The sequence below is a fragment of the Cinclus cinclus genome, chromosome 6 (genome assembly GCF_963662255.1).
Source record: "Cinclus cinclus chromosome 6, bCinCin1.1, whole genome shotgun sequence".
NCBI lineage: Eukaryota > Metazoa > Chordata > Aves > Passeriformes > Cinclidae > Cinclus > Cinclus cinclus.
This window is the reverse complement of record NC_085051.1, coordinates 5,783,809-5,986,863: the sequence shown is the minus strand read 5'-3', so window position 1 is coordinate 5,986,863 and position 203,055 is coordinate 5,783,809. Positions and strand designations below refer to the sequence as shown.

General features: G+C 37.4%; 2 protein-coding genes across 2 annotated transcripts; both read left to right on the top strand.

Annotated features, from left to right (window-relative positions):
- The first annotated feature begins 45,501 nt into the window (after positions 1 to 45,501).
- On the top strand, positions 45,502 to 49,149 carry LOC134044970 (uncharacterized). The gene is made up of 3 exons (XM_062494511.1): positions 45,502 to 45,924; positions 48,460 to 48,828; positions 48,870 to 49,149. Exons 2-3 carry the CDS (start codon positions 48,476 to 48,478, stop codon positions 49,147 to 49,149), a joined length of 633 nt encoding a protein of 210 aa, XP_062350495.1. The 5' UTR covers positions 45,502 to 45,924; positions 48,460 to 48,475.
- LUZP2 (leucine zipper protein 2) lies at positions 49,102 to 159,361 on the top strand. Its single transcript, XM_062494767.1, has 12 exons — positions 49,102 to 49,458; positions 93,812 to 93,929; positions 95,376 to 95,446; positions 98,496 to 98,574; positions 104,835 to 104,897; positions 122,922 to 122,984; positions 127,307 to 127,369; positions 131,665 to 131,739; positions 136,044 to 136,208; positions 151,500 to 151,592; positions 158,228 to 158,305; positions 158,918 to 159,361. Exons 1-12 carry the CDS (start codon positions 49,397 to 49,399, stop codon positions 159,020 to 159,022), a joined length of 1,035 nt encoding a protein of 344 aa, XP_062350751.1. The 5' UTR covers positions 49,102 to 49,396; the 3' UTR covers positions 159,023 to 159,361.
- Positions 159,362 to 203,055: the final 43,694 nt, after the last annotated feature.

Here is a 203,055-nt window from a genome sequence, read left to right as displayed (position 1 = left end):
ATTTGGAAAATGTAAATATGTCATAAGCATGCAACAAGATCAAGGAAAACAGCAGGGGTGGCATGAACAAGTCTTGCCAGTGTTAACTACTGTGATTTTTGATACTGCAAAGTATCAAACCTGATTTTATAGAATTCCATTATACATAAGATCACATCTGAATGGGATATGAATATTTTCAGATCTTTTTTTATGAAAAACCCTGAAATGCAATTAATGGCCATTCCTAGAGGAAAGGCTTAGGCTCAGAACAAGTTAGAGTGATGTACATATATTTCTGTAAATGGATGAGGGTAAAATATACCTTAGTCTTTTGTGCACTTTTAAACTTTCTAATTTGTAAGACACTTAAGGCAGTTGTCTGTAAATACCAGATATCTCCTGATATGGTTTGGGTGCATAGCTATAACAGAGGTGAAGCTGGGAATCCTTACCATTACCTCTAACAGTATAGGGTTAGAACCAACCTGTCATTTCTGAAAAAGGGAGTGGGATATCTTCCCTGCCCTGGTGTCTTTTTGTAGTTCATCAGACCTGTATTCTTTTGCTTGCATTTGCTAAACACTATTACTATTCTTAATTTAACAATGTCTTTCTTGTACTGTGGGTTTGCTTTGCTTGTTCATGGTTTTGTACAATAGCACAAGGTTTCCCCAAGTGGTGAAATGGAGGAGTGACTTTATTAATGATGCTGAAATTAGTTATTTCTGAAAATTAAGTATTTGAGTTTAAAGATGCATGCAGCTGTAATGGATACCCTGGGAACTTCAGTATAATTTGTCTAAATCAATGAAGGTGCATGTATTTTGTTACTAGAATTGTAGGAGCCCAGGTGAAGAAAACTGTCTTTTAGATAAATGTGTAAAAAACCCTGTATGCATAAGCACATTCTTGGGGTTTCAAAACTGTCCAAAAACCTAGAACTGGCTAACATTCTGCTTTGTAACCCTGACAGAAGAGCTAAGTGGGACTCATTTTCCTTTGCACTCTTGCAGTTTTCCTCCTTATTGATGCACTACAGAACTTATGCAGCTTGCATAAGTTTTGTAGTGCATCCATATTGTCATTCTCTTACAGATGATGCATATGAATGAGAAAAGCAATATCAGATATGGTTACAAAATGCAAAACTTCATGAAGTCAAATGTAAAACCATGCATTAGTAAAAGCTCTTTATCTATTACTCAGCATACCAAAATATACTACTTCATTGTACAAAACTCCACATTTAATCAAGTTTGTGTCTAGTGGATTTTTTGAGACAATCTGTAAAAGAGCAAACTGTGGTAAATAGGTACATAGCACCCTGGCATATTGCTGCTTGGATCTTAGGGAGTCTTAATGGTATTGTTCCACAGTTTCTTTCAAATCACATGGCAGGTGTTGCTGTATTACTGACTGCATGTACCTTCCCTAAATAAATGGAGAACTCTTCCCATCCCAGCACTGAGACAGGTTTTGTGGCACATTTTCTGCATTGCTGTTGTTTTTCTGGTAAAGCCTAATGACTTTAGAAGGTTGGGTTAGAAAATTACTGTGCTCTAAGTAAATTTAGTTTGGTGTACTTTGCAAGCGTACATCTGGACTATATAGCTTAAACAAAGTGCACTAATATCTCTGCTGGCTGCTTGTGCTTGTAGCAGGAAGTCTGAGAGTATTTTAGTTTTCATAGAAAAAGGAGGAAATGTGTTGAGTCCTTCTGAAGGAAGTATATCCAAGAATGAACTGAGTGGAACAAATGTAGAAGAATGTGTACAATCAGCATTTACCACCATCCTCTGGTGACTTAGTTTGGCACAATATTGCTTGTGGGAAGAGGATGAGTTTAGTATATGTGTCTGCTCTATTGTCATTGAACTTGGCATCACGAAGGAAGGGGGGAAAAAAGAAAGTAAAACTGTCTCTAATCAGTTCCATTCTGCTTTCTGATTTACTGCTGTTGGTGAGATTACCTATGGTGTACGGTGAGAAAGGGCTTTCCTAATTATTTTTCTCTACTCCTTTTTTACTTACGGTTTTAATTAACTTTAAGCACAAGAAGAACAGATGTGAAAAAAAGAGAAACAATTCTAAGCAAAAAATAATCCTTTATTCAGACCTTAGTAGAGTGTAGGAGGTGGCCTCTTTGCCCTCTCCCTATACTCACAGAATATTTTCCATGGCAGGAATTCTATACAAGGCTAAGAAGACAGAAGTAATTTTTCTTGTTGCTTAGCTGCAAGCTGTCCCAGCTAATCAATATGAAGAAACCTTAAACAAACTAACCCAAATAAACGGGAAGAATTTTCAGTCTTTTCATATAGTCAAAACCAGCTAAAGACATTGACTTTTGGGATTGAATTGAAGAAGATTGAATCTCTTATCAGGATGAGAAAAGATAATTTTCCTACCTTCCAGTGTAGTCTAGGGAACTATCATGTCCTCTTTTATACATTACAATTATTGTAAGAGTTTATTTACTCTTGTTCCTTGTATGTTATATGAAAACAGTATTGTATGGAATTCTCCACATTAAGGGCTTCCTGATAAGTTTGTTATATGAAGGGCTTTGAATGAAAGATAACTAAAGTTTTACTGCAAAATATAATATAATTCCAAAAAGCACATCTTTAAAGAGAACAGAAGTACATGAATTGTTCAAGCAATTTAGCCATTACTGCAGAGGTTTTATTTCCTTGCGGTTTTGTCCTGGGTAGCTGGATCTCAGTCTCAGAAACATTGAATGGTTTGAGTTGGAAGGGATCTTAAAGATTACCTAGTTCCAACACCCCTGACATGGGCAGGAATACCTTTCACTCGACCAGGTTGCTCAGAGCCCACCCAGCGTGGCCTTAAACACTTCCAGGGATGGGGCATCCACAATTTTTCTGGGCAGCCGGTTCTGGTGGCTCACCACCCTCACAGCAAAGACTTCCTCCTGGTACTTAATCTAAACCTATTCTTTTTCACGTTTGGTATTCGTTCCTTCTTTTCCTGTCACCACAGACTCTTATAAAAAGTTTCTCTCCTTCCTTGAAGGGCTCCCTTTCAGGTGTTAGAAGGCCACAATTAGGTCATACTAAAGCCTTTTCTTTTCCAGGCTGAACAAGCTCAATTCTCCCAGCCTTTCCTCATAGGAGAGGTTCTCCATCCTTTTGATCAATGTGGTGTCCCTCCTCTATACTTGCTCCAACAGGTCCATGTCCTTCCTGTGCTGGCACCCCAGAGCTGGATGCAGCACTGCAGGTAGGGTCTCACCAGAGGAGAGGGGTGGAATCCCCTCCCTTGGCCTGCTGTCCACAAAGTACCTGCTGGTGCTTTGGATGCAGACCAGCACATGGTTTAGTCCTACATCAGAATTTTTTAGTTTGTTTTCTCTTTGAATTGAAAACCAATGAGACTGTGTCATTGGTTGTACAAGGTAAATGTGATTTATGTATTTATTTTGAAAATGGCTTTACGTCAGCAGCAGTAGTCATTCTTAGAGTCCCTCCAGGGGTTGGTGCCCTGGGAGTGGGTGCCTCTGGGCAGACTGAAGGGTCACTTGTTCACAACACAATTGTTCAGATTTTTGTGGTGAAATCCTGAGACACAAAGTAGTCTGTACCTGGGATCGTGCAGCAAATAATGAGAGATGAGGGCAGAATAAAGACCTCCAGACTTTTAGGCAAGTGTTTTAACTACTAAATCACTTCTGCAGGAAGCCAAGGAAAGTGTGGCCTTTCCATTTGGTTCTTAATCTGTATTCTCCCTGGAATTGCTGCTTCTGTATAGCTTTGTATGTCAAATCCTCAGCATTCATACTAGTCCATACTCCTGTCGCTTTTATCCTGTATTTATTCCATACCTTTACTGGGGTATTTTCCTTTGCAATGTCCAGTACCTCTCAGTACTCTCTGCCTGTAGTAATGCAAGGGAATGCTTGGCCTTTCTTTGAGCCCCTATGCTGGCTCCATGGTCAGAGCAATGTTTCTTTTCTGTCTATTGTAGGTCTTCATAACCCTTGTATTTTCTCACTCACAATGATGTAAGGCTCATCTGAAGCTTCCTTTAATTGTCACGTATATGTCGTGTCTCTTATCATGCAAAAATTTAATTCCCTCCTGATCAGCTACTCTACTGAATAGTTATGAGACTACAAAAATTTGGCAAGAATCTAGGCAGAAAACTTTTTGTTTGGTTCTTTTGTGTGCCTAAAATTTATCTTACTAGGTCCGCTTTTTTTCTCTACCCTGTTCTTCCTCTTCATCTCTTTCTCTGTGACTTCTAAGCTTATTATTTTAGCTCCTGCCCATGGGTGTCTTTCCAATCCTCCTTTCATTTGGAAGCAGCAATTCCTTCCAGTCAAATTAATCTGAGAATAAAAACAGCTCCTGAGGCTTTTTGATAAAATAAAGATTTGGCAATTGACAGGCTGTCTTAATTTATCATTCAAGAGTGAATGTATATACCATAAGTACCACTGGAACTTCATTTTTTTTTTTTCTCAATGCAAGGATGAGAAGAAATGTGTTATAAGAGATGTCAGGCTGAGGCTGAAAAAACAAAGTGGGTGGGGGAAATTTTTAAAATATTCCTCTCTTCTTAGGAACAGTATACATGGAGCCCCAGACTGACTGTAACTGTCTAGTTACTTGTTTAGTAGTAATTTATTTAAAGTAACTTGTCTTGTTTCTTCTAGTCCTTGTTTCCATAACTTGAACCCTCCTAATCTAGATTCTTTAAACTGGAGCTCTTAATGTTCCTCCTGCATTATAGGCAGTGCATTTCACTTGTCTGTGTGAGATGATACTCTTTAAGTCCAGACTTCTACTCTATATTTCAGCTGGTATATGTGGTGTGGTGGGCTTTTTTCTCCTGCTGCCTGTAGCCTTAAAAAGACCAAACAATTCTGCAATTATTCATTCTTTTACATTATTAATTATTTTAAAAGATTAATGTAAAGGCAGTGTGCATTTGCGTCTGCATCTTTTTTCTGTATGTACATAGAGAATGCCATATATAGAAGAAATAAAAGTCAAGCAGCTCAACTGTTTGTTTTCCATCCTCACACAATAGTTCCTGCAGGAATGCTTGCTCGGTTAAGTGTCTCCAGGGTATCCCATGGATCTGTAGCTGCTTGCTCTTTGGAAGCTAGTGGACCTCTTGCAGCTGTCTCTTTAAATCAACCATTGACTATGTGCTACTGTGTAGTTAACAGCCAAGGGCTAAAATTCACTAGTAGCTTACAAAACAGGGAATTTTTGCAAGACCGAAAGCCTAGTCGAGCACAGATCATCTAACTTGGACAGACATAGAGTTGATGGATGGACTGTGAAGTCCATCGTGCTCAGTGGATAAAGAACTGGCTCAATGGCTGCATGCAAAATGTTGTGGTCATTGCTCATGTGGAGACCAGTGTCTCTGAAGGCTTGGTGCTGGGGCTGATGCTGCTCAAGATCAGCAGTGGGGACACTGGCACTGAGTGCAAGTTTGCTGACAACACCAAGCTTTGTTCTGCGGTCAACACTGGAGCATGTAAAGTTGCAGGAAGTTTTTTTTCTTGAGAATTTTAGCAATTATTTAAGTGCATCATTGTTTTGAAATATGATAATGATTTGTTCCTTTTAAAATTTTGCTAAATAAATTCTAAGTTGGAAGATGAACAGTGAAATACTGATTAAAACTGGTATTCCACTTGACTTTTTCATGTTTTCATGTGCTCCAGGTGAGAATTGTAACTGAATGAACAAAAAAAATAAAAACCTAGGCAAATGTTTGTTATACCTTTTAAGATTTCAGTGAAACTGTTTCTTCTGAAATAGCTGTCTAAGAGCCTGTGGAACTGAAAATTCACAAATTCACTTGACAAAAAGCACATCCCCTTCTGTAGTTTGCATGTATTATGGAGATTTTATTTTGTCACTTCCCCCCCCCCCCCCCTTTTTTTTTTTTTTTATTTGAAGTGTCTATTTGAGGCTTTTTTTGCTTTCTTTTGCTTGGGATTTCTTTTGTGAAAGAGTGTGTTGCTTAGGTGTCTGGATTGAAAGGTAACTGCTGATTGCTGTTGGATTGCTCTGGCAGCAGAGATTTTGGGCTCCATTCTAAGCTCTTTGGAGCTCAAGAAGCTGGTTCAATGCATCAACCAGTGATTGATTTCATTAAACATTACTAACAATATAACTGCAATGTTATAGTTTCTTTAAAAATAAGGAAGATGATGGTTGTCCTGTCTTGCTATGTAGGCTTCAAATTTTCTGATGGTCTTTTGCTTTTAATGAAGAGTGTGACACTTTAATGTATCATCATTGCAATACAAGTAAAAATATGGATGTCCTACATGGCATGAGGTTTTTTTTTTTTTTTTTCTTATTTTTTTTTTTAATATTGGGTTTTTAGATCAGAAAAATAACTTATTGTATATGCTTTTTCCCAGTGCACGGTCATGGGCACTATTTCAAATATGTTACTAGACCACTCATGGTAAGACCTATACAACCCCCTTCACTAATTTTATAGATTACAATATATGAACTGTCATTAAACACTAGATTTTACAAAATACAAAAATACAAAATGAGAGTGGGTGTGTTAGTAACCATATTTCAAGCTGAAAACTCTTAATAAAATTACTTTGGGATTTTTAAGATACAATACATTACCACACCTTGCATGTTTGTAAAAATCTGCAAGGAAGATAGGTGAATTTAAAATTCTGGAGATGTTTCAGTAGAAAGACTTAACTTAGGTGAACCATATTGGATTATAATAACATTCATGATAAACTGGCATTAGTTTCTGTTCTTTTGAAATTCTTACTGAAGAATGGCTAATGGAGAGATCCTCACAGTCATCTGATCTTTATTTTGTGTTTCTTTTGAAACACTCTGTGCTAAGCATAAATGTCAGGCTTCTTTACATGGAAATTACTAACATTTAATTAAATATGCTGTTACAGTCAGAAGAACAGGATGCACTTTCCTCTTTCTGCAGTCATATCCTTTTTCTATAAAAGAGCATAGTTGGTAGCAGAAATAACTGACTAGTACAAGTCCCCTATCTTTTAAAAATAAAATTCTCAACACAATTATTAACTTTTGCACAACAAAGATAAAGTGAGTGGGACCCCAGCAAATGGAGGTAGCTGGACTAGTTCCTTGTACTGTGCAGCTGGGATGAGCTGTCTTGGCTTTAAACCAAATTCTTGCATCCCACATTCCTTTCTATTATTACTATGAGAAAAAATAGTTGTAAGCAAACTGAAACAGTTCACTAAAGAAAGTGTCATGATGATGAAACAGTCATGAAAGAAATAGTTCAGAACCAGTTTATAATTTGTTCTGTCTCAAATGAGTATTTTTTTAGGGATAAAAGAGATGCTTTTCTTTGAGAAGTTAGGAACACCTGGCATTTTTAAGAACCAAATAGTATTTTTGAGATTAGGTTTCTGTCCCAGCACTATCTAATGAAGTGATATTTTTGTAATTTTTCTGCAATTTTAAATAATAATTAGATACATATGATTGTTTAGACATTCTTGGGACAGTGAATTACAGAAATTAAAAATTTTATCAATTGGAGAACTCTGATAAATAGAGACAAGTCAAGGTGTATTTCTGGCAGCATGTTGCAAAAGTATTTATGAATATTTAAAAATCATATAACTTTACTAATACTGGTGGCTTTTCCATGTTCCATCTCAAATGTTCCTTTATTTCATCACTCAGTATTCTTATTTCAAATTTAACATACAGTGATGAGGTAAAACTAGTTATAGAAATAGGTGCTAGAGTTGTTAGTGTTGTAAAGCCACAAGCTCACGGAGAAAGAGTCCTTGTATTTCCAGCAGGAGTGAGTATATATATATATATGTAGTCTTCTATCTGTTTACAAAGTGTTTGCAGTGTGTGTTTTTTGGTGAGGTTTTTTGTTTGCTTTTCAAAAAAAAAAAATTGTCAAGTAACGTGTCAAATAATTTGACCAATTCTTGGTGTCTTGACATAATTTTAGAATTAGCTTTTCACAGGGAAAATTCTTCTCCACCTCATTAAAATGTCCTTCTTGTAATCATGTATAGTAACATTTGATATTACATGCTTCAGAGGAGCAGCTGAGGTGATCTGATGCACAAAAGCAGAGGAGTATGTCTGACAGAACTGGTGCTGATAATTAATATACTGACTTGGCTTGGAGCCGAAATGGTCATTCTGTTGACCAAAGGCCTATGAGAAAGTTTTATAACACTATTTGCAGCTGAGGGAATGTTATCACGTAACATATGTAATATGTGAAACACATGTGAAGACAGGTAAATGGGTATTAGACAGGCTGGAATCCAGTTACTGCTGTGTAATGTGCTGGATAATAATTTGCAGCTACTTTTGAACAGACGACCCCACCTGGCTGTACTTTTGAAGCATTAACTTGTTTCAAAAATACAGTGATTAGAAGTGTCACTGAAAGCCAGGAAATAAACTCCAACCAGTTTGTTAGATTAGAAGGCAAACATTATTTAGTGCACTGAGTACATGGGGAATCACTCCACAAAAATGCACACTCAGCAGCACAATAGACCGAGTTATATTAATTAAACTAATACATATTCACTACATTTTTATTGCACCTCCTGAACACATGCATACTAATTATTTCCATGGACTTATTTGAATATGAGTAGGGGTCTTTTGAGGTTCTTTAGTGGTCATTTGAGGACATCCCGTTTCCCAAGTTTTGCTGTTGTTTTTCCACATCTTCTAATGCATTTTTTTCTACTGAAGAGTATCTCAAATACATGGTCAGGTCATGATGCACTTCTCTTATTGTTCTTTGCTTCAGCACTATATCTTTGCTCTCAAAACTGAGACATCTACTAGTGCATATTAATCATTGATATAGGCAAATAAGGAAGCATGAACTTGCACAAAACTATTACTCACAAATGTGTAAATGACAAATTGTATTTCTTTCCAGTTGTCAAGATCAATGGAAGATATCACTAAAATCTTTCTTTCGACTGTTTTGTGTATTGAGTGAATGAAAAGGTTTTAGAATTACAATAGTTCTGAAAAGCATATAACAGAATTTCCCCCTCAATCAGAAAAAATCTGCAATGTTTTGACAGTCCCTATATCTGAAACTTATTGTAGAATTTTAATAGTGTCAGATGTGACACTGAAATGCAAAACAGTTGTACTGTCATGATCCTGTGGCTGTCAGGGGTACAATTCAGTGAGCTTACTGGAAGCAGTTGATCTGTAAGAGGACATTTAGTCAGATCCAATGGAAAACACTGGAAAGCACTAAGTATGGTTTAGGTTGGACCAGGTACATGCTTTTGAAGGCAATGTCATATTTATCCTTATCACTGTGCTGTGGTCTGTTTCTCAGAGCACCCCTTGTGTGCCCCTGCAACCAATGGGCCATCTGTACCAGGCTGTAGCTCAGCTGAATTAATTCCCTAAAATATAAACCTTGTAGATGGCAGTCCTCTCATCAGCCTGGCAAGCAAAACCCCCAAGCAAAATGAAAAGAACAGAATTTACCACAGCAGGGAAGTTTTGATTTATGGGAGGGGGTACATAGTGTGGTTTTGTTTTTGTTTTTTGGTTGGTTTTGTTTTGTTTTTTTGTTTTGGTTTGGTTTCTTTTGTTTGGTTTTTTTGTTGTTTTTGGGTTTTTTTGTTTTTTGTTTTTTTTTGTTTTGGTTTTTTTTTTGGGTTTTTTTGTGGTGAGGAGAAGGTGTTTGGATTTTGTTTTCTTTGGGGGAGGAATTTTGTGGGGTTTTTAAAACATTAATGTGCTTCATGTAAAAGAAATTGACAGCTGTAATTACTCTAGCTAAAAATGAGTAGATATATACTTTAAAATAGTAAATGAAACCAGTTGCTTATTTCAGGATAGATAGTTAAAGATGTGTAAAATATTCTCTAGGAGTTCTGTATCTGCTTAACTTAAAGAATTAAGGGAATTAATTAAATGAGTCCTTAATCACCAATGCAAGGAGTCTATATTAATCATAAGGCAACTACTTTAGTCTTTAAATCCCTACTTGATGATGCTTTGATCCAGAGTAAATATTGATGTAGATATTCATTGTCCAATCCTGAGAAAAATATTAAGTAACTCATGTATAATAGCAAAGCTCTGGCTTACTACAAGGTTACCTGTGAGCAAATGCCTTAAAACTGGTGTTGTATTTAAGGAATAAAAGATCAAAGTGATACCCACCACAACAGACCCCTTTTCTACTTCATGTCATCTCTGAACACCCCATAATAGAAATTGCTTCGCTATCGGGACTGAGATTCCATAAGGTATCTTGAAGTTTCTTCAAATGAGAAGTGGACCAGGGAGCAGGGGTTGTTAACCTGTAGAAAAAGAGGCTCAGGGGGAATCTTATCATTCTGTGCCACTCCCTGAAAGGAAGCTGTAGACAGGTAGGGGTCTCTTCTATCAGCTAAGTGATTTGGCAAGAGGAAATGGCTACAAGTTGCTCCAGGTGAGGTCTAGATGTTATTAAATTTTTTTTCATGGAAAGGGTGGTCAGGCATTGGAACAGGCTGCTCAGGGATGTGGTGGAATCCTTATCTCTGGAGCTGTTCACCAAAACCTGAAGATGTGCTGCTTATGGACATGGTTTAGTTGTGGGTCTAACAGTATTGGGTTAATGGTTAGACTTTATGGTCTTAGCAGTTTTTCCAACTTTAATGATTCTATCATTTTTAGAAAGGGAGCTTATTGTATTTACCATACCGCTGTGTGTATTTCTTTCATTAATTTCACTTAGACAAAACAATAATCCCTATTCTTGCCTTGTTGTATTTGGACAAGCAAATTTATTTACAGGTCCTACATTTTCAAGTCGTTTGTGGATTGTCTGCAATTCTTGACACATCTCATGCTTTCCTGGTGGGTCCAGGCTCCCTATGTTTTGTGCCCAAACAGCAATTACCCTCAGAGTGAAGGAGCTACTATTAAAGATGTTACAGTGACACACCTGGCATCTCATTCCAAAGAGACATCTCAGTAAACCAGGCCTTTATTTTATGAATCAAGATGGCAAAATGTAAAATGTTTGAAAATATTTTTCTGGCTGAAAATAAAGTCCAGCAGTTAATGGAAATACCAAGCTTAGGAAATTGTGGGGTAGCTCAGCAAAAGGCTTCTCTTATTCTCAGAGAAGATGTAATGTGACTTTGCCATGAGGAGCAGATCAGATGGGATTTGAGCAGTGGAAAAAATCAGCTTAGTATATATAGAAAGCTTAGAGTGACTTCAGAACAGAAATTATGCTGTCCTGCATAACACTTCTGACAGTTGAAATAATTTTTATTTCAGCAACTAAATCTGGATTATGCTTCTCATTTCTGGGTAGCATGTCTCAAAATTTTTCTGTCATTACCAACTTCAAAGCATGTAAGCTGCTTTTTCTTTTGTGCTGCCAACTCTGAAGTTCTGCTTCTAAAGGATTTTTTTCATCAAAATAGTAGGAACAGTTGTGGGGGGAAAGCTTCTATAAGGCAAAACTACTTTTTAAAATTGTAAAGTGTTAAATCATAAATTAAATTAATTTTAAGGCATTTAAATTGTACTAAATAATTGGCATAAAAGGTTTTTAAAAAACAAATACTTAATCTAAATACCTGGCATAGAACTCATGATCTTCGCATATAAAATTTTAGGCTTTTTCAATAAATTCAGAAGAATCAACACAACCGTGAGAGTTGACATATCTGCGAAGAATTTTCATAATCAACTGTAGAATGTACTCCTTCTCAGAAGAACTTTCTTCTTGCTTATTAAAATTCCTTTGAGTTTCAAAATCCCACACAGTCCTGGAAAAAATTCGGACTGCCCAGGTACCTTCCCTGCAGGGAGGAGTCTGTCACTGTCTTCTGCAACAGACTCTAGATCTTTTGCAACGCTTTGGGTCATGTGAAGTCCTCTGGGACAAGGCCTCAGGAATGAGTCTGGGAGGGCTCCTCAGGGGTCTTTGATGGCTGTTACACCTTCTAAGATGTAGCAATGAGAAATAAAGACACACTGATTCCTCTTGGCAGTTGCAGAGAGAAAGCGTTTATTGCAAAAATCCAGGCCATTTTATTCTGTGTTCACACACTGAGTTCTCATCTATTTACGTTCTCGTGAAAAGACAGCAATGTGCATTGGCTGCCTGCCACTGCAGGTGTTGCTGTAAATGTGGTCCTTTGATCACGCAGTGTCCACACGTACTCTTGACCAATCAAAACCCAAACCACAAGATGACCATACACTGGTTATTCAACTTGTTTTCTAAGTTATGTAACATGTTCTTTGTTACCATGTTAGTTGAACCTTTCCCGGAGTGCTTCCTGCTGAGCAAAAGTGAGAGAAATTAAACAGAACTGATCAGAAGCCTCTAAGGCCCTTATTCTATAAGACTTTTCTTATCTCCCACACTAAGACACGACACCTGCCTCTCACATGAATGTCCTGTGTGAATGTCACCTTCCTGAGGCAAGCGGAGTTTTACAATGGACACAGGTTGTGTAATGGAGGATCGCCTGCAAGGTCTGCTTCCTATCTAGCTTATAGCCTCTGGTGGTGGGTGTTCCCCCACTCTGTACCAGTGGTTTCACTGTCACAGCCCCAAAAACTCCTCCTCCCCCTCAGTTGTGTGCAAACCCGGCCTCAGCAATGAGCCTTGGGCTATGGCTTCACCCACCCTGAACCCAACTAGAGCTGGTTTTCAGGAGAGCTGCTGGGTCTGGCTTTCTTGGGGATGCGTTCTTCTGCCTCAGCCTTGTTTACTTCTCCCTAGACCTGAGATAACTGGACTACAGAATCACCTTTATCTTAGCTCAAGTTCCCTTAGGTGCCTTAAGTCAGTCCAGCTTCCTGAAATCCAGAAGGTGTACTCAGGGGTGTGGAAGGCTTCAGTGGTCGTAGATGAGCAGTTGCTTCTTTACAATAGCGGGCAAATTCCTTCCGTGGTCTTAACAGTGTTAAAGGCAATTATAATTTGAGTCTCTTACACCAGGAATTAAGCTGAATAGTTCTAGTCACTGTTAGTGTATCTGTAGTTTTATAATACAAAAATCTGTACATATCTGAAAGCATTTCTGCCATGACTGAGTTGGCAAAACATTTTACCTCCTGTATAAACCGCAAAAATGCCTAATACACTACCCTCTCCTCACCTTAAAGGTCTATAATTATAATGAATTTTGAATGAGTGATTCTTGATTGCTTCACAGGTAGGCAAAAAATTCCTTGTTTCCAGGCACCACAGTACATGTATTTTTTCATGACCTTGTGATATTGTAGAATATACTTACTCTAGCTACTACTACTTGTAATCGAGGTATTTAATGAGAAGCAAAATAGGTACCTGCTGAAAAAAAAATACTATATATATTTACTGTATATATGGAGTATGTTAATACTTAGAGAAGTTTTAGAATAGAGTCTATTGTATAAAAATAAATATACCATTTTTTTCTCCAAAAGAATTCACAAACTAAAAACTACAATGGAAGGAGAGGAAAGAACAGCTAACTCAGGCTGAGGCAATGAAATCAATTTCTTGAAGGTCACAGGGCAGAAATTGAACCTTAATCCAAGTTTAAAACTATTATCAGAGCACCTGCTTACTTTGCTCCAGATAGCTATTTTCATGGATTTCCTTGAAAATTTTTACTATTTGTTCCTTTGAAAAGACTTTAAGAAACTTTGTTGGAGACAAATTTTAATTACTGTTCAGTTAAGTGTAGCAATGACCAACTGAACATCCTATATCTAAATGCATGGCATGAACAGTCAGTTGGAATAGATGATATCTACAAATCTGTTGCATGCTAAATTATTCCTCAAGACTCTTTTGTTTCATATTAAAAATATTTCTTGAAGAACCTGAGTAATCATGGCAGTAACTTTTTTTTAAATATATCTAGGTGATTTACAAATGCATGAATCTATCATTGGAGAAACTCCTGCACTGCACCTGTGTTGTACAATATAAAGTTCACAAAATTGGTTAGCTAATTTATTCATTTTCTCATCTAATTTGGACTAGATTGTTTTGTATACTTTCTGTATAACCATACTGAGAGTTTTCTAATTGGATAGAACTTAATGAATTGCCAAAAGTGGACGGCCAGGGAAGAGGGCCTTTGTATTAGTACATGCTATGTAACAAAAACTAATGGAAGATAAATTAGTGGTTTTGACTGGAGGAAAATTATTTATTTTTTTCTTTTACGAAGCCTTCCTGAGAAACAAGAAATCCATTTGGGGAATTTGATAACCCTAAAGGTGTCTTCCAACCTTAACAATTCCGTGATTCCAATTCTTAAAAAATATTAGACTTCTGAGGGAACATATTATTTAAAGAGAAGCTGGAAATGAGCACCACGCCATCTAATAAATTCTTTATTTTTGTAAATGAATTTCATATTTACATCTATAAGTAAATTCTATTATAAGTTTGTACATTTATGAATAATATTGCTACCTTACCATGGTTCTCAGTCTCAGCAGTGCCCCATATATAACCAAAGAGTACATTGTGATTTCATATATCTAAGTATACATTTCAGATAGTAGAATAAATTCAGCAAAGTGGTAATTATTATAGTATACAATAATGAATTCTGTAACAGGTCAGATGCAGATATGGCTTACCAGATATATAAACATGCAGCATTTGTGTAACTACTGCTCAAAATGGTTTCCTCATTAATAAGTAACATTCCTCATTTAAATAAATATACAATGTCAGGTCCCACTGAACTTGTTCAGCATCCACTGAACTTGTTTTACTGAAATTGAGGGTGTAGAAAAATATAAGCATGCATCTCCTGGCTCTGAATTCTGAGGCTTAACTACTGTATCTGTGGCAGCTGAGTAAAACCTGATCCTTAATTGTTCTGCAGACTTTGTGAATCTAGACTGTATTTGCTATTTTCTTCCCAATTCTAGCTCCTTCCTATTAATAGTCTTTTTTCTATACCTAGCGCAAAGAATTCAGTTAATTGAAAGGTGGTTAGAATAAAAACAAAACCCAGGAATCTTTTAGCCTGGATCGAAATTACTTTTGTTTTTTTTTTTTTTTTTATCATGTCTTAATCATAGTGTTATATATTCCACAGAAATTATTTTTATAGCTATGTATTTGGTTACATTATACTTACCTTTCTATCATAATATTTGCAAAAATAAATCAAATTAAATAAAAAGTATATAATATACACAAGTACATTTTGCATTATACAAAGGAAGAAAATGAAAATTCCCAATCAGATATTTTTGCAGTCATTCAAACAGTCATCATCTCTGTCATAACTGAATATATGTTTCTAGAATAGGTGATTCTTGTCAGGGCAGCTGTTGGAGACACAAAGGAAATTAAATGTAGTATTCTCTTTTGAGGGGATAAAGGGGTGACTGTTTTCTATTTTATTTAAACTTAAAATTCATCTTGCTGCTATTATGCTAATACAAAGGACAGCACTAAATTACAGCTTTATTAAGTTTCTCTGAAATATTTTTGGTGTTACTTAGGTCATTAACAAATATAAATAAACAGGATTGGGGAAAATACCAGTCTTGACTCTTAAGGTCTTGACGTAGGCTTTTGTGTGTACTTGTGTTAGATGGAAAAATGGCTTATCCTACTTGTGCTAGTTTGTGGTAGTCAATTTGGCTAAGGTGGACTGGGATTGAACCCAAGTTCCCTGCACAGAGGACATAAATTCAAGACCCTGGGAGACAGGCTGTTAAAAATCAAGGCTTTAGACATTAGGGCTGGCCCTGGCCTGCAGATGCAGAGGCTGTAGGCTAAAACCATGGGACTAAGGACAGGTCAGGGCATGGCCAGCCATGTCCCTGGCTCTCCTTTGTGACTGGACCCTCGCCCTCAGGTATCCCTGTGGATTGTTATCCTGACACCTCCCCCTGGGCTCTGGATGCTGCCTCTCAGACTGCATGGTCATGGATGGATTAAAGGATATCTCAGCACACCATCGTGCCCGTCCTGATTTTCATAGCCACTCTGTGACTCGGTTAAACCAGTGAGATTGTGGCAAGGGGAAACACCCCCCTCCTCCCCGCGGTGCCACACCAGTTATCTGAGACTGTATTCAAGTCACTTGCTGCCTCTCAGAAGTACTGATCTCAAAGAGCACTTGCAACAGAGCAAAAGGTGGAAGTTCTAGCAGAAAGCTTTTGGTGTGTCACACAGGAGGTAGCTTTCATTCAGGTGGATTGTATAAAGGTGTATCTACCTACACTGTGGGATTTAATATTGTTTCTCCTACCTGGTGGCATAGTTGTTCTTTCATCTTTTCTATGAAATCACAAAGGACAGTCACCTTCTAAACAAGCATAAAACTAATGTTCTTGCCCCTATGGTCAAGTGTTCTTTTTTTGGCTAACCACTACTTTTCTCTTTATGATAGTAACTATGAAAGCTTTGGTGTCAGTCACTGCTCACAGGTTGGATCCTCTGTGTGTGGGTTTTATGAGTTTTTTATTATCTTTTGCTGTTGTTTTGAAAACATGGGTAAGAGTGGTGGTGCAAAACCTCTAAGAAAAAGAGTGGGGATGGGAAGTCTGATCATGTGTGCCTTCATAGGCTCCCCATTCTGTTGGATTACAGTTGAAACATGAGGTTCTGTAAGAATTTTCAGGCCTTTCTGTATTCTGACAGTTGATATTGGAAAAATTCTGATGCTTAGAATCTGTTCCATCTATAGCTGTTCAGTGATTTGTATGCAAGACAAGTTCTGAATATATCAAGGCCTAAACTGAAAAGTAATAAAAAACCCAGCAGTGGAACTAACATGTGCAGTCAGCACTGAGAGAAGTACGTGTCAATAAAATGGGACTCTGAGAGCAGATTTATCTCTGAATTTCATTGTGGAGAGGACATAAAGATATAGACACAAAGAAACATTGGTATGGAAAAAAGGAATAACTGTCAAAGAAATTAGCCTTGCAGATCATGTTTTTTTTTATGACAGAAATGCATTCAAATAACACAAGACACACATTTACCAGTGAATGAGAGAAGAACTATACATTGTAAAGTTAGGTCACTGTTGCTATAGATCTATACAGTTCAGGATCAGTCTGGTTAGGTAACTGTATAATTTCATTTTTATTTTGCATAATACCATAGACTCAATTCTCAGTTTGTTGTTGAATTTCAACTTACATAAAAACTGGATTTTTTTTTTTTTTTTAAAGCACAGTTCCAGGCACTAAAACAGCCTGGAGTGTGCTGTATTGGAATACAACAGAATTACTGAATGTAAAAGGTCCTTGACCAGAATCAAATTTAAGTTATGATGAAAACATGTTTTGCCCTTTACTCTTGATCAGTATATGACCATGCTCTGGGGTTTCAAGTTGAGTTGAGCAGGTAATAAATTATATTTTTGTGCATGTGTCTCAAACAAACATATCAAAAAAATCAAATGTATGGCAAAAATGATCGGGTAAAGAGTATTTAATAATATTGCAGACTCAGAAGATTTGAAGGGAGAATAAAGATGCAGAAAACAAAGGTGAAAGATGACAGGAAGATTTTAGAAAGGGATATGGTAAAAATAAGAATCTTGTGAGCAGCAAAGATCAGTAATAGAGACAGCCAAGCATCTGTCCAATAGCAGTACTAATTTACTAACAAAAGAAATTGGAGCGCTAAGAAATTAAATGAATTCTGTTTCAATGCTTGCAAAGGCAAGAAGAGTAAATGCCAGAACCAGTCATAAATTCCCTCAGAGTGAGTAATAGTACTGAATAAAACACAGGTTGTGCTGAAAGAAATGCTTTAGAAATTAGAATCTCTGAACCTGTGAGCTAGCTAGATTGCAGAGCTAAAGCCTGTGTGCCTACTCCAGAGCATGCAGAGCACAGCTAAGGGAACCTTTGTGCTTTTCTAGATCATTTTTCTTTTTCTCCTCCCTGGAGGGAGTGTCACTGTGGTAATGGAGAGGAGGTTCTGCAGGGTCCCCTCTGTCTCTGAGCAGGAAGGAACACTTATATCCTCACTTGATTTTTACATTTTATAGAGAAGTAGTTAGGACTTTTTTCAAATACAGTAGTTGTGACAAATATGTTACTGCTGTAGCTATGCCACACCTGCTGGGTGCTTAGTTTGGGCAGTTAGAGAACAAAGTAATCTTTTCGGGGAAGTAAAGGAAATGTGGCATGTTTTGTCTGAGAGAGAAGTAGGGCAGTTGAAGATGAATAACCAAGTGGGAGTATGAGTGTGTGTTGAATACAGAATAGGAAAGCTTGAATAAAAATGAAGAAGAAATTCAGAGAGGTAGAAAATTTATTGATCAAGATCAATGGCTTCCTTATGAAAGAGGCTGTAGTAGGAACAGAGGAAACGTGGAACACTTTTGGCACATGGTATAGGCTTCCTGCTGAAGCTCGGAGACAGGCTATTCACTCCCATTGGTTTTCACTCTTCTTGTTCTTTTGGAGCTGAATTAGAGCTGCTCTGGCTTGGGAGAGATCCTGGTGGCTGAAGTTGTTCATTAACAGCCTCCCAAGTCTTTTGCTTTTCATGACTGTCTGTGAAGTGCAATGAAACTTAAAGCATTAGCTTTAAAAGCACTGCAACACCACCTTTGGTGGAGAGACTTATCCAATGATGTAAATACACTCACCAGCATTAGTTATGAATTAAGCCATCTAATTCATCTTATATTCCTTTCTGTAAAGAAGATTTTGTAAGTTATCTGTGAAATAAAATGTGAAATACTTTCCATTTTAAATTGTTTCCCACAAACGACAATATATAAATTTACTAATAAAACTCATGATCAAATATGATAAATTTGAAAATAATCTTCATAGTTTTGCCTCTGGAGAAGATGCAGCTTCCTCTAAATAAGTCTATCCATGCTTTGATAAGACATTTAGAGGAGAAAAAATTATCCATTTGCCTGCACTCAAGAGCTTCCAAAACTTCTCTTCTGAAATTTCAGTTTGCAATCTCCTGTATATGGAGTTAGAAATCTGCATAGATCTTTCAGAAAGTCTGGAAATACTGGATGGATCTTGACATCTTATAACTCTGGTTAAGGTGCTTAGAGAGGAAACCAGTGTGTGTTTTGGGTGGTATTGAGTGTGTGGGTGGGAGTGGAAAGGAGGTATCACTTTCTGGATTTCAGCAAGTGACTTCTGAATTCATTGCAAAAATTGGAAATGTAAGATACAGCCAGACAAAACCTTTACCCCCAGAATATTAATTAAAACATATTAAAATGGGTTGTCCTTCGTTATAAGTTTTTCAGTAGTGGAAACAGAGCAGTCTCGTGGCGTTGTTAAGCACTTCAGGCTGTATCAGGGGCAATCTTGTGCAGTGTGCATCATTAGCACATCCGTCATCATAATCAGAAAATCAAGTAAGCTGTGTGTTTCCACCTGTTCAGATCACAAGGCGTGAATATTTCATATATGTATACAAAAATAAAATATCTGTACAGATCTATGTTAAAGCTCTTATTTTTAGCAACAAGGACAGCATCAAGATTTAATTAAACACCCTGGGAAATGCTGGCTCTCATTGCTTACTATTTGGTGAAGTAACAAAAAGACTGCTCTGTAGTGAATGAAATCTGACCTGGTGTTGAAAAACCAAACATGCTGGAAAGAGTATTCTGTTTTGCTGGTGCTGAACTGCTGAAAAGCTTAAACTTTTGACTCCTGGAATGCAGAGAACTCTGTGCAAGTCATCTAGAGTTGATTGTACTTGACATTGGACTTGGCACTCTAGCAGATGATCTAGATCGAAAGATCTAGGTCCAAAATGATCTAGATCTAGAAAGATCTTGAGTCACTGTCTAGTGTGTGTAAAATGGGTTATCCTCTACAGATGCTTCATTGCCTGTAACAATTACAGGAAGGGTTTAGACTCTCCTTTAGGTTTTTGTAATATAGGTATCTCCATTGAGCTGAGATGAATCTCTCAATAATATCTTTGGAATTGAAGAAACAAAGCAGACCTTGCCATTACATCTGAGGCTTTCCTAATGGTTTGCTTCATATTGGTAGGCTTTAAAGATTGATAAATATATTTGGAGGACTACAACAGATGAAGATTTGTAAATAGTTTTGGGGCTTTTTTATTATTATCAGTTGCACTAAAATAATTTTTCTTCATTCTGAATGACTTTTTTTTCAATTCCTTTGCTTTTTAGCTCTCTTTCTTTGATTTTTTTTTTCATCTGTCTTAGTTTTCTTCCCTTGTACTTCTTTTCTGACTCTATCCTTACTTTTGCTTCCTGGCTGGAACATCCAAACTGGTGTTTTATTCAGTGAAGAACCACAATGTAAAACACAATCTTTCATCTGCAAAATCACAGATGCATGTGTGCTGTGAAGGAGATTGCTAAGAAGACTTTGGATACTGTTTCAGGTGCTGCTTAAATAATGTGGTTATGTGTGCAGCTAACAAATGTTTGGGTGTCCTGGGTATCAACAGGAGGAGGAGTTCATTGTGCAGTATTTCTTTCCCTAAGAAGAGATGAAAGGTAACAGGTTTTAATATTTTAATTTTCCCAGCACAGATGCATAAAAACTCTGTTATTGGTGTTATTTTGGACATTATTTTCTATGTAAAAAGGTTTATTCCATCTCTGTTTTCTGATACTTTTTTCCAAATTATTTATTTCGTTGGGGTTTTTTTGTTTTGTTTTGTTTTGTTTTTTTTAATTGAGCTTCTAGCTTCAGTTTTCTTCACACAACATTGTTTGGGGAACTGCTGCCCCTGACACATATTAATGTCTGTCAAACAGTTGATTCATTCTGCAGTCTGAAACAATTTGAGCTCTATGGCCTGCCAGCATTACCAGGGTACCGTGGACTCCCATTCCAAGGAGCTGTCACCCGTATCACTCATAGCTCCCACATAGCCATTTCCCACATTATCATCTCCTTAGAGCTTCCAGTTGGCAGCACTGGGTTCTTAGCACCGGAGACTCCAAAGGAAGAAAGCAAGCAGTAAAACATTTGCCATTTATTTAAAAATAAAGAAACCATAGCTGAAGTGAACAGTTAGACTGTAATGAAGAGATATTCATTCAAACACAAAATTTGTTGACTTACTCTATTTGTTATTGAAGTTGATTGGTGCTACTTATCTGAAATTAAGTATGGTATATGTCAACAGAAGCATAAGAACTGGAAGGATGACCATAGTTTAGTAGAGTTATAGGTAATGTTTGATATTCACTTGAAGAGCTGGGAAGAAAAGAATAAACGTCTTCAACAGTGGCCAAAATCTCTGAATTATGATGTAAATATCTCATCAATGCAAAAAGAACTGGTCCACCCAGAGGTTGCTAATGTTTATATATTTCAAACTGTTATAGTATAGGGTATTGTTTGTGTAATGCATTGTTTCTGTCCTTCCAAAATTTCTACGAAAGGCTGGGGCCTTCATTGGGGAATAGAAAATTCACCTCTACCATTTAGTCTTGAAAACATTTTTGTGAGGCTTAATTATTTTAAGGCCTGATAAAGACAGTAAATTGATTTTTTTTCTGATTCAGATGTCAATCTTAGTAACTTCCTTAGACTTTGTAAAGAGTATCTCAACTTTCTTCTCAGCAGAGTCACTGCAGAAGTGTTAAAAATGCTGTTGCATAATAATAAAAATATTAGAAGTTAGAAGTTAAGCCTGTATTTGAAGTATTTTTCAGTCATGTTATTTTCTGCCTTCCTTATAAGGGACTTCAAGTCCCTTTATCTGCATTTTGATAATAGATGGGTAGGAAAAGAATATTAATGAAAAGTCCCAGCTTGGGGAATATATGCAACAAAAGAGTCTTTTAAAGCTGGTGATAGCTACTTCTTTTTATCAATGATGAAAAAAAAAAAAACAAACACAAAAAACTAACAAACAAACAAAACAACAACAACAACAAAAAGCAAACACAAAAATAAAAATAAAACACCTAAACAAAAAACCCAAGAAAATAAGAAAATTGAGGTGCTGATTTGGCAAGATTCTGTTGAGTGATGAACTGTGCTGGAACTTTATATACATACCAGCTCCTCTTTGGATCTGGTTAAAGAACAAGCCTTGATTAATGAAATTTTCCTAAAAATAATTCATTTAATAAATGGTGCTGCCCCTCTACCCTGTCCCCTTAGTAGTCATTCATATCAGTTATCCTTTGGTATGGAAGCTGATTGTGTTGAGTACAGAATAAAACTTTGCAGACACCATAAATCATAATTGTCTACTGTTTCTAGATAGTCTTTATGGGGACTTTCTTCGCCCAAATTACTTGCAGTAACAAAGAGGACTATTTTTTGTCTCCTCCAATTTATTTTCCTCCTATTACTTAAATAAGCTAACATTTCAAAATATATGGGGCCAAGCCCTCTGGTATGAATTGGTTATGTATGTGCTTCAAAGGACTTGAAATATGACATCTCTATTTTGTTGATGCTTTGGATAAAATAGGTCTAAAAATAGTATTTATGCTGCCAGATTATGGCTGAAAGGACATGACTTGGTTTAGAAAAAAGAAAAAGTTTCTGAGGGTATCACTCCCTTGTGATGAACATTGTGAGAAGAATAGAAGAATTTATCAGATAAAAGCCAGACATCTCAATGTCATTTTGACAGTGAGGGGTTGCCTCTTGTGTGAAACAACACCTACAGGTAACCAGGACCACTACCAAGCCTCAGCTGAAATGAAAAAAGTAGATTTATTTCATTACCTCTCTACCAACGCCGGGTGGCAGAGACACGTGGCTCAATGAGACTTAGGTAACCCTGGAGGACAGCAGCGAGGAGAAGCTCCCTGCCTGTCCCAGGACAGCAAACAACTTCCTGCATGCACAGTTTCTCTCCAGGGTGTGCTTATATGACTTCCTTCTGTGCCACTTTGGGAGTGTTATCTCTACACAGGAATTCTGCTCCTCGAAACAGGCGGAGTACGAACCTACATCCCATGCCATTCAGGATTTTCCCACCACTGGGGCAGATCTCTGGGCAGGCTTTCTGGAAATCTTAGCCCTAATTCTGAATGTGTTGTGGACTGTACAGAGGAGACATAGCAAAATTATCAAAAAATATGGTATCTTTAGCATTTAGAGGGAATGAATATTTTTAAAACGTGTCAGACCTGAAGGGGAGAAGGAGGTGAATGGCTGGGAAAGATCATTCTCTACTGTTCCCCCAACAGACTGAGTGCATTTTTTACTAAACCCCTGTAAGGAGCAGCTGAGATCAGGACAGGCAAACAGCAACAAATACACATCCCAAATAATCTTCACTGCCTCTGATATTATCTTTATATAAGCTGGTACCACAAAGTATATCAACAAAGCAGTCTTGGTTCGTGCCCCTGATCCAAAAAACATTCATCCTGTGGGCAAATTGCCTGACATAAGGTCAAGTATACAAGATTCACTGCCACATCCTCCTGATGAGACTGAGCAGTATGGTGACCAGTGAGATCTGTACACAATATGCAAATGTTTTGGACAAAATTGTTATTTTTTTCACTTTCTCTCTCATGCCTCCTTAGTTGGGCAGTTAGTTTTGTCATTGTTTAGGACAATTTTAAGAGGTGGACACTCTAAAATGAGTTGTGTCCCCTTATGGCTTTAACCAATCCATTTCCACCAGTGAGATGAAATGAATGCAAGTAGATAAAAGTGAAAAAATAACAGCTGACTAGAAAGACTGTTGCTTCTTTAAGCTAAATCCGTTGTAAAGATGGTGGACAACTTTTGGAAACAAAAGAAAACTCAAAAGGGGACCCTCCACTGGTGCTGCCTCTGCTGTACAGCAAAAGCCAAAATACAAGAAGCACGAAAGGCAAGGTACAAGACACAGCCAAGAGGCAATCCAAGAGGAGAGAGAGAGGTCCCTGAGTGCTGCTCCAAGCTTAAAAAACCCTGGGCACCCCCTGCCCCTCTATTCTGTTTCTCAGCTACAGGCTCTTAGAGAGGCAGTAACAATTTTGGGCACAGTTATATATGGAATACAGTAAGATTTGGGGTTACCTAGGACAACAGTAAATACCAAATCCTGATCATTGTTGAGTGAAGTACCAGACTAGCTGATATAGAGGTTTAGGTGGCCTAATTTTAAACAGAAACTTGCTGTTTGCATTTATTTCTAACTAATTTGATCTCTATCTATTAGACAACTACATCTAATAATTGGAATTAGGTCTACTGATTTTTTGTAAACAGGTTTTGAACTACTCCAAGCATCTGAGTACATCCATTAAATTAGACAGCTTTCTTCAACTGAAATCCATATTCATGATAGTCAAAATAAAACTTTATCAATACCCATGTAGCTTTTTGAGTGGCTTCCTCAGTTTTATGTCTGGAGCTGTTCCACAGTCAGTAAATTCTGTGTAGTGTGCGATAAAGAAGGATTGCATTGTTGTTCATCCCACAGAGTAAAATAATCGTATCTAAGAGTTGTAATGTGCTGCCTTACAGCATCTTTGTGATTTAGTCTTTTTCCAGCAGGCTTGTCCCTAGTGGGCTAAAACTAGGAATACAGTATGCTTAGGAGGCATTAATTAATGGACAACTATTCTGAGTTCTGCATTAATCTTCCTGCTTTTGAGACTGTGTTAATTAGCTAAATGCAGCCTCTTCTGTAAGTACACAGACAGAATTATGATATTTTGAAAACAACAGTACTATAAAAAATAATGTCAATCATGTTCAAATGACTAGCAAAATATGGCAGATTGTTCAGGATGCTATTCTGTGGGGACTTTTTGTTCCACATAACTCTGCTGTTTTGTATAACTAATGTATAAGAGGACTTGGATGTGGCATAAATGTTTGATGTAGTTGAAGCATATCCTAGAATGATGGTGGAAAACCTTGTGTGTACTTGAAACTCATGTGAGTTTCCCAAAGGATGGGCAAAATCAGACAAATGTGACTGTGACAGTGATAATGTAGTATTGTGGTTTTCAACACTGTCAGTAGAGTGCAGGAAATCAAAATCTATTCTCACTGGTAAAAACTCTAACTTCATGAAAAGGATCAGGGCTGCTTTGGCATTAATCAATTTTATTTGGCTTTCATTAGGGCAAAATAAAGTGATTAATTCTCTGTGAACCTCTGCGTGCCCTTTCATTTTCAGAGCAGAAGTTAGTTAATTCTCTTTCCAAACACGAGTGAAAATCCACAGGACCTTTGAAGTGTCCCAGCATTTTCAGAGTCATCCTATGCAATTCTGTTGGCAAACCAAGAGTATATGAGCAGCACTTCAAACTAAACTGATTTCCATGTGTTCACAAGGGTGTGTACATCACATAAGCCTTTATCTGATACAACTAGTCACCTGGAGTTTTTACTTGGTTCTGAGATAGGGAGATATAGATAGAGATTAGATATAGCTATAGCTATAGATCATATAGATATGTATAGATATCTATACAGATATAGATATAAATATAGATATATAGATATAGATGATATAGATATAGATATAGATATAGATATAGATATAGATATAGATAGATGATATAAATAGATACATACAGATATATGGGAAAATCTTTGTAATGAAGAATCTTTAGCTCATACATTGCTTACTATTCCATCATATTTCATTTTTCAAATATATCAGTTTTGACTTCCAGCAATCAAAGTGGCATGGAAATTTTAAACACAGCCAGTATTAGTAGTTGCTAAATTGGTACAAAATACAAATATTCCTTTTCACTCACATTAGTTTTCTGTTGTGAATATGAGCATGCCAGAATAATGCCATTGAATAACGCATCTGGTAGTTTGCAATTTATATCTGCAATTGATTACTTCTCTGAAATGAAAGGCTTTGAAATTGTTATCACCAGAATTCAGAGGGAAGCATTTGCTGCTTTCCTCTTCATTAGACTGAAGAAGCTAATCTTCTTTAATGACTCATCTCCTTGGTTTTATCTCTGTTTGAAGCTGGAAGAAAGCTAAGCTGATTTTTGAGGTGTTATCCGCCATGCAACATTACTATGTTGCAAAAATAGTTTGGTTCTAGGCTGTACTAAATATGGCTAGAAGATCATGGAATTTCTATTCCAGTTTTGTTTAATATATTACTTGTATGGAAGTGCTGAACATATATATTCTATAATAGTCTCTAAAACAGTCAAGAAACATGGGAGTGAAGGACAAGAAGTGAGGCAATTGAGGCAGTGTTCTGTTCTCCATTATGAATAATAAAAAAGCCTAGTGAAACCAGCTGTAATCTGGACTGGTAAAATACTACAACTCACAGAAATATGTTCCTGGTTGCTAACATACCCCAATAAGGTCTTGCATCTTCAGTATTGGAAGTTTTGGGTTTTGTTATTGTTTTATGTTTGTATGTTTGGGTCATTTTTTTTTTGTTTTGTTTTCTTGTCATTTTACTTGGCTCCAGTGTGCTCTTAATAAAAAGAATAAAATTACTTATAGTCTGAGAAGTTTCTGATTCAGTATTTCCAGTTTTACAGAGTAAAAGTACTGAGATTCTCAGCCATTCAAAGTCTGTCCAAGCATTCCTCAATAGCTTCTTACTCATAAATGTGTGCTTACTTTTTGTGTGTTCTTTAGGTTAGGTGCTGAGAGCCCTGTCATGTGTCAGCATGCACCCTATATCTCAATATGTTGAGCCTAAACTCAAAAAGAATCAAGAAACAAGTCTTCAGAAAAAGTTTCTCTGCCTTGTCCTGTATGTTCAGAAAAGCTCCAACAGCATTCAGCATTCTATAAACCAGAAAGGGAGGGGTTGTGGAAAAGAAGCTTTTGAGGTGAGGAAGGATTTGAATTGTGCCATAGTTTGGTCAAGGGCTCTGACCTGTAACTTTCTTCAAAGGGTTTGTAAGGAAAGCAACGACACTGTACTGTTTGACATTTTCTAAGAAGAATTTAAACCTCTTTGGCTCATTTCTGCAGCAAAATTGTAAACTTTCTTGAGTGGCTACTGGTACATGTTTGATGGTCAAGGAACTAGGAAACATCTTTTACTTTTCTGCTATTTAAATTACTTGTAAAGAATGCAGACATTTTTAGAAATCTCAGTAAACTTTTGCAGAAATTTTGAATTCTTATTACTATGATTATGCTAACTGTGTGGTTCTGATAGCTGCCCTTGGTGACCACAATAACTTCTCAGGCAGTCTGGGTTTCTGTTTTCCAGGTCACTCACTGTGTAAAAAAAAATGTCACAGGAAATGAACTGAATTTCACCTTTCCTTTCTTATTTCATAGGATATGTTTTGGTCTGCTGCAGTTAAGAGTATGAGGAGTCTGTGATATCTTAACTTCTAAATTCAGCAATACCCCAGCTGCACAACAGTACAGCTCTCTGAAGGTATTTTTTGTAAAGAGTGTTTTTAAAAGAGAAAGCATATGCAAAACCCTGTACATTTTTTGTCAGTCTTATGACATATGAGGGAAAGAAATAATTTGGATGCAATGTTGAATTAATTTTCTATTAAACTCTTGATCCAGAATACTTTATACTGTTCTGACAGTTTGAAAAGTGGAAGAAAATCTTTCATTTGTCAGATTCATGATGTATTTGCAATCTTGGTTAATAATTTCTCACTGTTCCTAACACATGGATAACCATGGCAGTTGCTCACCAGTCTTTATACATTTTACATTACAATGAGTCTATTACACTGAAGTATTAATCTGCTTTCAGAACCCCAGCTACATTTTATTTTCGTTTTCCTTTGATGCAGTACACTGATGATGAAAATCAGATCATTAGTTGGATTTATGGACCAAATCTATCTCTATGTAACCAGCTCTGTCTCTTATGGCCAGAAAATTAATCTTTTCACTTTTTTACAACTGGTTCTCTTTGAGGAATCAGCACTGAATCAATGGAAATGATTGACTGTCAAGTTTCTGGTTAAAGTTTGGTGGTTGTTACTGAAGTAGTTAAAACAGACTGGTATCTCAGAAAGCATTTCAATACTCTGAATTTTTAATTTCCTGATTTTTTTGAATTCTCTAAAAATTTAATTTCAATATACTGAATTCTTAAATACAAAATAGAATTTCAGCATTCTAAGTAACTGCTAATACAGCAGATATCTAAGTAAAATTTAATGGTGGCACCTCTTCATAAATGAATGATTCCTTTAACTATATTTATTTTAAGTGAGTTCAAAGAGTTGTTTTAAGCACACACAAAACCCCCCCCCCCCCAAAAAAATAGCAAAAACAAAACAAAAGAAACCACCCTTGTAGTAAGTTCTCAGCCCATCATGACCAAGATTTGTTAATGTTACTAAAGGAGTAAAGACTCAAGTATTTAGGAGTACAGTGGCTTATGGCTTAAATTCTCATGGGATTGCTAAATTCTCAACTGGATTTTTAATTCCTGCCCATGCAATAGGATGATGATAGCGCTTTTGAAATACTGTATTTGCTGCTAATAATGTGCATCATTTAAGTAAAATTTTCCATACACAAGATTTGTGTGATTAAAACAAACAAACAAAACCTTAGATATTGACAGACTGAAAAAGCTCCCAGTATCCTTACACACAATATTTCCTAGGAGATTAGACATTTAATAGGAATTTGGATGACTGGAGTTGTGTATCTGCTTTATCTGTAAATACATTTTTACCAATGCATTTAGGGAGCTAACTGCAAGATAAAGGTAATAGGTGATTTGGCAACTGTATTCATACAGACACCTTGTTATAAACAACTCAGTTATAATGTGTTATAGAAGTTTTATAGCAGTGATGACCAGAGTTGTCTGATGGCAACAACATGGATGGGAGAAGAAAGGATTGAAGGCAGAACAAAATGGGGTCCAAAACCAATCTACAACAACACGTATCACATATCAAAAGAACTTTAAATCTCAATAAACCCCTTTAATGCACAAAATCATTTGCAAAAGCCAATTTTCTCTCCACCCATCCATAACACACCTGATAGATCAGAACATACAGTAAGTGTTATAGACCTGTCCTGGGGTGACTTTGTGATGTTGGTGTCCCCCATCCCTCTGTTTAGCCCAGAAGTAAGTTGAGAACCTTTAAAAACTAGATCCAAGAGCCAAAGGCCAGGGAGGTGGAGGGAGAGGAGCGTGCAGTTTGTCTGCAGAAGCTTCCCTTTTACTTCCCTGGAGTTCCTCTCTCAGGGACTGTGCTGCCTAGCCTGGACAGCAAGAGCGAGATAAGGCTCTCAGTGCTCTCGGAGTTCTTGGCTTTTGCAGAGAGAGAGAGAAAAGTTGTCTCTGCTTTTTTCACTTGTTTTCCTTGTTAGCTGAGGTGAGAAAGGTTTTGCCTGGACTGTGCCTTCTTTTCCTGGGGCTGTTCCCCTTCTGTCCGGTGCAGTGACATGTGAACTAAAGACTCCACAAGCAGTGAGGTTGTAAAGCAGGTATGTTTATTCAGCACTGGGCACACGGGGGATAGCTCCACCACAAACATGTGCACCAAACAGAGCAGGCACACTGTTACATACACCTAAGATCATGCATATTTATGAAAGTTTTAACTGCAGCTGTACATATTCATAACCTATCCCCACCTACTCTCACTTCCTATGTTAATCAGTTTTTCATCCTTCTGCACTTGAGCACTGTCTTCTGGTGGTCCTGGGCAGGGGTCCCAGGATGAAGTAAGTAGTCTTTCTCATGTGATAATTGATAAAAGATTTGTGTTATTCATGAAAGTATTGGGGTTTGTGTAAACCAGAATACTAAGGTCTAAAGTGAAGCATGGACATTAGATAGAGGAATATATATTATTAAATCATTCTGTTTTCAATCCCCCTGTTATGAATATTATGCTTTACTAAATAAGTTGTATCTACTGACAGTTTGCAAAATCAAACTTTCTGATAGTCCGATAGATTTTGCAAAATCAGACTTCCTGCCTTCATTTGATCATTGCTGCCTATCTACAAAGACCAGAATTCCCAACTTCTGCCAGTTTTTATCTACCAAGACCAGATGGTTATCTATGAGACTGACTATCGCCCAGAGACTTTACAGATGTTTATTCACCACCACTGCTTACCTGGCAAAGTTATGACAACAAAAACCCAAAAATTATTGATTACAACGAGAGACCATACCATAAGAAGAGGCTGCAAACCAAGGTTCAACAGAGCGTGGAGTGGGCGCTGACCCCTCACGTTCCCCAGCGCTGCTTGCTCCGTCTAGATCAAATAAAGCAATCTAAATTTTGCTAAATATCAAGACTTTTTGTTTCTCATTTATAACACTCACGATGTCCTCTGGATGAACCTGGTCCTTGTACGAGCTCTCTTGGTATCTTGGCATCCTCCAAGGCTTCTGGCCATAGTCCACACCACGTATCCAGTTTTTACCAGTTTTTCGAGCACTAGTTCCTGCTTATCAGTATTAAACAATTAGGCAAAATCCTGTTGTATAGCAAAATACCATCTGTTCTTGATTACAAAGCAATCTATATTCCGTTTTGAGTTTAGCTGTAAGTTCCCTATATCACCAGGACATCAGGAGAATTGCCCAGGAGCCCCCCCAAGCCTGGCGTGCTGGGCTGCAGCCCCAGAGAGACTGAGAGACTGAGCTACACCCACAGAAAGACTCTTTCTGAGTTTACCATCTCTTCAGACACAGCAAGAGGTTCCATTGTTTAATATTACTCTTTTGTTTTTTGGTGGGTTTTTTTTTTTTTTCCTTCCTCCGTGCTTGTGAATACTTTGCTTGTTAAATAAACAGTTTTTTCCACTTTTCTTGAAAGAGATTATCTCCAGAACCAGCTGGGGGAGGGACCACTGATATCTGCTTTTTAGAGGAGACCCTTTTAGAGATTTCCTCCCAAATTGGCCCTAGAGCATAACGTATGCAACACCTGATCTGGTAAGCAGATCACGGTCTATTTCGAACACTATTCTGATTTAACATAACTATCGTTGTAAATAAGATGAGGGTAGATTTATTATCACCGACAATTTTGAAGATGCATCATGAACTATTACGTAAAATGATGTTACGCTATACTGTCAAAGTTACAAAAACTGAAAATCTTAATTTATTTAAAAATTCAGATAAACTGAAAATATAGCAACCTAAGGAATTTTAATGGATTGTTCAAGTCTTATTTCTGCAAGGTAGGCAAATACGCAGCATGATATCAGACAGAATAATATATTAGTGATGGGATTGTTCAATATTAATATTCTTGATTCTGTCCAGAGAGAATTTATATCTGAATAAGGCAAATGACCCACACTGACATAATGAGGAAACTGTGCCTAATTAAACATAAAAGCCTGAATAGACCTATTTTTGCATGTAGAAGATGTCTTTGATAAAAGGATCTTCACAAGTTCTGAGAGAAATTATTATAATTATGAAATTGCAACCTGTATGTTACAAAGGTTTATTCTCTAGGTATTAGCAGCTGTAATACTGCTCAAGGAAAGTAGTCTTACACATTATTCTATTATTCAAGTCTCTATGTAATACACCAGCAAGTATTTTGGTGCTTCTTCAAAAGGATTCCTGCAGAATTGGTGAAAATTCACTAAAAAACCCCATCACTTTTTAAAAAATTAAACGATTGTGTTACTTTAATATATGTAGGACTGATGTAAAGCACTTCCTTTTTTATGAGGTAAACTGCTGTAAAATACCTTATATGTTAAAATTTTTTATGCTGAAACACCATTAAATAAGGAACAAAAAATCCAGAGAGTCCAGAGAGCTTAAAGGAATTTGTGGGAACCACTACTTCATAGTACATCTTTAACATATGAATGTTATGAACCACATTATGTGGTTCATAACCACATTGTTGTTACTGATGTGATCACTAACAACAAATGACAGAAAGCTACTTAAAGCATGAGGTGAAGTAATGTTCCAAGAAATATCAATTGTCTCTTGAGTTCTTCAAAAACACTTTCATGGGTTCTCCAAAACTTAAATTATGAACCAACGAGGCTGAAGGACGAAAGCAGAACTAAGTGACAGATCTGCTTTACAGATGGATGGTCAGATCTCTGAACAGTGAGTGATGTAGATCCGCACAAGCTCGTACCCAAAATTGTTGTGCTTGAGTTGCTAAACATGCTGGGTCTCAGAACTGCTTGTTCCCTGCACGGAGTGTGGGTTGGTTGTTTTCATGGGGTTATTTTGAAAAATGGTATGGTCTTCCAGTCTTTTCTAAATTCTAAATAGTTGCAGTTATGTCTTACATGTATTAGCTTTTCGTTATTGCTAGCCAGCAGTAGTTGGGTTTTTTTTTTTCCCATGTAGCTACTACACTAGGAATCTGATATAGTGTAGAAACTTCAGATCATACTATTTTTATGCTGTAATACATAAATTTGTTGTCATGTACTGTTCATAAAATTTGTTATTGCCCCTGAAATTATCTTTATAAATTAATAGTAAAGACTATTAAAATTAAGGTGTAATAAAACCTGCAATCTAAAAATTCCTGTTTCATTACTGAAATACTTTATCAAATTATTTGTAATGGAAATAAATATCATCCTCTTGCTACTGCACTGGAGGAATGACTGAAACTGGGAATGTCTGTGATTGGTTTTACCAGCACAAAGTACTCCTTCGCTGTTATGGTGGCTGCTGCTTGCAGTACTGGGTACTTGACAGAATCAGTAAAAAGTCTTACGTAAGTTTTCTTTGGAAAGCAGGTTTGATGCTTCTTGGGAAGGAGTGCTACAGAGCTAGCCTCTGTAAATAGAGATGAAGCAAAGCTGAGGGACAAATGTGGGCCCAAGTAACATCAAGCAAAGGTCCAGGCTATAGCTGAAAGTAATGTAAGGTGGACCGTGTGCCTAACTGCTGTCTACACAGACTACTCTGTGTAGTACCAGCACCTCTTTGAGTCATGGGTCAGTCCTTGCAATAGGTGAAATAGAAATAAATAGAGTAAATGAAGAGTGAGCAATATCTGTCTTGTTGAAAAATCAATCCAGATAGGATGAAAGTCTGTGGGTTAAAAGGAAACCCTGGAAAGCTGTTCAAAGAGAAATAGAGTAAAGGCTCTGTAAAGATCTAGGAAGTCTGTCCTTCCTATTTTTCAGTGGCTTGCACTACAGCTGGGGAAAGTTCTTAAACTGTCCACCAGACATCTCTTTTCCAGTTGATATCAGAAGCAGGGAGGGATTTACATGCCCAGTAGTTTAATAGTCTGTGGAACTATTCTTATGTCCTCATGACTCATTTAATCTGCTGAATTATTGTGTTGAACAATAAATGAAAGTAAAACACAGCCCCCAATTACTGAACTGCAGTGCTCAAGTGGGACTGAAACTCTCTGTGGATTTATGAGTTGTGAAACTAACATATTTTATTTAGAAAGTGTAATGAACTGATTTGTAGCAATTTTGAAAGTGTTAATAGTTGTTTTCTCTTTTGTGACATATTAAGGGGGTTGTTTTGAAAATGGATAAGTATACACTATATATTTAACTATAAATTATATATAAATCTTGATTTACACTTTAAACACCACTTACAGACATTTTAGAGGTAGTTGTCTACTATTGTCACAAAAGATTCTTTCCTTTATGTTTGACTTCATTGAAGTTAAGTTCTGTAAACATTTCTTTGATTAATAAAATTGTGTTGATTTTTCATGATCTGTTTTTTGGTAGTGAGGGAGGGCCGCAGAGGTGGATTCTGTGAGAAGATGCTAGAAGACTCCACCATGTCTGGCAGAGCCAATCCCAGATGGATCTGAAGATGGACATGCTGCTGGCCAAGACTGGGACAATTAGAGATGATGGTAATGCCTCTGTGAAAACATATTTAAGAAGAAATCAAAGCAAAAGGTGAGGAGAAGTTGTAATTTTCCAGGCCGAGTACGACTAAGAACATGCAAGAGAAAAAACAATGGAGGCACCAAGGTCAGTGGAGAAGGAGGAGGAGATGGTGCTCCAGGTTCTAGAGCTGAAATTCCTCTGCAGTCCGTGGTGGGGACAGTGGTGAAGCAGCTGTGCCCCTGCAGCCCATGGAGATCCATGGGGAATGCAGAGATCCACCCACAGCCCAGGGGGATCCATGGGGAATGCAGAGATCCATGCACAGCCCATGGGGATCCATGGGGAATGGAAAGATCCATGCACAGCCCATGGAGATCCATGGGGAATGCAGAGATCCACCCACAGCCCAGGGGGATCCATGAGGAGTGCAGAGATCCACCCGCAGCCCATGGGGATCTATGGGGAATGCAGAGATCCACCCACAGCCCATGGGGATCCATGGGGAATGCAGAGATCCACCCACAGCCCATGGGGATCCATGGGGAATGCAGAGATCCACCCACAGCCCAGGGGGATCCATGAGGAGTGCAGAGATCCACCCGCAGCCCATGGGGATCTATGGGGAATGCAGAGATCCACCCACAGCCCATGGGGATCCATGGGGAATGCAGAGATCCACCCACAGCCCATGGGGATCCATGGGGAATGCAGAGATCCATGCACAGCCCATGGGGATCCACGGGGAATGCAGAGATCCACCCACAGCCCATGGGGATCCATGGGGAATGCAGAGATCCATGCACAGTCCATGGGGATCCTTGAGGAATGCAGAGATCCACCCACAGCCCATGGGGATCCATGGGGAATGCAGAGATCCATGCACAGTCCATGGGGATCCTTGAGGAATGCAGAGATCCACCCACAGCCCATGGAGATCCATGGGGAATGGAAAGATCCATGCACAGCCTGTGGGGAATGTGCCCGCTTGTCTTGGTTTTTAAGACAGGTATCTGCTAAGGAAAGCAGGATCCTCCCATGGAATGGAAAATATGACACCCTACACTCCAAATTATTATAATTTTGAATTAGAAGGCTTTCAGGCAAAGGTATGAGAAAAGGAATAACAGTTCTTTAGTGTATGTATAACAAGGCAAACAAAGAAATAACAGTGGCATTAAGAACAAGCAGCACCACAAACGCAGTTCCAGCCCTGGCTCGGCTGCTGGCACTTTCCCCCTTGGTGCAGTTCCAGGCACGGCCGGCACGGGCGGTGACCTCTCCAAGTGATCCCTGACACAAACCAGAGCACCAGCGGACAGGTAGAGAATACCGTGTTAAACTTGAAGAGAACGCGTCAGTCCCTATCAGAAGATGTGGAACAAAAGGATGAAGAAAGCAAGAAGAAATAAAACAGATCAACCTGATTCACAAGATGTCATGTAGCTAAGTCGGAGTGTAAGGAAAACAAACTAAAGAGTTCCTAAAACATCAAAAGCTCACAAGAATGTTTGAACAATGTATGAAACTCATGAATATGCATGTACGTAAGTAATGTAACATTGTATAGATAACACCGTCTGAATTTACCAGTGTGTTCTTTGGCGAGTTGCCAAAAGCACCCCAGCGCCGGTTAATTTTTTGTCCTCGTTTTATCCCTTATTAAACTTAAAAAAATTCCAAATCACAAATTTCATCTTTCACGTTTGCAACATAAAGGGGGGAAATTCCCTGAAGAAAAAGCAAAATAAAAGGTAAACCCCCCCCTAACTTCCAACACCACACCTGAGCAGGTGGATGCCTGGAGGGGGCTGTGATCCAGTGGAAGAGCTGGTTGAGAGAGGGGACCTGTTTCCAAATGGAGCAGCCTGTCCTTGGAGGATTGCACCCCATGGAAAGAGAGACCCACACTGCAGCAGCTCTGGGAGGACTGCTGCTCGTGAGACTGGAGCCACCCTGGAGAAGTTCACAGAGAACTGCCTGCTGTGGGAATGGACTTCATAGTCTCATGGGAGCAACTTCTCTCCCTGAGCAGTGGAGGAGAACCATGGGAGACAAACTGACCAAAGAAGGAGGAGGAGTTGGCTGGATAAAAGGTGGTTTTAAGGGCTTATTTCTCATTTTCCTGCTCTGATCGTGCTAGTAATTAATTCACTTCATGTCTTCAGGTTGAGCCTGTTTAGCCCTTGGAGTGTTTTCTCTCAGTCTTTATCTCAGTTCATGAAACCTTCTTTAAATTTTCTCTCCTCAGCCCAGCTGTAGAAGGGGAAGGTGGGTGACTGTGTGACTTTCACGGGTGCCTGGCATTTGGCTAGTGTCAAACCACAACAACAATTTGCAAAGTTCTGCTCTTAACTGACATCATTAGTAAATCAGAAATTTCTCTGTAACAAAGAAAATTTGGCTTTTCTGATAGCAGAAAAAAAACCTGTCTCTGAATTGCAGAAAAAGTCATTAACGTATAGAATAATCTTAAAGCACAAATATGATCAACTAGAAGAGTACAGCTGATGGGCTGATGAGTATTACAAGGATTGATTTTTTTTATAGAAGGGGGTTTCAATTCTTCTTCTTTTGATGTCATTGAACATAAAAGTTTCCCTTGTGCTCTGTAGGGTTTTTGTCTAAATCTAATTTTATAAGGTCTGAATAAAAGATAAAGTATTGACAATTCTTGAAAAATGTTCAATGAAAATGTGTAACTTGTTCCTGGTTTAATTGAATATTGTTGTCAAGGACCAAAAATTTGAAGGAACAACATTTAAAATCTTACTATCATATTCAGGATAGGAAATTTTTCTTCAAGCCAGCTGTACTGAAGTACACTACAACAGTATTTCTCAGAAGTATGAATAAAACAGGATGATGGAAGTGGCAAAATGATAGGCATTTTAGTGCATAGATCTCAGTGTTCTATAAAGAAATCTGTTTTGAAAGAAAAGAAATGTAAAGTAAGACTTGTTCAATGATGGACAGGAAGGAAATTTTCAATCTGAATAAATCACCTATATAGAGTCTGTTGGATTGACTTTCTGGATGACTTGATTCTGATAGACTCAAACCACACCAAGGTACAGTTCAGTAATTTTCACTAGGTCTGATTGTTGTTTTATGTAAGTTAGACACATGTCTGATGAATAACCTGCACTACATGGAGTGATGCATCTGGTGACTCAGTCATGTCACTTGAGTTCTCCAATTCTGTAAATGCTTCCAGCTGTATAAATTTTTGAGTTCCAAATTCCCTAAGCATCCTGATGATGATTCATGCTGTTACAGTTTAGAACTTCTTACAGACTGGATTTCTCTAGCTGACTAACATATTTATCACTTGAAGCAGAGGTGGGGGAGTGAGAATAAATTTGCAACACCTTCTTTTATATCAAGTATGCAAGCATCAAGAACAGTCTTCTCCCTGAAAACTTGATGCATATAAGGGGAAAGTTAAGTTGGTTTATATCAACATCAGTTCAAGATCATTCTTCTTCGTGGATTAGTCAGCAGGGATTTTTATTCAAGATCTGCCATCAGGTTACATGAAATGAAAAATGCCAAGTGCCATATCTGAAGAAAAAATGTTCCACTTTTTCTTTCCTTCTCTGCAGAAATAGTAACGGGATTAAACCTATGAGGTAAGAGAACACACTGAAAACAGATTTTTTTTTACCATTTTGCTCCTTGTAAAAAAACTGACTTTTTAACCTTTAAATTGCAGTTCACAGAGTTCTAAGTTGTAAAAAGATGGGACTTGGACAGAAAGTTAGCATTCTCACATATGGTTTACAGTTGTAAATTAAATTGTAAATTGAACTACAGTCTTGTAGTACAGTCATCAATAATTTTATCTAATTCCCCTGACAGGTAAAATATGTGAGCAGAGCTTCCAAGAATTTTCGTTGTCACTACTTCAAGTGTGATTTAGAATGACAGCTAGCAAAAAATAAGACACTGAAACAGAACAAAACAAACAGCCACCACCACCACCACATCAACAACAAAATCCCACAAACAAACAAACAAACAAACAAACAATTCTAAGTTACAGCTTGTAGCTGGTGTTCCCTTAGCAAGGAGGCTCTCTTGATCAACTCCCCATGGCCTCCAACCTTTCACAGAGAGAGATTAATTTCAAATCCATTTTGCAACTTTCTATTATTTCCTACCTTTTGGAATAGGACTACTCTGAATAACAGCTGCTTCTGCAAGTCTTTAGCTGTTGTCGTTTCCATAGAGTCCAGGGACTTTTGTCTTCTTCTTGTTATTATTTTGTCTTTTGTCTTATTATTATTTGGTTTTTACTTCTTTTTTTTTTCTCACCTAATGACTGGGGTTCCAGAAAAGATACATAGGTAGAGAGAGAGGAAGAGCTTACTCAGAACAAAGAGATGTCTGTTTTGGTTTAGAATACATGATAATTGTTTTGGTTTAGAATACATGACAATTGAACCAGCAATGTGAATTTATTTCCAGGATAGTAATTCAAGTGCAGTTGATCTTCCAAATATTCATCCTGAATATTGGAGGACAATTAAAAGTTGGCAGTTCTTTCTGGTAACTTAATCAGCTTTTGTGTTGGCTCTGCAAGAGACTGGCAACTACTGGAGCAGCTGAGAGCCTGTTCCTTAATTGCTCTTGAGTGCACAATAGAAAAATTAATCAATAATTTGAACAGTTGTTTTTGGAAGAGAAGCTGCACATCATGTCTCATTGTGCAACAGCACAGCAGCACTAAGAGTAATCAGTAATGAATCACACTGTTAAATAAAGCAAATTAGAACCCGTTACAACATAATTTTACCAGGAAAATCTTATCAGTTTCTTTCTTAATTGGAGGTTTTTTTCCTGTACTGAAGCTTTATGATTCAGAAAGAACAGAAATGTATGAACATGGCTCCTTTTAAAGCTTTTGCATGCATATGCAAGATATTTGCCTGTATGAAATAGACACATGAAGTCTTACGCATTAATCTGCTAAACGTTCCTATGATACAGCTATACAGTAGTATCAAATAAATGAATCTGTAGTTAGGTGGGCTTTCAAGGTCTTGCAGAGAGCTTGAATTTTTGCAAAGTATTCAGGCTGTATGACTTGTAGAGAAGTTACATGTGGTGTGGAGGTTCAGGTCACCTGGGGAGGGTAGTTAAACTTTTAGAGTGGTATAGGGGTACAGGTGGTTTGGTGAAAAGCAAGGAATCTGTCACAGAGAAACATGGTTCTAAGAGTCATATGTGCTTCTGCAGCAAGCTAGATCATGGAACCAGAACTTGCTTGGAGCATAGATCTGAATGGATACTGAATATCGAACTTGAGTAAAGGTGAAGTCTTAGAGAGACTGGAAGCACATGAACTGAAACATTTGTGTATGTTCTAGAAGTCAAACTTCCTATAGGTATTTGAAAAATCTGTTTTGAGAGTGGAGTGTCTACTGTGAACTGAACTTAAACAGTCTTATCCATCCATGCTTCAGCAATACATCACCTGGGATCTTTCAATTGCAGGCAGTCTGTTAGTCTTCTATTCACTCTTCTTCATGAGGAAATAAGAATGACATACATTTATCACGGGGAATATTTTAGTAATTGCAGACACTGATGGATATTTTAACCAATGAGTATTGCTTCAAGTTAACTAAGGTGCATGAACCTTCCTGCTGAGGATAAAATGTATCATGTGATTTTGAGGAGCTATGGCTTGCTTCAGGCCCACTGCTAAATAAATTGTACGTTTAGAATGGAAAATAGTATACCCTTTCCTGTAAATATTAGTGCTTCTATAAGCCAGATACAAATATCGTGTGTAAAGAATAAAAATCTTTAAATTAATAAATAAATTATCTAGCCTGTCAGTAAGAGAAAGTAATTACTTTGTTGCTTATTTTTTGTTTGTCGTTATTTTGTGGTTAATTGGAAGTGTTAACGCTTACCTGTTTTGACATGTAGACCTGAACTTCCTTCCTCAAATGAAAGAGGAGAAAAGAATGAGAAACAAAAGATGAGAAATGGGAATGTGCTTTTGCTCTTGTGTTCAGAGAGCAAATAGACATAACACAAAATGCACTGTACTGTGTGACTACCTCTGTAAAACATGAAAAAGCAGTAATCCCTGAAATAAACTTGGACTTATAACATAGAATGTTGTGGACTAACACTGGAAACTCAGAATCATAAAACATGATTGCTTATCATAATGGAATACTTGTTCTCTTTTTATAGTAAGAATAAGCCTTATACTAAGTTTTTGTTGCCTCTGCTATGGATATTTTGTCACTTTAATTTTATCAAGAGTTTAATTTTAGGAAAATTTCATTTTAGTCAAATATCTGCCAATTCTACCTTCAGAACTTCCCAATGCCTTTACAATAAGTAACTGTGTAATTGTTTAGTCAACCTTGTGATAGTCCAAGCACATCTTAATTTATTTGGTGAAATCTATTGAAAACAAAACTTTTTTTCTCAGTACAGACTAAAAGAGCTAAATTCAAGTGTGGAGGAGGAACACAACCTGCATGCTGCTCTGATCATCTAGTTACATGAATCTAGTTACACTAAAACATCTACTGTTTGCTTAGTTGATATATACAATGAGACTTCTGTGCAAATGACAGTGCTGTGCCTCTTCCAAGCAATGCAGCAGTGTTATTCATCACCACCAGCTGCTTTGTGAGCAGCAAGAAATAGAGCTGGTGGCTCTATTTCTAATTCTAATGGCTCTATTTCTATTTCCAAACATAGCTGAGGACAATAAATGTCCAAAATAGAGAATGACTAAAGAACAGGGGGAAAATAAACCCATAAATCTCATATACAGAATTATCTTCTATCATCATTATCATGTCAGTTGGATTTGAAAGATATCCTGTGAGGCTGTATGGAAAATATCAGCAGTATTACCTTGTTCAAAATCAAATTATACTAACTTCTGCAATCTGGATTTCTATAAAGAGAGCTTAATAAATTAAGCCAAAAAGTGCCTACTTTTTAATACATAATTTAACAGTGGTTACATGTGGAGACCACTGCGCTACTCCACAGGTTAATCAACCTAATCAGGGTTTTTTTTTTGTTTTTAAAGACCTTACTTCAAAATGTATTCTTTTCTTCAGGTCTTCTTTCATGCCTTTGCCTGTTCCCCATATTCCCCCCACTTTTATAGCTTTTTGATCTTTGCAAGACCTGACACACTCTAATTTCAAGAGAGTGAATATTGTTTATGAGTCTGGTATATGACATAAAACCATTGATTGTTTTGTTTGGGATTGGTTAATTCAGTAGATGCTGCGTGGCACTGTTTTTCCAGGTGAAGAACATGGTGAGCAGCATTTAAAGCTGTGTTAGATTTTGGATATTGTTCAGCTCCATCTGCCTCTAGCAAGAGCTGCAGAATGAAATGTAGTGTGAATACCTGATGTCCAACAAAGTACTGTTCCTCATGTGAAGGAAAGCAAAGTTTGTAGAAAGTTGAGCAAAGCAGATAGGTGATCTCACAAAGGACGTTCAATATGGATACAAGTACTCAGGGATATCAAACCTAAATTACAAACATGGGTGTTATAAACAATGCTCATCTGTGTGTTCTGTGCATGACCTCCATTTAAAAAGGGCTAGGTCACTTGCCACTGTAGATATGCTTCAAAGTCACAGATAGACAAGCCACTTGGGACATCGAAGAGCTATCCAATGGAATTTAGGTTTTTTAAATTTTTACATTCATAAGGAAAAAGAAATGAGTTTAATGCATAAAAAGCCATTTCTTATTGGACTGGACTTAAGTACTTTTGTGAAGTACAATAGCCTAATAGCAAAGTTGGGCTGGTTTGGTTTAAGACTTTATAATTATCCTTTGGTGAGTATATTTAAACAGATGAAATGGAAAAATGGAGTGAGCACACTAGCTCTGTCTGCTGTTATATAAAAAAAAAGCATCTAAGCTACCTAACATTTACTTGCCTCATAACATTTCTGCAATCTGGCCTACTGAAATTACAGTTCCCAAGGTTTGCCCAAGGTCGGGGAGAAATAATAACGTTATTGTGTACTGAATAGAATCTGTAACTTTAAAAATATGAAGATTTTTCTGTTTAGAATTATTGACTCTGAAGAAAGCTCAGTAGTTCCTTGTGTGGAAGAGTTCAAACAGGGAGAAGTCCATGATGGCTTTGAAGAGTTTCAAGGTCAGGACACTGGTATTTGGAAGATTTTGGCAAAGGAGCACAGTTTTCCTGGAGGACAGCAAACAATGAAACAGAACCTAAGTAACCTAGATGCTATGTATTAAGGTTCTCAATCATGTAGATGGTATAAAATTAACTTTCTGGTAAAAAAAGTTGTCATTTGTTGCTTACAGTGCTATACTAGACTGCACAATTAAAATTTCTGTGTAACACACAGTTACAAGAAAACTGGGAGTGGTAGGGAAAAGCAGATAATTATAAACCTGGTTTGTGACCCCCAATGCCTCTTCTTTTTATTAAAAGCTATGACAGAATCAAGCCCAAATTAAAAAACTACAATAAGAAAGTCTTGGACCATTGAATATTAAAGGCACAAAAAAGTAAAGGTCAAAGAAAATATAGGAAAGTTGATTGGAGAGGATTTAAATGCTTAATGTGGAATGTAAATTGTGATGTTTCTTAAGGGAATGCATAAACTAAAGAACACTAAGTATAAATTTGAACTTTTTACATACACGCTGATTTTAAAAGTTACTCATAACAAATACTCATAACCCTAACTCTCCATGGTTAAATATAGATTTTGAAAAGATCAGTGCTTTTATATTCTAGCCCTCACTAGCTAATAAAAAGCTGAAAGGTTATATAAAAAACAATTAGTAAACCAATATGTCCCTCAATAGATTTCAGAGTGTAACCAGGGTAAGATTTGGAATGTCATGGTTTGCCCTAGATTAATAGCAGATCTCAGTAGAAATGCTGAAATAATGTACTGAGGGAGTTAATGTTTCCATTGCATCTCTTCTGTTGTGGGTGAAAATCACTAGCCAATAAAGTCTCTGTACAACATGCTGATAATTCTTTTACACTTCAGAAATGGTAAATAAGCTTTTTCATCAATCCTTATCCCTTTATTGGGTGATAGTAAATACTGATATATTGCTGCATACTTTGATTTGCTTTACCTTGATAATGGACTTTCCCTTTGAAGACTGACAAAACAGAAAACAATATGATGACAATTTAGCTATAAACTTGATAATTCAAAAGGAATACAAAAATTACATTGTTTGGTTTTGAGGCTGAAGTAATATGGGCACTCCAGCTGTACTCACTAAGGATCTGAGCCATCTCCTTCTGTAACTGCTGCTTTGTTTAGAAACCAAAACACTCCATTATGCCTTCAGCATAGATAGAATATAAGACTAGATGAGCAAAACCTTTTTTAGAGTACATTTTTAAAATTATGGTTTTGGGTTTTTTTCTATTTTCCCTAATTTTTATTCCAGCTGTCTTTATATAGGCTAGCCTTTCACTGATACTTTGAAATGATCCCCATTTGAAGTATGCCTGTTACGTTACCAATCTTTCAACAGCTTATGTAAAATATGAAAAATAAGCCAGATTAAATTCAGAGTTACCTACCCTGTGAGAAAGACACAGAATAAAATTTCAGAAAGACTGATCTAAAAATGTCAGAAAAGCTTGGGAGTTTTTGGTATGTTTTAGTGAAGGTAATGATAGAAGGGGAATATAACTACAAATTCAGGTGAAAAAATCAGGGTCAGGTGGTTCCAAATAAATTATTTCACAAATGTAAATTATGTATTAAAGTCTTATACTATGTATTTATCACGTGTCTTTAAGTAGACCTTTAGGAAGCTCAGTGGGTTTAGCAAGGTATTGTCACCTTTGAAATTATGCCTGAATTTCTGTGTTTTGTCCTTATTTTAAACAGAGGTGTGTTGCAATAAGTCATTGGAGACTCCATTTTCTTCATGCAGAAAAGCCAATTCTTTATTCTCACAACTCATTTTATACAGTTTTTGCAGACTTCATGTGCAACTTCATTGGTTAATAGCTTTCTTGCCAATTACTCCATTGGTTAATGAAAGTTATTTTACTTGTCCGTCAAATCTCTCTATTCTTGAATTATTTACATATTTCTTCACTGATTCTCATGGGATGAATCCACTGTTTACCCAGGTGCACTTGTTTTTCACCCAGGAAGGGGTTGTTGTGTTAATGGACCTTTCATACCAAGATTGCTTTTGCCTGGGAACTTGAAAGCTGCACTTAGAAGAAGTGATAGGCTAGCTTTAATTTAGCAGAACAGACCTGATTTTATGAGGCCTTTCTTTTATAATTTCTCTACCTGTCTATAACAGAGGTGAATTAAATGTCTCAACTATCCTAAATGTATAGTGCTCTACATCACGAAAAATATCACTATTCAAAACAGGGTAGAATGATGACTCAGTTTTTCTAATGAATTGCACTAAAAAGCACTTTTTTCTAGAGGGTTTTATAGAAATGCCAGTGTACTTAGGGCCAAATCATGGTACCTCGTACATAGTTCAAACAAATTACTTTTTCACAGAACATATCTAACATAATGCATTTAAATGAACTGAATATAGTAAAATTCCATTATTCCTTTTTTTATTATTCTTAATTCCAAATAATGAAAATAAAAATAGGACACCTGCAGTAGTAGTTACTACAGAAGTAGAGTCTTAAGTGGATGTCTTTCTGTTAGAAATTGTGCAGAAAATCACAGTGTGAAAAGTGAGTGTCCATAAAGGAGACAGAGGAGTCCTGCAACTTTATTTGAATAAAGGGGGAGAGTCCACTGGGGCACACACCCGTGGGGTTTTCTCTCTCAAGGTTTTAGAGGGCACAGCCTCCTGTTTAAAGTCCCAGCCACATGCTGCTCTGTACTTGGAAGGTACAGCCTCCCCATCCTGCCTACCACATATTCCCCATCGAAGCTGTCGTTCTACCCCGCAGTTCCGAAAGTCAGGCTTGTGCAGATCCACTTGCCTGGTTCAGGAGTCGAGCTGAATGGGCTCTACAACCAACCTGCTACTTGAAGTTAATAGAGACATTAAGACCCATTTCAAAGACATTAACAAACATACCTTCAACCATCAAATTGTAAAGACATTGGACACATTTTTCTTATCATTCTGGCCAGGACATGCAACAGAGCTTCATTCACACATTCCTGGGTGAGAAGAGAAAATCATTCCATTACACATGGTTCTTCACTAGATTTCTCACACACTTATTCAGACAAAGCCCAGAGAAATCCATTTGTTCAATGTTCGTTTGTCCCAAATCACACAATTCTTAGTATTTGGTTTCCTATTGGTCATTGATTCTTTTGCCTGTGATGCTGATTAGGTGGATTCTCATTATTCTCTCATTGATCTTTTCCCAGACCAGGTGTCTCCGATACACCAGGGAGGTGTTTGGTAATGGTCGCTTATTTTTTGTGCATCCTCTGACAGCTCCCAGTCCATTGAGATGTTGCAGTTATCAGGCCTTGCCCAGGGAACAGTCTCTTGAAAAGAAACTTCCACTCCCTTCCCCCTGGGTGAAGAGGAACACAACCCCCGACTAAAGCAAATTTAATAATTTTAGAGTTGCATCATTTTGATAGGAAAGATTTGTGCTAGTATCTTTACAAAGAATTGCATGGGCGAGGGTACGGGCGTTAACGTCTTTGAAGTGGGTCTTAATGTCTCTACCAGCTTCAAGCAGCAGATTTGTTACAGAACTCAGACAGTTTGACTCCTGTAACAAACAAATGAGCCTGCACAAGCCTGGCTTTCTGAATTTTGGGGAAATGATATGTTTAAGGTGGTTCAGGAAGGCTGTACCTTCCAAGTACCTCAGCCAGTGGGAAAGGAAGAGGGCAACATAAGGCTGGGAGTTTAAAAAGAAGACTGCATCCTCCAAAACCTTGAGAGAGAAAACCTCACAGGTATGTGCCCAAGTGGGCTCTCTCCCTTAATTCAAATAAAGTTGCAGGTCTCCTCTGTCTCTGGCTTTTCATAGCATGATTTTCTGCACAAAAACAACATCCCAGCCAGAATAATGTCATAATTGTCTAACAGTAAAAAAATGTTGTTGGAGAGTTTGTTGGTTTTGTGTTTATTTTTTGTTTGTTTAGGGTTTTTTTGTTTGTTTTTTCCCCCCCTGCAGTTCCAGTGACATTTCTGCTCTGGCAAGCATAAGTTTGTGTTGTATTTTCCAAAGGGAGACGGTTCATTTTCCTTTCCAAGGTAGGCAATATTATTCCTACACTATTGGTGTATTTAGCCAAACTTGCAAGAACCTATGTGATGAGTGTTTGAAGCACTTTGGAATTTTGCAATAATACTTCCATATTTCCTACATATGTTTTTTTTAAATGGCATATAAAATAATCTCTCACTTGCTAAGCTAGGAGTAATTTTTTATTTAGTAATATTATCGATTGATTTGAACAAAAAAATTGGAAAGCCTTTAAACACAAGAGTAAACATACGATATTTCTAAGGAGTTCTGCATGTCTTATGTGTTTATATAGAATATTTCTATAGCATCTTTGAAGTTGTTATACATTAATATTTGATCTCTAAGTGTACACAGCACAGTAATTCAACTACAGTCTATGTCTAAGAAAAATCTACAAGAGCTTTTTTTATTTTTTGGTATTGATATATTACTGTTAAGATGCACATTACTCCTCTAAAATGAGCAACTGACCAAGAAACCAAAACACAAAACCACCTCCAACTTGTCGAGATCAAGATCATTTATCTCAGTAGGAGGGAGGAAAAGGATGCTTTTTTGTGTCTTTAGGCAAACAGCTGGAGTACAATCAGGTCTGACAAGAACAGCACTGAAGATTAAGTGCCCAGCCCTTAATTATAGAAATTTGCTTCTAAAAAGGCAGGTTTTCCTTTTTGTCCTACATGCATTTACTGCTAAGGGTTGCCTTCACAGTGATGCAATTTTACCTGTGTCTAGCTCAGTATTTAGAGGTGCAGTTACTGCAGTCTCTGCCTAGCCTGGCTGTGTATATGCTGTGCTCAGGTGGGTTGAAGGTTCCCATGGGCTGACCTGAGTTGGGAAAGCTTGTTACACATCCTGTACATTTGAGTTCTTGAGGTGTTTGGAGGCTCAACCTAAGCTGTAACAGTCTTTGCAGGATATTCACATCAGAGCAGTACTCATGCAATAGTGCTGGTCAGCATGAAAGCTTCCTGATTGTTCAATCAATTCTGAACAGAACAGACAAACTATGCAAGGAATGACAATGTTATGTGTGGCTGATGTAGCGCTGTAGCTGCAGATTGCCTGTACTGAAGTCACTCAACCACTTGTGGAGATATTTTCCCATGCAAGCCTGGCAAAACCCCTTGAAGTGAAACCAAGAAGCAGCAGTAGGCCTCTCTATTGCACCCCTACTTCCCCAAAAAAAGAGGCAGAGCAGAAATAGAGTCAAAAAATTGTCCCTCGAGTTGCAAAATTTCACAAGGTTACTTAAGATCACTCAGCATTTTTTACTGCTTTGATGCACCGGTACCTTTCCCTCTGTTCCACCCTGGATGAATGCACATAAAAGGAAGATGAAAGAAGTATTAGCTGCTGATACATGACTACAAAGTGCCCGGTAGACTGGAAAGCTTGGCTTTTTCTAGAAGAGAAAATTACAAGCTAGCAGTTCTTTTTATGACCTTTTTACTATGCTATTATAAGTATCCATGGTAACATGACTATTCATTCAAGATGGTATGTAGCATCAAAATAACAATAAATACAGATTTAAATTAATGTGATTGAATACAGTGTGCTGCCAGGTGCTTAAAATGATGCTTGAGTTGGGACACAGAAAGTCAGAATTGAATTATTTTGTTTCTTTTTGTCTGTGTATATCACCTTTTATTTTTTTGTTTTAATTTTACCTCCCATCATTCACAGTTTGCTGCTGAAGGATGTAATTTATTAATTTTATTTGTATTTGCCATGTGCGTATATTATTAAGGGACAATGCTAATTTTAAAAAGTCTTCCATTCCTTTCAAACAGCAAATTTCTGTATTCTGTGATGGAAAACAAAATTACTCTGCAATAAACAGCTGAATGCAATGACAAACCAGTTTAAATGAAGGAAATTTTTATTTTATGCTTGTGATGTATAATGTAGTTTCTGGACGCTATTTGTAAGAGCAGAGAAGTCCATAGGTAACAAAATATCTTTCTTGTAATGACCACACTTCATTCACTTGCAGACAAGTTTGTTTGATTGGGGTTCTGTGGTAATGCAGAGACAGATTATTTCAGTTTAAATGTTATGATTTGTCATCAGATGAACTTGTGTTTAGGTAGGCAATTATCTACACACTGAAAACACCTTTAACCAATGTTGATTTATGTAAATTGTCATTAAGATCGGGAGAGTAAGAACACAGAAAACAGGGAAAGGTTATTTATTTATTTGAAGCTCTTGTCCATTGTTTCAGATGATGAAGGGCTTTTAGAGAAGTCATAGTTCTAAATCCTGTTCTGGAATCTATTTCTGCTCCTACCCTCAACTTGATATGGGTTGAGCGAACACCTGATTGAAATACAGCTTGTGTGCTCCTGCTTTGCAGAAACGACACCTGGCTACATGCAGTGACAGGCTGCTCTGGAGCAGCTCCTGCCTCTGTATCGCCTTCTAGTCACATCACATGAAGACGCTAACTGCAAAATACCGCCGCTCTTTTCCCTGCAGCTTTCTCAACTTTTTTTTTTTTTCTTTTTTTTTTTTTTTTCTTTTCCTCGTTCCAGGAAGGATTTCTCCGCCATGCCCCGCTGTCCCCTTGGAATGGAGCTTCGAGCATCATCATCACGCCGTAATCCCTCCTCGGCCGTCGCCAAGGGGCTGGTCCAGCGCAGCCCGCGGGCAGGGCTGCACCAACCCCGGGCGGCTCCGCGCTGGTGGCGGCGGCTCCCTCTGTCCCTCTGTCCCTCTGTCCCTCTGTCTGCCGGAGCTCCGATCCCTGCGGGTACCCGATCCCTGCCGGAGCTCCGATCCCTGCGGGTACCCGGTCCCTGCCGGTACCCGATCCCTGCGGGTACCCGATCCCTGCGGGTACCCGATCCCTGCCGGTACCCGATCCCTGCCGGTACCCGATCCCTGCCGGAGCTCCGATCCCTGCGGGTACCCGATCCCTGCCGGTACCCGATCCCTGCCGGAGCTCCGATCCCTGCGGGTACCCGATCCCTGCGGGTACCCGATCCCTGCCGGAGCTCCGATCCCTGCGGGTACCCGATCCCTGCGGGTACCCGATCCCTGCGGGTACCCGATCCCTGCGGGTACCCGATCCCTGCCGATACCCGGTCCCTGCCGGTACCCGGTCCCTGCCGGTACCCGATCCCTGCCGGTACCCGATCCCTGCCGGTACCCGGTCCCTGCCGGAGCTCCGATCCCTGCCGGTACCCGGTCCCTGCCGGTACCCGGTCCCTGCCGGTACCTGATCCCTGCCGGTACCCGGTCCCTGCCGGAGCTCCGATCCCTGCCGGTACCCGGTCCCTGCCGGTACCCGGTCCCTGCCGGAGCTCAGACCCCGCTCGGCCTTCCCTTCCTCACGGCAGTCGGTGTGTCTGTGTGCGCTGGCGGAGGCAGAACCTTTCGGCAGCGGGCGGGCGCTCCCTCGGCCGGGCGAGGCTGGAGCGGACGAGCACGGAGCCGGGGCGAGGAGCCTGCAAACCCAGGAGGGCCGGGATGAAATTCATCGCTGCTTATTACGTGCTGCCTCTGTTTCCTGCTCTGGTCTTTGGCACTAGGTGAGTACCCACAGCTCTTTCCCTTAGAGTGCTCCTGCTTTGTTTCCTTCTTTTCGCATTCGGTGCTTTGAAGATAAATAATACACATTTCAGGTTTTGCTGGGGTATTAAGTTTAGAGCAAAGATCGTCTCCGATTCTTATCTGTCCCTCTTCTGCTCCTGATGGTCTCAAGATTAAATGTTCTGTTGGTGTTTGGTTTGGTTTTGTTGTTGGTTGTGGGTGTTTGTTTTTTTGTTTGTTTGTGGTTTTTGTTTTGGTTTGCTATTCTCGTTTTGTTTTTGTGGGGGATTTATTTGGGGTAGGTTTTGGGGTTATTTTGTTTTGTGGCTTTTCGTTTTGTGTTGGGGTTTTTTTTTGTTTGTCTGGGGTTTTTTGGTTTTGTTTTTTTGGTTTTTATTTTTATGCTGGGAATGATGCTTCTGTATAACTTGACTCACAGCTTGTGGGATATAACAAGGCAGTGACAAATGTAAGCTTTATATATAGAGCAGTTAAACCAGATAGACTATTTCATTGTAAAGAAGGGAGAACAGCTGAAGCTGAGAATACCTAACGTTTTCCCTTACAGAGTACAAAAAATTTAGAAAGACTTGAACAATCTCATCTCACTTAGGATCCTGTATCTGAATATAGACCCGGGGCTTAACGTTTTGTGGTTTTTTTACTGTAAGTTATTGCACTGTTCTCTCAATGCCAATAAATGTTTAAAAAAATTCTGCAGTCTAGAATAATTTCTTTTTGTGAAAGTATGAGTGTGAGGAAAACATGAACAAAATCTGTTGCAGTTTAGAAATAAATCTGATCTGACCATGCAGTGTTGTGATAAGATAATGTGTTCTGCTCACTTGCTCAGAGATAGTATGCTGTCCAGGCTGTCAGTATAATATGTTCAGCTAAGAAAAGATAAAGCAGAGACACCTTATCCCATTGTCTTGATGTACACAGATGAGAAATTTATGTTGGGTACAGAGCAGATCTATTATGGTACTGCTCTCTGTTTAGACTGCTCAGCTTCCAGTTCCTCATCAGTAAATCAAGTCCAAATTTTTACTGTGGTATTTCTCTGCTGTGTTAGAATAATAACAAAGAAATAAGTGCGTAATAAATAGCAATGGGTCTGTAAAGCATGTTCTTGGAGGATATATGCATGTACATTTTTCAGGGAAATGTGACCTTTTCCTTTATGCTGTGTCTTGTCCTGTATAATGGGCATCAAAGCAGCCTTTTGCAGAAGCACTGCATGTTTTAGGGCTTAATTGTTCACTGAGATGCAAAAGGAAAAGAAAAAGGTTTGTGCCTGCTGCATAGTCAAAGTAAGGGACAGCAGGAGCTACACACACAGGCAAATAATAACTGAAAATCTCTGAAGGGGAAAATGTCTGAATGCAGGGAGAAATCAGGAAATTGTTTCAATTATCCAGTAACTTCCCTACTTTAGAATGGGTTTTTTATTGGCACAAGGAGGATACTTTTTTGGTAACATTTTTGGTTAGGGGTTCCACAGTGCTGGTGCATATGAGCCATGCTGATGTATTTTGGAATCTAGCACTCCAAGGAATATATTGTGGTTCAATTCTTCTGATTTAATAAAAGGTCTAAGGAAATTTTCACTAGCAGTCATGTGAATTAATTTGCATTAATAATTTTTATGCTCATGAAAGAGTGATGCATCCTTGGAAGAAGAGTTAAAATGGAGAGGAAGCACCAAACCAGCTTTTGCAGATGCAGGTTTTCATCTTGCAGGGGCTTGTGCAGATTAACCGGTACTGAAAAGAGATACAGAAGGCTTAAAAACTCCTCCAACATTCATCAGAGTCAATGTATCTAGTGTAGAACCCTAAAAGTGAGTCCTTAGCTTCTCCAGTGAATGTTACCAGTATGAGAAATGAAGCATAGCTAATGCTGGATAATTGTAAAAAAAAAAAAAAACCTAATAAATTCAAATCCCCCCTCAACTTTCAAAAAATGGTTGGAAAGAATATAAAGAAGTTGAAATTGGCATGTGGATGCTAATTATGAAAATTATAATTCTGAGGAGTGTGTATATTTTCATAAGAGCACAATGTTGTGGCCTGTGATGGTTTATATTCTTAGGCAATTGAGAAATGAAAATTATCAATGGGAGAAAAATTGCAGTTAAAATTCCACCCAAGTACAGTATGTGCTGCAAAGTGAGTTTTGGTGCCAGATTGGACACCCCCTTACAAAAGGAGACAGAAACTGTTGGAGAGTTGGAGATTTATAAAAGTCCTGGTCTATTGTCTTCAGCACTCACTTGGTTTTTAACTGGCTGTGTAGAAGATCAAGTAATTTTTCAATAGCACATACAGGAAGCTTTAAAAATGCAATGCTGTCAACATGCTGTTTACTGGGAAGAGGCTGTGCTTTAATCTCCTTCAGCAGGAGGCAGTTCTGGCTCTGGCAGTTAATACTTGTTGTCAACCTATGGCTGATTCATTGGTTGTGCCCAACAAGGTAGGTTTGCAGGACTAGTTTTTCTTGCAAAAAAGTAGGGTACGGTATCTTACCATGTGAAATTGCTTAGCTAAGGCAAGATATTCACTTTGTAGGACAGAGTTTTCCGTAATGAGGATTTATCTTTGTAGAAGTTCGTGCTCTCTTTCATACATTGGTACTGAAATGAGTGAACGCAGCACTTGTTGGCAGATTTGGATGGATTTGGTGGGTGGATTTTTGTTCCTTGTCAAGCAGTGATGCCATCTTTTTGCATCATGTCATAATGAGGATTTTGGAAGATCTCAGAATGTCTTCAAGCCTAATTGCAAACAAATATGAATTGATGAGTTAAGCTACGTTAAGGCAACATGTGATCTTTTCTTATTTGATAATATTGTTAAGAGGAAAGTACACAGCTATCACCATTATTTCATAATTGTGTGTAACTTCTGAACTTGGTCTAAAACCATACTCATTAATCAAATGCCCCCACAATTACAGAAAATTCATGGTTTTGAAATGAATTATCTTTTCTGCATTATCTGAACTGGATTTTGGTATGGCTTTGAGACACAAGGATAATACGTCTTAATTATATTTTTGGTCAGTTGTAGTGCCAAAGAGGTCATAAGATTGAATTGAATTTGTCTACCCAGTTCAACATGTATGTTGTGATGGCATAAGTAAAAATTACTGCTCTAAAATCAGTCTCTCAAAATGTAAAGTGGAACATTCTTGAAGATGAATTTAGCTTGGTAAAAATTACAAAATTTTTGTTTTCCTTTCCACTTTTATATTTCCATTGGCATTTCGGTTTTGGCAGATTTAATGTGATAGATTTTATATGTTGATATTTTTCAAATCACGCTGAAGACAACAGAGGCTTTTCATGGGACATCATAAATGAGTCTCACTGCCCTGAGAGTTCAGAGAGCAGACACAGTGTACAATAAGCTCAGGGTCTTACTCTGGGGCCACTTCCTTGCTTTTGTGGCCCCTGACACCTGAACTGTGTGACTGGAATGCTGCTTGTAAAAGGGAATCTTACATGAAGACAGATGACTGAGGGTCACTGACTACGATTTATGGTCCAAATGATCTTTTCTAGTGAGACCTCCCTACTTTTAGCTAAAAGGACAGTTTTCTGAGTATTATCTGAACATTAGTATTGAAATGCTGTATTCCAAAATTTTTGGTCTAAACAACAGAAGTGCAACTCCTTAGAAGAAGCCTGATGTGAAGCAGAGCTTTTCTTTCCTATTTCCTTGTTTTTTTTTTTTGTTTTAATTTTGTGACAGTGCATTCCTTTCTGTCACGTGTGAAATATGACAAAGATACAAGACACTGAATAATTTGATTGCAGTAGAATGTTTAATAGCAGAGAACAGGTCCATAAACACAAAAAGATGCACTTCAATAGCAATGGTAATGTTTCTACTACAGCAGCTTATTAAATGCATGTAGAAATAACAGGGTTGTAAAAGGCAGAATATTTTAACTTTAGAGAAGTAGCTGGTGGTCTTTTTTTCCTAGAAGTACAGTTTATTGTCAGTCTTACTACACTGGTGTTACAAAGCAATCTCTAATACAATGGCTTCAGAATAGTGCATCTTCTGTTATTTCTACAGGATAAAAGTGGTGTGCTCATTTCAAGTTTGTTAATGAATGTGCAGGTGTTGATCTGGTATATGTCTATTGTTGGAAGTGATAACAAAAAGATTAATTTCCTAATTAAGCATTGCCTGAGCTTTCCTTGGATGGATTTTTAAAGTCAACTATTTTCTTTACATTTGTTGGGTTTGGTAGTTATTTTTTCAGGGGTATGAAAATAATTCTTCCCACCTTACAGATAAAGGTGTGTAAATGACTCAGCCTGTGCCTTGAGGAAAAGATAAAGAGGAAAATGTCTGATGTTACTGTACTGTCATGGAGTGGGAGAAAGTTGCAAATCCTTGTTTCTAGTTTTTAAGATCTGTTTGGTATTAAGAACACTGGACTATGATAAGATGTTGATAGCAACTGTTTTTCATTTAGACTGATATAAAAGTAGACGTAGCCCTCCTTTATAGACTTTGAAGTGAAGTGTGAGGCTCATTGAATGTTAATGCTCTTTCTTGGCTGTAGCCATGCCATTGTAACATTCTGTCTGGCAATTAGCCAGAACTGCTTCTCAGTTGTGAGATCTCAGACTAAAATCCAGCAGGGTCCCTTCTCTTCCCCACAATTGAAGATTAATTCTGCAGAGTGGTAGTAGGCTACTTCTTTTGGAGAATATATGATCCATTTTTTGCTGTAGGTTCTTAATACGTTTTCTGAATGCTTTCAGAAATGAAGGGGTAATAAATATCCTTTTTCTCCTGCGTAGAGTTCACAGTTTTGTTGTCTGAATTTTCTGGGCCTTAAAAGCTTTTTGATTTCTATCAGTGTGGCTGATGATACTTGTTTGTTTAATGGCTTGTAAGGATTTATATTTGAGGTACAGACATAATATTTAGGATGTGACTCGTACTATACCTGTGAACTATGTGCTTTTGTTGTGGACTGTGGTTAAGCATAATGGGTGCTTAAACCAATGGTGCAACTCCATAATTTAATGGGATGTGTTTGGCTTGATGGCTTTATTTCAAAGACTTATAAGAAAGTGCAAACTAGAGGCCACTTGCACCTTGATGTGAAAGAAATGGAGAAAAATGCATTGGCAGTATCAATGGTGCTCCATATATCTAAGATTGTGAACCTGAATTAAAAATCCAGAAGGAAAGCCTCAGTTTGGCCATAAAAACTTTCTAAAAAAATTTCTTTTTTGATGTTGGAATTCTGCCTTTTATGCTATGTATAATACACTTCTGCCCAGGAGGCTTGCCATGGAGTTACTTTTGACATTTTTATTGTATTCTTTGTGTTGAGAAAAATTAGAATGCTGACACTTCCCTGTGTCTCATTTAATTAATTTACAAGGACACGAGATAATGATATCTTAACCTAAATTGTAATCCCTTTTTCAGTGAGCTCAATATTATTTTCTATATTTTATTCCTTATGATGTTCCACTCTGCAGGCAAAGAAATCTCATTTATGCCACCTGTCAAAGCAGTGTTTCTTCCCATTTGTTGCCTTGTCTAGTTTTGCACAATGGGTGTGCTGTCTGTCTTCCAAGGGTCAGATTGTAAATATTCTCTATTTGGAAGTCAAGTAATATGTTTGTCAGAGAGCAAAAAAGATTTTTTCATACCATCCTTAAGTCCTAATGTTGTGCAAAGGTTAAGATGTGTATTGTTACATTTGCTATTTCATACACATTGCAGGGCAAGTACCTTTTAGAAATACTGAAGACTAAACATGACATTTCATCAAATAGCAGTTTTAAAGTGCTACTGTAGTTTTATTTACTCTCTTTCCTTACTTACTCATCTTACCTTTTACCTAATTCTGGGTTTTTTAATGTTTACTTTTACTGGTTTTTATCTTAGCAGTATTTTTTTGTAGTGTCCCCTCTTAAATTTCTGCTGTATTTGTAGATACAAACAGTACTTTAGTCAATCATTAGAGAAATCAGTACATGAATCTTACAAGCTGGAGAAATAGGTTTGCACAGAATTTCTTGATATCTTACTTGCTGATATTAATAGTTTCTATGGAAAAATGTAGAGAAGGGTAAAAAAGCTCTGGTGTGTTTTTCTTCATGTGCTGTCTTAGGAAGAAAAGTCTAAATTGCTGCCAGCTAGTGTATGTTACCCAAAGTGTTGATTTTTCCAGCCATTTACATATTCTTGTTGTTATTTATGAATGGTCATATTTGGTCAATTTATGGTCATTTCCTTGCAGGAAATAGGTAGGCTTTCTTTGCATTTGCCAGCTATGAAAGTGGAAGCTGGTTGAAAAACAAAGTAAACCTACTTTGGACAAATGGAAGCACTTAGAAAACGGAGCATGTATTTGCTGAGTCACATGTAATTGCAGAACGAAAACCTTTCCCTTTTGATTGGAGATGGAACTGCAGCAGAATAGCTTTTTAGTGTCTCCATATAAAAGTCTACCAGGCCACACTTCTAGCCACAACCCAAATATATGCTCTTGCTTTGACAGCATCAAAACACCTTCTGTGCAACAACAGGGAAACAGGGATTAATGGTGGGGCCCAGTGACTCTGATTTCACCATAGTGAAATCATACACAACCAAATCATCAGTAGTTTTTATGGGTGTTCATCTAACTTGTTTTGGTAGTGGGAGGAGAGACAAATTACCTGGTGTACCTGGCAAACAAAATAGTTTACTCATGCTTTATCTTGTTGAATACTCTATAGTTGATACAGTTCTTGAGGTGATTTTGTGTTTTTGTCGATATGAGTGACTAAAGAAGCAGGAGCTGTGCCTTTGCACCTCAGAATTGCTGAACCAAGAGCAGCAATAAGCCCAGCAATTACACTATGCCCACCATATATAATAGTCATCCTCATCATGTTTGAATGATTTTGCAGCCATGTGTTTGTTTCAGGCTAGTCTGGGACAATAAACATGGGGGAAAACCCTGAGATTTTGCTGAAACGTGGAAGAGAAAAGAAAAAAAAATATGTAGAAAATTGAGCTGACGAGTGAAAAGCAGCAGCTGTGCTCTGGGTAGCATTAGATTGTTAAGGAAGTTTCTTCCTCCTGAGGCAGGGCAAGGAAGTTTGTGCTTGATGTGCAAAGAGAGACTGTCTCTCTTGAAAATGGGGAATTAAAATCAATTTTTATACTGTTTCACTTAGGGTTTTTTGTTAAGAAGTATTTTTCAGGATGGGGTGAAACTCAGCAAGGGTGCAAATCACCAAACTACATTTAGGTGTTTAATAGCTGAACCATTGAGATGCTATGCTGAAACTAACCAGTTGATAACTGATTGTTATTTTTAGTGGCAAAATGTCCAAAAAAGCCACTGTATTCTTATTACTTATCAATGGCTGGCATAGTCCATCAGTCCTGCTGCACTTCTACCCCTCTATTCAATGGAGAGTACAGAAGGTCCTGGTATTTCCTCCTCTGAAAATAGGCACTATTGATTTCTTGTTGGTTTTGAATTGTTTTCTTCCCCATTCTGTGAAGGGAGCCAACATTTGTCAAGGGACCAGATATTTTTGAAAGGCTTAATAATACCTACCTATAATCTGCAATGGATTTTCTTTCAGGTGATCTGAAAACGTGTAATCTGATGACTTTTGAATTTCAGAAGTGGACATCTGGTTGACTGCACTAACCTTTTGAAACTCTGAATGTAAACAAGCTATATTTTTTAAAATGTAGACTGTTCTTTAGGTGCTGAATGGTATGGGGGGTACCAAATAGTCGAGATTGTTAGGAATCCATCCTGACCTCTTTCAGAAAGTTTAGTCATGCAATTGTCTTCATTTTACCCTCAGTCGAGGAATAAGATTATTTATTTAATGCGAAGGGTGAGGCTTGGGTAATTAATCTGTAACCATGGTGCCTCAATGACAGTGAAGTGAGGAGGGGTCAGAACCCATTACAGCCTTGCTGCTTTCCTTCTCTGTCCTTAAGCATATTTAATGTTGCAGTCAGTGCAGACTATGCAATTTAATTTGGTGAAAAATCAGTCTCAAATACTTCTTTCTGTGAGATCACTGCATTCGTATGTGAATATATATGAATATATGAATACATATGCATTCGTATATGAAATAAAAGCCACTGTCCTCAAGTGCATAGAGAATAGAATAGAACCTCATCTGCTTTTTTGTTTATTTGTAAAACCACTTTCTGCTCCTCAGTACACAGATGTGCTGTATTTGGCTCAGGAAAGTTCATGAAAACAGACATTTAATTTAATTTAATGTATTTCTTTAACTCTGTTCCTGTTTCAAAGATCCTAGTTCTTTCCCTTATTTTGACTCAGCTGGAGCTCATTTGCCACAAGGGCACATTGTTATCTGTTCCTGGGCACAGAAAGAATTAAAATGCTGTAAAAATTAAATCGTGAGATCAATTTTAAAGAAATAATAGTCAGTCCATTTGACTTAGAAAAACCTGTACATTTTCATTTGTTTTAATGTCAGAGTGTGTAGTACTGTCAGTTTTATATGTAAGTAAACTGACAAAATTTAAATAGTTTCTGAAAATAGCCAGGAAGAAACACAGCACTAAGGGTTTAACGAATATATTTCCTTTGTATGAGGTGACTACTGCATCACTGGCTTACAAAACACAATTGTAAATGTTTAAGCCATTTCCATCAAATAGGTGATTTACAGAAAGTGATACTGCAGTCAGGTTTAAATATTTTTGTGTTCGCTCACGTCATACATTTCTTTGCTGCTTAATCTTGCTGGTAGTGTCACATGTTTTAAATGTAATGGAAAACTGTGCCCAGCACTGTTCAGTAATCACAGGAACATGGAAGTTTCTATCACTAGATTAAACCTGATGATACCTTGGAAGCAGCATGGAATAATTTCATCTGCCTGAAGTCTTTCCGTATTCTAGGGAATTAAAGGATCCTTAAGGTAACTCGAGCCATTCCTGTAGAAGAATATTCAGTACCTATAACAGAGTCCTTGATCATGTGAATATTTGCAAGGACCCATCTGGAGAAATAAATAGATGTGTTTTCAGAAGTTCAGCTGCAGAGTAGGCTTGAAACAAACATAAATAGCTGAGCAATCCCCTCAACCACATGATTTTCAAGGAAACCATTGAGAAAAATCACTTTAGAAAGTCAGATTTCTGAAACTACCAGAGCCATTCTGGGACTTGATAGGATGAATATATCAAAGAAGGGTGATGGGAAAGCAGTCTAATTTTGGTGCCTGTTAGAAGGAGGTAGATGAAAAGAGACATGATGCAGTGAATGAATAAGTTGAAATATTGATGCTATTTTAGAGACACACTATTTACCTGTATCTTACCAGACATGAACTGTGTCTGGGTGCTGCTCTTTCTAAAGAGATTTTAACAAAGATTTTTAAAAAATGCTGTTTGTGTAGAGTGACAGTACTGGAGAGGAGACTTGTTAGGCTCTTCCTGTTACTGTTCAGGACTTAGAAATTATAGTATTGATGTAGCTTTAATTCTTTAAAATAAAAGCTTAAAAATAGTTTTAGAAATAAGCCTTGAAAGTCTCCTAATAAGAAAGTAGTAGAAAAATTTATCACTTTCAATTCAATTTTTAGGCAATAGAACAAGCTCTTCTTGTGCTGCAGATATCCATGCTCCATACATTTTAAACTTAATAAATTATATATACCTAGTGTTAACATAAGGATAGATCTTTTGAGGTTCTACAGATAACACTGTTTTATAGACAGAGTATTTGTATGTGTTGAAATCTGATTGCTCATTATTAATGACACACTAGTGAGGCTGGAGAGAGCTCCTACCTGATTCTTGTTAATTTAATGAAAAGGAGTAGCAGTAAGAAAGTCTCCTCATCTGGAGTAGATACCAAAATGTCATTGTGGATGCTGATAAAAAGGAATTATGAATTGCAAAATTGTAATCAATTTCATTGGTATGTTTTTTATATATACATCTTCTTCTACAGAATTAAATACTTCAAATCAGCTGTTTTTTTTTTTTTCCCAACAGCTAAGGCATCAAATTTGACTATATTTTTGCAGATAAAAATATCAAATAATTTCTACAGACAACATTGGGTTTTATTTTTTTATATCCCGCTACTTCCTTCAAATGCAAGAAATTATATTGAGAGAGAGACAAGCACTATTTCTGGCAAATATATTAACCTGAAATTATTCTGCCAACTTCCACTTTTGCAGTCTTTCAGTTGGACAGTCTTGCATTTCAGTGTATAAAAGGATGTTCACTTTCTCTAAATTCCTTGTATTTCAACCGAATTTTATATTTATGTTGATGATGGCCATTAGTTCCTGTCCTTATGGTGTGCTCATTCTTTTACCATCATTTCATTGACTTGCAGCGTAGATTTCTGTCAAGATGATTTGTAGCAAATGAAGCCACTTATGCTGGGCTTCAAATTCTTATTTGTGTGGAGGAGAAAAAGTGGGATGATTACTCTTCCTATTTGCTTTCCTTTATTTTCTACTCCAAAAGCCTGCATTGGGATTAATATATGAAACTCGATTTAGGTGGAAAAACTGATGAAATCCTGCCTTCATTAAAAGGCAGCTGTGGTTGTTTATGGGTATGGTAAGTCTTGCTTCTTCTTCATTTGCTTTGGGTTTTCATCTTGGATCTAGTCTGGGGATCATTCCTAATAGGCTTGTGTAAATGCCCGTTTCTTAAAATATCCACAAAACCTGAATTTTCATAACAGGTTCATTTGGACCATAGAAAATAAAAAAAGAATAGCAAAAAAAATAACTTATGTTTTTGTATATTTCTGGATAAACTAAACTGATATTCTTTCTGTTTAAACCTGTGTAATCTGTGTTTGCTGCTATAGCCTAGGATATGTATAACGAATGGAGGTTGGTTTGGGTGGTTCAGTTATCTTCCTGTTATTGAAACAGGAATAATAGAAGAGAATTACTCTTTCAGTAATTTATTAAAACATATATATATATATATATATATTCATAGTGAATATCAAGATGCAATCTTTAAAATATTAATCTTAAAAAAAATTCAGCCAAAAATCCTAAAAATGAAATGACAAAAAAAATCCTCCAAATACCCCAACAGTTCTCAAACACTTTGAAAATGAAGATACTACTTGCATTACTATTACAGTGTTAGCAACTTGTTCTGTCTTACCCATAATATTTGTTTGCTTAACAGTTGCTTAGGCATTTTAACATTTTAGGCCACAAGACCACAGTGACCATGGGATATTTCAGTGAAATTGATTTCAGAGTAAGTAAACTTTAAGCCTTCAGGGAATCCATTTATAGACCCTTAGACCACACCAGTTCTTTGACCACTTCTGATTTGAATTACTATGTTTGTGATACTGAGTAAAGAATTTCTTTCTGGATACAGAAATAATTTTAAGCATCTGAGGTTGCCTGTATTGTAGTATATGTAAGAGTTATTTTGATACCTAATTTCAAAATAGTGATAGAACAAAAAATATAAGCTTCCTCTGTTGTAGGAAATGGCAACAGATATTTAAATGCATCTTAAAATAAGGGAGGACCACTGACTTTAGATATTTTAGCTTAAAAATGGCAAACCACCAAAACTCTGATTTGCATTCTGGATCAAGGTGTGACATCCCACCCTCAAGGGAAACGGTGCACCCAAGATTCATAGGTGCTTATGGTTAAAGGGGATGACAAAAGTCACAGAGACCACTCAGAAAAAAACCTCAGGAAAGTTTTATTATTAAATTTGACACTTGGCACAGATATCAGTATGTTAGTGCCTGTCCTACTACATAAGCACATGGGCAGTGTGGTAAGAGGGAGGGAGGGAGGAAGGGAGGGAGGAAGAAAGGAAGGAAGGAAGGAAGGATGGATGGAAGGAAGGAAGGAAGGAAGGATGGATGGATGGAAGGATGGAAGGATGGCATGTATGTGCCTGAGCTTGCTGGGGGTACCTTTCTATAGATAACTCTAGGTGGGGAAACCTGAATTTCTCACTTTCTATTCAATTTAGTTCTCATACACAGTCCATTCTTTCAGATCTTTCTCAAAATGGGTCAGAGGGCTTCAGGGGTCCTTGGTGGTCTTGGTCCCCCACCTTTATAGACCATGGCCACTTCTCAGTCTCATTCTTACCCTTGAACTGCACAGCATTGTTCTTATTTCCAAGAACTAGAATAAAGATGTTTGTCCTGGAAGAGTGCTGCCCTGCCTCTGCATGGCCCATTTCTCCAGCAGCATCTCTTCTTTCCCACAATGTGTTGAGACACACTGACACATTATACCATCTTTTGGGATTCTACACAAGGTCAGTGGAGTTTGCCTTTGTTTAGATAATGTGTATCCTTGAGAATATTAAGTGGCTTGGCAGGGTTACACTACAGTAAAACTAGAATAACAGCCTGTAGCTTTAAATCTGTTATTTGATTACCTGCAGTAATTACTAAATAAATCACACATTTGATCCCTTTGTAGTCACTGTAACATCCACTGAGTTCACTGAATGCCCATTGATGGTAGAATACATATCCTAGCATCTTCCTAGCACATGTGAAAAGAGAATAAGAAATTGGCATTAAGTTTAGCTACACCTGAATCAAGACAACACTCCTATTTTTTGAAAGAGATAATTCTTCTCTTATTTATATGCAAGAGAGTTGCAGATTTATTTTATAAATTCAGCCTTTGATATTTAGCTCTAATTTCTTTAAAATAGAAAATTTCACAATTAAGGCTTCTTGTGTGAAAGTTGGCTTTTTAATTTTTGGTTTTTTAAATTTGCTTGGTATTTAGATTCTACTGACACACACATTGCATGAATTCTGGTTCTTCTTTCTTTCTTTATAGCCTTTATATTTTGTTAATGCACACTTGATTTACTACTTACTTAAAAGTCCGTGGAACAACAGTAACAGTGGAATGCATAATATACAGATGTGTCTTTTTTTTTTTTTTTTTTTTTGGTCAACAGGTTTCTTTTTTTACAGCCAGCTAGCATATTTACTGAAATTCTGTGAGAAAAGTTCATGCATCTTGTTTATTTAATTCTGGGGAAATAAGAAGAAAAGGGACATTCTTGATACAAGATTTTGTCACTTGTGTTATGGAGGGACTCTTTCAGGCTTTGCCCTCTACCCATTTTACTTTTAACATTTGGTAAGCTAAAGGATACTGTTCTTCAACAATTTTGTAATTTTTTATTTGTGTAAGAAATATAAGAATTAACTGTCCCAATTTTATGGCATCCTATTGCAAAACCTACAAGAGCTGTTGGTATACAGAGCTTTCTAACTTCTCTTCCTTTTACATTTCTCTGAGAGTCATCTTATTCTGGGAAATAAAAGCCATTATTCTTCCAAGTTTGTGGAGTTTCTTTTTATTTTCTGAATGATATTTGTGAAAACTTTGTATTAATGGGTACTTTAATTTTGCCCTTAATTTAGTACTTTAATGGGTACTGAATGGGTGCTGCAAGACACCTAGTGTCCCAGGTACACCTTAAGCTCCAGTTTCCAGTTTATTTATTAATTTAATATTTTAATCCTTTCTTTTAAAAGTTGTTATCCTTTTGTTTTTCTTAATGTTTTCTGTTTAGAGTTGTTCATAGGATATTCCTAGCCCTCTGCATAATATGAATAGGGGAAATACTAGCACTAATCATATGCAAAATTAGTACCTTCTAATATGCAAAAATGAAGAATGCAGCCATGGCAAAGCTGTATTTCCATTTGTCTTAGAACTCAACAGGCAAATTAAAAAAAAATTGTATGGATCTGTAATTAACTGGGCATTGCATGTCAATAGGAAGAGCTGCACATGATAGCTGGAGGATGTTTCTGTTGAAAATCGATTCTGGATAGTTAATGTTTAGATTGTGGCAGGATCTGTGCCACTGAAAATACTCCCTGTATAAGACCCATTATCTGAGGTCATTGGCGTGGTTCCTTCTGGAGGGTTTCACCTTGGAGAAGGAGTCATCCATGTTTGAAAGAAAAAAACAACATACTGAAAAAGTCTATGGATGCAATTGTCAAGCTTCATATAGCCTGTATAATTATCCAGTAAAGGTATAGATTTAGACCTGTGAAACTGCTACAGAGGTGTCAAGTACAGGGGGAAAAAATAGTGAAGCAGTCCAACTAGCACTGTGCATTTAACCTGCACATCATTCATGCAGTAATGAGGACAGGGTAAGGCTTTTAAATCAGTTCACTGTGAAAAAAATCTGGCTTTTAAACTCAGGAATCTGACAATTTTTAAGCCACCCACTCTTCTGGTTGGTTTCAATACCAGCAATCAGAGAGGATGCATTTCCAAGTTAAACTGCTATTAAAATTGCATATGCAACAGTGTACATTAAATGGTTTCCACAGCAAGTAAATGGAAAAAAGCAGCACCATGAATTGTGACTTTTTAGGCTGCTATCATATGGAAGAGTAGCTCAGACCTGTTTTTTCAGGGTTTTGGCATTAATTAGGAGCTTTTTGGTTTTGGACTTTGTGTATGGTCAGCTATCTTTGACGTCAGCAAATTAACTTTGGCTTCAATATGTGCAGTGTATATAATTGGCTGTTTTTTCTAATGAAGTAATAATTCCTTTTCTTATTAATTTAAAATAATGACATAGGTGTCCTTCCAATGAAAATGAGGGAAAGACTTTATATGTGTAATTTTTCCCCTCTTTTGTACATTCTAATAGCATAGCTATTTTTCATCTCTTTCTTTCCATGTGAAAGTCAGGGCTGTAGTTAAATTTGGCTTAAAAAAAAAATCAAGGGAATTTGTATATTCTTGAATAGCATGACATTCAAACAGTGAGTTCAGTAGAACTATATAGTTGCTATTTGAAGAACTATATGAACCAGACTTCCTTGCTGCTTTCCATTTCAGTGTGGACTTACATGATGCTGTATAAAACTAAACTTGTTACAGGAACACTTATTTGGTCAGAAAGATGCCCAGCTAATAACTGGGCAGGGGTTTGACTCTAACACTGAAGTCAAATTGAGCTAAGACTTCAGGTCGAAAATTCATGGCAAAGAATAATATTTGATTGTTGTTTCAATTTTTTTTTTTCAATTGAATATGCAGCATAGCAGAATAGTTTGTTGTTTTTACTTGATATCTTTAAAGGATGTACATAAATTTATTGCAATGACCTGTATTAATGACTAAAAAGAAATAGATTTGTTTTCTCCTCTTCAGAAATTGCATTTCCAATTTAGAAAGAAAAATTCTTTTTACCAATTGAAATGAATAGCCATTTTTTAATACAGTGTGGCTTTTCTGCACTCATCAAATACTGAAGTATATCTAGAATGAGTAGACTAAGATGGATGCCTAGTGAATTAGGAAATATAAAACTGTCGAAGCTAGCATGGATTGTTTCTATAGCTTTAAAATGCTCACATTTCTTTTTCTAAATAACCTGTTGGATACAAGTCTACTGGATGATCTAAAAAGATTGTACTATACTGATTATCAGGAACACTGTAAAAATAAACAGTAAACCTGATTCTACTGCTTTTCATGCCTCTATGAAATTTCTCTTCTTGTACCTTTAGCAGACAAGACTGTTATTGAAGAAGAAGGTAGAAGTGATAGAAGTTTGGAGTGTACAAGATTGTGGGGGCTGTGGACAGCATTGCAGGTCGTTATTGTAGAAGTGTACATTGCTGGGGATGCCAAGAGATCTGAGGCTGGAGACTCCCCATATTCATTGTTAAAGGAAATACTCGAGTGTATTTTATAATACACTCCTTCTCTTGTAAGAAATTTATTTCAAATATTTTTGACAGACTAAAAACTTTAATTTTTGTAAATTAATAAACTTTAATTTTTGTAAATTAATCACTACTTACTCAGAATCTTAGTCAACTCTGTTGAAGGACTCATAATACATATAAATGCAAGTGCAGGCAGGAGCAGCTTTATGTGTAGACAAACACATAAAAACCACAGATAAAGGCAAGATTGGCTTGGATGGTTTTGAAAAGATAATTCATAGTATTGTTAAACAATAATTAATCATAAAATACTAATTAGATGTTTTATTTCTTTTCTTCGGCTTAGCTTTGAACCGTCAATTTGGAATTTAATAGAATAATAGGATTGCTTTTATAGAAACTATGAAATGAATTAACATCCTTCTGTTCTTTTAATGTCTTGTAAACCATAATTCCAGAATCATAAAGTGTGTAGCAAGCTATTTGTACAGTCATTAGGTGACTTAAAAATTTGATATGCTGTAGTTGAGATCAATTTAATTAGAACTTTTTTCTAAAGGTATTTCAATGTAGACTTAGAATTTTGTTTGGTTCTTGTTCTCTTCATGTTACTGAGTAGAAATGCTGTGTGATGTGCAGTAGGACATGATGTAGCTGCCATCAGAGAAATGTGCTGGGGTAACTTACATGACTGCAGGGCTGCAGTGGATGGCTACAAGCTCTTCAAGCAAGCAAGGAGAGGCAGTGGGGTGGCTCTGTACATTAGGGAGTGCTTTGACTATAGATTATGAGACTAAGCCTCTGTAAGAATCAGGGGGAATGCCAGCAAGGCAAATATCATGACTGGGAGGCTGTCATAGACCATCCAACCAGGATGAAGAGAGAGATGAACTATTCTGTAAGCAGCTGGCTAGTGTTTTATGATTCCTAGCCATTTTTCTTGTGGGAGACTAATTGCCAGATGTCTGCTGGAAACACAACACATCAATGTTGGCAGTCTAGGAGGTTCCTGGAGTGGGTGGAGGAGAACTTCCAGACATAGCTGGTAAATGAGCCTACTGGTATGGTGCCTCGCTGCACCTGGTGTTTACAAAAAGACAAGGGCTGGTGGGAGATATGGTGGCTGAAGGCTGTCTTGGGCACAGTGACACAGAAGTTATGGCTTTTGATTTGTGCTGAGGTAAGGAAGGGTATCAACAAAATATCTGTCTTGGGCTTCCAGGGGCTGGACTCTGACCTGTCCAGGAAACTGGTTTGGGGAATCCATTGAAAAACAGTCCTTAATAACAAAGAGGCCCAGGAAAGCTAGAAATAAATACTTTAATAAAGAAATCTTAAAGGTGCAGGAGCAGGCCATCCCCACTGTGCTGCAAGATGAGCCAGCAGGGAAGAAGACTGGCAAGGATCTGGACAGGATGGAGAGACACAGGGAGACAGAGAGGGAGGGAGATAGATAGACAGATAGATAGATAGATAGATAGATAGATAGATAGATAGATATAGAGATATAGATAGATAGATATAGAGATATAGATAAATAGATTAGATATAGAGATATAGATAGATAGATAGATATAGAGATATAGATAAATAGATTAGATATAGAGATATAGATGATAGATAGATAGATAGATAGATAGACAGATAGATAGATAGACAGACAGTTGCATGAGATGCAACAAGGCCAAGGTCCTTCACCTACAACAACTCCTCATAGCACTACAGGCTGGGGGTAAAAGGGTTGGAAAGAAGCCCATTGGAAAAAAATCTGGGGTTGCTGGTCTGTAGCAAACTGAACATGAGCCAGTGTGTGTCCAGTTGGCCAAGAATGTCAGTGGCATCCAGACTTGCATTGAGAACAATGTGACCAGAAGGACCAAGGACTTGGACAAGTGATTGTCCCCATGCCCTTGGCACTGCTGACACCACACCTTCAGTCCTGTGTCTGGTTCTGGGCTCCTCCCTGCAAGACAGACATTGGGGTGATGGAGCAAGTCCAGAGAAGGGCAATGAAGCTGGCAAAGGGTCTAGAGGGTAAGTCCCGTTGGAGACAGCTGAGGGAGTTGGGGTTGTTTAACATGGAGAAAAGGAGGCTCAGGGGGACTACATTTCTCTCTGGAACTACCTGAAAGGAGATTATAGCAAGGTGAAGATCAGCCTCTTCTCGCAGGCAATTAGCAACAGGATGAGAATATAGCCTCAAGATGTACCAGGAGAGGTTCAAGTTGGACAGCAGGAGGAATTTCTTCACGGAAGGGGTTGTTAAGCATGGGAATGGGCTTCACAGGGAGGTGGTGGATTCACCATTCTTGGAGGTGTTCAGGAAATGACTAGATGTGGCCCTCAGTGCCACGGTCTGGTTGACAAGGTGGTATTCTGTCAAAGGTTGAACTCTGTCTCAGATGTATTTTCCAACTTAATTGATTCTGTGATTCTGTGCAGGTGTGGTTTCCCTAGACCACTAGAAATAAACATAATTAATAAAAGCTATAAAAAAACCAAGTGCAAAATACATTCCTTATGCTTAATAAGACACCTTTGCATTGAGGATCTAAAGCAGTAGTTACAATGTTATCTGAGAATCAGAAATTAGTAAGACAATAGTGTGCCCTTCATTTAAATCTAGTTAAGATTTTAAGATCAATATTTTATTAAGTTCTGTCTAGAAAAGCTCTAAGAAGATCTGTTCTCACAGGAATATGCATTGAAATTTGTGCTATAGCATTACCATAAACATTTGCCAATTTGTAAACGTGCTTATGAAAACATCAGACCTCCAAAAACTCTGCACCAAGTCCCCAAAACACCTACCCATAACAGCTGGGGCAGTGCTTTTTACATTAATAGAAATACATGAGAGATCTAAATTACATGACAGCATTCAATGCGATGAATTTTTTTCATTTATTAATGAGCATATTAAGCAAATGGACATTATAAATCATTACATTACATTATTGATCATTAGAAATGTAAATGAATTGGTCAGAGAAATGCTATATTAGAGACATTCACCTTGGATATTTGATTATGATTTCAAAAAGGGAAAACAAGTGTTTAAAATTCAGTGTGCACTTCAGATTCTTGATGAAAGAATTCAGGGAGTGAAGCTGTAAGTACTTAGTAAGATTGAAAATATGGAGAATGTGTACTCTGGAGCACATTAATTTGCTGAATGTTTATACTTAGAAAAGTGATTTAATGCAAAGTAAAACATTAATTAGGATCACATATATTTCTTCATATTTACTGAATGGTTTTTTGATTGCATGTACATGTACTCTTTATGTCTATGGTTCATTTTACTCGTAATTATATTTCGTGGCCCATAAGAAGAGTCTTCAATGTGTTATCAAGTTTTCTGGCAATAGAAAGTTGCAACTAAGAAGGATGTACTGATGGAAGAAAACATTAGGAAAATAACATGAGTTCCTCCCTACATGTAGAATTTCTTGCCCTCAAGCTTTTGCTTCCTGTATGAAGGTAGGTTAGTGAACAGTGAGTATTTCAAAGTAAACAATGTGCAGATGATTGCCTGGCAAGCCATCTGTCCCTATTTTGGGAATCAAGACCTTCAGGCTGTGTGACTTTGTAGAGCTAAATACAGACACCCAAAATATCCAAGAATAGCAGACCTTTTGGCAGAATTGTTTTAGATCTGTGCAGTAGCTGCACAGGTTTTATCTTTGCCTGCCAATGTAAGCAGACCTTTAAATTTAGCTGAGCAAAAGTTGTGGGGAGAGAGCTGGGTATTGCTGGCCTGCCTCATGATTGAACGAGAAAAACCTTATTACAGTTATTTCTGGAGGAAGGTGGAGGAGTAGAAATATCTTCTAACTTTGTATCACATACATAGTAAGATTGTGCAGCTGTAATACCTTATTACCAACAAAAAAACAAACGAAACCCCCCCCCCCCCCCCAAAAAAAAACCCAACAAAAACAAACAAACAAAAACAAAAAAACAAGCAACCCAGCCTGCTTGTCCACTTTGCACGTAGCTTTTTTCTGGTCTTCATTCTGATGGAGGTTCCTAGGGGTTACAGGAATTGTACTCTATATTTAATAAATAAAATTGTATCCTGGTGCTAACAATGCTACATAGAGAAGTGACAGTGCTCTGCATACAAATGACTCTCCAGTAGGGAGAAAGTGAATATCTCTGAAATAGTTAAGGAAACAGTAGAGGAATCCATACAGTCTGCCTATTCAATGCTGCTCTGTGGGAAGAATGAATAATGCTAGAATTTGGCATGATCAGCTAGGTTCCTAAATGATATGCTAATTAGGAAAGCAGGCAAAACAAGAACTGTAGAAGCAAAATGTAATTTTAAACAAAAACACCAGTTGTATGAGTTGATACTAATGTGGGGGTTCTTTCCTTTAAAGAAGTCAGCACTGGGTTCATATGCCATCTAGTTTTTTAAAACTTGTTATTCCTTGGCAGGCATTCTCCAAGGAAGAGATAATCTGCTATTTCATCAGTAAGAGTGAGAAATCTGTGTGGTGTGATTAACATGCCTGCAATTAAGTAAAAGAGAAAGAGGTTTGTGTGATAAAATAAAATAGGAAATAAAAGATGGTACTTTGCTCATTTTTGCTCATCTCAGTGGAATTGTCCTTACCTACAGAGATCTACATCTCTTTATTTAGTACCTGCGGTTGTAGACATGAAGTACTATGTGAAAAAGCACTGGAATAAGACTTAAAATATTTCTAGTACAGATTCAAGGAAGAAGAGAAAGCGTTGTCTTAAAGTAGGTTCTTTCACCTGGTGTGAAATATCCCAATCCACACACAGAGTCAAGGTCTGGATTTATTTACAGTTCTGCACAGAAAGGGGGGCTGGATGGAAAATCCACATAGTCAGCACAACAACTACCAAAACTTTTCACTGTTTATACATTTTAATAAACAAAAGCATTAATGTTCATTGGGTGCAAGTTACCTAGTTCTTTTGATAATTTAAATTCTCTCTTTCATTGGTCAATATTCCTCTCACTTCTCATGCTAATTAGTCTACATGGTCTTTCTCTTTTGAGTTGGTTGGTTTCTTGGGTCAGTGGCTGTGATCTTTCCTTTCCAGAATCACCTTCTACTGAGCCAGAGCTGATTCAGCACAGTTGCTGAGCTGTCCTTACTAGTTTCATCCTTATCTTGGGGGTTCTGCCAAATGTCCTCCTGGCCTGTAAGTTATGAATTCTTGGTGTCCACTATCAGTGTTATATCCTTCTTCCCAAGCTTTGTTAACCTCCCCCTAGTTCTTTGGTAATAGAAAGATGTCCAGCCCTAAATGGTAACAAAGTAATTGTGCCAACAATTTGCCTTTCTAACACCTGGACCTCACTTAGATCTTGGGAGCTGCTCCCTTTTCCATGGGTTAAATCTCCCTTTTTGTTGATGAGGCTTGAAAAGCATAAAAAAACCCCAAATACCAAAATCATCCTTTCTTAAGAAAATTTTACATCAACCAAATCTTTCAACAAGAGGAATGTCTTTACAAGTACAAATTGCATCTAAAAGAATGTAATGTAAACATTATTCATAATGATTGCACATTCATTTTTCATTTTATATTTTTATCTTTGCAGGGGAATAGATTCACAGAACTGTGCAGCACACAGGACTATAAATCACACAGGGCCTAGAAAGAGCATTCTCAGAAATGCTCAAAAATTCAAAATCTGTTTTGAGAAGACTCTAAAGCAGTTATCAGTACTTCCATTGCTCCTAGGTTATATAGCCACTACCCATAAAAGCTCAAACCATCTCCTCTGCAAAAGGCACTAAAGTATCACTAAAGTTGGACCACAGAAACTCTTTCTGGGTAGATACTGAGGCTTGTAAAGGCACAGTTTGCCCTAGTACAGAAAGTGTCCTCTCAAATATAAAGTTGCATGTGTAATATATAAATTCCAGGTTTTTGCTGGTGTAGAGAAAACCAAGAAAACTACACTGAGCAAGGAGCTGTGCTGGTTCAGATACAACACCTTACTTTACCTGAATATCTTCTATGACAACAATATAGGTAATCTGTGCTTCCAGAAATCTTGCCCAGATTGTCATCTCCTTTCCCCTTATTTGTCTCAACTTTCCCATCTCACATGAAATCTCAGTAGTTATTAGTATGGATGACAGCTTTCAGGTACGTACAACTGTGCCATTGATGTAATTTCTTTTAATTTTACTTCATTTCTTTTACTTCACTTACGATCTCAGTGAAGTGGCTGTTTTCTTAGGTATTATTATATCATCTTGGGAAACCTTGATCCTTGTCATACAGGATTTTCTATACAGTAGTAGTAATATTTGAGGTAGAGAGACAGAATAGCTGCAAATGGAACTTGATAATTGTAAACATTCCAGTTGCTTGTTCTCAGTGTTTTCTCATGGCTGTGGTTTGCAAGGATTTTTTTTTTTTTTGTTGGTTTGGAGCAGTTGTTTTCTTTTTTAAACCAGCACCTAATTAAAAATGAATGCACTTCTAATGGTTTGAGGGTTTTTTGTAATTGTTATGATAATAAGGTAGCCTCTAAAGAAAAGTAATAACAATGCTAGTTTATTAAAACAGTCTGCCATATAATTTTAGTATATAGGGAGATATAAATCCTGAAAATTTAGGAATGCCGTTCTGTTCATGGGCTTTTTTGGCCAAGGTAACAAGTTAGTAATCTTCCTCAATGTAATTATTTTAGAAGGCAGTAGCCTTTCACATGCAAGGAAACTGTCATTTTTTGTACATCCTTTATGAAAGAGTTCTTATATAGTCGAGCTGTTATTGTACCATCAGCTTTTGAAGGCTGGAGAAGGAAGATGACTGCTAATCCTAAACGTGGTGTTGAAATATTCTTCACTTACCAAAATCTTCATTCTAGAAAGGATACCTCATTATTTTTTGTCACATGTGATCAGCTTATTTTAGTAAATATGGTAGTCCAGTTGATACCAAGGTACCCAATTCCTATCCTCAGGTCTATTACTGACCTGCTATATAACCTTGAGCAAGTTACTGCCCTTGCATGTGCCTCTCTGAGCCACTTGTCAATTGGGAGATTTATCTGTTAAACGGTGTAGGGCAGAAATAATTACTTTTCATAGTATATAAGTGCCTAAATAGCAGAGTCAGTATTTCAGTCCTATGGGCCCTACTGTTATGTAAATAATAGTAATAGTAGTAGTAGTAGTAGTAGTAGTAGTAGTAGTATTTTAGATAGTAAAGTGGAAAGAATACATGAGCTGTAAGTTTTTCACAATAAACTATAATGGAGACTTTATCTTGTTTTTACTGTGTGTATTAGAAATAGTACTCTTTCCCTTGTTTACCTGCAAACCTTGATTATCAGAAAAACAAAATCAGAAATGAATAGCTTTAATCTCTAAGGATTGGAAATAACACTACATTTATTAATGAGGCACCTTACTCCATTGAAGATTGTGCCACCTTTCTCCAAATAGATTTTCATTATCTTTGAAAAATGATAAATTTTGCTTATCTTAAATCATAGACTAGACAAGACAAATGTTTTCAGTGTACTCTTAGTGTGATATATATATATATATATATATATATATATATGTTATATATGTCTTCAGTGTATACATTTCCTGAAAAATCTCTTGAGTTTTAGCTTGTTTTAAATTCAAACTGGTTGGTCAGTAAGACTAATGCATTTGTATTAGTGGGCAGCAGTTAACTGTGGTACTTCATTAATAACAAAATTGAGTAGACTTTACATAGCTTTTAAAATAATGTAACTCCTTTATGGATTTGTACTGATTAAGTTCCACCCCTGTTTTTCTGGGATCTAAATGTTTAAGTACTACAGGTAATGCTTTCTCCCCAAATAGTACAGTAACAGTCAGTAACCATTATACAAAATAGATGTAGTTTTGCACATGTACCATAGTGTAGATTTATGTTATAAACTCTTCTCAGACTCAAGGTTTATTCTATTCCTTCTGGTTCATACTCTGTACTGCCTGTATCAAATGATTCATAACAAAATCGCTTCCAAAAAGTTATCAGTGAGTGACAGAAAGTTCTCGTTTACTCTGAGATGCTCTCTGATGTGTATTGGCTCTTTTTTTTTTTTTTTTTTTTTTTTTTTTTTTTTTTTTTTTGGGGCGTCATTAGTCAACCTCTCTTTGAGCACACCACGACTTCAAAGTCTTTGGTCATTTTGTTCTTGATGTTCTTACATGAGAGTAGGGGGAAATAACATATACAACCAATACACCATGACAATGAAGAGTCCAAGTTTGTACTACCTGTCATTTAAGTGACTGAAAAGTTCAGCTGAATTAGTTAAAACAAAACCCATTCAGCACAAACAGAAGTTTTTTTTGTGTTTCATTAGCAAAAGAATTATAGGTAGCTTCAAAAAACCCCACATAAGTAGTTCATATTGCTGAATAGATGCAGTGTCAGCGAGATCATCCCAAACAGCAGTTGTTTGCTAATGCAAATAAAAGTTTGCATTTGCATCCTGAAGCACTGAAAGCTTCACTTAAGTTTGGAAGTTGTGACTGATGCTCTGAGAGGAGGAGGTAAAGAATGAAAAGAGCAGATCAAGGTAGGAGCTCAGAATGCAGATTCATTCAAGGGAGAAAGCTCCTAAATTTCCATTCGAAGAATTACTTATCTAGAATTATATATATGTTATATATATATAGATGTGACATACAGGAATAATGGCTATTTTACCATATGTAATGTCAACTGTGAAAAAAAGCACCAACTCTGTTTTTTTTTTTTTTATTAGTCTCTGAAAAACATAATTTCCCAGGTGAAATACAACAATGTTTTAATCACTTCTGCAAATTACAGTGGTTTTTCTTATTTCCTGACATGCTAGGTATGAAACACAGCTTACAGAGTAAGCAAATTAGAACTTGTGAATACTGTACCTGCTAGATCTCTTCCAAATATCCAGCTTCTTTAATTTCAAATTACGTTTGAGCACCTCTTCTTATAAACCGTCTATGATGCATGATACAATTTTTCTATGGGTGATATGAAATGGAGAGGAAGCTTTGGGATCTTTTCCAAGCACATTACCATTTTCCCAGTGCCTGCAGTTTTGGCCTGGTCCACTTGAAAGCTGGAATCACCATCATTTTGTGGAAGCTTTCAAAAAGCCCACAAAATCCTAGTAATTTCTAGTGTCTGGTAGAGATGATGAAGGAGAAAGGTTTCATGTGCAGTTAGTGTTTATATTACATTGATTTAGTTTACTTTGAAAGGAATGAAGGACTGATATGCTTGGAGATATTTTCATTAATAAGAAAGGCTTTAGTCTTGTCCAGTGCATAGCAACAATAATGAATAATTATTGCAAGGTCATTTATGGACTGAGGAGATGAAAATTCTGCACTTCACATTAACTGAATACCACCATCTAGATGACAATGCCCAGATAATAATTTAGAGATAAGGTTTAATTTAGATCATTTACAGCCAGTTTTATTGAAGCTGTGTAGTCAAAGTTTCTAAACATAAATGGATTTTTCTAAGGTTTCTTACTAGCAATCTGTAAGCACAGGAACAGGTGCAGATCCTTGCTAATTATATGGTCATGTAAGTAAAATACTAGTGAGGGGTATTATAGTTCTCATTTCAAACTGAAAACAACATTATTAAAACCCATTCTAATTGTTCAGAAATCTGTAAAGCTACAGTTAGTAGAGCTGTGTGTGTACTGCACGCAGTACTGTAATGATTAATTTTTCTCCTCCATTATCTGCCAATTGAAATTAACAGGCTGGTAGTTTACCTATCATCTATTATAGGTAATGCAGTGGAGCAATCTCTTAATCTGAGCACCTAGCATGGTGTCAGCCTAAATATCCTTCAACTGATTTAATTAGCAAAGCTCCATGTTGATCGCTTTGCTATTAAACTTTCAGATTGTGTGAGGAAAAAAGGAATCCCTTTGCAAAACAAAAAAATTAGAAATGGGGCTGTTATAACAGTAATTTACATGGCCATTTTAGGAAATATGTTAAATAGTTAATGAACTATTCAGCTCTAGATGTGTGCAACATTTATAGATTTTAGTAAGCTTTCCCATCCTAAATTGTACTATTTCTTGCATATTTATTAGTAGAAAAGGGCTCATTAGCAAAATATATTCATTATCTCTTACAAAGACTAGCACTATGCTTCCTGTGATCCATATATTTCCAAGTATTATTCCATATATATATAGATAGTACATAGGAAGTTTTTTCTGCATCTCAGATGCAACAATAATACATGTATTAAGATTATTTAACTATTCTGCTCAATTCTGTGTTCCCAGTTCTCCTCTGGAAGTGATTAATTTTCAGGAGTTGGAGATGGACTTGGGGGTGCTGGTGGATAAGAGGCTGGACATGACACAGCAATAGAAAGCCAGCCATGTCCTGGGCTACATTCAAAGCTGTGTGGGCAAGCAGGGCGAGGAAGGGGCTTCTGCCTCTCTGCTCTGGTGAGATCCCACCAGCCCTGGGGTCCCCAGCAGAGGAAGGACATTGAGCCATTGGGGTGAGTCCAGAGGAGGCGACCAAGTTGATCAGAGGGATGAAGCAATTCTCCCATGAGGAAAGGCTGAGAGAGTTGGGGCTGTTCATGCAGGCTGTTCTCCGAGCCTCGTGGGTACCTTGCTCATGCCCATCTCCTCAGGTCCTTCTCTCACTGTGGGAGTTTATTGGCTAGCCATGCTGGGTCAAGAACTGCTGTTAACCTGCATTTTTACATCTTAGAAACAAAAAAAGTTCTCAGCTTCTTTGGTTTAGCTCCATGGATTGAATGGATGCAATGATTGAAGAAGTTGATGCCACAGTTTACACAGTGTTTCTGTTGATGTTCTCCAGCAGAAAAAGCAAATCCTGCTGTCATTTATACTGTCATAGAATGGTTTGGGTTGGAAGAGACCTTAAAGTTCATTTGGATCTGATCTTACCCACCATGGCTGCTAATGTGTCCTGTAATAGAGATGAGGTCGAGCTCTCTTGGTAAAACTTGATTTAAAATTTGCCTAGACATTCTCATTTAAATTAATTGAGCCATGAAAAGCACAACCATTTGCTACTGTAAATTGCATTAATGTAGCTGTAGAAAAGGCTTTAATTTTCTCAAAAGTATTTAAAACCTATTTTCCTCTCTACGTTATACATTTAATGTATTTAAATATTTGTTATTACTGTTCTATATTAATTTAGAATTTCCAAGATAACCTAGGTATTGTGTAATTATGTTACTTTTCCATCCCTTTGAAAAGGCTATACATAGATGAAAATAGAATTTTTTCCAAATGGGTCAGGAAAAAAAAAAAATCCTTAAATACCTTCAGTGAAATGTGGGGCCAAGCTGAAAGTGAAGTTTACAACACTGACACAGTATTCAGTTTTCTTCAGTTGTGGTTAATGTCACAGGGATAACATTAAAGGACATGCCTGAAGTTGCAGATTTCATGATGCAAAGTATTTTAAGGGCACCTCAGTGCAGAAGGAAGGAGACATGTTTCATGGCTTCTGCAGGATGGCTTCTGCAGATGAAAAGACTGGATCTCTTGGAGTTTCATGTGTTTTGGGGAATTTTCCAGTGGTACATAGATACCAAATACACAAGTGAGCCATCACTCTTGAAGACATTCTATCGTTCTCATTCCCTTGTGCACTGTTAAGTGGCCGTCTATGATACCAGAATTAATCAGATTTTTGGGATCTGAGCTTCTACTCGTGTAACTTGGATATTTTCCTGTAAACACTTCATTTTAGGGTAAATAAATTTTATTCTGTTTTATCTAGTGTAAGTTATTTTTACGCCTTTATTTTGGCTTACACAGTAGGGTTTTTTTTCTTTCATTGTCTCTGTAGTCTTTGTACTATTTCATAACCTCTGAGTCTTTTCTCCAGTAAAAGTCAGGGAATTTTTTTCTTCAGGGACATGTAGGTAATGTCATCAGCCTCTTTGCAGCAGGCCTCTATTCCTTTTGCATACCTGGGTACCATGTGTTCTTCATTCAGGGGTGTGTGGGAAGTCCTTTCTGGCTTACCTGAACAGGCATCCAACCCAAAGATCAAAAGGCTCAGACAATTCCATTCCAGAGCAATATTTGCTTTGTTTGGATCTAATGCATAATAAATATTCATCATTCATGTACATTAAAAACCCTAGGACTTGCCCCAGTATATACTGGGCAGCTCAGAATTTCTATTATCACAATTTCTGGAGAAAAAAATCAAACTAGACTAACTGAACTAAGAAATATCAAAATGCTGAACCATTAATACAAAAAAACCCCTTATTAAAGTATTTTTATTATAATTAAAAGCTTTATTCAGGTGAGATTAGCATTTAATATTTGCGGATTTCTTGTCTTGATACTTTTATGTCCTGGTTTAGGAATAATACTCCTCGATTCAGTGCCCCCACCAAGATTCTCCCAAACCCAACACCATTTCTTCACTCCCCCTTTCACTTCAGTGGTGGGATGGATTGGGGCAAAAAAAGGTGAAAATCAGAGGTTGAGATAAGACCAGCTTACTGGAAGCAGCAATGATAAAAGAAAAGGAGTAGTAAAGCAACAATATTAGTAACAAAAGGTGTGAGACAAAGAAACTATTTACATGGAAAGACCACGACAAATCATGGCTGGCTGTCCACCACTATGCTTTCTCCAGACCAGAAAGCATGTCCTTCATCTGGGAAGCAGGAGTCTCCTATTCCTGCCCCTGGCAACGACATGAGGTGTTTTGAAATAGCATCCAGGTCTTAGCCACACCTCACAGTGCATGGCAGACCAGAGCTCCTGGTCTCAAGTGATCCTATGGGATCAGCCTCCTCAGCAGCTGGCACTACAAGCCACTGTACCCAGCTACTGTAAAAATCAACCACTCCCTGGCTGAAGCTAGGACTCTCTGGGAAATCAGTTTGGTGGTTTTCTTCTTGTAAGACCTGTTCCCCTTTAGCTCGTTTACCTACTCACCCAGTGTCTTAGGTGGATTTTATGATGATGTTCTATTCCTGATCATCTGCTTTATGCCCAGAAGAGGTTGCTGTAACTTCAAGGTGGGTCCAGGATAGGAGCAAGAGCTTTGGGGGCTCCTGTGTGGGCTTTGTTCGAAGCCCCACTCCCAGGCATGCTCGCTGTGGTGCAGATCTCTGGGTACTCTGTTGCTTAGCTAGCTTGGCTTTTGTTAGCTTAAGCAATAAGTTTCTTGTTTCCCTTTTCCCTGGCCTGGAGAGAGTGCAGCAGCAATCCTTCAGCCAGCTTTTGTTTTCTCTTGAACGGTTTGGCATGTTTTTGGTCCAAGATCAGACAGTATCCGAGAGATGGTCGATGGAGACCTGCAGGGAGCCATGGCCACTGCTCTGCCCAGCCCTCGGGAAAAGTTGAACCAACTAGAGAAAGGACACCAAAATCCAAGGAAGGACACCAAAATCCACCAGCTTTATCTGCTGTGAGGAGGAGACCGATGCCAGAGGTTCAACAGTTCCCCATCTGTTTTGCCTGAGCTGCTGCATTAACTTTTTTCCTTCTTGAGACAAAAGCAGGGCACCATTTTGTTCCCCCCTGGCCATACAGCCAGCGTCTTTGTTTCTTCCCCTGACATTTTGGGGTTTTTTGCTCTGCTGTGAGTAGGTGTGTGGGGAGTGGGAAGTGGGGTTCTGACAGTTCAATATCGACCCTGCATTCAATTTCTTTTTCCCGTGCCATGCCAGCCCTTTGTTTGTCAATAAACAGTTGGGTTTTTTCACTTTCATTCACTGCTGTTCATTTTCTCATTGGCAGAAAAGGGATTGCTGAGGCACTTTTTCTTTGGAGAAAACACTAGTTCCAGAGCGTTTTCTCTTAAACTTGCCTCTAAACCAAGACCCCAGAAGGATTAATTCTGGGATAGTTGAGAGCAGCAGAGTGAATTAAATGTCTCATTTAATTTGTTGATTCTGGTATTACACTTTGTTGGAGTGTATAAAACAGAAACCTCTCTAAGTCCCTCAGAGAGAGATCAGAATGTAGGGTTTGAATCAAAACCTTTAGAGAAATTAAAATATATTAAGCTACACAGACATGAAATAGAGATGTAAGCTTTAGTTTCAAGTAAGTAGAAATATTAAGTTGCATAGATATGAAGTAGAAGTCTTAGTTTTAAGTAAGTAAAAATATGCTTTAAGTGCCTTAAAGAGAAAAAGCCTTAGAATCTAGTGTAAAAAACAAGCTTCAGTGAGAGCTCAAAAACATAGTTCTAGGCATAATAAAAGCATGGTAAGAATATTACTTACATTATTCAGATAGAATTATTTGCATAAATAGATATGCTATATATGTAAGTATAAGTATGTATAAGTACTTTTGTACTATAGAACTAGAATTCTAAGAAGTTTAGAAGAAATGCTTCAGGTTCTTCTTTTTAGCTTATTGCATAATTTGTAAATAAAAATCTGTGTATTGGAGTGAGAGCTCTCTCTTTCTCTCTTCCTCCACCACCATCATCACCACATGAAAGAAGATAAACAAGAAGAGAAGAACATAAGAAAAAGGACCAGGGAGCTTCTACCTCTACTCAGGTCTCTGTACCAGAGAACTTCTGCTCCTGCCTCTGCCCAGGACTTTATACCAGGGAGCTGCTTCTATTCAGGACTTTATGCCAGAAAGCTTTAACATGGATTTTATAGCTTTGGGCTCTTTGTCTTTGAGACTGATGTGCCTCTACAAATAAACAACTTTACCACAACCAACAACTGCTCTTGCCTCTTTAAATCTAAACCCATAGCAAACTCGAAAACACTTTAGCTGTTGTTTTCTGAAGGAGTTTGCAGTTACTGTTTTAGTTTTAACTAGCTCAGAGAAAAATATCCATCATGTATAGCAAATCCACTGCTGTACATTGTCCCTGGTTGGCTTTGCTTGAGTTAATTTCTTAAAAAAAACTTTTAGAAAGAGAGAGAGAGAAAGCAAAATCAATTCCATAGGTCATATGTAAGGTTCATAACTTAAATGTTGAAAGATAGGCAGCACTGCTATGCTTGGACAAATTTACTTTTTTATGTTCCTAATCTGAGATAAAACAGTAGATATGAGCTTCTCAGATAAGAAATTCAAGGGGAAGACCTTATTCACATGACTGTAATAAACTTTTTTTATCACCTCTCTTTTTTCTGCTGTGCAGTGAAAGGAGTAATAATGAAAAAGTTCTACAGAAAAAGATCCAGTACTCTAGGAAAGAATCTTACCAATGCCATGAGGTGAGAATACCATGGAGACAGAGTGTCTGTATTCTAAGTTAGAAAACTGGCATCTTCAATTTTGCACTGAACTGTAGTCCCTTCATTAAAACGAAGGAAGAATTCAAGACAAAGTGACCATTTGGAAGAGGGAAAGTCTTCTTTGTGTCTGTGACTAATAGAGCGTTATATAGTGATACTAGGTACAGCTCATGGCTTTTGTGTCAACACAAAGTAAGTATAAGTCCAAGCTGAGGAAAAAGCATGGAAAACCTCCTTGTATGACCGTATAACTGCTTGCACAAAGTAGAGAATAGCAGAGGTTGTTTTCCTTGCCTGTTTATTCTTAGTGATTTATTGAGACCTTTCTAATAATCCTTTCTGTTCCGAATATAGCATCACAGTTCTGCAGAAGAAAGATCTGTCTACAAAAGACACATAAGCGGTTTTGGATCCATTCCCAAGGCACTTTTCCTGAGCCTCTTCAGAAGATAAAATGCATAGCCCTCTGCATTCCTATCACTTAGCTTTGAGAAGTATGAGCCAGTATGCCTTCTGATAAAGTTCACATTTAGGCCTCATCCCTTCAGAGTGGGTGAAAATTATTAAAAAATTATTACTTTTCCTGAAGCATGGTAACAAACTTGGAATATCTACTAATTTTCGGTGATATGTGAAAACAAATTTTTTACTAGTGTTTGTTTCCAGTGTTTGGGTTTTTTTAATCCTCTTCTGGGGAAAAGTTTCTCAACATCAGGCTCATAAATGCAAGTTGTTTACTGATAGTAGACATAGAAAGTATAGCACTATGGAGTAGTTTCCAGTCTTTCAGCTTGAATCAGGAAATTTGCTTTCTTGATTTATCCTAGCTTTCTCTCATGTGTATTTTTCTGGAATGACTAAATCTTGAAGACAGTTATTTTTGAGCTGAACTCTGTTTTGTAGTCATACAATAACCCCTTTTTGAGTTCTGTGATATTTAATGATTGAAATCTGTTAAAGGGGGCTTGCAAGTCTTTTCCTCTCTGGTTGATCTGTTACGGTTTCCTAATCTCTACTGCAAATTCCTGGAAGTGCTGATCAGCATCACAAATGGTGGCATAGGACATGTTTGTTTCATGAGGCATTACATTCAAGTTTCTGCACTGATGAGACATATGTGATTCCATAGGAAAATAGATCTCAACCCCTCTCAAATTTTTCCTCTAAAATGGAGCACACTGTCTGTGATTTTACTCTCTTCCACCATTCTTTCACTTGTTATACTGCTCACATTTTGTTACTGTATCTGTATTGATTCCTTGACTGTGTTTTCAATGGAAGTTCTGCTTAAAGATGAGGTTTCATAGCTTCTCAAAAGTATAGATGCCTTTTTCAGTGAAGATGATTTTATTCATAGACTCACTATCCTTTAGAATTTACCGTTTAACTATAGAGTGGTCAAGTGCACCAGATTATTTAACTTCTACTTATTAATGTGTCAAACATTTGCTACTTTACCCCTCTGACCTACATTTTTTGATACTGCACATAATTGCAGCAACCTAATTGTTGCTGCATTTTGTTTTGCATGAATTGCTGCAAATTGTGCTGCTCATGCCTGTGTAAAACCTTAAAAATAGTTCCCAGTTACATAATTTTCTGGCACTAAAAAGAATGGCATTTCCTATATATTGTTGTTTTTTAATAACTGGGATATAGAAGGTCTTTGTCTGAAAGATAAAGAATGGCAAAAATCTCTTCATCTCTTCTGTTTGGCCAGGTGGTAATTTGACAAGAGTTTTGTATTTTCCTACATATGCATATTAATTTCAACAGGAGCTTAATAGATATCCCCATGAAATTTTCAGATTACAATTAAAAAGTTCAATAACCAATTGAAAATAGAGCAATGTGGGAAGCTCTTTCTTGTGAGTTTTTTCTTTAACTCATTGTGAGATTTTTTGGTTTGGTTTGGTTTGGTTTGGTTTGGTTTGGTTTGGTTTGGTATAGGGGGAGAGGGTTGCATATAGTAAGTGTAATAATATTTTCAATCTGGTCCTGTAACTAAAAAAAGACAGGACAGCATTATGTTTCATTTATTTTTAATTTTTTTGGTATAACCACAGATATTTTGACTTCAGTTGTTCATAAAATGCATTGAAGTGTTTGAACTCCACTGTACTTCTTTCTATTGCACAAGCTCCTAGGTGGTGCTATTTTATTTCCTTTCAAAAGCAGTATGAAAATATGCAACCATCATTGTAGCCCGAAAGTTGTTTGTAAATGTGCATCCTCATACATTATTTTAATTAAAAAAGACTCAAAAAGAGCACTTTACATGGCAGGGTTCCCACTATTCTGTCTCTCATATGTTCATCACTGTGCAAATAATGTGCAAGCAAATTCTTCCTTTTTATTAAATTTTTATTAAAAGTAACTTATAGTCAGTACTCAGGGTAGGCATGGCACTAGAAGTGAAAACAGACTATCTTCTGTAAGACAATTCTTTGCCCTATTGCTATTGGAGTTCTGCCAAGACCAAGAATAGTGTGTCATGGAAGTAATTGATTACATTAGTACTTTTGCAATGCTGTCATGTACAACCTGGCATAAATCTGGCACAAATAAATGCAAAGTTAGACCTTAAGTTAGAAAAAATCAGAGATATTAATCTAGATATTTTGATTCCATGATCATTGAACAGCTTACTGTAGGTCTTTGCTGAGTGGTAGTTGCATACAGAGATCTCTTGCTTGTCTGGATTATAAACCAAAATGACTAACTCTCAAAGCAGACACGGTTTTACACCACTGCATTTGTGTAGTGTAAATAATGAAATGGATGAATTAGTTGCATTTTAAATAAAATGTTAAATGAAGCAGGAAATCTATCTGTTAATGTCAATATCCAAATTACTTGAAGAATATGGATTTCTGCTTAATACACAGTACTTGAGGCTTTTTAATTGATGAAGAGATGGATGCTATGACCTCTTAGATTTGTTTATATGGGCAAAATATTAAATACTGCTTTAAAAATGGAGCAGTAGCAATGGCTTAAGTTCATGTTAACAGTCCTTGTAACTGTGAAAACTATAGGGACTTGAGAAGCTCTGAAGTTTACAGACTTTATGGGTATTCATTGTTGGAAATGTTTATTTCAAACCAAGAAAAAAGCCTAAACTGAAAACTGAAAGGAAAGGAAATCTATTAAACTTCCATTCTGAAGTTGCATCCTACTGTTTATCTGTTGCATTTCAGTATAATATTGAAAAAATATTTAATACTGCAGAGGATCTAGTTATGAAAGCAAAGCCATTAAGTCACTGAGAGCCATCTATGATTTAAAAAATAATAGAAGAAACTTCCTGAGGGATCATCTGCATCATATTTTTGGAGAGAGTCTATTTTTCAGAGTGAGAGGGACAAGACTAAGAAACAAGCTTCCCAGCAGTAGGATCTATATGTGGTGATGTGTGTGTTTTAGTATTTACAAGCTCTAACAATCAGATTACTTTGGAGAGAAATTATTAATGCCTCACTTTGCTTCCTAGATATTAAGATTTTTTTTTCTTAATATTAAGATGCATCCTTTCTTCATTGACAATAGGATGTCACAATGTTCTGATTGACTTTTGTTGTTTCCTAGGTAAGTGACAACAACCAGTTTAAATATAGCCTTGGCTCAGAGCCTGATGCTGTGCTGCAGCTCAGTAATGTGCTTGATGAGCATTCTAGGAAAGGATTACTGTTGTAGCTCCAGATATAATTAGCATATCTTTGCTGCTGCTACTCCCTCCTCCTAGGGAAGCAAAGCGTTGTCTTGTTGGTTTTGTGGTGTAAGGCTTGGTCTGTTGAAGGTTGTCACCGGCTAAAATGTCAAAGAAAAAATACTGGAGTAATGTAATGTAATGTCCCTGTATGTCCTGTCTTTTTTGACTTGTGGGAAGTGTTAGGTCAGACAGCCATTTTGAAACGTATATAGATGTAGATTTAGACTGTTGTCTCTAGGAAAAAAATATTTAGAGATTTCTATGTACAATCTTGCCTTTCAGAATCACCAGCACCACCTTTTGGGTGCTCTTAGTTTAGTTGCTGTTTTGGTTCTGACCCTTTATTTTCCTTTCTTCCATCTCTATTTGTCTTTTGGGCAAATGGTTTTTTTTTAACTTGAGTTCATACTTTTAAAGGACAGAAAAAGGTGAGAGAAACTTGAAATTAAAGTCAGTAATTCTAGCTATGTGTGTCTGCAGTTTGTCTAAATACATGTTAATTTGACTCTGCTGTGAGATTAATAACATAAAGTGCTGCCTATCAAAGTTTGAAAATGCTAATCTCCATTCAGAGCCACACAGACCTGGGCACTTCAGCAGATTCTTTAGCAGAACTGATGACGTTTGCTTTGACTTAACAGGGATGAGGATATATGCAAAGTAGTTGCCATTAACATTTCCAGAATATTAGTTTTTCTTTTTGGGGAATTAATGGCAAAGGAGAGGCAGGGACATCTGAGTTTGGATCAGAAGCCAATTTTATTGTGTATACAAGGTATTTATATAGGGTTTTACTTGTATGACACTTATATAGTGTTCTATTTTTTCTTACAATTTCCCATTGGTTACAAATTCTTCATGACATCACCTCACCTGGTAACATTATCTTATCACAAAGTTTCACCACATGTTTCTTGGTCACTTCTTGCCCAAGGAGCATTTACCTGTGCCTATCTCTCCCACGGTTTCTGCTCTATCACACCAAAGATATCAGGCCCCTTTATCAGTTCCATTGTACTCTATGTTTTATTCCCTATAGGGAAGTAGGAGGATTTTTAAGTTATGCCTAGAGTTATTCAAATTTCAATTCCTGAACATGTTTTGAATGGAATTTCTATGTTTAGATTATATATTAATTTCATTTATGTAAATTAATCCTGAGAATAGAATAATGAAATCTGGTATTTAGGGCATTTAGAAAAGTTTAAATTCTACAGTAACATTTGCAGGCTGGAGTTTGGATAGCCTGCATGCTGATAATGTGGGAAATTTCTTCAGAGTGAATTTAGAATACCTCAGCATTGCTACAGTAATGCTGCAGACCATCCTTTCCAATTCTGATATGGTTATTTTGGAGATCACTTAAGTGAAGATTACAGAAGCCAATGCAAAATGCAGAAAAACATGTGACAGTCATGCTAAGAAAAACTGTACATGTAAACAATTTCATGAAGTTATATAAGTTTCAGTAATAATCTAGTAAAAATGTGCTGAATACAGAGTGAAGGAAGATCTTTTTCAGTTGAAATAATATACTGAGCCATCATCATTGCCTATATTGTGAATTTCAGGCACGTTCCTGTACCATTCCTTGAAGGAAACTTCATTAATTAAGACTAATTGTCTCGCTGAAGAATTAGTTAAGTAGCATTTTCTTTCATTGAAGCAGCAATGAAAATATTATTCAAAGAAGATGCGGAAGGAGAAGGAAAACAACAAATAAATGTATGGACATAGCTGTTCTGTAAGTTGCATGTTCTCTGAGCAGATTTAGTTCACGTAGTTCTTGGTGCAGCTCAAGAAGCACTTATGTTGCTGGGAACCTGATAAAAATAAAAACTTAGGAGTGAAGCTCCATTTAGTACCACCTAGAAAACATACCAGATGCTGGCTGCTGATAGAGCCATCTGCTAAGGGAAGACTTAATGTCTGAGAAAAGGGAAGTCTGTAGGAAGTGAGCTGGGCATTTGTTGTCAGCATTTGCTTTTTATATCTGCTTGTTAACATACTGCATTTCAGCAATTCAGAAGTATTTTCTCAACAGCAAACACAAATTAGACTGAAACTGGATAAGCTTAGCAATTTATTTTGCATTTGCCATGTGGTAAATGTAGCTGTTTCTTTCCTCCCTATGTAATTCTCATTGCGGTATAGTCAGAAAATAGGTATTTTTAAATTAATTTGAAAGGTTGTGGTGGGAAGAAACATTAATATTTGCACTTGGTAATGCTTTCCATTATATATTACACTGGTATCTTTGAAAAATCTCTCATCAATCTGTAGTTCCCACAGAGTATCAAAAAAGAAAAAGGTGAAGTTGTGAAGGTGGTGATGTTTCTTTATTGTTCTGAGTCATTTAAAGATGAAGTACCTATGGAATCAATGTCCAAATGCAGGTATGGCATACAACTGTTGTTTGTATTTTAGTTTGTCCTTTGTCCATCTCACGAGAACATCGTGACCTTGTCTTGATCAAGAGTTGATCAGCTGAGGGTAGTGAACCCTGGCAAACAGGACAATGCAAACAGGAACCAAATGTGATAAGCGTTGGTATGGTCTGTGCTTCAACAAAAATTACAGCTACTGAACTCAGATACTGAAATGATAAAAGAAAGTCAAGCAACAAACAAAAAATAATGGTTTTTAACTGCTTTAGGCACTGGATGAGTAAAAACAGTGAGAACGCTGATAGAAAGAAGGGGGAAAATTGTCTGAATTTTTTGTCACAGATCTTCAGTGTTTTTCAAAATAGAAACATTAAGTGAAAACCACCGAAGATTCAAAGTAAGAATTGATCTAAATCTTACCAAAGTCCTACACGCAAGTAACATAAGTTTCCAAATGGATGGATGAAATGGTGGTTATTAAGTATGATTCCTATTAACCTAAAATGACCATTATAAACATAAAATTTTATATCCAAAAGAAAACACATACTTAAAACTAATGCAAAAACGTAAAGCATGCCTGTTTGGCTGATCTATCATGTTGTCCATCAGAGTCTGTCCATTCACATGTTACTCTGTTTCTTCAGATGCATTTCTGATGACTCATCAAGCTATAAATATCACCATCAGTTTTTATTAGACAATGAAATGTTATTAAGCTTAATTGTATGAAGACAAACTTCAAAGAGAAGCCTTTAGCCTCTTTAAAGAGAAAAAATCAATATGGTTTTAGTGCCTGGCCCAATGAGAAGAGCAGCTGTTACTTACTATGTATCACTTTTTAATAAACTTCAGTTTCAGTACATTTTGGAAGGAAACAGAAAGAACCATTAAACAGGATAAAGAATTGTTGAAATAATGCACATAGCTCTCTAAGTCATCTGTTGAAAGGAGAGACACAAAGTAGATATTGTGCTATATTGCAGTGTTTTCTGCATACAGCCATTTCTAAATAACTTCTTGCCATTTAATCTGAGAGGATTATATATTTCTTATACAAATTTGAAATATTTGGCAAGTGTTAGAGAAATAATTTTGCTTTTATACCCCTTTCATTTGTTTTACATTTCTTCTTTTTTTAAATCTACCCCCTTTTTTCAGCATTTGTCTTTAATGTTTCAGAATCTAACAGATTTTTGAAATTGACTGTTCTCTTGTTTCCCAGGTTTTTGTCTCTTCCTCATGATTTGTATTCACTAGTTGGTCTACATTCTTTTTACTCCAGACTTCCCTCATGTAAATTATGCTGAAAGAAGTATTGATTAGAATTGTATTGTCAGTGAACTTTACTGAACTGAGTCATTAAACACTGAAATAGACTTTCAGGGGATACTTATTAACAGTTTTGTCAAGTAAAGTAGAAATTTTTCACCTTGATATCAACTGAGATAACAGTTTGGACAGAAAGAGATTTTTCTATCATTTTCTATAGATTGGATAATGTTGTTACATTCCCTTTTTATTAAATGTAGTAGTGTCCATCAAAATACAGTAATGTCCGTCAAAATGAAATAGGAAGTTCCAAAGCAGTACAAGATTAAATTATACAAGCTGTAACAGAAATGGTAACTTGAGACTCTATTATAATGTTATCTGAGGAGACATTTTTAACAGCGATGTGTTTAAGGGTGGTAGCACTGAGATCTTGGTCAAAAGTTTTGGATGGGCAGTGGAAAATCAGCCCATAGGTAGTATAATGGACATAAATGATGAAGAATATTAGAACTGAAGAGAGTAAAGTTAGAAAAATGTGTTGGTGTGCTAAATTTAAAGACTAAATCCTGTAGAACTCATGTGAAAAAATCAGCTCTACATACAGAGCATAAGTCCATATTTATGCAGTCTGTATTTGAATAGTTGTAAAGATTTTAGGAATTTCCTTTTCAGAAGATGTCTGTCCCATATTACAGCTGTATAAATGCAGAAAGGATTCTTTGCTGTAGACACCATGCCTACTGAATAGGAACTTGAAGAAGGAAAAAGTCTTAACACACCTATTTATATGTTTGGGAGGAGGAGGAATTATTTTTGTGTGGGTTCAATCACATGTGTGTATGCACAGTCCCCTCTTCATGTTAAATCTCTGGGGTTTCTTGCCTGTGCACTTTTTAGTGAATGAATACAACTTTTTTTTTTGGGTCATATTTTCAGTATCATGTTGTTCATGATGATTCAACTTGCTGTTTCGTTTCTTGGGGCCGGATATCTATGTTAACTGCAAATTTTCAGAAATCTCCTTTGTCTCCTTTACTCATTGATAGGAACTGACAATTGCATCTTTTCCCTGATGGGTCATTGATTCTACACTGCCAAGAGTCTGTCAAGAAAATGCTAGATTTGTTTGGTTTGTTTATAAATGAGTGTGTTAAAAAATCAGAATAAATAGATGCAAAGGGCCTCATTCTCTAGATGCTAACTGTGTAAAAACAAAATTAAATATGCCAGCACTGCTAATGTTTTGTGAGCTAATAAACTTAGAATTGCCTGGCCACTGAAGTCTACTTAAGTAGTCATAACCTGCTATAGTAATATACATCCTGACAATGGGACTTTTATTTCAACTGTTAATAAATCAAGCTTGGACCACAAGGTTATATACACTATTCTTAGTAAATCATCGAATCATCAAATGACTTGGGTTGTAAGATCATAAAGTTGGGTTAAAAATCACAGCTCCCACCCACTTGCCTTGGTCAGGGACATCTTTCACTAGATCAGGTGCTCATGGCCTCTTCCAGCTTGGCCTTGAATACTTCCAGGGACAGAGCATCCACAGCATCTTGGCAACCTGTTCCATTGCCTCAGCACTCTCAGAGTGGATAATTTCTTCTTAATATCTAATCTAAACCTACACTCTTTCAGTTTCAAACCGTTCCCCCTTGTCCTATCATTATATGCCCTTGTAAAAAATATCTCTCCATCTCTCTCTACGCTCTAGGTATTGGAAGCCACAATTAGGTTATCCCAAAGTCTTCTCTTCTCTGGGCTGAAAAATTAAAATTCTCTCAGTAGGAGAGATGCTCTATCCCCCTAATCATTGTGATGACCTCCTCTGGACTTACTCCAACAGCTCCATGTCCTTCCTGTGCTGGGACTCCAGAGCTGGATGCAGCACTGCAGGTGGGGTTTCAGCAGAGCAAGGGACAGAATCCTCTCCCTCTCCTGCTGCCCACGGTGCTTCGGATGCAGCCCAGGACACGGGTGACTTTCCAGGCTGCAATTGCACATTCCCAGCTCATGTCCGGCCATGTCCCACCAACACCCTCACATCCTTCTCAGCAGGGCTACTCTGGATCTGTTCATCAGCCTGTATTAATATAGGTTAATGGTGGCTGCCTTGACCCAGGTGCAATGCCTTGCATGAAGTCTTGTTAGACCTCATGAGATTCCCATGGGCCCAGCTGTCGAGCTGGTCCAGGTCCCTCTGGGTGGCATGCCATCCTTCAGGCGTGTCAACTGCATCCTCAGCTTGGTGTCATCGGCAAACTTGCTGAAAGTGCACTCAATTCCTTCATCTATTTTGATAATGAAGGTATTAAATAACAGTCATCCCAATATAGACCCCTGAGGGACACCACTTGTCACTGGTCATCATCACTGTGATCACTACTCTCTGGGTACATCCGTCCAACTAATTCCTTATCCATCTAACAGTCCACGCATCAAATCCAGTCTCTCTCCAATATGGTGGGGTACTCTGTCAAAGGCTTTACAGAAGCCCAGAAAAATGGCACCTGTAGCCTTTGTTTTGTGTACTGATGTAGTCATCCCACCACAGAAGCTCACTGGGTTGGTCAGACAGGACTGGTGCTCAGTGAAGCTGTGCTGATTGTCCCAAATCACCTCCCTGTCCCCCATGTGCCTCTCAGCACAGCTTCTAGGAGGATCTGGGCCATGACCTTCCCAGCACAGAGGTGAGAGGGAAAGGTCAGTAGTTTCCCAGGATCCTCCCTTCTATCCCCTTTAAAAATGGGTACAATGTTTCCCTTTTTTTCAGTCACCTGGGAGTTAACCTTACTGCCATGATTTTGCAAATATCATGGACCGTGGCTTAGCAACTATATCAGCCAAATCTCTCAGGACTCTCTAATGCATCTTATTGGGTCACAGAGGTTTGTTTACGTCCCAGTTTGTCAGGTGATCATGAACCTTGTCTTTAACCACCGAATACTTTGCACAATTATTAAAGGTCAGATAAATAATAATTTTCTTTGTTTCCCCTTAAATTTCCACTTCCTCCCTGTTCCCTGTCCCCACTTCCCCCTCTCCTCCCACTGCAGTCTGAAACACAGTGTTCAGGTAATGCTCAAATACAAAATACATAATGTAAGTGTCATTTGAGTGTGAAGAACAGCTGTATCTGACAAAAGCTGGATTTCAGCAAAAGCATTATCTGCTGCTCAGCTTAATGCTCACATGACTTTTCCCAAGTGAAATAGTTAATGTAGAATTAAATTAAATCAGGTAGAATTAGTTGAAACTCAGGTTGGATACTATAATAACACATTTATAAATATATATATATATGCTGTAATTACATGTAGCATAATTTATCTAGATAATATTATAAATTTGGGTTTTGATTAATAAAAAAAAAATCACAGATTTTCTGGATTTAGAATGTCCATATTTAGAAAGGCAGGAAAATCAGTATTGCAATGCTCTGTTATATTACAAATGATTTCCATCTCATTTGATTATGGTACAGTTTTAAAGATTCTTACCTTCAACTTCCATACATGTTGACTTAGAATTATGATTAATCTTTTTCTCACTTGAATATAAACTAGATTCATGTGCCCACTTTCACTACTAAGAGTGCCTTCAAAATTTGCTTTACAAATACCTAGGTGATCATGCACTTTGCAAGGGTATTTTGTAAACAGAATTTGTTACAATTTGTTATCCTCTTATCAAATTACCTACTTTTCTCAGAATTTACAGTAGAATCCCCTAAACTAGTAATTACAATTAGAGCACAAAAAGTGTTTTTGAAAGATGAACTTAAAAATAAATGGTTGCATGTTTGCTGAAGGAGTGTCTCAGTTCAGAGACAAATTTCAGGAGAAAATCCTCTGGAAGGAGTGTTTCCTCTAAAGAGAAGGGGCTTTGGTAATCCCTTTTTTGCCAATCGGTGGGTTTAAGTGGAGGGGAAAAAACCCAAAAACTTCAAACTGTTTATTAATAAGGCAGTACACCCACAAGACACAGGAAAAAAATTGAACTTTATACTCTACCCCCCCACCCAGCCAAGTGACCAGGAGGCAAAGTTGGTGGCTGCTCCCTTTATCTCAGGGACCAGGGAGAAAAAAAGCCAAAACAAGCCAAAAAAACCACAACTGAAGCATCCCTACTCGAGTCCAAGGAAAAAGGTGGGGAAATAAACAAAAAAAACCCCTTCGTCTCCTAGTCAAAGAAAGCAACTAATCCAATAAACAAAGCAGTGATGTAAGCAATCCATTGGTCTGTCTGATACTAAACAGTCTAAATTCTTTGTTTTGTAGCTAATTGGCTTTACATTTGCCCATTTCTCCTTAGTACTACTTATCTATCTCTGAAACTATCCATCTGGTGAGTTGTTTTCTTTTTTTGGTCTATTCAGCGTTAAGCAAGTAGTTAACCATATACTAACCATTACACTCTATAAAAAGTTATTTATATCAGGTTACATAGGTATAAAAAGCTATTTGAGTTATATAAGTATGAAAAGCTTTGATTCAGGTTATTTAAGTGTAAAAAGTTATGATACAGGTTGTACTGATATCAGGTTATATTGATGTCTCATATCACATGTTACATAAACACCTTGAATCTTTGACCTAAGTTAGATAGGCATCAGGGTTAACACCACACCTCCATGTGTGTCTCTGCCATGCTCATCTTACAGTAGTTATTTATACATTTGCAAGTTTGGCATCTGCCCTGTTTGTTTGCTTATCTAAAAGTTACAGTCTTTAGGGCTTCAGAACTTCCATAACTTGTGGTTTTCTTATCTTACGGTCACAAACATGGCACGCTGTTCTTATCTAATACATTCATTACACCTCTTTTGCTAATGCTTACTTGTATTATTGCACACTTTATTGCTGTATCAGTTGTATTTCATCTGTAATTATGTATTGCGTTCCTACTCTTTTATTACATTTTTCTGTCCTTTGTGACAGCTCTTCTATGAGTCATAAAAAAGGGAGGTTAGTAAGCGTTCTTCCTTATCGAGGGTTAAGTCCTTGTCCTGCAGAAAAAGCTGTTAGCCAAACCCATTAGCTCACATTCTTTTCCCTTATCATCTTAGTCCACTAGTCTTTTGGTTTTTTGCCAAGAGCAGTTAGCATTAAGCAAAGCATCTACTATTTGTTTATCATCCTAGCCCCTTCTAGGGCTTGGCTCCTTGTTTTGCAAAAGCAGTTATGATCTAGCACAGCTGCTAACACCTAACTTTTATTAAGCTGTACTCTATACTAAGGTGCTTGTGTTAAAGGAACCCTGTGTTTCATTTACCAAGTTAAAATAGATCTGAATTGTTCTTTCCCCATGTCTTTCTTTAAAGCAGTTTTAAAGGGGAGTGCTCTAAAATGAGTCCTAACAAGCGAAACTGCAACAGGCGAACAATAACTGTAAATAATCACTGTATACGAAATTGTTAAATCTCATTAACTCCCCCAGAACAGAGACATCCAAAATGGCAGAAATACCCTTTCCAAGACTGACTCGACACAGGAGAGGGACCATGTGTAGGGAGACAAAGGGAAGATGGCTCTGAGCCTCCCCCCACACAGGTATAGAACACAATAACATTTTGGGTTACCCATGACACCTCAGATTACTCATGTCTCAAAACTTCACACTTCCAAAGTTTTGCTTTCTTTCTTGTATAGTATATGTTTTAAGGTAAGAAAAACCTCACACTGTCACACATCCTAAATACATCCCTTTGTCTCCTCTTCATCACAGACAATCCATTATTTGCAGTGTTTCAATCTGGTAATTTACTCACTCAGAATCAAAATATCAATTCAGTGTATGAAACATTTATTCATCTATATTAGGAAAGATTAGCTTCTCTAGGTGAGCAAGGGGACGTAGTCCAATTTGAAATCTATATAGGGTGTTGGAATTAATTAAATTTGGATGAACTAGGATGTTTTCAGGTGCATTGACTAATGTTGTGAGATGATCTCATGCTTTTATTCTTTGTGTTAGACAGGGCTATGAAGAACTGGAAAGACAGCTAAAAGAAGTTTTTAAGGAAAGGAGCAACATACTTCAGCAACTCTTAAAGACTTCTAAAGATCTTCAGGGAATTAAAGTAGACCTCCAGGTTAGACTCTGTCTCAGTTTTTGTAGGATTACTTACTTACCTCAACATTTTCTTATTGGTGTCTTTTAATTACAAAAAAATGTGTTTCTTTTTTAAAAAACATTAAATATGTGAATAATTATTATTTTGTTTATTTTGTTGATTTTCTACTTAACATGAATCTGATGGTTTAATGGAAAATTTCATCCTAATGTGTTGGGGCCTTTGTCAACTCGGTAAAAATAGAGAAAATATGAAAACAGCACTCGGAAAAAAGAAGGGAAGGACTAGAAACATGCAGCATTAATGGCACTGACATGCATTTGTACTGGCAGATACAGCAAAGGGTGTCCTTTGCTGTTGCAGTTTGGATCTTTGCTGCTAAATTCCATGCACTCAACTTAATTTAGTTGCTCAGTTTGCCTTTCTGACATGCTATCTACACAGTCTGACTGGATTTGCTGCAGGGCATTCCTTTACAAGTTCACCTGACAAACTGCTAAATGAGCCTGAAGTGAGAGCTGAGACTTCTCTGCGTTTAACTTTTGGGTGTCATGGTTAGGCTGAAAGGGCAGTAGATTAACTCTGAACTCAAACAAGCTCCTCAGAGGAAAAACTGGGTTGAAGATGCTGCCCTGGATTTGAGGTCCATATATTCAGCTGAGGGATCACCTGTCTGTTGGTCTGGTGAAAACATTTCGACTCATTATCAATTAAAAATTTTCTCGCATGGTATTTCATGCAATTTTAAAGGAAATTATTTTTCTGACAATACATTTTTATCTTCATTGTAAGCTAGTTGGAAAATATAAAAGAAGAAGCACTCTATCTATTCACAGGAGAATACTAGTGGTGTGTATCAGTACTATGCTATATTATATTATTATGTTATGTTCTCATATGTTCCAGACTTCTCTGGTTTTAATTAATCAAACCTTTGACCTTTGGGGTTTTTGATTTGGGAGTTAGGTTTCATTTTGGGGGTTTTTTGAGTGCTTTTTCACTATTATTGTAGGTTTTTTCCTACTTTTTAGACAAATATGCTTCTACTTGTAGCAAATTTATTTTAGAATGCAGCACAGTTGAAGGTGGTATTCAGCAAAATTACACTGTGAAATATTTTAGATTCTACACAACAGAGATCCTGATATGGGCAAAGAGCTGTAGCATTATCTTCTGTTTATACACACTTACTTGGTTGTAAAATTGTAAGGCTTTTAGTCATTTGTCTGTTTCTAAATCTGCTTATTGTATTTATCTCTCATTTAGTATTTGAAAAATACGCAGCTGTGTACAGTTAACTGTGTTTGAGTTATAGTAAAAGAAAAATCAGACTATTCTTCCTATTTTCTTAATTGGTAATGTCCTGGCAATTCATCAGGACCATTTTATGAACAAGGGCCAAATACTTTCACAGATTAATAATAAAAAAGATCTCTTTAATTGAGTTTTTTTGGTTACTATCAGTCTTTAAAAAATGATGAAACATCAACCAAAAAGGATGTGCAGAAACTTCTGGAACTGGGCCAAAACCAAAGGTAAGACCCTCACTTCCTCCTCTTTCTATTTCCTGACTAAAAACTGTCAGACTAGCAAATTCCACCTTTCCTTTTAATATATGGATAAACACTGCTGTATTCCAGAATCTGCTGATTGTAACAATAAAATAAAGGCAGGAAATACTCTTTTTGAAACAATTTATGAATTTGATGATATTGGACATGATAGGAAAGTGTATTAAAGTGGTATGTTGAGATATCTGCTAAAGAATGGCATTTTGACTTTTAAAGGAATATTTAGTCAAGAAATACTCCTTAAAAACTAAATTCAGAATTTTTAGAAAATTAAATTACTAAAGCGTATAAATGTCTAAATTTGGATACGATGACGTTTATTCAAACCTCTTAATTAAATGTTTATGTGTGTAGATACTCAAAATCACTAGTCCATGTGCAAACAGGAATACTTGCACTGGATATTTGTGATGAATGGGGTTAGGAGGAGAAAGAAGTATTATTTTCAAATTATTCATTGAGCACTTAAAAAACTAGTTTCCATGGCTGGGAATGCAAGTTCCCAGCCTAGTCCTTAGTCTCAATTTCTCTAGTGCATTATTGCGAGTAAGTCTCATTATTCTGTGTCTCTTAATTCTTGAAATTCGGACCAGCAAATAGCAAAATCAATACAATTTTAATTACAAGAAAACATAACTAATATAGCGACCACTTTTTCTGGACAAAAAAAAAAATATATATAAAGAGTGCATCTATACTTCATTTTTTTCTCTAGGAAAAATGTTTAGTAAGAAACTTTATTATAAAGTTCATACTTCCTTCATTGTTAAAAATGCAATAATTAAATTCCTGTAAGACCATTCCATGACCTTACATCTACATTCACCCTGGAAGTACACGTGGAAGTACATAATGAAATTGCATTGCTACATAGAAACCTTTGTCAGAAAATGATCTTCTTGTCTTAAATACCCAATATATAAGGTCCGCAATGCAATACCAGTAGAATTTCTTCTTTTTGTTGTGATACATAACAATCTTTCAGGTATTCCAGACAAATATATTAAATTATATAGGCAAGACTTTAGCTAGTGTCCTGTTTAAACTGTTATGTGGCTTGGATGTGACTGAAGGTGTACATCTCAACGTCAGGTGAAATCCTTCATCAAACATGCATGCAGTTCTGTGCTGGTTTGATTTTTGTGCAGCTTTCCTTTCTGAAATTGAGCTATGAATTGATTGAAAGTATTAATGGTCTGTTTAGTTAAATAGATCTTAGTTGCAGATGGGAAAATTGAGTCTGGTGAAGGAAATTTTATTACATATTTCAAATATTCTTCCTAATCTCCTCCCTTAATCACCACTTGCAGTCTCTCAAGATCCACCCAAAATTACATGTTGACTTTTGCATCCAGGCATCCAGTCATCGACTAGACTGCAGAAGAGCAATTCCCAGAAACAAAGAGTTGATCAGTGCAATCTGCTGCTGAGCAGCCCACTCCATCATTCAGAAAATGAAAGGCTTTTACAGCGTACGACAAGGAAATGCTTTGGGGCTACTCCTGTTGCCAGCTGTTTACTGACTTACTAGATTTCATTTCCAGAGTGGTGTAGAAGTTCAGTGTAGGAAAGAGGTATAAAAATGTGCCAGGGACTCTTCCTCATAGAATTTTGCTAAGGAAAGGTCACAGTTTATTTGCCAGGGTCCTCAGGCTATGTTTTATCTGCAGAAAATAAAGAAAAGTGAATATAGTCTCATGCTTAAATCTATTGCATTGAAGCCAAAATTCAAAATATATCCCAGTATTAATTATATATTTATTATATTTATTTATTTATTATATAATATATCCCAATTATTAATTTTTTTGAACAAACATGAGCTGCATTTGGTCTGAGCACCACTTCAATTACGCTTTTCAATGCTGGACAATGCAGTAGAGTACTAGAATCTCAGCTTTTGTAAGTAAATGTTCTGCTGACTTCAAAATAGATTTTTCTTTTTAATTCCATTTGTGCAAGTCCTTCAATAATTCCCAAATTGCAAGTAAAACTTGGTCACTTACTATGATGCCCCCAGTTTTATTCTTCCTGTGCATCATCAACACTTTGAAATGACAGCATCTGTTAGTGCTGATGGTATATAGTTTTCATGCTGCTCAATCACTTTTTCAATTAAATCTGTTCTGCACCAGTGTTGCCAAAATTGCTGAAAGTAGTAGAGGTTATCAGCTAAAAGGAAAAATGATCCAGCAGGTAGTATGTTCTTTTAAAATTAGGTGGTTTCCATTCAGTTTAGTTTTCACAGGGCTAAACTGTTACCTGTTACTGTGTCTGTATCTGTAATCTGTATCTGCTCCTGTGTAAATCCAGTTTGGGCTTGATCTTCATTGAGAGTTAATCCATGCAAGCAGCAACCCTCCAAAAGCTCTACAGCTGTTATGAAATATGTAATTTCACTACTTTGCTACAACTCTAAAATGTGTCATATGCTGTGGCTCGAAAACTCTTGAGATTTGGAGAAAATCTCTGACTGAATCAGTAATGCAAATGGTTTTCACTTGATTCAAATAAAGCCCAATCCAAGCAATTATCCTGTTCTTTTTTCTTTTAATGCCAGAATCTCCTACTGATTTTTTTGTTGCTTGTCTCTAGAAAGTGCTGTATGAGGTTGAATTTTACCAGAGCATTATTTATTTGTTTATTTTAAAGTAGATATAAACTAGTTCTTGTAGGTAATAGCATGTCTCCATGTCAGTGCATTTTCACTTGCCTACTTTCCTCACTTTTTTGGTGCCAATCATTTTTTTTAGAAATTATGCACTGGCAGATGTTTTGCATAGCAGGCCATTCAGCAGAAATAAACAGTGACCAATTTGCATCACAGATAATTTTTGTTTTGCCTTGGCACTCCACTTCATGGAGTCATTATGATTTTTTTTGCAAGACTCATAAACACAGTACCTCTGTTTGCTACTCTGAATAACTAAAGGTCTGGTTTTTTGAATCTGAAGAATTAATTCCTAATGGACACTTGTGTTGAAGTTTGTGTTCTTTGTTTTCAATAAACTAGGAAAATGAAGTCTCTTCAGGAAGCCTTTCAAAAGCAGCTTAATGAGGCAGCTGAGAAAGCAGAGAAGCAGCAGGCTACCGTGAGTGATTCTCTTTCTTTCCTTATTTTTGTTGTTCTTCTGGTTTTTCTTTATCTTGCCTTGAGAATTTACTAGCTGAAAAAACTTTGTAAAAATAAAGAATGGATTTCACATATGTGTTAGTTCTCTGCAAGCATCAGAAGAAAGGAGCCAAAAAAAGTATTAATGTTCAAAAATATTTAGATTCCCATCTTCCCTTATTTCTGTGGAATTTAGGGATGTTTATAGACTTTTTGGAGACTTTTAACTGGAAGTTCAGACCTAAGTCCTCTCCCTGGTGAGATGATATTTCTGGACCATAGTGTCTCATCTATACTAATACCCATTGCCATTTATCCATTGACTTTTTTGGAATTACTATGGATTTTCAGCAACAAAATAGATAATAGAGTGTTTTATTTTAACCATAGTAGAACTAATTATCACTAAAATCAGAAGTTATTATTAAGTCCCATTAAGTTTTCTTGTTTCATTGAAATTCTGTTTCTGGACGAACTGCACAATTGTTTTGACTTTCATGTAGCACTGTAATGTTTTGGAGCATAAATAGACAGATTTTGCTACTGTAGGGGGGAAAAAAGTAGAATCATGTTTACTAAGATGAAAGAAGGAAATTTTTCCTATGTTGGTTAGTAATATTCCTATAACATGGACACAACTGTGTGAAAGTTGACTAGATAATGTCCAGAGATTTCTTCAAACCTTGAGTGTTTTATGAATTGAACTCAGGACTTGAAAACAACCTGCTAGAAGTATTTATAGATCTATTTTGTATTTCATATTGGATAACTATTGATTTATTTACTAAGATTTTTCTGTCTTCCAGGGTCACAAAACAAGGGCTTGTCCAAGACAGAGGTTTACTATAATTATTAAATTAAAAAGATATTTACAATGCCTTATTTTATATGACTATGATTTGGACGTGGCTTTACACCCTTGGTGAACAAAATATGAGAGTGTGTTTTCCTTCCTTCTGATTAGAAACAGCATAGATTATGGACCAAACTATTCCTTTTACAGGTTTCTTTCAGTTAATTTGACTCTTGAAAACACATTTTTCCCTTTGCTGCTCAAAAGCCTGAAGAATAAAGATACTTCTTGTTTTTGTGTACCACACAACATATATTTAGTGTATTTTTGGTACTTGTATTTTTGTTTTGAGCAGAAGAAGAACTTTTATCCTCTTCAGGAGCAAAAATAATTAATCTGAAAACTGTATTGAATTTGAAAAGGATAGCATGTTTTGGATGAGCATTAGCCAGGACAGCATATATCCAGAAAAAACCAGAATAAACTGCACTTCTTTTAAGATCCTTTAGTACTGAGAAAATCTATAAATTGTCTATATTGAATCCTAGAGTCGTAGAATGTTAAGGGGTTGGAATGGACCTTGAAGATCATCTACACCCAACCTCCCCTGCCACGGGCAGGGACATCTCCCACTAGATCAGGTTGTTCAAGGTCTTACTGAACCTGGCTTTGAACACTCATCCTCCCCAGTCAACCTGTTCCCATCCCTCACCTCCCTCACAGTGAAAGATTTCTTCTTAATATCTAAACAAAATTTCCCCCCTCTCAATTTGTACCCGTTGCTCCTTGTTCTGTCACTCCTGTTCCTGATGAAAGGTCTCTCTCCAGCTTCCCTGTAGGTCCCTTCACATACTGGAAGGTTTCTCTAAGGTCTCCATGCATCCCTCGCTTCTCCAGGCTGAACAGCTACAACTCTTTCAGCCTGTCTTCATAGAGGGTGTGCTCCAGTCCTCTGATCCTCTTTGTCACCCTCCTCTGAGCTTTCTCTGACAGTTCCATGTCATTCTTACACTGTGGACACCAGAACTGTACAGACTACTCCAGGTGGGGTTTCCAGGGGGAAAATCACCTCCTTCAATATAGTTCTGAAAGAAGAAAAAAAATGAATATCTAGTTGTTTCTGATAAGTATTCAGAACATGCTATTGGAAGCTGACATTTTTTCAGGTGCATGGATGCATTCCTATGGACCTTATCAGCACAATGAATTCTAGTCCTGCAAAAGGAAGTGGAAAACATATTGCATTATTGACTCTCTTTATTAGACTTTGATACTCATGACTAATTCAGGTGTGGATTACATAAATCTCAGATGTAGTGAATGGATTTGTTTGTGTTTGTTATATAGTGGTTTGTTGGGTTTTTTTTTTGCTTGAGCAATAGTGCCTTGTGTACATTCAGTCCTACTCTAGCACTTCGAAGAGCAAAAGATTTGTTCTACACAAAGCAACATCTGCCATTAACTGTGAACAAAATATCACCTGGTATAGAAACCGGGAAAAGCTCCTCTGAGTGTATAACAGAACCTGGCTTGGAGTGGTGGCAGATGGTTAAAGAATCCGAATTCTTGAGCTGTATTCCAATACTTGCTGCTAATGGCATATTAAACTTGCTAATAATTCTAAGGAAATCAGAGCTGTGTCCTTGGTTTGTGACATTTACTTCTGTATGCCTCAGAGCACAATGTACATAGTGAAGCTCAACAATACAGTGAGACTGAGTGAACATTTAAAAAGTGCCTCAGGATCTTCAGATGAAAATTGCAATAGAAATGGAGATAGATATTATTACTGATACACAAGGTTGTTTTATACCTGGTTTCTCTATGTTTTCCACATTTTTTTCTGGAAACAATGTGAAATCTATGAAAGAAGGTCTAAGTAATGCAAGATTTAGCGAGAGGATGAGAGCTTGAGTTTAATTCTAATTTAATTAATTGTGAAACTTGTTTCTAATCCAATTTAAGCACTTTTTATATTATTGGATTTGGTGAAGTAAATCTTGATTTTCATCAGAGTAAACGAAAGTAGAATTGCATTTCACAAAGATTAGTAAAGCACTGGTGTGAGGGGGAAGGGTGGAAACACATATTTCTTTTCTGCACTTGCCAAGGAGGCACAGTGCAGTGCTTACTGTATGTATGTTAATTGGTTTTATAAATTCAACAGGTAACACCTGCCTGAAGGTGTTCTTTACTAGGTCAATGTAAAAATGTGAGTCAGAATTCACAGGAATTAAGTCAAATTAAATGAAAAACAACCGAGAAATTACTCAAGGGCTCCGACCAAAACAAAAGAACAAAGGTGACACAACAGCTATACAATGTGTCCAAGGCTTTTCGCTAGCACTGAGTAAAAGATTAATCAGAAACAGAGATATCAATGTTATCATGCTTCCATATCCATTCTTTGACCCTTTAAGACTAGAGAAACCAAGAACTGTAGGCAGTAAAAAAGTTGTTGTTCTAAGCAACTGCTGAAGTGTTGGTGGGCACCACCTCTGGTTTGTAGAGGGCAGCCTGTGGAGCTGCTGCTAGGTGGTAACAACCTTTTCAGGATAGAAGCAGCAGCCCAGGCTCGAGGAAAGAAAAAGAACGTTCCTTTAGAGTAGTAATCCTACTAAGGGCTGACCTTAACAGGAGTGAGCACTGCCTTTCTGGACTGCCTCCTGCATCTGTAGCACTGACAAAGAGCAGTAGCAGTCTGTCTTGGGACAGTTTTATTGAGTGAATCTCATTTACACATTGACTGCTCATTTTAGTCCTGAGCGAGATACAAGAAGTCTGGAGGTAAGAGAATATGCTTCCAGCTGAGTCTTGGCTGTGCAGTATTGATGTTATATTGGGATTTTTCCATCCTGTCGTGAATAGCTACTATTGTCTGACTCTTAGAATTGGATCACTACCCTCTGCTAAAGCATTCTCTATTTTGATGGGGGAAAATTTAATTTAAACCTTTCAAGCTCACCAACTGCTGTGAGTAAACGCCACTGGATGGAAACTGGTGTCTTTAATAAACATAATGTGCCCCAAAACACACAATGCTCTGAGTATCTTGGATGACTGTCTCCAGGATATGGAAGCAATGTCCTTGCTTAGTACTGAAAAGTTCAGCCTTAGGACAATATATTTTCATTTTGTATTGTCATAATTGCAGCCACATAGCAATTAAAGGCAGACAACATATAGAAAGAGATGAATGTTATTTTTTTCACTATTAATTTAGAGCTGGGCATAAATGTCTATTTTTGCTTATTATACTATCAGGATTTGATGACTGAAAGTAGCATTTTTACATCTCTTCTGGAAAATTATATTATGTCTTGTCCTTGACACTTACTAAAAGCATCATGAAAATGGTCTGATACAGACTGATCTGACTTAAAGCATGAAGCTAGATACATGGATACACTTAAATGGGTAGGTAACATTATCCCTTTATTGGCTCTAGCAGACAAGTCCTATAAATTCCTCCCATGTAACTCTCCATATCTATACTTTGTGACTAAATGCTTCTTCATTTACTAGACTTGATAGAAGGCCCTTAAAATGCTGTTATAATAGAAATGCAAAAATTAATGAGTTCCTAAAGAATATCTCTGTTATTTTTGGAAAAGGAAGTGAGGTAAAAATTATTCTTAAATTTTAATTTAACATTAAAATTAACTTTTAATTTTTTTTTTAATTCAGCTAAGCTAAATTGGTATGTTTGCACTGTTTAAGATGTCCATATCAGTGATATAAGGTGCATGTGTATGTGAATAGTAATCAACAAAATTTAATTATCATAGATTACTGGATAAATTTATAGTACTGGGCTGTCTTAAATGTCTCTTGCCTAAAAGATTCAAGCTATGTAGAGATAATAATCTTTGTATCACATCTCTTTAATTATTTCATATATATTCATAGCTAAAAGTGAAGTGCCTTGAAGGGATATTAGTATTCCTGAGAGATAAATCCAAGAAAGGGAGCACTCTTTAATGTAGGTCAGTATATTTTTTTTCAGTATTTAATGGTAGGTAGCTGGCAATTCATTTGAACAGCTGAAAAAAATAAAATAACCACAATAAGTAGCTGTGTTGCGTTTCTCCCCACTCATCTTGATCTGATATTCTGATAATGACCTTTATTTTTTGTTGTGCAAAATCTTCGTATTTATTATCTATACATGTTCTAAAAGTCACTATTTGTGGATGTCATTGGTAAGTAGGTGCTGAATAAAGCATCATTCTCAGCCAGTGGGTGGATGTGGAATCAGTATTTCCACAATCAAAGCACTTAGACAAAGCTTTGTAGGAGTTTGTAAATGAAGTTCTATTTATGCATATTAGGTGGCACTAGTCTCATGGACCCTCTACCTACATTTCTGTCTTAAGTAATGACAGCATTCTCTGACTTCTCTTTTGATGCAGGTGAGAGTGCTGTCAGTTCAGTGCTGTTTTTCAAATTAGTGACATGTCTGCTTGAGTATGGACATGATTCTATAACTAGCTGTCCTATCCTGTAGATTTGGTGTCAATTTTAACTACATGCCATCCAGACTATTAACCTTTGGGTCAATGTCTCTATAATCTGAATCTGTTTTCTTACAGGAGTTTTGTTTTTATTACCGTATCTGTTACAATATCAGAACAGCTATAGCTTCCCTTGAACTTGGGTAGAGTTTTGTATCAACAGCATGGGATATTGAAGGAAGATGCTCTTGGATATTTCAGTTACCAAAATACTCATCCCTATTTACTCAAAGTAATGGAAACATGTTCTTTTAATCCTAGTTGTTTATAATTATGTCCTCCTTCCTCCTATTCTATAATCTGTGATTAAAGCTCAATCCTGAAAAAACTCATTTGTAGAAAAAAAAAATAAATTTAAACTGTGTTTGATTAAATTCAGTCTTAAGCCTCGTGACTGAAATTTCTACTTTCCAAGTCAAACCATTGACTTAAGTAAGATCTAAAGACCATGTTTGAATGCTTTCATGTATAACACACTTTATTCCACAGGTGGGTCTGACTAGAAGCAAGGTCTTTATCTAATTAGGACCAACACTAGCATTCAAACAAAATATCTGTGTTAGAAACCTGCTCTGATAGATATGTTCTTAGAGGGAAAAAATATTTTTGTTAGAAATCAGTTAATATTGTTCTAAAAATCCTCTGTTCTTTGATGATCACACTGAACTGTGAGAAATAAACACTATGTCTACTGGTTCAAAACAAAAGTAAGCCTATTTACGTACAGCAATTTTCTTTTAATTATAAGTTTTCTAGTAAATATGCTAAATGTTTGTAGATTTACCAAATACTTGGCTGTGACCAATTTGGTATATAAGCAAAATTTTTTGGTTTGGTGGTTGGTTTTCTTCCAAAACTTTTGAAAGCTTAAATAAATTAGTGTTTACAATTGCATCTCATTAACTCCCACTCAACATTTCTTTAAAATTGTAGATTAACTTTTTGAAGACTGAAATGGAAAGAAAGAGCAAAATAATACGAGACCTGCAAAATGAGGTAAGAGGAACATTTTGATTGTCATCTCAATTCAGATTTCATGCTGGAAGAGAGTGTGATTTGGCTTCATATATAAAACATGTTATTGTAGTAGGCAACAAAGGCTCCAGTGGAATTCTCTGAAGAGAAAAGCAAATGAAAATGACTGTGTGCATTTAGAAATAGTGTTTTATTGAATGCAATGGTTGACTCCATGTTAGTGGTGCTTAGTTTGATAGCACACTTCTGTAACTTTTGCTGCTTTTTCAGAAAGGAGGTTCTGTAGATTACTGACACACAGTGAAGCTTTGTTCATATTGTTATAGCTTGCTTTAAAAATTAATAGCAAGAGAAAGAGGAAGGAAATGCAATCTCAGAACTGAGATTCTTAATAAAATTTTTTAAAAACTCAAACTCCTATAAAGTATTTTTAGACTTTGTACACCATGAATATCAATCTGAGATTGAGCTCAAAATTAAAAAAAAACCCAAACAAACAAACAAAACACCCCAACACGTTTTAAATAATATTTATTGGTATTATGTTGAGATTGTTGGGAGAGTTCTCACTGGGGTATTGAGCAGGAGACTCTCATTTCTGGTTCTGTTCAAGAGCGAAAAGCATGGTGACTGAAATTGTATGGTACTGTTTTACTTTCCATGTAATTTGTTTTTCTTATACCTTTTGTTATTGACATTGTTGCTGTTACTGTTAATTTTCTTACCTCGTTTCTCTTTTTAGTAAATTGTTCTTATCTCAACCTGTAATTTTCACCTTTGTGCCTCCAATTCCCAACTCCATTCCTGAAGTGGAAAGTGGGAGGGGAAGGAGGTGAGCAAGCAAGCTGGCGTGGGAAAGTTCTCACTGGGGTACTGAACTGGGGAGTACTATTCCATTCCAATTCCAATTGGAAATGCCTCTTTCAGTTGCTCATGTTATTTAGGCCATGCTGTCAGTTGTCTTCATCTACAGTCAAAAACGCCTTGCTCTTTTTTCTCACCTGTTATCCTTGGACACTTTGCAATCGAGCCTGTAAACTCTAATAAATTGTCTAAAAAATCCTATTGACCAGCCAGTAAAAAATCTTTTCTCTTACTCAACACAAATACTTCATTAATCAACATTCAAACTGTCTGACTGTTAATGATTTGCTTAGGTAGGTGAGTAGATTTCTCTAATATTTTCCATATTTATGGCAAATTTTAGAAAATCTACTTTGAAAAGAATCTTTCTTTTGGCACCAAATATCAGCTGCTATGTGGAAAAGGAACCAAAAGCTATACCTGCCTAATGGCTTTCTATTAAACTTTTGTACTTACTTTTAGTTCCCTAAAAGTAAGCACTTTTATCATCTTTTTGGAAATTGACTAAATTTAAATTATATGATCTTGAGGAAATATTATGTTATGTACATCCTGCCTCCAAACACTGATACATCTTGCTTTTAAAAATCTCATAAATTTGGATGTGCTATATATTTAAATAATTGATAGCATTTTATGTGTAGGTTTTGAAAGAATAATCTGCATACAGATTATATATAGAGACAGATAATGAAAATGTTTCTTTCATGACTGCTCTTGTTCTTTTAAATATTGCACTAACCCTCATTTTGTATTGCCAAATTGTGAATTTTGCAATCTTAGGCTCTTCTGTGACTATAAAAATAATTTTCTATTTGGTTTTGCTCTTTCAGCATATACACTAGTGCCATTCAGCTTTGCCATTTGTAGATACAAATAGATGGCAACAGCCTTCCAGCTGAATGCAGCAGCTGTCATGTAGTGTGTGAGGAGAGGACGCTGTACAGAAAGGCAATTTTTAGACTATTCAAGGCTTTGGGGGGAAAAAAAATATTGTCTGTGGTATGGAGGAAAAAAAGTGCCAGATAGAGCACAAAGGGATCAGGTATCTCAAAATCATCTGGTTTTTAGGGGACTTAATGTGCTTTCTGCAAATAGCACAAAATATCTGTCAGAATTCCAGCTGTAACATCACACGGATTATGTTAATGTAGTCTTAAAGGATTGGTGTGTAAACAAATATGCTCTTATTACAAGCAGGTTTTGTTATTGAGAAAGAAACCGAGAAGTTTGGAAATGCACAATTGCTGGGAGAACGAAGAAGCTTGCAAAAATGTGGAGTAACATAGAATATGTATAAAAAAAGATACTTTAAAAATTGTCACTTTTGGACATGTCCTGTTACAGAGAGAGCAGCTCACTTCTAGCAAATCATATGGTTTGTGGGAAATTGTGCCTGTATTTGGGTTGTATTGTCTGAACAGTGGTTGCTGATGGGAAGTAGAGATTTAGTTTTCCCTTTGTTTATGCATGCACAAACTTTCACTTGTTTTTTTTTTTTCCTTCTCTATAGTAAACTGCCTTATCTCGACCTACTAGTTGTTTCCCATCTTATTCTATCCCTTGTTCCACTGAGAAGAGGAGTGACAGAAGGATTAGTAGGCATCTGCCACCCTGCCAAGGTCAAAGCACTACGGTGCCAAAACTGCCCTAAAAATGAAGCTGAAGCAGAATGCTCTGCTTGCTCTTTTAACCCTTGTTTAGAAAAATCATGGGTCTTGACAATTTGGCATTTAGAACAAATTGTTTTGGTTCAACTCTGAATATGTATGTACATGATAGATTAATTTCTTACATTAATGTCTTTTCTTCACTGAAGTCTGTGGTACATTTTCTAAGTTTGTTATTCTTTTCCTACTGGTACACCTATAAAAGTAATCTTTCTCTACCGAGCAGTAGAGAATTGTAATTCAGCTTTTTTACATGGATGCTATACTTGTCCCACATTAGTCTTAGAAATTAGGAATTGGGAATTAGGAATTAGGAATTAGGAATGTGAAGAGCAAAAACATTCACTCTTATTTAAACTATTTAATTACATTTGGTTAACAATTTTAAGCCATTTTATTGCATTTGATAAGAAGTGACTGACTGGCTTAACATACTACCTTTGGGCAAAGAGTTTTATAATATTTCTGTGAATATGTACATTGAGGTATGTTAATAGCTTTCTAGATTTACAATAAACCCATGTATTTGTAAAGTTGATACAGGCGTTTATACAAGGCAATATTTTTTTTTTGCTGTTTAGACTGTGGCAGAAATTTGTAAAATATTAATGAGTTTTAGCTGTAGCTGTCACTGTTGTGGAGGGGAGTTGCTAAGAAGGATAGTTTTAAACTATCACAACCATGTGAACAATTATTGTGCTGTATTCATATATAAATTGTGGTTATAGCTTTACTGTTGAATAAATCATCCTAAACCAGAATTTTTTCCATTCTCCATGCGTGTAGCTGCACTGACAAAGCTTAAATTAAATAAAGCTTAAGCTGCAGCAGCTTAAAGTCTTGCTTGATATATTGGGAATGTTATGCCCTGCAGGGTGAATTCAATTGAGTTTCATTGAATTATGGTGGGGAAAAAAAAATGTCCCTTAGTAAAGCAGAAAATAAATTCTAAGGCTTTGAGACTGTGTGCTGGTACTGACATTGGAGTTCTTCAGTTTCCATACTCTGTAGATAAAACTAATGTTTTTCCCCTAAGCATAAAATCCTGTCTGCTTGGGAAGAAAATTGAATAAAGTTCTGTGTCCTTCTTGAATGCTGCATTGGTTCTACAATTCAGGAAACACCCACAAGTGTCAGAGATGGGGGCACTGCCTGGGAAAGGGGGAATGAGCAGGAAGGGTTCAGGAGTAGCTGCAGCTATCATGTATTGCTGAATTTAGTATTGTTTATTGATTGATTCCACCTCTTTTTGAAGTAAAGGTTCCATTAAAAAAAAAAAAAAAGGACTTAATATTGTTCTATGACACTTTTACTGAATATGACCAGGGAAAGGTAGAAATGTAATTCAGTCAGTTGGAAATGGTTTGTAGAGGACAACATATGAGAAAAAATTCATACTGAATCATGATTGTCAATGACATATATTTATAGTGACAAGGTAGCAACTGCAGTGAATATTAGTATCCAGGAATAAAATTCATATTCTGGAGATGATTAATTTTGGGTAAAAGGCATAGCCTGTGCCTTTATCAGTGCTTCTTTCCCACAGAAATATTTGTCTAGTTGAACCAACTTTGGGATTCACTGAGAAACCAGATGGGTTATCTATTAATTTTTTTTAAGCCTTAGTTGTTTGTTGTTTTGTTTTTTTTTTCCAGTGCTGTCACCGTTTTTTAATTTTACAAGATAAAATATGGCACAGAAAGTCTTTTTGCTTTTTAGCCAAATAACCAGTCAAAGCCAGAACTGGTGAGACAAATATAAGGGTACAGTGATTCAGTACTCTCCATTAGTTGCTTCTGCAAAGTCCCCCTGCTACACAGTATGTCTCCTTGGTATAGAACCTGAATTACCTATTTTTAAGCTTCATGTGGCTCCTTTAACCATCATTTCAACAACACACAAGAACTGGGTAAATGAGCTGGATCATGTGATTATAAATTTCATGCTTTTCTTGATCAAAGAGTATTTACCTTTCTGTGGCTGAAAAAAAAGATAAAGAAAAAAGGAGAAAAAAGATAACATTTCTTCATCTTTCTATTGTTGCAACAAGGAAAAGTAGATCTAGTTTGATTGGTGCAATATGCACAGCTAAATTTGAGGCTGTATTAGGGCATTGAGTTTCACCAAAATGCTTGCTTAGGTGGAAAATACTTAGTGAATATTTTCTCTTCACTGATGCATATTCTGAGTGACTGTTGCTAATTCTTGCTTTTATCATTTGGGAAAAGCTCCAACTTATATTTGAAAGAGGCAAGTGTGTGTGCAGGGTGTGTAGGAGTCTTCCACTGCATTGCTTACCACTATTTGCATGCTCTGCACAGAGCAATTGCAGTGCAGAAAACAATCAGCTGGGTAGCACTTTGTGTACTGCAGTTTGCATGGTCGCTGTGCATTCCTTAAAATTGCAAAGTATTTCTCAAATGTTGTGGTGGTTGAGTCTCAATAAATGATGTAGAAATCAGTAATTTTAAATTAAATATTTTTAATCATTAAACAGACTTTTTTTTTTTTCTGGGAATAATTTGATTTTGCTTTATAAGTAGTTCTTCAAGCGTTAAAGGGAAAGTTAAATATAAGTTTCCCCTAACTTTTGAGATTTTTCTTCTGTTATTATTGGTGAAGCTTTTGGGTGCATATTTGTACATTTAGTTCATATTTCTTTTAAAATGTGCTTACATATTCTTGTACAGCTCAAGTCATACCTGCTCCATTCAATTAAGGTTGACTTCAAATTAAAGTTCTCTGTTTTTCTTACTCTATATTTCTTACTTGCAAAGGTGAGTGTAGGAGCCAAGATGGGAAGCTCAACACTGTATTCTGAAGTACTGTTAGTGTTTGCAAGTTTCTAAGCAGAACTACACCGAAATAATCCAGACCATTTGTTTAAAAAAAAAGACATTATTGCTTTCTGGTAGGTGGCTCAGACTGAGAAGTGTGTGTCTTTTATAGGGGAAGCAGCCTTTTTATATAGGAGCAGCAGAATTTTGTAGAAATTCTGTAGATTTTATAGAAATCTTAAGGAAAGTTTGGGGCTTTTTCTAAGCATGTGAAAAAAAAAATATTGTGTGATTCCCAAAGAAAACATTTAGCTTCTTCTGCCTTTGTTTGTATTTGGTTGTGGTTTGTTACTTGGTTTGGGGTTTTTTAAATAATTCCAAGGGTGAGATTTGTAGTTTACAAGTAACAGTGCAAACCAATTAGGCTGATTCAGTTCCATCTGTTGAGCTTTGCATTAATGTCTCTAAACCACACAAGTGATTGCTGATTCTCTTATCTGGTTTTGCCATGGAACCTGCATCACCTCTGGGATGGATGTCTTTGCTGCAGTGTAGGTGATCACAGCTTGGTGGTTGGCTTTCCTCATTAGTCCTTAAGCAAGATGTGAATTAACCTGTGTCTTATTTTCCCTTTTCCTTACTTGCCAAATGCCTCATTTCTCTGGTTCAACGATCATTCCAAAGAACAGTGAGTAGGACAATTACTTTAAAGCAAAGTAAAATGATATGTCAGTTGTGTTAAATATAACAAATGTAATTGGAAGTAGGATCACATATCTGCCTGGGTTGATAGGTTTAATCTACAATTATGATTATGTCATGCTTTGGTTTTCAGCATTTCCAAGTATAATTACTCATATTTGCCAGAAATGTAAGTCTGTGAATGTTTCTATTTAAATACTGAACTACTGGGAATTTGGAATGGCACAGCTTTATCTCCAATGGGGATTTTAGATTTTGAGAAACAATTATGGATACTGAGACATGCACCTGTTGAGCAGTAAGTTCATTAAAACATTACTTCTTTGAAAATCCAGCTGCCTTCAGAAATCTGGAATTATACTTTGCAGATGAAAAACATACTACTTTTAAATAATATGCATAGTCAGCTGTAGTTTTATGAAACATTCATGAGCAGTACACCTGCTATGACCTACACCCAGATCTCTACAGTAGTTCTGAAAACTATATAAGCATAAAAGTTATTAAATTTCCTGGCTAGATGCATTACTTATATTGTCTGCCTATGACTGGCAGATCAATTGACATAATTGGGTTGGATAAATTGAATTTTTATTTCCCTTCTTTTCTCAAAAAGTATTAATGTGAAATCTACTGGCAGTCAAATTTGCTTTCTTGTCCAAACCTATTAATGATTAGTTTCAAGTAAATCTAGTAGGTATTGAAATAGATAATTTGATTGAATTAAAAAAAAAAGGTGAAAAATGAATCCACAGATTTTTGTGTGTATTCTGTTAGACTAATTGTCTTCAATGATTTTTTTTGTTTTGTGCAATACGGAAAAAGTTTTGAAGAGGGGCTTAAAGTCTCAATAATTTTCTTTTCATGACCCTGAAATACAAGAAAAGTTCAGGACTAGAGCATCTCTGCGAAAAGATGGCTATACAAATATTGAATCTGCACTAATTAAGAAAGCAGCCAAGCTTAGATTTTCCACAAGCTCAGTGCCATACAAGATGTTAGCTCTCATTCTGGGAGTCTGTGAGGTAAAGGTGAGCTGCTGAGATGTTTGATGCTGCTGAGGCAGAGACTTGCCCGCAGGCACTGTGTCAGTCATTTGAGGTTTTAATACTGTGGATTGAAGGACTGGAGAGCAGAGGGAGAGGGAGATAGAAGATGAGCAAGAATGTGTGTATTTCAAGCATCTATAAGAGTGGTTACAACTTTTTGGGTGTGGCTTGTTTGGTTTTTAAATATTGGAAAACGCAAACCCAATAAGACCTGTTGTCTGACACAGGACAGCAGTGAAATCACTGAAATTCAGTTAACAATTTTCAGCTAAGCTACCTGACTGTACAGCAATTATTCAGATCAATATTGAAGAATATATGTTTTTGGGTTTTTTTTTGCACTGGTTTGGGATTTTGTTTGTTTGTTCATTTGCTTATTGCTCTTTCTCAATCCTTACTAGCTAATTTTACTGTTTTCATGTTGCCTCAGAACCTGCACCTAAAGAGCATAGTTAACATGCTTGGTTTTTTCCTTTCTGTGTAAACCTTTTCCTCTTACAGAACCAGCCAACAGCATGAGGGCTGTTCTACATAATTTACCTCTCCCTGCCTTTGTAGACGAGGCATCACTCACATCTGTGTGCTCAAGGGCTTTCTCAATGTATTCATATTTCTTAGATACATAGAATGGGTTGTGTTGGAAGGGACCTTAAATACCATCTACTTCCAACCTCTCTGCATGAAAATTTCAGTGTTTAATTCAAGGCCCTACAAAGGAATGATGGACCTGGTGCATAGTCCTCTTAAAATACCAGACAGATAAATTAATAACTTCTCCTGTCCTTTTTGTCTAACAGTTTTGGTTTGGTTTACACCTATCTTTGCCATCACTTATTGTGTCCATATGTACTTGCTGGGGTTAGTTAGCACTGCTAACTGGTGCCTAGGGGCAGAGAATGAGTTCAGTTCATGTCAGACATAGCACATAATGATCCTCAAAGGATAGACAGTATGGTTTTGTCTGTTGCCATTTTCCTGCTCTTTCTTGGGATAGATCTGCCTTTCTCTTTATTTTGGGGTATGCAACATTTTCATCTTAAGCAGATGAGGTTTTTAAAGTATTCATGATAGTTCTCCAGGTTCATAAACTTTATTCCACTTTTCCAATCCATCAGCATGTAGTGTTTTTCTATCTCGGTTTGTAATCCAGAAGAAATCTCAAAAAAATACAGTTAATTCTGGTATAATTTTATGCATCGATTACCACACTCAGCAAATTATTTTGCATTCTGATAATCTCAAGGAGGAGCATAAGCATTCTTCATGCACATTCATAGTCCTCTGAATATTTTAGTGGCTTTGAGTTGAGGTAGAAATGAAGAATTACTTCTCTTACCAGACATTTTTGGTTCTATTTTTAGTATAAAAGGTCTTTTGAAGATTGAATCAAAATCTGAATAATTGCTGCTATAATTAATATGCCTATATTCTGTTCAGCAAAGTAACTAACAGAAAGCCCCTGTTTCTCATAAAGCATCTTTGCAGTCCTAAAAAAATATCTTGCTGATGTAGATAGACTGCTGTTAATCTAGAGAAAACACAGTCAAGCACATTTTATTAACACCATCTGAAAAAATACTGAGTTAAATACAATTTTGAGTCCTCACATGGTGACAGTTGATATTTTGCAAATATTAAAGTCAGGGAAGAAAGACTTATAGAAAGTTTCTATGTGCAAACCACTCTCCTGTTCTTAAAAGATACAGCAGACTAACTTGGAAAATAAGAGCATAGCAGCATTTTACTTTGCTGCTTACCAAAATCTGCTTTGCCTGCTAAATATTTTAAACTGAGATGCCACTCAAGGGTAGATGTACAATCATGCACTTCTTTTTAAGCTTCTTCAGAGACTATTTTAAATACTTTGCTACACAGCATCCAAATTCAGACCTTGCAAGCAGTCTTTTCATTGCTACCTAATGTAGAAAGAATAGTTCCTTAGCCATACTTTGCAGATACTGGCTGCTCTCTATTCTGTTATTAGGTCTTGCCATGCTTTCCACATGGCTTTGACTTGGATATTCATAGCCAGGAGAAGAAGTGTTGTAGTCTCAAGGGAAAATCTAGGCTCTTTTTAATGGGCATCACAAGGAGCTGAATAAATGGGCCATCATTGGTGGGTAAAGTAATGGGAATGTTCAGCAGTCTGTTTGACTTAGTGGTGGCTCCCATCCAAAATGTCAAAAATGTTGAAATTACAGCTTGTCATGGGAATACTTGTTTTCAGTTTTAAAGCACAACTTGTCTTCACACGTTTTGATCTGTCTATACAGACCTTTACATCTGTCAGATGACTTGTGCATGGTCTGTGAGGTAGACAATGCTTTTCCAATCTCGCCTCTCCTTCTCTGTGTGTATGGAGTTGAACACAGTTCATCACAGATAAGAAAAGTTCGTTCTTCTAATTCTTCATTTGTCTTTATTACACTGTTTTCGGTATAATTACACACATTACTATTTACAAAATGTAATGTGGACATTTACACTTGATATGTTGAAGCTAATCTAGTAGACTAGCTGAAACACTGTATTTTTATTTTGGGAATTTCACCAAAAATTAAAGTTTTTTCGATCTTAGCAATGCTTGCGAAAGGTGATCAAAGGAAAGTCAAAACAGAGTAGAATGTTCTGTTTCTCCTCAGCTTTGGGAAGGTGAAATGTCAAAAAAGGGGAAAATACTGGTTTAGAGATGCTAATTCAACATGCCAAGTGTTGCAAAATAGATGGACTCATGGCTGAGCTTCCGACATATAAAGTCTGACATACTGACATAAATTCAGTAACTTGAACTGAAGAGATTATGCTCTAACTTATGAAAATAGATTTAGGAGAAATGTTGATATCAAACAGTCTAAATTTTGCTTTTTGCAGGAAAAAAATATGGGAAAAAAATTGAAGTCCTTCAGTAATTATAGAGTTGAGTTTTTACATTCAACTACAGTAGATGGCTCCAGTACTTGGAGCCAAATTTCTCTTTGTAGCTTTTGCATCAGTGCAGCTGTTCAGAGAATATTCTCATTAATCGGTGACATTTGGAATGTGTGCAAAAAGCAGGATGCCAGGAGATAACAAAAAAGACTAATAGTCAGCTTAGAGGGGAAAGGACTTCTTCTGACAGTTCCCTGTAGATAAAGGGGATAAAATAAAAGATAAAAGATAGAGGAAAATACTAGTAATGCATGTTTCTGAAAAAGGAAGCATGTGCTTTTTTTTTCTAGGCTCAGTTCACTTACAGACTTTGAAGGTATATCTTTGCCAAATAATATAGTGTGTTGGGGCAGAAATTCAGAATGGAAACCAAAACATTAACTTTGATACTTTGGATATTTGGGGCTTTGTCCTTTTAATATAATTCAGAATGGTGGTCTGTCTAATTTCAGTGTTACATGGTGCAGCCTCTGTTGTTTAATAATATATTGCCTGAGGTAATGATCAACAAATTACCTTTTCTCTTTGCTGAGCATAAGTAGTGAACCAAGTCATCAACAGAAAAAGTGATATTTCTACAGACAAATGTGCTTTGTGGGAATAATTGTAAAAAACTTTGAATTATCGCACCACATAAAATAAATCTAAACGTTATTAAGAAAAGGGTTCTTTCTCAATATGAAATTGTTAACATTTTCAGACATGATCCCAATCTTGCTGAAACCCTTCCTCCACTCTGTGATATTTACTCAAATCCATATTAATGGGAGGATTAATGAAAAGATGATATGTCAGAACTAGGAACGGATTAGAAGATGATCAGACAGATCACCTTGTGTTCCAGATGTTCTTAGGGGATAGATATCCCATGTCCTCTTGTGTCTCCAACTCTCTTTTATGCTAGTCTTTAACTTCCTCAGTTTTCCTCTGAAATATTATTTAGTGGTTTTGGTTTGAGTGTTCTTTTCTGAAAATGTTTAGTTTGCAAATGCATTGTATTTATTCTCAAAAACCAAAGAAGTTTAAGCTGCACACAGAGCCTTCTTTTTATTTTTTCATAATACTTAGGAGCCTGATATGAAGTATCTTATCTGATATTGCTGTGCTGAGCTTAAATAGGGGAAAACATTTTTTCAAAAGCAAGGAAAAATAGCTAATTTTAAATTAGGATATTCTGCTTTCTTACCCTTCTCCCAAGAAAAAGGATTTTGGCATAAAATGTAAGTTCAGTATCATGGGTGGGTCAATGATTCATGAAGACATAGTGTTAATGGAGCAAAAAAAGTCGGTTGGATCCTACTCCTGACTTCACTTCATCTTGTTAAATGACTTTCAGGAAATCATTAAGGAATAATGGTGATTAAATTGGAGTTCTGTGCCACTCGATTAAGAATACCCCTAGGTACCCATCCAAGCTGTCCCATGCCTGTGTTCTCATTGAGGGAACTATTTCCTGATTTACTCAAAGATCCGTGTAAGAGAACAGAGTCTGTGCTAATGCATCCAGGCCACTTCAAGGCTGGAGGTATCTCCTGTCCTGCCAGCTTGAAACTCTGATAGAATGTGTTGCTGCCTGCACCTGATACAGTAGGACACAGATTATACCTCGTTTCCACTACTGAGGTTTTGAAGATACAGGGATTTAACTTATGAATTTGCTACTTATATGCTTACTGTGGTAAATTTATCCATGGTTTGCTTATCAAGATATAAGAGTATGTGACCTCATTTTTACTTCATCTGCTCCAAAGATGGAGCCAAACACATTGCCTCCTGATATGAGCTCTGTGCTGAGAGGATTCTCACGTTTCGAACATTGTAGCACTGGTGATAGTGCTTGCATAAGATTTGTGAATTAAAAATAATGTTTTAGAAAGTGCTGGAATATCCTAATATGGAAATATTACACTTCTGGAAATCTCCTTGTATTCTCTAAGTGTGGATAGACCGTATCGGGATGGAAGTACAAAGAAGGCATTATCTAGTATATATTGTGTAGGTGCTTACTGCTCTGTATATTGAATGACTGTGGCATGGTGAAAATACATTTAGTACATGAATCAATCCAATAAAACTGCCTCAGGTATATCTTTTATCTGATTGAAAGATATTGTAGTAGCTTCTTCAATACAGCTGGTATAAATTTTAGATGTTTGTGGACTGCTCTTCCAAAACTTCTTCTAAAAATTGAATATATTTGCCAAAAAGTAACAACAAATAGTGTACTGCTGCTGAGGGAATTCAGGAGACACAGCCTATTAAAATTAAAGCATAACTGAATGGCTGACTCCACGGAAATGTATTCCTTATGCAGCAACAAATTACTTCTGGACAGCAAATCGATGTGATTATGTAGAAGCCAATTTTTTGTTTACTTTTACCCCTACTTATATATTCTAAAACTATTGTTCACGTCATCACGTATTTTTTGATTGGCAGCTCTATTTTGTCCATGTGCCTTGCATGAGCTTTGCAGGTAAAATGATTGTTTGCAGTCCAAAGCATCACTGCCCACCTTTATCTTGGGTCTTCTATCTTGGTATTCTGTTTTTCAGCTTCTTCCCTCCCAGTTTAACACAATTTATGTTTCAGTAGCCTTGAAGTGTTCCAGAAATTTTGACAGACTGCAGAAAAACACCTAAAAATGGCTCATGCAGTGCACCTGTTATAAACAATGCTCTAAACTCAAAAATGTAGAAAAACAGCTAAATATAGCCTGGCTGGTGCACTTGATACAGATTATGGCCTAGAATGTTCAGATACATTGCTACATCCTTAGTCATTTCCTGCCCTTCTCCTTTCATAACTGCTGCTTCATGACTTCCATAAAATGTCATTTCTGGTTTAAGACAGATGTTGACAGTTCTGCTTAATGCAGTGTCCTGCTGCTGTGGAAAGTCATGACCCTTTACTCCACTAGTGATAGAGGACCTCATTTTTTTTTAAAGTCAGAAATGTGTTTTATACTTAAATTAATTTTATATACTTACTTACAGCAACTGTAAACAAATTTATTAATTTCTGTAACCCTGCTCTAATAGACTTTTCACTTTTTTTTTTTCAAAGCTCAACCTACAGCTTTCACCAGCACCAATTTCTTGTCATCATTCTATTCACAAATGTCAAACAAATGAAAATGTTCAGGTTAACATCTACTTAACTAGGTGCTCTGCTTTGTTGATCCTGCAAACCATCCACAAGGGGCTTAGCCACTGCTACTCTAGGGGAAGATCAAAGAATTGCTAGCTTTTTAATCTAAATAGCCCTGTATGGCATAGGCAATTGCCTTTCATTGCAGATATATGTTCTGTACAATGGAATTCTGTATCTAATATGCTGCTGTTTAAAATTAGATTATCTGACATGGAAAGAATTAGAAATAGCAGTTGCTTGCCCATAGCAATCATTGAAATGACTGGAACATAAACACAAGCACAACCAACACAAACCTCCTGCTAAAACCTCAGAGTATTTTTGTGTGTTGCTTATCAACTTGTTCAGCTCAGCTGGGCTACATGAAATACAAGAAAAAAAAAATAACCTTTAGCATTAGCAGAGATGGGCAGAGAAAAAGAAATATATAATGTTTGTTTTGGAAAGCTTGTTCTTAAGTCCCTTCTCATGTAACATAAGAGTGTGAGGCTGGGGGACAGGTTGTAGAAATGAAACTCAAAATGCATGAAACAGTCCAGATCTGTCTAATCTTACAGCATTGTCAATGTGATGTGTTTGCTGGGGTTTCAGTGTTTGGCTGTCAGCTTCTGGATTTTGCACTTGCCTCCTAAATAACAATACAGACAGAGTGCTTTAGAGTACAGAGAGGCTGAAGCCTGACCATGGTGATAGTGGGCTTTTCCCAGGAATTCAGAGCTAGAAGGACAATGATGCTTACAGAATTTTGATTCAGACAGTTCTGAAGAGTCATATATATAGATATATGCATCATCACTACTAAAATATGTTGATGGGGCAGAGTCTTTCAGATGTTTGACCCACTTGGCCATTGAAAAACTTTAAGGAAAAGAAACTTAAACATTCTCCAGGATGTCAAGGCAAATGCTCCTTACAAAGAGTCAGTGTCTTCACTGGCCATAATGAAAGGTAGAAAAGCAGTTTGAAAGATCTTAACAAATAAATTTAAGTAGTGGAAACTCAATTTATCTGTTTCAGAAAGATGAAGGGCTCAGCCAACCCTGGTGGGATTAAAGGAGTCACAGTGTTTCATGAAATACAGAACATTTTTCATCGTTGTGAAATATAAAATTGATATCCAAAGCAAACTAGATACCAATACATAGGGATATCACATAAATCCGGTTAAATGATTTTTAGTCTGTGGATGTCTTCTGATTTCTTTCCTAAAGGCACAGTGAACAACTCTGGCTTCACAGGAGATGGAAAACTCTTCATCTTGGCAGTTGGCCATGACACTTCTGCTGACCAGAGTCCAGGGTTTTTTTGTGTTCTTGGCTTTGTATGGTTTTTTTAATGTATTGCACATAAGAAAGAAATGTTTCAATGATGAGCAGGCACTTAGCATGGTTTGATTTGCACCATTTATCAAGGGGAAACAGACCCAAATTTCTATTTTAAACAACAGAAAGAAATAATGTCAGAGCTCAGATAGAGTGTCTTAACTGAATTGCTGAGAATAATTTTCTGAGAGAGAAGTGATTGTCTTTGCTTGAACATACTTTGTGTCCTGTGCTTTCAATTGCTTTGTACTGATGATGTCTGGGTTATATAGTTTGTTCATTCTGGGTTTAGATCCTGATGCTGATTCAAATAAATAATACTGATGTTTCAAATGATAAAATGTAATATAAGAGTATTAAAGCACTCATTGTGTGACCAGGAATCAAGATAAACTACCTTCAAAAAATGACATCTGAAATTTTGTGACTTTTACTTTGGTGGTGCAAGTTTAGCTCTCTATTAGTAGAATGTATAATTCATCAGATAAGTGGTCATCCCCCTAACTTCATGTTTACAATGATAATAAACCCCTCTAAACTGGACCTAGGGGTAGTTTGTCGTAGTTAACAATGCCTATAAACTGTGACTCTTGCCTCATGAGGTTATTACTATATATGCTAAAATCAGATAGAGAAATGATAAAAATTGCTATATGTAGCTATGTAATTGATTTTTGTAAAATTTATGTGCAGAAAAGGAAATAACTAAAACTGCAACTGCAAGAAAGGTTCTATTGAGTTTCAAGTGTATAGTTAGTCCTTTTATTTGTAAGCCTTTGTCAAAGTTTTCTAATTGGCATCATGATTATTATTTTCTAAGAATGCTGAAGTAGTCACATCTCTCCTCTTTCTCTAGAGAGATGAAGTGCTCAATTTGTTATGGTAGGAATTGTTGCTATTCTAAAAACATGGGTGAGGATCTGGAGATGTTTTGTGTTTATTTGGCCAGTTTACGATTCGCAAAAATAGATGAAGATGTGAAAGGTTTTTTTCCAAAGTAGAGGCGTCTTGACAATACAAGTATGACACTGCAGCTTCTTTTCTATGCTTTTATATTGGAGGTGGATATTTAGGCAACATAAATAAAGTCAAAGATTATATAATGAATTCATCTTTCATTAAGTCTAGTCTCACATTTTGAAACTAATATCAAAACCCAAACAAAATACAGGAATGTTATGTCAGTGTAAGAGAAAAGGAAGGAGGCAGAAGCAGAGGCAGAAAGCTTTTATTTTCAGTATGGAAACTCTGTGAAGAACATGTTAATAAATATAGCAAGTTGTCTTTAAGAGTTCTGACTTCCATGGGCTGTTACAATCCAGTTATTAAAGTTGTTAGAGAGATGCCTCTGCCCAAATTAAAGTGCAAATGGGACCATATGCCAATAGTCAATAGTATGGATTTTATTTAACAGTAAATATGAGGTAAAGAGATAGAAAGAAATAGAAAGGCCACAGACCTTAATTCTAGAAGGCCTTTCTTAATTAAAATAATTATCCTATATAATTTTTAATTGGTTACTAAAGTTATATTTACAGATGCTTCATTCCTTGTTTTTCAGCTTGGAACATTCTGTGTCCTGTTGCCAGTTTTTCACATTCTGGGTTACTGCATGTTATTGTCAAAATAGCCTATGTAGAAATTACTTACAAAAGACTAATGTATTAGGAGAAGTTATTTCTTAAAATAGTTTATCCTGGGCAAAAGGAAGATAAATGAATAAAAATGTAGTGATTGCATTTCATTCTTACTTTGGTTCTGAAATATGGACAGAGGGCTACTGATCCAACCATCAACAGTCTCTGGAGGGACTGGAGGATAATGAGTTAGTCAAACCAAAGGAATGACTTGATATCCTGGGTTAATTAAGTGCAAGTCCCTAATGAAACTGCCTTTGGCACACCTTTTTCACCATCATGCCAAAAGGTGATGCTGATCTTCATGTGAAACCATCAAGATGTGTGTAAAACGCATTCACTTTGTGTTCACAAGTATAACACAGTTCTTTTGGTGCACCCCTGGGGAGCAATAGCTGACTCAGGTGTGCTTCATGTCTTTGATTTCTGTTTTGTTTACCTTTGTTCATCTTGTATCTGCTATACAGTTCCTTTTTTCTCAGGGCCAGTTGTCTTATTCTGTATTTCTATAGTGGTTAGTATCAATAGGGTATTGCTCCTTGGTGAGTAAAATCATAAATTTTCAAGCAAAGAGCCAAAAGACATAATTGACTGTGACACTTATTAGAGCAATATCCCATTCTTTGTAAATCATGTTTTGAAAGGTAGAATGTGGACTGTTGGATTGTCTCATTCGAAGTAACATCCTAGTTCCTTCCTGTTGTACCAGAGAACATGGGCAGCCACCTCAAACAGCTGGGAAAAATGTATTGTTTCTGCAGTAGTGTACACTGTTGAATGGTAGCCAGCAACAGTGAAATGTGAAATTATGTCAGATCTCCTCCTTATTTTGGAATCGTGGAAATGAGGTTTCAAATAAAATTTTAGTTTCCTTGCCTTTGCTTTAATAAAAGAGGTTTTTTTTCCCAAGAGAAACTCAAAGCTTCTAATTCTGGAATTAAAGCTTCCAGTGTTTCATCTGGATGTGGATCTAAATTTGAACTGGATGGAATTGCATTTTTTGCTCTAATGACCGCTTGTTCTTGTGCACAATATGCTCCTGTACAGCTATTGCTATTCAGTAATAAACATAATTCCTGACATGTGGTGGGTTCTGTTTCTGTTTGTATATTTGCAGTTCATTAACAGAAATAGTGGGTTTTCATATTCTTTTAATTTCTTTTTAGTGTTAAGCGTGTTATGTTCAGCTCTTTAGATCTGCTTATTGAATACTTATGGTTTTGACCAGTCTTAAAAGATGTTCACACTGCAGAGAAATCTTTATCCTTGACTGTTGGTTATGGGATAATAAGAGTGAGGAGTGGAAAAGAAATTACTGTGAAGAATTAATTTCGTCAAGGTTTGTTATTTTCCCTGAAAATGAGGAGAAAGACATTTAAAACTCCTACATGAAAAACCATATTGAGTTCACAAAATGCTATCTGTATCAGGTAACTAACTTTCTACTGGTTTTAATTACTTGCAGTTTTAAATTATGAAATTTAGCAAAAAACACCCCGTGATTTTGATCATCAAGGTCAAGTGATGAGACTTTGGCCCTATTACTCAGTTGTTAAAATGATTTACAGAAAATGATATTGAGCTATGAAGTTGAAGCCAAGCAAGGATTAGAGGATTTTTTTTCTGCCCTTTTGCACCTTAGTAAATTAAATCTAAATTGCTTTCAGTTGCTAGTGTTCTGGAGAGGTTTCTATGGAGAGACCTGTTCCCATTGAAGCAAATTTTAATACAAATGCCTTTTAGAATTCTGCAAGAGGATACCGTGCCTTGGTTAATCTCTCTTGTCTTATTTATATCTTTGTTGGTGACTTGAAGATGTTATCCATGTATAAAATAAAGACAGTATGATCAAATAGTTATTGGGTCCCTTAATATTTTAGTAACACTTACTAATAAACCGTTTTGTTTTTTGTTTTTTGTTTTTTTTGTCCCACTTTCAGAACAAAAGCCTCAAAAACAAGCTCTTGTCAGGAAACAAGCTTTGTGGTATTCATGCAGAAGAGGTAAGGAAGATTCCTCTCTATTCTAAATCTAATGTAAACACAAGAAGTTTGTATCAAAGTCACTAGAAAAACTGAGGTTCTGCTGTATTATACATATACACAAGAATATATATATATACATATATATATATATATACCAGAATACAAAATATATATTATGTTTATATGGTGAGTGTTCCTAAAGTGCTCTCACCCAGCTCATTTCTGTGACTTCACAGGAAGCAGCTGAAATGTACTAGAAAGGAAGTTGCAAACTCAAGTTTTAGACACATAAAATCATCTGGGCATGCCTATGATATAACTGTATAGATATATACATCTATAACATATTTAAAACTGATTTTGTTTCCATGATCTCCATGTCTACTCTAAGACAGGAATTGCCAAAGGCCTGTTTTGAAATTAACATAGAGGCAGGAAAGATAATAATCAATAATAATATTTATTCCCAGAATGTTTCATTATTTCAAGGGAAGAAGGGTCACTTTATGAAACTGAGGGAAAGAAAACCTCCCTCTGCTGAAGAGCAAGATAGATAGTCTGTGATACAAAACCCCTATTTTTGGCAAATTCTTCAGTGTAGAACTTCCTGCACTCATGTGACCACTCCCTTTATTTAATTTTTCATTTATAAAAGCTATTGCACGTGAATCTGATTTACTCACATTACTTTAGTCTGGGTTTTTTGCATATATAATTTCTGTTAAGGTCACTGCACCTTGCCAGAATGAAACCAAAGCATAAACAATTTCCTCTGTACTAAAATTTTCCTAGTTATGGTTGAATGCATTTTCTTCATTAGGGTCTCTATCTTTTAACTTAGAGATCAGTACTTAGGAGATCAAGTTTATGATAAATTCTCAAAGGCAGGAAATAATAAGGTTAGGAGTATTTTTTTAAGTTTTTCAAAATCGTTTATCTGCCTTTATCTCCATTGTTGCTTTCAAACATGTCACAGTGTAGGAATACAAATGTCTTTTCTTCCCTTTTTTTTGCTGCTTAAAAAACCAGCAGCGTGTGCAAATAGTTTTCTGTTTTCCTCTCTTTTTCACATTTGTTTTTCCTAGTGTATTGGGGTTGCCAGGCAAGGCTTTGGTAGTGGGGAGAGCTATTGGGGTGGCTTATTCTGGGAATCTTCTAGAAACTTCTCCTGTGTCCAACACAGCCAATGTCAGCCAGCTCCAGTTTGAACCTACCACTGGCCTAGGCTGAGACAATCCGAGATGGCAGTAACCCCTTTGTGACAATATATTTAAGAAAGGAAAAAGTTACTGCCCAGTAATGATTGTTGACGGAGAAGAGAGGAGTGAAGATATATGTGAGAGAATCATCTCTGCAGGTACCAAGGTCAGTGCAGAAGGAGAGAGGGGAGCTGCTCCAGGCACTGGAGCTGAGATTCCAAGTTCACGGCGTAGCAGCTGTGCCCCTGCAGCATTCAGAAAGACCAAGAGGAGTGCAGAGATCCACCCGCAGTTGGTGGAGGAGCCCCATGTCAGAGCAGGTGGAAGTCCCAGAAGAAGGTTGTGACCTTGTGGGAAACCAGTTCTGGAGCAGGGACCTGTGCATCTATGGAGAGAGGAGCCCACATGGAGTAGCTTTCCTGGTAGGACCTGTGACCCCATTGAGGACCCATGCTGGAGCAACCTGTTCCTGAAGGACTGCACCCCGTGAAAAGGGATCATGCTGGAGCAGTTTGTGAATAAATTCAGCCCATGGGAAGGACTCACATTGAACAAGTTTGTAGAGGACTGTTTCCTCTACAAATATGAAAATAAGTTTCCCCATGATGGAGCAGGGAAATCCTCTCCCTGACGAGGAAGCAGCAACAGAAATGTGATTAAGTGGGGTCACAACCCTCCTTCCCTGTCTCCCTGTTCTGCTGAAGGAGGGGGAGGTAGAAGCTGAGAAGCAGAGGGGTGGGTCGGTGTTTTTAAGATTTCTTTTACTTCTTCTTATCCTGCTCTGATTTTGACTGGCTATAAATTCAATTAATTTCCCCAAGTCAAGTCTGTTTTGCCCATGATGGTAATTCATGAGCAACCTCTCTCTATCATTAACTCATGAACCTTTTGCTATATTTTCTGTTCCCTGGCCAGCTGAGGAGGTGTTGAGGATAGAGTGGCTTTTGTGGGCACCTGGCATCCAGACAGGGTCAAGCCACCACACCTAGCTGCATAATACTTGGACCTTTGGTAATTAACTTGAAGATCTTTCCTCTGATTATGTCTATTTTAATATTTGCATCTAAGGATGAAGCCTAAGGACAATTAAATTTTATTACGGTGTGACAAGCTCTGGCATTCAGAGATCTTCAGAAAGTTAAACATAAATTAATAGTCAAGACAGCAGATTTTGAGTGTATTTCATAGTGTGAGAATCTCTTACTTTATGAATCACCCTGGCAAATTTGCAGCTATTAAGCACGTTACCATTGAAACAAATAGAAATGTTACAGGAACTTTTTTTTTTTTTTTTTTTTTTTTTTGGTGGTCATTTTGCCAGTTAGGTTGTTCCAGCCAGAGAAACACAGTGCATTTTCTGCTTTTAATTAAGTGCCATGCCCACCAAGCATAACAACTGTGTGAACTCAGTATCCTTTCATATATTATATTGACTCTTTTATGGGTATTTCTGCCTACCAGGAAGCTCCTGCTTCGTTTTGCTCCCTCAGGCTTCATGCAGACAGAGACACAGATAGTGATTCCTTGTTGTCTAGTTGCATCAGTGGGAGCATGCTGGTGATCCTGAACAGCTTCTGAATGGTTGGATTGTCTTCTCCAAGAAGTCAAGGCCTTGGAGAGAGGAAGGAAGAGCAGCCCAAACATTGGGGTTTCCAGTACACAGAAAGGGACACATGCCAAGGCAATTCTACCAGACTCTGGTATTTTAGAGGCCTGTGTTTAATGGTAATTTTATTTTTCTGACTCTACTAAGAGGTCCGCTCCCTTGAAGTACAGAAAATCTGCAAAATAACCAAATTTTATCACGAACAGTTACAGGTCAAATGCATGCTTTTGACCTGCACTGGATGTATTTATCTTTATGACTCTTAAGGCTTCATATTTACCAAATGAGTTATACCTTAATTGTAACTCTTAGATTCCTCTACAGCCTATTTTGATACCTTGAATATCACAGAAACTGTACATTTTATTAAATACAGCCCTCAGAAAAATTAACATCGGTGAACATTTTCTCACTGGTCTTTAGGTGACGTGGAAAATATTCCATAGCTCAACTAATTTCATTGCCCAGGTCAGAGGACAGTGCTATTGAATGAAGTAACAGCAGATAAAGTCTCAGAACAAAGAATTCTGCTAGACTGATCTTGGCTATTTGTTTCAGATTTTACAGAGTACCGTAACCCTTTTGGCCTTACTATTTAAACATTTAAAGCAGGTTCTAAAATTTTATCTTTAGATTCCTTCAGTCCTCCCACAAGTCTGTCATTGAGTTTGACTGCATCAATTGGAAAGAGATAAAATCTTTTCAAAAATTCCAGCTTATGAAAGATTTACTACTTTTGTAATATGTTGTGTTTATGGAATGATCTTTCGGTAAATGTGAAACAGTTTTCTGATCCATTCTAAGGACTTCAAAACACTTGGCGTTAATTAATACAACAAAATTCACTGAGTATCAGTTGGGACTATGGATTTTATTAAGAACAAATTATTATTTTGAGAGGATTCTTTAAATGGTGAAGTAATATTCCTTGGAGAGCTGGGTTTAGTACAAAAAATCAATTTCTATTATATTTTGTTTAAATTAATAAAATAACATATAGACTATTACTTGGAATTTTTAAGGTTGTATTTAACAATACATAAAATAAATATAAACTTAAACTGATATAAATAAGCATAACTATGCCTGTTTTGAAGGGCATGGTTACAAACTGAGAACCTAGTTCCTTTGGATACCACCTGGGACACCCTGATGTTTACAAAGACCTGTGTAAGCCTATGGAGCCTTTTTACTTCTAAGAATAAGATTGTTTACTTTGAATGTGATGCCTTCAGTTATGCCTCATGGAAAGTGTTAATAACAACTCATGTCTAAAACGTGTAAGCCCAACAGCTGCTCTTTATAGTACTAACTCAGGTAGGTGCTTTAGGTGGGTGCCATTTTACATTTTCCTCGGTACTTTTGGTCAGTTTGACACGTGAACCTGGAAAAGCAATTGACAATTATTTGGAGACGGGCGTTCTACATTTTAAACATGATCTAGAATCAATTGTTCTTAGAATTCACTATTTTTTTTGTTTTATATTTAAAAATTTATAAGACCCCAAACCTGATTTTATTATCCTCACTTTCAGTCAAAAAAGATCCAAGCCCAGCTGAAAGAGCTCCGTTATGGGAAAAAGGATTTGATTTTTAAGGTAAGTTTTATTTCACTATAGTTAGCTAAAATATTAGGGTTAATAGAGCATTGGAGTAAAGTAGGAGTATGATAGCTGCCATTACTATTGCATTTCTAAGGAATAAGTTTGTTCTGAAAAGAGCTCAAAACGCCAAGACAAACTTAATACCTTAATGCGTTTCCAGAAATCTAACATATTTATATCTCTATTTTTATGCTCAAAAAACCAAAATTCTAGGTTACTGCTCATGAATAAAACATGTTGCCCTATTCCATACATTCTGGAACATGTTTTTCATCTTTCTAACTGAATGGTGTAATGTTTTACAGACGCTTTTTGTTTTTCCTTTTATTAGCACTCCTCCATGGCAAAGTCAAGTAATTGTTAACATTTAAAGAAAATCTCTGTGTTTATGATAATCTTAAGCAATGTAATGTTCCTTAGGTCTGAAGATTTAAGAAAAAGAAATGTCTGTTGCTTGAACAATCCAGACGAATAGTCTGTAATAGCTAGCACATTTTAAAAAATAATAAAATTTTTAAAATAAAGGGGAGGATGACAAAACATAAAGACATTACTAAAGGGCATCAAGTCCTTGTTAACAAAGGGAAAAGTTAATCTCTATTAAAGGACCTGACTGCAGACTGGTAATGGAGTAGTCCTTTTATATATTACCAGCATAAAGGATGTAGATTAAGTAGTTATCTTCAAAGTGACTAGAACTAGAAAGTCATTTATGTCCATATGAGTTCCAAACTGTCTTTTGAATGTGTTTAACTCTATCTACTGTCTCTCTATTGCATATACAGTACTGTAAATATAGAGTAATGTAGACCATTTAAAGGCACCGTGTGATTTCTGTCCTTTTTGTTTTTTAATTCATAGGTTTATTCCAAGATTTTTCAGGAACATTTATCTCTGGTCTTCATAAGACCAAAACCAGGGAAACAGATTTAGAGACAAAAATTCTGTAAATTATAGAAATAAGCATTTAACTTTTAACACCATCTAGCATTAACAAAAATAACACATCTTTCTTCAAAATCAGTGTTGGGGAGAGCTTGAGAAGAGGTAAAGATCAAAAATTCTAATCTTCCCTTGCTGTGAAAGTTTGTTTTCTATGGCTGAAGCAGTAGGGTTGTTCAGCACTCTTATCTGCTTGTTGTATTCATTAAGTTAATGCACAGTGATCCCAAAAAAGGATCTGAGTTAAGCTAGGGTGTATACTACTAATGCTTAGCAAGGGAACTCTTGCTAAGTACTACGCACCTGCAAACAGCTTTCAGTAGATAAAAAAGTAAACTGGAACATAAACCAGTGAACATGGTGGAAAGGCTGTCCAGCAAGTCACTGGCATGCATGCAATGAAATCCACCTTCTCCTAATCCTAGGAGAGGGATAAACTGTGACAATGTAGTAATTGAGGCACATATGTAAAGAACTCTGCTGAGGGAGGAAATGTCTCTAATGTGAGTGGGAGTAGACATGGCTTCACCTGACTGGATACTGCTTTCTCCACCATAGCCTCCATTTCAGATCCTTGGGGAATTATTTTCTGAAGACTATGTCTACATTTGAGCACATGGATCATGTGCAGCTCGAGTGCTGAGTCCAGTTCTGTTCCCTCAGTTTAGGAAGGATGTTGAGACGTTTGAGTGCATCCAGAGGAGGCAACAAGGCTGGTGAGGGGCTTGGAACACAAATCCTGTGAGGAACGGCTGAGGGAGCTGGGGTTGTTCAGCCTGGAGAAAAAGCAGACTCAGGGGTGACCTTATCACTCTACAGCCACCTGAAAGGTGTTTGTAGTCAGGTGGGGTTGGTCTCTTTCTCCAGGCAGCACTGAGATGAACAGAATGGGAGAACACAGTCTCAAGCTGTGCCAAGGGAAATACAGGTTGGATATTAGGAAGACGTTTTTTACAGAAAGGGTCATAAGGTATTGGAATGCTTTACCAGGGCAGGTGGTGGAGTCACCACCTCTGGATGTGTTTAAAAAAAGACTGGATGTGGCACTCAGTGCCAAGGTCTAGATGAGGTGTTGGGCTGGGTAGGAACTCAATGATCTTGGAGGTCCCTTACAACCTTGTAAAATTATATTAAAAAAATATATAACTCTACTTTAAAATAATTTAATAAGTAACAGCATAAAAATGTTGAAAATGTGAAGAATTTCTTTGTCTAATTCCATGAGAAGCCTCTCTGCATTGCACAGAGTCAATGTTCAGTCTTTCAAACATTGTCTATAGCCATGTTTATTGTGAGTGATATTGTATTTGATACTTAGGAAAAAATCCAAAAAGTTACTGAACTCCAGCAATTTCTTGTATCTTAGTAATTTTTTTGTCAAGTAAACCAGTGATAAGTCTACTTAAATTTTGCAAACTGATGAAGTGGAAGGATTACTTCTGCAGTGGATTCTCTGTTGCCAGACTAAAGGACCAAACCTTCAGTCTGATATGTATTTTGTGACAGTGACTGGTGTTAGATGTAAGAAATGTGGTGCAGTGGAAATTACGGACTGCAATTCGCAAGAGACTTTCCCAAATCTGAACAAACTGTTGACTTCCACTCTGAAGCAAGTTTGGTTTTGACTAATGAAACTGTGACTCTGGTGATAAATCTGAAGATAAATGCCTAATCCTGTTTTAAAATACAGCTAAGCAGTTCTTTATACGAGTTGGGAACTGAAAATTCCAGGCTTTTGACATTTCATTTGGCAGTACAGCCTATGCCTAATGCTAATAAATATCACAGTTTGCTGTCTGCTGAGGACTACAGGCTTGCCTAAGCTCATCACCTCATCTGTGACATGTGCTGGAAGGACTGTCATTGCCCCAGCAGAGACCAAGTTAACCACTTTTATAGGATTTACACTAAACAGCGTTAATGTAGTGTGGCTATCTATTAAGCTATGCTACAAAAAGAAGAATGCAGGAGTTCTTGAAAAGTCTGTCAAGAAAAAAAATCTCTGTCTGGAGTTGAACTCCGGAAACTTGGGAGTATGGCATGGTGTTGAGGAAAAATGCAGTTGCAAATATTGGGTTGGAATAAAAATGTGTTGCTCTTTATCTGGGAAATGATAATTTTAACCGGTTATTCTGCATGTACAAAATGTATATTTATTTAATCAGAATTTCAGAGAGAAAAGACAACTGGCTACTCCAGTATCCTTCTCAATGGTTCCCTTTTCAAACAGGGAAAACAATTACTAAGCTAGTTTTTTTTTTGCAGGTACAACAGCAAAATAATCCTTATTCCTTTTGGTTGCATAGAAATGTGTTATTAATGACCAGGCTGAGAACCACAGGAATCTGGGAGCTCCTGCTTCCCTGAAACAGAAAATTCTTGCAGAGAATGTATTTCCTTCAAGCAAGAAGTCTGGGTTTATACACCTGCTAGGGAAGGAGAGAGAAAATAATTGTCTTTATTTACTGAACATTTAAAGGTATCTTCTGAACCCCTGCACTCCATACATGACATATATATTATTTAGAGCCAGAAATCTTTCCACTCAGGATGAGGGGTATTTGTGTGATCCTGACTTCAAACACAAGTCTCCCAAAATGCTTTCCTACTATGTAGTTGCATAACTAGCTATTCCTGTGAATTTTCCTTTTATACTTCCAGTAAAAGACAAGTAGAAAAAAAAATCTGCAGTTGCTTCCTTGTATATTAATAGGTAATATAATTCATAATGCTAATATAATAATATAATAAATATAATATAATAAACATAACATAACAATATAATATAATATAATATAATAAATATAATATAATATAATAAATATAATATAATATAATATAATATAATATAATGTAATATAATATAATATAATATAATTAATGTAATATAATATAATGTAATATAATGTAATGTAATATAATATAATAATAGGGTGTCTGCATGAAAGAATGTTTGGGTGTTTTCTAATTTGTCTGTTTATGCCAAATTAGCTTAATGTTGGCATCTCAATGTCTAAAACTACAAAATAATGTTCAAATTGCACTCAGAAGTCAGAAAAAAGGTATTAAAAAGTAAAAGGTTTTTGAATACCTTGAATTTTCCAGAAAGATATTATAGCATAATATTAAATATTTTATAGTATTGAATTAGTTTTGATATTTACATTTAATTATTATAAATTTGCATTCATGTCAGTGTGAATGCACTTTTGACCATAATTTTTTTCCTCAGGAAAAGCAAATCTGACCCAACCTATATATATTACTTGTAAAATTTATATTCTTTCCTCTCTCACATGAAAAAATGCATTGCAGATTGCATCAGCTTCTTTTCTTGATTCCCACAGGCACAACAGCTAACAGATCTGGAGCAAAAACTATCAGTTGCAAAAGACAAATTGGAAAATGCAGCCCTTGACAAAGTAAGAAGTGTGATGTAATGTAACCATGTTTTGCCTCTATCAGCTGTGGATGTTTTGGTGTAATTTGAGAAAAAAAAACCTAAAGCCTTGCAGTTATTTAGATGCATACTAAGTCACATCTGAATTGTACCTGGGGGTGATGCTACTGAAATCAGTGGAACTAATTATGATACATGAATTACACCTGCAAATTATTTAAGAAGATGGTCAAATTAGAAAAAAAAAATTAAAAATTACACTGATTTTTAGTAGATTTAGATATTTATTGTTTGTGCTGACTGTAGATTTAGTGTTTTACACTAGGCCACTTTTCTATTTCCCACCATGGACCCTTAGAATGCCTACAAATTTTGCATTACCAGGACCCAAATATCAGAAACAGCATGGCCAGTCGGACTAGGAAAGTGACCTTCCCCTGTATCAGAACTGGTAAAGCCACACCTCACATACTGCTCAGTTTTGGGCCACTCACTTTCAAAATGACATTTTGGTGCTGGAGCGAGTTCAGAGAAGGGAAGCAAAGCTGGTGAATGGCCTAGAAAACATGTTTTCTGAGGAGCATCTGAGGGAACTGGCATTGTTTAGTCTGAGGAAGAGGAGGCTCATGCTCATTGCTCTCTACGGCTGTCTGAAGGGAAACTGTCGTGAGGCAGGGGTTGGTTTTTTCTGCTATGTCTCAAGTTAAAGGATGAGAGGAAATTACCTTAAATTGTGCCAGGGGCGGTGCAGATTAGAAATTAGAAATTTTATTTTCGCTGCAGAAGTGGTTTGGCATTGGAATGAGCTACCAAGGAAGGTGGTGGAGGTGCCATCTCTAGAAGTGTTGAAGAGGCATCTGGATGTGGCACTTGGGTTTAGGGGTGATTGAAATGGTGCTATGTTGACACATGGTCTTCAAGGTCTCTTCCATCCTTGATGATTCTGTGGATCTAGCCATGTGATAGGAGTACAAATGGATCAGGGAAATACAAAGATATGCATCATATGTGGGCAGTATTTTGGCCAGAAAGCAGCTTATTTTGACCACAATCACATCTACACAAGATAGAAGACTTTGTCAGATTATATCCCTGGTTTCAGTAGTGTTTCCTTCACCTGTCCTCTCACGAAGTTCATTTATACATGTCCTGTCAGCAAAGTCAATCTTGAATTATGCTATCCACAGGATGGAAACAAATTTACTTGTTCCTCTTTTACCTTTAGAATGGCAAAATTGGAATGGCTGCAGCCAAGGCGGAATGAACACTGGATGGCAGGATTGAGAGATGAGAGGATGAGAAATTATCCAGAGAAATTTCTGGATGAGAGGAGAGTGGTTTCAGTTTGGTGCAATCTGCAGGAAGCACTAGGGTCATATAGGACAAGATTGACTGAGTCCATATCATCATGCAAAATTAGACAGTATGCTACTTCTGCCCATTTAACCATAACAAATGGTGATTTATTCTGTTTGTGCAGTCACTAACGTGAAAAGTTAAGATTAAAGACATGTTACATGAAAAGAAGTATGCTAGTATCTTCTGCTGTCAATTAGAAATTAAAGGGTCCCTGAGTCAAATGGAAAAAGTAATCACTTCCCTTTTACTCTGCCATTAGTTCAGAGACATGCCATCTAACTGTACACATTTTAAGGCAAAGACATTCAGTTTTCTCAGTTTGCAAGCAAACCAAATTCCATTTAGTGGGAGACTGAAACATTAATGGTTAATGAATTGAAACAGTAGGCTGCTTGGGCTGTTGGCAGGGTGTTTTCCTGGGACTGGGTTTTGCACTCCCAGACTGCAGTAGAGAGGAGAATTTCTGGGTGTGTGATGGCAAAACCTCTGATCCACGTAAGACAGAGGGGGTGAACTCCCACCACCAGAGACAACAAGCTGGGCTTTGGGCCAGATAAGGGAAGATGATGACAACAAGCAAACCCTGCAGAAGTGGGCTAGTGCTTTTTATTGTGCCAGTGTCCTCCCTTGTATAAATGGCTCAGTTGTAAAACTCCTCTCCCCGGGGAAGTTATGGGGACACTCACATTGACACGAGACATTCACATATAGGCTTGAGGGTATTCATCCCTTCTGATGGGCCATAACTGGCTCAACTACACTGATGTGAGAGGCAGCAGTCATGTCTTAGAAGGAGTAATAAAACAGCAAAGATGTTCAAAGTGTCCCCAGATTCTTTTCAGGGACCTTCCATCAGAGGACTATGCATTAACCTCAGTGTTGGACCAGACAGTGTAAACTGCTCCCTCAGGAGAGGTACCCTGGGCACTCCCACATAAGCCCAAACATTGAACTCTATGATTTGTGGGTTTTCCCTCATCTCTGAGGAAACAAGACCATGAATATCACTTTGACCACTGGACATCTAAATGACAACAGTCAAGGCTCATAACCAGATACATGGGTGATGATCCCTTCCCTTCCCTTCCCTTCCCTTCCCTTCCCTTCCCTTCCCTTCCCTTCCCTTCCCTTCCCTTCCCTTCCCTTCCCTTCCCTTCCCTTCCCTTCCCTTCCCTTCCCTTCCCTTCCCTTCCCTTCCCTTCCCTTCCCTTCCCTTCCCTTCCCTTCCCTTCCCTTCCCTTCCCTTCCCTTCCCTTCCCTTCCCTTCCCTTCCCTTCCCTTCCCTTCCCTTCCCTTCCCTTCCCTTCCCTTCCCTCTGGTTTTTTAAATAAATTCTCATTTGCCCACTTTTAAAAATGTGCAGTTTCTTGCAGCTTTATTAAAGGTTCAGTCTGATAGATCCATTCCCACTTTGCACTACCTTCCCATTATTTGTATGCTTTTATATTGATATGTTACTGTAAGCAGCAACCTCAACTGTTACGTATTTGCTTTCCATTGCAACCAAATTATTCTAAAGTAAAACATACAAATATATATAAAACACAAGAAATTCTGTGTTTTTTCACTCTAATCTGCCCTGAGGGATCTGTTACCAAGGACTTAGTTACCCTTTCCTTAAGGGGCAGGTCATAACTTGTTTCAGCTCCTATTTCTTTAATTTTCTGTAAAATGCTCTGATTAATAGTCTTTCTATGGTTGCCTTTTGTCCTACTATTTAAATACACTCTACTAACTGGCTTTGTTTTTTTTTTTTAAGAAACACTCAAATTTTTTCCAGTTCTGAGATACATCCCTGCTTTCAGTTCAGGGGAAGTTTATCTGATGTAAAATGGAGAATTTGTCATGTTCTTGAAAATAATTGCTAAGAAAATAAACTAAAACATTCTGTGTATGTCATTGCTGGGGATTAATATGGCTATGAAATACTTTCATATTTTAAATGTAATATTTCACATACTGCATATGTAGTGTGTAATGTTATATACACCAGTTTTCCATCATACATGCATATGTTTTCCACTAGCTTTTGCCATGTTATACCTGGATTTATGTACCTTTAAAAAATCTTTGATGATTGAAATCTGAATGTATCCCGTGTTTACAGGTGTGTTTTTAATAAAAAGAGAAAAACCTAGAAACTAGGTGTTTTTTAATGTCAACTGCTGCTAACCTCCCCTTGAAGTGAATGCAAGAAGTTACCTCAATGGCTAACATGACATGAGTCTTGATTTGATGAAACAAAGATTTAAAACATTATTTCCTCACTGCTGTAGTTATCTCATTGTTCTTGCTCTCTCATCTTATTTCAATTACAGACTTCTGTTTCCATGAATATATCTATCTGTATGTCTGGGAGTAAAATAAAAATGTTTTAAAATTAGTTGCAAGCACCTCACCACTTAGAAGTTTTATTTTGGCTTAAAGAACTGTAGTGGGTCTGTACAAATATATTCTTAACTCTTAAAAGGACCTATGGTTTCTTTACTATATTTTGCAAAAGTATAATATGCTCATGAGGAAAGCCATCTTAGTTGGATTAAAATGTATCTATAATGTGGAAAAATACCATTTGAGATGTTATAGACTAATCTCCATGCAAAGTCTATGTCTTGCAATACTTACGACTTCTCTGTAGATATTATATATAAAAGGCTGAACACTGTATGATATTTTGTAAATTGTATTTATCTTATCAGAAAAAAATTACATTAAAGTATTATTTGCAATAATCAGTGTGGATAAAACTGCCTGAAGGGAGTGCAGTGACTTCCTGGGCAGTTTGGTGTCTAATATATGGCAACCTAATCACAGAAAAGTACTGCTTTAGTCAGTCTTAATTCCTTCCATCAATAAGAAAAAACAGCAGCTACTCCTAGGTGTTTGGTTTAATACAGATAGAGAAAGTAAGCAGTTGTGTTCATCATAGCACATCTTAGAGAAGTGATGCTTTCTTATTTTCCCCAGGAGTCACAGCTGAAAGTTCTGAAGGACACTGTGCAGCTTTGCCTGTCTTCTGTTCTGCACAATCAGCCTCCCACAATTAATCTAATCTCTTCAAAACCAGCTGAGAAGCTGACGTCCTCAAATACAAAGGGCTCCAAAGTTCCATTTCAAGTGACAAGCACCAAGGTATGATTTCTCTCTAGGGTGGGGTACTTTTTAACATCTTTAAAAGTTTCTCCTATAAGAGCATCGGACTGAAACTAAGGAAGATTTCAAATTCCTTGGAAGATTAGGAAAAATTCTGAGGATAATTCTGTTTCTGATGTCAATGAATTGTTTTCTTTAGTTGGGAAGCAGCTATGTTTTACTGAGTAACAAAATTATATCACTTGGTAAATGGATCATGTCTGCACGACAAACCTACAATGAAGATGGATTTGCATTTAAAATAAATGAGGGTGCTAATTCATAGGATTATTTACCAGTCAGGCACTGGTAGTGAGTTTGTGGTAATACAGCACTAAACAGTAATATGGGGTTTGCTTATCGTGGTTTCTTTCAGTGGGAAAATAATTATATTAAAAAGATAAAATAATCTGGAACACCCAAATCAAAATTGCCAAAATGGATCAATGAACTTGAAAACGGGCCATAGGGAATACCCCAGTCTTGGAAGATGAGAAGGGCAGTTTCAGAGAAAGCATGAGGGAAAAAAAAAAAAAAAAGATGAAAAGTGGTTTGAGTCAATAAATTCAAACATTATAGTACAGTCAAGATTTGCAGTGATTAACAACTGTCCTAGTAAAGTTCATCTCCAGTGTTGCATTTTGCTCCTGAATTCAACTGATTCAATAGGTATAGAAGAAATCTGTGAAAAGCAAGTTTTACAGAAGAATGACTGAAGGACACTTCAATGTCCTCCTTTCATTCCAAAACTGAAATAAAAATAGGAATTGCTAGCTCATTGCCACTTTGTAATTTGTATATGGCAGCTGTTGATACTCAGTGCACAGGCTGAAGCCAAAAATTAGTAATCTTTCTACATGTAATTAAAATTAAAATACAACTGAAGAAAGCAGAATATAATTATAAAATTGGATATTCTATGGATATATTCTCAGGAGCATATTTTTCCTGATTAATGTGTCTGTAGAATTATCTTGCTCTTACTGTCCTTTTCTTCAGGTTGGAGGTGTCCATGGCTCTGTCATGAGAGCAGAGAAGTACTGAAGGGTAGGGGCCAGCTAGACATTATATCTGTGATTAAGACTGGTCAAGGGTCAGAGCATTTGGAGAATTTGGGGTCTCCTTGATGTTACAGATAGGGACACAAGAATGCAACACAGATAACAGAATTCGGTTTTTGATATTTGACTGAAATACAGAGTATTTTTCCTTCTTTCTTTTTTTTTTTTTCCAGTGATCATAATAGATTTTGTGTTTAATGTACTTGGTAAAATGTGTCAGTATTTCTGTGCTATAGCCTTTGGAAAAAACAGCCTTTAGTCCTCTGTATCCAGAAGTGCTTGAATAAGTTAAACTGCCTCTTAATAGGCAATTCTCATATTTCTCTGCACTTGGCATATTCCATGAAAATGTCTGAAAGAATAACGGCCTGGAAACCTCTTCTTCCACACATTGACACCTCATTATTAAAAATCTATGTATTATCTGTGATCATAAAACTAAAGAAATTGCTACTGTGAATCGAGTTGTTAAATAATCATAGTCACCCTGTGCACTTGAGCTGTATAGGTGTTCTTTTATTATTATACTCTTTCATATATATCTTCTCCTTGGCTTTTTTTCCCCTTTGACAAGCACCAATTAACTCTAAAATAAAGATGTATAGATCTCTTTTTCATTATTAATAGATTTGCATGAGTATTTTGATACAGCAGGCTAGTATTTGGGGGGAACATAAATGTATGTTACTAATTAAATGTGTTATCATACATAAAAATGGAAACCTAAGATTAGCAGCACTTACACATCTTTTCTGAAAAGTAGCACTTTCATCTTCGGGCAACAAATGATAATTTGTCTGGTAAATACCTAAAGATATTCTCATCCAGTCTAAAAATCGCTTTCTACAATGTCAAACTTACCTCAGATCCATAAAAGGATAAATCATACAGCGTATGATAGCTGTACCACTTGGGCACAGTTGTCCCTGGGATGGGGGTGCTTCCTCATTAAAAAAAAAACAAAAAAAAAAGTTCCAAATAAGTAGGTTGTATATTTGTATTCATTATTGGTAACCACAATACCTGAGAGCTTGTTAGAGATATTTAGCACAAGAACCTGACGTAGAAAGGATAACTAGGAAAGCAAGTTGCCACATTTCTTGAAAAGAAAGTACTTGGGCATTTTGTTTTTTCTAGAGAATGTGATATGAAAAAGAATAAATTAGGCTTAAAAAACGTGTGCAAAGCAGTGCATAATTAAGTGCCTGAATCAGTGTAAAATAAAGTTGTTCTGAATAGTTCATTAATCTGGAAAAGTATGTAGTAATGGTAAATTATTACATTTAAATCATAAGAAAAGTAATCTTAAAGTGATCAAAAGCAGTATAAGTCTGAGGTCTGTTTTTTTAACATGTCTTAAAGAAATTAATATTTGCAACATACAATAATGTAAAATACAGAATTTACCATGTAAATTGACATGTAATGTAATATTTTAATTCAAACCCATTTTGCTTATCACATACATGTCATAACACTACCTTGGTGCCAAAAGTACACATTGACAAATGGATTTAGGGCACTGTGCATACAAGTTCAATGACACAACTAAAATCAAGCATAATCAGAAGATGGATCATTAATCCTGAACCACGAGGTTTTTAGCTTTCTGTATTATTGACTATTACTGTTATTTCATAGTTTCTTTTGCACTGTAATGTCAATAATTATTCTATGTTTTGCCAGTGGAAAATGCTTCCAAACTAGTTGAGAGTTGGATCTGTCTTTTGTTGTAGCACTTTTCTTGCCTCATTCCCTTTGCAGAGGTGGTGATGAAAGAGAAAAACGTAGACAAAAGAGGACTGAAACTCTACTTTCCTTTTTATTCTCGAGATGAATGCCTAAGGACCTGGTTACTTAAAGAGTGTGGTTTATGCATGGAAATTGTAACACTGGCTGGGCTGCCAGCCATGGGAAGTGTGGGTTGGGGTAATCAGAGAATCAAAGCACTGCTACTGATGAAAACAACTGTGAATTTCTATGGAGCTAGTGGAGAGACTGCATTCTTACTCCATTCCTATTAATTCCTCATTCTGAAAAAGGTAAACATTACACCTTAGAAAAAAAACCCAAAAATTGTAATAATATTCTTGGTTATGCTGTGTAAAGATACCTGTGCTCCAAACACAAAAAAGAAAAAAAACAACAAAGAGCTTTAGTAGCGCTGCAGGAAATTAATGGCAAACCAAAATCAAAAGTGAAACAGAAGAAAATTCTATTTCCAGAACCGAGGTTGAATGCAAAAATCATGGGGAACACAGTGATACCAGAATAATTGGGGCTAGCTTGTTCCAAAGTGTTTTTGCCCTAAAGCAAAAATATTGTTCCACGTATTCCTCAAATTCCTTCTTTATAAGCACCCTTCAGATTTTGTGTATCTTGTGAAGTACACTATCCTAAGAGTGGAAATGAATTTCAAACTCTAAGGAATAGCACCCATTCCCATATTGTACTTAGCATAGGTTGAAAGACAACCTATGAATGCCACATCAGTGTCCTTGTCTCAATGGAGGAAACTGCCTGAATGGAATGACAATTTTCCTCCTGTACTAATGTGTAGTACAGACTGAAAGGGCAACTACCACTCCATTGTGAAAAGATTTTAAGATTTTGCAAGAAATTTAATCACTTTTCGTGATTAAAAACTTTGCAAGCAGTAATTTCTTTTGCCTCACATATGTTGTGAATATTCAGGACTCCAGCATCCATTACCAAGTTCAAAAATTCAGAAAAGTTAAAGTACTGCGGGCTATTGTCCCTTTCTTTGGAAGTAAGTATTATCTCATTCCTCATCAAAGTAAGCTTGGGGAAGTTTATATCTTTATTTAGACTAAAAAATGTTCAAGTAGGAGCAAGGAGAAGAGCATGCCAGACTTTTCAGAGAAGATACTAATCTGGAAAGTTTGTCAGGACCAAGGTAGACTCTGAAGAGCATTTTGAAATGACCATATAGGAAATTAGGAGGCTGAGTTTCCTGGTTTAGTACAGAAAGGATGTATTTAAGTAAAATTAAATCTCACAGTTATTCAGAGTGCATAAATATTCAACGTCTACTACAAATGCAGAGCAAGGTTGCTGGAAAAATAAGATAATCACAATGTCATGATTCTTAGCTTTTTCACTAATTTAATTGGTGGGAGGTTAAAGTTGGTTTTGTGCAAAGGATATATGATTTGACTAGAAGACATATTTTTAGGCTCTTGTTTTTACTTATATACAAAAGTAGAAATTGTTGATGGAAATATTTACATAAAATAATAATATTACAAATTACAATTTGTACTGAATCGGTCATACAATGACCATATCACTCATAATACTTCAGAGTATTTTACTTATAAAATTGACTAAAAATTTGTAAAAAAGAAATACAGTTGTATGTGTACCTTTCTTCAAAATATACAAGTACATTTTAAAGGAATGAAGAGATGTCTGGAATGCGTCATTTGGACCCAATCTTTAAATTAAGATTTAACAGAGTTTTCATAGATCCTAGAAAACTGAAAATTAACCATCTGAAAGAGCCAGGATACAATTTATCATAATATTCCATAATGAAGGTTTTGACCATTGGACTGAAGCAAGAACCTATGAAAAATGACTGCTACTACTGAAGTGGTCAGCAGCTGGCTGAACATGAGCCAGCAGTGTGCCCTGGTGGCCAACAAGGCCAATGGCCAATAGCCCCTGGTCTGTATCAGGATTGGTGTGGCCAGCAGGAGCAGGGAGGTGACTCTTCCCCTGTACTCAGCACTGGTGAGGCTGCACCTCGAGTGCTGAGTCCAGTTCTGTCCCCTCAGTTTAGGAAGGATGCTGAGATGCTTAAACACATCTTAAAGGAGGGCAACAAGGCTGGTGAGGGGTTTGGAACACAAGCCCTCTGAGGGATCTGGAGTTGTTTATCCTGGAAAAAAGGAGACTCAGAGGTGACCTTATCCCTCTCAACAACTCCCTGAAAGCAGATTGTAGTTCATATGGGGGCTGATTTCTTGTCTCAGGCAACCACTGACAGAACTAGAGAACGCAGTCTTAAGCCACACCACGGAAAGTTTAGGCTGTACAAGAAAAAAATTTCTTCAGTGGAAGAGCGAGCAATGGGGCACTGGAGTCATATGTCCAGGGAGGTAGTAGTCACCATCCCTGGAGGTGTTCTTCAAAAAAGACTGGATGTGGCACTCAGTGCCATGGTTTAGTTGATGAGATGATATTAGGTCACAAGTTGGACTTGATGATCTCAAAGGTCTTTTCCAACATAATATTTTCTATGATTCTGTGATTCTGTAAATAGGGTTATTATTTGTAAATAATTTTATGTTCACAGTTGGGGTAAAAATAACATGTGACCTCATAACTTTGTCAGAAGGAAAGCCTAAAGGGCACAAAATATTATAGATGTGGTTTTATATTAGATTTATATAAAAACATATAGATATGGTGCTCAGGGACATGGTTTAGTGGTGGGCCTGGCAGTATTAGGTAATGGTTGGACTTGATCTTAGGTTGAAAAAGACCTCTAAGTTTTCCTATGTTTCTTTCTATAGTCAGCTATAAGCAAAGTGCAGGAGCATGGAGGGCAGTGTATAGATCTGTGCTCCATTAAAGTCTTAGGAGTGAGCTGCTGGTACCTCAGAACTCACCAACTTTTGTTGCCTCCAACTGTGCTTCTGCCACAGTTAATGATATCACCAACACCAGCAGTTTCAGTGACCTGTGTTCAACCAGGGGATTAGAAAAGTGTAATTAAAAAGAGAAAAATGCAATTACCAAATGTAGAGGCAGACACATTTTGTACTACACAGTAATGGCATGCAATCATATAACCCTTTCCTAATGCATAAACCTTAGAAGAGTAAAATGTTATTGAAAAATGACACTATCTATTGTTTTAGGATTTAATTTCAAAGACAAAGGAATACATGTCTCCTAAGATACTTACCTCAGAAAACTCAGGTACTGTGAGTGTCTGTAAGGCTAGTGGAGTAAGAATTTTGATTTTAAATACATAGAAGGTAATTTAACTGCAAAAGCATGACTAGCATGACATTTATTCATATAAGTCCATCCCATTCTGCTTTTCATAGCTGCCTTTGGGCTAATAGAGTTTTATTCTCATCACAATCATCTAGACAAGAGCTATAATCCTGTGTTAATGGTGATTCACAAGGTTATGACAACTCTTGCTCCTTTTATTTCTGGAATTTAAATTAGATTATGTTTTTGCTGTTGCCTCATAAAGATTCCACAGAACTTTATGTATGTACAGCCCTTTTTCTTTTATTCCTACTTTTTAAAAAAAAAATATTACATGCTGGAAAGATGTTTAACACCAGACACCATGAAGTTGAAAGCTAAAGCTCTTTGGGTTTATTACTTACTCTACAGAAGTCTTCATTATTAGTACATTATATTGATAGTAATTTAGCTTTAGATGTCTTTTTTTTTCAACTGAATACATTCAAGAGAAATTGGAAAAAAGTATCTGATATCTCATTTCTTATTTAGTCTGTGATACCCCCCCCTAAAACCATATCCTTTTCCTTCAAGTTTAGATCTTTTATCTTCATTTCATTCACCGTTTGACCTCACTCCTCTCTGTTGCAGAGTGTAAGTAGCTGGAGTGAATCCCAAGGTTCCACTCTGAAATTAGCAATGTGCTAATGAGTTAAAGAGGTAACTTAATTGTTTATTGCTGCACTTTTTGTGGCTGTTAACTGCAAATCTGTTTGCCTGTAAATTAAAATTACTCTGTAGAAATATACTTTTCATCTTTTTACTTTTCTAGCTGATGTGTTTGTTACACGTTCTGTTAAAAAATAAGTGCATGTGAGCAATGACAGTAAAACTGAATTTATTTGTCTCTGCAGTTGCACATTAGTAAGCCCATTTTATTTTTTTTTTAACATTAGTATTATTGCTATGGATGCTCTGTGTAAATGAACACAGACAATGTTCAGAGGAGCTAATGGATCATTTTAAGTGGTTTACAAAGTAGCGTGCAATTTTGAAAGTACTCCCAAGGGAATTTTGCTACCCAGGATCTATTGAAGGTTTATTTGAAAATTATTAATACATGTATCCTTTATAAAATATACATACTTCATCTTACAAAGTTTGCCTTCATATGTGTATAGGGAGCCAAGTGGGAAGCATTAGAGAAAGTTAATTTTTTTTTATGTTAAGACAGATAAGTTCCTTTTCTTTGATATGAGCAAATATGTGGCTTGGAAAATATTAATAAAGAAAATATCCACTGGGCATTTTGGCCATTATTAGAAATTTTCTAGTAACTTGATTAAAATATTTGCATTGAATCATAAGGCATCAGAATTGAAGAATGAACTAGTGATTAAATCCAAGACATTTAAGTTCAATTTAGGCCAGAACAATTAAAAACATACTTACTGCCTTACACCTGAAATCTCATCATCTTCCAAAATGATTCATCTCCCCCCTTTTTTACATTTATTATTTTATGCCAAAAAAATAGATAAAAATGCAAAATAAAAGTTAGTAAATCAAATGTTATTTTATTGTCAAATTGAAGGTAATTTAGTCTGAAGGAATGTGCTCTCATATAATGGAAAAGCAGACATTAATTTACCACAAAAACTTTGAGCACCAAGTGTATTTTGGTTCAAATCCTTAAAAGTTATTTGGATGGTGCTCAAATTGAGTGTTTGAAGCAGTTAATTATTATTAAATATTTAATCATTGAGTATTTTGAGGTAATTAATAAATTATTTATTAAATCCCTTTTTCTCACATCTTTTGAAAGACAACAGTCCGTATCTCTGTTGGTGGAACTGTTGTCATGTTATTATATTGTTAGGTAATTTTTTTATAAGAGCAACTGTTTAAGAAGGGACTTGAATAAACAGGCAAGTAGAGGGGTTTTTAAAAAAGTTTCCTTCACCATCCTTAATAAGAAAGCCTCTTGCACAGCAGAATTGGTGAAGAAAAGTCAAAGCCTCAAAAGGAAAAGCATTTCTCCAAGTGAGCCTATTTATGAAATTCAGGTCATGATTCAGAAGGGTTCAGCTTCACCAAGTTGGTCTTCCTGGGGTCTGTACCTCCTCCAGGGCTGAGCATCTTTGGCTTTGTCTTCCTGAAAATATGGGCATTCATGTCTGTGACTGTAACTTCAATAGCTGTCTCATTCACTTGGGAAGACTGTAATTGCCTGTGAAGTGTGTTCTGGTGGTGTGTATTATTGCTGCTCTGAGTGTAATGTGTACAGTGTTCATTATCCCATAGATAATTTGCTTTTTTCTGGGGGATGGCTGTAGAAAATCATGAGTGTTGTTGAAGGAATGTTTTTACTTGGTAGTTTGTCTAAAGTATTATAACATCAACGCCCCCACACACAACTGAAGATGTTAAATATCTTAATAGTTATAGAAAAGAAAGTTCCTTTCCCTACAGTGAAGAATAAAGTGTAATTCTTTCCCTGGCCATTTAGAGGTTATTCTGCTTTTCCTTTTATCTAGGTATTATAGAGTCAAGTTGATTTACAGCAATAAAGTGCCTTGAAAGCAATTTGGGAATGATATTTCCATGCTTTTAAATATATCCAACAGCATATGCATGCCTACACAATATAAATAAATGTTTTAGGACGCTGCTCTCTTGAGATATCTATGCAAAGGATGTCCATGGACCTTAGCAGCACACTATTAATGATTATAAAAATGGCTGTGGCATAACTTAATGATAAGAAAGTGAAACAACTGTAGTGTACATGAGATCTGAACGCAGGACTTCAATCCTGTAATACTGCACAAACATTTTCCTTAAAGCATGTGCCAGGATGGAAATGTCATAGAAAAAATGATGCATTTGGGGATTAAACAAATAGAGGCAAAGAAAGTCTTACAGGAATCCCTTCCTTTTTTGTAAAGGCAGTGAGCCTTCTCAACTTCCACTTCTCAACTTTTCAACTGAAATTGCTTTGGTTGTGCTTAGGACTTTTCAGGACCAAAACCCAAATGTGTTATGACCAGTTTTCCCACAGCAGTAAGCTCTCCTCCAAATCTATAATATGTATTCAGATCACACGTTGCTACATCGTTAGAAGCAGCACTGGCTTTTGGCAAATATTCCTGTCATTAGCCCAGCTGACTTCAAAGAAAGTGAATTTGAGTAGCAATAGAGCATTTCTCTCACCTGTTAAAGTCAGAGGACTTCTGATGTATTAGCATCTCCCTACAGAGTAATAGAGATCTGATAGGACTTGTTAAATTTTCCAGCTGGGTTATATGAAGTGTAATTTAATTGTGGTTGTTTTAAGGCACAAGCTTTTCTATCTTGGTATGCACTCAAAATATAGATGCTTTTCAAGACATACTTTTCTCCTCTTTAAATATCAGCCACATGATAAAAGTGAGACAGAAACTGCAGACAGCTGTGAGAACACCTACCTGGTTACAGATGATCACAGAGAGTGGATATTTCTCCACTTTCACTGGTTGCTCTTATGGAATAGAGTGTTGCTGATGGTAAGACTGAAATCTTGTATTGCCTTTTACTGACAAGATATAATTTCCATTTCCATGGGCTCATTTTACATATGTATTCTTACATATGTAGAAATTTTAATCTGGTGTTTTTGTTAGCATATTTTGATTGAATTTGATACATAAAGAACAATTTTAGCTACTTTTAGCAAAGGAAAGCCTGCTTGGGTTTCACCAGAATGATAAGCCAAGTGTGCTTTAAATTCACTTTTCAATTACATCCTCTACAGAAATAGAGCAGGTAAAAATTGCCTAATTACTACAGGTAATAAATGAGAAATCAGGAAGACACATGACGCTAAATATGTAATATTTATATATATATGTGTTACCATAAAATTATGGAGCACAGGTGCTCTTGGAAAAGGTATTTTTGGGAAATGTTAACGTTCAGTGATCCACAAAGATGAATAGCTGGATTTTGTTGTGGTGTTATGCTGCAGTGCAATTTCAAGTAACGTTGCAATAGCATCTGTTCATAAATTTCAGTACTTTTTCTTGTATTACAGAGTACTTGCACATGTGTAGCTGCAGATCTCAGTTCTGTTACCTGCAGAAAATTACAAATGTCTTTTTTATTAAGAATATTTCTGATGACTACTCGAAAGTGTGTAGCAGTAGAATTGTCCTGTACACAGCATGCACCTGAATATCCTCCATGGTAGGCTATTAATAAATTCCAGACTTTTACAGATTAGTTCACTTATCAGCACACTTTATCACTTCACACTTTAAGTTATTTATTTTCATTGCTTAGTTTGTTTTTAAGTAATAAGGAAGCACTCTTTTGGGTATGCATTCACTAAGCACTACTTAGAACAATTTGGATTTTTTAATGTTGGCCATTATTGATTAAAATATAATTTGGACTGTAAATGTTTGACCTCAATGGGCCACAAAAGCGTGTGACATGTGGGGTTCTATTTAGTGAAAATTGTCCTGAATAGCCAACCTAAACAATTGACTCCAATAATTTCAGGTTTTCATTGTCTCATATATTTCATACCAGCATATGCTATACAACAAGAAGATGATGATATTTTGTCCACAGTTTAATATAAATTATTTATGACTTCCACAGTGTTAATACAAGGAACTAACTGTTTTCAGTTAAGTAAGTTTGCCTCTTTCTCTTATGTAAATTTAAGAGAACTCTGACTTGACTTTCCTTTTGTTTATTCTTCTCTAAGCATGTGACTTAGATATTCTCTCTTCTTTTTTTTTTGCAGTTAAATAGAAGTAAATACATCATTCTGACTCTGTTGAAAACTGAGGTACAATGAGTCATCACAGAGCTGCTCTTATTGCAGATCCAGAAAAAAATGGTTGTATACAATTTTACAAGGGCTTTCACACCCTCAGCTGCATGAAAATGCAAATAAGAAATTGCAGTTGTTCCAAGGAAGTGAGGCAACTGAAAGTGTTGATTTAAGGTTCTGTAAGAAAACTGAAATTATCTCAAATATGAAATGCTTTCAAACTAAGCTGTATTAGAAAAAAACAACAGAATTCAGAGCACAGTAACAAACACATGGAACTTCTCTGGATGGGTAGCTAGGCATTTTTAGAATGGCAACTCCTCTCCTGTGAGTCCTTTCTCCTTTACCAGCCCCTTGCTATACTGGAGATCTTTGGATGTCTTTTGGGTGTGCTAGCTGAGAGTAGTTAATGGACTTCCACTCCATACTGTAAATGCAAATACATTCTGTATATTACTAGTGGAAGGTGACCTATTGTTATTTTTATTTTCTGTTTCTGTGGTACTTTCTTATCTTTGAGCACTTCTGTGAGTTTGCTGCATGTCATGCTGGACTGCCCTGGAAAGGATGCTTTGCTCTGGTCCCTGACAGAGACTATCATCCTCCAGCTCACTGTAGTTCAGGGATAGTTCATCCTTTCTATATGTTCCAGCTCTCATATAGAAAGGATGTTCAGTTAGAGATGAGATCCTCTGGTTTGAGGTGGTTAGGAACTAGTTTATTTCCCCAAGGAGACTTTAAGTAGAAGACTTAATAAGTAGGAAATACTAAAAATAGTGTTTGAAAACTTCAGTATCTTCCCTAGCTCTTGACAAACAAAACTTTTAAATCTATTTTTTTTATTTTAGAATAGTTTTTTTCCAAGAGACAAAGGACCCTAGAAGACTTAAAAAGCAAAAATTTAAGTGGATAATGTATATAGTGTCCTACATAATATACTGCTATGAGGCAGTTGGATATATGAGGGAAAATTCTGCACTCGTAGATGAAAAGAAGGATTCATTGACATCTAGATGTGTCATCTGTCATCCCAAATGATCTATTTTAAAGAAAAGTCCTTTCACTTTGATGGATGTTCAGCTATTTGAGATCACTCTGGATGCTCATCTTGCAGGAACTCCTTTACAACCAATACAAAGGTCTCTGAAATGTGAAGAAAATGTAATGTGATCTTTTAATGTCCGTGTTGAATATATCATAACAATTTCCACTTCTAATCAGAGTGGGGTTGTTCTAGATTATTTGTAATTCTTAGAGCTTTGGTCGGTGCTGAGTGTTGGCATAAAAGTAAGCAGCTATTTTCCACATTAAAGATAGTTGAATACAGTGCAAATTGGAACAAAAAGGAAATAACTATAATGATAAACATGTTTGCTTTAGAAACACTATGTAGAAGTTTAAATATATGGTACATTATAGGATTTGCAGTCCTTTGAAAGAAATTTTCCTATAAAATTATCTCTCTGTAGATGTGAATTAAACAGATATAAAAACTAAAGTATGTCTCTCCCACTTACTGTTGAACAATATTGACAATGCAGTAGAGAGAAGCTAGTTATCTTTACTGTAAAACATGCCAAATACATGTCTATACGTATCCAGTGACCATGACTTACAAAAATAAGTAGTTTTATTACTGGTTTTTTGTATTGACTTCTCATTTATTTTTGCATGTGGAAGATTTTTAAACCAGGATATAAAGAAAACAAATACAATGATTTTTCTTTATATCTATATACTATATACTATCTTAGAATTAGTGGAACTTGTTGGCAGTGGTACCTACAAGCACCAGTTTTTCTTGTAGTGAGAGAAAAGGAGGAAGTGAGGGCAGGTGAGGGAAAACACCATGGCAGCTCCAAGGTCAGTGGAAAAGAAGGAAAAGAAGGGGAGAAGGTGCTCCGAGTGTCAGAGCTGAGATTGCTCTGCAAGCCATAGTGAGGACCATGGTGAAACAAACTGTCCTGCTGTAATGCATGAGCTCCAGGGGGGATGCAGAGATCCACTCCCAGCCCGTGAGAAAAGTGCTCACTTTGGAGCAGGAGGATGCCAGAGAAGGCTGTGATCCAGTGGGGAACCCGGATAAAGAGAGAGCCCCTGCTTCCAGAGATAGAGAGAGAGAGCCCTTGCTTCCAAACTAGAGCAGCTGTCCTTAGAGAACTGCACCCCAGGGATGAGTGACCCTCACCACAGCAGTTTTGGGAAGACTGTTTGCCTGTGGAAAGGGACACCATGACATAGCAGAGACAAGGCTCCTCTCCCTGAGTGACCAGAAGATCTCAAGTGCCTAACTGACCAAAACCCCCACACCATCTCCCTGTGCTGTTGTTGGGAAGGAGGGAGGGGCTGGGGGGAAAAAAAAAAAGGTGTTTTAAAGACTTGTTTTTCTTTTCATTATCCTCCTCTGACTCTCTTAATAATAAATTTACTTTATACCTGTAAGTGTGACCGTGTTTTGCCCTTAGAGTGTTTTCCTTCCAGTCCTTATCTCAAGTCATGAGCCCTTGGTTAATTTTTTTTTCCTCTGCCCAGCTATAGTAGGAGAGTTTGGTAAGCAAATTACTTTTGTGCGTTCCTGGTGTTTGGCCAGTGTCAAACCATGACAGGGACCCAGCCAGGGTCTTGCCCCCTGTTCTGCTTTCCTCCTTTAGCCTTTGTGAGAAGCGTGGTGCTATTTTAAACTTGAACTTAAGACAAGCAGATCAGTGTCGCCTTAGAGCAACAGTATGAAAAGTAATTGGGGATGACAGTTGTGTGATAGCTGATGGGATGCAGTGTCCATCAGGGACAGAAAACTGGGAATGAAGCAGCCCCGTTAGCTGCCCCCAGGTTTGGCTGGTGTCTGAGCAGTGCAGCTCTGATAAGGAATTTTAAAAATTTGTTGTAGTATCTGATCCTACTGGCTAAGACAATCATAGAGAAATAGAAAAACCTCATAAAATCTTTTGTTTTGGGAGAGAAAAAAGAAGACTTCTAGTGTGCAATAATGGACTTCACTCTTTTGAAGATTTCCTAGAAACAGCAAACGCTGTAAAATCTGAAAATATGACACTTTGAAAGCACTTTATGATGACATCTAAGAATCTCAAACTTCCCCTTGTTCTGCAGAAATGAGTACAACATACTGAGAAATTGTGTATCATTTGCTAAGATAAATCCTTAAGAATTGAATTCTGAAATAAGCACTATGCACAAGCCTTTATTCTCAGTTAGTAAAGTGTAAATCCATCCGGTTTTGCTGGCATCCCATGGGATTTCGCAGTCTCAGGTAGTCAAGAAATCAAGTGAACATATCTTTTATCATTTATTAAAGATAGGCTTCTTTTATTCAATGGGAAGAAATTTAGGTTTGAAGAACTGTAATTTCTTTCATTCTGAACAGAAAAGTCACTCAAAACAGGTATTAAATGGCATTTAATATTTAACAAAGCATTAATTATATTGATCATTTTAACTTCTTTTTCTCCACATTACTTCCTCCACTAGTCAGTTGCTCTATAAAACTAAAAAATCCTCATTGGAGAGCTGTTAACCAGAGAGTGTTTGAACTATTTGAACTATTTTGTTTCAACTATGAATTGAATTATTTTTCATGGTTCAAGTTAAATTGTAAATAGTCACCTGCTTGGTTTGGTTTCTCCTGTTCGCCTTAATTTCTGAAAACTTCGTATTACTTAGCAATTTAATGCAGTATAAGTAACATAAGGTTTCAAAACTGGTGTCTGAAGTTTTAACTTTCCTTTACAGAAAAATGATTTTGCTTTGTTACCTGTCACCACCCCCAGGAAGAGTTTCAATATGCCTTGCAGACAATTCAGTGCTTTCAGGACGGTTTCAGTGCATGTTCTTCCTTATTTTTTTCTCCTTTTGAATCTTAAAAGTTTCAGGAAATACAGAACTTGATGCTTAAAACAAGCAGCAATTCAGTGGAAGGAAATTCACTGCTTATAAAGCAATAACAGAGTGCCTTCCCCATACAGCAGTCAGTTTTGTGTGTAAGGAGTGAAAAGCATGAGAATGAACATGTTTTGCCAGCTTGAAGCTTGGGAGATCCCAGCAGAGAAGAGAGGCTGAGGACAGCTGAAGTAAGCTAAGGCAGTTCATAAACATGTCAGTTCACTGCCTCAGTCTTCCCAGAATCCACAAGAGTCACAGGAATATGAGTTCTGAAAATTTATTTTTTTTTTCCCCTCCTTTGGCATTTAGATAGAATATCTTGAACATGTATATGGAGGTAATGATTTTACAAGGGAGTGCTCTAAAGAGAATGTGTATTAAGACATTCCCTGCATAAAATCTGCTGAAAATGCAGTATATAAAGTGGTTAACAGTTGCCATATATGATCTCTTGGTTTTTCATTGTTATCCTGAATTTTCACATGTGACTTATTTGACCTTTTACCTCAATTATATTAATGTTTATAAATGATTACTTTATATTTTTATTTTATTTTTCAGGTGTGGCAAAATGTCTCAGCAGAGAAAGAGAATTTTCATGTGGCCTTGAAAAAGGAAGAAAATCAAAGCACCCAGGAGTGTGATTCTCAAGATGTAAGATTAGCTCACCTGAAAAACAAGGCTTAATCTGGGCTGTATGAAACCATGAGTGCTTTAGGAGACTGTCAATGATGGTAGACACATTTTATAAACCAGCTTTGTTCTGTATTAAAGTGCTGAGGAGAAAATGCTCTTTGCTGTCAATCTGTGCAAATATATATTATCCAAGTTCCTTTTAAAGACTGCTGAATAGGACTGGTAGGGCTGTTGCAGGAAGAGCAGTGGTGGAGAGTGTGTCATTTCATGTTTGACCACTTCAAGAATTCATTTGTTCCTGGTTAAAATGTTGCATGCATTATAGAGAGACGCAAAAACCTTGTTTACAGATCTTTATATTTATTACTAATTTATTTATTTCTGATAATCAGGCACAGCCTTCACAGATGTTTCATTTAATGAAGTAAAGCCTTTCAGGAGATACAAGGAATGGCAGCGTAATAGTTGAAAGGAGGAGATGCCATTCACTGCCAGTCTAGAAAAGCTGCAAGCTGTGTTTTTCTTATGACAGCTCTGACAGAAAGTTAATCTGTTGCTTTTACTGAGACAGTGCACTCAGTCAAACAGCATGGTATGAGCTCTTAACAGCAAACACAAATGCATGTATTGTGGCTGTAATTATAAAGATTCAAATAGAACAGGAAAAAAAAAAAAACAGAAAAAATGAGCAAGACAAATTTGGTTGAGAGGCTACTCTGACTGTTAAAGAGTTTCTGATCAATAGTTCAAAAAGCATAGTGTTACTCTGAGTAATTTACAGGGAAATATGTATATCAAATATTCAATATATATTTAATATATTGTTATATCTTGAGATAAAACAAAATCTGTGGAGGCAACTGGGTAGGTTGCTGTTAATGATCATGGCAATGTGAAGAAAATTCTGGAAAAAAAAAATCTTAGTAATTCAGGATACAATAATGTATTAAAAAAATACACAGTATCCATTTTTCCCAAAGATGTCACAAGTTTATTCAGTTATAAGTTACTTCCCTTCTGCCACATCCTCTAGAGAATAAGGAGAAATTGCATATCCTTAAGAGTGCATACTTTGCTGTTGCACATTTCTTAATGCCTAAAGGTAAAGGAAACTTCATTTGTTAATAAAAATTGAAGGAGGAGAAGGAAAAAACATGTAAAATTATGGAGTGAACTTTATTTAGATTATGACTAGAGGCTAGTTATTCCTTGGAAAAGTTATGGAAGGTTTGATGAAATGTAGAATGCTTTCAGTAGAGACTGAAGTAATTTAAGCTAAATAGTTGTGTAAGGTAGTTTAAACAACTCTTTGTTGAACAAGTGAATACATTAAAAAAAAAAAAAGAAAGATAAAATAACCATTAACATATTCCAAAAATCAAGACAGTATTTAATTCCTGTATCAAGTACTGCGATGAAAGACACCTAAAAGATTCACTTTTCCAGAAAATCATTGTTTTAGTTGTTTAGATTAGCAGGTGGTTGCTTTTTGTGCTTCTGGCAACTAGTATTTTTTGCTGTTTAGTCAGTCAGCAGACAAACACACTGCCCCTCTGAACACAGGCTAATATGGACAGAAAAATACTGCAGGGGATGACATTGAGCTAGCAACCTCTTCTTCACCATCATCATCATCTCACATTAACATAGAGAGAAAGAGAGAGAAGAATTTGAATTACTAGCTTTGAGAACTGACCTAAAAATGTCTTTTTCCACAATTAGCCTTCATATATTTGCATTAGAGGTACTACCTTAAGTTCTGAAAGAACTGGAAGGAATTTATTTTCCCGAATTATTGTATTACTTCAGTAATGCAAAGCTGCAATTTGTACCTGTGAACACTATCACTTGGAGAAAATTCAACACTTGGGAAGAGTTTTTATTATATTTTTATCATTGTGTGTAATTTTTTCTGAAGTATTTACAGCTGCTTAACTCCCAATGATGGAGGATTAGGGTTGGATGGTTAAGAACATATGACAGGTTGTAATGCAGCATTTTTTTTTAAAAAGTAGTTCAAATGTACTTAAAACTCTGTTGCTTAGAAATCTAATATTTCAGCAATCCTTTCTCAGAACTTTACAAACATCCTTTTCTTGTGTATCTGATAAATAAAATATGATTTATATTTTGGAAGAATTAGGGTAGTGAAGACTAACTAGAGAACATGCAATCTTACAGATATTAAGGCAAAAAATAAAGTAAAATGATTGGTTGCTGATCCCAACTGGTATTTTTAAGTCTGTATGGCTAAGCATCTCTGTCTTAAATATGTGATCTTTCTGCAGTTTTGTATTTGTGAGGTTTATGCCTCTTCACAGGATTTAGTAGCAAATTGGGAAATTAGACACTGCTGATATTTATCCGTGATGAAATTTGACCTAGGACCAGCAATAAGTAGGTAGGATGACCTATGACACATAATCTGAAATTCTTCAAAAAACAAAAAAAAATATTGACTTCAATATTCTTGCAAAAGTTTCCATTATTTAGATTATTTGTACTTTATTAGAGGCCTGTTGCCAATACTACTTTTTCTTAGCCTTATCCAGAGGTGTTTTCCTATGTCTGGCTCCTGAAAGTCTCTGCAGAACCTTTTTCCCCTGTATCCCTTCCTTTTTCTGTCTTCCCAAAAGCTTTTGGGATTTTGGCTTTTACACCAGAATTTACTTTGTTCCCTTTTCATGTCAAATAATTCTTATACATGTAACGTATCACTTAAGACTATCTATTTGGTATTGCTAAAACATCAAAGAATTTATAAAATTGTTCTTTTTTCTCTGTGGTTGTATTAGTTTTTTTGCTTTGTCCTTGTAGATTCTTCCCTGGTAAATTGAAGTAATAGTGCTCTTATTTACTGCCTTAATTTCCTGCAGCAAACAAACACTGTATATTCATTAACCATTCAATGACAAAGGACAGTGAGTATTGGAGGCAAAATTGTACAGATTTCTAAGCAACCACAGCATTTTGTTTCGTTTTCTTAAATCAATTTCAGTTGCAGAGCTTTGATCACATTGCACTCTCCAGTTGTTTTCCAAAAGGAGTAATAAGAGGAAAAAAAATAACCACTGTTATAAAAAAATTTCAAACGACTAAAATCCTTTAAGTAAATTTGAATCTGTAAATGAGGACTAGGAAGGTCATAAGAAGTTAAATGATCTGAGTTTAACCATCCCCTTAGCACACTGTGATTTAAAACAGGAGAAGGATATGAAAAACTGCAGAGGTGTCTTCTGAATGGGTATATGCACATTTCACATACTTCTTGCTCTGTATCTTTCTTCTAAATTGTGTTTAAAGCAGCTTCCAGTAGAGATCTGTAAAAACTCATGAGCAAATCTGGTAAAACATGTCTTTGAATGAACCGTGAACCTAACTTGGTTAATGACAACAGACTGAGATAACTAGTTTGTCAGCTGACCTAACCACACCATACTTTTCTCCTGTATCTGGTTTATTTCCTTCAGAATTAACTCAGTACTTTCTCCCCTGTTACACTCTACAAAAAATTTCCATATCTGCTTTTTGTGCCTTCTGAAGCCAAATGAGTAGCAAGGCAAAGGAACACTGATCCTCCAGTGTCTGGTCAACTAAATCTGTATGGTGCATTTTAGGAGCAGCAGAATTATTTTCTAACTGCAAGAGCTGTTATAATACCACTTATTTAAACTTAATTTCCTGTCCATTTGTGATTTGATTATTTGACCTTAAATTGTTATGATTCTTTTGACCGTAAAGCCAGTTCCTACTTGCTGAGTTGATGCAGTAGAAAACCCTTCTAGTTACATTGTTCAGATGAGGTTGCACAGTTTAATAGCCAATGGACATGCTGAGTTCTAACTGGCTTGTTGAAAAATTTTAAAATAAAGATGCACACTTTGTTTATCCACTTTTGTCATTTATACATCCAGCTGTGAAGCTCTCCAGCTTTGCAGTGTTACTTACTAGGAGAATTGAATACTGTAACTTCCCACATTTTGTGTGCATTACTGATCAAAATGCAGATTTTATAACCAGAATGTCACACAGAGATACTTTGTATTTGCTTTTTGATAGTTTCTGCAATGTCAGGCTCTCATTCTTTCCTTTTGTAGTGAGTGTACCTCTCACAGGAGGGAATCTGAGACAGAAAGAGTCACACAGACAAACACAGAAAACAATCCACTACTTGGCATAGAGGGAACTAGCAATAGTAACAGAAGTTTAATATTTTGCTTTCTTTGTCTATCAACTAAGACTGTGAAAGGTATTCTAGTACATTTGGTTGAAATTTCTCAACTGATTTTTAGCTGAGGGACACAAAGATATATGTATTGTGTATGTTTGTATATTTATAGGCTTACATATAAGCATGTAAAAACATTCATAGGTGTGTGTATATATATATATATATATATATATGTTTATATATGCCTGAGTTCATGTGTGGATGGTATTCAGTCTGGGTTCTGTTAAACCCTGTTTACAGATATAGCAGAAGATTCTGTTAATACTCCCCTGACTCAGTTTAGGAACCAAACTGATAAAAAGCCACAGCCTGTGTGTGTGTGTATGTATGAATATATATGTATGCATACATATGTGTGTATATATATTTATATAAGTGTGTGTGTGTGTGTGTACATCTCATCCATAGGAACTGCTTACAATCCTGGCTATTGAACTGCTGCTGACTGATGGCATGTGGAAAATCATTGCAGTTGTTCAATCTGTAATTTATTTGTTAATGATATACATTTCACAGTGACAAGGAATCAATAATGAATATGTTATGCTTTAACAACATAGAAATTCTTCAGCAAAAGTCCATACTATCTTTCTCCAGCAGTGATCCATATGGTGTACCACTAAATAGAAAGAACTCTGAGTGAACAAACATAAAATACTACAGACATAAGTCTTTATTGCTGTCTTCCTATCAAGATAACCTTTGCTATCTGGTCTATGAAAAGAATATGCAAGACTACTCACTCATAAAGCACTGTTTTTATCATTTGCTTTTATTTTCTCTAAGGCAGACCTGGTTATTTCTTTTCTTCCTTTGCATATGTCTTAAGCAGTTGACATAGCTTTATTAAATAAAGTCAGGTAATAGTTTCTGCTTCCTATATCCTATAAATTATGTTGGTGAAATACGTTACCTGATTTCATGTATGTACAATCTCTTAGTGTGTACAGTCAAGCAAATTCTGGATATGTAAATTATCTTATATTTAATTAGAATTATTTCTGTCCTCTTCATTACACAGTTTGCAATACTGTTCATTGTTTGACCTATAGTATCTTTTGTCCTCAAGCTGCACACCTAGAAGTCACCCATACCCTCATTTTTTCTAAACATGATTCAGCTTGAAGTATTTTTTAAAAATCTAAATCAGTAGTAAATAATTTAAATTGAAGTTTTGGCAGGACCCTACTTAAAAGGCTTTGAAGTATTAAAAGTCTATTAAAAATTGCTACTCTGTCATCTGACCTTTTAGTCTTTATCTAAGACAAAAACCACATTTATTGATGTTTTGATTGATTTTTTTTGTCATAAAAGGAGTAGGTACTTTATCAATAGACTTTATTTTAATCAATACTACCTTGATTATTCCCTATATTAATCCCACTTTTATTTCCTATTGTCTGGAGTGGGAAAATATGAAAAAGGGTTCCCCACATCAAATCCATCTGCATCATCTCAGAGGCTCACTTCAGTAGCTTAAACATTACTAAATACCCCCACTGTTACATTGGAAAGAGTCTTGACTTAAAACTTTTTAAAAACCCTGCCATTTTTGCTCCATTTAAATGTATCCATTTTAATAGCAAAACAAGTAGACAAATTAAAATGCGAACTCATTTTAGAGTAATGACCAAGTATTATAAATATTTGACTGTGTTTAATGTTTCAGCTCCTTTTCCTATGTCATCCTTAATCCTACTCCTGAAAGGATATGGATTTATGTATAGCAGAATTTTCAGTGTTGAGGAAATCTCTGATTTCACATCTGGAGATCTCCTTGGTCCAAAAATCTGCTTTGTAATTAATTTTATTTATGCTGTGCAACTCTGTTTTCCCAGATAATAAAAAGCATATTGGCAAAGAATATAGCATTATTCCTTGAATAAAATGTCAGCAATTAATGCAACAAGATTTTGCACCTTAAGAGTCATCTGACTTCCCTGTTCAGTGACTTTATATTCCCATTGAGGTATTATACCTGAGAGATCTAGAGTTTAGACAAGAGAATAGCAATAGAGAAGTTCTAAATGTAATGTTGATTTTCAACTGTTTGTTACCATTTCCTCCATAAAGGACTCTTTTAATTACCTTTCTGTTCACTAAGGCCACTTGTAGGAGTAAACTTCACTAATGGTGATGAGATTTAAACATGAAGAAAAAAAGCTGGATAACTATTAAGTTGTTAAACTTGCTGCCACAATACTATATTGTTAAAAACTATTACAGGGATGATGGGAGTCTGGGATAAGCTTAGCTATGAAAACTTTGTTCCATTTCACCAATTAGACTTAAAAGGAGACCTGCTGATATATATATATATATATATATATGCAAATATATATTTTTCCTTTTTTTTTTTTTTCAAAACGGAACATTTTAGGAAAAAATATGAAGTAGTTGTCTCTGACATTTGTATTGGCAGGTTGCCAAGACATGTCTGGGGAATCGTAATGATTCAACATCTCATTTGAAGGCAGCAGAAAGAGAGACAAGCTTTCAGGTATTCTCTTTCAGAGTAGTTGTTGGGTTTTTACTAAAAGGGCTTGTGATATGCAATTACTTGAAGTATACTTACACATTCTTCACCAAGTTTTGTCTCAAAAGAGAAGACTACTTAGTTCAGACTTTGACTGCATCTTATTGCAGTTCATCTGTTCAAAATGTTTGCTGGCTGGTAACAATTTGCAAATTATTAAATATTTGAAGGATTAGTATGACTTAATGATTTAATTTGATAGTGTGATGTCTATAGCCCTGGAAGCAGGAGCAGAGAGAGATTTCCAAAATAATTATATATATATATGATTATTATGACATATATATATATATCACATGCAGTTGTATGCAGCTGTGTGCAGCACCAGACTTGTATGGTTTTGCACTGTGAAGGTTGTTAAATATGCTTCCTTTAACAGAGATCAGGACCCTTTTTTAGGGACAGTTGGCAAATACATTCTGCTGCAATAATTTTTGAGTACATCGATTTGATTCAAATATAGATCTATGTGCACTACTGCCATGGAATTTTAACATACTTGTTAAATTTTGGTTATGTATGTATGTATGTATTCCATACACCATGTTTACACTGATAATGTTTTCACCTCTACAGAAGTTGCACAGCCCTCCATGGACTAAACCGGAAGATAAAAGATCACCTGAAAAAAATGAGAAAAAATATGAAGAATCATTTAATACACAAAAAAAACCCCTCTAAATGCTACTAATCTACATTGAAAAATGCCAATCACTTCCATTCGCATGTTCTGTTAGCACAAAGGCATGAAATGTCCCAGGTTTCTAAAGCATGCATTTTTCACTATTTTACGAATGTCTGTAAATTAGTCTAGAACAGACCAATTAGTACCTTACAGCAATAATCCAAAATGGATGTTTGAAGAAATGCTTTGTAATGCAGTCCAATTTTTGAACTCTTGTTCTACTTTATCAGTAATTGTATACTATAAATTACCTTCTTTGTAAACAGTCATTCTCAAGTATTTTCTCAGTCTGTTTTATTTCATGTAATTTCGTGGCAGATTAGGTTCTAAGATTAAGGGGCAGTCATTGGGGGAGGGGGGGAATATCTGTGTAACCACATCTGAAGTACAATCCTTAAGTGCAACTGTAAAGAGAACTGTGCATGGGGGTCCCTGTATACTTTTCAGTAATTTTATTCAAAATCTAGTTATTTGCACAATAAAATATGTTTATTTTGTTCTTTTTTTTTTTTCCTCACTGCTATTTTAACTATCCCATTTTTGAACACTGAAAAGCTGACAGAACTGGAGTTTAAGGGATGGCAATAGGGAGAATCATTACTCTGGGGATTCAAGCAAAAAAAATTTGCAGGTGCTACTGAACTACAGTTTCATAGCCTGGATGGCAGCCATGGGAGGCAGTTTCATCCTTTACATTTGTGCTGATCTCAACAGGATAAAGTTTACTTTAAAGGGTAAAGACCTATATTGTCCACTACAGCTGGCTGTTGATCACTCCATCAGGGAGAACCATATTGATTGGACAAAGATCTGTCATTCATGGATTCTTTCATGGACTCTTAGTCACATATTCTATGACAAGAAAGCAGAAAGAAAGGGAGGAGAAGGAAGAGAAAAATGTTGTATATGTTTGCGTGTATGTCATTATTGTCTAATTTAAGAATTCGTATGCCATATCTTGTTGAGATGCAAATCTTTCAAGAACAGTAGGAACAGTAAATTGCCTAATGCAATGCTATGCAAGAAGTGTTATAAGCAGTTGTAACTTGTAAACTTCCACCTTTGTCTTAATGCACAAAGCAGCACAATTTTTACTAGATTTAAAGTAGTTGTAATAATTTACTTTTTCTTGCTTTGTGTCAGTTTTAAAGTAAATAGACAACATTTTTATTTGACTTAGTGGTGCTCTGTCTTCAGTTTTAGCATTTAAGATTTTTACCTCTCCTTCAACAGTCTCCTCTAATATCTGCCTTTTCCTTGCTGGTATGAATAATCTTTTACCCTGGCACTTTGTATATACTCCTCTACTGAAAGGCAGATAGTTGCAGAATGGTAGGTTTCTCTGCCTTGAGAAAATACAGTTTTATAAAGAAAAAAACTCTAATGAGCTGAACAAATTATGACAAAGTACAGCTTAAGACTATCCATGTTAAGGGTCAAAAGAAGTGAAACTGTGGCCACAAAATAAATCAGAGAAGACATGTGGCTTTTGCATCTGATCCTAAATCTTGCTGAAGACAGTCTGCTGTCTTTCAAAATTTTCAGTGAACTAGATACTTGTGATCTCATCATATCTACAGCTGGCATTAATTTCTAGTGATTCTAAGAGCAACACTTCTTTGCATAAGACACACATTAACTGAAAAGGTCACTGAAACTGTTTCAGCCATCTATCCAGAAAGGATCTCCACTGCACAGTGGTTGAAGCCCTCCAACAGGACAACAGCCTGTGAGCACAATGCTTCCTGTAGCTTTAGAAACAAGCCTTTGTCAATTCCACTGATGATCCCATTCATCAGGCAGCCTGTTGTAGATACCAACCATAAGGTTCCTTTGCTGCCTTGGTCACTGATTCTTACCTACAAGCTTCAAATTCTTCAAAGACAGCTCCTCACTCTACTTCTTGATGTGAGAGGGCAAACCCTCCATCTCTCCTTCCTCCTTTCTGAACTGTAGCTATCTGTAGGCTGCAGCTTTCAGTAGTGATGCTCCAGTCATGGGATTCATCCCACCAAGTTCCAGTAATGCAACAAGGTCATAACTTTCTAGTAGCACAAAGGCTTCCAGCTCCTCCTGTTTGTTGCCCGTGCTACATGTGTTGATGTAAAGACACCTCAGCTTGCCTGTCAGCCGTGTCACCTTCCCAGTGGAGCACCCCTTTTCTTCCTTTGACAATTTTCTGGAGTTTTCCCTATCAGCTTTTACTACCTTAGGAGTCCCCAGCTTGTCGCCATAAGACTGTAAGTGGATTCCAGTGTGGCTCCCTTCAAAGTCATGGGGGTGGATTATCAATTTTACCCCCAATACTTGCTTGCACCCCCAGCTACCTTCCATCAAGATTTTAACACCTTTCCCCTTCAAAGCTATTTTAAAGCCCTCTCAATCAGCCCTGGTAACTCAAGGGCTAGAATGCTTTTTCTCCTTTTAAACAGGTGAACATCTGTCTCCATCGGGTCCAATGCTATATAAATCACTCCATGACTAAAAAAAAAGCAAATTCTACCAATGCCACCAGTCTCTAAGCCACGCATTGATCATGCGGATTCTCCTGTTCCTTTTTAGATTCTTCCTTGCTACTAAAGGACTTGAGGAAAACACCCCCTGTGCTCCTGTCCCTGCAACCAGTTGCCCCAGTGCTCTGAAGTTCTTTTGATTGTGCTAGGACTTCCCTCATCAACCTTGTCGCTGTCAACCTGGACAACATGAAGTAGGCAATAATCAGAGGGCTGAATCATTCTGGGGAGTTTCCTGGTAACACCCCGTAACTGTGGGAATTGTAAGTACTGAGGGCTCTCAGGACTTTGTGCATACAGGCTCAGAGATAGAGATGGATACAGTGTTTGCCCTAAGACCTTGGAGAAGGCTTGGAGAATTAGAATGTTGAAAGTAAAGCAGACATCAAACAAGAATATAAGTTTGTAGTTTTAGTAGAAATATGTTTTAAGCAGAGGTATGCATAATGTAAGCAAAGCAATATGTTAAGTGGGGAAAATGAAAGTTTAGCTATAAAGCCTGTTATAAAGTTAGTTAGAAGCTTGAGATGTAGGTTTGTGAAATGTTATATGACTGGTTAAAAACTACGCATTGCAGCAAAGCCACGGAAAGCAGAGCAATTAATGGTTGGTGTAAAAAGATGTTACCAAGTTCCATAGAAGTATGTGATTGGCTAAAAAAACTAACATAAGGCATTGTAACTAAGAATTAGATGTATTCTGATATTATGGCATCAAATGTAACATCTTTAATGTCTCACCCTTCTATGAGACTGACGCCATGAGGCAATAAATCATCTTTTAAAAAGTCTCCCAGTTGCCTCCTCTCTCGTAATTTTGATCTCCCAGCACTTACCCACACCCAAGGGTAGACTTCCCTGTGGGATGTTTATGTGGCCCCCAGTTCCCATCCAAAGGGAGTAGCCCAACACAACTTCCTTCCTTCCTTCCTTCCTTCCTTCCTTCCTTCCTTCCTTCCTTCCTTCCTTCCTTCCTTCCTTCCTTCCTTCCTTCCTTCCTTCCTTCCTTCCTTCCTTCCTTCCTTCCTTCCTTCCTTCCCTTTCCTCTCTTTCTTTCTTTCTTTCTTTATTTCTCTCTTTCTTTCTTTCTTTCTCTCTTTCTTTCTCTCTTTCTCTCTTTCTCTCTCTCTTTCTCTCTCTCTTTCTCTCTCTCTTTCTCTCTCTCTTTCTCTCTCTCTTTCTCTCTTTCTTTCTCTCTTTCTTTCTCTCCACTTGAAGTTCTGATCCATCTAGCTGACTGGCCTGTTCCAAATAAACCCCGACAGACCTTCTTCTCCAACATCATCTGCCTGACCCTCATGTTCAGAGCTTCATACCTGCTGTGGAAAGGTACTTGGGAAAGTAAGAGAGGCTAGGAGGGGATTCTTCTATGTCCATGAGCAGGGACCTTTATTCCCTTCTTGTTATAGGTCCCCTCCTTCTGCCCAATGGCAGGACAATTAGGGCTCCCACAACTCGTGCTGATCTTCCATCCACTGCATTTCTCTCAGAGGGGAAGAGTGTGACCCCAGTGACCAGCTTATTTCACTTTCTCACTCCTTGATACTCCTCAGCCTGATTAAATCGGGATTTTTTAACAAAGACACCTTAAACACACATGTAGAAAAGAAATTTCTCAAAATACATGGAATAGAAGTCACACAAATAAAATAGGTATTTCTAGATATTACTAACTGCTTTGAGATTGTTCCAGAAATTCATCCATTTCTGAAATTTCCCTTTAAGAAGTCAAATTTTAACATTTTGTCCAACAAGAAATAGCACTAATAGTTCACATGCTTCTGTAATATCTTTTAATATGAAGGTTTGACTTAAAAAAATGAAAATATACTATCTGTCCCGGGTAACCTAGGTGACCCCAAAAAATCATGTATTTCATATCTTCTCTGTGCCTATCCATGCAGTTTGCTTACTGTATCTGTAAGAACCTGCAGCTGGGAAGCAAAACCAACGTGTTTTGCCCTGGGTTCACATAAGGAAGCCAAGGGTGGTGGCATATCTTTAAAAACAGGGTACAGAGAGGTACTCATTCTCTCCAGGCTCCCATAGCGGCTGCCTTGGGCAGGTCTCCATATTGCACCCCAAGGAGCTGCACTTCTCAATCCAAAACTCCTTCAGAGTGGATTTTACAACACTTTAAATGTTTGTTTTCTTTTTTTTCTGCCACCTGTCATCTCCTGTGAGACAGTGTCAGGAAGGAGGGGGGTTTTTGGTCTCAGTGGGCTCTGGAGAAATTCAGAATACCTTTTACTCCTGCTTCCTCCTGCTTTGCTGAGGAGGGATCAGACCTGTGATTTTCCAAGGAGGAGGTGGATCCACTTTTCATGGGCTTTCCAGCCACTGCCCACAGTCCCAACTGTGTCACACTGAGGAGATGCTGGACCCTGCAACTGCCAGGAAGTTTCTTCTAGCATTTTTGACAGCATCAGAGGCTTTTGGACAAAAAAAGTTTTTTCCAGGTTATGTTTTGTCCCTGTTCCCACTGGTTGTTGTCTGGGGGGAGGGAGTGTTCTGGAACCACAGAGGCTCAGTTGCTGTGCTGTTTTCTGTTGTTTTCTCTCACACGTGTGGTCCGGTCCAGAGAAGGTGGCTCCTTCACTGTCGTTTCTCCATATGGGCTTCTATGGCACAGGCTAGGTAACCAGTTTTGGGGTCTCTTGCCCTGTAAATTGTCTAAAGCCACTGTCTCCTACCATATTGATATATTCACATCATAAAGTAGTGTATTATATCATTTCTCCTGAAATCCTTACAGAAGTGAGACAGCTTTCCCAAAGCCACAAGGTCAGACACAGAACTTAGTGTATCATAGGTTTAATGTTCCAAGAGTCAGTGAGAGCCTCCTCCCATTCATATTAATAGTGAGATGGATGTCAGATTTGTCTTTACAAACAAGCTGTGAATCTGCTGGTAGATAAGACTAGCACTGAGAGATAAAAGAAACAATGGGATGCATCAACTCAGAGAAAGAAACACTAACCAAGGGAGTTCCCTTAAAGTGAAGGTAGTCTCAACCTCCCATAACCAAGATGCAGGGTATTACAAAAGGGAGGATGATTTGTCAGATGCCCTCGAGGGAACCTCCAATATGTATGCCCAGGAAGGAAATAATAACCAGTGCTAGAGGGGCCCTGCCTCTAGCCAGGGAGAGGCACGGGAAAACCGGGTCTTTTGGACGGTGTGGATCCGATGGCCTGGCACATCAGAGCCACAAAAACATAGGGCATTAGTTGACACTGGTTCACAGGTCACCCTAATACCATCAGAACATGTGGGGGAAGAGCCTGTTTCTATTGCTGGGTGACAGGGGGATCACAGGAATTGACTTTGCTGGAGGCTGAGGTGAGCCTGACTGGGAAGGAGTGGCAGAAGCATCCAATTGTGACTGGCCCAGAGGCACCGTGTATTCTAGGCATAGACTTCCTGAGGAATGGCTATTACAAAGACCCAAAGGGACTCAGGTGGGCTTTTGGAATAGCTGCTGTAGAGGCAGAAAACATTAAGCAATTGAACACCTTGCTTGGACTGTCAGAGAACCCATCTGTAGTGGGACTCCTGAAGGTGAAAGAGCAGCAAGTGCCAATTGCCACCTCGACAGTGCACCACCGGCAGTACAGGACAAATCGAGATGCCGTGATCCCCATCCACAAGATGATCCGTGAGCTGGAGGGCCAAGGGGTGGTCAGCAAAACCCACTCACCCTTCAACAGCCCCATCTGGCCTGTGCGCAAGTCTGACAGAGAATGGAGATTGACTGTGGACTATTGTGCATTGAATGAAGTGACTCCACCGCTGAGCGCTGCCATGCCGGACATGCTGGAACTCCAGTACGAGCTGGAGTCCAAGGCAGCAAAGTGGTACGCCACCATTGACATTGCCAATGCATTTTTCTCCATTCCTCTGGCAGCAGAGTGCAGGCCTCAGTTTGCTTTCACCTGGAGGGGCGCGCAGTACACCTGGAACCGACTGCCCCAGGGGTGGAAACACAGCCCCACCATCTGCCATGGACTGATCCAGGCTGCACTGGAAAAGGGTGAAGCTCCAGAACATCTGCAATACATTGATGACATCATTGTGTGGGGGAACACGGCAATGGAGGTATTTGAGAAAGGAGATCATCCAGATTCTGCTGGGAGCTGGTTTCGCCATCAAGAGGAGCAAAGTCAGAGGTCCTGCCCGAGAGTAAAGTGGCAAGACGGGCGGCGCCAAATCCCCACTGAGGTCATCAATAAGATCACTGCGATGTCTCCACCAACCAACAAGAAGGAAACACAAGCTCTCCTAGGTGCTTTTGGAGAATGCACATTCCTGAGTACAGCCAGATTGTCAGCCCTCTCTACCTGGTCATCCGGAAGAAGAACAATTTCTACTGGGGCCCTGACCAGTAGCAAGCCTTTGCCCAGATCAAGCAGGAGACTGGTCCTGTCCTGACAGGGCCAAGGGCTACCGCATGAGCGGAGATGAAGAATGTGCTTTACTCTGCAGCTGGGAACAAGGGCTTGTCCTGGAGCCTTTGGCAGAAGGTACCTGGTGAGACTCGATGCCGACCTCTGGGATTCTGGAAGTTACAGAGGGTCTGAAGCCAACTACACCCCAACAGAGAAGGAGATCTTGGCTTCTTGGCTGCCTATGAAGGAGTTCAAGCTGCCTCAGAGGTGATTGGCACAGAAGCACAGCTCCTCCTGGCACCCCGACTACCAGTGCTGGGGTGGATGTTTAAAGGGAAGGTCCCCTCTACCCACCACGCCACCGATGCCACATGGAGCAAGTGGATCGCCCTCATCACACAGCACGCCCGTATAGGAAACCCAAATCGCCCTGGGATTTTGGAAATAATTACAAACTGGCCAGAAGGTGAAAATTTTGGTCTTGCCGATGAAGAGGAGCAAGAACAAGTGACCCGGGCTGATGAAGCCCCGCCATACAACCAACTGCCAGCAGATGAAACTCGCTACGCTCTTTTCACTGACGGTTCCTGTCGCATCGTGGGGATGAACCGGAAGTGGAAAGCAGCCGTATGGAGCCCCACACGACAGGTTGCACAAGCTACTGAAGGAGAAGGTGGATCAAGTCAACTTGCTGAACTCAAAGCCGTTCAGCTGGCCCTGGACATTGCTGAAAGAGAGAAGTGGCCAAAGCTTTACCTTTACACTGATTCATGGATGGTAAACAATGCGCTGTGGGGTTGGCTGGAAAGATGGAAAAAAGCTAACTGGCAAAGTAGGGGAAAACCAATCTGGGCTGCTGATGAGTGGAAAGACATTGCCAGTCGGGTAGAGAAGCTACCCGTAAAGATCTGTCATGTAGATGCCCATGTCCCCAAGAGTCGGGCTAATGAGGAGCACCAACACAATGAGCAAGTAGATCAGGCTGCAAGGATAGAGGTGTCACAGATAGACTTAGACTGGCAACACAAGGGAGAGTTGTTCCTGGCTCGATGGGCCCACGATGCCTCAGGTCACCAAGGCAGAGATGCTACCTATAAGTGGGCACGAGACCGAGGGGTGGATCTCACCATGGACAGTATTTCCCAGGTTATCCATGACTGTGAGACGTGTGCTGCCATCAAGCAAGCCAAGCGAGTGAAGCCCCTCTGGTATGGGGGGCGGTGGTCCAAATATAAGTATGGGGAGGCCTGGCAGATTGACTACATCACACTGCCTCAGACACGCCAAGGCAAGCGCTACGTGCTGACCATGGTGGAAGCCACGACTGGATGGTTGGAGACCTACCCTGTGCCTCATGCCACTGCCCGCAACACCATCCTGGGCCTGGAAAAACAAGTCCTTTGGAGACATGGTACCCCTGAGAGAATTGAGTCAGGCAATGGGACTCATTTCAAGAACAGCCTCATAAGCACCTGGGCCAGAGAACACGGCATCGAGTGGGTGTACCACATTCCTTATCACGCACCAGCGGCTGGGAAAGTGGAATGGTGCAATGGGCTGCTTAAAACCACCTTGAAGGCACTGGGTGGGGGGACTTTCAAAAACTGGGAGATTAATCTACCAAAGGCCACATGGTTAGTGAACACCCGAGGTTCCACTAATCGAGCAGGCCCTGCCCAGTCTGAGCCCTTGAGAACACCAGATGGGGACAAGGTTCCAGTGGTGCATATGAGAGGTATGCTAGGAAAAACTGTTTGGGTGAACCCTGCCCCCAGCAAAGACAATCCAATTCGGGGGGTGGTTTTTGCTCAATGACTAGGTTGTACCTGGTGGATCATGCAAAGGGATGGAAAGACCTGATGCATACCCCAAGGAGACCTTATTTTAGGGTGAACTACCTATGATACTGTGCCTGTATCTGTAACTGTATGGATGTCTATAATTTGAAGATTTTAATCTGATGTAGCATGATGGTATGGAAAAATTCGGGGTGGATAATGTTGAGGGTTAGTTCTTTCCCTTTTCCCTCTGTGGAATTTTCCCCATTGTCATGCTAAGATACCTGTTGACTGGGCCCTGGTGACAAGGGGGAGGGGAGGGAAGAGGGAAACCCCTCGATATCCAAACATCCAGAAGAGGAAGCGGAAGGCTCTGGCTCTCCCCATTTCCCCCTTGGAGTTGGGACGAGAAGGACGATCGGTGCCTCAGCCCCATCCCTGCCATCCCAGCGTCGGGAGCCATCCTCACTGCTGTCAGACCCTGCCCTGCCGCCTTCTCGCTGGAACCTGCCACCATCCAGCACTCTGCTGAGCACTGGGACCCACACCGTGAGCGGAGGGCTCTCTCTCCATCTCTCTCTCCCCCTGGGACAGCTCTGCCATCACCCCCAGCCCTCCTGCAGCTCTGCGGGACCTGCCCGCCCCCAGCACCGGGAACTGCAGCTCAGGGAAAAGGTGCCTGCAGCCAGAAAGGGACTGGCACTGAGTTACTGTTCTGTTTGTGGGTAATTTCATAGCTGCTGTTGTTCTTGTTTGTCTTGTTAGATATACTAGTAAATAACTGTTATTCCTATCCCCATATCTGTGCCTGAGAGCTCCCTTAATTTCAGAATCATAATAATCTGTAGGAAGGAAGGATCACATTTTTCAGTTCAAAGGGAGGCTTCTGCTTTCCTTAGCAAACACCTGTCTTTCAAACTAGGACAATAATACTTAGTGAAAAAAGTAAATTTAAAAAAATATTGTGAAATCGAAGAGATGAAATTTAACACATTATGAATATGTCTTCTACAATTCTTTGATTGGGAATAGTTTAACAAAATCTGAGAAAACTATGAATTACTGCCCCTTTTTATGACTTTATAATATGTTGAGTGGTCTAAATTATCAAGGATAGTCTAAAGTATAGAGTAGCTAATGGGTTTTGTGAGATTTGAGTTCATTATGTGGTTCAGCCCCAGATTTCAATATAGCATATTCTGTTTAAAATTAGTGCATTTCTATCTCAGAGTGTTGGAGGACTGAAGAGTGCAGAGTTATTCTCTTGACAAGCACTAAAAATATCTAGTTTAACATCCAACTCCATGTTGTCTCTCCAAAGGCACATTTTGATTTAAATGGAATTAGTAGTGTGCATGAAGTTAAGCATGTCCATAAATGTCTGCAAGGCTTTAGTTATTCAGTGCACTTATTATCTCAATTTGTTGTTTCATGGAATTATTCCAAGTATCTCATCTAATCAGATTCTCCTGGAGGCACAACACATGCCCACAATAGTATGAGCTATATATATCTCCCTCTATATTTATGGAAGATCAATGGAACATTTTTATTGCCAGCGAATGTGTGTATCTGTGAATTACCCTGCAGGAATTAAAATCCCTCAATGAGATCATGGTGTGAATTCCCATGGGTATAAAGCTGAGGTAGAAGTGTCATTTTTTAGATAAAAACACTAGAATTCATGGCGATATATAAACAAATGTATAGCAATGTACTATAAGCAATATAAAATAGGCACAAATATGCAATTAAAGACTGGTTTAATCAAATTTAAAAATAAACTTGACACTAGTGCTTGTATACTAGTCACAGATATGATCCACAGATATAGAAAAACACTACCATTATGCTGAATGAAAATCAGCCACGTGCTCTTCATTGAAGATATCTTGCCCTGTAGTAAAACATGTTTGTTTCAGGTACTTCTGAATGACTAACCTTTGGTATTTAGCTTGGCAAACAGCTCAAATAATTCTGTTCTCAGTAATGCTATTGTAAGTCTGTTGAAATACTTTATGTTATTGAAAGGGGAGTAGAATGGGATGAAAGATTATGGCCTATTTCTGCTGACTTTGCTTTCATCTACAAAAGCAGTCAGAGGATTCAGTGAAAGAATGTATGCAGTATTACCCCAAATGTGTAAACACAGCACAATGGGACTCTTTAGAACTTGAAAATACTCTATAGTACTTCTCACCTATCACCTGATTTGAATTTGTTTTCAGGTAACAGAACTAAAAAAGTAAATTTTTCCCTAGAGCTGGCTGTAAAGTGCCAATGTTAATTTTCCTGTGTATCATTATCTGCTGAAGGAATTAAGTATGAATCATTTGGAAAGGAGCTGGCTGACATTCCAAATCCTTTAATAAACCTATTTTTTTCAAGATATACAATTCTTTCTTGGCCTTGCTATTCAATGTATTTTCCCAGCAGCTAAAAAAATGGTGCTGCAACGATAATCACTGAATATTTTTTGTCTTGATGACATATGTCATATGACATATGCCTTTATCATATGTCAGTTTTCAGTTAAACCAGATAGGGTCAAAATAGTTCAGATGAAAGAACTCAAGTACTAAGATGCTCAAACAACAGAGAACACCAATGAATGAAATTTCAGATGAACTTAATATTTCTGAAATGTGAGGTGGAATATTACTGATGATGAAAACTAATGTCAATTCTGTTGAATTTTAACATTTTATTATTTATATAATATGTGTATCATCTACACTGATAAGATAATGTAGATAATGTTGTTTTAATAGCCTTTAATGAGATTTCAATTTCTCAGCTGAAAATCAGATTTACTTCCAGATATTCTCAGGTGAAATTAAAGAACGTTTTTAAAGCATTCAGGGAAAATATCCCACTTCAAACAAAATTTTCATTTACTTCTTTACCTCTTATGTGTTTATTTGAACATATTCCTGCTTGTCAACAAGCACAGAAAAGTCTTGAAGTTGCAGAAGAGTTACAGGCAACAAAGCTATAAAAAATGACCAGGCATTATGTTTCTTTAGCTAAAATACAACTGTGTTTCTTCTCTGCATGCATTCCTAGAGGGGCTGGGAAAGCTTAGCTGTTATTTGTTGTTTGAATTTGCAATATGCAGAAGTTTTTCAGCTGTACTGGAGGAGGACAACGGAGTCTGTGGGATTAACACTTTAACATTGTGCATTTTGATATCTTGTTTTACTTCCCAAAATCCAATTCAGTATCACTGAAAGCATAATTAGTTGCCCATGTCAATTAAGTGTCAACACCTATTTATTTCTTGTGCTTTCCTTTACCTTTTCATTCCTGTAGGGGTGCACAAGAAACTGGAAAAAAAAGTTAAAATTTTTGTGTCCCAAATTATTCTGCAATCCAAATAAATCCCAGTCAATAACATTGCTCTCTAGGATTTCATGCCTACTCCACTAAAAACATAGTATTGAATTTGTAAATTGGTATTATGCCAGTGGGAAAAAGGAAAAGGTGTCCCAAATGTTGGATCTAATTCCCAATGTATAGTAAAATAATAACACTCTGAATTAGGGTTAAGCAGTTTTTTCTTTTACTGATTTTTTGGTAACACCCTTACTGAGACTCCAGAACCACAAGCTGCTCACTCGCTTCCCTTTCCCCACAACCTTCCATGCATAGGTGGCCAAAGAGAAGAATTCAAAAGGGAAGGATCACATGTTGAGATAAGAACAATTTACAAACAGAAATGAGGTAAGAAAACAAAGAATAACAGCAACAATATTAAAAAATAAGCATGCAAAAAAAAAAAAAAAGTGAGTGAGCACTAGTTAAAATGGAAACAGGACATGTGGAGTAGCAGCCACTAGTTAATAAAACTTGAATTTGGCTTCATTAACTATTTGAATAGGAAGGTAACTTCATCACACTGGTAGGGCAAGCACATGTGCATGTTCCTGGATTATAAATTAATTGCATTATCAATACATGTTCATACTTTTCCAGCTATGCTTACCAAATCTGCAAAGAACAAGAGTAAAAATCAGACTCATGCTGTTTCAGTTTTCTGGGATCTGAGCATTTGGGGTTTCCCTGCAGGCAGGAATTCCAGGCATAGGGATGAAAAAAGTCCATCTATGAGCAAACAGACACCATAATATCACCTGAATGTGAGCAGGTAATAAAAAGCACCTTAACTTTTGTTGCAAAAAACACAAATGTAGTTGTGTTTGGGATGGAAGACACTGTGATTGAGCTACATTGCTCTTAAAAGCACAATTTTTAATGTGTCTGAAACTAATCTTATGAAGACTGCTTAAGACCTGTTAGCAGGAGATGTGTGCTGCTAACCATTGCAAAATGTTTTAAATTCTTGTGGCTTCACTCATACAAGGGATTTTTGTAGACCCATAGAACCTGTGCTGATTTTGGGGGGACAAAGATTGTGCCTAGGCTATCTAAGCACTCACATTTTATGAGCAAGAGTTCCTGCCTGCAATGTACTTTGCAGAAGCAGGTACAAAAATACTGGAGGATATTCTGCTTTTACCCAGAAGTGCATGAACAGGTACATGAGCTTGCCTAAATGTATACACAGATGTGTAAGTTAAACTGGAGCCTTGCTCTCTGTCTGTACTTTCCTCCTAGTGTTTTTTTCTCTGTGCATGTCATCACTGTGGCAGTGATGCATTTTCAAACTGTAGAGGAGTTTATTAGTAGTGCAAATTTCTCCTCACCCTTGCAAATCTTTTCAGTCACTGTCAGCAGAGGGTTTTGATATACAGTTGAAAATTTCACTGGTTTTTATTAGAAACACAACTGGAGTAATTAGCAATTTTTATTGCTACAGAAACAATAGCTGCATATATATATATATATATATATATATATATATATATATATATATATATATATATATTACACTCAACTATTTAAAAAATTTACTGCAAAAAGTCTATCTTACTGAAGTGGTGAGTGAACATACTGAATTGATGACAGTATTTTCATGCACCATTTGGATTTTGCTGCCCAAATATTCATTCAGATTTGTAGAAAAATAAAAAGGAAAACCTACTGGAATAGTAGTGGAGTTTCTCTGATAGGGAAAGTGCCCAAAACCAAAACGACTGTTACTGAATTCCTGGTTCTGTCTGTTATTAATTCCATAGTTATTGTTGTTTTCTTTGTCTTGTTATACATACGAGTAAAGAACTGTTATTCCTATCCCAATATCTTTGCCCAAAAAGCCCCTAATTTCAAAATTATACTAATTCAGAAGAAAGAATTAGTATGTAATAGGCTAAGCACACAAAGGAAAAAAGCACAAATAAAAATCTGGATTATATTCCTTCCACACAGGATTAATAATTGCTGTCTCTATCTACTCCAGGGTCACCATCATTCCTGCTTTTATAAGCACATGGTGCTGCAGGGTTCTAATTTCTAAGTGATCTGAGTGATGTCTGAAGCACTATTATAATATTAATTTAGCTTTATTTTGATGGAATAAACCTAAGTAAGAGGAAAGGCATATTAATTGTTTTATTATAGAATATATGCAATTAATTGGATTAAATAATTGATAATTTTATTAAGAATAAATTTGTCAAGAAGTATCTGTATATTTCTAAGAATGCATTAATAGAAAATAGTAATGAAACAACAGTGAAATCCCTCCACTATCCAAACAACTGTCCACTGTGAGTTTTTTCCTTCAGTCAGGATGCATTAATGAATTCTCTACTGTTACAGGCTTAGCTCTGATTACACCAAATCTTTGCATAATCTTGTCACTTAGCTTGAATCCAACCCTGATTGAGCATAATGTTAAGTAGAAAAGTAATCTTACACTGAACTAGCAGTACATGCACTAAGCTCTGGTGGTGCATTGCCCTCCCCTGGTCCCCTCCCACCCCTGTGCCTTGGCCACTCTACAATCCCAGGAATCCAGGGATTTCTGAGTTTGACACGTCTGTTTCCCTGGACCTGCCCTAAAACTCCTGCAGGGCTGAGTCAGGGTCAGCCTTGTCCATATCAGGACTTTCCACTCAAAGCAAGGAGCAGCCCCAGAGGTGTTTGGTGGTCCCCAGTGCCCCTGGGCCATTGCATTACTGCCTGAATGAACCTGGAGACGCACGGGTGCAGCTTGCAGCACCGTGAGCAGAGGTCTGGAGTGAAGCCCTTTGACACCCCTGGGGCTCCTGTGCCCCTCTGAGTGATGCACTGCCCAGAGCTCACTTGTAAGTGTTCGATGAGTCAATCATTATGTGGCACTAAATCCTTTAAACACAATCTGTTGATCAGGTCTGAGGCAAGTTTGGCACGGGGACCCAGTCTGAACCTCATGACTCAAAGGGATGGTTCCTCTTACCTTTGCACTTCCATTTTTCTGTATCCCTGGTCTCCGTGTGAGTTATTTTGCATTGATTGTATAATCAATTTTCTTTTGTAGGCTTTATCTATGGTAAGTAGTACAATAAACATTTCCATTGAACTCTGTTAGTCTGAGCTTTCACAAATTTACATCCAACCTCCATTTGCCAATACCTTCGATGGTTGCTCTTTAAACTGCCTAAACCACTAATTCACAACACCATTGCACTGGTTCAAAAGTAGCAGCCTAAACTGCACTACTGTGGCAATCCTTCGCATTATTTTGGTAAACCTTCACATTAGGCAGGGCATCAAATCTGTGGGATATATCTGGAGGCCTTGAAAGAACCCGAGGATATTAGCCTTTTCAGTATAAATATAGAAACTGGTTTTTTTCAAGGAAATGTTTTGGTACATTCTGTTGAACATTATCATACATTACATAAAGCAAAACTCTAAGTCAATAAAAGTGCTTACTGCAAAATTAGTTTTCTACATCTTCTGATTACTGTAGATTCCATTTTCCTTTAAGAGACCACTAACAGTTTTCACAATGATTATTCCCACACTTGTCCATCTATTTTTTTCCTTGAAAGTAAATATTTTAGAAGCTGGAAAATGTTAAGCATGTAAAAAAGGAAGAGTGAAAAATCTATAAACATTAATTCCTTTCCTAGTAATTAGTGTTGTATTTTCTTATTTTTAGGATAATATATGCTCTTAGACATTGATTTTAGTCACTCCAATAGGAATGACTAATCTAACTAGAAAATAAGGAAGCATCTTCAAAGAGAAGAGAAATGTATTAATAATGAAAATGACAAAATGGGGGTGTAAATTAAGGTGAATGACATATAATTTAAAAACCCTTACAGATGGTGCAGTGGTTCCCAAGAACAACTTCCCAGAACAACAGAACCAGGTAGGTTTGTGACAGACCAGGAGCCTTTGGTATGATATTGTAGCCTAGAGGGTCTTTTTTAGTTTTGTTTTGCCTAGGACGTATTAGAGCTTTCCCTTGAAAATGTATACAGGACTTTGAGGTACATCAAATAGAATTTAAGCAGTTCAGTGCCATGAGGCTGTACTCACCTGTAGAGACCTTTAAGGGCTTTGTAGTGGTCAGTGGTAGGAACATCCACTGTAAGGTCCTTGGTAGGAGCACCAGGTAATCTGAGCTTTTATAACTGCAAGTTGGAACCCGGAATCTGTCTCTAGGATTTGTTAAATTATGTTGTAACTGAAACTAGTTTCCATGTTTCAAAATTATTAGTGATAATAAAAAGTATTATCTCAGACCATACAGTTTGTCAGCTAAGACAGAAAAACCAGAAAAGCCCAAACACAATGAGTAGGGCTTTAGCAGCATGCTGCTAGCTCTTAGTTAGGAACATGGTGCTGTGAGATTTGTCCATTGGGTTTAGGTGCACAGGATGTTCTAGAAAATCCAAGGAGAGAGACAAGAGCACGCTGCCTAAAGCAAGGGGCATGTAATCTGTGATTGCAAAATGTAGTTTTCTCTAATTTTATGTAGCTAGGCTGTTCCAGCTCCCAGCCTTTCTTCAGGAGAGGGGCTTCAGGCCCTTAATCAGCACTGTGGCCCTTGGCTGGGTTTTCTCTGTATCTGCACATCTCTCATAGCTGTGGAGACCGCACCTGGACACAGCAGCCCACCGGCCTCACAAGGGCTGGGGAGAGCAGAAGAATCCCCTCATCTTTGTTGCCGTGGCTGCCCTTGTTGGCAGCAGTCCTGATGCAGCCCAGGACACCATCAACCCGCCGTGCTGCAGAGGCACATCGGTGGCTCACCTGGCTGTCCCCCCACGTCCTTTCCCAGGAGGACCAGCATTCCAGCGTGTGCTGGTTCCCGGCGTTAGGGCTGTCCAGCTGCAGGACCCCACACTTCTCTTTGCTGACCTCGGGGACGTTCCTGCCAGGCCGTTCCTCCGCGTGTTCGAGGTGCTGCTGGATGGCAGCGTGACCTTCTGGAATATCAACCACTCTCCCAGGGTCGTGTCACTGCTGAGAGTGCGCTCTGCCCCATCATCCCAACTAGAAGGGTTGGCCTCAGGTTGACCCGGAGGAGTTTAGATAGGATATTAGGAAAAGATAATCCGTTGAAAGGATTTTCATGGGTTGAAACAGGCTGTCCAGGGAACTGGTGCAGCCATGATGCCTGTAGATAATTTAAAACCATGATGTGGCACTTGGGGACATGGTTTAGTGGTGGACTTGGCACAGTTGGACCCAATGATCTCGAGGGTCCTTCCCAACCTAAATGATTCAGTGATTCTATTCCAAATAGGACTGGACCCTAAGGTACACCAGTGGTTACTGGTGTCTAAGTGACTCTAGGCCTGAACTTTCATCCAATTTTCAATCTACCTCACTGCTCATCCAGCATTATGCCTCATACAATATATAGTCCCATAATATAGAAAGAGTTTTTACAGTGAGCACAGCTATCAGCACTGAAAGAATGCCTTGTTCCCTTCTAAGGATTTTGCACGTGTGTATCCAGAAATGCAACAGAGAATCACTGCAGTCCACTGTATTTAGCATTTACACCATTTTTAAAAATCCATGTAAAAGACTTCATGATCCCTCCATCTTTTACATGCTCATGTTTTATATTTTCAATCCTGAAAAGTGCAAATGTGTCACTTGGAGTGGCAAAAAATGCTGTTTAAAGGTGGTTATTTGGGATACTGTAGAGTGAGGAAGAGTTTTTCTGTAACAGCCACATTCAGCTGGGACAGGGTCCCGTTTGAAAGCTGTTGCCCAAAAGCCTGGATGGAAGACACATTTTAAAAACCACTGCTGATACTTCTCTTCCTCTTGTCTCCTCCAAATTTCTGATCAGGAATGCTTTTGGAAATTATATCAGACACTTTGCCTCTCTAACAGCTCTCAGTGTGTTCCTGCAAGTGGGACTAGCAGAGAGAGGAGTGTTCTCTACTGAGTGTCAGCTGCTGTCTGAAATGGGTAATTCCTCTGAGATCATCACATTAACATGATCCAGTACTGCCCCATTTTACCATCCTGTGTCAACTGTGTGCACAAATGAAGTGTGGGAATTTTTATAGCCTTTAAAAATTATTTTAAAACTCATTTTTAGAAGGGTTGCTTTGAATTTTTTCTTTTCTGTGCAATTAATACCTCATCTATGTTCTTTGTATTACTGTCACAACAGGTTCCTAAATATTTTTGTAAAATTATGAACTGTGTTAACTCACTGTAAACTTCTCAAAGAGAAATAAAGTGACTTATAATAGAAATCCTGTATCAAAAGACAAGTGCATTATTGTCAATTATAAATCAGTTCCACAAGAGAAAAAAGGCTTTTTACTTCTCATGTCCAGTCAATAATATAAAATTAAACTACAGTCAACACAGGGACCACTTGTTTTTCCCCATAATAAGCCCTCAACACATGCAACATCCTGTCATTAAGTGATGTCTTTGAGCAGATAAAGTTTAAAATGCATTATATGGGCAATGTATTTTTTTTCATGTTGTAGTTCATTCTTCTCTCTTAGATATCTCTTGGATAATTTTGCAGATTATCTTCTTTTCAAGGCTGAAATTTATAATTTGTAAACAGTTCTTAGTTTTAAGAGACTCCATGCAATCTATGGATTACTGAGAACTTGTTTGTGGAGTAGTTGTAAATGCTTTTACTATAATTTGATGTAGAAAATATGTTCATCTTCTGCCTTCCTCTGGCACTCTTAGGCATAGCAGTGAAAACAGAACTCAAACAGCACTACAGTGGTACTTAACTTCAACCAGCATTTTTATAAGCCAACAGCTGCTTCATGGCATGAATTAAATAGTTGTGTTTAGGAAAAAGTGACTAGAGCCTATATTTTCAGTCTGGAAAAAAAAAAAAAAAAGGTGGGCCTTCTAGGAAAGTGATACATAGTTCTAGAAATACAGTGAGTTTGATATGAGATCTCTTTCTCACTAGAAGGCTCCCACTGTGATTTACTAGACTATGCAAAAAAGAAAGATTTGCAATGTAAGACCATGTAACTGTTAATTCTTTCTATTCTGGCATATAATTTTCACTCTCATTTTTCATTTTCCAAACATGATTTGAGCTTTTTTGTTTTCTTTTATGGTAATGAGTTTCAACCTTTGCTTTCAAAGGGAAAGGAACAAAATCATCACTTACATTTTTCTTGTTTACTGAGGGCCCCTAACCTACAGTTCACACTATTTATGTTGTAGCAAAAAACTCCCAACTGCCAAAAGGATAGCATTTTTGCACTTAGACAAAAATAATGTACTCCTAATTTTATTTTTTTATATAATTCTTAACTATTGTTTACCTACTTATTTCCCCCTGATTTACAATTTGTGTGATATATGTATAATTTTAGAAATAGAAATAGAAATAGAAATAGAAATAGAAATAGAAATAGAAATAGAAATAGAAATAGAAAGGTATTTATAGATATGTACAATTTAAAGAAGAGAAAAGAGACTGGATAGATTACTGAAATAAAAGAAATAATTTTAAACATGATCAGTAACTTTTGTGCCATAAGTTAAATGGCAACTTGATGACCCTGATGAAATTATGTGTGCTGTACCTGTGCCTTCATCCCTCTCCTCCAAAAGCCTGTTCTTCTCAAAGGTGTAAAAGTGCATAATAGAGCCTGCATGGGAATTAGGGAGATTGGGCTGAAGACTGGGCTGTGGTTTTGCACACCCAGCACACAGAGTATTGCTCTGCCTAGGGTGACATCTGCCTTCTTGTACAATGAAATAATGAAATACGTACGTGGCACATCAGACTGGGAAGAATTCAAACTCTTGGCTGTTTTTAGTTTGTGCTGTTTGAAAGCCAGGTGTCTGAAGAGTGACCTCAGAGAACTTAATCACAATTTTGCCACTAGCAGAGTTGGTAAGACCAGAGAGGAAAGGCAGTGTCTAGCACTACACAGGTGGTGTTAGCCACTCTCTTGGACCTGAGTATGGGCTCCAAAATGACACAGGGGGACATCACAGCCATGCTGCAGTTCAGCCTCAGCTCATGAACCCCCCTGCACCTTTCTTCAACTGAACATCAATCCTGCAGCTGAAAGGATGTCCTCGAAACTGGGTGGTGGCTTGGTGCCATTCCGATTTTACCCCAAGTATAAGTTGACATTGAACATTTGGAAATGGAACATTGTGCCAAATCTGGAATAGGAGATGAGTTAGGAAGCGGGCCCAATAATAATTTGAATAGGAACAAAACTAGGATTTCCATGGATGAGATCCTATTTGTGCTGTGGTGCTGAGATCACTGATGTTCTACTGTCCTGTGTTGGGGACAGGTGAAGGGACAGCAGTGTGCTTCCTGGAGGGCCTTGCAGCCTGGAAAGCAAAGGTCTGCAGATTAGTGCTCCCTCAGAAAACTTTGGTTATATGTGTGCTAAGAGGTTCAGGGTACCTGAATCAGTCTGATCAGAAATAACTCTCCCCCCTCTCTCCTCAAGACTGCTCCATCATGTCTGTCCACTTTGATTAACCCACACTATTTATAAATGTAGTCGGGTTTGAAGCACCTCAGCTCCATTCTGATCTGCAGACAGAGTATCACAATTTATCACATTGCCTTTGCTTGCTTTGTTTCACTGCAGCTACTAAACAAATGCTAGTGTCCTGATAATTCTGGCTTGCACAGAGCACACGCAGCTTTGCTCTTTTTGCTGTGCTTTTCAGCTGCTCTCAGAAACATAAAAAGGGAATCTGGTTACTATTGAGATAATGCCTAGGTATTTTGTGTGACTTAAAAGTGAAAACGATTTGGTCTCTTTTATCTCATTTGTTACCAGCCTGATTTAAATGATTTCATATTAGTGGAAATGCAAGAGAAATGACATTAGCTGGAGCTGGTGGCCCCAAGTCCCCAGGATAAGCCAGCATCTTATCTGCTAGCCAGGAGAGCATTTCAACACATTTCACACCCTCACTCTTGTAGTACCTGTTAAAAGTGCATGAATTTGTGGGTTATCATTACCAGATGGTATTCAATGAGAGAAAGGAAGCATTTTTATTCACTCATCCATACAGTATTTTCACTCACTTATTCCCACGAAGAGCAAGCACTATTGGGAAATAACTGTTGCACTATGTATTTTAATACATGACAAGTTCAGGAAAAGCTAACCAAGGCCAGTATATCAGGAAAACAGAACTAAATCCACTGTTTTAATGGTTTCTCATATGTTTTCATCTTGTCTTCCCAAGTGGCAGTGAGTGACCTCACTTAAAGATTTATCCTTTCATTAGAAACAGGAAGATTATTCCAATGCCTTCCTTTGACAGAACTTTTCTTTTAAATAGATGAGAGATATTTTTCCAGAACTGCTGTTTTCTGCTCTGTCCAAGTTTCTGGAGACTTTGAGATTCTGTTCTTTCTCAGATGCTGTTGATTTAAACTCAGAAAATATTCAAATTAGAAGTAGATGTGTAATATAATTATGGTATTCATTAGACACAGGCTTTTTCTAATATCTGAAAATAGGGAAAAAAACAAACAAACAACCAAAAAAAACAAAAAAGGAACAACTGAATATGTTTCTATTTTTTTTCCAGAATTCATAACAGAATTTTTAACCTCAAAAGTGCAAAACTGAGAACATGGCATAAGATGTTCCAAAGTTACATTAGTATTAACAAATGTACCAAAATTTGTGTTTTTGTAGAAAAAGGCAAGAAACATTTTTAAGAAATAAAGACCTCATCAGGTTTCTACATGGCTAAATAAAACTATTTGGAATATAAGGGGACTTCAATATTTCATTTCTGAGACACTGAAGTTACCCTTCATCATTTTCAGCCTATCCATCTCCATCCTAGTACTAAGGAAAATATTTGTTTAGTAATGTTTGACTTCATCTCATCAGCAAGAAAAGACATCTATTTCTTGTGATGAGATATTGCCCACTGATAATTTTATGGTAATGAATCACAACCCTCATATTTCTTCTTTCATGTTGCTTTGCTTTAAGAAACTACAATGTTTATAGTAAATTAATCTAAAAGAAGCATCAAAAATGCATCTTTTCATTTTGAAATGCATAATTTGTGTTACTTCTGTGACAGCTTGAATAGTGCTGTAATTAACAGTCTATAATGCTTTGCATGATAAATCTGCTTTTCAGGTATTCATTATTCAGATGTAAATATTTACTCCACACTCATATGAGCTACACTGATTGGGAGCAGCTATTTATCATTCACCAGTCTAGAGGCAACAAAATCATATTCATGCTTCAGTTACTTCAAAATAGCAAATTTTTAAACATTGTTCACTATTGGCTTTTAAATATGTATTTAATTAGATATAAAATGATACCAAAGAAGGGCTCGAGCTCTACTTTCACTCACAAACTTAAGCTAAGTTTAAAAGCAATTTTATTCTGCACATGGCAAAGTCAAATTAAGATCATATCAATGTTTACACCTGGAATTTCCTTATTTTATCTGATTTTTTTTTTAAGTGCATGCTCTTGATGGTTTTTTGTTTGTTTTTTTTTTTCTTTTTCTTATCTTTTGCAGCACCTTGCACCACCTCCAGCTTCCTCTGCTCTTCAGAAAACTCCAATTTCGTGCACGCCTTACGCTGCTCAGTGGGGCTCGTTTTGCAGTTCTCCCCCATCAGCCACTCTTCTACCCCACTCAGCCTCTCCCTGTCCTCCCCATTTACCTCAACCTCTGCCAGACTGGATCTGCTGCAGCTCTTTTTTCACGTAGCTCAGCTTTTCCTCTGCTGCTGATTATTCTAATCACTGGTACCTGCAAAGCAGTGCAAGGTACAAACAAGTCTCCTACATTCTAGGGGAGACACTAATAGTTCAGACAACCTCAGACAAAGAAAAAGTCATTAAAAATGAGTTATTCTAACAGACAGTTGAAAGAATTTCACTGTGGATGAGATTATTTTGCTTCCAGTAGATGCGGGCTGAGAAACAGAGGGGAGAAAACTTTATGTCTTCTCATTGAAATAAAACTACTGAATTAAATATAACCCACAAAAATGTGTTTTTGCTCAAATAAATGGCCTAGGTTATGGTTTGGTTTTGTTGTTTTTGTTTGTTTGTTTGTCCGTTTTAAAGGTGTGTTACAGAAAACATTTATTTTGGGTGGAATAAACTCCCTGCTATTCAAAAAAGTGAATTTGCTCAACAAATGTCAAAATGTCTCCCTACTTCTTCCTTTTTTTTTTACAAAGATTAACCAAAACCTTTTTTCTTGCTAATTTGTTTTTGGTAAATTTCTGCTCTGCCCATTTCCATGGGGAAGATCACAGATATTAAAAAAGAAAAACAAAACAGCAAAAAAACCAAACAAAAAAAACCCCACAAAAACAAACAAACAAAATCCCCCAAAACCAACCAACCAACCAAAAAAATTTAAGTAAATCTGAAAATATTTTATTTGGCCTGCAAGTCTGTTACCTTATAGGGATTGTGGGCAGGGAAGGCATCATGATATAAGGCCAAGATTTCAATTATTTATATCCTTAACTAAACTTTAGTCTGCCTGCTCTAATTTTTTGACATTAGGAGCAGAGACTTAGTTTTTAGACAATTATTGTCCTACATGATCAGTTAAAGGTGATGTGTCACAAAACTCAGGGGCTTTTTCCATAAAGAAACATTTCAGTGGAAGCTGTGTATCACCTCAATTAAGCACAGACACCTCTTAAACTCTAATCTTAATCCCTGTACTGATAAAACAGTAATTATTCTGAAAGACTACAAGGGAAACCAAAGGACATTATGTTCCAATTGATCTCAATTACTCCAATGTACTAATTCTTTTGTCCTCCATCTAAATTTAATGCTTCTGTCTCCCTAAGAATTTGTCACAAGACCTCCTGTATTATGGGGTTTGTGCTGACCTGTTGCTATCTTGTCTGCATTCTCAACCAAACCAAAATAATTGCCTTAATTTACCTGACAAGTCTTTTGAGACCTCAATTCATCATATTGTTTTAAGTGTTTGAATTAGTTACACATGAATCATTATAATTCAGTGCATCTTCACAAGATCAGATTTGACCTTCTACCTGCTTTGGGGAGATTTTTACATAGAGACATGAAGAAACTTCTGCTCTAAGTGAACACTATTGACTCATACTTCATTCTGGCATGAGATTACAGCCTTCAGTGGAGTTACTCCAGATGAATATCATGAAGGAAATAAAAATTTGCCCATCATCTTAAATCATCCTAGTGCAGTGAGAACTTACCTAATGTCAACCAGTTTGGTCTTTTCTATTTGCAGTGTATCAGATAATGTCCCCCAACACACATAAAATACTCCATTCTTGTTTCTCTTGGAACAACATTTAGGCATGAGCATGCCTTTCTGCAGCTCCTTGTGCCATTCTGTGACATTAAGTCTTTATCTCTTTCTCTCTGCTAAGGGGTAACTGTGTACAGTATTAAATATACGAATTAGGATAGGAAATATTGCCTCTTAAAATCTGAAAGTATAGTGTGTTCTGCTTTGAGAATCTCATGCTTCATCAGTTGATGTGCCCTTGTGGCATTGCCTCTCATCCTTCTCAGATGTACCATGAAAGCAGCACTCACAAGCCAAATCACATCTCAGTCACTTAAAAGGATGGGTGACTTTGTCCCAGTTTTTATTGCAAAAGAAATCTCAAAAAGCAATCTGGTGAAAGCATTTCCTGAGTATGGTCACCAATAACTTCCTCACTCCTAGTACAAGTAAAAATAACAGAGAAAGACAAAAAAGATAGTCGTGGAAAGGGTTCTTGAAGAAGAGGCTATATAAAATAATGTTTAAAAGCAACAGTGGGAAGGGAGGTAGACAGGCTGAAAGTATAAAGGGCAAAAAAGGGGACAGAAGAGCTTTCTTCCACAGGACTACTAAATGCAGTAGATCACATTAAATCTTCATTTGGGAATTCCCTTAACAACAATTTGCCGTACCATCTTCTGGAACAGTAAGTATGGGTTTATTTTATTCTGCATCATCTCTATTCTCTTGTCTATCCTAAGAAACATTGTTGCCTGTTAGATAATTTAAGGGCTTTTAAATCTTGGGTTGCTATTTTTTGTGAATGCAATTCATAACATTATAAAATAACAAATAGAAATTGTTATTTGCTCACTTGAAAACTGCTAATTTATTTTTTTTCATCTGCCATAGTGTGTCTTTTCTAATGGTAATCCCCAAACGAAGAATGCAACACCCTCCAAACCCTTTTCCAGTTTTTCTGCTGCTGTCTCCATCACATACTCCTGTCTCCTGTTCTCTGGGGGTCTATGGCAGCTGATATCACCTAACTTATCTACCCTTAATTCTGACTGCAAGTCAGCAATATGTGGTTCTGAGCCCAAACCTTGGCTTAGACACCCTTAGTTCTGATGGTTTTTTTCTTTATTATCAGTGGGCCAGTCCTTACCTAACGGTGGGATTGATTATTTTGACTATCTAGGTCAGAAAATTAGATAGGACTTTTCCAGAGTCTTGAAAAGTATTCATAGAGCCATAATTTTATCCCTACTTTCACTGGGGCAGAGTCTTGTTTCTTCACAACCTGTGCAAGAAAGCAGGATAAACTCAGCAGTATGTGACACAGTCCAAGAGAAATGCAGAGAAAGGAAAAGAAGGGAAGTCCCACATGAAAGGTTTTCATGCAGCTGGACTACTCTGACTTCTGTAAACCATTCCAGTCACACTAGAAATAATAACACAGAAACTCTCCCCACACTTGCCTCATAAAGCCTTCCACTGGGCTATAGTTTTTAGGGACTGGAAGAAAGCCTGGGCCATTGGGAGAATCTCACAGACCAAGTCAGCTTACATTTCAGTCTTGGGGGCCCAAAAGAGTGAGCAAATTAATCCGTTTCTAAAGTCATTTGCAGAAATTTGCTTGTGGCTGTGTTGTTTCCTCCAAAGGGGCCAAATTAACAGGAGCAGAGCAGAGCTGAGCTTCGAGCTTTTACTTTAGATTAAAAAGTTTTCCTAAGGATGGCTTCTTCACTGGATGTGGAGAAGTAGTGTAAAGACAGAACTTCCCCTAAATTGTGGCTGCAGCCAACACTTGCCTAGTAGCACATTGGAAGAGCTGTAAATTCAGACCAGAAAGGCAAATTTTGTGCCTTATTCTGAGCTAGCACTGCCCTTACTCATATGGACAATGGGATTCCTCTGGAGTCCAGGCTTACAAGCTGGCTTGGACACCTGCATGAATAAATTCTTGTGTGTGAGGACAGAATGGTTATGATGACATAGCCTTGGGCTCTCTCTCGTGGCACGACACCAGGCTTAAGGCTTTGTTCAGCTCTCCTGCTTTTAAACAATCTTTGAGTGCAGTAGGGTTTATATTGTCTGTATTCAAGAACAGACAATACCTTTTGGCTCATATTTTGTTAAATGTCCTTAGGTCTGGGCCTCTAGGAAATTGATAACAAGATAAGTAATAAGTAAATGACAGATTTTTTAAGTTAATTATGGGCTACAATTGGAAAAATATTATTTAATTAAACTTATGACAGGCTCTCCTCCTTATCCCTCAGGTAGGAATTTCAGAAACCTTGAAAAAAAAAGTTTTCTTCATCAGTCTTTTCAGTTTTAGCCTTGTATATACAACTCAGTTCTTAATTGATTATAACATAAGTACTTGGGATTCTTTTCCATCCCTCCAGGAAACAGATTAATCAGTCAGACCCAAGCTGTTTGAGAGTAAGGAGTGTAGCATTCAGGAGAAAGAGAACTGAGGGGGTTTTATTAAAACAGGCATTTTCTGTACCTTTGCAGGTGCTTTCATGTATTTGCATGAACAAACCCAAAGTCCCAGGATTTGTTTGTCCTACTACAGTTTCAGAAGGTCAGTTTTACTGTAGAAGGTTTTGGACCTGGATGTAGCTTCCTATCCTTGGAATGTCCCTGAAACCTACAGTGAGACAGCAGTGTCTAATTCTGAGCCTTTTGAACAGCCAGCTTGTCAAACCTACCTGTGTCTGTCATAAAGCTAATTCCCATGTGAGTTTGTCAGACTTTGATTCGATCAGTTGGGTCGGAGCTGGCCTGCCCAGGGTGGGCTCTGTGCAGCAGAACACTGGAGTGGGAGCACCAGTGCCCAGAGCTCTCTCAGGTCTGTCTAAGTGGTCAGCTGGCAAACAGCCAGGCTCTGTGGAAGGAGTGCAAAGGCTGTGAAATATTAACTCCTCTCTTTCCTGAAACTCTGGAGAAATTCCCTGCTGAGAGTTTAGCTGTAGATAGAGTGGATGTGGCCACTGCCCAATTTGAGCAGCCCCTCTGGCTGGTGCTTCAGCTCAAACGTTTTCATAGTTGCCACAGCTACAATGAGTCCCATCAGATTTGGTAAGCCCTTGCCTGTTTTTCAACCATCTCTGATCATTAAATGGAAATGGTCAGACAGCCCCAGGAAGCACTGTATGAAATATGGGCTCACATCTAGGATGGTTAGGGAAGAAGAATGGAAATATATTTGTTTCCTCATGGAAAGAAGGGGAAGTACTTTTTTAGATTTGATTAACCAAAATAATTTGTTTATCTCACCATTTTTGCACATTGTGGTCTGACTGAGGAAAGAAAATGAGCATTTTAAATGACTGTTACAATTCAAGGCTGGGTAAGAAGATACTGATCCAAGCCTCTTTAGACCTTTAGAGTTTGCTACCTTGTAATCAAAAGTAGAAAAATGTAGAGTCATTTTCTTGTATGTTTTATGTAGACAAAAGTTTGCCTAGGAATATTGAGCACCTGCTGCTTCTCTGCCTGTTGGCAAAGTTGTTCTTTCGTGTTGAGGGTACAGTGGATTTTGTCTGGCCCCTCTTTGCTTGGAGGGCCTGTATTTCAGTGTAAGTCTGCATCAGAGTTCAGATATTCTGTCAGCTTTTCTCATGGAATTGGTGGGTAACTAACAAGATATGCTGTGGCACATTTCTCTTGGACATAACTGAAAAGAATGAGTCTCTCTGAGACTGCAAAATTATTTCTGTAATCTTTCAGCTGCAAACTCAGAACTCCAGACAGCAATATTAAATATTTTAGAAATATTCTTTCTGCCCTGTGTTTAGAGAAATCCTTCTTAAGCTGGATAAAAGTATACTCAGTGTGAAAATGCAGTGTGTTAATCTGAAGGGCTCCCTTCAAACCAAGCCAGAACAGTTTCTTAATGTTCTGTACCCCAGAAATTATGTGACTAGAGGGATGTGATACATTTGTCCTGGTATTTGCTTCCCTTGAACTCTGTACACTGTTTCTTGACAATTGTTTCTGCTTAGAAGGAAGTGGTGAGACAGATAAGGAGCTACAGCTGAGGCTGGTGAACATTTCACTGGTAAATGAGCAACACATGTTGGATGCCCTCCAGCACCACTGTTCACAATGCTTTTTTATCAAGGTATTTCCTTTGGAGACTATGAGGTTGTTCATGTAGAGTATTAAGACTGAGTGAACCTGAAGAGGATAGATTAAATAAGTGCTGCCTGCCTCTTTTCCCTTTTTTCTGTTTATTTTATTGTACACAGGCTTGATCCATGAGTTAGGAGGAGTCCTGTGTTTTCTGTCAAGCTTGAACCTCAGCCTTAGTGACAGAAATGGCATGAAACTTTGTTATATACTGGAGATAACTAATTTGTCAGTTTATTTGATGGAATTCTTGTTATAGAGTTTGCACCAATCCCTTTGTTTATTCTTCTGTGGTTTTGCAAACGTACCACATTTTTGTTCAAATTCTGATCTATCTAATCTATTACTCCTGATTTATTTTTTTCCATTAGTCTAGTTTGTCAAGCTTGTGTCTAAAGGCAAATGAGAGAACAATGCTGTCATTTTTAATGGATGAGACAACTAACCGGATCTTAACATAAATTAATGCTATGAAATGGAAAGAATTATTGTTTATTAAGGGTTACACCTGGTATAAATTCAATTATCTGTCACCTCTAGCTGTAACCTGTTGAAAAGCAAGATATGACATGACATGTTTTGAAGACTCCAGAACACCTGGAGTGTATCTGATTTTAACACAAGGGGAAAATAGCACCCATAAAATGAATGAATGAAGTTACTCCTGCACATTAAATAGTTAAAAAGCTTAATCATGAAGCTATTAAACTGACCAAGATTATATAATATACATTTCCTAATAACACAGTTATTAATAAATGTTGCAAAGCAAAAAGATGTGGTAACCACAGTACCTAAATGTAGAGGAAATATTAGACTGAAATACAGACTGAAATATCCTTTCAGTCTTGGTGAATATTGATTTCTCAAGTAACATTTGTGTGGCAGTACATGCAGCATTTTTTTGGTGCAAATTCTTTGGGCATTAGACAACATAAGTTTGCTTATAAACTGATTATGGCATGCAAACTGGGGTCCTGTACAGTTGGGATGCAGTTTTCTTGTGTTAAAGGTTATTTCCTGCTATAAGTTAAATTCCTGAATAAGAAACATATTCCACGGGTTTTGAGGCATCCCTCTTAAAAAGCTTCCCTAGTAAGGAAATCAATATGTTATTTATGTTCTGTTATCTGTTGGATCCTGCTGAGCTGAGCCCAGTGTGAGCAGCACTGGGACCCTCTGGAATACAGTGCTGCTCATTGTGAGGGCTGATGCTTCTTACTGGTGCCATGGGATGGGCCATGAAAAACAGCATATAAAGGCTGTGCAGAAAGAAGTAATGAAGCTGGCAAATTCTGCCTTTACTTTGATGTTTTAGTGCTTTACTGAAGACTGTTACTAGGTTTTGGTAAGCTAAATTGGAGAGATATATATCAAGATATATATATATATATATATATGGATACAAATATCCCAGCCCTAGTTTTCTATCATGCAGTTGAACCTGAAAACTGTTGGTTCTTCAAGAGCAATTTCTGCAATTCCAGCATATTCTTATTTCAGTTTGTGTTCTGGGGTTCTTGGCACTGCAATGTGTTCATATTGTTATATTATTGTTTTAAAAAACTGTACAGGTATTGCAAAATATTTTTAAGTTACTTTAGTCCATACAAATAATTTTAATTCAACAACTGAAGATTTTTTTTTTCCAAAATGAGTAAGTTCATTAAATAATAAGCAATGTGTAATATATTAAAATTATCTGGTAATTTTCTTTCAAATTATGTTCATTTGTAAAAAAAAAAGGAGAAGATTTATACTTTTGGGTCCTTCTTTGTCTTTTCACACTTTATCCTCTGGATGTCTGACAAGAGAACTGCAGTTGAAGTTTCCAGCTCTCAAAGAGGTAAATACATCCTTGCAGGACCCCAGGGAAGGGGGTGAACACACAGACCTTGGGAATGACAAGTGGAAAGGAACTGGTCCTTTGTCTGATTGTTTTCTTGAGTCGTGTGCATGGGTCGAAAGCCTGGCAGAGTTGGCACTCCTGTGCAAACCCTGCTCTTGCAATGGTGCATCAGACCCTGCCTGTTTTGGCTTGCTCTGGGTTTTTCTGGCCCCCTGTGCCTCGTGTCGTGCACAGACAAGGGCTGTGAGGAAGAGCAGCTAAAGCTCTGTGCTGAGGACAGCATCTTTACCACTTGTGCTCCTCAGTGGGAGCCCAGCTCCAGCACAGCTCCACGGTCCTTCCACTCAAGCACTGCCACATTGTCTGCGGGGACACAACAAAAACAAACCAATAATCAGGGGTTTGTCTTCCCCCTGTTTCAATACCCTTGAGTAAATGCTTGTCTTGGTAGGAAGAAGAAGGTTTTAAAAGGAAAGGAAGGCTTTTCAAGTTGAGATATTTCAGTGTATAATTATTTTTCTAAATTTTGTCCACATGATGGCAGTATAAGTTAATCCAAACGAAGAAAATAATAACAATAATAATAATAAAATACAGCTTAACAACAACAGAGTTCTGTTGCACTCCCCCAAAATCTCAAAAGCTATGAGAAGTTTCCAAAAGCCATTATGACCAGTTATGAAAGGATAACTCTTCTTATTGTAAAAGCCCCACAGGCTTAAGAAATGGTAAAGCATTGCTTCATGCAAGAACCACATGTAGCTAATTCTGAATGGGTATGGAATGGTGCTGCGTTAAAAATAAAAGTGGTCAGTAAAGCTTTGTCAGTCGTGCTTGTCTTAATCATTTGTAGTCAATAAAGTCATTGAAGTATAATTGCCACTCCCTGGCAGTGGTTTTGCAAATGCAGAACTGGAGGTTCGAGGCTGCACGGGCAGCTGGATGCTGAGTGTTTCATCTCTGGTAAAAGCACAGAAAGTCTGAACAGACAGACTATTGAGATACCAGCTGCAAAAAAAAAGTTAGGCATTCCTTCAGAAGGATTATAACAAGAACAAATTCTACTGAATTTTTCAAGCTCTTCATCTAATTGTAAGTTGAATCAAAAGAGTTTGAGTGTGTGTGGGGGGGGAGGTTCTGAGTGCATTTACTGGGTGGAACCAGAGAATTTTGTCAGTAGTCACAGATTAAATCTTATAATGTTAATAAAAAAAAAGAAAAAAAAGAAAAAAAACCCCAAACCTGTAGACACAACACAACTGAGAACACTTTCTGAGCTTTGTCATATTTGTAAGCACATGCTATTTTTTTTCCTGTGCACTGTAATTTATAAGTTTAGTACACTTAATTTTAAACTTCGACTTTTTTTTTTTTTTTTCCACATCAGCTTCAGATAAGAAAATGTCAATAGCTGAACTGTGTGCTTTCAACTGCAAAAAGATTAAAGAGATACTCAGGTCAGTCCAAATGCAAAAATAAGAGGCATCTACAAAGCCCATCATACCTACCTTTGGGTAAGGTCTCAGATGAGTGATACCTGTAACCAAATTACCTCCTGATCAGTTACAGAAGACACAAGCAGCACTTTTTTCATTTTCCTTGGTTTTTTGAACTCAGAGTTCAGTCTTAACAGATGGGATATTTCTCACTTTTTCCTGATGTTGTATACATGAGGAATTGCAGCAGTACTGTTTTATTTGTACAGCTTTGGTTCTTGATAAACTTGGACTTCTTGATGTCTGGAGACTTGCATAGCATGTACATGCAGGTATGAAGTTTAAAAAGTAGGAACTGAAGCAGCTAAAGTACCAGAGTGAGTAATCCTTTGCTATTTTTGTTTAGCATAGCTGAAGTTTATGTTTCTCAGGTTGTAGAATGTTGTACAATGCTAGTTCTTTCTGGCTTCTTGTATGACTACCATGGATATTGAATCTTCTTACAATGCATCTCTTTCACTTGCTACTATCTATAATGTAAGTCTTTGCTCTCATTATTTATACTTTATGTAGGTGCATAGGAACTTATTGTGACATGCTACTTTCACGTATGTTTGGAGGTAAGGCTCAAGTGATACCTAAAAATAAACCCCCAGAGGTACTGTGGTAACTCATTCCAGTGTCTACATGATTGGTACTACTAATGGGAGAAGTCCTGACATCTTCAGTGTCTGGGGAGTTTTCTGACCACATAATTCTTGTAATTTTGATTAAGTGTTGATTTTGTTTTACCCTTACTTACTTCTGTAATATTCTTCTTTTGGAATATCTCACTTTCTTCTCAGTAGGTAGCCTATAAACAATATTCTAGAAATTAACTCTCAAAACTTCGTAAATGTCTTTTTCCTCTGTTCCCTCACCCCAACTCTTGTATATAAAAAAAAATAAATCTCAATTTCCCACCATATACTGTTCTGCATGGCCAGGCCAGGACTATTTCATGACATTGCTGTCACACATTTTTACTATACTGAGCTATTATTCAATCAGGAAGTTTTCCCATTATTTCCACAGAGTCACAGAATAGGTCAGGTTGGAAGGCATCACAGCAGGTTTTGTCTAACCTCCCTGCTCATACAGGGACGTTCCAGAGCACATTGCACAGGATTGTGTCCAGATGGTTCTCAAACATCTTCAGTGGGGACACTCCACACCCTCTCTGGACAATCTATTCCAGGGCATGGCCACCTGCACAGCAAAGTTCTTACTCGTGTTCTGGTGGAACCTGCTGTGCATCAGTTTCTGCTCGTTGCTTTGTGGCCTATTGCTTGACGTCACCAAGCAGAGCCTGGTCCATCCTCTGACACGTCCCTTCAAATGCTGACACGTCGACAGGGTCCCCTCTCAGTCATCTCTTCCGGAGCTGAACAGACCCAGCTCCCTCAGCCCATCCTCATAAGAGCTGCTCCAGTCCCTTTCCCATCTTTGTTATTGACCCTGGATCTGCTCCAGGAGCTCCTGGTCTCTCTCGTGCCGAGGAGCCCAGAGCAGGACACAGCACTCCAGACGTGCCTGTCCAGGGCTGAGCAGAGGGGCAGGAGCACCAACCTCGACCTGCTGGCAATGTTCTCCCTAGTGCACCGCAGGATCCCATTGGCCTTCTTGTCCACAGGGCACACTGCTGGCTCACGGGCAGCGTGGCACGCAGCAGGGCCCCAGTTCACTCTCCACAAAGCTGCTTTCCAGCGGGTCGGTCCTCAGCCCGTGCTGCTACATGGGGCTATTCCTGCCCAGGTGCAGGACCCTGCATTTCCCTTTGCTGAATGTGAGACCGTTCTTCTCTGTCCATCTCTGCAACCTGTCAAGGTGCCTCTGCAGGAATCCACAGCACTCTGGGGTGCTGGCCATTTCTCCCATCTTTGTGTCATCAGCAAACTTGCTGAGGCAGCATCTGCCCCTCTGTCCAAGTCATTGATGAGTCAGTTAAACAGCACTGGGACCAGTATGGAACCCTGGGGGACACCACCAGTGACAAGCCTCCAGCTACACCCTGTGCCCCTGATTAGAGTTCTCTGGGATCTGCTGTTCAGCCATTTCTCAATCCACTGAAATGTCTGCTTGTCCAGTCCACACTCTCCACGTTTGTCTCTGAGGATATTGTGAGAGAATGTTGAAAGCTTTGCTCAAGTCGAGGTAGACAATATCCACTGCTCTCCCCTCATCCAAATTCAACTAATTTAAAATGTGCCATTTAGTAAAGCACAGAGATAATCCAAGACTAGAGTCTCCTGTGCTAGGCCCCATTCACATGAAGAATAGGAAAAAATTTCTGCTTTAAAGTGATTAACATGAAAAAAAATCAGATACAGCTGCCACTAAAATCTAGGTAAGAAAGTAAGACTGTTGCAAATTAGGATAATGCCACATCACGGACCAAGAGGGAAAAGGGCTCCAAAAGATGAATATGGCAAAAAAAGGGATATATTAAACTGGAGGGGATTATTGAGGAGGGCATGCTGTCTGTTTCCTACACATTCAAAATACAGTTGAAATTAATTTAAAAATATGTAAAGTTTTCATAATGTCCAGGGTCCTTTATTTATGATTATTCCTACTGCCTGATTTCATTCTATGCCTAGACTCCAAAATGATCCAGAATCTGAATATTAATAACAATATGAGAAAGCATAGGGAGGCCCTGTACCTGTTTGAGTTCAGAATGCTGCCCTCTTGTTTTTTCAGCATTGGCAAGCAGAAATATGTGGGGGAAAATTGCTTATCAAACCTCTCTTGGATGCTTTGGACACAGCCATCAGGGTTGCTCAGAGGAAGCAGGTTGGTACAGGCTTGGCAAAGTGCTTGTGCTACCTAAAACTCCTGGGAAGAAGCAGCAGCAGAAGGATGTGAATTGTTTCACACACAGTTGTGTGTTGTAAAAGAAGGGCTGGATAGATCTGCATACAAACCTGCCACCAGCTTTGTCATTGCTACATCTTCATCTGTGATTTGCAATTTTGTGTTTTCCAAAATAATGAGAGACAGATTCTTATGGTAGTTTTGTATTCATGAGTGTGGGAAAGGTGTGCTTCATGGATCTAATTTAAGAAAATAAAATAAGGTTTAAATGATTTGTCTATTGCTACATCTTACTGGTGTGTAACAGAGAGTGTTCCTAAAGAATGCATCTGTATCATATGATACATGTAGTCTGATACCCAGGCTGCAGTCCTGTTTCCTTACAACATTTGTTTAGGCTGAAGCAGTGTAAGATGCTGAAGTCTAAGAAAATTGTTTCTTCCTTTGTGTCAAGCTGTATTTCGTGTTCCTTCTTAGTTGTTTATCTGCATATATGCACTCTTGCCATTAATAGTACTTGAACAAGTGCATTCTATGCCATGTCTAAAATAAATTTTGTCATCTAGCTCCCTGTTAAATTGTCTGAAAAAAAATCCTAGTGTGCTATAGCTTGCTGTAAGAAAACACAGAGATTACTGGCTGTCCCATGACTTTGACAGTGGTTAGAGAACCTTTTAACTGCAAGCTGCTGTTAAAAATGCCATGCAGTACATTGCAACCAAACTGCAATTAAGACTGTAACAGGTCTGAGATGAGTTTGGCGTCCTTTCAGTCCTTAGTGGGTAAAATCCGTGGCTATTGCTACAGCTGGTGTCAAAGGGTAGCCTGAGGCTCTCTGGCATCCACTGGGATTTCTTTTGTACAGACTTCTCCCCCTGCCCCCAGCACCAACTAGCCCAGCAAGCCAGCAGGATGTTTCTGGAAATGAGGAGTAGCTTGGACATTGCCATTTCTCCTGTTATCCAGTGCATGGGCGTGTCTGGAAAAGACTATCAATTTGGCTGTTCTTTTGCACAAGGCATTCTCAGCTGCAGAAATATCTCTTTATAGGCCTCTGCTTGCTTATGTAGTTCAGAGAGGCCTTGGGGCTTCTTTGACCTAGTTCCCTGTAAAGATTAATGGGAGTACTGCTCTCAGGCTCAAAGAGTGCCTTTGTTTATAGTTTCCACTAGCACAGTGGAGAGATTTGGCTTTGGTGGGCTTGGCATGGAGAGTGATAGCCCCAACCATCCTGCTCTCAGTGGTGGTACGTTTCAGACAGAAGTGCCCAGTGCTGGAGCTGGTGGCACAAGTTTCATTATGGCACCAGATAACTCTCTTTAAATGGTGTAGAAGTGCAGGACGTCTACAGCCCTGAAGTTCTTCTTTATCCTCATGTCAATTCAGAATTTGGGCTGTTTTCTGTGAGACAAATGCTCCTTATGGTTAGTTAATACTCAGGTCAACAAAGAGCAATCAGTAGGTCAAGTAACATACCCATTTATTAATTGATTAAAAACTCTCAAACATTTGATATAATTTAGGAGTATCTTTATCCAATGCTGATAATAATGAGAAAGCCTGACTTCTACTAACTGATTGTGCTGGCTTGGTTAACATGTCCAGGGTATGGTGACAGCTTTAGCATTCTCTAGGAAAACAGTGGTATTTCCATGCAGAAATAACAATGCAGAATTGTAAATTAGTAGAAGCTGAAGCTTCTCTTGGTTTGTCTAGATTGAACTGTGGCATGGACACAGAGTATGTAGCGTTTTCTCATACAAAGTTCATTATGTTGTGGGTGAAGTAATATTTCTAAAGGCATCATGGTTATTCTGACATCTAATATCTATTTGTTGTTTCTTTAGGATTTCTAAATTTTTACAGCATCTTAAATGTGACTTGTGCAATGGCCTTCCAAAAATGGGCATCCCTTGTAAACAATACACTACTATTATTGTGATTCTCTTAGATTGCCCTAAGAATATAGTTTGATAGTGATTCTAGAGTTTAAAAAGTCAACATTTCTTTAAATATTTTTTGCAAATAATCTTTATGCCTCAAAGGACAGAGAAATCTAAGCTACAGATGTTTGAGACAGGAAGTTACCTTGATGGTTAATGGATGAGTATGTATTTCTGGGCTAGCAATTCCAGAAATTACAGATAAACAGTAGTAGGACTTGCTCAAGCCAAGTATGAAGCCTTAATTTTACTCCATTGATATTCAAAGAATTGCAATGCTTTAAGTTTCTTTTCCCCCTTTGATATGAAACAGGAATGCAGGCCAACTCTAGGATACCAGTCTCCTAAACAGCCAACATAGTTTTACTGCCACGCAGAATTATATTGTCATTAATATTTTGATACTCTGTTTATTATGAAGGGTGTGATGGTCTTGACTGAAAAATACCCTTGGCAAGCTTTTTCCCTTTACTTTGACACTTTTCAATATAACTTGTTACAGAACAGTCAAATGTGATCAAAAAAGTTCAGGGATTTGCATTGATTTTTAGTGTTTAACTATTCTCTTGGTGGTTGGAAAATCAATTATATTAAATATTAAGCATTTCAATGTTGTCAATTTGGTCTAAGACAGAGAACAAACTATTCTTATTCTCCCACATTGAGGTTAAAACTTGCAAAACAAAACATGTCCATGTTACTCTGTGTCACTCAGGTGCCTAACCATCACAACAGGATCTTTCTATTTAAAATGTGGTGCCTCATGGCTGCAGTAAGGCCATGACATCAGTATGTCCTTGGAGTGATGCTGCATGAAGCAATGAGGTGATTTTTCTCATGAAACAGATTTGTCCCATGCTGGCCCATCTTCATTCTCTTAGCAGCAGAAATCTGGTATCATTCAAAAGTCAAGAGTGCCACGTCAATTTGCACTGCTGATTTTGTGGTCCCCAAACAGGAATTTAATTGGATTAAGACAGTTGCAATCAGAAACAACATATTGCTCTTGGCACCTCAGGCTGATAAAGGGGCAGGTTGGCACTGGTATGTGAAGGTGTGCCTTGGTCAACAGCCTTAATAACAGCATCCTGTGGACAAAATAAGGTGAGCTATCTCTCTGGCACTGCAGTGGAGTTGGTGTCTGGCAGTTCGTGTGTGTATAATAAAATATCTGCATCTCTCCATATAGCAGCTGCACTGCATGAGAAGTAGTTCACTGAATTTACTTTTAACAGTGTTTTGGTTTCAGTGTGAAATGCTCCCACACACAGTTTTACGGGAATGTCTGTCATCCAGTTAGGCAGAGTAGTAACTAAAGAATTCCCTTCTCCCATTACCCCTGCCCAGTGGGGGAGGACAGCTTATACACAGCAGGATCTTTTTTATGTCGATATGTAGGTGGAAGTGCCCTGCAGCCAGACACTGGTTCTATGAGGAAACTTGAGCAATAAAAATATTTTATGTTTTTAACCACCCCATCATTCAAGAGAGATATTTCTGCAGGTGTGAAGTGGCTTCTCCAGCAAAGCTTCCTTCAGAGGCAGAGTAACAGGAGAGATGTTTGGCACTGCTAAAGAAGAGGTCAGATGGCTTATGCTGTCTTTTCAGATTTGTTATGTTTTCTGTGCTACAATGCCAATCTATGACCCTGCTGTTGTTTCAAGATTAGAGGGTAATTGCATGTTATAAACATTGGAGTTGTGGCAGTGAGAATTTACTTAGGTAGTAGGACCTGGAAATTTGGGGCTCACACTTAGAAAATGAAAATAAAAGCATGGGATATAAACAACCAAACAGTTTGTTCCTTGAAGGAGTAGATGCTCTGGAGATGTTCCATGTCTTACCTGTCAACTATTATTATATTTCTTATAGTCAACTGGAATGAAATACAGTCCAATGCAGAAATTAGTCCCTGTACTTAGGAACAGAACTACCCAGTGGCAATTTGGGTGGTTCATGGACTTGCTAGTGAGCCAGGGTTTAGAACTCAATCATGTCAGTTGGATCTATCTCAGTCGAAAGCCAAAATTTTAAGACATAAACTCAGTCTACCTTTGAATTAAAATATCCAGAAATTTGTCTCTGAAGCAAGGTAGATGCCAAGATGGCTTAAGCCTGATTGTCACAAACCCACATCCTGCACTTACTATCCAAACTGTCCTGTCGTTGCATTTATAAAAAGGCAAAAAATGGCAAGTAAAGACTCATTTTTTCATGCAGCTGTGTGCATAGTGTACAGTCATAACTACTCCTCAGCTTTATGTAATGGCTGCAGCATAGCAAAAAACCCCTCTGTGTAAATGACTCAGTCTTGGAGAACTTGCTTAGTTATTGACCCCTCACACCTTGTTTGTTCCCTTTTAATCAGCTCTAGCAGTAACAATGTTTCACCACAGACATGCAAGTCCTTAGCTTAAAGCACCAAAGCTCAAATGTTTATTTCTAGCACGGCTTAGAAGTGCCAGGTTGCTCAAAAGTTTTTGGGGGGGTCTAGCGTTTGTTGAGTAGCTGCAGACTGCGGTGTTTCCTCCCAAATAACACTCCCATGAACTGCTACCTGCAAAAGGCTACACCGGGCTGAGAAAGGAGAAAAAGAGGAGAAATCAGGCATGTTCCATGACTGAACTTTTGTCTAGGAGTGCTGACCTGTGCCAGCTGTGGGCAGTGAATACCAAGGAGCCATGTCAGTGAGCTTGCCTTGCACTGCACAGACGATCCATTGGCCAGGGGTTAATGAGGAATGCCTCAAGTGCCCAGGCTGTGTCATGGGCACTGCAAACCAAGACTGCCTTACTCAGGAAACTTCTTGGCAAGAGGACCGTGGTGCTCCTGCTTACTTTTAAGAAGTTTGAAATGACAGCTTGATATTTTTATTCTCTTTTTTGTTGTTTCTTTCTTCTCACCAAATATACAAAATGGTGCTTTCTCTGCATTTCCTTCCCTCACTTTTTCCTCCACCCCAGCTGCCTCCTTCATTATAGGAGTATTTGAGAGGAAATGTCATCTTCAGCTCTGTTGGGTTCTCCACCAATTTCCTAAGTAAATGCCTGGAAAAAAGAGAAGCCACTTGGCTGTTTCTTCCTAAAAGAGCAGTCTGGGCTGTTCTGTGTCTGCTGCTGCTGCAGTGGTCACAGCTTCACACTCACAAGAGTTTTTGATAGGTCTGTGCTGGCCCCAAAGGCTCCGAACCTGGCCCCAAAGGCATTATTAGGAAGGAAATTTTTGGACTGTCTTTCACACACCATGTAGCCTCAGTAGCCTTCTACAGCTGTGCAGTGCCTGGGAGATGCTGCCAAGCCACACTGATGAGATCTGGTGATTCACCAGTTGACTAAATGCTATGTAGGTGGAGAAGGAGGGATGTGGGGTACAAAGCTATAAGACAGTGGATTTCTTGGGCAAAAACAATTCATCAGAAGCCAGACTGGCTTAGTGCAGGGACCTGGTGTGATTTCTGTACACAGCTGATGTAATAGACACTTCTTCAGGCATGGGGGAAAAAAATGGATGTACAGGGCATGGCTGCCTGCACAGGAGAAGCAGAACATGTAGCTGTGTGTACTATCACATGGGTGAAGTAAACACCCAGAACCTGACTACTGATCTATGACAAATTTGGAATGCTTTACTTTTGGACTGGGTCTTTGAATGGAAAAAAAAATTCCTACCCTGCTTGTGGGAAACTTCATATTATTTTAATTCCTCCTTTCTTTGAAATAATTCATCTTGCTGATTATACAGGCTTACTAAACTTCAGACAGTTTAAGTCTTTTCTTTGGTGCTTATTCTCAAGCTTGTCAAATCAAGAACTATGCTGTTAAAAATTCTAAATAGTAACATTACTCAATAAACAATTTCTAAATGATCCTGAGAACACAAACATTTGGAATACTAATGAAATCTTTCCTGCATGTTAAGGCATTTGAATAAAATTAACTTTATTTTTTTAAACTGAGGATCACTTCTACCTGCTACTTTTTAGTTAAGGCTGACTTAAATAAAAAGCCAAGTTTGTGTTTTAATTTGAACAGAATTTATATAATGAAATTTTATCCTTATATGAAACTGATTTATGAATATAAAGGTAGTGGGAAGAACCCAAAACTTATTTCAACAGCAATTTTCTATGATGCATATTGTTTTCACTCCTCTGAATAAAGTCAAACCAAAACAAACTTTAAAATAAACAGTTAATTTTGCCTGTAATGCTTCCTTTTACCATTTTTCCTTGTATTATCTTCCGACCTCTAATCCAGGCAGAGAGAGAATATGATCTCATTACTTTAACCTACATTTATATTTACCTTTTGATATTTATTTTAATATAAACATTTCTTGAAAAGTTGAAAATAGTCCTTCACATGACTTAGTATTTTTAGTGTCTGACTGGGACGTGAGAATGAAGAAATCAAAACTTGGGACTTTATTACAATAGTCCTACTGAGCTCTGGGTCATAACTTGTAAAGTGCTGTTATGACTTCTGTATTTTTTACTCCACCTACAAAGTGTAGTCCTGGGGAAATGGACCACCTGTGGAATAAATGCTTTTAAAGGGAGGTAGTAAGGCTGGTTTTGCTTCCATTCTTTTAGGTGCTCACATAACCTGCTATAGTTTTTACTGATCTTTTTCCCTGGCTAATGAGATGTATCACCCTGTTTTGCCTTCCACCAAAATATTTGGTCCTTCTGGAACTTCCAAATCTCTATTAAACTATTATTTTACCAATTTACAACCTCATATGTGCCTTAAATCCTTTAAAAAAGCTCACAGGTTTTATTTTAGCCAAGCTTGGGGATTTCTTCCCATCTCAACCTTAATCCCAGCCTCTATCAGCACTAAGTCTTGTCCTAGACCTGTGGCCACTTCAGCACTGTGACATAAATCTAGCTCTAAATCACTGATTTTCACAACATTGTCTCTGTTCCCACCCTAAACCATGCAACCTATGAACTTCTGCCCACATAGGACATAATCCAATTCCCAAGTGATTCATAGCCTTCATCCTAATCTATTGGCACTTCCAGGATTTACAGCTATAAATATATTCTTAGCATCCTGACTTAACCTGTGGGATTGAGTAATAAGCATTGCTCTTTTCAATGCATTTTGATTTTTTTTAATTTTAAGCTGACAGAATACTGGACCTAACCTTAAAATCTGCATCAGTTCTAGTGTTCACTCTGCTTTAAGATCCCTGTAAGGATGAAGAAATTACTTCCGTTTAGGGGATCAAGATGCTTTATACTCTTAAGTCTAATTGAGCCAGAATCTGGTTTTAACACCTCCAAATGCCAGGCTCCACCATGAGCTCCTTTCCAGTATCTAAACTTCCCAGAGCCTCCTCCAAACATCTCAGCTCTCCTCTCAGCCTGGGCACTCTTAAAGAGCAAATCTTAGCCCTTCTATTTTTCTGTTGATATATTAAATACTTAAATAATTAAATTCAGTATATTAATTCTATACATTAAATACTGCAAATGGCCTTTGCAGTGATTCAAAAGGCTTTGCTATAAACAGTCCTCCATCAGATCCTCCTCCTGCTGTTACCTCTAGCTTTAACTTCTGACAGGACCAGATCCTTCTCTCTGAGACTTCTAAATTTAAATTGAGGGTGACAGGCTTAATCCAACTGCTGTTAGAAACGCAGGTATGTTCTGGTTCACCTGTCCATCACTGCAGACTTTCTAGGTCCTGACACACCTACAGTGCCATCTCCAAATGTCTGCTGCCTTGAACCCTTTAATCACACAAAGAAAACCTGCTCAGTACGAAATTGCTGCGTTTGAAATGAGCTCAAACTTTTGAATTCTAACTCTGGGAACAGAATGGGCATTTCTGCCGAGCTACTTTTGGTGGGTAAATTTCCATAACTTATCCAACTTTACTGATAGTTTTCAGTAGTCTCTTAGGTTTTTGATTTGTTCCATATTCTTTTGTTATCCTTGATCTCTTGAAACAGACAAACGATATCCATGAGAATCCCTAAGTGGAGGTCTTAATCATTGGTTCAAAAGACTCTATCATTCAGAGATTTACTTTTCCTCTTTGTGTAAAAGGCTATAATTATGGATCATTTGAACCTTCAGAGGAAGATTTATATGTCAGAAAAGTTATATGCAGTATTTTGGCATGGTAACAAAGTATTTTGAAAGAAACAGACCAACAAGATTTTTTTGTTGTTCTATTGGCTGTACTTTTTATGCTGAGAGGAATGACATTATTGGTCTCATAATGCTGAAATTCTAAACTGGCTGTTGCTTTCTGAGGCAGCTGATTTTTGTTTTTGTTGGGATTTTTTTGTTTGTTTGTTTGTTTGGTTTTTTTTTTGGGGGGGGTGTTTTTTAATTTTTTTTTTTGCCTTTGGGTTTACTGAGGATGGGTTCTATGAAAAATGACAACTAGAAGGCAGCTTACATCCTGGGAGTTTAGAAGACAGCTGTATGGTCAAGAGTGCATCCATCACCCATCACTTCCTTCAACAAAAAGGATTCAGCTTACTTCCTGCATGACAGGTATTGTGCTGTCCCAACTTAGAGCACAATCTTTGTTTCAAAATAAATTTAACAGCAAGTCCTTGTATTATTGTTTATGAGTTGAAATTATTTGACAATAGGTCCCCTAGGATTTCAATTAACAATGGAGAGAGAGTGGTTGTAGTTATTTGCTAAAACTCTCTCTATATGTAGTTACTGGCCAGACACGAAAACTTTCAGGTCCCTGAAAAAAACCCAGCTGTTTTGTTCTGCCTGGTGCACAGGCAGACTGCAGCCTCTAGGTGCTGACAAAATCCACAAATATATTTGAGTACATTAAAGGAAAAATATTTAGGGCTAGGTGGTTTCCTTCTACATGAAGAAAAAGTATTTTGTGGATTCAATTGCTAAGTATCCACTAGGCTCCCGAGGATTTCAGTGTTGAACATCACTTATTTAAGGTTGGATTTGATTATTTATGTGTGTGTTTGGGTTTTTGGTGGTGGTTTTTTTTTTGTTGGTTTATTTTCCCTCCTCAAAACAAATGAAATACATTGTATGTATTACTTAGACATGCATACTAATTATTTTTTAAAAATTCTTCTTAATATCAAATGTAGTTTAGAACAAAATAAGTCTCACAGAGCAAACTTAGAGACTACCTTTTTGTACATACTGTTAAAAATTATGAGTATGGCCCTTCACCCTGTGAGAACAGAAGCTTAGGTGGTCCTTATAGTACGTGATCATTTTCTTGCCTTGTTCCCTTATGGAAAAAGAAGAATCTTGTTCAAGGAAGGATGGCTGGAGTTTGAAATAGCAAGAGGAAGCTGAGGTTAATGCACAGGACATGTGTGTAGAAATGCAATTTGAGAGGAAAGAAAATCAGTAAGTGTGAACAAGATCATGAACGATACATTTGTAGAGAGAAATAGAAGCTGCAGGGAAGTTTGATAGATAGGGATGAAGGAATATGGGGAAGGCAGGGTAGAAAGTAATGAGGAAAAGTGAGGATTTCTAGGAAGTCTGAAATA

Coding starts and splice junctions, on each gene's coding strand:
- LOC134044970 (XM_062494511.1), top strand. CDS start 48,476: ATGCCCCGCTGTCCCCTTGGAATGGAGCTTCGAGCATCATCATCACGC. Junction 48,829..48,869: donor CTGCCGGAGCTCCGATCCCT/GCGGGTACCCGA, acceptor TCCCTGCCGGAG/CTCCGATCCCTGCGGGTACC.
- LUZP2 (XM_062494767.1), top strand. CDS start 49,397: ATGAAATTCATCGCTGCTTATTACGTGCTGCCTCTGTTTCCTGCTCTG. Junction 122,985..127,306: donor GTGGTATTCATGCAGAAGAG/GTAAGGAAGATT, acceptor CCTCACTTTCAG/TCAAAAAAGATCCAAGCCCA. Junction 127,370..131,664: donor AAAAGGATTTGATTTTTAAG/GTAAGTTTTATT, acceptor TGATTCCCACAG/GCACAACAGCTAACAGATCT.